We start from the raw sequence: 288,358 nt of genomic DNA, 5'->3' as shown, positions 1-288,358 counted from the left end.
ATTTGTTATTTGAAAACTCAAAAGACTTTAAGCATAATAAAAAGCTTTCCTGCCATAAATTAGAGCACTTTTTAGAAATACTTCATAAAAGTATTGCATATTACTTCTGGTGTATTGTCATAATAAGCGTTGTAACCTTGGCAGTAAGCTTAAATGTCCTCTACGGGCTATAGACGGAGCATTTAGATGCAGTCAGCATCTTCATTACTATTGCTTTTCTCCAATGCAAAGAGCTGTGAAAGCCGTTTTCTGCTTTGTGGAGAAAACTATTCAAATATTGCTGAAAGGCATTCAGGTATTGCTGACACAAGTTACATTCATTTTCACTGGGTGGCAGCCTGATTGACAGATGGGAAATGTTTCAGATTTGAGACAAACCCAATCAAAGCTAAACATGAATGCACGTGAACGTTAATGGACTCTGTCAATAGCATAAGCATGGCTATTTATAGTTGTTTAATAGTCTTTCAAACAGATTATTATCCTTTACGGCCTCCCTTGATGTATGTCCTACAAACAACCTTATCACACAAATTTTGAATAATAAATGGGTTTTAACTGCATATGTTGTATTTTATGTAGCCACATGTTTAACTTAAAATATATATTTTACTAGAATAGCGCTTATTATTTTGGCATTTAGTAAATAAAGATTTTAATCCTAAATGACCTTTAATCAGAAAGACCTGGTCTGATTCATGTCAGACAGGGAGAATAAAAGGCTATGTGTCTTTTCTATACCTTGTGTGTAAATGTAAAGCTCCCCCTGTATGTAAAATTGTAGAACAAACTACACTAGTAGGTTAACTGTGAGCATTTCTGTCCCTTTAAGCTGCTCTCATCATCAAGCACATCCGAGGCTAACTTTGAGACCTCCTTATGGGAACCCAGTTTAATCTTTGAGGTTGAAGTAATTAATTTTTCTCTGCTTTTCCTTCAGGAACTGCATCGCCTCCAGGGACCCGTACTGTGGCTGGACCAGAGGAAGCACCTGCTCCTTCCTCAGACCTGGAACCAGGTGGGACACTTTTCCATTGTAGCCACACAACCACCGCGCTTCCATTTCCAGTCTGCTCTGTGATACTTTTTCTTTATCTCCTCTTGAGGTTTTACGTGTTTTATTACCACTGTTCCTTATTCTTTCTCTTGGATCCTAAGGATTTGTTTAGCGCTGATTTAATTCTTCATTAGTCACTTTGTGGGGATTTTATTGCCTCTTGGAAGCAGAACTGGCACCTTCAGAGATGTCTGATGCATTGTTTATCCAGTTTGGTTCTAGCCTTTAGTTGGACTTTGTGCCCCTATGTCTAGTCTGCCAAGGTCTGATCTTTGTGTACTTGTAGATTGTGAATGGCTGATTCTAGACACGGTGTAGATGTGGAAAGTGTCGCCTTTGTGTGAGAGCCGTCTCTGTTCCTGCTGCAGTTGTCCTGTCTTTGCTGCTCACCTCCAGTCTCGAACGCTTTCCTCCACTGAAATCAAATTTCACATAAGTCAAGCCGCTTATTGAATTAGGCTTTGCAACGCAAGTGTAGTTGCAGCTGAAAAGACAGCACGGGCCTTAAAGACCACCTCGGGCAGGCTGCTTATGCTATTAAAGACGTCTGTGTTTGGCTTCATAAGATTTACCAAGGGCGGTCAACTCGGCAATCGATTGCGCATTGAGTTTCTGAGGATTTCCTCTTTGTGGAGTGATGCAACCTTTCTCAGGTAGCCATCGCCAGAGGAGAGAGTCATATGTCGTATAATTATTATAATGTGGACGGCCGCTAAGAGAGACAGCCTTTGTGTTTTTAATAGTAATGCTGGGTAAAATTAGATTCACCGTTTCACTGCTATGCTTGTTGTTGTGCTTTCCTGATTTTAGTATAAAATCAAAGAAAATAAGTAGGTGATACCAAACACAGGTTCTTTCAGAAGTTATTACTTAGTACTCATTGTCAGCATTAATGTCATATTACCTATTAACTAATAATTTATTTGAACTGTCTGTCAGAAAGGTCCTGGAATAATTCTGGTGTGATAATTGAACACTCTTCTTGTCACAGTTCATATAGATATATCAAATTGGTTAGTTTTCTAGCCCTGACCCAGCCTTTAAGCAGAAGCCATTTCATTATGTATGTAAAATACTGTATGAATAAGATACAACTATAACTGCAAATCTGTTGGACTCTAATCCTGTTTTTTTTATAAAGTTGTATGAATGAAATTGAGCTTTTTAACTATATTGATTGGGGATAAAAATAGTTGTGGTGCACAGCATAACAGGAGTAAACGGCGTTTACCAAGGCTGTGACCCACTCAGGTGTTTGCTTCTCTACTTTCCCGCATGTCTTCCCCTCTTCTCTCTCGTTCTGATTGCTGTGATTGTTGGCTACTAATGTCACAAAATCTTTTTGGGAAAAAAAGAGCAAAAATAAAAAGACATTTATGTTTACTGCATGTAAACGTCTGACTAGAACCGTAATTTGCATCTTATTTGCTCTTTCAAGTTTGGATCTGTGCCGCTTTAGTAACAGAAGGTGATCCGGTCATGAATTTCAGGATTCATTTCAGGATTCGGTTCAACATCTCTGTTCTCTTGCCAGCAGTTCATACTTTAAAAAAACTGGTCCAAAGTAAAAGTATACATATGTTTTGTCCGGAAATGATGGTAATTACTTGAGCTCCTATTTGTCTTTTGTAGGAATGCAACAAAGATTCTCAGGACCTCAGTTTGAGGCTCCATGTTGCACCACCATCAGACATCATCTGGATTATATCACATGCTGTTTTCAAGCCTTTGAATAATGAGCCAGTGTACCTGAACGAATGTGCAAGATGTAGAAAAAAAAAACAACAACAACATTGTCAGCCTAAACGTAGACAGCTGATCACAAGACATTATTCTTTATTATGGTGACATCTGCCACCCGTTCACTGTTTATTTAAAGTCATTCATCAAAGTGTTTTTCAGACATCAAAAGGCCAAATGGTTATTGTGCAGCATTGTTTTCTCATTGCACAACACAAACTTCCAAAGACAATTTAGCATCCCTGTACAGTCTGTTCTCCTCTTGTGCTTTAGATGTTGTATGTGGGCCAGAAAGTTATTTTCTAGTGCAAACTAAAAAAAAAACAACAACCTGACATATTTAAAGAAATTGTACATCATTATCTGCATTGCACAAAAAAGTACAACATAACTCTGGCTTGTGTCTCACTGTGCTCATAAAGCTTTTTATTTATTTTTTATTTCACCAAGAACGTATTGAGGCCAAAAGAAATTCTGAGATAAGGCAAGATTTTCAAGACATATGTTTAAGATTTGCGTTCAGTTTTTCTCCCGCTGTGAGTTTCATCAACTGTTGCCAAGACATTATTGCTGCCTCCAGACTCTGCGTTGAGCCTCAGAAAAGGCTGTGGCCAGTGTCGGGTCCACTGTTCCTTCCTGTTTCAAGTCTTTATGTAAAGCTAACTTGATGGTCTGCTGCCTTGGGGTTCAGATTAAATGCAGTTACAGAACTTTATCGACTAACCCCATCTACCAATAAGGAAGAATCTGAACATACCAACCTACTTCCTTCGATCGTGCTTTAATATGTAATCATTACTCTGCAGACAAATCAGATTATGATTTGATTATGAGAGCAGACATTTTGTAATGTTGTTTACAAGAGACCATATTATTTCATTTGGGACACTATGTTGATGTTTTTCCTTTCACCTTTACCTAACATATTTAGCCATTTTCCCACAGATTGTTCTCCATCTCCTCCCGAGCTTAAATTCCACGCAGCACTTCTGTCGCTCTCTGTTTGTAAATGTCACCGCGCGTTGCAGTGCGCATCACACTTTTTTTTTTTTTTTTTGGGGGGGGGGAACTGTAGCGTAAGAACCGAGACTTATCTGTGGTAAACTAATCAGAATGGCATTTCAAACTAAATTCAAAGGTTATTATAATCGTACCCATCTAACTGGTTCCTTTTAAGAGTAAAAACTAAAAAGAAAAAGTCAAATCTGTTTAGAAAACCATTTGCAATGAGTTTTTTTCCCCAGTGGTATTTATGCGTGATAGCCATGATACTGCTTCTCTATGGTTTGTGATGTTGGAATAGAAAGCCTGCCTGTTTGTATGTTACAGTATAAGAATAACATATAATGCAATAGTTGCTGTAGATTATCTACTGGCTATTTAATCCCCCTCTAGTACAGCGCCTTGCAAAAGCAATTATACACATCAACAAATTAATGATACAGAATCAAAATTAGTGTATTCTATTAATTTTGTGTACTATACCAACACAAAAAAGCCCATCGCTATGAAGTGGAAGGAAAAGAGTTTTCAGACAGAAATCAGAAAATTGTGACATGCATATAATTTAGCCCCTTTCAGTTTGATAACCCCACATAAAATCCAGCTCAACCAATCATCTTTAGAGGTCAGTGACTGTAGAGATGCTTAAAGCAGGGTGAGGTTACGAAGCAATATTACAAGCTTTACACAAATACAAACCTGCCAAGACACAGCTGACGGGCCAGCCAGGAGAGCAGTGTTTAGAGAAGTGGGCCGAAGGCTCATGGTAACTCTAGAGGAGCTGCAGAGAGCCACAGCTCAAGTGGGAAATTATTCTGACAGTACAACTCTGTTAACTTTGTTAAACACTCCGCAAAGCTGGTCTTTATGTAAGAGTTGTAAAGGGAAGGCATTGTTGGTTGAAAGCCAAGAGAAATTGGGTTTAATATTTGCGGCAAGTCATGCGCCGGACACCGCAAACATGTGGAACAAGGTGACCTGGTCAGATGAGACACAAACTGTGCAATGCTGCGTGTGTCAGGAAGCTAACACGTCACGTCATCCTGAGCCTGCCGTTCCCACATGGCGGTGGCGGCGTCATGCTCTGGGGATGCGTTTCTTCACGAAGAACAGGCCAGCTGGGCAGGGATGAGTGGAACACGGGCCGAGAAAAAAGCAAGACAATCCTCGAAGAAAATCTGTTAGTGGCAGTAGAAGAACAAATTTCAAAACTGTGCCTGTTGTCCTTCCAGCAACACAACGGCCCGAAACATACGGCCAGAGAAACGCTGGAGTGGCGTAGATCAGAGCATGGCCCCTAAAAGTGTGGTTGGACTTGAAAATGTACTTTATGTCCATTCAGTCTGACTGAACTTTAACTTTCTTTGTAAAGTGAGTAGAAACACACCCAAAGATTTGCAGCTGTAATTGCAGCTGCAAAGTATTGGCTCAGGGGGGCCTGACTGGGAATAATTTTAGATTTTGACAAGTAAAAAAATGGAGGAAAACCATGTATCGTTTTTCTTCCAGTTATGCACTACTTTGCATTGGGCTGTCACATAAAATCCCAGTAAAATGCACTGAAGGTAGTGGCTGTAACTTGACAAAATTAGGCTCGGTGAGTGTATATAGTTTTGCAAGACATCATGTTTTGTTTTTGCTATTGATAAAAGGCCAAATAAACAGTTTGGCATATGTTTCCCGTAAATCACTAAGCAATAAGTTCTCCTTTGCACGTGAATTTCATTAAATGAGCTCTGCATTAAATGAAGCCTGCAGGCAAGTACATTGTTGAGCTCAGACTAAACTACACTCTCTTTTTCTGCCCGTTGCAACCTCGCGTAGCTCCCCCGACACGAGCCCTAACCAAAAGCAGTTGTGTTTTTCTTTGAGAGCACCTGGCCTGTGCCGAGCTGCTCTCATTTCCTCTGGACTTCCTCGCTTCATCATACCTTATATTGTGTTCAGTTTTTCTGTACTCCCCTGCTGCCCAAATAGGAAATTAGTTGCAGAAATGCAATTAGTTATGATTTTTTGTGGGTTTATTGGAATTCTGAACTGAGGGTTAAAGTTTTACCAGTTTAACATATGATTACTTAGACCATATTGTTTTGAAATTTTGATCTCCTCCTCACAAAGAAATTAACAGCTATGGTACATTACCTTCAGTGAGGAGAGATATGATATAAACCTAATTATAATTGTAAAAATCCATGATATAAGTGTTAAAAATGATTTGCATGTCATTGAGATAGAGGAGTAGTTGCCGACTCCTTTAGATTGGTTCGATCAGGCAATTAAAGACACTCGTGACTTCAACTGGTTTCGTGCAACTGTCCACAAAGTCATGAGTTTCCTCACAGTCCAACCTCTTCTCAACAATTAGCAATAACACAGATCTTTCAAAGAGATTGAAGAGGAAATCTGAGGAGGCTGCAATATTTTCTAGGACCGTCAGCAAGAAGCTGTCGGGCAGGGCGACAGCTGTTGGTGCATTCATTGAGTGACAGCGGAAATATTAAATGACCACCAGTCACCCCCCCCCCGCCTGTAGCTCCTTGCAAGATCTTGGTTCACGCGATAAGGATGATCATGAGAAAGTTGAGGAATCGTCCCACAGTTAAACAGGAGGCACTGGTGTGATAAATCTGAAGGTAGCTTGGACCCCAATCACCAAGAACACGATTGAACAAGCCTGACCCGGGTTTGCTGGAGATGATTCAGAGAGGAGGATTGTGACAGAAATCAAACTCTTTGGCCATAACCAAATTCTTCAAGGATGAATGAAGAAGAATGCTAAGTGTGACCTGAAGAACATAGACCCCACAGGCATAAACAGAGGTGGAAACGTTACACTTTTTCTGAACAGCGTACTATATTCATATTTTTATTTTGACCTGTTTAAGGCCATTTAAAATAGTTTTTTTTCTACAACTCTCCTTGTGTCTAAGCCTGTCCAATAATGGCTGATCAGATTCACATGTTTTGCAACCTTCTTGGTTACTAGACTGTCACATGTTATTTAAAATACACTGCTTTGTTGTTCTGATAAAGAGTCAAATGTTTGAAACTTCAGCTGCATTGAGGCTGCATTGTGTTCCAAGTAACAGAGTCCTTAAGTGTCCGAGTCGTCTTTTCATATCGTCACTGAGAAACATCCATTCACCAGTTTGCAGCTGTATGTGTTTTTTCTCATAATTCTTGTATTTGGAGAATCAAAAATGCTGAATATGACCCTACAATCTTCCCTACAGTCAGCATGGAGTTGGAAACATCGTGCTTTGGAGTAGTTTCTGCTAAGGATATAGAATAACTTCAACCACATTAAAGGGCCATATACAGTAAAGTCTTGGACAACAACCTTCCTCAGAGTCAGAATAATGAAGATTGGCTTTAGTGTGGTTCTGCAACATGACATTGACCCAAAGAATCCACCAAAGGCAGCAAAGAAATGGTTTGAAAAGAGTCACATAAAAGTCGTGAAGTTGCCAAGAAACCTGAGGTATTTAGAAACTTTTCTGCCAGGAGAAGCGGGCCAAGAAACCTCCTGAGAAGTGTTTAAACATGGCCAACAAATGGAAACACCTTAATACTGCGTTGGCAAGAAAGCTTTCCCTCGTCCTCACGGCGATCAGATTAGGTGCATATGCAAAAGCATTTTGCTGTTTAGGCGTTTTTGGGCGACAGCAGACGATCATTTTTTAGACCGGGTCCCAGAGCGGATAGATTTCAAAACGGCGGTTTAATTTTTCCATGCGTGTTTCTTTTGTGCCATCAATGGGCCCAGCCTGCCTACTACAGCCTTTTCAATTGGGCTGCATCCTCTCATGTGGACGCACATTTCTTCTTAATCGTTTAGGAAGATTTACCATGTTTGTTTCCGCGTAGACAAGGCGTCAGACTAAGGTCATGTTTAGCTGGGAATGAAATACTTTTTACTTAATGAAATGCAGATAATTTTTTTTTTTAAAGGATTTCTTGTTGACGTTTCTGTCTCTCCTAAAATATGAAACAACAGAAAAAGCACAAACTATTTACTTCTTTGTGATCAAATGCTTGTTGCCACTGCTGTATGTGATCGGACAGTGAGTCAGTGTGCCTGGACAAAAGTACAAGAAGTAAGGACGCAACATTATCCGCCTACATGTAGTAGCAGCGAGGCAGGAACCCGAACACTTAGACGCTATTCTTTTTTTATGATGACATAGTCCAACGTGGGTTTCATGTTTCTAAAAACCCGTGTTAGCGCATTTAAAGTAAATTGATTTTTGGAAGCTGCACAAACTCCTTAATCCTTGAAGACGTGGAGTTTATATTCACAGCCAAGATACTTAGCGAGAAGGCTCATGTGCTGACCTAGAAATATTTGTCATCCAGCTTTTAAATAAGCTTAATTATGGACACAGCTGCAGGGGTGAATGGTTATCTTTAAATTAGAATGGTAATGATTATGGAACATTAGGTACCTCAAGGGCCTCGTTTTTATGACTTAATGAAATTTTCATCCACTTTCTCAGCATAAAAACAAACATTTCTTGAGTCTGACGAATGAGGAAGGACCCGGTGAAGATTCACGCTGCTCTTTACCTGTAACCCTGAGATAGTCTAGCCCTATCAGAGTGGATCTGCACTGTGTTTCAGTGGCTGGCTCGCTGTGCTTGTGTGCCCTCTGATTAATGAGTGTGCCTTTTATCCTCCACAGACTGCCATTCGAGCAAGATGTTGAACACGGCAACGTGGCCCACTTGGGTGACTGCGACGGTAAGAGGGTTGATTCTTTGTCGATTTACTGATACATGTGAAAGTAAATGGCATTTCTTGTATTTGCCTAGATCTTTACATGAGTTTTTTGTTGTTGTTGTTGTTCTCAGTGCAAACAATAGGACAGCAGAAGGGAAAATAAGCTCTGTTGTTTCGTTTGTACAGAAATGCAAAAAAAAAAATACCTCAAAGACATGTTCCAGTTCTCTTCAGTGCCCTGTTGTGTCTCATTTCTCTGCAGAGTAAACATCAAAACCTAACATGACACCCTGCTGGTTCCGTTTTGTCCTATGTTACCATAAAAAGAATTGTTTTATTTAGCTTTCTGGTTGTCTGCTAGGCTCTACTTCATCTACAAGTGACTAATTATATACAACTCCAGCCTTTTTCCTTCTTTCTATGTATCATTATGAAAATAGCAGCTGATTAAAAGCAAAGCATAATCTCTGCTGTAGATGCACAGAGGTTTTTTTTTACGAGACTCCCCTGACATCTTCTCGCTTTGATCTTGGTGCTAATTCCAAAGCGTGCAAATTAATCCTTCACTTGTGAAAGTTTCCTGAGTTCATGTGCCGTGCTCCTGGAGAAAAGGGAGATAAATATTGCAGAGAGGGAGCTCGTGTACAAGTCTAATCCTGTTTTAGATGGGTGCCCCGTTTGATGCTGCGCTCTCACTTCAGAGCCGCTGACCAATGAACCACGGGGGGGGGAACCCTGTAATCGAGGGCCGACGCTCAGTCGCGGCATGTGGCGAAGTTCGCCTGGTAATTTATCTTCACTAAGCTCATGTGTGTCCATTTTATGGAGCGAGCGAGGGACCTTAATAAAAATGTTGGCCCTCGTTCTAAAGAGCTGCCAGATAATTCTCAACGTGGATCTAACACAGGCACAGCTGTGAAAGGTTCCTCTTTTTTTCTTTCAACAATACATTTAATCCTAATCACACATGCGATAACAGTGTTTCCCTTTTTAATTTCTACAAGCATCAACTTTCAGCTAAGAAAAATATTTACAGAACACCTGTACCGCACATAAACTATTAAGATTTATGGTAATCCATCCACTCCAGCCATGATTGGGAGATGAGTGGATTATTTATTGTCTTTTTGTAGTCCTCTACAAACTCAGGCCTGGAATTACATTTTTTTTATAGTCTCATACAATGTTTGTTTATGCGACAAAGTGTAATAATTATCCTGGAAAGAGAGTCCCTGTGCCTTTAACATGGTGACACTTCAAGTCGTCATTTCCTTTCAGTGTCATGAAAAATGTTTGGATATAAACTCGTAAATTAATCTCTGCTTCTCATCTTGTAGTTTTGGATTATGGGTTGGATCAGTCAATTCCTCACTCAAATAATCCAGTGCACTACGGTAAACATACATTGTGCTGATTTAAATTACTGCCCAAACATGAAGCTTTTCCTTGAGATGAAGACATATAGAAAATGTTTATGTACCGTTTACGTTCAAAGAATTGAAACGGATATTTTAATTAAAGACGAGGCGTCCACAGAACGGCCAACATTTGAAACCAGTTCCCATAGTGAGAAAGTTTGAAGCCATCCCCCCATGGCAGCTTTGTCTGGACACCCCAGTCCACATAACTCTCTACAAGCTGCAGTGTTTGTGTATGTGAGCCAACGTAGACCTCGCCTTAACACTCATGCGCTAACACAGACAACAGCAGTGGTGAACTTCAGAATTGCACGGTCTCAATTTAGTGTGGATTTTACACTTGCACATTTTTCCACTCTAGACCTATACCTCTTTTTTCTCTCCTGCCTTCATTGTTTTCTCCCTCCTTCTTCTTTCTATACTGCTCTGACAGTGTTACTGCTCCACTCACTGGTGTGGCATAGGTATTACAACGCCTTCTACGGCTCCTCCGGCTTTGTGTGCGGATACAGTATTCTGCTCCGTGTGGACGTAGCTTTAAGTGTATCAGCCTCACTGAGAGGACGCGCACACAGCAGACCACCAGATTCATCCTTTGTGTTTCGCTTATAGCAGCTGTTCACTCCTAAATTAATCTCACCGGGTTACAATCAGCCCCTTCAGCTTTACATTTTGAACAACACAGACCATATTACCACTCAAGAACAAGCCGTTTTGAATTTGCGTACAGAAACAGTCTAGCAGTGAAGGCTGATAAAAGCTGAAGAAGACTATTTGTTTAGTGATCATCTTCATGTTAAAGTCTGACACATTTTTTTCCCCAAAAACAGCTACCTTTAATCAATATTTTTATATTAATTAAGCTTTTATAAGGCGGACTGTCAGTAATGCTTACTAAGAAAACCATTAACATCTTTATGCACCTCTACAGCTCAGTGCTTGTGCCTAAATGTTTTGCTAGATCTACTTGTCCCAGGTGTGCACAACACCAGTTTTATCTCTTTGACTTGATGGTGCTTGGATAGTAATACTATTTGTTTATCACTTTATCAAAAAAGCTAAATGTATACTCATACAATTCTAAAACATGCTATTTTACACATCAAATACCATTTGATCTACTAAAATAGGATCATATAGCTAAGCCTAAAATGAATCATATATATATCATTTATATGCTATAAAATGATGTCGTTGTTGTTTTTTTCCAATCAGGAAAGATGTTGAAAAAAAGTGAAAGGTCACTTTGCACCTTAATCTGCCAGGAGTCTGAATGATTTTAGATTTAACTGTAGATGATGCATTTATGGATGTTGCGGATGGTTGTTGCAAATGAAAGGACTTTGCCCTGTGTTATACTTAATAATGCAACATGAGTTTTAATGTTAACCGAAGGAGTCTGATTGGAGCAGGGAAACCACGTGTGAAACAGAAAACTGACGGCTGCTATTCCTCACGGGTCCGGCTTGTTTCGTGTTGCTACGACACAAACCATAAAGGCACCCAAGTTAAAATGCTTTAAATAATTTAAGTTGTTTTCTTGGGCTCCCATTTAAGTAAATGTTTGTTGGCTCTATTTGAAAAACTCTTGAGCTTTACGTGATATAAAGATTTTGTTGTGTTTCTATAGGTTATGGTAGAAAATGATAAATGAAAAATTGGGAATACTGTAGAGACAACTGTCATCCCCGGCTACTGTCAGCCACCATTATAAGCAATTATCAGTTCTGAAAAGAGACGATGAGTTTACATTAACAAATGGGTCCCGTCATCCTTACCCATGCAGTATTTTAGATGTGTTGTAAAAATTCCAGCTGCAGGTTCCTGGCCTTAGATTTCTGTCGGTTAATTAAATGTAATGGCTCCCTGAGCTTTGATCTGGTATTCCAAATACGTTAAATTAAAAGCAGAAAACATTCCTTCACACGCACCCTGCTCTCACTGCTGCTGTTAGTCCACTGCACTGTGACGCCTGACATTAAAATTGCACTTTCTGTCAGCGGTAAAAAAAGGCGCTTTGGATCGAATGAGAGGAAGCTTCCAAATAAACTCCACTAATTAATTTTCTGCACGTAGTTTTGTCCCAAGAATTATGTCCTGTGAAGGCAAAGCGTCCATAAATACATATGCTAAAAAGAACCTTTGTGCAGACATTTTCATATAGCCCTCAAGGAAGAACGTCTACAGTGGATCAGCAGGTGAGACAATGTGCAAATGATGTAATTTTCCGGATCATTGACTCCGAGCGAGCAAGTGGGCATGCTGCTAAGAACTGGCACTCATATCTTTCTCTGTTTAGTTTCAGATTTAAGCACATAAACTCTTCATGACGCCCATGAGCAAGGGAAGAGTGCAGCTCTCTGCTGGTCTTGTTCTGCTCCCTGGACCTGCTTTTCAGGAATATTTGAGCTCATTTTGCAGCCAATGAATATGCCTGAGCTAAACATTGTTTACAGCTGTGCGCCCAGTTGTGGGATATTATAATAAACCTAATCTCATGAGTTATGACCCATTTTCTCATCAAATATCTTTTTGTTTTTAATTTGACAGCTTTCCTTGTCTTGGATGCTCACGTTGTCCTTGTTAACGCTTTCCGCCGGGCTGAGATCTTTACAGCCGTCTGCACGCACAATCTTCAGTCAGAGAAAGATGGAGAAGCGCAGCTTCTTGGAGCTTGTTTTGACAAACTGTCAGTGACACCACCAACACTTTGAAGATTGTCTGTTCCCTCTCACTGGGTCTGCCTCTGTGCTTCTCCTTATTATGGGCCTTGTTGTTCATGTATTCAGGACACACGCACTCTTCATCTTTGTACCTATAAACATGTTCACACAGGATTTGTGCACATTAACACAAACTCAAAATATTTCCTGCTGAATATTTCATGTCTCCTGTATTGGGCTCATTTCACCTGTTTGTATCTTGACCCGCCAGATGAAAGCAGAGTCGTGGTCTGGCTGCTTTATCTCTGTTCGGTAAACTTATTTTCCCTCTGCCTTTGGTTGATTGTTACCCCCCCCATAAGTAACTCTTTGTAGCTGCATGTCGAACTAAATTTCATTTCTGGCCTTCCGTCAAAGTTCAAAAGCTCACTATCTTAAAAACAAACTTTAAAAGCAATCATCAAAAATGATCATAATCAGAACTGTACACAAGCATAAGTCCACCAAATTAATCACTCTTTAAATTAACTAACTAAAAATCAAAAGCTATGAAAACATTTTTTTCTGTTTCCAAATTGCAGGTACACTGCAAAAATAGACCTAAAAATAAGATTTTTTTTCTTGAAATTAAAGTATTTTTCCTTGATTTGAGCAGGTAAATAGGACTATTTGCCAATGGAATAAGATTTTTGCACTTAAAATAGGAACAATTCATCTCCATCACCTTATTTCAAGTGCAGGATTTCTAATTATCTTATTTTAACGGTACAAATACTCATTCCATTGGCAAATAATCATATTTACCTGCTCAAATCAAGGGCAAATACATTCATTTCAAGAAAAATTTACATATTTTTAGTTCTCTTTTTGCAGTGCATGAAGAAATTTCTTTTAAAAGCCTTTTTAACTTGGTGACTCTGTAGGTAGTTCATTGTTGAATCTGACTATTGTTACATTTCTATTTTAGCTATTCTTCCTTTAGCCTCACGGTTAAATTTCATGCTGCGTTTTTTGACCACCAGCTAAACATTAGTATCTTTCAGGATGTCGGCAAGGTTTTAAACAAAACTTTCAAACAAAACCAAAACTACTGGGAATCGTCAACATTAGAGCAGTTCTTTAGTCAATGAACTGATGTTTTTCTTACTCAAGCCCTTCAGGTTAGGCTGGTTATATTTAAAGTTTGGAACTCACGCTTTCATTTTTATTGCAAGTCTATTACTGCACAGTATAGTTTGGGCTCGTTTGCTTTCACTGTGCCTCTCCTTTTTACTCATTTCTCTGCTGTCTCAGTCGGCTCTGCACTGATTTGAGAGCAGCCTTGTCGTCAGACCACAAAGGGAGATGGATGGACGGCCTTACTTAGAGCCCAGCTAACTGCCTCCCCTCTCCCTTTAGCCAGGGAGAAGAAGTTGCTGGAAGGAGAATCGATTTTCATCTCCTTTCTGGCTGATGGCAGGCGAATAGATATCAAGGGTGATGCTGCAAGGGGAAAGGAATGGGGCTGAGAGGAGCAAGAAGGGAGAGGGGAGGATGGGTAAATCAAATCGAGGAGTAAAGGGCAGAGCAGAAAAGGAATGACGGGGAGATTGAGAGATCATAGGACGAAGGAAAACTTTGAGGTTGGATAGGGCGAAGTGGTTCGGGGAATAAAAAGTATGCATATTGGAAAGAAGTGGCAAGAGGGCAGAGAGTGTGAAGTTACAGAAAACTGTAACCTATAGGCAAAAGTGTAATAAGGAAGGCAAGGGGTAGTTGAAAGATCAATTATCACTTATATTTGTGTGTGTGTAGGTTTTTGGTACCTTTATTATGTATGCATAGTTTACGTACAGCCCCATGAAAAAAGCATTGACCTGCTTGAATATTTCTTAACTCACTGAAGTCGGACACAAAAATAGAGAGAATTAATACAAATAGCATATTTCAAATAATAGTCTTCATTAAGGGCGAACAAAACTATCCAAATTATCCTCAAGTTAGGATCTCAAAAAGCGACACACCAAGCCCTGATCTGAATAAATTGCAGATTAAATGAGAAACAAAATTCACTGATATCTATCAGACTAAAAGGGATTACAAATCTATCTATACGGCTTGTAGGTTTCAGCAAACCACAGTGAGAGTCATTGTCCACAAATTAATGAAACATGAAACTGTGGTGAAACTTCTCAAGAATGGCTGGTCCACAAAGATTACTCCAAAAGCCCACTGACGATTCATCATGGTGCTCACCTAGGAGCAGAGAACAACATCTAAAGCTCTGCAAGTCTCACTTGTCTCAGTTAAGGTCGGTGCTCATGAGTCACAAGTAAAGAAGAAACTAGGTCAAGTTGGTATCTATGAGTTTTAAAATGAAACCACTGGTGACTAAAGAAAAGAAAAAAGCTTAAACCAAGCTATCAGTTAATTAAAAAAAAAACCCTGTACAGATGTGGTGGCAGCGTAATGGTTTGTTGCTTCAGGATCTGGATGGCTTGCTATACTTAAAAGAAACAGGAATTTTGCTGTCTACCAGAAGAATGAATGTTTGTTTTTGTTTTTTTTTTGAAAGGCAAAATGCGGGATTAGAAGGGGGCAAGTCAAAAGTTCAGACTAAGATCTAATCGAAATCCAGCTGGACCCCTTAAACAGATCATTCATAGATAAAAATCCTCTAATGTGGCTTCTAAAAAGACGAGTGAAGCAAAATTCCTCCACAATAATATAAAGCACTCATTGCCAGATGCAAATCTTTGATGTCAATTGTAGCCACAAAGGAGACACAACCAGTTAAAAGGCTGGGTCATTTAGTTTTTCACACAAAGCACTGTTGGTTCGGACAGCTCCATGGGTGACTTTTTCATATCGCTGAAATTAGTTGGATGCCGCTCTCTTCCTGGCGTCTTGGTCAGGTCTCCATCGAAAAGAGATTTTATCTCAAATGACTTCCTAGTCAAATAAAGGTTAAACAAAAAAAATCCTTGGCATGCCGCTGCCTGTTTTGCTAGACAGATTTTTTGTACCCTTGGGTCAGCTCAGAAGCACTCTCTGTTTGCTTTTGGAACCTGCCTCCTGACGTCTTGGAGCAAGGAAAGCTGCGGGGAGGCAGGAGCAGCATCTGTTTTCAGACTGTTCGGTCAGGCCACAATGACAAATGGGCTACGATTGCCACTGCCATCTCCCGTGTCACAACACTGCCAGTGGCCTCCTCAGCTGTGGCCCGGCTGCAACTCTGTCAAGTCGGTGTAAGCCACCTGCTTCAGCTCCCTCTTAATCTCTTCTTTTCATTACCCCACCTCTCTGTGCCCCTCAGCTCGTGACGTTTGCATCATTCGGTTTTGTCTCTTATCTGTCATAAAAGAATCGATAACATGAGAATGATGTTCTTGACTTGCATCACTGAGGGAATGTCTTGCTGCTGCATCAGAGAACCACAGAGAAGGATCAGTTTCATAATGGGAAACTGAGGGAGCTGAGTATCGACTTGTGGTTACAAGCGACGGTAATGCGTTTATTGGACGCCAAAGCAGCTTCCAACGCGGCCAGATATTAGGATGTAGAAAAGACGTGCCCTTCCTTTAAACCTGATCTGATCAAAGCATACTTTGGAAGCATAAAATCCAGCTGAGACAAAGTGTTGTGGGAGGTACGCTCCTGATGAAAGAGAGGAGGTCGGTGCAATGTCTGGATTCAATTATGCATGTGTGTGTGTGCGTAATGTGTTGTAAATCTATTAGTCTCTGGGTTTTACCTCCTTTAAACCACTGAGATTGTTTTTGATCGGCATTCGCGTGGTCCAAACCAACATGCTAGCGCTCTGATAAATTAGGTTATTCCAATTAGGTTTGGAATATTAAAATTGACAAGCATTTTTTTAGAGGGAAAGACATCAATATAGCATAGGTTGCCATTATTGAGAGTTATTGATAGTTTTAAAACTGAAAGCTTACAGCTGCAAATGGACCTGCAGATAGGCAGCTCCCTCCATCTCTCCTATTAAAGTAAAACCGTTTTTAAACTTCTTCTTTTGACTTTTACCTCTCAGGGGTTGCCACAAGGAATCATTTGTCTCCATCTAAACATATATTCTGTGTCTTCTTCTCTCATACCAACTACCTTCATGTACTCTTTAACTTCATCAATAAATCTCCTTTTTAGTCTTCCTCTAAGCCTCCAGCCTGGCAGGTCCAGTCTCAGCGTCCTCCTACCAATTATGCTCACTATCTCTCCTCTGTACATGTACCATCTAAGTCTGGCCTCTATGGATTTATCTCCAATACATTCAACATAAGCAGTCCCGCGGATGTTCTCATTCCTGATCCTGTCCATCCTTGTCCCTCCCAAAGAGACCCTCAAGCATCTCTGCTACCTCCAGCTCTGCCTCCTGTCTCTTCCTCAGTGCCACTGTCTTTAAACCTTACAGCATCACTGGTCTCCCCACAGTTTTTTTACAACTTTTCTTTTGTTTTTGCTGATACAGATGTTTTGTTTTTAATAACACAACACACCTGGCGCTTTTCTCCACACGTTCCAAACTGTGGGCACGTTTCTTCACCTCTTTTTCACACTTTTTCACACTTCCTCTTGACCAGGGATGTCAAACTCATTTCTATATGGGGCCACTTTGGCGTCATGAAGTCATCAAAAGGGCCGGTTGCACGTGCATAGACGATACTTTTCATTTCATAATTTCATTCCAGTGTACATAGAAGTATAAAAAATACACAGTAATATAAAAGTAGCACCGTTAGGCCCAGTTTATACAGTTTATTTGCAAAAGAAAGGTGACACTGGGGTGAGTTACACTTTAAGGTCATCATTCTGCATCACTTTTTCTCCTTCTAGACATTTCTGGGTTGTTTTAATGTGTTGTGGGAAAACTGACATCTAGTGGCAGGATGCTCTTACTACACAGTAAAAAAAACAGTTTTAGCCACTTTATACACTTTAAAAGGATGTATGCCTCTACTTTATGACACAATATGCCTTTTTTTGGCTCTTGAAGGCCGGATAATTTACCTCGACGGGCCGGTTTCGGCCCGCGGGCCTTGAGTTTGAAACCTGTGCTCTAGACTGTTGACCCTAAGTATCTAAAATCCTCCACCTTCATTATGTCTTCTCCTTGTAAGCTCACTGCTCCTCTTGGGTCCTGCTGCGGCTAACTTTCCTTCCTCTCCTTTCCAGGGAAAACCTCTGTCTCTCTAGATTTTCCTCCACCTCTTTCCATCTCTCACTACAGATCACAATGTCATCTGCAAACATCATAGCCCTTAGGTTAGATTCCTGTCTAACCTCACCTGTCAACCTGTCCATCACCACAGTAAGCTAGGCGGGGTTCAGAAATGATCTTTGATGCAGTCCCACTTCCACCTTTAACTCCTCCGTCACACCTACAGCACACCTCGCCACTGTCTTACAGCTCTCATACATGTGCTGCACCCCTCTAACATACTTCTCTGCTACTCCAGACTTCTTCATGCAACACCACCGCTCCTCTCTTGGCACCTGGTCATATTCTTCTTCTAGCTTTACAAAAACACAATGCAGCTCCCTCTGACCCTCTTTGTGCTTCTCCATCAACATCCTCAAAGCAAATACTGCATCTGCAGCACTTTTTCTTGGCATGAATCCATACTGCTGCTCACAGATGATCACTTCTGACCTCAGTTGAGCTTCCACTACTCTTTCCCATAACTTTATTGTATGATTTGTTAACTTTAGTCCTCAGTAGCTACCACAACTCTGCACATCTTCCTTGTTCTTGAAAATTGGTACCAGCACACTTCTAAATTCCTCTGGCATCTTCTAGTTCTCTAAGATCTCATTGAACAGCCTAGTCAAAAACTCTACAGTTGTCTCACCTGGACAAGTCCATACCTCCACATGTATATCATCAGGACCAACAGCCTTTCCAGTCTTCAACCTTTTCTAAGTCTTCCTAACTTCATCTTTAGTAATCTTTGCAGCTACATGAACGTCACTGCTAATCAACCAATGATGTAGTCACTTCTGGTACAACACCATAGATATAAAGGAGCAAACACATATTTGTCTTCAAATCAAAAAAACACAGCAGCAAAAAGCACATTTGCATCAGAATGTCTGTAAAAGACAAAGGAACATGTTCATCCAAAATCTTAAAAAAGTCTCATGAGTAGCTTCAGAAACAAACTGAATTACGACAATCACAAACTTTGTAGAAAAAAAAACAGAATCTTCATTTTGTCCACAAAGTAATACCGTATGTCACATATTAAACATGTTCTCATAGAATCCTGTATGATTGAGCCTGAGATCATCTGTTATCATCTTGTGTTACATATTTGTCTTACAGAAGAAAAAAACATAACAAATGTCTTAAAACCTAAAAGGGGGGATACTGCCACAATCTATGTAGGTTTTCTTTTTCCACATTGGGCTTCTTTTTTTTTTTTTTTTTACACACAGAAGGAAAGATCTTCACTGATTCAAGTTGCCTGTGACTCCTGCTTATGTTGTTTTTCTAGTAATATGTTAATCTATTAATCCCTGTTTGCTATCCAGTCTGTGCTCTGCATTGACTATGTATGTGTTGAACACTTTATGTATTGCACAAATTACTTGGTCAACTTGTTTGGGTTAGACATCTATTTCATCATCTTTGGACCCAGAAATCCTGTTAATATTGTCAGTGCTAACCGAAATAAATCACAAACGGCATTTCTGCTGCATTTAATGGCAGAAAATTAATTTTAAATTAATCTTTTCCTACACAATGAGAGCCTTTGAAGGGAATCCTTTATAAAACAAAATGTGCGCCACCATAAATAGTTGTGTGTAGAAAAGTAGAGCACCATCGTCTATTGATGTACATAATTATAACAAAAATAGGCTTGTTTTCTCAAACACGAATATCCGGAAAACCCACAAGCAAAAGTTATGTCGGAGATGTGGAAGTGGTAAAAATGCTACCAATGTCTGACAATTTGACTGTGCTCACAATCCTAAGCAACCAGCCTGCTTCTCTGCAATAAACACCAGAGGTTTATCCTAACAATGTATCTGTGCAGCAACTAATTACTGTTTAAAAATGGCATTTATTGTGAGCATTTTTGCATTACTCAGAGTAATTAAAAATAAAAAGTTTTTTATACTCCTAGTTCATGTAAATATTATCTCATCTCATAAATGTGTTGAAGCACTTTTGATCAGCTCTGCCAATGTCAAATGTTGAAATGAGTAAATCCATTAATCAGTCTTAATTTATAGAGCCATTTTAATAAACGGGGGAAAAGAAATGATTTCACTCAAAATAAAAACAAAAGACAATAATTCAAAAACAGCTGAGGAAAAAATAATCAAAATGTCCCTGATATAATTAAGATAAAAGAGAATAAATTGTACTGTTCCTACAATGGAGAAATACGCTTGTGAAAGCAGCTCATTAAAAAAAGCACTAACAAATAATATATAAAAAAAACTGTAAAACACAGCGTTGAAGTAAAAATGTAAATACAAAAATACATACTATGTAACATTACACTACATGCTTTAAACTACATAGTGGATTATGTCCCTTCCTCCTTAAAGTAAGAAGACAGACTAACTAACCTGGTGAGTTGAACAATCATATTATAAATAAAAAATCTGTTCTAGTGATCTTTTGTACACTAAGGATGTATCAAATAATTGACAAAGAAAATTACACTATAATTAAAAACACTCAAAGATAATAATTTTGGGTCAATATTTTCTGCTGGATTTTGGTCCTCCCCCTCCTTCCATCAGCTTCATGGCTTCCACCTTGTCCGTGCAGCAGAGCCTTTGATTCTTATTGGTTGGGCCACAGTCCTTTAAGTCTCTAAGCTAATGGATTTTCAGCCTTTCAGACAACATTAGTCACGTTTTCCTCTTCCTAACGTGAGCTCAAATCTGGGCTGTAAACTCTGCTATGGGTGCTTCCTTTGGCAATGATTGTAACGCCGCATAGAGTATGACGTTCTAAACTTGACCTCATCACCTTTCTGCACCTTGGTTGCCCTATGTTTGTCTTTTTGGATGCTTTTTGTCATAATTCTCGACTTCAGAAAGAGAACTCACAAGGCTTGACACAACAGAAAATGTGTTAATATCCTGAAAATTGCCATTTCCGTACCGCATGCCAAAAAAGAAAAACACGCCTTGGTGGCGCCAGCATCCACTATTTCAGCAGCGTCTGTACTTTGCAAAAAGAAACCTCCAAGCTGTGTTTGTGTTTGTGTGCACACCAGCGATGAGCAGGTGTGAACATGCGTGTGGCAGGTGGTGTAAACTGTTTACATCGTAACGAGTTAGGTTTGGTTCAACCATCAACAGACCATATAGGATGTCAGATCCACTTGCTGCACATTATCGCGACATGCCGATTGGCTGCCTTCAGCTTTTGCATGTCGTGACCTTTGCTGACAGGCCAATCAGTTACAGCCTAAACATGGACTGAATCTGCTGCCATACTGCCAGGTTCGCTCTTTTAATTTGTTCTGAGGTGACAATAATTATAAAGGATAGATTCATGCATGTAAATCTTTTATTGGGATCCTGCAACACTACATTAGCAAAGAGCTCCATGCTAATTTTTTGTAATATAGTTTTTTTTTTCCCCAGTGCCATTAAAAAGTATTTGCTCCCTCAGAGAATTTCTCAGTTTTAATTTTTTATTTTTTTGGCACCCTTAACTTTTTAACATTTTTGAACAATTTTTAATACCAGACAAAGATAACCAGAGTAAATGAGAAAAAAAAAAACTATCAAAATCCACCGGGTCCTACGTGAAAAAGTGTTCCCTAAAGCTAATAAATGTATTTGCAGTAACTGGCTATAGGTCATTTACATCGATGTGGGGAAATTGTAATCCACACATTCTTGCAGGATTGTTTGAATTCAGCCACATTGGAGGGCTTTTGAGCATGAATGGCCTTTTTAAGGTCATGCTGCAGTATATTAATTGGATTCAAGTGGCGACTTTGACGAGGCCACTCCAAAAAGGGATTTTTTTTTTTTTTTTTTGTTATCCAGAGGTAGACTTGCTTGTGTACTTTGGATCATGGTCCTGCTGCATAACCCAAGTGCACTTGAGCTTAATGTCACAAATTAATGAATTAGTGGCATTCATTTGTGACATTAAGTTCAAGGGCACTTGGGTTATGCAGCAGGACAATGATCCAAAGTCAAATTGAAATTACATATTTTTTCTAAAATTTGTTGGTTATTGGCTTTCTCTGTTTTTCACTTGATTCACAACTCCTTAAATAGGGCTTTGTAACCATTACTGAGTCACGGATGTCACTGACCTTGTTTCATTGTCTGTTCTTAAATTCTTTTAGCCCTTTTGGCCTGCTTCATCTTTACAGGTTCTGTTTGAGTTTGAAATTGAACTCAGCAATCTAAAATATTTGGTTATCCACAGCTATTAAATGATTTACAAAGGCGAACAGTTATTTAATCACAGAGAGCCAGGTTGCTTTGGATAAGTTCTGTCCCCCTAATAAATAAAATCTCTATTAGAAAACAAGTTTTTTATTTTTATTCAGTTAATTTTTTCTGATATGATAATCTGAAACCTTTCAGGGAGACCAAAAAAAAAAACCCAAATAAACCAATGAAATCTGGAGGGAGGGGAAATACTTTTTCATGGCTCTGTAATCTGCTAATTCAGACGCGTTAAATCAGGTTTCAATTAGTAGTGAGAGCGGATGTATGTTGAGGAAGTGTGTCACTGTAGCTGCAGGAGCGTCGCAACACTTTTCGTCAAGTCTTTGTTTTCCTCTCTGCTAATAAAAACAGAATATAGCTCCCAATCTAGGCTGGCGCAGAAACCTCTCAGTCACACTCGCACGCTTGCCACCCGTTTTGGTTTGAACTCGCCGGGCTGTAATGATACAGCCAGTGTTGCTGCAGTGTAGCTACAGATGGGAGCAATTATGGTGCTGTGAAAATATTTCTCGAAGAAAGGCAGTGTTTTGACTGGCTGAACAGCGGGTACGCAGCTACTCAGTAAATGAGGTCCACTGAAACATCAATGAGGTGTGAGCAGACTGGAGATTCCTCGTGGCGTCACGTCAGGGCGGGTGACGATCACCGCAGAGCCGGGTCACGCTGCAGCTTTCTGCCTGGTGGCTTTAATGTTGTGGGAGGCTTCCTATAGGAAAGAAAATTAGTTGGCAAATTTACTACAGCGGGCTCGTCTAACGCCTCTCTAATTGCTGCGGTCTGGAGAGAGAAGGAGAGGCTTGGAGCTGAGGTTTAGGAGAGGGAACCGAGGAAACCTACATGGTTCTTTGGGTTTACACGACAGCTAGTTAAAACACTGAGTTTTAGCTCAGTCCACTGGTGATAAATGTGTTGTCCTTTAACCCAAAGCCCAACAGAGGGAGGATAAGAAAAAGAACGGGGTATTTCAGGAGTCGTCCTTACAAAGGCCGTTTCTCAATTCATAAGGACTCGCGTTCTTCTCGTCAAGTCCGTTCTTGGCCAAGTACGCACTAGAGGAGAACAGGAGCACGCAGAACGTATATCTGTGTATTAGAACCGAAACGTACTCATGTACTCGTGACATCAACACACGCACAGCTCGTCTGGACCTGCACTTCACCTCTTCTTATTAATAGTCTTTAGATGATAATAAATTATTACTTGGATTGATCATACAATTAAATAATTGTATGAATAATGTATTCATTGTTGAATGTGAGAGGTAATATTTTGTGTAAGATAAATTATAATTTAAGTTCTTTAGCCTTTTTTTTAACATACAAAACTATTTATACGCTACACCATATTTTATTCAAAACAATAGTATTTTTAATATCTAAAAAAGCCTAAAAAAATATCTAAAAGATTACAGAATTGTGGCTATAAAATCAGAAACAAGCTGCGGCCGCGGTGCATTCTGGGAAAGCGGTCAGTCTGAAGAGCACACAAGTCTGCTCCATATAGAGGGCGGGGCGGCTTACACCTTTTAAAAGCCTAACCAGGGACGAAGGCTGCAAATTAGCCCATGGCTACAAGCCTTATGTACTTGGACATCAGCCACCTGTTTGGTTGCAATGTTTAATGGCGTACCGCGCACGTGACGTCACCGTCTCAAGAGCAACGCCCCTTTTGCCGCTTAGGTAGGGCATACAGGAGAGAACGCACGGAGTACCCAGCTATTACACCAACAGCAAGCCAATCATATGAGGGAACTTGGTCCGTTCTCGTTCGGGTGTTCTTCGTTATTGGAACAGTGCTGAGGCTTATGGCGTGTCACGAGAACACGAGAACGCTCAAGTACGCATATTGAGTAACGGCCAAAGTCTCTTCCTTTACGCACATGCACTTCAGATTTTTCTTTTTTATTTCTTTTATTTAAATCATTTTTTTTCCTCATTTTGCAACCATGTCTTACTTGTTGTTGCTCTTCCACATGAAATATCCACAACATACAGTGAAGCGTGTGGTTGTAACGTCACAACATGTGAACAAGTCGAAGGGCTTTGAAAGCAGGAGCCGGGCCCTGTAGACGTCGCTGCCATCCCAGTGAGTTTCAGAGAGGCTTATGAAACAAAGCTGATCCCTTCGCTCAAATCCAAAGACATCATGGCAGTCAGCATAATTTTGTGCTTTGCTATCTCATAAGGCCTCGTGGTGTGTGCAGTTTATGGCACGGAGACTTCTTTTAACGAATCTCTAAAAGAAGAGCAGGAGCTTGAGCTCTTGGAACGCTTGGCGAGGCGCAAGAACTCCTGAAGACTTCGATCCTTTCATCTGATCTCTTCTTCTGAATCCTTCCTCAGCTCCTCACATCCTCCCCTGCACAGTGTGTGCCTCAGATAGGATAGCGAGAGCCCTGAAAAACACGAGAGGGGGGGGCTGGCTTACCCTTCGGCAAGCGGCGGGTCCTCGCTGATAGATGGCCGTGTTCAAGGACTTGTTGAAAGGAGTTTGTGTGTTTTGGGCTCCGCACAAAATGGGCTACAGTTACAGCTCATGACCCTTAACTAGGGTATGTAAATCCTAAATGTCATTTGTGACGCCGAAATAAATCTGGAAATTATTGCAACGTCCCTGCAGTCCTTTTTAACGTTTTAGAAAAAAAAAGTCTAAATCATATCGCATTACTTCCATAATATCGCAGTTGTAAAAACAACCGGCGAATGCCTTAAAGAGCACCTTAAGGACACTTCTCAAAAAAAGAAAAGCATTTTCTCTGATTCCTGTGCGCTAAGTGAACCGCTTTTTAAATCTGAGCTGAAAACAGAGTAATTATGTTTCCGACTTGAACTGAATTAAATTATTCTTTCCTAATTCCCTTGGGGAATATTTGATTGTTGGTGTACACATAATTAGCAGAAAGTAGAACTTTCATTTAAACAAAATAAGCTAATACTGTGAAGAATTTTTCAAAAGTCATAAGGGCCACAGCTGTGTGGGCAGCAATCACCAGCCGAGCTGGGATTTTCTTCCTCTTTCTTTTCGTGGTCGAGCTAGACAGATCAGCAGCTGAAGAAAATTTCCAGATTTTTGCCATCATGTTGTGTGGAGTGTGTGGAGTGTTTTCCATTATGCCCGGCAACTCCGCATTCTGCTTTGAGTGAGCTCAAGGGTCTCTGTGCAGCCGTCCACACAACAGATCCAGCCTCGTTTACCTTCCTGGAGTTCGAGTCATTTGCTCCGATGTGGCTCAGCTAACAGATTGTGACAAGACAAAAGCACTCAAGACAAGTTGAATATATTCAACGTCTTGCAGAAAACTGATTTGCGTATTAGCTTTCTGCATAGTCTGTCTCTACTCGTAGCAGCGTTGTGTTGTTGTTTATGGCCTTCTCTATATGACCGCATACTCAATCTAATGCAAAATCACCAATCCAATGAGAGTTATATAGAAATACAGAAATAAATCCACAAGGAAACAATGCCAGCCCAGGAGATGAACAATCTGAGCATGGCTTGATATCAGTGGCGAACTCCTGCCTCTCTTCCCGGCTGATACCCAAAACCCAATAACAACCCGACACAGCAACACACAACAGGCTGTGGTGGAAACTGCTGACTTTTTAAGGATCTAACTAAAGCAAAAGTCTTAACTTCACTGCATTAACAGGTTGGTTCCCATCTCCAGTTCATCACAGGGCAACCTAGAGACACACAGGACAAACAACCATACACACACAAACTCACAGCAGAGGGCAGTTTAGTGAGACCAATTAACCTAACCGTCGTGTTTCTTATTGTGTGAACCTATCTGTGATCATGACGGCTCCTGTGTGACAGATGTTGCACAGTTAGTAGAGGGCAGGTCTTGATGGCACTGGCTAATAGTTTAAGGGAGTCCTTTAGTGTGATATGCAAGTAGGGCTGCTGTTCAGCCCTACCACTGGCTGAGTGTTGTTCTGTCTGTCACTAAAGCAAAAAAAAAAAAAATCCCCCAGATGAGTTTGAATAACTCTGCATTAAGTAACCCTCCCCTCTTTTCTGCAGCATATCAGCAACACCGCTCTCCTTCCTTCACACTTCCATCACTCTCTTTCCTCCACTGTCTCATTTGCTTTCCCCTATGTGCACGCGTCTTCTCTCCGCGACACATCCTCGGCGCTCCATCTCTGTCACTTCTGCCAACGTCGTTCTCCTCTGTTCGTCTTTCCGTCGGCGCTGTTCCCCGTCACCTTAAAACCCCAGAGTATACCGCAGTACCTCGGTATCGATCGGCTCAAACTCTCCGTAGTCCGAGGGCCAGACAGGCGCAGTGATCCCCGAGTGATTATTCAGCTCGAGTCGCACACCCTGATGGCAAGTCCAGTCGAAGGTGTTTTGGCCCCGTGTCACTGAGGACGCATCTCATTAGGAGTGATTTGTGAATTACCACAGGCGACGGAGGGAATGAGGTGAGGGCAGTTCAGTCGGCCCACCCAGATGTTGTGCCGCCCAGCCGTGAGGCACAAGCGTTCAATCGTTCTGTTAAGCCTTCAGAAATGTTCCACGAAATGAGTCCGGTGTTTCATCTCTCGGGGTGTGAACATAACAAATTGACGTGTTTTGTTTATTGTTGGTGGACATATAGTATTCTAAAGTAAATCACTGATTCGATGTCTGCTTGCAGTAGGTGAGAGAGATCAGGAGAAACGGCTTGATTCATAAATTGGGAATGAGACTTTATGGGAGGATTGTTGGACTAATTCTATGCAGACCTCTATTTTAAATCTTTCCCCACAGCATATTGTGAAATGTTTATTCTTGCTCGCCACGGCATGCATTTAGGTTTGCACAGCCAACATCGTAACCCGTACGTCATTTCATATACAATGGCTCTCAAAAGCGTTTCAGCCCCGGTGAAAATTCCAGCTTTTTGGGATGTAGAAGAACAGGACCCTGATGAAATCCTTCAGGCCTTTTTTCACAAATAAAGTTACAGCAAACATGTCTAACTCAATGGAAAAATAAACATATTTGTTAGAGATCAAAACATTAAAAAGCTGCGATGACCTGGTTACATAAGATCACACACCCTTAAATTAATATTTTATCAAGGCACCTCTTTATGCACTCTTCTTTGGTAAATAAAAGCATCATTTAGACAGGAAAATGTTTGCCTGAACAGCTTTTCAACCTTTCTCCAAATTTACCAGAATGTGAGGACACCTCTTTGACAGATTTACTGTCAAATCTTAGGCCCCTGTATGCATGGAGACAAGATCAGGTTTATCCACAAAGGTATTTAGTTGTTTCGTCTGTGAGTCCACGCTGATCTGCCATTTTGGGGGAACGTAAACGGTCATTTTTGAAACATATCCCACAGTGGAAACATTTTAAAATGCTGGTTTTGTGCGTACATGAAAGCCCCGTCTTTTCTTAAACGATGACTTTGTGGTTTCACCTCTCTCCATAACCCACACTCTCTCTCACTTAGTAGCAACAAAGATGGTGGCTGTTAGTAGCGTCCTTGGACTCTTCCTTTCTAACGAGCCTGCTCTACACAAAGTGTTCGCTGCACACCCACATAAAGATCACGTTGAACACGTGTAAATGTTTGTGTCTGCTGTGTTTACTTCACATGAGTTTTCTGCTCATGCTCTTCGTTTCTATGCATGTTTCTATGGCAGTGTTACAGCACCACCTACTACAGCGTCTTAAGTGGTGCTACGTGTGGACGCACATTTTTTCTTCATCATTTATGAACATTTCCCGTGCTCATTTTTGTGTTGACAGGGCCTTAGTTCTGGGCACACACAATGTCTTTTAACAAATGTCAGTTTTCCTCTGCGTTCAGATGTATGCTTGGACTCTAATTCTGATTATTAAACTTTTATCTCAATCTTCAGTTCTACAGTAAGAGGTTTTGTCTAAAAACCAATTGGCCTTCAAAGCAGTTTCCATCCAGTTTTACATATATATATATATATATATTAAAAAAAACAGTTACATCAGAAGCAAACAAACACCAGATCGTGCTTCCGTCATGTTTCACTGTGGCCGTTGGTTACTTTTTGGTTATGATTACCACTGGGTTTTGTTTTTCAAAGTTCCCTGTTAAAGCTGTGGCCCAAAGTTCAACTTTGCTTTCATCAGACCAAAACACATTCTTCCACAACTTTTTAGAGGCCTAAGCGCTTTAATACAAGGCAGTTCTGTTGTTTTTTTGAAGACGTTTTACCTCTTTACCTCTAGCTTAAGACTTAAGAATTGCAGTCACAACACTGCTAATGAGACGGTGAGGTTAGATAATTGGGCGGTTGAGGTCATAAATCAACGGGCCCTAAATGCATGCGTCGCTGTCACTTGACAGTCTAAACATATTAACTAATGATGCCCATGGGCACATTAGTGCTCAAAGCAACGGACATTAAAAGTTTCATAGCTTTCATAGGCGGAGGCCACCTTTCACCATTTGGCCATCATGTTAACCACTTTATTTTCCAAATATTCTGTACCTTTTACAACTGTACATTTCACTGCACCTTTGCTGACCCCCCTCCACACATTGCTCTGGAGAAATCTCTCTTATTGTGCCCACTTCATCCCAAAAATGAAATGAAATTTCCACCCTTGGCTGTTCTGACTTCAATTTATAAGCCTGAATCTTCGCACCCATCTTCATAACTGAGGAACAACTTCAAGAAACAGGAGAGCTAAAGTCCAGTGGCCTTCTACATGGCACTTAGGATTGTCATGTTCTGGATGACAGAACCTTGTTCCCTTCACCTGACCAACGTAAGGTATTAGAAGATTTTAGCCAGGTCTGGATGTTTTCTTTGGAAGAAAAGGTTACCTTTTTACAGTTTTATTCCTGACACACAGAGAAATTAAAGATTTTCTCATGTAGAACAGAACCAGTAATTGGCAGAAATTCTTGTCGCTCCTTTGCTATCACTACATGTCTCTTGACCTCGTCTCTAACAAGTTTCCTTTCATCCATTTTGGAGAAATGTCCAGTTTTCCAAATGTCACCCAGTATTTTCAATTGTTTTATTTTGAAGACAGTCTTCACCGTCCCTTGGGATACGCTGTGAAGCTTTTTGAGCCCTTCACCAGACCGGCACCTTGGTGCACTGAGGTCCCGTGGAGATCTTGCTACCTCTCTTCAAATTATGGCTTTAGCTAAAGAATGCTAATTGGCATGTTTCATGAAGATTCAAATCTCTGTATAATCCGATTCACTATAACTCATGTTGGCGCTGTACCCAATAAGATTGGATTGAAAATTAATGAAATTAAATCAGTAGGTGGTTCAGCAAAGTTTAGGTCACAAGTTCTGCACATGTTTGCAACTAGGTTATTACATATTTATTAAACAGATTTTAAATGTGTTTGCTTTTCATTTGAATTTCTATAGGATACAAGGTAGAAAAAGGGCTGGCATTATTTATAACCGTCTCCTTGCTTTCCATTACCAAATTTGCCTGAAGTGCTAGAAGGAGTTTGTACAGTTTTGAGAGCCACTGTCGAAAGGAAAAAAGAGTCACCGCCTCCCACTGACCAACCCAATCAGGGTTTTTGCAAATATGCACATAAAATGATTTCTTTCACCACAGAGCCCGGCAGAACCCGGTGGCTGTGCTTGAATTGGATTTAGCAGAAACTACTTGTTAAGCCGCACTTTAAAAAGATTGACCAGATTTGGGTAAACAAACTAAAAAGTGTGCTGATATAATTGAACCCGCATAGTCGTGATTGGCGGCCAGGCATTGAAAAGCCTTCAGGAGGTAAAAAAATAAAGCCTGTGCCTTTTGATTACATGGCTACCTCCCCAACCCCCTCGATAATTTTATCACATAGCCTACCCTGCAAATATAGAGCTCCCACACTTACCCCTCACAGAAAACCGTCTACTCTCTAAGAACGAAAAAAAGAAAGCTAAATGAAGCTGAATTAAAAATGAAGCTCTTCCAGGTAGTGGTAGGAAGCCAGAGATGCCAAAGAGGAACGTGAAGGCAGCAGGAGAGTCGTGCAGGTATGTGATTATGCAGTCATCATAGCAAACCTTGATTCTCAGCCTGATCCACTCCTGCTAATAAACCCAGAAGAAGACCTGAATCTATTAGGAGTGAGTTTTTCGGTGCAGATTTTATATGGAATTTTAATTACAAACTGATGGAGGGCCGGTGTGCATAAATGTTTTAACATATTGATCAGCCGAGGCACGTCTGACAGGCCCCCAGGATACAAGGCTGAATGATTTTTTTTCTTTTTTTTTCTTAGCCTTATTTTTTTTCTAAACAGGCTGGTACAGAACTCTCCAGCAACCTTCCAAAGCCCAGCTCTGAAAACACTGTCAGAGAATGGCCATAAAATGTTTTACAGTCATCCAGAGAGTAAACGCGGTTTATGTGCAACCAGGGATTAGTCCAAGTACGGAACCCGAGCTATTTTATTTGAACAAGAAGAAGAAGCAGCTTTATTTTTTTTTATTGGTTTGTTTCTGTGCTTAAATAACACACATCAGCGTTAGACAGCTAAAACGAGAGATACGGTATGGTGCAGTAGATGTAAATATATCTATAAGAAATGTTGAGAGCAAGAGAGCTGCAGGGACAAAAAGCCAGCCTTTAAACAAAGCATAAGGAGAGGAGAATAATGAGCAAAGTCGCTCAGCCATGGATTCAAGCAGTGTGAGCCTTTACTTATTAACACACTTATATTCCTGCATCAATGCAAACATATTCACAGTGGATTGCGCCCCTCTTCCACTTTGTACGTAAACACATTAGCATTATGCATAGAAATGGTAGATTGTGGAGATGAAAGCCCTTCAGATCCACGGCTGCTCCATGACACAGCCGGTAACCTATCAAGCTTAGAAGTGTGGGCTCATGCCATCGACGGGTCCGCTGGGATGCGATGAAGTCTCTTTGTTCGGGCTTGATGTGCCCTGTTTGTAATACATGTATTCTATTCTGTGAACGAGAATAAAAGTTCCCAGGTCCGGCTTTTGATTAAGAAACCTACCGAACCATGGGCAGCTTCACGATAGCTCTGAAATTAATTAGCCACCTACCCTCCCACCCCCACCTCCGAGTGGCAGAGCAGGTGTCTCACATGATTATGGCCTTTTGGACCGTCTCTTTGCAAAGATTATTTGGACTCTCTTATATTCCAGGAAAGTTCAGCTCACTCTGAATCCCCTGTGGATATATATATATATATATATATATATATATATATATATATATATATATATATATATATATATATATATATATATATGACACACACCTTCAAAGCGACAACTTCTGATTGTAATCTATGTAAACTGTTTAAGAAATTAACAAGAGGTGAAAGAGGTGTTACAAGGAAAGGAAGGATTTTCATGTAAACTGATCTATAGCTCATGAACCAGCTATTTTCTAGTTTTGCATGTGTTTTACCTTTTGCATTTTAATTACAGATGCACCAATGAGTTGTTTGTGACTGATTAGCAATCTTCAAGCCAGTATGATATAAAAAAGGAGATCAGCACCACACATGTGCAACAGCTGTCGCTGCAGAAAATTTATCTGAGGTCTGTTTTAAAGGGTTTTTAGCAACTAGCATGGCTAGGATTGGGGGGAAAAAAGAGCAGACGATGCATATTTCCTAGAGAATGTGGGTCCTTGCCTAACTGTGACATTTCCAAAGCCATAATTTTTACCTAACAGACACGGGATGAAAGCTCGAAATGATAAAACATTGAAACTTTGCTGTGCAGCTTTCATTCTTCCTATTATCTGCTGTAAGCGTTGCTCTCTCTTTGTCTTTCGGAGGCTATCTGTACTGCGTTCATTTGGATTGGCACGTCTTAAAAAACACAGTCTCCTTTTAATTAGCGTCTAACACCTCTGTGCTTCCTTCGTTCGACACCTTCCCAACCCTATAAAGAGCAAGCTTTGAGTTTTCTCACGCAGTAACAGCATTCACACCAAAGGATGCTGTTGTCAGTATGGCATGATCGCACTTAGTAATGGTGCATCTACAGACTGGAACAAGATCTAATATTCTGAGTTTTGAAATGAATTTCCTTTTGATCATCAGCAGATTTCTCACACCTTTTTTTTGTTTTAGTTTAAGTTTGGAAAACCAGTGGGATTTGCTCATTGCTGTGAGGCTGACTCCTAGTCGGAAATTAAATAATTTAAATTAAAGAAGTTATAGTTATAGTTTATAACCAGGTACTACTCTACATTTTATGCATTGAAATACAAAAGCAGTATCTTCACAAATAGAGCTTTTACAGATGTGAGTCTGGCTTAATGAGATAAAAACAAAGGGGGAAAAAAAACAAAGGGCTATTATTTTTTTTTATTTTTTTATTTTTTGCAACTTTTAGTTGATTTATGTGCCTGGCAGCCATGTTGGATATTGCACTAAGGGCTGCTAAGAAATCTTTGACATTCTTATAAGAAATGCAACTTCTGAGTATAAATAGGCTGCAGCAAAAGCTTTTCATCTACATCCCCAGCTGACAGGTAAGCAGATGACACATTTAAACTGGATGAAAATGGGCATGAAAGATGTATTAGTTTGTATGTTATAATCCTGAAGCTACAGTTTTCTGTGTGTTACACAATAAAACCAGCCAGCGGTTTCACAATCTATCAAATCAAACACTAAATCAGGTTTGTGGTGCATCTTTATGTTTTGAGGTGTGCAATAAAAAGGCCTATAAGACATATACAGAAGTGCTTTTTCTGTTTCATTTTACCTTTTATGTGTACAAATACTTTTGTCCAACTGCCGAAGAAATATTACTTGTAAGTTTCCAGTGAATAATTGGATATCTGGTGCTTTTGTGAGAGAAAATCAAATGTGTGTCAAATTTAAAATTCATCTTTTTTTTTTTAAACACGCTGAAATCTGGCAAACGTGTAAATCGGAACAGGTCTAAAAGAAAATGCAGTGATTTGATTTCTGATAACGGCGCCTTCTTTCACTCATTAGTTGCTCAGTTGTCTACACATCTTGCATCACATTATAAAACACTGAACACTATTTTGCATCATTTCTGAAATGACCTTCGTGGAAGTGTATACTTTGGGCAAGACCATAATCTAAAAGTCAAAGGCAATCCTAAAGGAACCGCACAGCAAATAAACCCCAACCACTGATTATGTGTTCACATGAAGGCTTTGACTCCATTTAATCAAATCATGATACTAACGAAAGATGATCTCAGAAGCTTTTTGACAAAAATCATAGTATATGATGCACAAGTTGTGATGTTGTTAATGTTGTGAACAATGAGAACTTTTCTTTCATTGAGCATTGCTTGTATCAAAACTGAAATCGTCCCTTTATTGGTCTTTAAATGCATCAAGGGGCGGCATTATCAGCAATATATTTTGTTTCAGCTAAAGCCTGATAAAGATTATAGGGAGATGTGCAATATCACATTGTTTGTCATCATGAATAATAATGATGAATCATAACTGGTTCTGTTTTTTATGTTTTTTAAGGCAACTTTTGAAGTTTGGCCTACATTTCTACCATTAGCTGAATGACAACATCAGTAAATAATGTGTTTCTGTTTCAAAATGTGATTGAATGGTTATTCTGTAGAGTTTAGATGCATAGGGCCACAGCTCAGTATGCCTGCTGTAACAAATCAGCATAATTTCAGCATGGCTAACGTTCATGATTATCACGAAACATACAACAAATTATCTGAATTTTAAGAATTCTAAGACCTTAAAATTTTATGACCTTAGAATTTTAAGACCTTAAAAACCTGTCGCTATCAGGGACATATGCTTTAAGGCACCGGTGGGAATAATCTTGTGATTTCCTAATTCCTGAAAATAAAAACTGGAGGATGATTTTGGCCAGTACAGACTGATCAATGCGTCTCTATACTTTCTTTAAGGTTTTTAGCAGCATTTGAAAGGAAAAGTGTCCTTTTGTTTTCCAACTGATGGCCATAGTAGAGAGATTACACAATTTTTAGCATAACTGAGGCAACCTTAAATAGATAAGTGTGTTAAAAAAATGTCAGTGCCCTGGTTATGTAGTGTTAGTGAACAGCTTTTTCCAAATTCCAATGACACAATTACCTATGTAAGATATGATTTATGTAATAAATAATTACATAGATCCATTTTCCCAAACCTACAGCCAGGATAATGGCAATACAGCCTAGATTGTTATATATCGTCACCTTCCTAAAATAGAGGCCTAAATATTTTTTTTAGGTTTTTCCAGACAGCCCACAAAATAATATGGCAATGAGTTAAATTGATTTAGGCTAAAAGATCATTTTTGGCAAAAACATTACATAGGTCATCACTTTAGGAAGGTGACGATATTGAAATTGTTTCATTCAAATACGTACACAAGTGCAAATTGCAGCTAAACTCTGAAAATGTTGTGATTATATCAGAGCTCAAAGGTCAGAAATTAAAAAAAACTATTCTAACAACGTCTTAATGGCCACATAAGCGGAGCTGTGTAAGAGTGTCTTCTCGTACTGCTGTTCGGGTTTGGATTGAGATTGTACTTGGAAGGGAAAACTGAGAAACGGGGATAAGTAAAATGTATACAAAGAAAAAGGCCATTCAGCCAGCGCAGAACCAGCACTGACTGATCTGTGCAGATGTTTCCACCATCTCTATGGAGTTTTGAATTATCTCCATTGTGCCAACATTTTTAGTATCAAAGGGACAGGTGGTTACAAGAGAGATATCAGGAAAGGATTAAAAGTTAATAGGGAGACCTGGGAAGGAAGGATGGTACAACATGTGTAGAGAAAAGTTCATCAAAAAAAGGAAAAACAAAAGTAGGGATTAAGCTGCCTTTGTGCTTTAAGCGTTAACTGGTGTAAAACTATAGTAACACAAATACACTTTAGGTGTTGTTTGTAGCAACAGAGCTGCTCCAGCTCCAGTGCTTTTGGTCCTTTTCGCTCCTCTAATGCCTTTTTCTCTCTCTGTTTGGGGCTTTAATCATCTCCTATCTGCTCTTTTTTTTTTTTTTGCCCAAGCTGTTTTCTCTGGCTGAATCCTCCTCTTGTACTTTCAACTCTTTTGTGTCATCTCTTTTGTCTCATTTTGTCACTTGTCCTCCCAGTTCCTTTCAGCGCACATACTGTAAAAAATCTCTCTCCTCTCCTTGGCTTGCCTCCCCGTTCCTCTCCTCGTTTGCTGTAATTGGAGCTGGAAACCTCGAGACAAACAGCTCAGTGTTCGTCGGGCTGACAGGCAGCCTGTTGGCTTCCATTAAGCTTTAACAAGTGATCGGGATTGGGGAAGAACTTGTGGAAAGACAGAGTGCCCAGCCAGCTGTTTTTATTGTCACCCCTGGTAGCATGCAAGGGAATGTCACAACAACCCACACATACACATACTCACACAGATGCTGGCAAATATCTGTGTATCCAGAACAGAACTTTTGACCACTGGCTAAAAATATTTGTTTAGCTGTAGTGCAGCCAAGAAAAAAAGAAAAAAAACAACACATGTTTGGGATAATGGTGTGTCCATGTGCAGAAGAAGAAGCTGAACCAGTCTGTCTCCATTGTGTCAGGACCATTCCCTCTGTGTGGATGTGACAGCGCTGTTATTGCAGTATGCAGAGCTTAATCAGAAGTGTCACACAGCAACCCTGAACTACGGTGGAGATAAATGTCAGGGAGCCATCAACAACCGCTGCAGAACATTTCCAGATGTAGCGCGCGCGTAAAAGACCGCAGATTTGAGGTTATTAATTTATTTATTTTTTTGCATTGAATTGGTTTGTGCTTTTAGGCTTTTCATTTTGGTTTAGAAGGTCATCAAGGATGCGGTCGACCATTTAAACCTGACCCTGTTGACCTCGTTTCATTCGTGTCTGATATAACCTGCAGAAAGATTATTTTGTCTGAGGAGAGGAATTTTACCTTCACTGAAAAATGCTATCTTTCCAGCTACGCTTGTAGGTTTCAAAATTGAACGTTAGCTGTTGAACACTTACTGAAAAAAGGGGCTACTGAGGTGATTAGGTTCATTAAACAAGAGCTGGCTTTCTGACCACATAAAAAGTAAAAAAAAAATTAGGGAAATATTGGGAAACCATGAGATTTTCTAAAGGATTGTGCAAAGATTAACTTTTTCACAATTTTCTCCATTGCAACAACAAACTTTGACATATTGTACAAGGACTTATTGTGGCCAATAAACAAATAGCCGTGCATAACTGTGGGGAAGGACATTGATTACACAATACACGGTTTCTTAATTTTCCAAATAAAAATCTGAAAAGTCTGGCATACACTTGGGATCAGACACTTTTTCTGTGCTATACCTCTAAATAAAATCCCACACAACTAACAGTCTAAAGAGGTCACCTATAAAGAAACTAAAATCCAGCCGTGTGTAATCAAACATCAGCATCAATGCGGCTGTTCAGGAGGTTTGCCAGAGAAAATTAGTGAGCATCATGAAGACCAAAGAACACAGCAGACTAGTCAGTGAGAAAGTTAATGAAGAAGATTGGATTAGCTTTTAACACAATATCCCAAACTTTGAACACAGAGTGCTGGTAAATCTATCGTCATGTATGATTGCTGGGGTTTTGGTTTTCATTTGCGTTTGTCTTTTGATCACTTCTGAGTTTTTTATTAATGTTTAAAATTTCTTACCATAATGTGTTTATTTCTCTGTTTTCACTATAGCTAGAACAGGGTTACCATATTAGTTTAATCCTTTGTGTTCAGTTTCTTAGTTTTTTCTTTTGTTCTGTTGTTTGCACATTTGAATTTACTCACCATAGATCAGTGTTAGTCTTGGTTTGTACTGTCTTTGTGTTTAGTTCAACTTTATGTGAATTATTTACCTTCCCTCTGTTTGCTGTCTTCTAGAGTTATTCCAAATTCCCTAAATAACTCACCCGCATTCAATGCCATTCCCCACTCTTCCCTCAGTATATAATGTCCCTGGTTTTCATTGTTCTTAGTTGGTTCCTCTTATCACTCTCCATGTTCGCCTTGTTTCAAGATCTGTATGTTTTATTAAATCTCCACCATGCTCACCCTAAGTGCCTGTCTCTGAACGTGACACAGCCAAAAAGAAAGGCTATAGCAAAACCGCACACCTACTAAGACATGGTCGTCCACCTAAACTGTGAGGTCATCACACAGTGAAGCATCCAAGAGCTGCAACAAAAAACCCTGGAGATCCACGGTTTGGGTAGCAGACTCTTTCTTGGCCTTTCTTGGGAAGTGAACAAAAGAAAGCCATCCCTAAAAGAAAAGAGAGAAAAGTCATCTTTGCAGTTTTTGCAAACAGGACTTGTAATTGCACAAGCTGTGTAGAGGGCCTGCCAGATAAGTGGATTGAGGTGGTCCTGTCAGATTTGAAATTAAACCTCTGTGTTTGGTTTGTCAGAAATGAAACTCTGCACTTCACCCTAATCAAACCACTCCCATTGTGGACCACACTGGGGCCAGCATCATGCTGTGGGGATGCTAATCGTCAGCAGGGACACAGAAGCCAGTCAGAGTTATGACCTGTGATGATGTGTAAAGATGAACACAGGGCAGCTAGAGAAACCTTGCTAGAGGGTTACTTTTGCAAGGCCGTTCACAGCAAGAATGTGGTCTTTGTTCATGCCAAGATCCTGATGACATTTTCAAGAAGAAATTTTTTACAATCAATGTCTGAAGGTTAAATTTAAATATATGTATCAGTTTGCTTAAAACTATTAATGGGAAAACAGTAATGGATTATAAAAAAAAAAAAAATAGGAGGCTTTAAATTAGAAATTGCCATAGTTTTGAGTTATTGTGAATCATTCAGTTCAGGAAAGCAAACCCCCTAGAGAAACCTTTAATAAATACCTTAAAACACATTGCTAAATCTATTATATTAGCCTGGACCTACTTCAGGAGGAGTTCATTTTTTTCCTAAACAATTAAAATTCAGAAGTGGTGCTGAAATAATGGAGAGCTGATGTGAAGAAAATTAGGGAAGAGAGGGTCATGGCATCATACAGAAGAGTGAATTAAAAGCAAATTTTGCATAAATTCACCTCAATACCCTGATAAAATATGATGGGAAATGTAGTGGAGGATTTCTCTGTTGATGAGAAGACCTGAAATGCTCCTGTCACATCATTAACAAGCAATAACTACAACCTGCTTCAATGCGGATCTCCCAGCTTATCAGGCTTGTAATAAAGGACTAATTAATGCTGGAAGGATATTGATTCACCAACAAGGCCTGTTGATTTACAGCAGGTCTAGATCAATGAGAAAGGCAAACTTGTTGAGGACACTGATTTGCATTGACAGCACTGAGGATCCTTTGTCTGAGCTCTGAGGTGCAATCATTGATGACAGAATGGATAAATGGCTTAATAAATGTCTTTGTCATTGTTAGCTTGGCTTGTAGGGGGGCAGTAATGCCAAACGGTTGTAAAAGAAAAGCTCAACAGTGAAACTTTTTACTAAAAGAAGGGGAAAAAACAGACATTGTTATTCCATTTAAATATCTTTGACAACACTTTTAATGTTGACTTTTTTTTTTATTAAATACTTGTCAGCAAGCGAATCAACTTGGTGTCATTAAATTTGATGTTTCCATGCCCTCTTGAGATGGTCGCTAATAACAGTCCAGACCTGTTTTAATCCAGCACCAAAATGTGTCCAATGTTTGAGGACTAGAGACTAAGATGTATTTAATAACAGCATCTCCCTAAAGTGTTCATCTTTTACTTTGATTACCAGTTAGCAAAAGCAATCATGCTGACAGGCTGAAAGCTGTTTCTACCATAAAAGCTCCACGCATTTTGTAGCTGTACTAAAAGTAATAAACAGCATTGAGAGGGTTTTTTTCATTCTTTTCCATTTATTTTCCATCAGAAATGAGAAATGTAAGATTGCCTAGGCCACTAGGTTTTAGCTGCTCCCTACACAGTCTTAACGTCTATTAGCGTTGTCCAATTGTGGTTGAGTATGGAATGGAAAATAAGAATATGAAACAAATGTGTTTTAAGAGTCTTCTCACATTTTTTTTAAGTTAATTGTTCAAAAATAGCAACGTTTTATATTTTCAGGCGGAAGCTTACATACATTCATCATTGGTATGAATGCCTCAATAATTTATAACTTAGTGATGTATTAAAACCGACTGATAGCAGAGCATACAACATTTCTTGTTAACAAAAATGAGGCACACAGTGGTAAATTTATTCTGGATTTCTCTATTGATCACATGATGAGAATGATCCATGCGGGCTAAATGTATCCAAACCAGGTTACAGAGAAGCAGCATGCTTAAATTCATGAACAAGTTTCTGCCAGTCCTCTTATATGAATAGGTAGAGTTATTTAGTCAGTCATGGCGAGGCTTTTAAATCTAAGAGAGCGAAGTCCGGCAGGGTGGTTGAAAGAACATATTAAGGAGCCAATTCTTTTCTTATCATTAAGGATATATATTGTATTTTTCCATCCTTGAAGACTAGCTATTCAAATACACAATCATAATATGGTATTCATGCCCACAGCCAGAGAGATATTGACCAGAAATGTATTTTATGTTGAATTTGAACAACAAATCAGGTCCTCATTAGGGGTTTGCAATTGTGTCAAAAACAGCTTTGATGATCAACTGAGATCATTAAAGCCCAGTTGATAATTATTGATAATTATTGATAACTGATAATTAACTGATCAACTGAGCCTGATCATTTAATAAATGGATCAAGTTTCTTATCAGTTATAAGCTCTGCAACTTCACATTTGATGTTTTAGTATACTCTGCATGACCTTTTCCTGTTTGATGCCTGCACATTACGCAAGACGCCTGAGACGCTATATTAACTATTTAGCGCCATGTTTTTAGCTCAGAAAGTCTAGAATCGCACTGTAGTGTCGGCGGGCATAAACAATGATCCAGAATCTCTATTTTCTCACCACCATAACTGCTCAGCTTCATTTTCTTGTTTTAAGCAAACATATGTCTTACTTTTCCCAATGACTTGTGTGGTATTAGATTTGGATCCCTGTCAGGTTTATTTTTTTTATATATCAGTTTCTTTTCCAATTTAAACAGTCTTTTTATTTGGGTGTTGTTATCATCAGAAATGTTCAAGACTCTCCCAGGCCACAGGGTGCAGCTGTGCTTTGAATCCTAAACAGGGTTACTGTCTATCTTTGTGCTGCGATGGTAATTACATAAAATTATTTTGGGGGTGGGGGCATTTACATTTCTTCTGGCATCCTTCTTTCACCCTGTTGTTATACCTGCTGTGTGTGTTTTCCCATTACAGTCGTTGTTCCTTATACGCTCTCAAGTCTGGGCCTAAAACAAAAACAAAAAAATAAAGAGCATCAGCATTAAATCGTACTTTCCCTTTTGTGCATATTAACAGTTTAAAATGTACAACATCATCCCTGGTGCGGCGCAGCGGTTTAAAGGTTTTTCACAGGGTTTAATCTACCATTCCTCAGCTTAATGGCGATGTGTCTAGAGTAACACTTTACATTACAAAACCACAGGCCACATTAATTACCCACCAGGCCGACTCTCACTGCGGGATCTCCCACACAAACAACTCCCTGTGTCCCCATTAAAATATAATTCATCAAATAATAATAAAAAAAACTTAAAAGTTTGTTTATTCAAAAAAAAAAAAGTAGAACTGCTTTCTTGAATATTTCTATTCCTTTACATATTCCCTGCCCTTGCCTTTTCTGAATAGTGTGTAAGTGAGTAAGTGCTTTCCAATCCCTATTAATGACATCCATTAATTTTCTGTGGAAAAGGATTTATTTTCCTGTCCTTGTGGAGACACTTTGCCTCTGCCGCTATAGCTGCTGTAATTTAACAACTATTACTACTGTTTGTCCAAGGCCCCAAATGCTCACGCTTGCTTTAGGCAACCCTCTGTCTTTCTCTCTCCCTCTTTATCTCTCTTTCTCTCTTTGTAACTCACTCCTCTTTTTCCATATCTGCTTTTCTCCAATCTGCTTCCCTTGGCACAATTTCATTGTGTTTGCCGCTGTTGGTCCCAGGAGCTCGGGGAGCCAAAAAAACAACTTTTCTTCTGGCATTTTTCTAATTGATCCATGGCAGCCTGTCCTGTGGTCTCGCTGTAGTCATGTCTTCAATAATTCATAAGCGTTTTCACGGAGAGGGAGTTCATTAAATGCACTTATCTAAAGATGATAAAGAATAGTTTAATTTGCAGATGTGGTGTTCTTTATCTATAAACCCACCCATTTATGCTCCGGCTCACAAAAACGCTACTTTTTACTATATTGTGCCAGTGCGACTATTTAAAAAAACAGTCTACATATTTTCTTTAGCTGAAAGAAAGGCTCAAGATAAAAAAAATTTTTTTTACAGATGTCACATTAGACAGAATAGTTCCAACATCTGTGACTATATAATAAATGTTCTACAGTAAACTGTTGCATGTTTTTCAGATGTTGCTTGTACATGTCAGCTAATTCAAACTCTCAGCTCACAGTAATTGCTGTACTTGTAAAAAAGGTGCAACAGGAACCCTGTAATCAAATGTCTGCTGTTTCGATATCACTTATGTATATTGTGAGAGAATCAGTTTTCCTCAGCATGGTGAATGCCGTCAATCTTGTCAGGGAACTCTGTGGGATATCAATGAGGGATTGTTTTTGCGATCTACAAAGGTTTTATATTTGTATTTTTACTAAATAAAATCAAACTTGTGCTATCTTAGAATGTCATATTTTTGCAATGTCATTTGCACGGCCTGACCTGACAATATGTGTTTTTCTAACTATTCTTCTTACTCTAACGCTATCCCAGCTGTGTGCTTTACCGCTGGGACTATGAATTCATTGCCATAGGTTTTGGCCCGGATCTCTCCCGTTAAACGGCTTATTTCTTAATGCTTAATATTTCTTTTAATTCACATGTCATTTTCCAAGAAACTCCAATTTTGCAATACCCTTTGCAATGACAAACCTTACGTTATAAATGCTGTGAACTCTGAAAAACATGATTCATTTTCTTGTGCTGCGATTGTGGTGCCATCCCCTCAGCTGCTGTAATTAGTGGTGCTGTAGAGTATTTTGCACCTCCTGATTTCAACTCTAGCTGTTTCTAAAGGCATGATTAGGAGGCAGATAGCAGATGTAGTCAATTGGTTCAAATTTTTACACAGCTTTGCATTTCACAGGCCACTTTCCATCAAGGTTTGCTCAAGTAGTTCACTTTTAACATAAATATGTAAAAGCAGTAATTCTGACTTGTAAGATCCAATAGGTTTATATTTACTGTTGCTCCAGTGATTTCCCCCGCCCCACCCCCCAATTATTTTATTGTGTATGAAAGCAATTAGTAATTTTTTTCAATTTGGATGTAATGCAATTATAGAGCGACGATGCAGTTTTGCATAACTGAATTTTTGTTGATGAAGTTGCACACGGTTGCCCTCACCTCTGCTGTATACTGTAAACAGGGCCGACTTTATGGAATGAAAACATTTGATTATTACTCACCGTCACTGCCAGACTTGGCTTCTCTCCCTGTAAAGCTAATGTTGCAAAACATGTTACGGTTGAGAGCCATTCTCAATCAGGAAGACAGTTATTATTGCCATTAAAATCACTATCCACTTTATGTAATGAAGGCAATTAACCAGAGCTACCTTGGCTGGAAAACATATGCTCATTCCCACCCACAGAAGGAAAGGGGGGGGGAATAAGTTGTTTTATTTGGCTGTTCATTAACTCCCTCAAGTTTAATGCAGGAAATACTTACGCCATTAAGATGGCTCCGTTTGACTGACGACCCCTCTTGTCTGTGATCGTATCTTCTCTGCAGGAATGCTGTTTCAGGAGAGTTTCATCGATGAGCCCGACGGCCTGGTGTCGGTCAACCTGCTGGTGGTGTCCGCCGTTTCGGCCTTCTCCACTGGAGCCATCCTCTCTGGTCTCACCGTCTGCTGGATCATGAGCCACCGCCACAGGAGCTCCCGCGGCTCCGGGGCCAATGGCGCCCGACGCAAAAATGACAAAGAGCAGAGCATGCTGGGTCAGGGTCGCAGCGGGTCGGTGATGAGCGTCACCAGAACCAGCGGAGGCGAGCGACGGCGCTCGCAGCCGGACGGCCTGTTCGTGATGCCCAACGGTTGGCCCAAAGGGGAGATGGATCCGGGTTTGCTGCCAACCCCCGAGCAGACCCCGCTGCAGCAGAAACGAGTCATGCGTCTCCCAGACTCCGACTGGGACCAGAGCCAGACCTTCCTTACCTCCGTGGGGAACCCCTGTCCCAACAACGCCGTCATCTACCTGAGCTCCAAGTTTCTGCATGGAGGCGGCGGAGGAGGGGGTTTGGTGCGGATAGAGGATCCCGGCGAGGTGGTGCTGCCCCCACACTCGGACCGCCAGCGTTACCTCATCCTCGCTACGCAAAGAGGGGAGTACGGAGACGGCCGTCCCACCGGCAGCCTGAGGAACTCAGCAGGGGAGTACATCTACCCTGCCACGCCACAAGAGTCTCCCGATCGCCGTAGGGTGGTCTCCGCTCCCACCCCACACGCGGACTACGGAGAGCCTCGCTGGAGTCACGAGGCGCTCAACTACAACAGCAACAATGGCATGCCCTATTACGCTCAGCGCCAGGGTCTTATCAGGCCAGACATGAATGGCCCTCGAGGTCTGGGAGACCTGGCTGAATTCAGCCACCTTCTGGGGAAGAACATGGGAGAGCACGCCCCCAGTGGCCAATGAGTTTGTTGCCGGGTTAGCGTCGGTGCTGAGCCCTCTAAAAAAAAAAAAAAAAACATTCCTGCCAAAAGAAAACTGGAAAACATCAACCCTTCAGACTCACTGTCCTGATCCGACCTTATCCTTTCTGTCCTCTCATGTAATGTTCTGACGTCTTTCGGCAAACTGTAGAGAGAGACGGAGAGAAAAGAGTAGAGAGATGAGAAAATTCTCAAACCACTGAGGGTTTCTCTGTTCATAACCTGTGGTGTGCCACCCACAGTTCATCGCTCTGGCGCAACGAGTCTAAGAGGAAGGTAAAAGAGAGGGGCCAAGAAGAAAGAGGAACCTTCTTAAAAGGACGAGTGAAGGTTTTATTCCTAATAAAAGACAATATTCCTTGCAGTGGCAAGTGTGAAAGGCCCCCTTTGACCATTTTGTTCATGGCTAAATCGCCACCGGATCTTCTTTTGGTGGAATTTCTTTCTCTTGTTTGTTTTCTTGTGCCAGTGGCATCCAGCAGACGACAATGTGCTTTACTTAGGGTTTGAGATGAGACTAAACTGTTGTAGCTCTGCCAGAGGGCGTCGACTTTGGAAAAAAAAAAAAAAAAAGACAGACATCATGCATCATGTATGGGTGTGTGTTTGGCCCCAACATGCCCAACCAGCGTCCTGTCTTAACTGTGAAGTATGGCTATATAATGAATTTGGTGATAACATTGCTTATACAGAAATGATTTTATTGTGTGTAATTTAAATGTGTTTACCAATCAGTAGTTTGAGTGGCTGCTCAGAGGCTGGTTAGGGCAGTGCAGAGCCATGATGGAGTAAGAGAAAGCAATAATTAGCTATATGAATGGCAATTACGAGAAAAAAAAGACCATTTAATTTAAGTATTTTTGTAAAAAAAAAAAAAAAAAAAAAAAAATCGTCTTTACAGTGAAGACAAAGACAGTTTCTGCCGCTCCACATGCCCCCGGGTCGGCCTGACCCGACCTGAAACGAGGCCCTCCCTGGGCTCCGTTGTGCATTCGAAAGAAGGGGAATGTGAGCTCCGGCTGTCTGGCGATCTGACCGAGAGCAGAGAGGCTCGGCCGCTTGGGAGCTCCATTCAGTCTCCTCTGCCCGACACTGAGCCTCTTTGTGCCCCAGGCGCAGGAAGAAACTCCAGCCACAAATAACAATTAAGAGTCAGGGATCTGACTTGCCACAGCATAGCAGAATAGCAATGAGGAGGGCTTCGGCTTCATCCAGTCGGGTTTGAGCATCTCCGGCGGACTGCCAGTCGTGGTGAATCGCTCGTTGGGCAGTGCCGGGAGGAGTCGGGGCCTGAAGCTGCGACACGGGTCAGTGTCAGGACACGGCTAACCATCACAATGGTCAGCCCTGGAGGCTTCGTCCCTTTTTTTTTTTTTCCCTCTCAGTGTGTCTCCAAACAAAAGCTGGATAAAGAAAACGGATGGTCATGCATACACTTGGGTGTGGAGTTTCTCTTTCACTCCGTTGTCTGATCTTTTCATGTTTTATGTTTTTTTTTTGTCCACTTTCATCCGTTCCTGATTCAAATGTAGATACGCAAAGCTTTAATCCATCTGGGTCAGGGTTCAGTAAAAGGTTGTATTTAGCTCTGTTTGTGTGTGTGTGCGTGTGTGTCAGTTGGTGTGTGGTGGAGTCTCTTAGGGCTTGTTTATATCACTGTGTTGCTCATATTGAGTGCAAGAAACGGCTTTGATCAGTTTCGCTCTCACCCCGCCCTTCTTTATTTTAAGCCCGGTCCGCCTCACATTTACAAATAGCTTCTAGTGTCAGGGCTTTGTGTGGGAACAGTGTGTGCTGCTTTAACATATAGGTGAAAAGCGTGAGATTAAACCAAAAATCTCACTGAAATGGAAAAAAAATATATATTTTTCTTTACATGATGGATGTGGTTAATATACAAATTCAGACATGTTTTATGATTTAGACCTCCGTTTAAAAGGTTCTGGCAAAGTTATTGAGATTTTGTTCTCCAAGAAAACTCAATAATGCACAATGTGTTGCAAAAGTGTTCATGCCCCCACCAAGCTTTTCCACATCATGTTACATTGTTATAACGGTATTCAATGTACTTATCTGGGATTTTATTTCATAGACCAATAAACTGAACGACTGAAGTGGAAGAAGATTGATGCACGGGTTTTAAAATGTTTTGCAAACACAGATCTAAAAAGCAGGAAAAAAGACTAGAATTAGAAGCACATTGTGCTGCAGTCAGCTGCAGTGCCAGCTTCGCACGGGACATTTTGTGCCAGTTCTTCTTTACAAATAAGATCAAACTCCATCAGATTGAGTGGAGAGAAAATGTGAACATCCCTCTTTAGGTCTCGCTACAGAAACTTGTTTAGTTTTAAGGTCTGGACATTCTAACCCATACATGTTTTTTTTTTTTATCTCTAAACCATTCCATAGTAGCTCTAGCTGCATGTTTATGGTTTCTGTCCTGCTGGCAGGTGAACCTCTGTCCCGGTATTATCTACCCCAGCCAGCATTCCTGTCCCTGTTGAAGAAAAACATTCCCACAGCATAATGCTGCCACCACCACGTTTCACTGTGGAGAAGTCATAGCAGGTGGATGTTCAGTATTAGTTTTCCACCAAGCGTAGCATGCTCGCTGTGTCCCCTTATTTGACTTGTGGCAAACTAAAGGTGGATATTAAATTACACACAGGTGGACTCCTGTTTCTCAATTGTTTGCACTAGATTTTATTTTGGGGTATCAGAATGGAGGGTGGTGAAGACAAATACATTTGCTATAAACATGTTACATCCATATATCCCCTTTCCTTCCACTCCACGAACTGCTTTACAGTCTAGACAGTTTGTCTATCACATAAAACTCAAAAGAAATACACAAAAAGTTGCCTTAATAACAGGACGGGATTTCAAAAGCTATGAAAACTTTCTTGAAGCACAGTAAAGGACTAGTTGCCCTTCTAATATGCCACACATCTGAACCAAATTAAGATACTCCACAATAAATTGGGAAACTTAGTGTTTCCAGTAACTGCTGTTTGGCAATAAGATGGATTGTTGAACTGAGCATGTGAACGCCAGACCCCAAGGCCGAGTTAGAGAATGTTGAAAAATAACTGCATGACGTAACTTGTGAAGTCAGGGTGAAACCTTAATCCAAAAATTTTCTTAATGCTATGAAGGGAAGCCAGGGGACAGACGGCCATGTGCCAGTTTGCCTCTTTGTCTTTTAGACCCATGTGTCTGAATTTTGTCCCAACCTCTTATTTAACTCGTGTAAGCAAAACATTTTTCTACCCATGTAATCACTATTTGCCATTATAATACCGGTCCAGGCCGGTCGACTCTTATGAATTATGAGAGATTTTGACCTCTGTTCAAAGTAAAATAATTATAAGCAGAATTGTGCTGGTAGATATTATTCACTGTAGCTGCATAACCCATTTCTAATATCACGACTTGTCAAAACGGGTATGAAACATCCCGTGGCTGACAAATTATTGTATTGTACCTTAAAAAGATTACCAATCAGTTGACCAATAGTGCAAAATTAAAATTAAAAGTAATTAACTTCCAGCGTGTTATCTGATACATACATAAAATAATATTTCCACTAAACACACATCTATTGATCTGCCGGAATATTCTCAGTTGGAGGTTAATAACATGTCTAAAATGTTTTTAATTATACGCTTTGCATGCTAATCTTTATTTTTGCACAAAAAGTACTGGATTAACCTGTGGAACACAAATCATTTATAATTTCAAATATACTAAAAGTATAGAGTACTTTCCTCCAGAAAGTACTCTATTCTGGAGGATGTTGATAAAGCAATTTCTTCCCTTTAGAGACCGTACCAAAAACACCTGGCAGGCAGGGCAGCAGCACCTGCCACGTCTCTTGACGCCCAGGTTGTTCAAAGCCTTTGTTTAGTCTCTGTAGAAACCGTCTGCTGCACTGGCCAACAGGTGGTGGCTCCCTCCACTACTTCTATTACACCTTTCAGATTTCAACTCAGATGCAAACCATAGCATCAGGATAACGGCTGTGGAGACAATCAAAAACAAAAACATGGCGGCCTCTTTCTCGCTGATTTACATCTTGCCTGTATACTTGCGGTTCAAAGCAGACCTGCAGTTGTTTCCTGCAGGTCTGCTCTAAGCAATTCTCCGTGCATCTTCCCCCATCTATTATTCTAAATACATGGAGGTTTATCCTTATCTGTGTCAGAAAAGCTCTGCATCATCGAAAAATAAAGCACATATTTCATAGTGCAAGAGGGGCCTATTTGAAAATGTGCACAGCCATTCCCGAAACCCGCTGAGCATGTGACAAATCACATGACGAATATGCATGTGACAGCTCCTCATATAAAAAAAAAAAAACAGCTCTCTAAAACAGTTTCACTGACACTCTGATGGTGCCTTATGTTAGCCGATCTGCTTATCCATTACATTTACCAGCTTAACGTGCAGAAACTCGTGATCAGGGCAAACATATCATAGGTAAAAGGCAGGAATAATGTTACTATTTTCAAACTCCACCAACAAAACTCTCCAGGCAAGAAATTTGCACTCTTAAAAATGTCAAACTGCAAAGTAAGTTGTGCGGCATAGGGTAGGCTTACCTGCTTCTTGCAGTGAGAGGTTTGAAAAATGTACCAAAAAAAAATATGTTTGCTGCAGGTTTGGACCTGGAATCTTCTAGTTTTTCTGAGGTAATTCTAACATTCATTTCACTACAGTGAAGCCTACTGATTGGAAATATCCATCCGTCGTCTTTAACCACTTGTCCACGCAGGGTCACGGGGCAGACTTGGGGCCTATCTCCAGCGGCCATTGGGCGAGAGGCGGTGTACACCCTGGACGTGTCGCCAGTCCACTAAAAGGCAACACGGACCGCACAGCACAAGCGACCACGCACGCACACACACATAAGGGCAATTTAGAGCGACCAATTAACATAACAGTCCTGTTTTTGAACTGTGGGAGGATACCAGAGAGAACCCACGCATGCACAGGGAGAACATGCAAACTTCCTGCAAATTTGGAATTTGAACCCAGGACCTTCTTGCTGCAAGGCAACAGTACAGCTAGTGCAAAACGTGCTTTACCATAAAGGATGCTGAATGAATTATCACCTCCACGTCTACAGGACAGCAACAAGAGTCTGCTGGGGGAGAAGTCCAATTTTTACTTTAGGTGAAGCGTGAAGTGTGGTTCTTCCACCTGTCCTAACGCAAACCTCAAAATGTACACTGGCATGACTGGGTCGAAACATTTTTTTCTTAGCCACACCATCGAATCTGTCAAGAATCTACAATTTCTTTTGAGAAATTTAGACCAAAGGAGAGTGAATTAAATGACGCAAACGAATTTCTGCTTTAGTTTAAAACATAGCCTCGATAAAGCCACAGCAAGCACCAGTGGTCATATATTAGGCAATGCAGTTAAAGAGATCCATAAAGGAGAGAGCAAGAGCAGGAGGTCAGACAGCCCGATGTGATGTTAATACATTACTCCCTCGCCACATTAGCACAGTGTATTCTTTACACATTCGACCCTGAAACGGGTCATTAGTGTCGAGGGCCGCTCCACTCCGAGAGCCCAGCCTCTCATCCTGATCCCGTGTCCCCATTTCCGGCTCTTTACACGCGCGTGTTTGTAAATGCGGCCGCTTTATCTGGGCCCCGGCGTGCCCACCCAGCCGTGTCCTCGCTCCGCGTCTCTCCTGGTGTTTCGCTAAACATGCTTGATTAGGCTAAGTCCACGCCCGGCCTCTCTAATGGCCTGACGTTCCCCCCTGAGAGGATTGCTGCAGACGCGTCGTCCCTGAGAGGGATTCACTCGTTCAGCCGGGCGCTTCCTGACCCTTTTACGGACCACCAGCCATACACACATGCACACGAGTACCCCGTTTGACAAATTGGGGGGGGTGTAATTGAATTACATCGGAAATGGGGCCGGAGCCTGACAGAGGCCGGTTCAGATAAAGGTAGGAGTACGTTGTGATGTTATCTTACCGACTGCACAATTTGATTACTTTAGGTCAGCATTACAAGGCAGCTAAAGAATTCAGGTATAACCTCACAGAGTTAAGTCTGTTTATTAAAGCCCTCATCCTCCCTCATCTCTCCATACTTCACATCCTTCCTCTTCCAACAGCTGCTCTCTTTTTTTAAAAAAAAACCCTTTGGCTGGAAATACAGTTGTAATATATCCTCTTTGTAAAAGCCAGGATTTTCATTGTGTTCTTCACTCTTAAAGGTCTGTAGGTTAACGAGTCGGAAACAGAAATCAGAGATACCCCCCACCACCACCACAGACACACACTAATTCATGTCAAAATTTTAAAGACAAACACTCTCATGTGGGAAATTACCTTTCTTTGATGTCACTGATTTAGTTTGGATTATTAATGTTTTTCTTTTTTGAAAAACACACAGTATTCTGCGTAAGTATTCGTGCCCTTTGGACATTTTGCCATGTTCTACATCACAAAGTAGTGCATAATTACAAATGGATTGTTAAGGATATGTCATTTTTTTAAAAAACACTTAGAAACAAATGTCTGGAAAGTAAAGTGTGGATTTGCATTCTTTCCCCTTCAGTCAGTACTTTGTAGGATCCCCTCTTGAATAGCATTCCTGCCAGGTCTATGAATCTAGAAAAAGTTATTTTCTGCCCATTATTTGTGGCAAATTAGCTTAAAAACGGTGAGATTGGTTGGAGAGCAGCTGTTCTCCAAGTCTTGACACAGATTCGCTGTTAGATTTAAGCCTGGACTTTGAGTGGGTCGTTCTAGCACATGGATATGCTTAGATCATATTCCACTTCAAGTTTTTCTGCGTGTTGTGGGTTGATCTAATACTGAAAGGTGAACTTCAACCACAAGTTCCTGCCTTTTTAATCCTCTTGAAAATGTTCACTGCATTCAGCTCCGCTTGAACTTTTTCTCCCATCAGAGTGGCTTGAATGTGGGCTAAAACTTTAAATTTTGGACTTATTTGCCCAGAGCATCTGTGCCCCCTGCAAGACTTTCTCGTGGCTTAGTTTCAACAATGGCTTTTGTGCCGGATTTGGTTGAGATCATACTGTTTGTTCCCTATTTTCAACATTTTCAACCAATTCTCTGAGGCGTTCACAGCACAGATGCATCTTTCACTGAGATTAAATAACCCTATTTACTAGATTGTGACTTCTGAAGACTACTGAAATTCATTTAGGGGTATTAGAGTGAAGGGGACAGGGGGACTGATTGCAAATGGACGCCACTCCTTTCAGACGTTTTCTTTAAATGAGCTTGTATCATGTCCCTTCCACTTCACCGTTATGCACCATTGTGTTTTTCCTATCACATAAAACTCCAGGTTTGTGGTTAAAAATGTGGGAAATTGTGGAAATAAAACATCCCAATGAATGTGAATACTTTTGCAAATCACAACAAAGGCGTCTTTGTTTTACTCCTGCACAAAGCCCCCATCTACTCTCTGTGTTTGTGTTCAACATCTCGTGTCTTTGCTCTTGTCGAACACACCACGCCTCAGTGTGGGTTGGGGTTGGTGTTTTTATTCAGCGCGTGGCCCTGCGGCGTGGGCCCCCAGCCGACAACGGCCGTCTTGCCCCCTCTGCGTGTTTTCGCGATGCTCTTAAAAGAGTTCAGAGACGGGGACCGAAGGGAAGAGAGACGTGCCATCAAGCTGCTCCCATCCAAGCCAATGTGTGAGAGGAACGAGCACAAAAGCAAGATTCCAGTCGACGTTTGGATTTTTGTAAACTTGTAGATGTATTTAGTCGGCACTGATCATTCGTTTGCTTTCCTTTTTTTTTTTACTCTGGTTTGTTTCTGTGGTAGATATTTGGTTTAAAACTTATATGGGATGTTAATGTATATGATTTCAGTTTCAATTCGTTGGTGTGCCGAATTTTTTTCAATGATGACAATGAAGCTGACCCTGATGACTATCATTATTATTGTTATTATTATTATTATTATTATTATTATTATTATTATTATTATTCTAATGAAGCAGTACTGTGAGCACCGAAGTGTTGTGTCCTGTTTGAAAGCTGAATTACAAGAACAAAGCAAGTAAAATAACTTTCAAAGACTAATGAGGAGTCTCCTGCTACTGTGAAGGATCCCTGTCATCCTGTAGCCCCCACCAGGGGCTAAGCCCCCCCTCCCAGTCAGCCAACAGAAGTGTGGGGGGGGGGGGGGGGGGGGCTCGAGGCCAGTGGGGGGGCTTGGGTATGGCTGTCATCAGATGGCAACACATGTCCCTGCTATGTGTACATAACCTAAATGCTTACATGTAATTTCAGTGCAGTAGCTGCATGACAACACAGCCTCCGTGTGTGCGTGTACTGAAGTAGCGATGTGTGAATTTGTACCGTACATGCGGCTGTGTGCGCTTGTGTCCGCAAACGAAATGTGTCTCCTGTCACACCAAACAACCACACCAACACATGCATGCACCCTCCGACAGCTGCACAGCACACACGCAGACACACGCAGACTGGTCCAACTCCCGCGGTTGTCCACCATCCTCCACAATGTCCCGAGCTCGGCCTGTCCCTCCGCATGGAGACTTTGCTCTATGTTATTTTTCGTATTCTAATAAACCACTCAGACGTTCTTGTCTGAGCTGTGATCATCGCCTGCAGTGTCTCGGACTTCTTATTTAACTACTTTATTTAGCTGACGCAAAATTTCTAAACAGAAAACCAAGTTCTTCTACGGCGGTGTGCCTTTTTTACAGTTTGCTATAAGTAAAGATTATGGCAGACAAGTGACTTTAGCAGATTTAAATGAGGATTCAGAACCAATTAAAATGGAAAAAGTACTAGATTATACATTTTAGTCATGAAACCAGAACCTGTTTATCCCCGATCTATCCTGGAAATGGTAATATTACCATATTTACCCATCTAATGTTGCCACATGCTTTATTCTGCAGACATCTAAAACACAGGATCTAATGAGGAGTTTGATTAAAAATGTTAAAGAGACAAAAGCAAGAAAAAAACTAATAAATGTACCAAACTCTAGTCTATTAATTTGTGCTGTAGAGGCATGAGTGTTTTTTTGGATGCCAGATTCTATCCCTGTCCTGATTAAATTATGATTGACAGCTATTTCTTTTTAAGACTTAAAACTCATTTTCATTTTTTTTTTCTCTGAGCAAAAACCACTTTGTGAACACTTCGATGTAATATTGGGTCATGTTTTACACGTGTTTAGCAAAGTCAGCAACCTTGCGCAATGATACCTTTTAAAACAAGCTACCATTACCTTCTTAAAGCAACAGCATAATAAACAGTAGCAATTAGAACATTACAAACTCTGTCACCACTACTCAAATCTTTGTCAAACATTGATTGGAGAGAATTTATACAATAGGGAAGCTAATCTGAAATTGTATGAAATTAATAACATTTATGTCTGGTTGCGTAATGGAAATAATTGCACAGCAGCTTTGTCAGAATTTCAGACATTAATGCGGTGTACTGGAGCAGAGCAAATTGCCTGAAATGTTGTTCCTACACTGCCCACTCCATACACAAAAGTGCAACTATCTACAATACCGTCCATAACTGATCCATTAAAACACATTTTCAAAATTGGTATCATGTGTTCAGCTCTTCTAAAGTTTATTAACCACTTAACAGGAGCCATTTAGTAGACAAAGCTTGTTTACAGAGTAAAAACAAGCCCAAGCATTGAGCTGAAGGGACCATGTGTCTCTGATTTATATTTTCATTTACCAAATATCTTCATTCTACCATAATAACTTGACAGTAACATAAGGCAACAAACAGAGTACTGACTTTTTACTTCAACTGAACCATCCTAAGAATTTATCAGGGAGGCTTATAGTAAGTTATAGCACTTTTTAAAAACATTACAGCATAACAGTCTCATTACAAAAGTAAAATCATGGCATGTCAGAATCAGAATAAGAATTTGTTTGCCGAGTTTGTGGATGCAAACAAGCAATTTGACTTCAGATTTCCAATGCTCGCATCGTATAAAACACAGGCAGGCAAGTAAGAACAGCAAAGTGCAGTTTCTAACACAAAATACATTATTCTGGGGGAAAAGGTCAGGGGTGGTATGTACAGGAGGGTTTTTTTTCTCCACAGCAGAATAGCTGACTACCTTGACTGTAAAGTGTGCATCAGAGACACAGAAAGGCTTTGTGTCGACTTATTGCAGCCATCAGCCCACTACAGCGCCGACCTGGTGGTGAGAGTCTGAACAGGCTGTGACCAGGATGAGTTGGGTTGAGGGCTATTTTAGCTGCCCTTTCACTGGCACTGGACCTCTAGGGGTGATGGATGGATGAAAGGTCAGTTCTGATGATCCACTCTGCAGCTCTGTTTGCTGCAGCGTGGACCTGTCAAGTTCTGTGGATGAGCTGATCCACACAGAGCGAGCGGGATGAGCACAAGACCAACTGAATGATGGCAGTCTTCCAGCTCCTGAGGGAGGTTGTACTTCTTAAGCTGCTGCAGGAATCACAGTCTCTGTCGGGCCTTCTTACAAGGCAAAGCAAATTTATTGGTACAGCACACCTCATGAGCAAGACAATTCAAAGGGCTGTAAATGAAGAGAACATGAGAAAAGAAAACACACAGAGGAAAGTACACCGAAGTGGAATAGTAGCTGCGGGTCAAGATATAAGATACGTTGAACTAAAAACTGCGACATTAACGTTCAAGGGCAACTTTAAACCAATAGATTTTTGACCTTGATTTAAAGCAACTCGTGGTTTCAGCACTTAGACAGTCTTCTGGGAGTTTGTTCTAGATAAGTGGAGCATAGGAGGTGAATGGTGCTTCTCTGGTGATGTCTGGTTCTGGGGATGCTGAGTAGATTTGAGCCGGAAGACCTGAAGTCCACCGTCAGCTCCACAGTCTTTAGCGGGTGTAGCTCCAGGTGGTTTTGCCGCACCAGCAGACCTCTAGTCTGTATGCAGACTCATCACCATCCTGGATCAGCCCGACGACGACAGTGGCGTCTTCTGCAAACTTCAGGAGTTTCACAGATGGGTCCGCAGATGTGCTGACATTATTCTACAAAGAGGGGAGAGTACTCACCTCTGGGGGGTGCTGGCGTTGATTGTAGTAGCCAAAATAAGCTAAGGGTGAAAATGCAAAGTTTTCATTGCTCCTCTGAGGATCACTTCATCATACGTGTAAGTAGAATTCACGTGAAGGACAAGAATAATGTTTGTCATACTTGAATAGTTTTATATGGTCTTAAATATTTATCTTGTAGTGATTTAATTTACTAAAAAGAAAACAAGGCAATGTTCATGTCTTATATCTTCAACTAATCTATTATTTTTAAAACAATTTTTCAAAACTTTTTTCAACATCTTTTCATCATCATCCTTATTAACTAGTTGTAACATTGTTAAAACTATGAGAATCACAGTCATCAACTACTTACTCTTCCTTGTGTGGTTGAAACTGTAGGTGTTGTTTTATCTCGCTTCTTCTCTCCGTGCCTCGGAACATCAGCGCTGTTAAGACTTTGGAAAAGCAAGTATTTGACTAATCTTTTTTATAATCTATAAGTACAAATACTAATTTTAAAAAAACATTCAAAATGTGGATTTGTGAATGTATAAGTATCTAAATAATACAGTCATTTGTACCTTCAAGATCCACTTTTGTATAGAAGACTTTACAATTTTATGAGTATGTTACATATTATGCATGGTATAACTGAACAGAGATTGTCTCTATAATATTCTGTTTTTTTGCAAATTAAGCTCTGTAATGTGAAAAAAAAGTGTCTGGGGAAATTAAGATTTATTTAACTGTCAAAATTAAATGTTTCATGTCATTGCCAACATGAGATGCAGTTTTCAAATGGTGATTACATCTATTAAGGGGGAAAAAAAGCTGTTGAATACATCAACAGCTGCCATTAGGTATCTACAGTATCTGGCAATGAGTTTTTGATGTCATTGCGGAGGGATTTTGACCCGCTCATCTCTGCAGAGTTGTTTTCAATCAGCAACACAGGAGGGTTTTCATCCACAGACGGCCTAAGTGAGGTCACGCTACATCCTCTTAATCATATTTAAGTCCAGACTTCGATTCTGCTGCATAACTAAAGTGTGACTGAACTTAAGGTAATGAACTCACGGTCTTACATTGTTTTGCATGGTTGCGTCAATTACAGCAAGCCGTTCAGAACAGCAAAGCCACCGCTGACCATTACATGAATGCCACCATATTTTACTGTAAGTGTGATGTTCTTTTTCTTACATGGTGTAAGGAGTTTTCGGCCTAATGTAACAGGACACACGTCATCGAAAAAGGTCCTCCTTTGCCGCGTCAATCCACAGGATATTTTAGCGAAAGTCTTTCTGTTCTTTTCGGTGAACAGTGATTATAGCCGTGCACGTGCCTGTAAAGCTTATTTGTGATGTGTGACTTCTTTTTCACTTAGATCCAGGCTGGTTTGGATAGCTTTTTCCTCTTAACAAATGGCATCAGTATTTGAAAGCTCTTTGATGATCAGAATCATTTAATTGTGACAAAAAAAATAGGAAATCTATTAGAGACCAAATACTTTCACAGAACGTACCATGTGACATTAACATATATAAAATAGGTAAAAGCTACTTATGTAAGGTCAGCCTTTCAGCCTTGCAAAAGGTGCTTAGAATGAATTTCTCTCACTTCCACTGTAGGAAAACACATCGGTGTTTTCAGTGTCCCGCACGTCTCCATAGGGGGTCGAGCTGGAGGGTGAGAGGTTCCCAGCATCCTGATTTTTTGGCCTGCTACTCTTAACGTCTGAGCCACAGCGGCCTTCAGTGTTGCATTATTTATTGTAATATAATCAGCGTTGACCTTTTGCGGGTATTCACCTTTCCAAGCTGGTTTTCAGGTGTGCTTTTGTTACGTTTCACTGTGAATTAAAAATATAGAACATGAAAAAAACAAGTATACTTTCATACTAACATACAGCTTAGACATAAAGACAGAAGAAAATCTAAACCACAGCTACTTGCACATTAAAGATTACATTTGGCGCTTTGGAAATGAAGTGGGAACTGATGAAATATTCAGCACCAAGATTCCTTAACTGGAACAGTTTTATAACTCCTTCACTAAAATTCATACTATCTGCTTTAATGAGCAAGCAATCATGACGGAGCCACATGGGACATTTATTCATGAGGGAACAAATGGCTCAGTAATTTTATCCAGCCCCTAATCAGCAACCTAATACCATCAGCTGAAATCTTACTAAGGCTGTTGGGGTTAAAAACTAACTTCTCGGCACAGATTTATTCTTATTTCACTATAATATATTCCAGGTTGTTAAAACTGACATGAACTGAAAAGGTAGAAATAAGGTCATTTGTTATTATATAGAGCCCATCAAGGCTAATAAATGTAAGTTTTATGCAGCAACGACAGAGCCCTTGACACACACACACACACACACATCTATCTATCTATCTATATATATATCTATATATATATCTATCTATCTATATATATATATATATATATATATATATATATATATATATTAAGATGGGGCCTTGGTGGTCAGCACACTCCGAAGGGGGAAATACCATCAGGCCATGGAGCTGTCCTGGTCCTCTGATGGTGAAAGAGCATATTAACCACTGAGCTATATAATACACTGGAGTGCTGATTTTTCCGAAAAACTGAAGTCACTGGCCGCCATCTTGCTACTCCCTACTCTTACAGAATCCCATAGGATTTGGTTGCATACATATATATATATACATATATGTAAATATATGTTTTTGTATATTGTTATTTATATATTTATAAATGTTATATATATATATATTTAAATGAATAAAATGCTAAATATTTTAGCACATGACTTTCTCAGTACTTGATAGTTTTGGAACTTAACATAAAAGTATATGGCATTTGACATTTTGAAAGTTTTAAGCCCCCCCTGAAGATGAGAAAATCCTCGTTATTCAATGCTGTAGCGCACATATTCCCTATTTTACTGGAGGAAAATAGGGAGTACCAATATGGCGGCTGGTGGCTTCAAAGCGACTCGTTCTAACAGCGGGCTATTAGCACTCCAGTGTATAATATAGCTCAGTGATATTAACATCTTTAATGCTGGCAGGGGGTCAGAGGGGAGACGGGAGGAGTTTGTATAAGTATTGACTGAGAGGGCCAGTAGTCCTTTAGTGTGGAAGTGGGCTGTAGGTGATTTTCAAACCTGCGGAAGAAGATGTTGAGGTCTGCAGGTCGGTGTTTAATCACAACATGGGGGGGGGGGGTTCCTGTAGTTGAGGAAAAACACAAAGTAAAAGTGGCACCATCCTCTTCAGATCCTAAGAAGGAGAATTCTGTTGATCAAAAACCACTAAGCATTATTGTGTCACTTAATGCCCAAGCTGAAACAAGCCTTTGGCACTTGTATTAAATTTGTCAGCATTTAAAAAGTGAAATTAAATAAGAGACGTCATTGCTTGATGTCCCTTTCAGCTCATGTTGCCCAGCGAAGTCTGCTTCTTGACCTCTTTTTCTCTCCTCTACTTTCCCCAATCCAGCAGATCATCTCTCAAGGGAGCCTATCAGCCCATTTCACATCTGTTGAGCGGTGCAGGGCTGAGAGGATTTGTCAGAGCTTCTCATTCGCTTGTGTTTTATGGGCGCGAATGCCCTCCAGTGCTGCAGCGTTCGAATGACAGGATTGAAGGGACTGACTGCATGTGCCACCTCTGGGATAATTTACAGCTTGTTTACACCCAGTTCATGCCAGAATAATAATGATGAAAAAAAAAAAATGCCCAAGTCTGTCTATCCCAAAGATACAGGTTCTGTCTTCCTGCCCGTCAGTCCATCCCAACATCCAAACATCCTCTTTTGTCTCCCTGTCCCGCAGCTACACACTCATTATGATGAATCTGATTAATGAAAAAGGCTGAAACAGTGCCAGTGGGTACTCTCTTTGATTTGACTCCATCTCCACAGTTCAGCTGAGAACAAGGCCATCCCTCTATTTCTCCATCTCAGCATTTGGACATCTTTTCACCCTGAAAAGGGTGAAAGGAGAAAGGAAGCAGCGAAAATGTGACTCGGCAGGAGATTGTAAAAACACAAACCAAAAGTTTGCTCGCAAAAGTTTACATACCCCTCGACCTTATTCGCATTTTGCAAAGTTGCCCCTCCGAACTACACGGTTAAAATCTGATTTATTTTTGCCAGACCGGCGACGTCAAGCTCAAGGCCCACAGGCCCCATGGGACCAGCGATACCAATATATTCAGTCCGCGAGATAATTTCGCATAGGCTATTTGTGATTAATGGCTCACCAGCGTAGCGCTCGCACCAATCACAGCGCATATCCCACAATGCACTGCAACCGCTGCATGAGGCTCAAGGCAGGGATTGCACAAGCTGTGCTTTTTGGGAGCGTGAGATGAACCAGGGAAGCTTTCCACGCTGCAAAGCAATCACAAATCAAGTCAGCCCTCATGTGTTGCAAAGCGCACATTTTCTGCTATGCACTCCACTGAAGCTCTGCGTTTAGCTTCGTCGTCCTTAAAGGTGAATCTCTAGCCCAGGTTCAAGTGTTTTCTAGTCTCTAACGGCTTTCCATCCAAGATCCTGTTTAGCTCCATCCATCTTTAATCTGCTCCCTCACAGCATGATACTGCCTCCCACCCCCTCCCATGTTTCACCAAGGGGGCGGCGTCTTCTGGGTGTTGTGCAAAATTCGTTTTTCCACCACACAGCATTTAGCATGTCTATCCAAAAAGTAAGATTTGTGTCAGAAACGATCAGATGAGCTTGTTCCGCGCTAAATGTTTTGTTGCGAACTGCAAAAAAAAGGCAATCATTCTTCTTCCTAGGTGCCACTAGTCCATAGAGGTCAAACTTTATGTGCAGGGAGTGACTGCGACAGATTTCCTGCAAGTAGCAGGTGAGACAAACTAGGGTCTCCTGTTTACTCCGACCTGGCGCTATACTGATAAATGAAGCAACAGTTCGAACACACACACCAAAACATGCAACACTGATAAAGCCCTGGGAGCAGCAATCAGCGCATCACAACAGCTCCGCTTTCACGTGTTTGCTTTGGGGTAACTACAGCGTCGTTCCTGACACCACGCAGAGACTTCACGACACTAATGAGTTGACATCTGCTACATATGTAGAGCACAGAGACGTAGCTGGCACGCCCTGAGCACTGCCACATTTTCAAAACACAATAAAAGTAAGTGATCGAGGTATCAGTATTGACTATTAAACATCAGAACATGCAGTTGAAGAGGTTTACCATGCATCATTTAACTCCCCCTACGTTTCATAACCGGCTGAACGTACATTACTTTTTGTAGTCTGTTCTGAAGGTTTTTTTTTTAAATAGACTCTTTTTGTTGTCTTATATGTAATTAACTACAGGTTATGGGTTTTATCAAGAAGAGGAACTTCATGAGATAAAAGAGAGATAATTAAATTGTAACCAAGAGAACTGAAATGTGCAACAAGATACAGGAAGGGAGCCTGCAGTGGAGAGCGAGGAGCTGGGAGGCAGGTGCAATTCGTTTAGTTTAAGTGGAAGACGGGCGCCCCCAGGTGGACACATAGGGAACAGCACAAACTGAAAATGGAGTTGAGAAAATTCAATTTCCATGTTGGCTCAGTGACTGGCGGAAATGTTTTTGCTTTGATGATAAGACGAAGAAACTTTCATTTAGGGGATGAATTTCCCTATATTACCACCATGCTATCTGTAGTTTATAAGGATTATTTAAGTCCCGGCGTACACAGAACCGCTTCAGAAGCAAAGCGTAGCTGATGCAGAGCTAAGTGTTTATGAAATTTTACTTCTTTGACTGAGTCAGTCACACAGTCAGCAGAAGGCTGTCAGAAGATAGAGAAGTGTTTTCTGTGCTGCCCTTTAAAAAAAAAAAAAAAAAAAGTAATGTAATTAAGAAATTACATCTGACATCAGCAGCGGCGCTTAGGCTACGATCTTAAAAGGGAAGAAATTATTTACAGGAAACTGCCAGTGCCTGGACACAGATGCATGGTCTAGTAAAAAAACATATGTTTGGGTTAAAAAGACATTTATGTGATGGATTAATTATTATAATTCTCAATCTAAAAAAAAAAAAAATTCTGCTTTCAAAATTTTCAAAACATCCTAAAAAGCTGAAGATTAGAAGGCTGCCTTTATACAACGTAGAAGGCACAACTGTCCATAATTTGACATATGGATGTTAAACATCCATTTTGACAATACTGAGAAAATTAAGTAATATAACGATACTACAAAGTGAATAAAATACATGTGAAAACCTTTAAGATGTAATATGTCTCACATAAAATGGCTAAAATCACACGCAGACCTATAATGTCACACACTTGAGAAGAACGTTATTTTCATCATCCTGAAAGAGGTTTGCTCTGTTTGAACCTGAGGCATAGGCTTGCTGAGGTTCTGAGCGTTGAGATGAGAGTAAATACCATACTGAGATCCAGAGAGCGGTCTGAGGGTCGCTGAAAGATTGTAACAGCTTATGAGCTTTTAAAGATGCCACAACATTATTTGAAATAAGCCACTCCACTACACAGGAAATAGTTGTCGAGTGGATTCAACTTCCAACACGCCATCGAAGAAAATTCACCCTGACAGAAAAGTTCAAGATGCTTAAGACGTTTTTAAAACCGTGATTTGTCATTGTGGGTTCTATGGCAGGCTCTTGCTACAGCTGACATAAAAGTGCACATCTCAAAGGTGTGCAAGGAGAAACCCTCTGTTCTTTAAGAAAATCATCAAGGCCAGACTGAAGTTTCCAGAGGGAATCAAAGACAAAAAAAAACGATCCTTATAGAAAAGTGTTCCTTAGACAGTTGTCTCTAAAGTTGAATTGTTCAAACACTAGAACAGAAGACATGACTTGTACAATCCAAATACACCTTTCCAGGAAAATAACCTCATACCAGTAGTGAGGCACATAGGTGGAAGTGTCCTGGATTGGAGATTCTGTACTCCAGCAGGACTTGGACTGAGTGTCAGAGGGTGACTGAGGAAAACATGAAGCCAATCCAATCTGTACCCTGCAAGATGGTTTTGAACCAAAACACATCAGTAAATCCGTCGAGAACTGTCCGAGAATAAAGAAATGGAAAATTTCCAAAGGGAACAGATAGCTTTTTTTGCACTGGACGCACTGTCGTTGCGTCCAGTGCGAACTACCTGATCGGTCTGCGCGTCTCAGAACGTCGGTGTTGTGTCGGGAGCCGACGTCCTTTTCCACCCGTTTCGGGCATCAAGCATTCCAACGCAATGCATCTGTAGAACAGTATTAATATTTCTAATTTTAACATTATAGGCACTGTTAAACATCATAGAAAGGCGAAGGGTTGCAGCTTTTGTGAGGCTGAAGGGTAGATGGAGGTGTCTCCTAAAGAGAAATGACTGCAGCTCGGACCTTACAAAGAAGAAGATGGTTATGACAATATGTGTAGAAACAGTTACTATGCTTTATCAATAAATAGTATTTAAACTAATGTCATTCCATACTATTTGACCAGGGACTGGGAGACATTTCAGGAGAGTGTTCGAGTTAAAAGGATAGTATTTTAATATATATATATAGCCTGTTTTCCTGTTGTTTTTATACATCAATTTCTAAGTTTGTTTTACCAGCTCAAGAACGTTACAAATAAGTTGAGTAATTCACTAACTGTGTTTGGCACTTTGCCTGTGTTGTTTTTTTTTATACTGTGTTTGTGTTCTGACGTCGCGGTTCCACAGAAGAACCAGATGTTCTGCTGTGCCCGAGCTGAACCATGTTTCACGCAGTTTTTTCAGGGGAAACACACGACTGTGATTCAGAAACAACTGCGGGAATCTGAGTGGACTCCGGCCACGTTGGTGGAAAAGGCCTGAGAGCTCTCCCAATTTCCCCAGTTGGAAAACATCTTTGTGTTGAAGTTATTTTTTTGAAGGTATCCAAACTAAATGAGATAAAGACTAGACATCAATGTGTGAACATTTGTTGACAAAGAACTAAATGTTTAACGGGCCCTGGGGCAGATTACCCAAATGTCCAGGGTATCTCATCCAATGAGCGCACTCTACAAGGATAAGCTGTTTAATTGGATGTTGTATATTTTTATATGACTGTAGCTCTCCTGAGCACAATTTAAAATGGAGTACAAAGAAAACCACTAAATGTCCAAGCATAAGACTTTCATCATAAGCCCCACTATCTCTCAAAGGACATTCATTTATTTTACCTCACATGATTTCTACCTTTGAATTTGACTCATTTGAAAGTGGAGTCAGTCAGCTGTGCATTGCCAGCATAAACCTGTGCAGATGCATTTCATGTGTACATCTGTGAGTCTCAAAGGGTGTGGAGGCCTAATTACAGTCACCCGTGCATCACCGTGTAGGTGTAATTGAAAAATGATCAGGGTAAGTGACTAAGTATGTAAGACTAATTGGCAAGTGAGCAAGGTCTGCAGCTGTGCCCCCAGCAAACAGTGTAGGTGGGGAAATACACATCAACAAAACAAAATGCATGGATACCTTGTTGTTTGGTGGTTAACGGTTTCAGCAGCTTCCACTAGGAAACCAGTTGGGATTAGAATAAGTAAGGTCACAGCAATTGGTCCAAGGTTAATATTCCGAGGCTATATGAAGCGATATGAAGGTGAAGGTGAATGAAGAAAGCATGTGGAATCAAAGTATATTTAAAAATAGAAGAATCCAATCTTTTAACATAAGCAAATGTATTGAGTGGGGAAGAGAAGTTTTATTCAGCTCAGACCTCAGGTTCTCTATACAGTTTACATACATCAGTGGACTTGCATGGTTGTCAAGAAACCTTGATTTTGTATCTGAGGAACCATTTGTTTGTTGATGTTGCTATAAGTTTTGGACCATTATTCTGGTGAAAGATCAGCAAAAAAAAAAATAAAAAAATAAAAAAATCCCGAACAGTTCCTAGTTATTTAAAAGAGTTCATGATGCCATGCACAATACCAGGCTCTCTGGGGACTTTGAGGGAGAATAATAATCATCTTTATTGTCATTGCAACATACATTCCATTCCAATCCTTTGTTTTATTCCAGACCCACCTGGGGTGTTTGTTCTGTTTAATCACATCTGATCAAAGCCCACAGATCAGGCTAAAGTCCAAGCAGAAGTTTAGCAAACTTCACATATTTATGTGTGAAGGTTGGACAGAACATTTTTCTCCCACACAACTAGTTGGCTTTTAATTAGTTTAATTGTTTGTGGAGACTTGGTGACCCAAAGATGTCACAATTTGCTGCAGTTCTAGAAATTAATAGAAACTTTAATCAATATACAAAGTAAAGTATAAAGAAAAAAAAATTCAGTCACATTCACAATGAATGGATTAGAGGCATACCAATAACTGTGGCAAATATAATCAAGTAAAAGCTAAATCTTTTAAAGTTTTTAAGTATGAGATTGTGTTACCGCAATATAAGATGAACTAATTTTAAGTCTTTTTTATTTTATGTAAAAACACTCAGCAAAGCCCCTGAGGTCAGAAATAAAATTGCAGATGGGTATATCAAGAACTAACATCCTCTGTATTTGGACTCTAGCTCTACATCATCCCATTTTAAGTTTCATATTTTTAACAATTCATGCCAACAAATTATCTGTGGTTATGTCAAAACATGTAATTTAACCTTCAATATATAACATGACAAATAAGCATTATTGGGATAAATCCTAATTTACAGCTGGTGCTAAATTAAAGTTAGCCATCTAAAATGGATCCGGTTGTCATTGCAGGATGCTCAGTGTTGTTTTCAGACCAGCTCCACTTTATATATTTTTGACAAATCCTGCTGACTATTCCTTCTGGCAGAACAGCTCCAGTTTCTTCAGGCTGGGTGATTTCAATCATCCTTTAACATGGACCACTGATTTTCTGACAGGCTCATCCCTGGACGTTGACAAGAACAGTGTCAGGAATTCTAATGTTTTATTTAACCCATCCAAGTATTGTTCAATGGACTGTCGTCAAGGGTACATCTTCCTCTAGCTGAGTTTTTGGTGGAAAACAGAGATCAGGTTTATTCCAGAATGTAGTTAAGAAACTTCCCAGCCCCAGCGGATGAATCACTTGACAAACTTGGCTAAAAAAATTATTCTATGATCACCATCCTTCTCTACAGGAATGCTGTTTTTAGTGGTGCTTCTAATGGTGCCCAACTCTAACTATCTCTCTGAAGCCCCAACCAAATATGCAGTCAGTTCCCCAAAAAGCAACTGCACAAAAAAAGCTGTTTACTTTTTAACATCTTAGAACAATAAAGCAGGTCCAATAAAGGTACTGATCCTACATTAAGTAGTTTAGACAGGCTGCCAGATTTCACACTTGTCTCACTCTTATCTGGCACAATGTCAAGAAAGCACGAACACTGCTCTTTTGAGGGTTGTAAATGAATATTTTTAAAAAAATATCAGTGTTGAAATAATCCAGTTAATTAAAACAAACATGGATTACACAAGATTTGGAACTAAATATGGGTAAATGCAGAGTGGACATCTTAAAAATACAGAAATTGGCCTTTAATTTTGCACTGATTCAATCCATCAATAGCCTGCCCTATACCCTATATAGGCCTCCACTGGTCCCACAGGACAGACAACCATGAACACACACATCTGTGTTTTACATACTTACTGAGGACCTTGCATTGACTTACATTAATTTTCAATCCTGTGACATAATCCTGACCCTTACCCTAAACCTAAACATTACCACTACATACCTAACCCCAACCCTAACCTAAACCTAATTCACACCTTAGTCCTACACCTTACCCCTTCGCCCCACCAAAAAAGTGAGGGCCAAGAAAATTGAGTAATTTAGAGAGGCACTTTTACTCTAAGAGTCATGATTTTGGACTGAGGGAGGAAGAGAACCTATCTTTTACGGGCACCTGTAGCTTCCCGTAGAGAACAAGAAGACTCCCTGCAGAAAGAACAAAAGTTGGTTCACAGCCTCGCACCAACTCAATAGCTATAAACACTAATGACACTTTTCAGTGTCATTAGACATACACAGCATACAGAAGTATTTTTTGCAGAGCTAGACACATATTCACACTGACAGTACAGGTGGTAGTAGAGTAATTAAGATGACTTAATGTTGCTATTATTTCAAAATGTTATCCCCCAACCTCTCACTCCCCCTCATGGGTCGCCCCCTAAACTGTATATACATTGGGTTAATTAGATATATTGAGAGCTGTTAGATCTGCAGCTTTTTTTTGTTTATTTATAGTGACAAAAAATAAACTGTCTGATCTGGCCAAACTTCCTGTTTTTGTCTTCTGACAAACTCCAGTCGTGTTTTTTTTTTTTTTTTTTTCATTTTAACTGAACAACTTTCTAGAATTGACAGCTTTAGGGCTTCAAGGAAAATGTATTTCTCCTGTAGAGTGGTTGCAGCTCCTCCAGGATCAACTTCAACTTCTTTTTCAGCCCTCTTATTGTCCTTTCGGAAAGTGCTTTGCCTTTTCTTGAGTTTGCTGCTGTGCCACACTCTTTCTTAAATTTGGATCAAATGGTAACAACCAAAAATCTGTGCTTTTTCAAAACGTTGTCTATGGGATATATATATTTTAAGTTTCTTAGGCTTTAGTAGGCTGTTTTGTTGGTGGTCCTACTTGTACAAATCTGAATAAATGGTGACAATTGCAAGCATGAGGATGGATCAAACCAAATATATACAGAAACTGGATTAATAAACAAAACCATTTTTTTTCACTGTAGATGTTAAATTTGACCAAACTGTTTGAGGTCATTTAGATATAAAGAGCAATAATGTCATTTTTTTCTACATCTAAAAAGATTTTTTGTAAAAGTACAATAAATGCAATAAAATCTGAATGTCTTTGAACAATTAAGAAAAGTCCAAGGGATGCTCTCATGACCATCTAAGTTTTTGATAGATTATTTCAAAACATTTGAATTAAACAGACGTGTGGTAATGGATGTATTTTGAGGCAACGCCTCAAACCCTCAGCTTCCCTGCATGACATCAGGGGAGAATCCGAAGAAATCAGAATTTACAGATGAGAATTGTGGACCTCCACAGGTCTGATTTCATCCTTTGGTACAATTTCCAGATGCCTAGAGATACTGTGATCATTCAGTTATATGCAAGTATAAACACCATTTGAATGTTCAGCTATCATACTGTTCAGGAAAGAGACTCTGCGTCCTAGAGATGAACATGCGTTGGTGCAAAATGTATGATTCACAAACACAAAACAACAGACCTTGAGAAGGACGTCGGCTCATGCTGGTAAGAGAATGTCATTATTTGCTGTACAGACGGTCTTGCACCAAAATGGGCTGAAAGGCAACCCTTTGATGAAAAAGCCCTAACTCTGAAATCAACTTTAAAAGCCAGATTAGATTTTGGAAATGAACTCAGGGACAAAGACTGTACTTTTTGGAGACATGTCCTGTTGTCTGGTTAAAATAAAATTGATGTTTGCCGACTGAGTCGCAGCAAGTTATGGACCAAAATTACAGCTAACTACTGTGGAAGATACCTAAAATAATTAACTCAGGTAGTACAGATTAAAACGGCAATTTGATTAAATAACAAGGAAAAATGAATGTAAACTTTGGAATTTGAAGGCAGTATACTGCAAAAAGAGAACTAAAAATAAGTAAAATTTTCTCGAAATGAATGTATTTGTCCTTGAATTGAGCAGGTAAATAAGATTATTTGCCAATGGAATTAGTATTTTTACCCCTAAATTAAGATAATTAGATATACTTCACTTGAAATAAGATGATGCAGATGAATTGTGCCTATTTTAAGTGCAAAAATCTTATTCCATTGGCAAATAATCTTATTTACTTGCACAAATCAAGGAAAAAATATCTAATTTCAAGAAATAATTTCTTATTTTGAGTTCTATTTTTGCAGTGTAAATGAAAACAAAAGTAAAAAGTAATCACTCATTATTTAAAAATAATTTTAGTAAATCTAACGGACTTAAACAGGAAATGTTTAGTCCGATTCGTTGTTCGACAGTTAGAAGTAAAAGGTTATGTGTCTTTCTACACCGAACATGTAAATATTTGCTTTCAACTGCGTGTTATTTTATAGTTTGATTTACAGAGGCTGTTGACAATTGTCTGGTTTTTATTTCATTTATTATTGTGTGATACATTTAGCAGCAAACTGACCCTCTTCCACAAACTGATCAGCGGAAACAAACTTTAGCAGCTTCTGCCATAAAAAAAGACGTTATACTGTCCGATAGTTACTCCAATTGGATGCTAATAAGATTGTGCACCATTTTAACAGTTTCCTGCAATTTTACCTTGATATTGTTTTATTAGTACAGAAGTTCATGTGTCAGCAGAAACAAAACGGACAAAACAATTCAATGAATAATGAACAATATAATGGTCTTAGGGTGGTTTCCATGGTGAATAAACTGTATTTGATCAAAACATTGTATAAAATTGGCTTCTGAATACTTTTGTGGTTGCTAGCGGCTAAAATGAAAAATGACAGCAATCACAACTTTTGTTACACCAACAGTAGTTTGATGAAACATCCATTAGTTTGTGTAATCTGTGAATTCATTGTCTGCTTTCGCCACACAGTGGATGTAGGGCAGCATATGTAACATTAAATAACAGTATTTTTTCTTTGTTATATGGCAAAGAACTGCCAGCGTGACACGGCTAAGGAAAAATTGGCAAATTTGTGGGTCTGGGGCTTATTGGAACAAAAGGGCAAAATGCTGTTCTCTTTGTGATGACCGTGTTTTCGCTACTTTTGTGTCTTCTTGAATGAAACTTCAATCATCGCCCATTTTCAAGCCAGCTCTGCCTGTTATTTGTTCACTCCCAAACAAAAAGGTGTTTACGGGCTTTGTGAGCGAGTCGGAGAGGTGACCAGTGTCCCTCTGGAAAGCAGGTTCAGAGATCAGTACAATGCAGGTGGGCTTTGGGCCAGATGTTCAGACTGTGATTAGACTGAATAAATCCAGTCTGTCTGTGTGTTGTTGTTCCCACATAGAGTTGAAAATTATGTATTTATTTGTGTCATGCTGGTCAAGCAGGTTCCCAAAAAAAAAAAAAAAAAAAAGAACTGCTTTTCTTGAGAAAACTTAAATAGAGTCAAAAATCACTTGTAAATTTTACTTTTGTTTTAACATTACCATACCATACCATCTTTATTTATAAAGTGCTTAAAAACAGCCAACAGCTGAAACAAAGTGCTGTACATCACTACAAGCTAAAACACATCCATTAAAAGAACTAAGATTAAAAAGCAAACGCATAAACAAACTTAAAAGAAACAATAAAACCGATTTAAAATGAAAACTAAGTCTCGCTAGTGGTAAAAGAGATGCAGTTCAGCTGACCTGAGGGTCAGAGAGGGCGAGTAGGGATGAAGATGCTCAAAGAGGTACGGCAGGGCAAGGTCATTGAAACACTTAAAAACCAAAATAAGAATTTTAAAATTAACTCTGAGATGTACTGGGAGCCAATGGAGGGAGGGCAGAATAGGGGTAATATACTCTGTTTTTACCACAAAAGTCCAGCTATTAAAGTAACCCAATTGGTAAAGTCCTCATCCATGTAACTCAGTCCCATTGTGAAGCTGCAGAGAAGGATCAGGATTTCAAACGTTATCTCGAGCCTTGAATATGTCACAGACCACTGTTGAGGCCATAGTAAAAAATCTAAAGAGCACGGCACAAGACCATGGTTGCCAACGTGACAAGCCAGGTATTGATCGGAGAAGCAGCAGAGAGGCCCGTGGTAACTCTGCAGGAGCTGCAGATCCCCCCTGCTCAGGTGGGAGAATCTGTGGACTTGATTACTACTAGTCAGGGTATTCCACCAATCTTACCTGTATGGCAGAAAAAAAAGCCATTCTAAAAAAAAAAAAAAAGATAAATGTAATTTAAAGTTTGCCATAAACCAAGTGGAACACAGCAAACTTGTAAAAAAAAAAAAAAAAAAAAAAAAAAAAAAAAAGGTGCTCTGGTTAGATGACAAACCAAACTGTTTGGCCTACATTTCAAATACTATATATATTGCACAGAATCTAACACTCCACATTACAATGAATACACCCTGAGGTGGCAGTATAATGTCAAATGGATGCTTTTCCCTTGGGAGGTATACTGAAGTTCGGCTTCCAACATGCTATTCAGAGGCTCCCAAACTGATCTTGAATGACCGCCTGGTAGAGATGTAAGACATGCAGCTGTTATTACAGCTAAAGGTGGTTCTACAAAACATTTTTCAGACTTTTATTTGTAAAAAAAAATCTTGAAAGCCATTCCTCACTCTTTGACATCACATGTATACACTGATTTGTGTTGGTCATTGACACAAGATTCCAGTGAAATACATTAAGGTTTGTAGTTGCAACGTGGTCTGAAACCTGAGCTTGATGATAGTCTTATCTTGTGCCTCGTCTTGTAACTCCAGCGACTAGAACAGACAAGAGACCATCAGTGCTGCTACAGAGCAGAGCCTCTGATATGATCGCCGTTTGCTCAGCGGCAGATCTGATCCTACTCAATGTCAGCCCTTCAGTTAGTTTTTAACCATACTGAGGGAAAAACTACTACAATAGATGGAAGATTGAGTGGCACATTTAGTTTTACCACTTAGCTTGTAAGTACAAAATGCAGTCAAACAGAAGCTGGTGTGTTACCATCTTTTATTGCAGAAGCATGTGCTCACACTGAAAGAAATTTGAAAAATGCAACCTTTAAGTTCAGTACATTTGACCAAATGTTAAGAAATAAATAGTTTGTACATAAAATTAGTAGCTCGTTGCACCCTTATGCCATAGAAGCTGAATTTGGTTACATTTCTTTTTACCTATATCTACATATGGGTGTAACCAATTCAATAAATCGAAATATTATTGAAAAGTTCACTTATATTAGTAACTCAGTTGAATAAATAAACCACATGACACAAACTATATTACAAGCAAGTGTTTTAAACCCTTTATTTCAGTCAATTATAATAATCTTCCACTTGCAGCTCATAAATTCTTGACATTTAGGATTAGAATATTACATGAGACCAAAAAAAAAAACACATTTTCAACACAGAAATTTGAGTTTAATGAAAAGTATGTTTAACACCTGCCTAAAGGTTATTTCAGAAAGGTACTTTTTATCTGATAGACGTGTCTCATCAGAGAAGAGCGTGTTCTAATTCATAGATATATGGTTGTATTTGAAAAAGAGATTTTAACATCTAGTAGTATACAACCTGTTACATTTGAGTATGGCTCTTTTTGGTTTTAGTTTTAAACCAAGAATGCAGACAAGGCGACATTTAGAGCATCATGCAAGCGAAAAGTTTAGATAACCGTTTTATATCATTGTATTGATTCTCTGTCTGCAAATGTAAGAATGAAAACAAGAATGAAACCAGAACCAAGCTCATAAAGTGAGAACCTGACGCTTTTCACAGGGACAAATGCAAGATACTTCGGACAGAAGCGAACAAAGCCTGGGGTTCAGGAAAATGGATCGGGAGATAAAACACAATAAAACATGTCATAATGGGACGGTTCAAATTAAAAGGCAGGTAAGCGTGTGTGTGTGTAGGGAATCATTTTAGGATAAACAGGCTGTTAAGCCTTCTTTAGAAAGTAACAGCGGACAAACAGGAAAAACCTCCCGGGGGGGACAGCCAGGTGACCAGCCGACAGGTGAGGACGCCATGGATAACAATCAGGGGTTTACAGGTCGGGCTTGACAGGCTTAGCTGAAGCTCTTCCTGGTGGCACTTGGCAACAGAAACCATCTGGATGACAGGCAGGAAAAGTTAGGAAATGTCAGGAGGTTCTGGGCTGGCAGACACTAGATGGAAAGTGGACCTGTGCAGCTTTTGGATTAAGTATGGGTGGAAACTCTGTGAAACTTGGGTTTAGTTCTACCAGAAGGGGAGCTGGACATCAACCATGGAGACGGAGCAACTCCCTGTCTGCTCATGGCCATTGCTTTGCTGGAAACCGGATGACCGTCCACACTGACAACAACGCGATTAACAAATGAAAAGCGTCAGGAAACACCAGCTTCAGACAGAACACAATGAAGTCAATTATTGACTTTGGTTTCCATTTACATCTTATCGTCAGACAATTACTCACATGCACGTTTGCAACAACATCTGCTGTTGGCTGATTTGCTCTTTACAGCAATAACTAGCAAAACAACAACACCTCTTTGCGGATCCAATTTAAAAGAAAATATCACCCTCGTGAACGAATCTTAAGACAAAAGTCTTGAGAACCTTTTCTAGGTAAAAAATGCATCTAAACATTAGTAAAATGAAACATATTAAAGTTCAGGTGCTCATGCAATTTAGAGCGGTAAAATAGCTTTAAGACAACCGCTGTGCAGTTCAAGCACATCCTTCTTACTACGCCTCTCTTTCTCTGTGTTCCTGCATATCCATTTACATTAACACGGCACTTCTTTTTTTAAAACTTCCTTTCCAACACGCCAGAAAGAGAGATTTTTACCCTTGAACTTGACCCACACCAAGGCTCGTGTGAAGAAAAGGTTTCCATGTCAACGTACGAGCAGCAGGGGGGTTGTGAGTAGTTGTGTTTCTGTTCCTTGCACTTGGCATTCAGTGTTATTTGAGTCTATTCGTTGTTAGAAATCACTGTAAAACAGAGCCTTTTATTATCACTTTCAACAGTGGCATTGATGAGGGGATGAACTGAGGGTTTTCTAGCACGTCTATAAGACTTAGACGGGGGCATAAACAAAACATGCTGCCAATTAGAATTTCCATGTTAAACATCAACAACCCCTCTGCGTCAGTGACATAGAAAAAAATAATGAACACAAAAAATGATCTAAAAGATGAATCTGTAAAGTTTATGCCCAGGAAATAAAAGACTGAGCTCCAGAGTGAACGTAGTTAAACAGAGTTGCAACTACAACCCCGGTTTTACGCAATAGAGTAGACCAACTAAAAGCAGCACATATTTACAATTTATCAATTGAAATCTGAGAATTGCATTTTTTCTGTCAGCCCTACCTAATCCGTTTTTTACAATCACAGCTGCAAGTCTTTTGGGGGGGTATGTCTCCGTCGGCTTTATAGCTCTAGAGACTGAATTTTTGTTCCATTTTTCTTTGCGAAATTGCTCAGGTTCTGGCTAAGTGCCCGGAGAGTGTCTGAGGAAAAAAAAAACAACAACTCCTGTGCAATAACCCAGTAATTCTGTTTCATTTCAACCACCTGTTACTGGCTGCCGTTCACCAGTTATTTATCCATTATTCTCTATTTCTGTGCTGTTCATGTTGTATATACTGTATACCAAATCCACCTGCCTCGCATGTATTACACCACGTGTAATACTAATTTATTCAAGCATTCTCATTCTCTGCACTAATCACTCTGTGGACACGTATGCTTGTATGCAAAATTGCATCTGTACATCGCTCCCACCTCTGACATCTACATAATAATAACTATGAAAGTAAGATTCATCCCTGCTCCTTTGCTCGTTGCACCATTGTCTCAATCACTGTCTCAATCTGTCCGCTTCGTTTGTAGTGTGTCAACATGTGTTTTCTACACTGCAGACTGTTTGATTTTATTACTGCTTTACTGTGTTATTGTATTATTGTGTAAGTAAGCACAATCCAGAGCCAAACTCCTCGCATGTGAACACATACCTGGCAAATAAAGCTGATTCTGATTCTGACTTTCAAATGGATTTAGGTCTAGATTTTGAGAGAGTCGGAATCAGCTTTAATTAAAAGGTATGCACACACAAACAAAGGAATCAGACTTTGGTTCCACTTTGCTCTCAGTAAAGATGTTCTTAGTACAAATATACAGAAAATGAAAATAGAAGAAAAATATGTAAATATGCATCTTTACAGTACATGATTCTATTGGTGCAGAAACAGCCTGGGGGAAGAACCTGTCCCTGTGGCGACTGGTTTTGGTAAATAGTGCTCTGTGGTGCCGACATGAAGGTTAAAGTCTAAACAGTTTATGTGCAGGATGTATGGGGTCTGCAGAGTGTTTAGAAGCCTTTTTCCTGACCTTAGACCTGGGGGGGGGGGGGGGGGGGGGGTCAGCGCCGATGATCCTCTCTGCAAACCAGGTTGTTCATTGCAGTTATGTCCTCTCCTGTTTTTTTTTTTTTTTGGATAAGCCAGAGCACACAGTGATGGACGTGGAAGGGACAGACTGAATGGTGGCAGTAAAGCCGCTCCAGTCGAAGTCTGTATTTGTTGGGTTGCTACAGGAAGTACAGTCGCTGCAAGGCCTTCCTCTGAACAGTGAGTGTCATCTCAAGGAACCGCAATGGACCCACAGTAGATGGGTTGTTGAGGATGGTGAGAGAGGATGCAATGTTGGGGTGATCTTACCATTGTGGTCACTCATATTTCAACAGAACACCAAATTAAAGGTCTGAGGCTTAAACTGGGAACACGCTGCTGTTAAATGAATGCAACAAAAAATTATATTTACACTGGCACGAACGCATCCGAGTGTATTTCCATTTTTCTCTCTCTCTCACCAACTATAGTCCATTCCTGGCTTTCATCTACAACTTGTGCAACTGATCACAAGTTGCAATCACAAGACGCGGACCAAACGCGGAGACTGTCAAACGGCGCTGCAAACAAACCGTGGCTTTGTTTTCTGTGTGCGTCTTCATTTCTGAGGCCAGCCTGTTTTGCCACATTTTTACAAATGTAATTTCCTTTCCTCCCAACTTTGAGTAAACGTCACAAGTTTTTCCAGGCTCCTCTCTTCTTGTCTTTGGCATGTGCACTGCAGAAGAAAAAAAAATTGGTTAAAAAGTTGAAGCAATTACAATCAAACAAGGGAAAATCCTGATGTGGTTCAGAGATGGTGTCCAATCTATTATTAACAACCTCTGGCATGGTCTGCATCAGGTCACACTAATTGGGGCTTGTTTACTGATACTTTATGTAATGAGGAATGCTACACACCAAGTAAGAAGGCCAGCTAATAACGATTGCTACAATTAACAATCTAATTCAAGCTGTGCTCCTCAGACCGTATGCCGTTTAATAATAACAGACACACTTAAACCGATCGAGACACTCATGTACGCCAGAGTGCAGCTCTCTAAGCCTACAGCATCCTTCAAATTAACACTTTACTACATATTTATTTGCAAATAAAGAAGCCGTCAATTGTTTTCTCATTTAAAAAAGCAGATTTCCAAACATGTGTTTTTAAAAACAGACTTTTTTTTATTACTAGTTGTTCATTTTATGTCTCGTTATCCATTCCACAAAATAAATCATCCCGTGTGGATGCTTTGGAGGATAATTAAGCCATTATTTGGCAGGGAAAAAGTAAAGACAACAGTCTATGCTGCTGACGACATAGCTCATTCAATAAGCAGTAGATGAATATGTGTTTTTTTCTCCCCCTCCAACTTCAAGGATGTGGAGAAGAGTGTTTTCATAAAGAAGGAAGTCTGCCATTATTTATTAAGCAGGACAAGAAAAGGATCGGTTGCATGGCAACAAACACTAAACTTTTTGAGTCCTCCCTGTAATCATATCAATCGGGAAGTGCTCTCTCTTATTTAAAACAACGTTTGAAAAAATGCGCAACATGCTTTGCATAAGATGCTCTGGATACATTGTGCACATTTAAAACATTATTGTTCGTGTTGTAGCCGTAAGAATGATTGTGAATTCAAATGCTTTAGTGAAGAGAAATGTGTCTTTGTATGTGTAGCTTTTCTCACCATCTCTACTTTTCATCCTTTATTTACTTCTTTTCCTCCTATGTTGATGCTGACCTGAGTAATATGTGTGTGTGTGGATTGGAATTATAATATTATATTTAGAGGCAAAACAAATGTAATTTCAGGAGCTAAAGACAACTTGTTACTGGGATCAAATGTTGTTTTCTTTATTACCCCCTTCTGTTCACATATTTTTACTTCAGTTGTTTTTCATCATCTTAAGTCTTTTGTTTTTGGCTTATGTGTATGAAACAAATAAATAAATATAAAACATTCATGAAAAAAAAATCAAAATTCATTCAAAAATTAACATTTACTGTAGATAAATCTCTTTCCTCTTGGACTTAAAGGGAGGCAATCTGCAATCCTTCAGAAAAAGGCAAGATACTTTCTCAAGGTTTTACTGGGTTTCACAAGAACTCATACAGTTATTGTCCAGTAGCACTAATTTACAATTGTTACTTTTTTTATATATATACTCTGGATCACCTGTAACAAAATTTCAGCTTTGACTTGACCCAACTTGAAATAAATACCCTGTCTTTCACACACAATAGCTTTTAGCTTATGCTGAAGCTAATGGGGGGTCCAAATAAAACAAACAAACAAACACTGGTTCATCAATAAGCTGTAGATAATTTAGTTAATAATATATTTATTGTCATTGTAACATACATTCCAATAAAATTTGTCCTCAGCATTTAACCCATGCGGTAGGGAGCAGCGGGCGCCCATTGTGCCATGGCCGGGGGAGCATTCTCGGGTAAAGGGTCTTGCTCAGGGACCCAGTAGCAGTCTGTGGGAGTTGAACCAGGAACCTTAGAGCTTCTCCAGGACACATGTGACTTGCTCTCTAAGCACTAGGCCACAACTCTCTCTAGTTTTGCAAATAAATGCATCCACATGTTGTATGTCTTCTTTTTTTCAATATAATGATAAAACTGACCAGTTCAGATGTTTTGAAGGGAGGCTGTCTGAAGTCATAATTGGTAATGATCGGAAAATGACACCAAGGCTTCGGACCTTGTGTCCTCCAGAAGAGGCGTGATCTAAAACGCTCGTCGGAGCTTCAGTGAGAACACTGCTGTCACATGATCAATGATGTTTGAAGCTTCATGTGTTATCAGTTGCCTCTGCCTGGTCCTTTGATGGTCGCATTTCATCATCTTAATCTGGAATTAAGTGCTATTGTCATGGTGCAGCTTTGTCTGCTGCACCATGTACATATTCAGGGCACTTTTCACCCTCCATACACCCCAGTCTCCTCTCCACCTCAGCAATCATCTACACCTGCCAGCCACTAATCAAGCCAGGACTCAGTCCACCTGTCAGCTTCACTATTTAAACCTCCCTCAGTTTGCCATTCCCTGTCGGCTCGTCTGTTACCTATGCTCTTGACTGCTCACCTTACCTTTTCATTACCAGCCCGGGTTCCCTTCATCTCCGTCCGTCCGCCTGCTGTGGTTCTGGTTCTGCTTCTACTCCGGTCCAGCAAGTATTCATTCAGTCATGCTGCTTAATTCTGCTGGTCTAGTTCTGGTTCCAAGTCTCTACTCTGCCGTGCTGCTGTCAAGTTCTAGTTCCAAGTCTCCACTCTGCTGTGTTGCTGCTCCTGCTGCCTCCATGCTCCGTCTCCATCCAGCTTGCCAGCCTCAGCCACTAACAGCCTCCTGCTTCCATCTGATCTGAACTCTGGTCTTCATCTTCAATAAAACTCACAAAACAGAACTCTGTGTGTGGTTGTGTTCGGGTTCCTCACAAAAAACATGACAGCTATAGTTTTAACACGTCTTATTTATCTGAGAACGTAATAGTGCTTCTTCTGGTGCGGGATCTAACTGTTTTCTATCAAATGCATAAATATGTTTGATATCAAATGATGCACTCATGCATTAATATAAATAAAAAACACAGACCGGAGCAACCACTTGAGTCTTTTCTGAACATTGCTTCGGTGATACCTTTAAAATGGTGCTGTGGCCTTACTTGGCCACCAGGTGTCACTGTTCTTAATTAGACTGAAACCCATGATTTATTCTCAGCATTTATCTGCCTTACATCAGAGCAGGTTTGGAGCTGTGTAAGGTTAACAGCTGGTCATACCCTGTTTTAGCTGATTTTTTAGCTATTTAAAATAATTCAATTTGAAAATGCTCAAAGCTGCTGAGCATAATTCTAGGTTTGAAGATATTATTCATCTACACTTTACAGTACATCAAGTTTGTGAATTAACATTTGACAAAGCTGCCAGCTTTAGCAACTGGCCTGATGAGCTACCACTGAACAGTCTGCTGATTGTGGACCGAGCTTCTTTTTCTTTGTAGCAGGGTGACATTTGATCTATGGCACTGAAGATTGTACGTTTGTCTCATTTTTTTTTCCAGGCCTTGTAGTTGCTTGGAAATTATCTCAGTGGACACAAGATCAGCCAGTTTGATTGGATCAGCTGTTCCAGGCCGAGTAGTTTGATAATTTCTCCCATCTGACCGGTGAACCTTTCTCCTATATGTTTGCCGGTTCCGTTAAAGAGCTTGTGGGGAACTTTTAAAAGGATGCCGTTTTTATTTTTTAAAATGGCTTTGTTCTAGCATGCTGATATTTAATCTCTTTTTATCTGGGAAAGAAACTGATTAAAATACTGGTAAACAGTAGAAATTAAGCTTGTTTTGCAAATTAAACCTAAACACAAATAGCTTCTCTATCTGAGGAAGGAGATAGGAAATCTTAGCCCTTCTGGTTAAAGCAACTTTGGTAAGACACTTCTTAGCCATCTAGCAGTCTCTGACATCAATCTGAGGAAAGAATACCCCACTCCTCACTTTCACCTATGTTAGAGGGGACTCCTGCATGTACTGCCCGTTTCAATTCACTCCACAGCACCTCAATGTTTCCATTTCTTGATTTATCTCATTTATTTTGAAAGGCCAGAAAATAAGATGGACGCCCAAAGATGACAGAAGGCTAAACCACCGATTTTAGCAGGATTGCACAGAAATTTCTCCGAGAGTGAAGTTGCATAACAATGATCGAGTGACCGTGATTGTGAATTACACTGTTTAATCTGGATCACCGACCACATTAATGCTTGGGTTCACACACACCCATGAGTTGAATAACAACACTTTCATTCTAATCACTGAGCTCCATGGGCTTCCATTTACATCAGAGGCAGAGAGCAGCTGTGCAGAACATGGCTTCTTTGTTGAGCAATTACGCTCTACTTCATCTCACCACCAGGGGTCATTGTTTCGTTGAAATGGGTTATTGTTGCAATACCCGGTTGATACAGCAACAACAACAACAACAACAACAAAACACTAACAAAAAAAAAAAAAAAAACGAATAAGCAGTGCATACACAAGGAGACTTCTTTCCAGTCTTCCAAAGAAGGAAAGCTTAAAATGTTTCATTTAAGAGTAAAAGAATTTGAACATTCAATGTACTTTTTTTACAGGACCATATTAGTTCCTCCAAAGAGGATTAAAACAGGACGCAGGTTATGCAAAAGTATTTTAGTAGTTGTTTTAGTGCTTTTTTTTTTTTTTTTTTTTTTTTTGTAATTTGCAGATTTTGTGATAACCAAACACAAGCAAGATCATTGTTGGAAAGTGGATAAAAAGATAAAAGATTTTCAACATTGTTGAGGAAGTGGAAAAGTGAGACGTGCATTTTTTTGGCCAGCTCCATTACTTGATACACGGAAGCACAATTCTGTGCAACCACTTTGCTTGAGAAATTGGCAGGTAAAGTAAACAGACTCCTCTTCTGTGCAACTTGATCCCATTATTAAGGAAATGCAGCTGTTCTGTGAAGGCCTAATAGGTTTATTAGTGAACAAAACAAACAAACAGCATAATGAAGGAACACAACAGACAGGTTGTGGGGAAGTTTAAAGCAGGGTTCAGATTTTCTAAGAAAATCTCATACTTTAAATATCTGAACAACTACAGTTCTCTTTTTTAACATTTTCCTGTCTGGCAATAAGAGTTGTTGTCTTAATGCCAAAAAGAGCCCAACAGATTTTATTTTCTCAAGGGAAGCAGTCAGCTTTCGCCATAATGCTCCGCTTGATTTATGCACATAAATAGTTTTATTATAATTCATGCAGGGAGTATTTCAAATTATATGGACACTGCAATGAGAAAGTAGAAGAGGAAAGGAAAAACAAAAAAAGGAGAAAAGGTGAAAGAAATAGGAGATAAAAGGGAGAGAATGATAAAACGTCTTCAGTCTGCTTCATCACCTGCAAACAGAGATGTAAAAAGAACAGTAGAACCAACAGATATAGTATAACAGATACAATTAAGTAACACCTTGATACCATCGCTGAAGTACATGTAATATTATTTAATCTGACAAGTATAATGTGGTAGCTAAAGATAAAAATATGGGCTTTCTGTATGGAAGAGAATCTCTGAGTACCTGGAACCAAGCACCTGTAGTTGTTTGTGAGAGTGCACTTGAAGTTTAACCAAAAGAAAAATGCACAATAGTGATTGTGAAGAACCAAAGACCCCCCCCCCAGAGCACCGAGGCGGGCGCCGGGGGACCCAAACCCCCAGATGCCCAAAGGGACCCCCAAAGTAAAGGCCGCCCAAGAGGGGCCAACACAGAAAGTCTGCCCCCCCCCCCCCCCCCCCCCCCCCCCCACCACCACCACAGGAGAGACGGCCCCGAGGAAATCCCCCAGCCACCACAATGCGGAAGCCCCCAGGTGCCGCGGGGATGAGGAACATGTCATGCGCCCCAGGGACCCAGGGGAGCCCCGCTTTTGGGAAGCTGTATAAAATTTTTAACCAATTTATAAAAACAATTGCCAAAACCAAATTTATGTAGAGTAGCGAATAAAAATTTCCAATTTACTCAATCAAATGCTTTTTCTGCATCTAAAGACAATATATTGGATTTAATATTTTTACTGTAGGAATAATCTATTAAATTAAGTAATCTGCATGTGTTTGTGGATGACTGCCTTCCTCTAATGAAACCAGCTTGATCAGGGTGGCGTGTTCATCCTGAACACACCACCTCCAAAGCGAAGATAGATATACTGCACTTGAAATAAGATGATAGAGATGAATTTTTCCTATTTTACATGCAAAAATCTTATTCCATTGGCAACTAATCTAATTTACCTGCTCAAATCAAGGGCAAATACACTCATTTCAAGAAAATTTTACTTATTTTTAGTTCTATTTTTGCAGTGAAGATGTTAAAAATACATATCTCATTTTACTTTCATTTCCCAGTCATGCCCCACATTTTGTTTGTTTATCATCTAAATCCAAATCAAAGACATAATGTATGATTGTATTATGATTGTGACAAAAGGTTCTAAGAGTTAGGATATTCCTCCAAGGCAACGTAACTAGATAAGTGCAGCTGACTCAGGACCTCCATGTACCTAAAGGACTATACAAATAAAAAGAGGAAAAGCCTGACTTCTCTAGTCAGCATTGGTGTGAAGATATAGCTGTAGAAATTACCTTTTAATTTACATTTGTGATTATTGTACTGTTTTATTCAGGCTCTTACACAAATAATCTACAATTTTTGTTCATTTTTACACTTTTTGTTATTGGGAGATGAAGACAAAATACAAAGACAGAAAGACAAAGACAAAGCCCACATGTCCCAACACCATGGGACGTGACTGAGCTCCTGTCTGGTTTCTCCTTTTGCTCAGCTTGCACATGAAGCTCTTCATTGTCAGTCCGTGTACCTGCACAGGTCATGCTTTGGTAAGTAGGTTGGAAAATACACCGCATATCATGCTGATTCATCAGGGATAAGAAAATCCTCAGCAGCATGGTGGCCTGTGCAGGACCCATCATCTTAATTCACCTTGTCAGGATGGAGAGTGCTGGAAATGTAGGACACAGAGACACAAGTTTTGGCCTCAAAACAAGATTCAAGCCCAGGTAGTTAAACATTTCTTCATCACTTTCGTTGTAATGGCTTCTTTTTAAACATCAATGTATTTGATGCATTTCGTAACAGCAGCCCTTCTGCTGTTATTCAAAACCTGTTATAAAACCCTCCAAGAGTTGTGTCTGCTTTAAGGTAATAAAAAAAAAGAAAAGAGAGAGATTCTAAATATATTTCCAAAAGTAGCCTCTTTGCCTTGATTGGACTTTTGAATGATTAAAATGAATAGTTTTAATCAGCTTGACAGTGGGGGGGTTATTTTGTGTTTTAGCTAATTTGTTTCATATTTTATGCATTTTAGATGACTGGCTGCAGCCAAAAGCTCTTTAACAAAGCTTTTGATATTTTGTGTTACACCTGCAAATAAGTATTGTATGATGAATTCAGATGCAACATAAAGGGGTCTATAGAATCTCAAACCTCAAAGCTGCTGCTACTTTCACCTCAAAATACCCCAAGCCAATTCAAAGTAAGTAATTGAATAAAAAAAAATGTTTTTCAGAGTTTCTTAATTTTATTCTATATCTTGTCTGGGGGATAATGCTAACCCACTACCTTTCTTCAGTCATAGTTTACCTAACTTTAGCAGACGGGTTCTGTTGTCCATATGAGTTGAAGTTGGCATGCAATCAGTAGCTTGAAAGCTGTGAAAGTGTTGTTTAAAGGACTCTGACTATTTAAAGTCAGAAGAAATAAGAAATGTTTTGGTGGTGTTTTCCACCCAAAACAGCTGGGAGCTGAAGTTTCAGATTTAGCAGCTGACCTGAATGGTTATTATGTTGCATTCCATTTGCACTTGGAACTTGGAAATCTCGCCTTACGATGGGGAAAATCAACTGTAACGGCCGCTATAGTCGGACTTTCCCCTGGGAAAGTCGGAGGCTGTCCAGGGTGTACCCAGCCTCTCGCCCGGTGAACGCTGGAGATATGCACCAGCAACCCCCGCAACCCCATGAGGGATTAAGCAGGTCAGAAAATGGATGGATGGATTTTGGTTTAGAGACCTTATTATTATCTTAGTTGATCATTTCTAGTGATGGGTGCTAACATGACTAAGCAGCACAGTTGAGTTTCCCAGAGCAGCAGTGTTATTTACAATATGCTCCTAAACTATGAGGATGTTTCTTATGTGAGGGATGAATGAAGTCCTTGTAAACAAATATACTGGATAACATGTTAGCCAGTCAGTTAAGAGCATGCTGTTTCTTTCCAGCATGGCTCCATTTCAACTTGCCTCTTTGTCCCTTCCTGGTTTAATGTTACTTTGGAGAATAGTGGGGATATTCATTGCTTCCTTATTCCTTAGTTGACAACGACCCAACAGATGACTTACGTCTGCAAGTTTCCCCTCAGCATGTTTGATTGCCTAAAATGGTTTTGTGGCGCATTACTAAGCTAAAACCGAAATCGGCACCTGGCATCCTAGAGGCTAATTGGTTCATGTATATTCACACCAACACTAGTGTTCCTTCTAAACTTGCCAACACAGTGTTTTGACATATTTCCAACAAAATAACGCAAAAAAACTAGAAATAAAGAGCACTTTTCTGTGGACGGCATTAGAGGGGGAAAAATACTTTTTACCTACTTGTCTTTGTCCAAATTCATCAGCATTTTCAACTCTTGTTCATTCTTTTGTTCCTCTTAATTTCTGTGTGTCTCATGGTGAATTAAATAGCTGAGGGAAGTACCTAACTTTCCAGAGGTTCTTATATTTTTTTGGGACACTGCAGCACATTTAATGTCTCAGATTTGGAAGAAACAAAGCTGCCAAGGTGTAAGGTTTGTAACAACACCAACACACTTGCACAACAACTGTAATTTTAGACTTCCTGACATGAATGATCCTGGTGCGTAGGAAGATGCAAGGTGCCTTAAGAATACCGAACCATGCTTTTGAAACAGAAGCAAGTCCTGACATTTTTCAACTGCTGATGGTTTACTTCACAATGCAGCATGAAGATGCACCATGTGGAGAGGCTATAATCCTGAAGGCGGCCATCCTAGGTTCCGTTCTATGGCCAATTTTCTGCATGTCTTTCTCTTCTCTTGCCACCCTCTTTCTTGTCAGAGTACTGTTCAATAAAGGCCAAAAGCAGTGGGAAGTATTTGTACATTGCAAGGTAATGAATCACAATTTATATTGTATGTCTCCGCAACTTGGTGTTTGCATTTTCTCCACTCAAAGCCCTTCAAAGAATGAAAAAGGTCCCAAATTTTCAGAAGAATCACCACCATTAGCCCTGCTGGTTTCATATTTTATCTTGACAAAAAGCCCACATAGGAGGAAAATCATTACTTCACTTTTGAAAATCACAACTTTACTTTTGCCTATAAACTTCATAATTACGTTTTTAAGTAAAATATAATGTTACTGTTGTTGGAATAAAATGAACAGTGACATACACCTTTTAGTAGTTATTTGAGCATGCAATTACACAATTCTGCATCTGGAGAGGCAAAACATGCACTCCAAAAATTACACCTACAGTCTGAAGGTCACAAAACCTGATTGAATTATATTTCTGGCCTATTTAGCTTGATTATAGGTTTCAGGATCCTTTTAATGAACATAATGACTGGTGAGATTTCTTAGCTTATTTGTCTATTTTAAGACCATACTTTGATTATTTCATCTTGTTTATTTGCTTATGTTTTAGACTGCTTTGCTTTATTGTATAACCTTACACAATTAGAGGAAAAGCAAAAACTATCTTCAACCTTTAATCAAATGTTGTAGAGATTATGTAACATTAAACATTTACTGAAATTGCAAGAATAATTATATAAATTATAACCCTAATAATCCCAAGATATCTGAAAGCCAGGAGCATTGGAAATAACAGATCTAATCTGATTTAAGAAATGCTTATTTTGTACTTGCGTAAATCTGCATTTTCAAGGTAGCCTGTGGCCAAAGCTTTAGAGTAATGTGGGCTGAAATATTGAAATTGTTAAGCCTCCCAAGACTAAAAATATTCCGTCTCTCCCTCGGAAAGTGACTTTACTTTAGGATTGGAAACCTAATCGAGGACATGGTTCAAACAGTCTATCTGCCTGGTTTCTCCTTTCCCCGGAGCAGCTGTCCAGAGAAAGGGAATCACATGCAGTGTTCACAGAGACACACATGCATGCTGGTGTGGGATCCAAGGATATAAGATACACACAAAACCTGAGAAGAAACACACAGACCGGACACGTTCGCGCACATCGAGGTGTTGCCATTAGCGGTGTGACTCAAAGCCTGCAATCAGAGTTGGCCATTAATGAGTGCGTTATGTCTCTGATGAGAAAGAATACCCGGTTTTCTTTTCTTTTTTAAAGATTTATTACACATGGGAAAAGAAAAGTCGTTTGTCCTTTTCTCTTGGTTTCCTCGACATCTCGTTGAATCCACATAAACGGGAGTCCTTAGAAAGCCATACGGCACAGTTGCGTCGTGCGTGCGTGCTTTTAATGCCAATAATGGAGGTTTTGTCACTTATACTGTATGTGTGACTCTTTGCATGCATAAACGTGTTGGTGCGAGTGTTACCACACCTCCAGCACAGATGATTCATTACAGACAAGCCAAGCGGGTGGGGGGCCTGAAAGACTGTTGTCATGGAAGTAAGTGGTGGAAATAGCAGATCTCCTTTCAGTATTATCTTCAGATCGCTAGAACATCCACTTGCCTTTCTTCTTCTGTATGTAACAGTTTTGGCTTTCACTCGGTTTCTCTTTAGTGCTGCATGTTCTTTAGTGTTTCTCTTTTGCTCAGGTGAATTACAGTTCTGTTTAAATATTTTTGTTGTTCTCCTGTGTTAAAACGGATTACTATTACATGTGCCGTAATCATGTGAAGCTAAATAAATGCTAAACCATAAACATACACTGGGATTGAATTTTACCTCATGTGGTTAAGTTGTGAAATATGTTTTTAATTTAGTACACAGAAAATCATTTCCTGATGCCTGCACAAATAAAATTAAGCTCTTAAACCCAACTGGCATACCGTGCAGCTCAGACGTTTACACACGCTCTGCTTGGACATGACTTTCGTTTTGGGCTTTCTGTGATTTATAGTTTCCTCTTCCATGGCAGGATGTTCATTAAACATCCATCTGCAATATTTTGTCAAAATAAAGATTGGATACACAAGTTTAAACTTAAAGGCATTAAAGGAAACTTGAATTATACAAAATCACATTTCTGTATATCACTTATATTATGTCACAATCTGCAGCACTGCCACTCACCAGCAACCTAAGCAGTTTTATCACTGTATGTACAGTGGCTTTTCGGAATCAACTTGATTCCGATGATTTGGCACAAGCTAATGCTAACAATAGGCTACTGATAGCCCTGTTTCCATTTAGAAATGTACCATTCAGAAATCACTTCCTGCATCCTTACTGGTTGTGCAGGAACCTCCACTTCTTCTTTTTCTGTGCGTGACTCAGGGTCAGCGATGTACTGTTTGCAGCCATTTTCATGTCTATAAAGTGCTAGTATAAACATTGACTTGGAGGTTGTTGCCAGCCACAGCTTATTTGCAATAATTTGACTGAGCCCGAAAACAGCTCATTCTGAAAGGAGTTCAAAATGGGCAGATCTGAGGATGGGAAATGTCCTTATCTGTGAATGATTTTGTGCTAAAAAATTTAATGAACGTGTTTTGTATAGCCGCCCATAGCTCCTAACTTTTTTTAAAAAAAAATAAGGGTAATACTGTAGGTCCTCTTTAATGTAAATTTTTCTTCACTCCATACAGGGTTAAGATTTAGTATAAAGGCTCAAATATATGGTGACAGACACTTAGACCTTTGAAAAAGGCTTTTTTGAAGGCTCGACAATGTCTTTCAACTAGACATAACCTACCTTACATATTTCTAGTGTGCTGTCATGTTGACTCCAGCAGTAGTTTCCTTTTTCAATGGTAAACTGATTCATTTGACAGCACTCATTAGAGTGGCCAACGCTGAATAATGGGCATGTCCAGTGAAGAATGAAGAATGGCAATAGTGGATTTAAACCAATGAAATATTACCCAGACAATCAGATCAAACAAATTATCACCTCTTTGCCAAGGCCTGAAAGAAGAGCTAAAGTGTTTTGTTTTTTTAGAAAAAAATGAATTGGTTATGATCTTTAGGAGCAACCAATTAATCTCCAAGCCTCCTGATAATAGTATACTAAAAGATACTGGGATAAATAGCCACTTATAATAATCATCTTTATTGTCATTGCAACATACATTCCAATGAAATTTGTTCTCTGCATTTAATCCATCCCCTGGGGAGCAGTGGGCTCCTCCAGGACATAAAAACACAATGCTCTAACACCACTAGGCCACCACTCCCCTAAATCTGGAACATTAGACTAAATATCCTCAATTAATGTAAGATCCTTCACACAGATCTTGTTATCCATCCATCCATCCTGTATTGTCTATACTCATTTCAATCTGGAAAAACTCACACGGAAAGAAAAGACAATTAGAAGAATTTTATTGATACAATATTTTGTATCAATATTGGCGCTCAGACCTCGTCAGGAAACATTAACGCTGAATAATACTTTAATATGCATAAGCAGGTGTATGAGAACAGGGATGTTTCCCCCCAGACCTGAAACTGGTGGTGGAGTGGAAATAGATGAAGTTGGTTCAGTCCATAGACGCTGGTTGGCGAGACGATCAGCTTGAGCTGTATTGGTGAGGTCCAGTAGACTGCATTAGCTAGTACCAGTACTTCACTCAGGAACCCAGAAAGATAGATGTCCAGCTTGGATAAACACAGGTTTGCATGAACCTGTCTATGATGGGCAAGCATGAAGCGACAGTGGAGAGGAAAAACTCCCCTTTGGGAAGAAACCTCTGGCAGAACCAGGCTCAACATGGCGGTCTTCTGCCGGACTGATTGAGATGTGACAAGGAATTCCTTAAGAGTCTGGGGGGAATTACACTCTGATAGGGACAAGGCTGATGGAGCACCATATTAAGCCAGACGGAGCTTGGTACGATGGTGGAGAAGGGGATGGAGGTGGCTTGAATCAGGGTCATCAGAGTCCAAATCAAACATTGCGCAACCACTCCTTGCGCTTCTTTTAAGATGAACTCAGGATGCTGATTGAGCTTCATGGAGGTGCGGTTCAAAGCTGATTGGCTTGCGTCTGCGGTGGATGAGCCTCTGATTGGATGGAGGTAAGTAATTCAGTTTCTTCAACTGAACTTCCGCCTAGGCTTCATTTATCCTTGTAATGTTGTGGGGAGGCTGGTCATTGAGTAAGACCAGTCTCCAACAGACAAACAGGAACAACAACCAAGCACACCCACACACCTGCCCAATTAGAGCAATTCCAAGAAACCGTGAATCTAAGAGTCATGCTTTTCAACTGTGGGAGGAATCCGAAGTATACCCTGTGAGAACCAACACCCAAATTCTGTGTTACGGCGTGGGATTTAGGCATGCATTTCCTCATACGCATTTAGACGTACAGCTATTTAATATAAATTGAACCACATTGAAACAAACATTTACAACCAAAAATATTCATTTTAAATAAGTTTAAAAAGCTTTTCATTTTATTTTAAGTGAATAGGATAAAACATCTTAAATGTGGACATTGATCTGGGGTCAGCTTGGGACTCAGATCAGTGTCCATCCATGTAAGATCTAAAAAAAATAAATAAATAAAAAAAAGTTGATGAGGCTTGGAGGACCTCTTGCTCCCTCCGTGGTGCCTCATCTAAGCATTCAGCTTAGAGTCCTCATGTTCTTCTTTTTCTGGTATGCTGGTATATATATATATATATATATATATATATATATATATATATATATATATATATATATATATATATATATATATATATATAAATGTTCAAACTGTATAAATGTGAAGACGAAGTAGAAGAAGAAGCACTTTCCCACCACTGAAGTGGAAAGTGTGAGAAGAAAAACAGCATAAATGGTACATGTTAAATCGATGATCCATTATCAAGCATGCCGTTTCATTGCGGCTAAAGAATAGTAGGTAATCCTAGAGCTTGTTACTCTTCGAGGTAATAGCACTGTTTATTAATCAGTGTCATACCACAAGCCCTGAATGAGTAATATAATGCAGAAAAGACAGATTTCAGCCTTGCTGGGCTGTAGCGTTTTGTCCTTATCCTCAGTTCATATTCCACCACAATTATTTTTTAGTTTTTTTGTTGCACAGACATAATCTCATCTGGCTCCCAGTATTATCCATTAGTATCTCTGAATAAATGTGCAATCCTCCATTCTTCAATCAAATCCCTGTGGCAAATTGGAAAATACCTGCAGTCTGTCCTTCCTGTCCTGAATGTCAGCTGTATCTGGAGGCGCAGAAATGTCAATGGGCAACAAGTGTGTGCGGAAGGACAGTGGACAGATGCACCATGTTAAATGTCAGCTTTAATTGGATTCCTATTGTTCAAATATTCAATGTCAAGACTGAGCAAACAGCCTGACTCCTGATGACATGAGGTGAAACTAAGGTGCAGCCGATGAAATATCCAACCGTCTCTGATATCAACAGCTGCACAGGAAATAAAAATACTGAGGCAAGATTAAGTTCAAGGGCAGTGTGGTGTGTTTCTTTGTTTAGATCATCCTGCCCATCTAGTTTAACCTGCCACAAATACAACAACGCGCATGCTTGTTGAATGATGAAGGAAAAGAATCATGATTAAAATGCAAAAAAAAGTTGGAAAAATCTAGCCTTTAATATAATTACTCAGCCACGTAATCCACGACACCCTGTCGAGCTGGAGTTTAAAACCACAGAGGTGTGTTTCTCATAGCTGCCAAATGTTAAAACAGGAAGCATATGCTGTGCCCCAACTTAGGGAAAAACACAGAGAATTTAATCAGATCATTGGTATGCTTTTGGTTATTATTCCAGGTATAGTTATTGACGTGGAAAGCCACAGAGGTGTGACAGCTACGTGGATGGCATTTTTTTTTTTTTTATTAGTTTGTTTTTACTAACACATCCCACAATGCAACACACACCTTGCTACAGGAAAGCTTTGGGCTCAAACACGCAACGTAGACCTTGGTTTTGTCGGATTGAGGTCGCATCACGTTCACACCAAAAATGAACTGCTCTACGAAACATCTGTACCGAGATCACCTCCTCTGAAAGGTCTCGGTACGGTTGTTTCATTCCACAACCTAGTTCGATTTCTGTGCACACATTTACACAAATAAATCACATTAAGGGGGGAGACGAACCAGATGTCATTTTAAATGAATGAAACACTTCAGGTGTGGGGGGAAAAAAACCTCGGTCTTAGTAATGAACATCTGTGTTTATTCACACCCTTTGCATCCATACCATGTTACAAGTATCAACATGTTCACAAAGCTTTCTAGGATGGTACATTTTCTTTGTACGCACTCTTCCGATTTCAAACTGAAGTACCACAGGGAGGTTCTCTAAAGTTGAAATTCCGACTAACTTTATTATCCAGTATGGCTGCATCCGACATTTTAAATTTAAAAAGAGCAAAAGCCACTGATTTTCTCACTTGGCTCTGGAAATCACCCAGTTCAGATGTGACATCTTTCCCAGGTCTGATCTCAAATTTCCGAGACAAATCAAGTGCACCAATAAACATAACATACATTTCACATCCTTATTTGGCGATGAGATGTTATGATGTTGGGTAGGCATTGGACTAGTGAACTGGCAAAAAAAAAAAATCCAGTTAAAAATTCTAAACAGACCAGCAGCTGGGATGCAAGAAAATAAATCCAGATTTTAAAAATCCCAGCATCTACGTATCTGTGCTGCACAAAAGTTGAGATACTCCATAAATAAGTAAAAGAGCACGTCTGCTTACTAAAAGCATTATAGCAATATAGGGCGTTGGTGGCGCAGGGGAAGCGTCTGCTGCCGATGTGCAGAGGCCTCAGTCCTCATCACAACCATCCCAGCTTCCAGTCCCAGCCAGTGGACCTCTGCAGGATGTCTTCCCTCTCTCCCAACCCTATTTCCTGTCAGCCTACTGTCAGTTGAAGGCCACCGGTGCCACAAAATTTAAAAAAGATCAAATAATCAAAGAAACGCCTCTTAAGTTCAATTTTGACAAACATGTAATTACAGTCCATCATTTTTTGTCTAACATTGGCGTTTTTTGATCCAATGAAAAAGCAGGACATTTCAATTTATACTAAATCTATAAATGAATGTTAATGCAGTTTATCTGTAAGAAATAAAAAATATTTTATATGATTTTTGGGGGCATGGTTTTGAATTTCTGGTTTAACTGTATTTTCATGTAATTTTCAATATAAAGAAAAAAAGTGCACAAGAATGAAAAAAAAAATTTTGTATTTAGAGTTGCTTGCAGTTGTTTTTATAGTCGTGGTCTTATTAATTCTTAATTTCCTGATATATTTGTGTCTGTGGTACCACGACTTTTGGACTCTTTCCAATTCTTTACTCTCTGTTCCTGCAGGTGATGACAATGTACTGTACTGCCAACGCTCTTTAAAGAGAAACAATTTCAGGAGATTTCTCAGAAGGGATTTGAGATATTTTGCTTTGCCCTTTCAGTCCTTGAGCGATAAATCACTGAAAAGTCAACAACAGCTAATCTCCTACACTTTATCACATCTAAATAAGTGTCTCGTTTGGCTTCTTCTGCTCATGGTCATATTCTTTCACCTCTCAAGTAGATGCTCTATGTGGACTTTTTTTTTTTTGTCATCAAAAAGTCTAAATTACAAACATTTGTGTCCTGAGATACATTGCAGTTGGTCCGAATTGGTATTCAGAATGATTTTGTTCATGCTCTAAGGACCTTATCACCACTGCTGTGCTTCAAGCACCAAAAAAAAAAACCCTTCCTTCACCTTGTTCTGGAGACTTTAAAGATGAGAACCACTTATAATGGGAGGACATCGTGGATGTAGCCTCCAGCCTGGCCCACTGACCCATTGATTCAAACTTCGTTCAGGTAAAAGATGGGTACAACGCCAGATTACAGCCAAACGGAGAGACCAAGCGAGAGAGATTAGAGTGCATTTGAAAGAGGAGAAGGGAGCGGGTTTAGCAGGATGAGGGAGAGGAGAGAAGAGAGGATTACCGAAGCCCGAGCCTGGATCCTAAAATAATCCTCTCAGTGTGCTAGGCTCTATGCTGCGCAGGGAAGGCGCCAGTTTGGGCTACAAACTTCTAATTGCATTCATAGACCAAATTCTGAGAGTACATAAATCACCTCAGAGTGTGAGAAGATCAGGACGTCAAGCCTTTGTTTTAGTAAGGCAGGTGTTTCATTTTCTCTCTGATACCTGTTTTGTCACCTCATAAAACCTCCGTGCACACACACACACACACACACACACACACACACACACAGAAACGCGCGTGCGCACACATGCTCGCACTCACGCACGCGTTCATCTGCCTTAATCTGGAAAGCTGGCTCAGAGTTACGTGCCGCGATGCGAAGCTCTAAGCGGCCCGCTTCTTTCCATGCTCCATGTTCTAATTTGGGTATTGCCATGGTTACATAAGACCGAGGGTCAGGAGGTCAGCGATGTCACAGACAAACACCGGATGGATGTGCGGTCGCTTCGCGGCGACAGCGGGGGAATGCGCGGCAAGGCGTAGCGCGGCCCGAGGGATCCAGCGCAGTGAAAACAGTCGGGAGCATCTACATGCGAGGAAGAGGAAGTGTACATGCGGAGTAATAATAAAGAAAAAGCCTGCAGCAAATTCCTGGGATTGTATACGTGTTATTTCCACAAAAGCAAATACGCTACAGCTAGAGCCTGTTATGTTTGTGTGGTTATGTGTCTTGTTTTGTTCTTTCTACTCTTTTGAGGAGCCGCAAACCTACAGAAAATAACAGACAAAAGATCATGCAAGCGCACCGGTGTTGAAGCACTTCAGAGGAATGTCTGCCAGTTTTAAAACAAGGCACACACGCAGCACGGGCTGAGAGACTGAATTACCTGGTAGGCATGAGGACACAACAGTGTCCACAGTGGAAAAAGACCTGAGGAGAATCACCATACATGCACAGAAAGAAACACAAGAGAGGGAGGGCTGTGAAGCTCTGCGTTGGTCCACTAACCTACTTACCATAATCTCTCTCTTCTCCCCATTTCATAACTGTGCCTAAGTTACATGATACACTTATCATCTTGCCCACGCTTGCGAATCAATTATTTTCATCACGACTCTTATCGATAGGCTTCGCTTTTGAACGGGCGGCTCGGTGCCAGTGGGGTTTTACTGTTCACTTTGAAGCGTGTCAACACGCCCACACATGAAAGTGAAGTGAGCAGCATCGCACCGTCGCCGTTGCGCTTCGCTTGAAGTTGATGGACAGATTAGCTGTGAAAACATGCCATTATGCCGTCTCAATTCTTTTCAAACAGGTTTCATGACGATCCGGAGCAAGAACAAGTACAGTAGCAGTAAAACAGCCCGAGTCCTCTTTTAATTCCTCTGCTAAGATTAGGGTTTGGTAATCCTGTGAAATAATTACAGCGTTCTAAAATCCCGCCACAAGTGAAAGGAACGCTGAGGACGCGGCTCCAGTTCTCACACCCCTTTCAGATTATTTAAGTTACTCATTAACCACGGTAAAATGAGGTTCTGTGATCTTGTGCGTCAAACCTTCAGCTGGTTTAAAAATAGCTGCTGGAGGGTTGTTACAATGAAGGGAGTTTTTCACACCCGCCCATAGTGGTGTGGGATATAATCAAAATAAATATTTGTCCTCAATCTGATGGCTTTCTTTATGTAGGAAACATTAAATCTCTGCAAATGGCTTCTAAAATGACAGTTTTATTAAATCTGACCTTTTGAGTTTATTCGGAGTTTTACTGAATACAATTGTATTGCCTTGAAGTAAAACTGGGTTTAACCAAAAACCGAACTGAACTAAAACATTTATAAATGAACTGTAAATGAATAAATAAATATACTAGATTTAAATTGTTTTTAATTTTTTTCAGGTTGGTTTCACCCTCTCAGTTTACTATTTAGAAATGTCTCTCATTGTTCTACTTTCATACACTGAACTGAACTGAAACTGTGTTGAAATCAATTGTGTTGAATAGAACTGAACTGAATTGAATTGAATCGATCGGGTTTAGTTTAACTGAACTAGATTTTAATGAAATTAACTGACTTTAATTGAATTGGATTAGCTGACGTAAATAAGGAAGGGATGGATGGATGGATGGATGGATGGATGGATGGATGGATGGATGGATGGATGGATGGATGGATGGATGGATGGATGGATGGATGGATGGATGGATGGAATGACAGGCATTGACTCCTGCAAAGGTCTCCAGCCCCCTGATTGAACAGGGTAAAGAGAGTGCCGGATGGAGGAACAAAATTTTATAGATGATCAGGAGACGCTTGAAGCATCATTGACCCCAGCCATAATGCATAATAGTACTATTTTTTGTAGCATATGCGTTAAGTAAAAATTCAAGAATACCTTGTTTGTACTAGATTCATATATAGTTTGTGGTTTTCATTTCACTGTTCTTGACATGTTCCACTTGTCATTATTCCTCCTGTGCATTAAATGAAACTGCAGGGTAACCATATTGTCTCAGAACACACACTGTGTCCATTGAAATAGCTAATAAACGAAATTAAGCCGAATGGCGGAGATTTTGCTTGTTTGTCGGCGTACGAGCCCCGCGTGGAAGTTATCGTGCAGAAGTAATTTTTATTGGGTAGCCGAGTAGCAAACGATGCTTGCTGATTGTGTGCGGCGTGAAAACGACCCACCCGGGGAAACAAGCGCGCGCTTTATTGTTGCCGTTAAATTCCCACGGTGGGTGAATGCCGCTCGGAACTGACACACTGCCACACTTTCCCACGCACGCGAGAGGCTCCTTTCAAGCGCGCAGGGGGGAGGGAGGGAGGGTAGGGGTGGCGCGCGCGTCAACTCACGGGGCACGAGGCGGGCGGACCGCGGGCTGAGGATCATGTGTAGTCCACGCGCTGAAACTGGGTTAGTGCGAGCAGCGGAGCCAGAGAGAGCTGGAGGAAGAAGAAGAGTCGCCGTCGCTCTTTAAACGCATATAGCTCGACCTCAGCTGCAAAGGGAGACTAGTTCAGAACATAGAGACACCATTACGTTTATATAGGGTCAGGGTGTGAGAAGAGAGGGTAGAAAGTCCGTTTGAGGATTTCGTTCCCGTAGCAGTTTTCAGTTTATCCTGCTTGGAGTAATATAAATGCCCGTCGCCCTCTGTGCTTTCTGGCTTCTTTTCCACTTGGAGTTACATGCCCTGCAAAGTTGATTAGACTTCACCGAAGAAATGAGAGGTGAGTGGGCTTGACTTGTGCTGCAGTTTGCTTTATTTTAAAACAGAAAAGCCAGTCGCGCCAGGTTTGTTTACAAAGCAACTTTTCACCTGTGCAGTGAAGGCGCTACACTTTTGAGTCCGAAGTGCGCACATCTGAAGCATGCGCAGAAAGGAATCAGTCTGTCGTAAATGATTACTGTCATCTTTCAGAACTGTCAAAGTTTTTTTTATTATTATTAATCTAAGAGCCCCGATTGTACGTGCCTCATTCGTTAATAGACTATTTTTTTTTATAAATCATAACGGTACCAGACGGGTTTTTACTGTGAGAAATTGCTGTGCCTTCTGCATTTATTCAGTTTGAGCTGCAACAAAAAAAATAATGTTACGATGTTGGTTCTGTTACCATTTTCCACCAGTAAGCCTCCGACTCCGGTTATGTAAGAGCGAGGAAGGGGAGGTGGGTGAGCGGAGTGATTCATGGGCTGTCAAGGCACATTAATATCTACTGGCAGGGCTTGTTAAAGTTAAATAGGCTAAGTGGTCCGTTTCCACAAACCTTTTTTTTCCCCCTCATTCACAGCTATTTAAAGAGTTTAAAAAAGCAGAATTTGCTATTTGTGATTCAGACGCGAGTGTCGCAGTTTGCTTAGCGAGTTTACTTCAGTTTTTTGAATGCATTTTTTTTTTCTTTTATTTGCATATTTAAAGGTCACAGATTCTGGTTTTATTTCTGGGGTTTAACTGAAACAATTTGCCCTTCATTCAGCTGGAGTGTTTTTGCTGTCAGAATCAGCAGTTTCTCTGAAGAGGGAGCGAGGCTGCTCCATTGACCCAGTTCTGTCATTGGAGATTACAGCAATTCTCTTCGTGTGTGTGCGTACGTGGGTGCGTGCGTGCGTGCGTGCGTGTGTGTGTCATCCCTAGCTTTATTAAGTGCAACAAAAGTGTTTAGGAAGCTCTCCTATGTTTCCATCTTATAAACATGCATTGAGGAGCTAATGAGTTGGGGGAAATCTTTTCGAAAAATCACAAAAACTGATTGTCGTTTCTATTCTTATGTGGCCATATTTGTTGCAAATGAGGAAGAAGGTTAATAAAAAAATCTTAACTGCCTTATACTTTGATGCATTAATGACAATAGTCTTGTTATTCCTTCGTGACTTTCAAATAAATAAATAAAAGACACAACCTCTCTCAAGTAACTTGCTTCCCATTCTTTCCTCTTTTTTGGTTTGTTTGTTTTAGTTTTTTTTTTGTTTTTTTTTAGAGGAAAACTGAAAATTGGAAGAAAAGGACAAAAACAAAAATCGGAACTGGCGGATCAGGCCGGTACCACCATGTGCACACGCCTGATCGGTGAATCTCTAGTTGAAAATCTCTTGTCATTTTGTGTCAAATCTACCAGTTAGTTAAGGTTTGCCATGATGTTATGGACCATCATGCACCACTGGGACAAGCAGGATATGGGCACAGCAAGCCCACATATGAAGCACAGCAGGGCTCGGTACAGCTTCCTCTGGCAGCTAAGGTTACAACCATAACACTGCTTCCCGATTGGATTATATAAAAGATATCACATTTCTTTTCAAAGGGGGGAAAAAAAACAACAACGACATCTTAGTGGGTGGTAGTAGTTATCCAAAAATAACTGAAAGGATGCTAGTTTACGAAGGGCTTATTTATGTAAACCACTTCATAAAGAGTTTAGGTAAGTGCGAGCCAGTACAGTCAGATAGACTCGGCCAAAGACGGCATTCTGGAGCTCATCCTTAAAAAGCGTCGTTAGGCCATCCTATGTACGTTTACAGAAGAGAGTTTTCTCTCTGCTCTCCAAGGACGTCGCTGTGCTGAGCTCAGCCTCAAAGGCCGCTATCTGTTGAGGAAGCAGCCTTGGGAAAGATCACAGCAAGTTACAGTGTGTGTCAAGGTGCCCTTTCTATCTGACAGCTGCCTGCTTAGATTCGGCTACCCCCATGTGAAGCTTCACCTCTTCACACGAGTATGCAGGCCTATCTTACGAGTATCCCCGCGCTATCCGTTGTTATTAGTACTGCAGACGGTGATTACCTAACAGATTCTGCCTTTAGCCCTCGCTTAGGCCCTTTCGTGTCCTGCGCGGTGGCCATTTCCGATTGCATGTATCTGTTTTCAGACTTATGCGTGTGGACAGTGATACCCAAACAGACGCGGAGATTTTAAATTCAAGGCGAAAGCGATTGGTTGTATGTTAGCGCAAGGGATTTCCGTGGTTTCATCTGCAGAATGCCACAGTTACATGTCGTGAACTGGATTCCCCGGTCTGGTTTTGTTTTGGTGTTGTCAAGGTTGACTTGTGCTAAACTACGCACAGCATGCTCAAATTAACGTGCTTAATGTCCTGCACACGGTGGTTTTAATATAGGTGTGGTTTGGGTTTGTGGCAGGGAGAGCTATGTCATCCAGCAAGTACATTTTCAAGAAGACAAGAAGTTTTTTTATTTTTGTGTGTGCTTAAATTCATCCTTCCATTTAGTTTTCATTGTGTTTGATACACATAATATGCCAAGCTATTGGTGCTTTCTTTTTTTTTTTTTACTGCAAACACAGTTCCTCTATATTCTGCAAAGTGATGCTCTCCACACAAATATCCAAGCTCGGCGAGATCAAAGAATCGCGCAGGAGCGTACGCCAACACCTCTCGTTCCGCTTCTGCTCTGTCAACCAATGAAACTTGTCCACCTGCTGTACATTTTTAAAGAGCGTGCAATTAGTATCGGGACATATTGTACTACCCGTTCTCTCTGGGCAGGAGAGGGAGAGGGAGAGAGAGAGAGAGAGAGAGAGAAAACTCAATAATTATGTTTCACACTCTGAAATGAACAGAGCGCCGGTCTCAAAGGGGGGCCTGTGCTTGCAGAAAAAAAAACAAGGACATCATGGACATGTGCATGCCTTCGTAACTGTGTTTTAATGAAATCCTGCTGTGCTCACCCTTTCAGGGTTTGGCACGGTATTTGTTATGTTCCTGCCACATAGGCTCCAAAAGTTCTCCCAAACCCTAGGTTCAATACACATTATGTCAGGTAACTGTAAAATGCTAGGTAAATAGGACATTGGACTCGGTTTGATTACCTGGGCTGAGAGGACAAAGTCTCACTGCACAGATGAAGAAAATGCTGACACACAATGACTTACTGGCACAAATATGGCCTCAGTGGTTCCCCTTACTATTCTGTCCTATGTATAATACAGCTATTTGCTTAATCCCTTACAAGCTTTTAACCAAAATGCAATTTATTTTTATTTTTTTTGTATTCACATTTTACCGAGGCCTCGATTCCTTTAACGACCGTAGTTTTGGTTTATTTTTCCAAATCCCTGCTTTATCAGATATTTGTCTTCTAACCGCCGGTGGAAGATCGAAGTCAAAGATGGCCCGTAACTTTTAAGACCCACTGGATGTAGAGGAGATCACAGCGAGTTCGTCTCCTTACATAGTTAAAGGAAATAGAATGTGTATTTAAAACACATATTTGTATTAAAATGAGTCTTTAACTCATCATTCATCAAAAAAATGACTCAAATATTGTTACACTTTAATATACACTGTGGTGTATATCAAAAATGAGTGCAGCAGGAATTGTGATAGATTGATAAGTTGTTGGTTGACTTTTTTATTTTTTTATTTTAGAGATCTTTTGCCATAAGGTTTTAAAACACATAGAATGCAGGGCGTTGCAATGTGTGGTGTATAGCGGGCATCCCCTTCGTTCTCTGCCCTTGTCCTGTCTAATTACAGCCGACAAAAGAAACTAGAACCACAGAATCTGTGAAAATAAACGTAATCCATAGGCCTTCGTTTGGGAAAAAAAACAATAGATATTTTACCTAAAAGACTTAAAGTGTCGATTGTAATACGAAAAGGGAGGAATCCCCCCCCCCCCCCCATGCTTTTGTTTGTTTCATCAAAAGGATCCATTAAGCAGTTCAGCGTTTAAAATTTTCCATTTCCTGTTATTTCTGCGGTCAGATTTCAGAGGGCTAAACAGAAAGAAATGATATTTTACTTGATTTTCCTGGAACTGAAGAATAACAAGGATTTCCCGATAAGCTCTTCCATGGATAAAGGAGCTCTTCTTCAGGCCCGAGCTCAGTTGCAACACCCATATCAAATTTAAATGTCACACACGCCACTGGTTTAGTATCACAGTCCATGTAACGAATGCTCCGCGCACCTAATGTATTTACACCAAACAGCGAGTAATTAAGTGCAGCGCTATTAGCGTGCAACATTTATTATCCAGTGGACCAGAAGCAGCTAAAGAAAATTCTGGCCTCATATTTCAGCGGAGTGGAAATAGATCGACGATGGAGCTCAAACACAGCTGAAATTTCACACAAATACTTGACGGGCTGCAACATGTTGAGCGGCTATGAGCTATATCTGTCCTCCTGTCTGCAGATAACTGTACTAGATGCCCAAGCCACCGGCTCCAGATGTTTCACCTCTTGTAAAAATGTCCTCCTCCTCTTCCTCACACCTGTTGCGTTTTCTTTTTTTTTTTTTTTTTTTAACAAACCTTTCACTGCTCTCTCTGCAAAACCCAATGAAAGCACCAGTTCTCTCCTTGTTTAAAGGCTGAGTCAGATTTGGTTCCACCTTAAAAGCTGCAAGAAGCCAGATTGTGTTTCTTCTCACAAGCCCCCCCCCCCACCCCCCACCCCCCTCCCCCTTCTTCGCTCAATGGAAAGTGTGTCAGTGGAGCAATTCCTGCTCTCTGGTCCTCACGGTGCCACTCAGCTGACAGGCAGGTGAGGCGGCGACTCACAGGGACAAAGCCCTCGCTCGCCAGCCAATTGGAGAGCGGCGAGACGAGGGAGGGTGGTGACACTGTTGCCAGGGCGACCACCTCTGAATGAGTGTGCTCACGGTATGCACCAGATGGGAGTTATATAACAGGCAGGAGAGGGAGGGCGAGGGAGAGACTCCGAGGGGGGAGGGAGGGACAAAAGGGAGCTACGGAGAAACTGGATTTTTTTTTTTTTTCCGTTGGCCTTTATTTATTTATATCCCTCGGCTGCATTTCGTTTGCAAGGCCTTCTAACAGGTGAAGATCCATCAGCGTGCCACCTTCGCTACCAAAGAAATAAAGTAATGTCAGAAACGCAACGTCAACTCGTTTCCTGCCCCCCCCCCGAGTCAGAGTTACAGGACGATGTCAGTCACTGACATCTTCTGCTATCCATCAGTCTGTGACGCACATTTTACCCCCCTCCCGCAGAGTGAGTCATGTGATTGGTTGGTTGGTCGTATTTTATAAAAGGGCCTTCGTGGAAAAAAAAAAAAAAGCAATTTTCCAAAGAGCTGTGAGGACCAGTTAAATCCTATTTTGTGATTTAGCGGGTTACCTAATACACAGGGTGACCCAGCAAAGGGCTTTAGTGTTGGTTCGGCACACCCTGCACTTCTAGATACATGAGATCACGCAAAACATGTTAGCATTCACTTGCACATCAATTATTTATGTGCGTCTGTATACATGTATGTATGTAAATTTAAATAAAAAGAATTTGACAGGAAATTGGGCTCAATGACAAAGTAGATACATTTGTATACAGTTTTGTAAAATACATCTTAACAGCATCTAAAAGGTTCATACATCACAACTACAAAAACTACAACAATAAGAAGTCTGCGTGAGAATTCAGACGGAAAATTGCGATTCCTATTCAACCGTTGGCATCGCGGGTTTCATTTGAGTTGCACTATTTATAGCGTTGTGTCCTAGATGTTCTTAGTTGTTTGTTTGTTTGTTGTATAATGTAGAGTAATAAAGACAAAACTGCTTTGCTGCTTGGGGGCTAGCCTTATAAAATGTTATAGAATGGTCACAGAAAAATAAATAGCAAACAAATATTTTCTAAGGACTCAGCCTTATCATCAGACTAAAACCTAAGAAATGTAATCACAATTTGTTTTGATGTTAGATTATTTTTGTTGCACGAGCATGTCTCCAGAAGGAAGATAACCAGAAGAGCCGAGAAGATAGAAATAGAGACTTAACTAGGTTTATTACAACAAGCAGTTGAAGGCATCATGATCAATATGACGCTTTGGATTTCTCGCACTTTTATTAGATCTTAGATTATACACAATTTACTTAATTTAATGAATTAAGCATAATCCCATGATAAAATGTGTATTTCATCCTTAGACAGCCTATCCTAAAATTGGTGTAATTTTTAGGTTTCCTAAGGTTACAAGATGCTCAGGTTACAGTCGTAAACTCAAAAGGTCTCAACTTAGCCCTACCTCTTTGTTAACCTGCTAACAGTTAGCTTACCCTGAAGGAGGAGCGGACGGCGTGCGAGAGAGGGAGCGCGCACCCTGTGAAATGTTATAACCCCAGGCTTCAGCTAATGCAATTGACCTGCTATTCTGGGGTTGAGGAGGCCCGGCTACTGAGATAAACAACGTAATGAAAAGAACAGGCTGTTCTGGAGTAAGAAGGATCAGACTCCCATAACCAACACAAGATGTAAAATGTAAACAGAGGTTTTTATTTTTTCTTCTTCGTGTGTGTTCATGACACTTCTCTGGTTTCTTTAGAGCACATTGAAGGTTCTGTCTCATTATTGGAGGGTACATTTGAAACACTAACGCAAACAATGAATAACATCTAACAGATCAACGGATGACGCCTTTGTCTCTGGAAAAATTCAAGTTGTTCCAAATCCAGCGAATGCAAGGGGCTGGTGGTATTGTTTTAGTTCATTATCCTGGCTTTCAAAAGCAAATATTGATTTGGTTTGATCGTCCATCTGCATTTGATATGGTTTAATGGGCTTGCTGACAAACGCAGAAGTCAGTGTGGCGGCCCATAAAGGCCCATGTCCTCTAAAACTAACTGTGTCTGCTTATTCAACAACATTTAAAAGAATGCATTAACATTAGGTCTTGATTTTTATTTGTGCCACAACTTTAGATGATATAAAAACTCCCATGCATCAAAACTAAGAAACTAAGATTAGATTTAAGATACTTACCTTTTAATTAAGTAAGGTATTTTTTTTCAGGTTAAAAGTAACGGGGAATACAAAAAGAAGTAGAAAAAAACAAATTTATACAAAGTCCTGTATGTTAATTAATTAAATGTGTGTTTTTCTCCTTCATTGTTTTCAGCTCAAATTGAAGTGATTCCCTGTAAAATCTGTGGGGACAAATCATCAGGCATTCACTATGGTGTCATCACCTGCGAAGGCTGCAAGGTGAGTTTATGAGCCATTTTAGAGGGAATATAGCTGTGCAGGAAAGAACAAAATAACCCCGCAAAACCTGTGCACTAATGGGTGTACTTAGTCACTGCAACAGTCATCGGAGGCCTTATGTTGTTTTTGCCATTGTCATTTTGCAGGGTTTCTTTCGACGCAGCCAACAAAACAACGCTATGTACTCCTGCTCGAGACAAAGGAACTGCCTGATCGATCGGACCAACCGTAACCGGTGTCAGCACTGCCGGCTGCAGAAGTGTCTCGCTCTCGGCATGAGCCGTGATGGTGAGTTCACACACTCCGTTTATATGTAATTAACTCAGAGATTCCACTACCCTCACTTTATTTAGTTTGTTGGTATTATCACAGTGTCCTTTTAAGGGCAGCTCTTTAGAACGGCAGAGTCTAATCGCCACACTTTTCTGCCCCAGCTGTGAAATTTGGTCGCATGTCCAAAAAGCAGCGGGACAGCCTGTACGCAGAGGTCCAGAAACACCAGCAGTCGCAAGAGTGCGCGGGAGTCGGCGCCCGCGAGCAGATTGTAGACCTGGCCGAACATGGCCGCACCTACAGACGGGGCTCCAGCGCCACGCTCAGTGACCTGGATGACATCACAACCCTGCCAGAGGGCCTGCTTTTTGACCTGCCGCTGACCCCGGAGGATGCGGGCGGAGATTACTGCAACCTGGAAATGATGGGCGGAAGCGCGGGGAGCAGCTCGTCTTCTCAGAGCTCCCCAGAGCAGACCAGCTTGGACTTTGTTGACGGCAACCACAGCATCAAACATGAGTACCAGCTGTTGCATGAGTCGGGACTCTTCTCTCATGCCATCCTCAACCCTTTGCCAGAGGGCTGCTCCTTGCTGGAAATAGGTCAGTAGTGGCCCTGTTTGTGCTCGTTAACTGTAGATACGTCCTTAAAAGGAGGGCTGCACAATATCAGAAAATCTTGCAATGGCAATAATTGGGCTAAATATTACGTTAGCATGTCAAATTCAAAGTATATAACACCTTGAAAATGTTAGCAGACAAGTGTTTCCCTCCGAACACTTCCCTGCGACGTTAATACTGCGCTCACTTCCATTGCGATGACGATGTTTTTCGCGCTATATTGTGCAGCCCTACTTACAAAGTTATCACCTTGACAAGGTTTTCACTGAAACCTGAGCAGAGGAATAAATTAATGCTATTTGCCTCCACGCAGAGCGTATAATCCAGAGTGTGGTGAAGTCCCATGTGGAGACAAGCCAGTACAGCACAGAGGAGCTGAAGAGATTAGCGTGGAACATGTATAACCCAGAGGAGACACGCTCATACCAGACCAAGGTGCGTGTGAGACTCACTAGTGTCCATGTAATTAAAGAGTAGAGCTTGGAGAAAACATTGAAATAACAGAAGTCTGTTTTTGAAAAGATGGGATGGTCAGATCCAACTCATGCCTTGTCCGTCAGTCCAACTTAATTTCTTTTGTTCTTAACAATGAGCACAAATCAAAAAGGTTGCCGCTGAGTGCCAATCATATTTAAAGGCATATCATGCTCGTCCAGAAGGCGTTGTGATTTTAAAAGGGAACACCACTTGGTGAAATGCCAAGTTTCATTAGTCATGCTTTTGTCCCCGGTGGTTAATAAGAGATGAGTTAGATGCATAACGAGGTAATGCTATGCAACATGTTTCTCGGGAAGTGGTTTTAAAGACACTCTGTATGCAATTTTTTTTTTCTCTCTCTTTTGCTTTTCCAGTCCGCCGAAGTGATGTGGCAACAGTGCGCGTTTCACATCACCAACGCAATCCAGTACGTGGTGGAGTTTGCCAAGCGCATCTCCGGCTTCATGGACCTCTGTCAGAATGATCAGATCATTCTCCTTAAAGCAGGTCAGTGCATGATGTGGGTTAGCGCTTCTCCAGGCTAAAATCACAGCCTGCGCTTTAGTCGTGACAACAATAGTTGTTGTCGTACTAGTCCATGAGGGGTTGCCCTCCACTCAGCCCTACACGTAAACATGGTGGATGGTCTTTTAATTCTCCGCCGAGATTTGTTTTATTCACAGCTTTGTTAGTGATAAGCCTTCTGTCCATTGCAACTAGACATGGGCAGGGGTGAGATTCCCAGAATTTGATAAACCTGAGTCAAAAATGCCTCGGCATCACACACAATGCTTAAATTTTAACGCGTCAATTTGTAAAAGGGTTCAAACTTCTAGAATAATTAAAGCACATAAAAAGCTGAAAGTAACCAGTTAAGCATTGACCTGCTTGGCTGCTTCCACACATGCCATTCTTAGCTCGCCAATTGCAGTTTTAAATAACACAACCTTTATAAAGGCACGTTTCCCATAGCAACCTCGTCTACTGCATTGAGCAGGAGAGAAACAAACTGGCAGCGTGAAAATTTACCTCGGAAAGAGGCCCTGGAAGGGAGGCAGTACTTTTTCATTTACCTAGACCTATTGGATGGAGTTTTGTGAATTAGCAATTTTATTTATTTTGCAGTTTGGTCAAATCACTTGAAAATGATCTACAACCTTAACTGTAATATAATCTAAATCACTGACGCCTGATTAGAGGTGTCAGCAGTGAAAGAATGGGTAAATCCTTCCTTTTTAGAGGGATATTTCAACCCATTTATGTTTTGAGGCACAAAAAAAAAAAACAACCGCAGCTGCTGTGGATCCTGGACAGATTTGATCTGTAAGCAGCTAGGCGCTGCTGCTGATGTGTGAGTGAGGTATATGTTTCTTTGCGACACATCGCTCAGGCTTTATTTATTCAATACAGGTGAATGTTACAAACTTTCCCCGACTTACCAGTGGTTGCAATTTATCTTAAACATTTTAATTAAACGAAATGGTCTCACAGGTTCAAGGCTAGAAAACCGCTTTTCAATCCCGACCAGAGCTGTCTCCCTTCCCCTGTCCCATAGAACAAGACAGCACAAAACATTTCTTACAATTACAACAATGCGTACAATGTGTACATAATTTATAGTGTGTAGTTGTCATGAGACAGTCATTGGTTACAGTTCTACTGCTGGAAATTGAAACTGCTTTTATTTTTATTGAGCGAGAGCTCGGACAACACTGCGGCCGTAGGAAGCGTTAGACGTTCTGCGCCTTGTCCTGTTTGGCTTCACAGTTGAAACACTCTCTAAAAAAACAGCCAGAGCAAGAAAACGTTTCAGGGTTCGTAGTCGAAACCAAAAGTGATTGATGCCCCTCCTTTAGATTTCACAAGATACTAGCCTCTGTTTGCTTTGACCACAAATTTCCAACAGCTGAATTTGTACAGTAGATGTCTCTCAGCCAGATGACTGTCAGGAAGCAGCAATTCATAGGGAAGGGGCAGCGGTGCATTCCTCAAGGTTCCTTACAGCGGGAGAAAAATGTGGGTCGCTCCGGCCCTTTCGGTAGGTTTTTCGAACAGTGTCGATAACCATCAAAACTGTGCGTGCCAGTTATTCATCTGCTGAGCCTTATTAAGACATGTGGAATGTGGGCTGATGAGTGATATTTTATGATCTGTCATCTGTGGAAGTATTTAGGCAGGCACTCACTTTGAAGCTCAGAGCCAAAAACCATTTGACGTTACAGTTTGCTTAGAAACTATCCACAGCAGTTTGGCTTCATAACTGAAACAAAAGATTAAAGGTGTGACAGAATAAACAAAAGCTTGTGTCGCTTCTACAAAATGCCACTCCCAGACATCATTGAAACCTAACCAGCCGTATCTAAATGTTTAAATATAAACCAAAGTGAAATAGAGAAGAGGAAAGTATCCAGAACGGTAAACCAAAATCCATATTTAAATATTGCACTTGTGGAGCTCTTGATTTGTACATGGAACTCGGATTCCCAAGTCATAAAATCAGAAGTCAGGTTGCTGACTTGTAAAGTCGGAGGAACGGCAGCATCCCAGTTCAATATCCAATACGGCTGCTTTGAGTATAAAATGTCGTCACAGTTGCAGAACTAAACAGCTTATTTACTCTCCTCTTGGTCAAACTTATCTACGTGTACGCTAAATGAAGAAACAAAGAGAAGAAACGTATATCCACTGCAAGTGAGATATTAACTACATATATTCGTTTTACAGAAACACATTTTTAAAATGTTGAACTATCCGTTTAACACAAATATTAAATGATTTAAAAAAGCAATCTTGCTATGCTATGACTAAACTTAGCCCCGTCCAGCTGTACTGTGAAGGCACTATGTTTTGTTGGCCCTAAACAGTCGCACTAAGATAAAAAGTTTTTACATTATCCTCTGTCTTAATATAGTCGCACCAAGATAACCAGTTTTTACATTATCCTCTGTCTTAATATCCTCAGTTATGTAGCAGTTCCTATTTTTCAAATGGCCTTGTTGCTAAAAAAAAAATAAATAAATAAAATAACAGCTTGGTGAGCTTGTGCATGTTTTTGGGGAACAATCTCACGTATAGCCCTTACCCGAAGTGTTGAGGGAACCTATGTTAAGGCCCTGAAAGACACTTGCGCACCCCATTTTTCTGCTAAGTACAGCATCTATTAGACATCAGCACAGTCCTGCTGTACATAATCACCAAGACCTTATTAATAAGATGTATAGTTTACAGTTTTCTACCTTTAGTTGTAGTTACAGTAGAAAACATTAATCAACATTGGGGTTTTTTAAGACAAAATGAGTCTAAAGTTGCTCTGTTTTCTTGGATCTTCTCTCAAATAAATCTTCTTTTTCTTAGCAGTGGATTTTCTGTCTTTGTGTCTACAGGCTGCATGGACGTGCTTCTGATCCGTATGTGCCGAGCCTACAACCCCATCAATAATACACTACTCTTTGATGGAAAGTTTGCGAGTGCTCAGCTTTTTAAAGCTCTCGGTGAGTCAGCGCAGTGCGTTTCATCCTCTTTCCCTGTTTTTCCCTTACATAAACACTGAGAGGACAAGCAGGTGATTTGAGGTCAACATTTCATCTTTTTCCTGTCACAATAACTATACTAAAAGTTTTTTTTGTTTGCTTCGATTTCCCCTTTAGGCTGTGATGACCTCGTGAACGCCGTGTTTGACTTGGCGAAGACTCTGAGTCGTATACAGATGTCAGAGGACGAGATGGCTCTGTTCAGCGCTGCAGTCCTGCTGTCGCCAGGTTAGATTAACATGCCTACATTTACGACCTTCCAGTATATGCTAAACCAGTGTAACTGCTAGTTGATTCATCCAGTTCATAGTTGAGGGGGTGTGGTGCTTTGACATATCACATTGATGTAAGCAGTGGCAGGTGTTTGTCATGCAAGCAGCTACAGAGACACAAGAAATGTATTCAGTGTGTTTATTACACACTCAATAAATACTTGAAAAACAGTCGCCTCTCAACTTTACTCCTGTTTAACCCATGAAGACCTCTATGACCCCTGCCACAGTACTCTCACTGCTGTTGTAAAAATCCCCTGTGACCTCACAGCAGCTGATTCTGGTTTACTTTCTATTCACGTTCTTCTGGACATGAGTGCAGCCTTTAACACAATTTCTCACTCCATCCTTCTCCACATGTTATCTTCAGTTGGTATCAGTGTCATCCTCCTCCCAACTGGTTTCTGTCATGGTTTTTAAGTGTTTGGCCCACATGCAAACACAGACGGAAGCAGGAACAGTTTTAAGATGTTTATTTTTAGGCTCAACAAAGGGAAAGCACACGATGAGTGCAACAAATGAGGTCTGAACGTCAGAATCGGAATGACTTCCGGAAGAAAGAGGATATATTACTGAGGATTGAACCAGGGTGGAATCTTCCAAAAGTTGCGCCGCTTACCGTTTGGACGGGGAGACCTGTCCGGGGGGGATGAGTGAAAAAGGAATTCTGTGATCGTAACTTTCTGATGGGAGGTGGTGGCTGAGTGACAGGAGGGCTGGCAGATGTAATACAGGCAGGGGGCCCAAACAGCACCACTGTGGTGACAGGCAGGAGGAGCAGCTGGAAGAACCGGAGTATGACTGATGAACCAGGTGAATCCAGGAAGGGGGTTTTCACACCCAGCTTGGTACCACCAAGGGGGTATGAGTGGAGATGCCAGAGCAAAATCTGAGCCATGAGGATTCGGATGACTGGTCCTCCGAGCACGAAGCCAACACAGGTGAGTAAATCCAAACAGGACAAACTGGAGAAGACAGGAGACATGATTGGTCCAAAACCAGGGTTTCCAAAAACTCACATGTACGAAGCTCAGGAGACAGATCTGTGGCCTAGGCATACCACGACGGGGTAACACTCTGGCATCTTCCAGCTGTCTGTGCACTCCTTCTAAGCCAGAGACGAGGGTTTCCAAATGAGGTGGGTCATGCCCACCCGTCAGCTGCAGCCACCTGTGAAGCACAGTTAGAGAGTACGGAAAACAGAGTTTGTTGTTGATTCATCCTTTCTGTCTGGCCGTTTGTTTGGGGATGGTAACCGGAAGTGAGGGTGTAATGGGCAGCGAGAGCAGAACAAAAGTACCGCCAAACCTGGGAGATGAACTGGAGGCCCCGGTCAGATAGAATGTCAACTGGCATACCGTGGAGTTTGAATAAGTGCTTGATGAGGAGTTGAGCGGTTTGCAGAGCGTTGGGCAATTTACGGATGGCGATGAGGTGGCAAGATTTTGAGAACTGGTCAACAAAAGTCAGTATTGTGGTCATACCTTGCGAAGATGGGAGTCCTGTGATGAAGTCCAGAGCGATGTGAGACCAGAGGCGTTTTGGAATGGGAAGTGGGTTAAGGAGACCGGAGGGAGGCTGATTGGATGGTTTATTCTGAGCACAAATGGGACAGGCACGAACATCCTTAGTCCAAGATGGCCACCAGAAACGACGGGACACATGGGACTGGGTTCTATATATTCCAGGGTGAGCTGAGAACTTTGAATCATGACACCAATGCAGTACTTCAGGGCGGACAGACTTCGGGACATACATAAGTCCTGCGGGGCCAGTGCCTGGATCTGGATCCAACAACAAAGCTTGGCTGATACGGTCCTCCAGATTCCACCAGAGGGCTCCAAAGGTGCATGTAGGTGGCAGAATGGGTGCTGGTTCTCTCTCATGTTCCTGGGGAGCAAACTGCCTGGAAAGGGCGTCAGGCTTGACATTTCTGGAGCCGGGGCGGTAAGTTATGGAGAGGTTGAATCTTGAGAAGAAGAGAGAGCAGCGGGCTTGTCCGGGGTTCAGTCGGGCAGACCGCAGGTAGGCGAGGTACTTGTGGTCGGTCCAGATACAATGGGCTGCTCTGATCCCTCGAGCCAGTGTCACCACTCCTCTAACGCTAATTTAATAGCCAGTAACTCACAATCTCCCACATCATAGTTTCGTTCGGCTGGAGACAGCCGACGAGAGAAAAAGGCACAAGGATGCAGTTTATGATCTGAGTCAGACTGTTGAGACAACACAGCCCCAACTCCCGTATTGGAGGTGTCAATCTCTAAAGTAAACTTTTTGGCCGGGTCGGGGTGTATTAGAATAGGGGCTTGCGAGAACCTGGTCTTAAGCTCAGAAAATGAGGCTTCAGCCTCTGGGCTCCAAATAAACTGAACTTTAGGAGAGGTCGGGGCATGCAGAGAGGACGCGATCTGACTATAGTTTCATATGAAACGTCTGTAAAAGTTTGCGAATCCCAAGAACCGCTGTAACTGCTTTCTGGAGTCAGGAGTCGGCCACTCCACTATGATTTTGATCTTATCAGGATCTGATCTAACCTGTCCTCGCTCTAAAATTAGACAGAGGAAAGAGACTGAATCCTTGTGGAATTCACACTTTTCAGCCTTGACAAACAGACGGTTTTCAAGCAGGCGTTGGAGGACTAAGCGGACATGTTGGCGATGCTGGACAGGATCACTAGAATAAATCAATATATCATCTAGATAGACAAAAACGTAGACGTTCAAAAAGTCCCGCAGGACATTATTCACTAAAGCCTGAAACACGGACAGGGCGTTACACAGACTAAAAGGCATGACCAGATACTCGAAATGACCAAGTGGAGTCTTGAAAGCCGTCTTCCACTCATCCCCCTGGCGGATTCGGAACAAGTGATAAGCGTTGCGCAGGTCAAGTTTGGTAACTATGACCGCATTCTGGACTGGCTGGAAGACAACGGGGGAAGCAGGTATTTATTTTTAACAGTTATTTGGTTTAGCCCTCGATAGTTGATACACGGGCGGAGGGATCCATCTTTCTTTCCTACGAAGACAAAACCCGCACCCAATGGAGAGGAGGAAGGGCGAATTAACCCTGCCGACAAAGACTCTCCGATGTATCTTTCGAGCGCCTGATGTTCCGACCTAGAAATGTTATAGAGGCAGCTGGTGGGTAAAGGAGCATCCGGTAGCAGGTCAATGGCACAATTGTAAGGGCGATGCGGAGGAAGCGAACAGGCTTTACTTTTACTGAAAACCAAACGCAAATCATGGTAGAGTTCTGGTATTTGGCTGAGATCGATGGAGTTTCAGTCTTACCTTGCTGACCTAACACAGTTCATTCAACTAAAGTCCTTCAGTTCCCATCCATCCCCCGTCACAACTGGCGTGCCCCAAGGCTCTGTCCTGGGACCCCTAATTTTCATTAGTCACCTTCTTTCCCTTGACATTATGCCTACTCGCTACAATTGCCTGTTCTTTAAAACTTTTTAATGTCTGATGTTTTTGTTATGAATTATTATTTATATATTGTTGAAGTTGTGATAAGGTTCTCTGAAAGGTGCTTTGAAATAAAATGTATTATTACTGTTATTGTTACGTTACATTGTGCAGCTATTTAGCTTTGCTTAATAAACTGAGAGAAGGTTTTGGCAGATAAAAATCCTATTTAAACTCAACGTGAGGCAGTAAATGCATTCATGTATCATTTTTGCACAAGAACAATACATGAGCTGTACTCAAAACACTTCACAAAGTGTTCACAAAATGCTACATTAAATAGGGTTGGTGTTTTTTATTTGCATACCAACAGAGTTTTGTCACACCTAATCTTACCAGTTGGGCTAGCTAAGGATCAGTTCAGGTTAGAAATGACACGCATCAGTTATAAGGGCATAACCTACAGTTCCTTACAGTGTTGTGTAAGTTCATACTTAAAAAAAAAACTGTTGTGAATTAGAACTATGAACATGACTCATTGACATAGTTCACCACCTACACACTGAACAACTAAATTCATAGTCCCATCATGAAATGGGTTCTATTACTTCCTTGATTTGTTTATGTGATAAAGTTTTTTAAATGCATAGGTTGCAACGTCATGTTCCAATGAGCATTACATGTCACTGTGTAGCATTTGCAACTTGCTCTTTGCCAGTTGATTTACGTCTGTGTATTTTTTCCCATACGCCGTATTCTAATATGGACACATATCAGCTGACAAAATGATCACTGACATGCTGTGGTCAGAAGGACAATATAGAAATGACTGAATACGTGTAGCTGCAGCTTCATTCCTCTACTTGCTTTCCATTACTCTTTATTTAAATAATTTCCCTCTGGGATTATTAAAGTATTTCTGATTCTGATTTGCCTTTCTTGTAGATGCAAAACGTCTTAATCCCTGCCTGCAGCAGGCTTAGCACAGTGACAACAGAGCCGGGCTGCAGACACAATTCGGACATTCCAATAGATTAAATTTCTAAGTCTTGAGCCTTCTGTTTATATTGTAAAGTTTGAAGTAAAGGGAGAGGAGTAAATGATCAATTTCTCCCCTCCTAGAATGTTAGCCCTATGTGTCCATGCCTCGCTGAACCGTGCGCAGACACACTCAGCAGTCACCGAGCTCTAACCTTTGAGGAAAAACATTGCAACTCTTTCCTGTCCAAAGTAGCTAAATTTTGACCTAAACCTTTTATCAATAAACTACGTTTGTTCACTTCCAACTAATGTTTGTTCAAAGGCGTATTTGGTAGCTGCGTTCAGTTCAGAATCATCATGTAAATAAAACAACATGGTGAAGTTTTTGGTGAAGTTCCCAAAAAGAAAAGTCATTCTTTTTTAAACAGACGGATTTCAACGTCGCTCCTGGATATCAGTGTATATTAGATAAACATATAGCTAGACTGCTTTTGCAAACATGATGATAAGAAAAAAATGTGCCGTCTTCTTCTTCAGACCGACCTTGGCTGACAGATGTCCAGAAGATCCATAAACTGCAGGAAAAGGTTTATGTGGGTCTGCAGCGTTGTCTGCAAAAAGAGGGAGCATCAGAGGAGAAGCTAGCTAAGGTACAGAAACTTCCCGATATGCTGCTCGACATCTTTATGCGTATCTTTTATTGGTATTTCTCATTTAATTTGTCTTCCTTTTTCTGTACTTCCATTCTAGATGGTGTCTAAGCTTCCCATGATGAGGTCCATTTGTAATCTCCACATAGATAAGCTGGAGTTTTTCCGCCTACTTCACCCCGAGACAGCGTATGCTTTCCCTCCTTTGTACAGGGAAGTGTTTGGAAGTGAAATCACCTTCCCGGACTCCACCGAGGGCTAGCCGCGCCACTCAGTTGAATGGCGTCATGAACATAGTGACTCTGATGTGGTTTTAGAGGAGGGTGAAATGAGGTAACCGTCATAAGGCAAAACCAACCAGCCCAGTGACAATCCTGCACGTTACACTTTAGCGAACACTCCTCTCTCTCATCTGAAGTCCAAATCCCATGGATGGTAGCTTTCACTGCTCCGCAGGCTAACCTTTTTAACTAGACACACAACGGGAGCTGCTGGCTGGGTCGTCAGTGCACGTTACCTCCTTTGTAAAGAAGCGAAAAGCATGGAAGAGTAGCCTACATTGTTTTTATTCACAAAAAATATTTTTCTATAACACACCTAAAACTGCTTGTTGAGCTTAATTCCTTTCTGGCATTGATGTTGTTATTTTCACAGCTCCTGTGAACTATTGTTGAATGTACCCCCCTCTTCCTGTAATCATCCATGGTATACGAGAATGTACAAACCTGCAGCAAAGTCCTCACCCGTCATCGGGAGATTTGCAGTAAAGATGCTTGCTTCAGTTTAGTGCGGAAGCGATGGTTGCTCCTTTGCGTATTCTCGGTAGCGCCCACACATTGCTGTTTTTGTAACATGAACAAGCTTAAAGGGACCACGATCAAACTCTGGTGCAGGAAGGCGTTCTTTTCTTTGTCAATCATGTTCAAACCTTCAACCCAGAGCATGAGAGCATAGCACTCATGCAGAAATCTGATTGTTTGCACGAGCAAAACCTTAGATTTGATGTCAGTGAACTGTGAGTTGTTGCTTTTTTATGTAATCGATGACCTCAGTCCAAATCCCTTTTCCCCCCTTTTCCAAATGCCACTTAGAAAGTGAGATCATTAGAGCTATTGTGAAAGTATTTTCAGATGTACTTTTTTATATATATAAAATATATTTATATATAGAAACATCTCAAAAGAGTGTAAAATAAAAGCAGAGTTTATACAATGTAAAGAGATGTCAGCCATGTTGTTTTGTTCTGCTCGTCTTGTCCACGGTTTGAATTTCTAAAATAAGAACAACCGTAGCAGACATTTAAAAAAGAATGTGGTTAATTAGCACTTACAAATCCTTAAAAAAAAAAAAAGCTGGTGTTTGCAGCGCCACTGCCTGCAGTAAAGCCTTTTGTTAAAGCAGACAGAAAGTCTGCAACCGCCCTCTTACTTTGGCAGAGCTGTCTGAGCAGAGCTCTCCGAGGACGATGTCCGTGGAAAGATGTGTGGAAGTGCCACATCTCAGCCGTCTCTTTTTTCTTTTTTTTCTTTTTTTTTTACCCACTATAACCTTCAGCAGAGTCTCAACCAAAATGTTTGAAAACTGTGAATAAATGCGCAAGCTGAAAAGATAAACTACGAATGAAGGAGAAGAGTTTAAGATGGTCAAAAGGATATTGGTGTTGTTTAAGCTCCCTATTGCCTCTTTGCTTTAGGGTCGGTCCAATTAAATGTGTTGATCAGAGCTAGATAACTTGTATTCCTTACTCCCAGCTCCCTTACTACCTCACCTTCTCCAAACACTAGATGGCAAAGCACAGGGTTGACAGAGCCGTCAGCTACCCCCCTGAGTTAATACCTATTTATACACAGAGAGCCTAAAAAATAGTTAAATAATGCTGGTAAAACTGGAAAGAAACTAAATAAGGCGCTTTATCTTTGGGTGGTAAAGACGTCTCTCTGACTGCTGTTCTGTTTATTGCAGAGCATTGTATGCCTTTAGTTCCGGGAAGCCTGGGACATACGCAGATCTATCTCGAGCTAGATCTCTGGGGATGCCTGGAGGCATCGTGAAAACTTTTCATTTTAGAAGTAGGCGGCTGTATTAGATTTCTGCAACACAATAAATCTTGTTGTACCAGCAGCCCAAAGAGGCCATGAGAAATGAAATTAAATCTCTATGTTTGGAGTCCTGAGACAATCACATGACCGATGTTGGGGGTTGTCTATCTCAGAGTAATCTTTAAGCCACGTTGGCTTAGCACTGCTGGGACAGTGCTGTTCACTGTTAGTTATTTCATGCAGCACGGAGAAAGGGGCGGGCGGGGGGTGTATCTCCCTTTTTTCTGTACTTACGATTGTGGCATTGTGGGATTGTGCAATAATGTCCTTCCCATTGTTCTGAATATGTCAGGCCTTTACCGGCCGTAATGTTTTCTCTACCACTCCAGCATAATAACCTCACGGCACCGCGAATAAATTTTGCTAATAGCACAATGTACCAAATACGTAACTGACGTCTTTTACGGAACCGGCCGCATGACATTTGCAGATTGTAACAAAGTACGACGCTTTGTGTTTGAGGCCTGAGAATGTCAAAAGGTGTTATAAAGAACTATACATGTATATATACATTTATGCGGGATTAAAATTAGTCCAGAGGGCGGGGGACCTATGATCTGCACTTTCATGTCCCTTTAGACTCACTCAGGGTGATAGCTGGGCTCTCTGTCCTACGGCGTCTGCAGTTAGTCGGGCTAGCAGGGCACCTTGCACCAACATAAAAGACCTTTAAACCTTTATCACTGTGTACAGTACATGTTCTTGTGAATGTTTGATTACAGAAGCATCAAAGACTTTACCCCTCTCGTCTGATATCATTAATGCAAGACTTTTTTGTTGTTGTTGAAAACATAGATTAAATAGGAGATGAAACAAAACAACAGATTAATTGTAATCTCTGAATTCTATGTCGGTTTTGTTGTGATCTTTTTTTTTTTTTTTCTTGATTTTTATCCTGAATTGTTATACTGTTATTATTATTACTATTATTGTTTCTTTTGCAGCAGTTAGGGTCCTTTTTTTTCTCTCAGAGAGATGTGATTCTATTTTTTTTAAAGAGTTTTTAAAAATGTCTCTCTAAAGGTTTCTCTTTCGTCATGATCCTCCTGTTTCTAATCTTTTCACTTTATTTTAAGATTACTATTGTTATTAAATCAAGATAGAGTTGAATATGTAATTATTTATGTCAAGGTTGTGAAGCCTAAGAGGTTTTAACACAGTGAAGTGTTGTTGCACAATGGTGATACTGTGTGTGGATTTAAGAATGTAATAAAAGTCTTTTTACAAGTGAAATTAAGCATGGCTCTGGCTTCAACATTTCTTCTTACTTCTCTCGTTGTGACTACATCCTGTGCTAAAGAAAATGTATGATTATTATGGTCTTACCTTTGGTTTTGCTAGTGGCATTACAGATTTCTTGAGAGCATATTTTGATTTTATTCACATTGACAACACGACAGGACAGATGATACAGGGCACGGATGAAACTATCGCAGAGTGCTTCACAGTATAGCATACAATACACAAAGTAGAAGTGGACATAAAATGTTAAACACATGAAAAAATTATGATAAACTTCAAAGTAAAAAAGAAGTCTTTGAACAGTAAGATATGTATAGTACGTTGCAAAAGTATTCAACCCCCTTGGCATTTTTCATGCATTGTTTCCAAGCATTCTGGAATAGAAAATTCACCATTGCACCATTTTTTCCACAGAACATGCCTACAGCTTTGAAGACTTTTTATTGTAAAGCAAACTGCAAATAGGACAAAAGAGAAAACCTCAGCGTCAATAACTGATCATCCCAGTCACTACTTTGCAGAGCCACCTTTTGCAGCAATTCCCGCTGCAAGTATCTTTTGTTCAGGCCTTAAATGAGTTCAACACATCTTGCCTCTGGGATTTTTACCCATTTCTCAAGACAAAACTGCTCCATATCTTTCATCTTGGATAGTTTTCTCTTGTGAACAGCGAACTAAAAGTCTAAACACAGATTCTAAATTGGTTTGAAGTCTGTGTTTTAACTAGGCCATTCCAACACATCTAAGTGTTTCCCCTTAAACCACTGAAATGTTTCTTTAGCAGTATGCTTCGGGTTATTGTCTTGCTGGAAGGCGAACCTCCGTCCCAGTCTCCAGTTACAGGCAGACTGACAGGTTTTGCTAATATGACTGTATTTGGCAACATCCATCTTTCCTTGAACTCAGACCAGTTCCCCAGTAAAAATAAAAATAAAACTTTGAAATTGAAGGTTGGAATGTAACTAAATAAGTAAAAGCCAAGCTGCAGTGAATACTGTAAATAAAAGAAACTCCAGAATGACACAAGAGCTTTATGTTTTAAGATCTAAGCCAGTTTTAAGATAGGTCTCTGTCTCCTTGTCTTTAGCCTGGTGTAACCAGTAGGTTTTGTTCAATGGACCTCAAGGACCTGCTGGGACTATAAGGATTTCAAAGATCTTTGACATGTGTTACACTCAAAATGATGATCACAGTTTATTTTCCTCTGTAACACAACTTTAGATGAGCAGTGGTACAACACATCACAGTGTTGACAGAGCTTCTCGCCACTTAACTTGCTGTATCGGCTGTAAAATGCCTAGGAGCAGCTGTCACTCACTCTCACAGCTAAACTGTTACTGCCATCTATTTGTGGGAATAGATGTTGGCTGATCTTTGTGTCTAAAGATGAGATTTGCAAAATCCCATGCAGAATAAAACAAACTGGGATGTATTTATTGCACAGCAAAAGTATGTACTGAATAAACTATATAAAGTCAAGAGTGCCACACATATGATTTCGCTGGCTTGTCCATGTAAACACCTGAAAATCAAAACCAAAATCCTGAGTTCAACTCTGGAATTGACAGGCAGCTGGTGAAGCTGGAAAAGTAGCCGGGTGACCCGTATGACGTTTGTTTAGAAAACGTAATCATAACCCTAAACCAAGCATTTTGAAGTACTCGTATTTGTAGCCGATCCAAGGAGGTTTTGTTAGGACACGTGAGAAGCAGATTGCAGTCGTCCAGACGTGATGAAATTAGTTTCAAGTTCATCACGTCTCGATTAGCAATATTCCTAAGATGATAAAAGCAAGACTGAACAAGAGACCCAACATGAAATTCAAGAGTAATAGCCGGATCACAAAATACACCAGGATCCCCAGTAGAGGGTTTAGTATACAATGAAAGATGGCCATGAGAATTCAGAGCACAGGTGATGTTTTCAGGGTTCTTTTCATTTTATTGTAGAACATTTCCAGACATCCAGTTTTTAATACAATCCCAAACACATACGCAACTGTGGCTTAAACATCCCTTGGGCTAGTCCAAAATTTCTTTAAAGGAACTCAGAATGCACTGAAGAGGGAGAAGTTAAAGCAGAAACAGTTGAGGTCCCAACACAGAACCCTGTGACATGCAATAGATGAGAGAGGTGGTAGGTGATCTATGCTTTCAAGCAGCCACGGAAAACAAACGTTCAGAGATGTGAGGACCAGCGCGGATCCTGATACCTACCCAGTAGGCCTGTCAAGCTAACTTCAATGGTCAATGCTTTCATGAGCTACAGTCAGATCCAGCTTAACTAGAACAGAACATTCTCCTGAATCACTAGTCAGAATGTCACTGAAGAGTCTAAAACGTGTTCAAACAATGCAGCATAATAATAATAATAATAATAATAATAATAATAATAATAATAATAGTTTACTATTATTGTTGTTGTTGCTGTTGTTATATACAAAATCTATTCCTAGGTTGAGAACAACAAATATTTTTAAAACAACATTTACATTTAAAATAATTTTTATACACAACTCTTATACTATAGTATGAATAGATTATAGTACAATTATTGTAATTTTTTCTGTTTAAAAATATTAAATTTTAACAAATAAATAAAATTAAATAAATAATAAATAAATAAATTAAACTTACACCACTGCTACAATTTCAAACACAAACAATATATTATTATTATTGTTATTATTAGTAGTAGTAGTAGTAGTAGTTAGTGGTAGTGATAGTTGTGGTAGGTATTAATTAATTTAAAGTTTTTCAATTTAAAGCGCTTTTTTCTGCAGCTACAGTTGAGATGATAGCTTGTTCTACCCAGCAGGGGGCAGTGTGGTTTAATTTACCAAAAAATTGCGTCACCGCCGTTTGCTCGGTTAAATAAGCATTTTCAGTGTTTCACAGAGATTTGGAGGATAACTAAAAGTAGACTGTGAGTTCAGAGCAGGCTATCGGGTTACTTTGCATTTTCATCATTTTTTGCTCCGCTATCTGTGACACTGGGAGGACTCGCTCTGTCGCTGTGGACGTGGTCAGTCGGCGTGTCCCGACTTGGAGTGACGGCTGAGCAGACCTATGATCCCCCCCCCCTCCTCGAATCTTTGGCTTTTTTTTTTTTTTTTTTACGCTGGCCCGTTTTCTGCCAAACTGTAACGTTAACTTTTTTTTTTCCCTACACCGTGACCTGTTTTACACGTCCGACAGCACACGAGCAGAGGACAGTCGGGTTCCAACATGTCTGTGGCGGGTTTGAAGAAGCAGTTTTATAAAGCCAGTCAGGTTTGCAAAACTTTTTTTTTTTCTTTTCTCCCCCTCACGGTAACCGTTAGCAGCTAGCTAGCTGCGTGTAGCACCCTGAGCTAACGCGCAGAGTCAAGCTAACTAACGCCGCTTCGTTTGCATAACGTCAGCTGTTTTTTTTTTTTTTTGACAACATGTCAGTGTGTGTGAAAGGTTGACATTGCTTTTAGTTTGCTCTCCGTATGTTTTAATTAATTAATTAAATTTTTTTTATCAGTGGCTGTAAAACTGACAGCGGTCCCTCATGCTTCCCTTGGACGTAACTAACTGGGTAATAACGCGTTAACCGCGGCGCCCGTCCTGTAAACTGATTTGAAGAAAATGCAACAAATCAGTTTAGATTATGTAGATGAACGAAGAGCCGTGTAGTTTTTTTTAGTACAGAAAAGAAAACAACACGGCGAGGAAGAAAAAAAAAAGAGGAGTGCAACTGGCCGGGTGGATTCGTGGAAGTGTTTTTTTTTATGACTGCTTTGTAGGGAGCAAAACATTCTCACAGAATTATGAAAATCAAATAGGCATTTTTCAGCTGGCTTTTTTTTTTTATCATGTTTACCACATCTGATGGGGGGAAAAACCCTTTCATACCTCTGCCCTATGTATGAAAATCTACCGCTTGTCTCAGCTTTAGTGTGAATGTTTTTAATTCGGGGGCATCTCTTCCAGTCATGGGAGGAGACTGTTTAAAAAGATTTACTGTTTTTTTCTTCTTCTTCTTCTTCTCTTCCTACCCCTGCTGATCTAAGCAGGAAAAACATTTGGTTTCTCTCCCAGCTTCCTGTCAGGAACAAACCCAGATTCCTGTAGTAAATGGAAAAAAAAAAAAAAAAAAACTAGCCTGATTTACAATGCATGCGGCTGTGGGGTGAAACATTATCAGCAGTAAAATAAAGAAAAGAGAGAGAAAGTAGATCAACCGCTGGAGGGTTGACCCAAGGGGATGGATGCAGGGAGAGGAGGCTGCACAGAGTGTGCTTCCCCACTTTTCTTTCGCTGCATTGCAGCGGCTTTTCTTGCCAAAAACTCCACTCGGGGCAACAGGACTCCACATAGCTGGGATTTTATTCACGGGAGGAATGCAGGAAGTTGGCTGGAAATCTAACTTTGCTCACATGTTGTTGTTTTTGTTTTCTGTCCCTCTTTCTGTTGCTGTTTCAGCGGTGCTTTTTAAAAAAAAAAAAATGCCAAACCTGAAATGCTTCTGTGAATTTATTTCTGGTTGTAAGTTCTAAGAAAGAAAGACAGGGAAATGGGCAACAAGGTTATCTGTGATGTGAAATCGTAGCTATACATTAAAGCAGCGGTGTCCTGCTTTAACACACCTGACTCACTGCATGCCGGTGAGGTAGTTTAGCCATTTGATTCAGGTCTGGGCAGGGGACACGTCTACAAGTTGCAGGACACCGACCCTCGAGGATGTGAGTTTGACACCCCTGCATTAAAGCGTGCTGGAGGGTACATTATTGAAGACAGGCTTTGTGTTATTGTTTTGTTCTGCGTTTTAATACTTGAAAGAGAATCACCTTCGTCACAAAAGTCTTGTCGTACGGTTATGGGCGAGCAGATGTTAGGAGTTGTGAAAGGTGCTCCACGTTATGACATTTCAGGTTTGATGGTTCTGCCGTCGACTGGAATGAAGATGTTACTGATGCCTCGTTTCCGTGAATTATCTCCAACCAGTTCTCGGGTTTAAGATGCGACAAAAAGCACAAGTGCTGTATTTATTCTTTCTGTTGTCATGTGGAGTTCATACCGAGAGCTAAAACACGGTTCAATCTCAGAGGATCTGTCTAGATTAAAGGTCGGATTTGGGATTTGGTTGGCAGGACTTCTCATCGCCCTTACAGGTGCAGGTTGTAGGGTGAGGGCATGGTGCCAATGCCGGGGCGCGGTGATGAGGTTTGTTCGTTACGGAACAACAGCCCCCGTCCATGGTCCCGGTCCCGGCTGAAAGCGGAGGCCTCGCTGAGGGCGACCTGGTTCCACAGCGGGCGATAAACGCCGCGACGACAACGAGTGGAAAGTGCTGCTGGGTGTCTGGCCCTTTCAACACGCGCTCGCCTCGTCATTTCCTCCTGACCTCCCGTTTTCTCCGGTGCTGCATTCGCCAGAGCTCGTCTCTGTTTCACGCCCATTACTGAGCGCCTGCTGCTAGTTTCTGCAGATTTAACATGGTTAGCAAGAGTGCGCCCCGCAGTTATTTCAGACGTTTGCCGTTCCTGAGCTTTAAACCACTGAAAGTGTTTTTTTGGGTTTCCTCCCTGATCTCTTGAGCTGGCGCTCCATTGTAAATGAGCTTCTGCAGTCTTTGTCAGCGGAAGAAGCAAGAGCCCCGATCAAAGCTTGGAGATAGCGGAGAAGTGTTTAGGTGCTACGCAGATGCGCAGATGAAAAGGATTCCTGTGTCTATCTTATCTGGTTTTGTAGCTTTTGGATTTGTTCACACCAAAACAGAGAGACAGGGGTTGGCGGACGCTCTTGAGCTGCAACGCATGACTTCTGCGTGCGTGGAAGTAATCATTTCACAGACTTTCCCCTGCAGCTTCGCTCCTGGCCGCCGTCCCTCCACGGCCTCCTGGCCCCAGCTGCCTGTGGACTGAAGAAATCAAAATAAAGCACTCCTGTTACAGGAAAAATCTTTACAATATCTAAATGCAAGGTCAAAGGTGTTTAAAACGACAATCTCAAACGGAGGCCGCCCACTGTAGGCCCTGAAGGACACGACCAAACCTGCCTGCTGCTTCCCTCTCTTTAAAAGATAAATAAAAAAAAATAATTAAGCGGAACATGAGCTCTAGCTACCATCAGGAAATATTGCATTTCACATCTTAATGAAAACATGTTCTTCACGAAAGAAGCTTTGGTTGTGCGGTGCGTTTTGGAAGCTGTATTGCCAGCATGGGCGTGTGTTTTTGTTTTGTTTTATTTTACCTTTTACTCTAGCGTTATAGAAAGCACAAACCACACTGTGCCGAGTACAGGTGTTGTTCAGGGTCGCGGTTCCTGTTCCCAGCCTCAGCTTGGCTTTAGTATTTGAACAGCTTGAATTGTTTCCTGCCGGAGAGGAAATTTGGATGTTAACTCTGGCGTTGTCAAAGGCACGGCGCTTTTTGTGTTGTTTCGCGCCGCTTTAAAGCGTGTTGTGACGTAGCTTTACAGCAGAAGGCGAAGCAAAACACAAGCTGGGTTTTGGCTGGACCAGGTTTGAAGTTTACTGAAACAAAAGACCCCGAAACGTCGGCGGAAATTCAAGACACAGAGTCCTCTTTAGCCGAGGCTTTAATCTGGATAACTATAACGAGTTATGAAAGTTTTCTTTTAATGCAAAAAATTAGAATCTATGGATGTTTTATAGCGTTTTAACTGGAGAGAGGTGTGCGAGTTTTTTTTCCCTCCTGTCTGCTTTCAAAGATAACCTGTTTGAGATTAAAGTACCAAAGTCAACTGGTCAGAGATCTTTTCCTTCTTTCTTTTTCATGAGGCATCTTGTCAGTTTCATGAGGTTTGATCCGCTGATCAAAGATAGCGCGCACGTGAAGCTGTGTTTCACGGATGCAAATACCGCTAGGCCGACATTTGCATATTCGTAATGCACTTCCGTTTTTGTCTCGTTTATTTTCTGTCAGATCAAAGCCACAGGAGAAGTATTACTCAACCTGCACTCTGTTTTGTGCCTTCTCATCCCTTCTGTCCTGTCGCTCTTCCTTTCTGTCCTTCTGTGTCTCCCCCTCTAGATGGTTAGTGAGAAAGTTGGCGGAGCAGAAGGAACCAAACTGGATGATGACTTCAGAGACCTGGAACGGGTACGACGCGCAACAGAGCCCGAGCTGCAGTTCACAAGCACACGTTTTCTTTCAATTAGGCCTGGGAAATATATCCAGATTTATAATAAAAGTGCTATATCGTTTATATTGAGACGGTCTATGTGGAAATTATACTTTTAGTTTTTCCAGAAGGTTATTTTTCTTTCCTTCTTTCATATTTATCTCTAGCTGTTGGTTAAAAAAAATTACCAGTGAGACATTTGGGATAAAGCTTAGATTCAGAGATGCCTTTTTATAATTACCTTATGAAAAGAAAAAAACATATCAAGATAAATATCTGGATTCAGCCTAAAAATATTGAGATATTATTTTGGGTCCATATTGAACAGCTCTACTTTGAATTGACTGATTATGTTTTTTTTATGAGAAAAACTCTTTGCAAATGTTTTCACAAAATGATTGTCAAAGACTGTTTGGCTTTAGAGGCAGTAGGAAATTCTTTAAGCACAACTGGACTGAAACCTTAGCGTTTCAAATGTTCAATTAAAAATAAAGTTGAGCCAGAACCTGTCTGCGTTTTCTGCTTCGCTCGTGGAGACGCGGCTCCTCTGCCGGTAACCTCTGGCTCTTAAATGTTTGGCCAGACGCAACAAGCGCGTTAGAGACATAATAATGGGGAAACGGGCGGAAACTTTTGGTGATCTTTTTTCCTGGTGAGCTATGCTCTAAAAAAGAAAAAAAAAGCAGCTGCTTAGAAAGAGAACAACTTTTGGGGGTCGTGTATCGCTGCAAAATTTACAGAAGTATTACTAGCATTTAAATATATAAAAGTAAAGCTGCTCGATTTGTTTCCTTGTTTTATTGCATTTGATAAGTAACGGAGGCGAACTCTTACCTGCTGTGCTCTGCAGAAAGTGGACGTGACCAGCAAGGCGGTCGCGGAGGTGATCTCCAAAACATCGGAGTACCTTCAGCCCAACCCAGGTGAGAGAAGCAGACCGCCGGCGTTAGTGCATCGTCTACGTGTTTGTGACGCTCCTGACGGTCGTTTTCCTTCCTCACCTTGCCTTTACAGCATCGCGGGCCAAGCTGTCCATGTTGAACACCATGTCCAAGATCCGCGGTCAGGTGAAGAACCCGGGCTACCCTCAGGCCGAGGGGCTGCTCGGAGAGTGTATGGCCAAGTACGGACGGGATCTGGGAGAGGACACTAACTTTGGTGAGCTAGATGGATGTTTGTGTCTTCTGTTGCGAACGCCGGTGTTTTCAATTAGAACTTCCTCGCTGTGCCAAGTACAAGTGCTTGTGTGCATGTGTCCGGTTCATTAAATGCTCGTTTATGGGTTGCAGCCCAAAATACTCATGCAGTCCCTATGAGGTTCTCTTTGTCTGTTCTAGCTATTTCATTACTATTTTATTACATTTGTGCACATTAAAGCGCGACCTGAGAGCGACGGGCTTCCTGTTTTGTCGTATAACGGTGCAGATTGTGACTGAATGTCAAACGTCCGTGTGATCCAGGCGCTGCTCTGGTAGACGTAGGAGAAGCCATGAGGCGGTTAGCAGAAGTGAAAGACTCTCTAGACATCGATGTGAAACAGAACTTTATTGACCCGTTACAAAGCCTGTGTGACAAGGACCTTCGAGAGATCCAGGTATGTGCATGCTCCTTAAAATGCTGTTTTGAAAAAGCCTCTTCAGAGAGTCACACACGGGTAACTAAGCTGTAACTACAATCCCCCCCCCCCCATCTTCAGCACCATCTGAAGAAGCTGGAAGGCCGTCGGCTGGATTACGACTACAAGAAGAAGCGCCAGGGCAAGATCCCAGATGAGGAAGTCCGGCAGGCCCTGGAGAAGTTTCATGAGTCAAAGGAAGTGGCTGAGACCAGCATGTACAACCTGCTGGAGACTGACGTAAGCTCTAACCTTTCTGTGTTGCGTTCAAACATCCGCGTCACACTGACGTAGTTATTGACGCGTTATCCTGCTGTTGAAGCTCCAAACCTTACTGTTATTAAATCATTCGCTACTCTGGAAGGTTGGATTTCTCTCTCCCCTGTTCTGCTTTATGTGGCTTTGCAAAACACATTCACACCCACAGGGCAAACAAAACGTCTGTTAATTATATCTATAAAAGTCAATTACACACAGCCGTCCAGCTCTTGGAGGCACTGGTACTGGAGAGAAGCAGCATTTAGTACTTAATTTGTGATCTTGTTTGTTCCTGTCATGCAATGCCACGACAATGGCAAGGGTTCGTTTTCAAAGTAAAGGCTGGTGGCATGCTGTATTTAAAGCATTTTTTTTTTTTTGGTTTCAAGTGTCCCAATCATTGTGCTTTAAGACTGGACTTTTGTCGAGACTTAATCTGATACAACGTTAAAAATCACAAAGTCAGTGCGATCTCTATGCTTCACAACTCAGCAGCTTTAAAGTGCAGTGAAATATGCCACTACATCTAACCTCTACTTTAGTATTCTGATACTGACTTGGGGCAGATCCATCCTTTATCATCATTAATACAAAATACAGAGGTATACGGTATTTTGTTGTATAAACATCCTCGCTTGTAGTTTAGGTTATTTTGAGACTTTCTATGAGTTTTTTAATGTCACTTTCACAGTTTAAAATACAGAACAAGCAACTGTGTTTTGTTTTTTTTCAATGCAATGAAAGAAATCTAAGCAATAAATAAACAAATTTAAATATATTGTTAACCCAAAATAAAGATCAAGCATCCAAACAAAACCTTGTGTCATTAGAGAACCAATATCTCACCTCTAGAGGTTTCTTTGGTTAGATGTCAGCCATGCACATATTTTTGCCTTTTCGGTCCTGAGCAGAACATCCTGCAGGCTGCAGACTTTCCATTTAAAGATCCGGTCCAAATGGAGCTGTGGGAAGGTTTAGTTATATTTCTGTAACTAGAGTCTCCATAGGGCGCTATCTGCGCTGCTTTTTCCTCCACCGTTTTACTCGCCACGGCTGCTCCTGTTTTTTTTTCCTGTTGTAGAAATCTGACCTGCTCAAACGTTATTCCTGCCACTATGGCTGTGTTTCACGTAAAATCATAAACAAAACGCACCAATAACAGGAATTGAGAGTCAAATTTAGTGCGAGACTCTTATTTCCACTTGATTTCAGCCGGGCAGAGGGAATGTCTTACAATGTATTAACGTTCTTGTTTGTTTAAAAATGATGCTGGTCTGTAGTTCTTCAAAACTGAGACACATTTTTCCTACAGCTAATAACTAAACAGTTTGCATTAAATGGAAGAAAGAAAAAAAAAACATTACTGACAGCCTTAACATTAGCTGAATGTTGCTCTCCAGGCCCAGAGCTCCTCCTATGAATGGAAATAATCCTGAGACCGCCGTTTCAACTTGGCTTTGACTCTAAATATGCTGGTTTAAAGCAATTCTTACACAAACACTTCTTTTTATGCAAAGAAAAAAAAAATACCACAATAAAAAAAATAGCTTTGCAAGATAATCTCAGCTTTCCATTTGCCTGTGTCTTCTGACTAAGTTAGTACACCATGTGGGAAGAAAGTGTTTTCTAAGGCTTATCGGTACGTGTTGCATGCATGTTTGGTCCATTGATTCCTGAAGCAGAAACGTGAGCACGGCAACAGGAATCTACATGTTGTATGGCGTGTGTGTGTGTTTGTGCAGATCGAGCAGGTGAGCCAGCTTTCGTCTCTCGTCGAGTCGCAGCTGCAGTACCACAAACAGGCCGTGCAGGTGCTGGAGGAGCTTTCTGACAAACTACGCGACAGGTCGGTGCAGAAATCAAATCTACACATACGCAAACACAGAACTGCTCTTTTTTTTCTTCATGTGACTGTGAAGCGGTCCCTGCTCTGAACTGCTCCAATTCTGCAAATGAGTCAGCTTAAGTTCATTTGTTTGCAAGGCTGTTTTTTTTTCTAATGTCTTTTTTTTTTTTTTTTAAACAGGATGACAGAAGCTCAGTCGCGACCAAGACGAGAGTACACACCTAAACCCAAACCCATTTTTGACTTTGGAGACAACAACCACTCCAACGGGGGTTACTCAACCTCAATGGCGCCGCCTCCTTCACGCAACTCGGGTAAGACGCAGATAAAAAAAAATCTGTTTCAAACTATTTGACACAAAGAAAGAAAGAAAAGGCTTATTGATCCCCTCGACTGCTTCACGTTTCAAAACCTCAGTGAAACGCGAGCAGTTAGATCCTTTAGATCTGCCTTACCAGAGTCCCTCCAATAAGGAGGCATGCAGCTTTTACCATGATCTAAAAAAAAGATGAGCTGAGCCAGAGCGATGTGCCTGTAAGAAACTCCTCTGAAATCTTGCAAAAACACCCGGTACGTTGCCAGCATGATTGCTCAACAACTGCAGCTAATAAGCGCCATGAAGTCGAAAGACAATGGAGAAATTCCTCCAGCACTTTTTCCCCCTGTAGCCCGACGGAGGCTTTTATGAATGTTTGACTTTTTAGATGTTGAAATGACATCACTTAGCTGTCGGTCTATGTCACTGTGAGAGGCTGGTGCGTGCGCGTCCCGCCCTGCTATCTGGCTGGCCTTTCGCCCACTGACCTTGTACCTCTTTCCTATGACTTCAGCACAGCCGTCCTTTCTCTTTGCAACATTGTCCTTTCGGAAACCAGGATTGTGTGAGTCACCAGCTTTGTCCAAGTTGTGGCCTTGGAATGATCCCCTGCTTGTGTGTGTACGTGTGTGTGTGTGTGTGCAAACGAACAACACTCTGATAAGGTTTTCAGGAAGTAGATGCTTCTCATCAGTGCTGTGTGTGTTCTGCATCTTGTCTAACAAGTGTGCGGTTTTGCTTTCACCCCACATCCTGTCCTTTGAACAACAAACTAGAGTCCCACAAACTATGATTTTTTTTTTTAAATTGCCGCTTTATAAACCTAGTTGTCTGCACTTATTGTTCTTTCAATTTTAAATCTGGATTTTCAACATATGTCTCTGTATGATTTTAGGGTTTTTCAGGAAAAAAAACAACTGTTAAAATCTACCAGATATATCTTCTAAATGTTCTGCTGCTGTTTAGTTTTGTATCTAAAGTATAGGTTCTGGGTTTCTAATCCAGTCCTAGCATCTGAATATTTGCCGGAGCTGATACCCTTATTATTATTTATATTTATTTATTTTTACCACCTGACATAAGTGCTTTGCTATGAAAGTTATTACTGCGTTAAATGCCTATTTTCAGTATCAGCGAGTTGTTTAAAAATGAAGTTGGGAAGCACAAAATAAACAGTTTCCTATCTGTGGAGTGTTGATGGCTGCTCCTTCAGGCTCCTACTTTTAAATGAGGGCAGGCTTCAGTTCATTGTTTACAACAAAGTTGCTCTGTTTTGTCTTTTTGACAAGTCTAAATATGTCCCGCAACAAGCTGGATTAGGAACTGTTAGTATTCTGAAATGACACCCTGACTGATGTTTACAGTTACTAGTGCCTCATTGTGCCAAATGTAACACAAGACTCTAAAGATATTTGAAATTGTCAACCCTGTAATTATGTCTGTGTTCTGAAATATGGTGACGTCCTGTTTAACTACATAGCTGCGCAACACACACACACGCCCACACACACACACACAGTGTGAAACCGCCTCTGGTGCTAATATACATGTTGATCATTTACGATGCAACGGCTGCTCTACAGCTACAGCTAATGGTTGAAAGGTTTAACAATCCAACTCCTAACTCTTTCCCCAAAAGTTGGATGCAGCTGTTAGTTTAAATGGAGCCCGTTGAAGTGGATGTTTTTAAAAATGCAAAACTTGTGTCCAAAGAACAGAAAACTGATTGAAAACTCAGCTTTCTGTCTCCTGTAATTTTTAGAGTTGGGTTTATTTGTTGCACGGAAAGTTTTGGCAGCACATAGAGCGATTATATTTGTAACTTTGGGCTGTTTCTGAGAAAAATCATTGTTTTGTTTTACTATTCTTGCAGAATATAGAAGGTTAATTGTATTTTTTAAGGAAAATTTGGACGCGGCTAAAATAGGCAGCTCTGGGCTTTACAAAACTGGTGATAGGAGTCCAGTCAACTCTTGGAGCTTTAGCATCTTGGTCACCAAGCTCTAGATCAGGTGAGGATAGTGAAAGTCTGCAAAAAAATGACATTATTAGTAAGCAGAGTGTGATTGCATGGTGCCTGAAATGTTATCACTCAAATGCATCCAGCAGTGTTTGAGATTGTAATATCGCACACCCTGAAATGCCGATAATAAATAATAATAAAGATAAAGAAACATTGCAGTGATGCAAATATAGTTTCACTTCCCTGTTTTCTGGGAGCAGTTTTTTAGCTCTGTTGTGTTTTATAACATACTGCTGAGAACAGTGGGGTTTCAAAAAGCTAAGATAAGCTATCTCACCCTTTAACCCTAACTCTTGCTGTTTTAGCTCCTTGTCTCCTTGATGTAGGGCAAAGAACGTATGACTTCTCGCCTTAATTATTATTACTTTAAGAATCAGACTCAAGTTTTACCACCGAAAAGTCTGGTAGGACCAAATTGCTGATTTTCTGCTGGTGCAGTTTGCTTTCACACTGCACTTTGCCAAACGAACCAAACCTTATGACCAACCTGTTCAACCCCTCGCCTGTGGTGGCGCTGTGGCCATATGAGAAGGAGTAAATACTATTGTATTTACCCAGATTGCCCTGCGCTGTAGTCCGCTTCCTGCTTTTGGAGTTCAACCGAGCCGAGACCTAAGTTTTGAGACGGAGCCGAGTTCACTTTTTTTGGTCCGATTGTGCATTCACACCTCCCCAAACGAACCGAACTTTCTGAGCAGACGAACCAAAGCGGACTAAACAGGGCTGGTGTGAATGCACCCATGTTTGCAAGAAGCACATGACGCGTAGCTTTCTTGTTTCTTCTACGTCAACACAACAAAGAAGGCAAAGTTGAGCAATCAGACCACTCACTCTGCTGTACGCATGCTGTCCATTGACGGGGAAACTTTAAGCAATTTTGCAAATATCTACATTTACTTCTGGGGATATTTTAGAAACAGCAGCAACACAGGACCTTGGATTTTAAAACGCTGGTCTTAGCCTGGCATTTTGTCCATTAGAGCAGCACAATGTCTCATAGACTGGCAGCTGTCATATTCTATTCAATAAAATTTTATTTATATAGCGCCAATTCATGAAACATGTCATCTGGTGGTACTTTCCAAAATCAGATTAAATCAGATTATACAGGTTGGGCCAGATTATACAGATTGGTCTAAACATTTCCTATCTAAGGGAACCAGTTGATTTCATCAAAGTCTTGACAAGCAGCATTCACTCCTGGAGAACTGTAGAGCTACAGAGAGAGTCGTCTGCATTATCCATGGCTTTGCAGCGATCCCTCATGCTGAGCAAGCATGAAGCGACAGTTTAAACATCAGAGTGGGCGATATCACAATCACAAGGCAATACATGGTAGCATGTTATGTTTTAAGAGCGAGGCTCTCAGACTCATGCTGGAAATACATCTGACCAGTGGGAGGGACACCTCCCTCCATGCTGTACCTGCTGTCCGCCTTCATTAGCTGAGATGTTGACGCTCACAGAGTGAGGTGGGGATATTGTGTAATTGTAAAGATAAAAAGATTGTAAAGCTAATCTTTTCCTTCCAATTTCCAGCAACAGTATTACAGTTGAATCACTTCCTGATGTAGTGAACTCCCACTAGCCAAGAAGGATGCCAGTAATGTCAGATGATAATTGATTTTGGATCTGATGGGTGATTCAGAAGTGCATGTTTTAATCGTGTTACAGGTTAGACGTATTTGCAAGATTACACCTTTAGTTTTTCCGTTTTATACAAAGCAAAGGCTGACTTGGCGGGATTGCTATGTAGTGACTTGCATGCAGCCAGATTATTGGTCACGTCTTAGTGTGAATGAACCGTCTCTCTTTTAGGGTCATTACTCAGATTTCTAAGAATTGATGAATTTCTTCCAAGTTGATCCCACTAACTGTGTTGCTCACCTCACATTAAATAAGTTTTTGTTTTAAAGCTATTAGCCGAGCCGCCTCTTACACTGGCGGGGGAGCCGCTGCATTCCCTTGTATCGAGTGTTATTTTTCCGCCCCGGCGAACTGATACTGTATTGAGTAAATAAGAATGAGTGAGCAGAGCTCTGCCCGTCTCTAGCCTGCCCGGCAGTGTGTTGCGTGAACTTGATACAATGAGAAATTGTTTGGCTGCAGAAAAAAGCCTAGTTTGTCTGTGTGTAAATCACTGCTGAGCGGCGTGAGGTCACAGAGGCAGAGAGAGAAGGGGAAGAACGGGGCCAGGACGGCGGTTCTACATCAATCTGGTTTTCAGGAATGTTTATGGTCCGGGAGTCTTCCTGCCAGATCTCCGTAACGTGTTTGAAAGCTGGGAAGATGTTGCACTAACATCAAAGATGTAAACGTCATGCTGAGGATGTGCCGTGTGACTTGAGTCACATCTAACTGGAACTCTGTCAGCTTTTTCCTCTGTTGTTCTCACTCTTCCTTTTTTTTTTCCCCCCCCCTTGATCTCATCAGCCCCAGAGCAGCCGAGCTGTAAGGCCCTGTACGACTTTGAGCCGGAGAACGAGGGGGAGCTGGGCTTCCACGAAGGCGACATCATCATCCTGACCAACCAAATCGACGAAAACTGGTACGAGGGCATGCTGAACGGCCAGTCGGGATTCTTCCCCCTCAACTACGTGGAGGTCCTCGTCCCGCTGCCACACTAAAACAAAAGCTCTGCGGTGGAGCCGAGAGGCGTAAACATTGGTGGGGAGACGAGAAGTGAAGATACGAGACACTCTACAAAGGTTTCATTTTCACAGTGAGCCTCGTCGTCAACCACCAGGAGCGGGCACTTTTTTTTTTGTAAACACAAGATCTGGATGTGATATCAAAGCGTATACGAAGCTTTTCCTCAGAAATATCAAAACCATCCAGACTAGGACTGAGACAAAGCATTTTTATCTTTCACCTGACAGTAAAACACATTTCCTTGGGAGCTAACTGTTGACAGATAAGTGAGCAACGCCGTTTTTCATCACAAACTGATGAGAGAAAATAGATTTTCAGTCCCCTTCGTTGCCATAAGTGGGTTGCCAGATCCTCGCCGGCCTTTTGTGTAAACTGCAGTCTGAATGGCTCAGGACGGCGATCCACCTAGCGTTAAATAGAGTAGCTCTGTTCTGCATTAAAGACGCCACCTCAGACCTCACAGCCAATCCGTGTGAACCTGGGTAGTATCAGTTCAAAACAAAATAGTTCCCTCAGAGTGCTGCAGCGCTAACCGCGATGCCACCTTCTGGCAAGACCCAGAATTACTTTCATCTCCACTAAATTGAAATTACATGTGAATAAATAGTTGTAATACCTGTATTACAATATATATATATATATATATATATATATATATATATATATATATATATATATATATATATATATATATATATATATATATATATATATATAATATGCATGCAAAAACAATCTGATTTGGACTGTTTTGAAGTTTTGCCTTTACTTTTTTGTTCCACGGTGGCTTCAGCAGCCAACGGGTCTGACGGTAGCTACCTTCACTTTCAGTGTTTCCGCTCCCATACCTTCACAGTTTTCAGGAGTCCGACTGCTTACGTCCCATGCGAGGCAATGTAACGGCACCTTGCTCTTCAGCTGAGATTAAAACATGTCACCGACGTCGTCTGCCATTACACACAGTGACCCAAAGGTAAAAGCTGACGTTGCACCTTTTTGTCAGTCCGTTTAACCGAGGAGGCAGAGCCAAAAAAAAGAGTAAAATGCAATAGAAACATATTACCTGAGTGTAGACCTTTTGTTCCGCTAATGGTCCTATAACACAGCCATAAGTTCCTGTAGTTTGTTACCTTTTTATTGTAGCATGTTCAGCTTGTCTTTTTTTTTTTTTAAATAGCCTTTTGGAGCCCTGCACCAGTAACTCCATGCAGTGCCTGAACAGACGTCGCTGCTGGCAGCGAGCCGGTCTTTCACACATTCACCACTAACTGTCCCGCTCTCGCCGCCGGGGCCTCGTGTCTCAGAGAATGTGAATCTGCTTACAGTCTGAACCTGTAATTTCTGCACGTTCACCATGAATTGGACTTGAAGGATTTGTGTTGTTGTCTCGGGGCGGGACTGTTCAGACAGGGCTGGCTTCCGGTTCTGAACCGTCCAAATATCCACAGGTGGAGTCTGAGCCCTACAGGCGCAGCTCAGTGTGAGAGACGGAGGAAAGTTTAAAAGGGAAAACATCGAGGGAAGCGTGATATATATTATTTTTTCTTCTTCTAAACTGTTGTCCATCTGGATGAATATGGATCGTAATTGTTACCAAACAATTTTACCTTTAAATTGTCATGGTTGTCTGTGGTGTTATAACTATGAATGTCAGTTCTGTGCTTTTTTTAAAATCATGTAGTGTTTTATTTTCCTCCCTTTCATTCGCTCTGACTCTTCCATCTCTGTGCGTGTGGTCCTCATCCGATACGTTTACACCTCTGACCGCGCCGCGTCTCAAAGTGCAGTTCAAGGCTAACGGGCATGAAAGGTGCTGTGGTTATTAGCCGGGAGTCCAACATGCATGTTTTAGTGCCTATGGAAAACAAAAGAGGGACTGAGAGCAACCAAATCTAACCCGTTTACTGAAAAATTTGTAAAGAATTGTATTGTTTTTATTTCTATCCATCGGCACTTTTCTGTGTTATTACACCCGTGTGTGTGTGTTCTACACACTGATGACACTACAGGCAGTTTCCTGCACATGTTCAGAGTGATCAAAGATTTCATGAAACGATCCATGAAAACTGTTTTCCTTCTTCTTTTTTTATAATTAGATTCAAATCTTTATTTTATTCACACTTCCTTCTTTTCTTAAAGGGCTACATATCTGTTTAACTAGTCTTACGTTCTCCTTAAAACTGCAATAAATTGCTATGAATTTCTAGTTATTTTTATATAAGACCTTAAAACATTTCAAATAATCTTTGCATGTAGACCTATATTACACCTTGTATGTATGTACGTTAGACTTAATTTACTTTTTTTTTTTTTTTTGGTATGCGTACAGAATTTAACTGCAATATTTTGTTTGTTTTTTATCACCACAATATTTGTATGTGCTTCCTGCTTATGTCCTGTTTACCAACTTCTTACAGAAAATAAAAGAGAAAAAACGGAAATGTGTTTTAAATGTTTCAATCAAGTCTAGAGCACAAAAAAACAGGAAGATATCAAATTATTTCAGTTCACATACCTTAAACAGTATTGTCTTGCTGTGCTACAAACCTTAGCTCAATGTTTCCAGAGTTGCTTTTACTGATCAACAAAACGCTGTTGGGAGCTGGAAAATGACTGTAAGGAGGTTTTACTGAATAAAAAGCTAAAAAGTACAACCTGTCCTGGTATTCTACCCTGACTCAATACTTAGTCCAGCCATCTTTTGCAACTAGAGCTGCGGTTTTGTTGGGGTCTGTCTGCCAGGTTTGCACATCTAGAGGCGGACATTTTTACCTGATCTGTGCAAAATAGCCCAAGCTACGTCAAAAAGGACGGATCATTTTGACACCGGAGTATAATCTAAACCAATCTATTGTAGCTCTGACTGTATTCCTCTTCCCATCAACTCTTTCCCCACTTCTGATGTTTTTCATGGCTGTGCATCCCCACAGCATGACGCTGACACCATGTTTCAGAAAAGAACGCCTTCTTGCACGTTTGCGGTGTCCCTTAATCCCCTTCCTGGCTTGTGGTAAACTGCTCGTGGGAATTTTACTACAACTTTCTTCTCGCTGCTCTCCCATAGATCCCAGACTAACGGTTCTCCTATCAACAGATTCCAGATCACTACAACCCCTCCACAGCCTCAGGGCGGTTTCTCTGAATAATGCTCTTCCTGCCAGGCCTGTGAGTTTAGAAGATGGGCGGCCATGCCTTGGTAGGCTTACAGTTGTTCTATACTCTCCATTTTCTCTGAACCGCAGTACAGGTCCCTCCCTGACCCGTCTGCTGTGCTCCTTGCTCTTTATAATGCCGACCGATGTTCTCTAGGAAACCTCCGAGACCTCCACAGATAACGTGGATTTATACTGACAATAAATTGCACACAGTTAGACTCTGTTCAGTAATTGTGGGAGCTATAAAGCCAGTTGGTTGCACTGGGTTTTAAGTGGCATCAGGCGGCTGAATGTAAATACAAGCCAAAGTTTTAGACTTTTAGCTGAAAAAAAAAACAACTATGAAATCTAGGTTTACTTTTCCCTCTACTTCTTAATTATGCAGTGCTTTATGTTGGCCAAGCCAATAGAAACCCAATGAAATGCAGAGTTTTTCAGTAGCACTGTGACAAGGCATGAGAAGGTGAACGAGAATGCCCTCTCTCTCTCTCTCTCAGGGGGCCAATAACCATATTTATATACAAAGTGAACAAACAGTAAGTCATGTTTAAATGGTTCCAGTGTGTACATTTTAATACTTAGTGGGTCACCAATCAGCAGTCTTAAGGCATAGCTCTGTCCGCTCACATGTAAACCACACAGTCCACAGTTAGTAATAAATACAGTACAGTTCAAGGGGAAGCGAATATCTGTCCTAACAAAGACGGCTTATGTTCCACACAACCTGACAGCAGATGGGCACGTTCACGACACGACACAGCGCGGTCAACACACACACACACACACACGCACACACGCACATCTGTTTCACTGAACTAGTGGGTGCACTCGCACCACAAGCCATAAATGGGACTTTAGGAGGACAAACGGATCTACTGCAGGGTACTGCAGACACCAGTGCTTAGGCCCATGGTGTATGTTTTAGACTAATGTTCGCTGCTTACCCGCAACTACTATCCGCATAGATTGAGTGTATAAAGGCAAAACAAGACATTTAACAGTGTTAGTCATCCGTGTGTGTCGATATCTGAGCAGGCGTTCAGATAAAGTCCCAGACGGGTACAGAGGTCCGTGTTTGAAAAGCTGCAGGTCTTCCACCGCCCACGTAGCGTCCAGTTAAACACTAGGATCTTTTTTTTTTTATTTTTTTTTTTAAATGGGACTGTGTTTGCTTAGATTTGTGTTTCTCTCCTCGTAAAATACAGTACAAGCACAAGGAGCAGCTAGTTGCACGTATCTAGCACCCCGCCCAGTACCGGAAGTGTGTTTAATGCTATATATGAAAACCGGCACTCGAGCGCGACATCATTCAAGGGGCACTTCAGCTGCGTCGGTCGGTCAAGGTGTTTGAAACGGCAGAGCCGATATCAGTGCGTGTTGCCCAGCTGGCTGTAGACGTGCTCCAAGATCTGTGAGTAGGCCTGGTCTTTGGGGGCGTGGCAACTCAGAGAGCCCTGCGGGGACAGGCGTGTTACTGCAGCAGCGAGCGCGTACGTGGATACATGAACGAGCGGCAGACACGTGACCCTACCTTTATCTTGTCCAGCATGGTCGTGTCAGGACACCAGTACTGGTTAAACTGGACCAGATCAGGCGCCGTCCTGTAGTAATCGACCAGAAGCATCTGTGGAAGAAGAACGAATCGTCTTTAACCCTGACTACCTAAAGATTGATCATACTGCGGTCAAATCTGATTCCATAGGTCTGCGCCATCAGTACCATCTCATTGAGAACGTCGCTGGTGAGAAAGTTGTCCTGCACATAAGTGACTTCCACAGCCACAGGGATGCCGTAGTCATTAGGCCGTTGCTACAAACAGGAGGGAAATCCACGTTGAGAAACATGAGCGTTGCCTGAATGAACACAGCTAGACTCACAGGGCAAACCACAAAACAAGAAGGTGAGAAGTGAAAAGTTAGTTTCTGACCTCAGGTGGCGGGACGACCCAGAACGGCGTTATCGTGGATGCCACGCCTTGGTTTCCGTGGTAATATGGACCTGGAAAAAAAAGGCAAAACCCAAAAAAAAGCAACGATGTCACTGAAACTACCTGTTGTTACTGATTTGAAAACTAGATGTCCCGTTAAGACACAACTTTCTAATTTAGCTGGAATACAGAGAGTTTTTTTGATGTTTAAATGAGAATGAACAAACTTTCAATCCTTGCTTTGCTGCTAAATTAATCACCGGCCTTTACTGGAAACCTTTCTACCAGCAGTTGGAGTCGAAACCCGATGTTTCCATACACTGTATAAAAAGAAACCTCTACTTTCACTCACTCAGACTCAATATTTCCAGCTTTAGGTCAGCAAATGTCACTCAAACTATTTATTTATATTACTAAATCCCACAATAATGATTTTTTTTTCTTTCAAATTACTTTGTTCAAATTCAAACGTTTACATCCATTTCTTTAATATTTGGTAAAATTAAAGCATATGCGCATATGCTTCAGACTGCTGAACTGCTGAAGCCACAAAATGGACTCTGCACCACAGTCGCATATTGCACGGTTTTAAATAATACTCTCCTGGACACCGGGAATCGCACACTGTCTATTTCCCATGCATTGTTTACATTGTTTTACATTGTTTACATTTCAATTGTTTTCATAAATTGCTGCTGCATCATTATCCTGAAATTTAGTGCAATTTACTGTGATTTTTTAAGCAGTATGCAAACGAAATTTCGTTCTGTACGCACTTTGTGCATACAAAATGACAAATAAAGTTGTCTAAGTCTAAACACTTTTTAGCTCTTCCCACAGCTCTTTGTGACAGGACCGCCAAAAACATTGACCTTTGACCTCAAACCACTCTGTAGCTAATTCAGAGGTTTTAACTTTGGGGCGGCTGTCCTGAGTTGCGGCCATAATAACGTTCTTTCCTCATCGTGTCATCTATTTTATGAAGTTCATCAACCCCTGAAAATGAAAAAAAAAACGGCCCACGAGGCGACCACCCCTGTGCTTCAGTCAGGATGGTGTTCTCCGACTCTGAAAGCTCCACTCTTCCTCTCTAAACGCGACATAGCTCATTTTTGGCCAACCACTTCAACTTTAGTTTCATCCGTCCACAGAACATCTCAGATAATAAAATATATCTGCAAACTGTACTCTGTAGTTTTTCTGTTGCTTTTGGAGTAATCGCCTCCTCTCTGGGTGGACCATGAGCCCAGGTCGGTGCAGGACTCGTTTCGCTGTGGACGGCCCTCACCTTCACAAAGTCTTTTGCTCTTGTTCTGGTGTCGGTTTGCCGATGTCACAACATGGTCATCTCTGGAATAAAATTTTCCCTCGCATTATTCTGGCATTTAAAAAAATAAAATAATTTTGGTAATTTTAGCCAACCTCAACCAGGAAAGATAGCCTTTTTATTTCCAGTCAATGACACAAAAATGTTTTGGGTTTTTTTGTTTAATTTTTTTGTTATATGATGTCTGTGAATATCTGGTCTCAAATGTGGAAAACGTAACTGAAATTTGTAGAATAATAGTATTTCCTGCTATTATTTACGACAAAAAAAAGTTGACACAGCTGGTAAAGTCGATTAAAGGCTTTAACATTAAAGTAGCTTACAGTGCAGAAGTAAAGTCTCACACTGAAGTAAAACAAAAATCTAACTTCTAATTTGAGTACATATATTGATGTCCATGAGGGAACCCCGGACATCCTTTTACCCGGCAACATCCTCCAGCTCATTCTGGGGGATCCTAAGGTTTTTCCAGGTCGGAGGGGATATAAAGTCCCTCCAGTGGGTTCTGTTCTGGGTCTGCCCCGGGGTCTCCTGTCAGTGGGAGGCGCTGAGGAAAACCTCAGAAGGGAAGTGTCCAGGAGGCATCCGGATCAAAAGCCCAAACCACCTCTGCTCATTCTTTTCGATGTGGAGAAGCAGTGGCCCTATTTGCAGCTCCCTGCGGATGATGGAGCGCCCGACCCCAGGAAGGAGGAAGCTCATTTTGCTCGCTTTTATTCAGGATCTCGTTTTTTTCTGCCATAATAATAAACTGCCCACTATGCACACGGTTTATCCGCCACTTGTTCAGTCATTTCTTCCTTGTTTCTGCGCTTTATATTCAGTGGATTCGTTTTTTTCCCCCATTCAACTGTCAGATTAGGGAACACACTCAGCAAGCACTGCAGCGTACCTACTGTTAAATCAGACCAACGAGCCGTCATGCCAGCATTGACCTACGCCGTTTCTAAAAGCGTTCCTTACCACAGATGACGCCCAGACAGGGCTGGAAGCCGTTGTTGGAGCCCTGCAGCCTCAGCTGGTGATCCATCTGGGAGTCGATGTCCTGCAGCGACGGCAGGGCCGGACCCCGCGGGTGACTGTGGTACCAGCCCACCAACGACAACCCGCGCATGAACAGGTTCTGACAGATCTGAAGGCAAAAGCGGACATCTTACTTATGAACATGACGACACCCGGTAAGCCTGCAGACTCTAAACTGACTTTCAACTCTGTAAACTTACAAAAATGTGCAAAACTGCAAACATTTATTTTCTCTTTCTGGGAATTCTAACAATTTCTACAGGCTCCAACCAGGACAGGGCTATATGGCTTAAAAATAAAAGATTTTACTATACCAAATCCGATTAATCGATTTGTTTTTTATTGTTCCTTATCATTTCACAACAAGAAATTAAAGAAATTATGTTTGAAAATGTGCTTTTATGTCAAGCATTTCATCTGTAAGCAATGAAAATATAACTAAATGTTTGCTGCTAGTGATATTACACAATGAGCGAAGAACAGGCTTCACTTCCCCTGTGTAACTTCAAACTAACATGTATTAAATTTACCATAATTAACTTAAAAGTGCTGCACACTACTGTAAAAAAGAAAAGTTTCCTATTTTACAAAATTTTGACAACATATTTTCCTAAACATATATTCAGCATTGCTGTCTATTGTCTTAATGGAAGCCCAATGAGTGTATTGGGAAAATAAAATCCAGATTTTCCAAAAATTTAAACTTAAAAAATTGTAAATTCGAATTAATCGATTAAACCGAACTAAATTGATTTATCAACCAACTCTAGCTCAAACATTTTTATTTTTATTTTAACTTTTTGGCATTTTTCTGTTCTGCGAATTAACAAAACGCTGCATTAACAGCTGAGCTGCACATTGATGCCCCACCTCCTCTTCAACGGCGGAGGCGGTATCTCTGTCTGCCAGCCTGGTCCGACAGGGGAAAGCCCTCAGCACCGTCAGCACTAAAAAACACAGAGACGCCGTTTATGCAGATGACGGCAAAGTGTTGTTATTTATTCCCGTGTTAATGTGGCACTTACGCTGCGTGTTCGTGTCCCATCGCCCTCCGAGGTACCCCACCACCTCGCTGGTGGTCAGGTGACAGTGGAAATCCTTGAGAAATGCAAACAAACATCTTTGTTTGCTCCTTTAAAGTTCCACCGATATGCAAATGCGCAGCTACACGAGGCTCTGAATGCTCACCATTAGCAGCAGGACGTTACTGGAGACGGCCACGTTGAACGGCTGGAACCTGTTGATGGCTGAGAACGCAGACAGCTCCACCAGCGTGTGGGGATCTCTGAGGATGTCGCAAAGTGCGCGTCACATTGTGATCCAACGCGAGAGCAAGAAAAATTAATTAAATAGATGGGTGAAAATACCACAGTAGGGCAGGGCAGTACCTGGCTGCATCCCTGGTGCCTAAGGTGCAATACCTGACGGGGATCCTCTCTCTGTCAGCTCGACGGGAAACCATTACGTCTGTAAGACAGCGGAGGAGGGAGCGTTAACAGCGATTAATGCGTTCAGATGAGACGGGAGAAGAGAGGAGAGGGCAAGAGACCGTGTAAGCCGGGTTTGTTGTTCTTGTTCTTCTCGTCCGCCTGCACCGCCGCCTTCCCTTCCTCCTCGTCCTCGTCGTCGTCTTCTTCACTCACCATGCTCTGCCGGCGTCAGAAATACACCGCAAAACGGGTGAGTGGACCCGTCACAAAATGTCTCGTTTGTGCTCGCTGACAATGTGCCGTTCCCTGCACTGCTTCTTTACCCCCCCCCGTCTCCTAAAACTTGAGTTTTCCGTCTAAAAGCAAAAAGCAAAAACGCGTAAAAAGCCTTAAATAGATGAACCTGGTAGGCAGGTGGCACGATGTTGCTGGAAGAAAACTGCCACCATTACTTTTGGTGCCTTGATTTAGTGGCAGGAAAATACAAAACATGTTAAGGAAATATAGTTTTTAACAATATCACCTGTTGGTGCTTCCAACAATCCCTTTAGATTCATATTAACCAAGGTATTTTTCACTTATACTTTACTTTTTTAAGGGTGGTCATAATTTCTAGGAACTTCTATTCAGTAACCCGTGACTGTTTTGCTGGTGATTTACACACGAGATGCTAAAGATGGACAGATATCCATTAGTTTGAGCTCCTAGATTTATATGGACAGGTGGTATCTACATAGTAAATAGTTGCTAGGGATTGAGGCCAGGAAAAAAGTTTTTTTTTCTTTTTTTGTCCTACCATCACAAAAGTTAAGCATGTGGAGATTGCTAAACTCTACAGGGACTTTCACCGGAGACGTGTGCTTTAAGTATAATGGAGGATCTGTCCTGTCGCTACAGATGTGTCCGCATCCGTAGCGAGATTTGCTTCTATCGCATATTTCCTGGACTCTACCCTTAAAAAGCTTTTAAAAACGGCATACGCTTTAATTCTCTGTGTAAACCTGTTTAGAAAACACTTAAACCCAAATGTGGATTGTGACATTTGCTTCATATGTTAACTTTAACGTCTGGGGGGACCGCGGGCCTCTCCTCACCAGGTCTGCGCTGGGTTGGTACTTGTGCAGCCAGGTGGTCTTGTACTGGGCCAGCTTCTGCCCCCGGTAGCGCACGGACGCCCAGCCGCAGCCGGACTTCTTGGCCGGGTTCACCAGACGCTTGCAGTGAGTGGCCCAGGCGCTGGGCGAGTTGAAGATCTGACCCGTCTCCACCCATCGGATCTTCCCGTCGTTCAGCAGGTCCCCGACGAAGTTCTTACCCTGCGGAGGAGGCAGAGGGTCTTATCGCACCCCCAGGCGGTGTTCCCCAACCCCGAAGCCGTGCCGCGTGTTATTACCAGGTAGTGGATGGCCAGCACGCCGTCCCCGGGCTCCACCAGCCCGTCCTTCAGCAGCACTCTCAGGGTGATGCCCCTGCGGGTCAGCAGGGAGCCCCTGCCCGAGCTGGAGCGAAACTCGGCCTCCTCGCCTCCACTCAGCTCCTCCTCATCCTCCTCGCCTCCGTCCTCCACCACCTGCGGGGAACCGGGTGGCTCAGATCCTGAGGACAGACACAGAAAGCAGTTACAATGTGAAAACACAAACAAGCATCATCACTTGTAAAGCAAGAATACTTTTATTTATTTATTCATTTAACAGCTCCTATGGTAGACCCTACCACCTCAAAGTTAGACCATGAGGACTGATCCATTGTTGTAATGAGCATGACCTCAGTAATGGCAGCCTGCATCACTGCTGGCTGCAGCCTCCAGCCCAGCTAAAGCGTCGCTGTTTATCGGAATAGGATCTAAATTGGCCTTTTTATTATTATTATTATTAATTGCAGCTAATCTGTGCTGGCTTTTATCCTCCCCACCTCCCATTACAGGACACGGCTGTGTCCACAGGAAAAGAGGCCTGCACGTACGCACGCAGCCGCCGCCGCCGCTCCGATCATTTCCACCCAGAATCACAATTAAAAAGCTCTTCTTTCATTCTTCTCACCCATGTCTGCGAGAGCGTCTATAAATCCAGCTCCGTGCCCCCCTAAAGGCGCAAATATAAAAAAGCCGCTTTCTCCCCCGGACAGCAGACGGCTGGAGCTCGCCGGGGGCTCAGACACCTCGCCGCACTACTAGCTCCGGCTATTATTCAAAAAACATAAAATGAAGGCGTCTGGCTCGGCGGCGTAGTTTCCTTGTTGTGCTGCTTTAATGTCAGCTCCCCTCCCCTTTCTTTCTCCCTCTCTCCCCGTCCTTGTCACTCTCCCCTGGTTCCGCCGGGCCGCCGTGACGCGCAGCGCAGCCATTGTTTACCTCTCTGTGTTCACATTGCTGAGAGCGGAGCTGAATGAGTGAGAGAAAAGTGCGCAAAGAGGGAGAGATTTAGCGGTAGATCTGGGTTTCCTGTGGAGGGGAGAAAGAAAGAAAGAAAAACCCCAAAGTGTCGCCAGGCGCATGTGAAGCGGCCGCTGTTTTCTCTTTTTCTCTCTCCCCCCCAGCAGATTCAAAAAGTGCGTCCTGGTCCGCTCTCTCTACCAACATATAAGTTACTGTAGCGCTACGTAATTGTTTTTGTGGGGGTAAATTATGAACTCGACTCGTGTTTTTCGCCCTCAAGTTCAACAGTGAGATGTAGCTTCTTTATTTCCGAAAAAGAAGCAGGATTAACGGGAAGCGGCCAGCGGGGGGCAGCAAACCTCCAGCGGCGGGTCCTCCCCATCCGGGGGGTCCGCTTCACATTTTAGCCCCACCTGCTGGTCACAGCGGTCTTCATTTCCCCCCCTTCAACTTTTTCACGTTTTGCTATATTATCGTCACAAACGTTAAGCCACGGCATTATTAAATTCCAAAGTTAAGGAAGGATACATATGATGTATTTTTTTTCCTGCAAACAAATATCTGTAAGGTGTGGCCTACATATGCATTCAGCCATCTTGAATCATGAAGAACCATCATTTGCAGCAATAGGAGGTAGTGGGTGGTCAGAAACTGGACTCAGGTAGACGTCAGCTCAAACTAATACTCCAGTACATGCAAAGTCGTTCAAAATGTATTTAGGAAGCAATTTTCATCAGGTGTGACATACAGTGCATATCTATATCTATCTATATATATATATATATATATATATATATATATATATATATATATATATAGAGAGAGAGAGAGAGAGAGAGAGAGAGAGAGATAGATAGATAGATAGATAGATAGATAGATAGATAGATAGATATAAATATACATTATTGCTATAAAATTAAAATAATATCCAGTAGTAGTTCAAAAACTTTTTTGGTGAAAAACTACTCAAGTATGCAAGTAACTGATCATAACGTCTGTTTTACTGATTTACTTTTTGAGGAATTATGTAATCAGGCAAATAAAACTATAAAACTCTGTTATCGTTGAATAATAAAATAAAAATAAATGTCTACCAGCACAAAATTGTTTTTTTTTTTTAATGACAAAGCATTTGTAATCAATACCCAGAGTAAGTAATATACGCATGTTTGAACAGTCCCAGCTACTTCCAGTCTCAAGATATATAAAGAAGTCTTTATTTGCCCTCTAAATGGCGCTGCAGGTTCAGCAGATACAAAACATCTCAACAAGCTTATGTAAGAAACCTCACTTTACTATAAACTGTGTGGGTGTGGTCCATACTTACTTAAAATATACCTGCCTTTCATTCAATGAAGTCACTAGAGGTGGGTAGAGTAGCCACAAATTGCGCTGAAGGTAGTAGTGCCTTCAATTCATAAATGTTGTTAGGCAACTAGGGTTTTGGTTCCCATGGCGTTTGCTTCAGTGCTCTGAGGGGCGGGTCTTTGGCTCCTCACAACCACTATTGAGCATTTTTCTTATGGATAAACCTTTCATACACAAGCGCACTCTCACAAAACACAAAACACCTACAGGTGCTTGGATCCAGGTACTTACAGATTCACTTCTATGCAGAAAACCCCTATTATTATCTCCAGCTGTCACTTTATAAATTTCATATTAAATCATACTGTATATTCTTCAGTGATGGTTCCAACCGATAAAGTATTACAAATACAAACAACCAACGCCTTGGTTGTTTGTATCTGTAATACTTTATTGGTTGGTTTTGCTGTTCTTTTTATCTCTCTTTGCAGGTGTAGAAGCAGACTCAGAGGATGTTATATCACTCTCTCCTTTTCCTCTCCTCTTTCTCTTTCACCTTTTCTCCCTTTTGGCATTTTGTCTAATATGTTTCTCTCCTTTCTGTTTCAGTTTCCATTTAACATGAAATAGTCCCAGAATAAATTCTAATAAAGCTTGCATATATAAATCAAGCGGAGCACCATGGCAGAAGTGGTAAGCCTCCACTTGTGAGAATAAAACCTGTTAGGCTCTTTTAGGCATTAAGACAACATTTCTTATTGCCAGACAGGACAAAAAAAAGTTTTGTGAACATTATTCTTTTAAGTCCTGCTACAGAGTATCAATTAAATTTAGCTTTGAACTTTAATTGGACCATTCTAACACATGAATAGGCTTTGACCTAGACAAGCTCCAACTTGCCCCTTCACTCTACACACAAACAACAAAGACCATTCAACAAAAAAACACAAACTTTTAATGTAACTTGATGAAACAAAGACAAAAATAAAAATCTTGACCTATTCAATGTTGCGTCCTGTGCTTTATAGAAATAGATATATAGACAGACAGACTAGATGTGCAGCTATTACAGTGTGCCCAACACAAGGGGTTGACATTTACTGAAAATGCACACGGGGGATAGAAAACATGTTTAACTCTGACCTTCTTTTGGCAAAGTGCTTGTGGTTTAGCCTCGTGAGACCATCCTGATCTCGTGAGCTTTCAAGGTTTCACTCGCAGATCAGTCTGGCTACTTTCCGTTAAAGAAAATTTGGAGCACTTCACCAAACGAACGTCCAATCAGCGTTGGCTTTGAGGCGGGTTGAGGTGTGACGCAACGAGAAGCGCGACAGTTCAGTCTAAAGAACATGGCGGCTTCAGTCGATGAAACTAGCGTTAGCGTGGCTATCAAGGAAGTTTTATCGGAATTACAGAGTATTTCTTCACTGAAAGAAGAGCAAAACTCTGCTCTGGAGGCTTTTCTCAGAGGAAAAGATGTTTTTGCTCTTCTCCCGACTGGTTTCGGCAAGAGCTTGTGGTTGTGTTTTCGTCGTCGCTGTTAGTACGTCATATGCTTAGTTGATCTGATTGGTTTATTTGGCCCGTCTATCACCAACATAGGCCAATCAGCTAACCAGTGTTTTCGCCCCTTTCCAAAATTACTTCAACGGAAGGTTTCCAGATAGATATGCGGAGCAAATCCATCTAGCGGAGTCAGGTTACTTGTGGTTCCCCCAACACCAAGCTGCCCTCCATGCAACACCAACACCAGCTCTGGCTGTGTGTTTAGGGTTGTGGTCCTGCTGGAGAGAGAAATTCCCCAACAGGTTTTCTTCAAGGATTGCCCTCCGTCTTCCCACTTACTCCCACCAGCTTTCCTGACCCTTCTGAAGACAAGCATACCCACAGCATGATGCCGCCAACACCACGTTCCACTGTGGGGATGAGTGTTCAGGGTGGCGTGCAAGAACATGTGGTGTTTTCTAATAAAGAGCACTGCAGGATCCAACTATTACTGGGCCTGTTGGGGCAAAACAATAAACGAGACAGGGGATACCTGTTTGGCTGATTTTTGAGCTAATACCTGACTGATAGTATTGTTACTTGCATGTGTATGTCTGTTAGAAGATTTACCAAAGAGTATCTGAAGATGGAGTTATAAACTTCTTAGCGAGGTGCTAAATCACTGCTTTGGATTTGATCTATTTTGAGGTATTCCTGCTCCAGTCATAAAAAAGTTGTTTGTGGCATTGAAGATGACTAAATCCATAAATGATCATGTTGAAAAAAATTGTTTGATGCAACAGTTTTCATGCACTGTTTTTTATTATTTTTTTATTAAAAGAGTCATTGATAAGAATAGACAGTAAACCAAGGTGTGTAATGAAAGGAACTGACCAGGTGGACTCAGTATTCAGGCCAACAAGCAGAATGTATGTTTTAAAGACGTTTTATTGCTCTCAGACTGGCAAGACAGGGACAGGCAGGCTCAATGGTCAGTATGGCAGTCCAAAACCGAGTAAAACTAATTAATCAGAACAGGTGGAAGTGATCAAGGAGTGGGAAGTGACTGAGGGAGCTGCCAGGACCAGTGGAAGGGAACAGAAGCTAAACTAGGTAAATACAAAACCCAAATAACATAAGGACCAAACCTAAGAAAGAAAATAAAGCAGAAACTAACAGAGCACATGATGAAAACCAGAACTAATACAGGGACAGGAAAACAATACAAACTAATCTAAGACAGGAAAACTAACTTAACCAAAATAATAACATATACCAGAACCGAATCGTCACAAGGTGGCCAAATATCTAATCATCTAATGGTCTTAAAATCCATATTAGACAAGTTTGGTAGGCAGTTCTTTGATGTAATGCCGTGTGTAAATACTAAAGAGGCTTGTGGAAGTCATACAGAACAATTTGCTGCCCCATATTTGCTTGGTTACCATGAGAATACCAAACCTAGTCTGTCAGGTAGTAAGGAAGCACCACCACCTGGTAAGAGAACACTGAGTGGCAAGGGAAAGTCTGATCTGCAAGGCTGGGAATAAATATGGGGTTGTCGCTGTCAACAGAATTAAATTCGTCAACGTGAAAAACATACCTCCCTTGACACCTTGCTACAATCTTATTTCTGTAACCAATACGGTCAACCATCTCACGGGGTAAGTTACTCTGCCTTTCTTGAATCTTTAGGCTTACTGCTGGCAGAGAGGAGCAGCTCACACTTTCTCTCGTACAGTCGTTCTCACTGACATATACCGTCACTCTCCAGAGTATGCTTTGAAACGCAAAGTAAGAACTGCGGTGAACGGCTGTTTGGAAGTCCGATGTGAGGCTACTGGTCCGCTGGCCCTTAAAAACGTGGAAGCCAGAATTCGTGTAGGCTCTGATCTCCTGAACGCTGAACGTGAAGCTCCATGTCTCTCCGGTGTAAATCCTGGGCGTATAGATGTCTCCTTTCTCCGTCAGGTCTCTGAGCAGCAAGGTGACGGGCAGAGCATTAAACTCAAAGCCCTGCAGCTTGCTGACACGATACTGCGAACCGTCCAGTCTGTGTAGGTCCTTGGCTGGTATCATCGGGAAGCGGATACGCTTCAAAAGGGTCTTAGGAATGGTGGTGTTTTCCTGCGCTGCCGCCCATTTCTCCAGCCCGTGCAAGAGCACGGTTTCATTATGAGCCAAAATGTCTGAGCGTGAAAGAAGGGCTTCGACTAGGGAGAGAGGAAGTTTGGTCCAGGCTGGAGAATGGATCAAGGCCTCACAGTTCCACGCCAGGTAACGGAGACAGACATCTTTTAGAGTCTCGTCACTGATGACCTCTGCGTACTGCCAGACAGAGATCTGGCTCTGGAAAGTGGAGTCTTCAGGTAGAAACTCCCTGAAAATCGTTGCCGCCTCATCCTGGAGTTCTCCCAGGCCCCAGTCATGAGCCATCTTGATTATGCAGTAGGAGGAGTTTAATGTGAATTTAATTTCTCTTGTGTAGAAGTACCTGAAACATAACGTACTGATTAGTTGTCTGTAACAGATGCGTTTTTACAGAACTTTAAAAAAAGCTTCTAGCTGTCACCTTACAAGCAAAAATGCATGTCTTTTATTAGTGTTTTTAAATAACAGATTAACATATATACATACAAAATATGTATATTTTATATGTATATATGTATATATAATAATATAATATAAAATCTTAAAATATTAAGTAGTGCAAATATATATATATATATATCCATCCATCCATCCATTTTCTAAACCGCTTTATCCCTCATGGGGTCGCGGGGGGTGCTGGTGCCTATCTCCAACGTTCACTGGGCGAGAGGCAGGGTAGACCCTGGACAGGTCGCCAGTCTGTCGCAGGGCAACACAGAGAGACAAACAGGACAAACAACCATTCACACACACACACTCACACCTAAGGACAATTTGGAGAAGCCAATTAACCTAACAGTCATGTTTTTGGACTGTGGGAGGAAGCCGGAGTACCCGGAGAGAACCCACGCATGCACAGGGAGAACATGCAAACTCCATGCAGAAAGACCCAGGGGTGTACTCAAACCCAGGACCTTCTTGCTGCAAGGCAACAGCGCTACCCACTGCGCCACTGTGCAGCCCTATATATATATATATAGGGCTATATATATATATATATATATATTATACATATATATACATATATAGATACATATATACATATATATACATATATATATATATATATATATATATATATATATATATATATATATATATATATATATATATATATGCACTAGTTAATATTTTAAGAGGCTAGCTAATATGGAAAAACTAATCTTTGAGAGCAAGGGCATACAATCAGAAGTAGTTTTACCTGAGAAACGTCCTGGCATATTGACTACAGTCAGAAGCAACGCTAATGCTGAGTCTGCGGAAGTCCGGCTGTGAAGCTTTGAGGTCTGGATTCAAGGAGAGTATGACCCTGTGTACGCAGACTGACTCCACAGTATCGTTGTCCACCATCACCGGTATGTTCAAGTCACAGTCTTCTGCACTGTCGAACAGGTCCCCCAGCTGCCCAGGGAGGGTTGCATTGTGGTCCAAAGTGTACCCAAGGTCCGTCTTGTTAAACCCAGGTCCTGCCGGACACCAACATGCACACATCAGTAAGGTGGTGTCAGGGTTTCTCTGTCTGTTTCTCAGAGGAAGATGGGTTGATATATCCTAGTGCTGGTAGTCTTACCAATTTCACACCTCACTCCTGCATCCTCAGAATGGCCACGGTTGTTGACTCCCCATCCAGAAAAGTTGCACTGATGCAGGCTTATCTCATTTCCAGTGCAGGCCAAGTCATCCATCCAGATTTGTCCACTTCCTAACAAAAAAATATTAACAAATTTTTGTCAGCAAATGACAAAATCCAAGATTATTTTTGAAAACATACTGTTCATCCCAGTCAAATGCACAAATTGTATTAGTCAGAGTCGGATGTGTTACCTTCGCCAAATGTTGATCCCAGAGCTTCTTTTGCACCAGGATAAAAAAGCTGCTCACACACAACTTTTGCATCATTAATGTCCCAGTTGTCATCGCACACTGTTCCCCACGCTCCATCATGGAAGATCTCAACACGGCCCTCAAATTCATCTTGACCTCCTACCAGTCTGATGAAACCTTCCTCAAAACCTTTAGAAAAATGTCACAACTGTTCAGTCAACAATAGTGAGGTGCATGTACAGCAAAAAATATATATACATATATCAGTGGGTTTAAAAATTAATAATGGTATAGTTTAGGGAAAGAATAAAACTATTTGAATTACAAAAAGTAAATTTTGGATATTTTTTGAAGACCTTTGTTACTCAAATGGGGTGTAATACGACGAAAAAAGTTAATTGCACAATATGTCATGTGTGATATTAGACAATGGAAAGAAGTGGAGCATTGCTGCTTACTGCGAAATGAATATAGTGTTTACTCACCATCAGCACAATTGATCATCAGCAGAAGGCCACAGAGAAATAAAATATTTCCTTTCATTTTACTGGTAATATTCTGGGGAAAAAAGAGGAAAGTCTAAGTATTTACATACAGCATTTTTACAGCTAAAAAGGGCATTTTTATTTATACAAATATTCCAGTCTTATGCGAGATATTTAAATACTGTCGTTATAGGGGAAACAGTTCTCAAATGTTTTTTATCCTTTTTTCCAAAGCTGTTTTTTTTTTTTTTTTTGTTATATGAGTCCTCTGCAGAGCAACAGTAAATTGCTGTTCGGATAAGATAGAAGATGAGATCACACAGTAGTTCCCATAAGATGGACATGAACTTACCTGAGCTCAGAATGGTTGCTGTACCTTCCAGAAGTGAACGAAAGAAGTCACCTGAGAAAAACGAAATGAAAGAAAGTTGGACAGTGATTTTTCCCAGCAATTACCACACCCAGTAAAGGTGTGTTCAACCCCCATGAGAAAAGAAAGAAAAGTTGGGCTGATGCCACGATGTTAAACAGGACGTTTGTTTTATTTTGTAATTATGAATAATGATGTGACACACAACGCAACAGTAAAATGAATATGTTTATTAATGTAAACATATATAACAAACAGAAAAGCTGCAGCAGGGCAGTTTCATAAGCGTGCACATCCAAAAAATGTGTTGAAGCACGTTTTGATTAAAACACAGCCTGGTCTATGTGGTAGAAAACTAACACTGCACATCACACTGAACATGCTATGACCATGCTAAAACATGGCGGCAGCATCATGCTGTGGGGATGGGTTTTCCACAGCAGGTACAGGAAAGGCTGGCCTTCATGGGAAAATACATGAAGTTAAACCCATTCTAATTAAGGAGGTAAACCTTTTAGAGGTTGCAAATGACTTGAGGTGGAGGGGGTTCTATTTCCAGCAATAAATCAAACCTAAACACAAACCCAGAACTATATTAGAATGGTTTAGATCAAACCATAATCGGCTATTTGAATGGCCTAGTCAAAGTCCAGCCCTAAACTGAATTAAGAATCTATGGCAAGTGATCTTGATTGACGCTCTCCATCTAATTTAATTATTTTTGTGTTATTTTGTGAGAAAGAATGACCAAAAATGTCAATCTCTATGCACATCTATATTACCTTTACTCGTGTAGAGATGTGTAAAGACAGTGGAGACATCACTGAAAAGTCCTGTAGCTATAACTGCAGTGATAGGCTTTTCTACAAAGTATATGTGGGCGACCGAATATAAAGGCATGCTATACTTTTCAGATGTTTACTTGTAAAACAAATAAATACAAAATACTACTACTACTACTACTACTACTAATAATAATAATAATAATAATAATAATAATGAAATATCATTTTCAAACTTTCATATTGACATGTCACATAAGTCTAAGTAATATACACTGAAGTTTGTCACTGCAAAGTAAAAAAAAACTATGAAAAGGTTCAAGGGGTAAAATACTCATAGCTCCTATACTAATCACATATTGTATTCTGAACTGAATGTCTTTTTTTTGTTCAAACAATACATACAAATATTTGTGCTGTGTAATGCATTAAAGGTTGCTGGCTGAGGAAGACGAACACCGTTCTGAAGAGCGTCTCCATCTTGGAGTGATCCAACAACTTCTGCATGCGATGGGCAGCAGAGAGCAGGCTGACTCTCAAATATAAGCCAGCTTTGCCTTGAAGGTAGGCCTACTTTGCTTCAAAACACAGCCCCCCGTGGTTTGGAAACATTTCAACAAGTCTTTTGCTTTGGCTGCTTTGCTTCACATGAAAAGCCACTTCTTACAAAAGATGCAGCAATGATTTATAATAAAATATTGTAAAAACCGGATGGTACAAACAAAGGCTTCCTTATGTTTTACAGTAATTCATGTTCCAGTAAGAACCATTGTTTGTCTGTTGTGTGAAAATTGATACAAAGAATAAAACCACATAATAGCCCATAAACACAAACTAGAGTTTTTAAAGATGGATTAACATACTTTGTCCAGTTTCTGATGTATTTCTGGCATAACCAAAACTAAATGCACGTTCACCTTTAAACAAATTTTAAAAGGAACCTTTCCTGTCTGTCTAGCACTGTCCATTTTATTCCCAGAACTTGTTGAGGGAGCCATGAGCAGCATCCTCTTTGCAGCTTCGATTGATCACCCGCTACTACCATCAAATGTAGAACAGATTCCTGGATCAATGTGTGCTTCTGTGCTTTTTTGTCTGTCTTGTTGTGTCTCTGCTCTGTCTTCTCTAAACCCCAGTCAGTCGAGGCAGATGACCGTTCATACTGAGCCTGGTTCTGCTGGAGGTTTTTCCTTCCCGTTAATGGGGAGTTTTTCTTTCCACTGTCGCTTTATGCTTGCTCAGTATGAGGGATTGCTGCAAAGCCATGGACAATGCAGACGACTTTCCCTGTAGCTCTACGCTTCTCCAGGAGTGAATGCTGCTTGTCAAAACTTGATGCAATCAAATGGTTCCCTTATATAGGATTTTTTTTTTTTTTTTTACCAGTTTGTATAATCTGATTGAATTTTACTTTGGAAAGTGCCTTGAGATGACATGTTTCATGAATTGGCGCTACATAAATAAATTGAATTGAAATGGAATAATCACTACAAAACAAAATTGAATACACATCAGTGTGGTAGCAAAGGGCAAAATAAAATTTATAAAAGTACAGTTTTACTGATAAAAACAGAACTTTACTGAGCAGGAAAAAAACACAAATAGCAACATCAACAAAAAACAAAAACATGACAATCGTTTTGGATTAAAAAAAAAAAACATAAAAGCTTTGTAAATATTCATAAATGCGGTGCTTTTCTCATCATCCAGCACTGAAAGACATTTTTAAGTTTTATTGAGTGTAGAAGGAGTGAAAACCGAGGGAGGTTAGCTAAAATCAATAAATAAATAAATAAATAAATTCTGCTTGTGAATTTAGAATTAATGTAATAATATATGAAAAATGTTTGAAATCAACATTTTGTGAGCGTTCAAAGAAGAAAAACCTTTTTTATATACTTAGACCCGCCCATCGGATGTGACGTTGGTCATTCGTGTATCGTCTCCTTCCATCTGATTGGACAAGCAGTAGGTATATACAGATGCATCAAAGATGGTAAATGATAGAGTAGGGATAGCATTTATAATTCCAGATTTAAACATTATGGAAAATAAAAGATTAATGGATAGTTTGAATGTATACACAGGAGAGTTACTGGCTATTTCAATGGCGTTAAAATGGAGTGAAGAATTAAGCGAAAAGAAAGTGTTAATTTGTTCTGATTCAAGTAGTGCATTAATAAGTATTATGGAACAAGAGTCGGAAGCAAGACAAGACATTCTGATAGATATAAATAAATCAATACGTAAAATGGGAAAAAATGGATCTACTGTTAAATTTATTTGGATTCCGGCTCATACCGGAATAGTTGGAAATGAATTAGCAGATACATTTGCAAAGAGTGCGAGTAAGAGAAATGAAGTCGAACTGGAAGGTAAATATAGTAAAAATGAGATAAGGAGTATAAGTAAAATATATTACAAAAAGAAGTGGCAGGAAAAATGGGAGGGTGAAAAGAAGGCAAGGTTTTATTATAATATTCAAAAAAAAGTGGGGGAGTGTAGAAAAGAAAATAGGAATAAACAAGAGGAAGATATTATATCTAGATTAAGATTTGGACATGTAGGGTTAAATAGTACTTTGAAAATAATAAATAAACATAGTACGGGGTTATGTAATTTTTGTGGAAAGTTGGAAACAGTTATACATATTTTTATGGAATGTAATAAATATAATCTAGAAAGAGAGGAATTAGTAGAAGAGTTAAATAGGAATAAAGTTAAATTAAATATTAGAGATCTGCTACAAAAATCTTCTGGAGATGTGGTTTTTAAATCTGTGTTTAGGTTTCTTAGGAAAACAGGTCTAATAGGGAGATTATAGGGATTAGACATCTGGTTCATACTCCAGTCCAGAAGGTGGCGGTAATGCACCTGAAAGTTGTTTGCCAACCGCCATAAAACAAAAAGAAGAAGAAGAAGAAAGAAGACAAGCAGTAGGCGTTCGCTGCAGAGCTGGCGGGAGCTACAAGGCGTTCATGAGGTGCAGACCGTAGTCCTTCCCGCTGGAGATAACTCCTGCAGGCAGGCTGGCGTTTATGATGAGCAGGTTACGTTCAGCTGTAGTTAAAGGCAAGAAAGGCCCAATGGAGACGTTGGGGACAACCATTTCAACCCGGAAGAGGTCCAAAACATCTGTGAAAGCAGGTACCGGTACCATGCTGACTTGATCGCTCTAGTAACAACAGAAACAGTCCTGGTAGCTTTCCAGGCATGGTGGTGTTCTGTAACCTCTTTAAGATTTGCATTGCAGTGTTGGTGTCATCCGTAACACAATGGATCATATATCATGGTAATAATAACAATAATAATAATAATAATAATAATAATAATATCATCAATAATGCAAAGTTAAACAAAACAGTGTGCCAGAATTGTAAATTTTAACTAAGACTGCATCAACTACTGCAAATATCTGGACATATCGGGGACCCTCTGTTATTTATCTTCAAATCAGCCCTTTTGCAAAAACAAAATGTGCTTTACTCTGACCCTCTTCCTTTGATAATCTACAGTATCAAGATTAGAAGTTGCATAATCGTTGTGGCCTAGACCTAAATCTTTCTTGTTGACTTTAATTTTCCAAGCTGAAAGTGAAGATTGCTTCCTATATTCAGCTGCACATCAGCAAGACACGACTGGACAGCCAACCCTGTATCCACAACCAACCTGTGTCATAATTGACATCAAGTACAATTTTAAGCCTAAAAGTGGGAAGGCACTTTCCACTTTGATGCAAAGAGGTATTTGTGGGCGATATGTTTTGTTTGAATATTATTTTTGTCTATTTGTTTTATCCTTCCATCCCACCCAGAACCAACCCCAACTTTGCTCCCATCATCTTCATATCACACGTTCTCCAATCCTGCTGACGTTGTGCGGCTGCGGTCTCAGCTCCTGCGCTGGTATGACAAGGACCAGAGAGAGCTGCCCTGGAGGACTCTGGTAACTCATCCGTATCAGAAAATATTATGTTCTTCTTTAGTTCTAACGCTAAAATAGCTAATTCATTTTGCTTGTTTACGCCATTGTTAGGATCACTTATTTGCAAAAATATCGTTAAATCAAAACTAATACTGAATCAACTAAAGCATCATATATATATATATATATATATATATATATATATATATATATATATATATATATATATATATATATATATATATTGCAATGCTCTTATTCAATCTTTCTTGCTTTCATTAAGTGCAGTCTTTTCACAGAATTGTGCGGTTGAAACAATCACTGCAACCTGCCAAGACATACTTAAGGGTGGAGGGTTTATACAACTATTAGCTTATTTTGATCATACAGATTTTCATCAAGCAATCATAAATAGATATTTGCTCTATTTGTTGCTGTATTTCCAAACAATCACAAAACCAATCAGTTTTAAAGTTATTTGGACAGATGAAGTTTCACATGATCTTGTTTTGCTCTTTTAGGGTGCTGTTTTATAATGCAATGGTTTTCAAGCTCAGTGACTAATTACATTAAATTCCAGGAGTTTCAACCCTGACCAAAGTAATAATAATAACGACTGTTTTCCACAATTAAGCAGCTTCAATTTAAAAATAGTCCTTTCTGACTGCGTGTTTTCTGTAGGCCGTGACAGAATCAGACATCAACATCAGGACGTATGCAGGTAACAAAATGAGCGTTTTTAAAGAGAGAAAAAACAAAATTCAAAACTAATGCACTACACATTTTTTAACAATGGAAAACAGTGAATTGTAAATATTTGTTTGTTCTTTGGGTTTTTTTCAGTGTGGGTTTCAGAAATAATGCTGCAGCAGACCCAAGTTGCCACAGTAAAAGACTACTACAACAGGTGGATGAAGGTGGGTACTTTAAAAGCTGGTTCCTAATCTAACTGGTATACAATACTTTTTGAAGTGCAACATATATGCTGTGTGTCCCACACTCCAGAGGTGGCCCACAGTGCAGGATCTTGCGTCTGCTACAATCGAGGTAATTGTTTAAATTGGTGCATGCAAAGCTAAGGTTTTTTTTCTTTTTCTAGATTTAATGCGTGGTTTTATTGTGGTGTAGGAGGTAAATCAGATGTGGGCGGGCCTCGGCTACTACTCGCGTGGAAGAAGGCTGCATGAAGGAGCGCAGAAGGTGCGTCCATAATCAGATATTTCAATGCTGCTCCAGATAATTTCCCAGTAATACTATATTCAGTAATGTGTTTTAAAGTGATTATTTAGTTTTGTTGGTCGTTTGGCTTCAGGTGGTCTCAGAGCTGAAGGGACAGATGCCTCGGACTGTCGACAACCTGCTCAAACAGTTGCCTGGTGTGGGACGCTACACAGCTGCAGCCATAGGGTCTATTGCTCTGGGGCAGGTTGGTCAGGCCAAGGCAGTAAAAGTTCCTGTGGATCAATGCAAGAAGAAGAAAAAAATAGCTTTACTGACGCATGTTCCTTTATTTTATCTATTTAACACAGAATGTCTCAATTGGGCATCAAATACAGGCCTAAATGCTGTTAATGAGCTTTAATTATCGAGGCCCTTCACTTCTTTTTGTTTTCTTAAAATATGGAAGATGTTTAAAAATACAGCAGTGTTTAAAAAAAAAAGCCACTGAGCATAAAGGGTTTATGATAAAGACCTTAAAAGTAGGTTATTAGTAAAGAGCCAAACGTTTAACTTCATTTACACGTCTTCGTTCTATTTTTAATAAGTTTTAAAAGTGAACTAATATAAAAAAGGATGTATGCTGACTTTAACATACCTTTAATAAAGGTTTATCCGTCACTTTAAAAAAAAGAAGTTTAAATCGATTAAAATTCAGCAGTATTGGTATGACGTAGAAAACTAACACCCCCCTTACCTCTAAGACAGTAAAAGTAAAACACAGAAATATTAATATTAGTCTTGGCCACATTTTGAGTGCCTTACAAAAGCAGAAAATTACAGAAGAGTTTAGTTATTAAGAAATATTCAAAGATTTGAACGTCTCACAAATTAAGTTTGATTAAATTCTGTTTTAATGATATAGCGCCATTTCACAACACGTCATCTCAAGGCACTTTACAAACTCAAATTAAATCAAATCATACAGACAGATTGGTCAATAAGTTTCCTACCTAAGGAAACCCAGCAGAATGCATTGAGTCCTGATAAGCAGCATTCACTCCTGCTGAAAGAGCGTAGAGCCACAGGGAGAGTCGTCTGCATTGCTGATGGCTTTGCAGCAATCCCTCATAGTAAGCAAGCATGAAGCGACAGTGGAGAGGAAAACTCCCCTTTAACAGGAAGGAAAACCTCCAGCAGAACCAGGCTTAGTATGAACGGTCATCTGCCTCGACCGACTGGGGGTTACAGAAGACAGAGCAGAGACACAGAAAGCACACATTGATCCAGGAATCCTTTCTATGTTAGAGAAAGTAATGGCAGATGATCTGCTCTCAAGGATGGGGTCATAGCTGAGCTATGAGGAGAAAAAAAAAGACAAAACATAAAGTTAAAAATTGTAATACAACAAATAATGCGAAATTGGAGAACAGTAGGAGAACTCAGCAGTGTGAGAGGAATAGGTTTAACAAAGCACTAGCTTCTTCTGCAGGGTGACAGAGCACTCCCTTAGAGATGGAGGGGGGGAGGCTCGGCCATCCGGGAGGAGCTCGGAGTAGAGCCACTGCTCCTCCACATTGAGAGGAGTCGGCTGAGGTGGCTCAGGCCTTTGTTTTGAATGGCCCCGGGACGCCTCCCTCAGGAGGTGCTCCAGGCGTGTCCCACCAGGAGGAGTCCCGGGACACACTGGAGTGGCTATGTCTCTCGGCTGAGATTTGGTACAAATAACTAAACGTTTACTAAAGTAAAGAGCTGTCTTCTGTAAAACATCCTGTCTCTTAGGTGTTGGAAAACCTTCAAGTGTAAACCGGACCACCACTGTAATTATAAAACTGTCGCCAGGATAGGTGTGGTTTAAAAGTAGCATTGTTGTTTACCTCCATTCCCTGGCACGATGTCTGCTGCTCAGGTGACCGGCGCCGTGGATGGGAACGTGATTCGGGTGCTGTGTCGCCTGAGGGCCATTGGGGCCGACAGCACGAGTCCCGGAGTGACGGAGGCTCTTTGGTGAGATATACGTTCACGGCTGAAATAACCAGACAGTAACTACGGAGTGGTCCCAGTGTTAGCTCTTGATTTCTTCAGGGGTCTCGCCAATTTGCTGGTGGAACCAGAAAGGCCTGGAGACTTCAACCAGGCCATGATGGAGCTGGGAGCCCGAGTCTGCACACCCAAAGGGCCGCTATGCAGCCAGTGTCCCGTCCAGTCTCACTGCCGCTCGTACCACAAGGTCGGCTCGCTGTTGAAGATGGGTCCAGAAAAAGACCCAAACTCTGTAACGTAGTAACCGCTCTTAAATTGTGTGTTGGTGCAGGTTCACGTAAAACAGGAGCAAAATGCTAAGAAGCTGTTAGGAGAGTTGAACATGCCTGATATTGAAGACTGCGGTAAGTCCCCTCCACCGCCCTGCTCGCTTCTGGGACACGTGGTTTTAATCCTCATAACAAACCAAACTTCCCTTTGCTCTCCTCCCTTTTCCACAGTGAACGGCGGCGCCTGTTCCCTGTGTCCCTCGGAGCCGTGGGACGATCGGCTGGGTGTTCAGAACTTCCCCAGAAAGCCGGCCAAGAAAGCTCCCCGGGCGGAGCGGACGCTGACCTGCGTGGTGACCCGGCCAGGAGGAGAAGGCGCTGAGGAGTACCTACTCGTACAGAGACCCCGCAAAGGTCGGTGCCGCTCTGTCTTCTGTTTCATCGTCAAACGAGACTTCATCTCGACAGAGGTTGAAGAATCTTTGAGTCCAGTGAGTGGAGCGTAGATCTGGGGCCCGGCTTTAAGTGCTCCCCCCTGGGTAGACACTCTCCTCACTGTCTCGGCTAGAAGTCCTAGAATGCACCGATGAGTGAACGTACGCCTCCTTGCTTGTCCGTCCGTCCGTCCGTCCGTCCGTCTTCTTCCGCTTATCCGGGGTCGGGTCGCGGGGGTAGCAGCTTCAGTAGGGAGGCCCAGACGTCCCTCTCCCCGGCCACTTGGGCCAGCTCCTCCGGGGTAATCCCAAGGCGTTCCCAGGCCAGCCGGGAGACATAGTCCCTCCAGCGTGTCCTGGGCGTCCTCCCGGTGGGACGTGCCCGGAACACCTCACCAGGGAGGCGTCCAGGAGGCATCCTGACCAGATGCCCGAGCCACCTCAACTGGCTCCTCTGGACGTGGAGGAGCAGCGGCTCTACTCTGAGTCCTCCCCGGATGACTGAGCTCCTCACCCTATCTCTAAGGGAGAGCCCAGACACACTACGGAGAAAACTCATTTCAGCCGCTTGTATCCGGGATCTCGTTCTTTCGGTCACGACCCAAAGCTCGTGACCATAGATGAGGGTAGAAACGTAGATCGACCGGTAAATCAAGAGCTTCGCCTTTTGGCTCAGCTCTCTCTTCACCACAACGGATCGGTAAAGCACCCGCTTCACAGCAGACGCTGCACCAATCCGCCTGTCGATCTCCCGCTCCATCTTCCCCTCATTCATGAACAAGACCCCAAGATACTTCAACTCCTCCACTAGGGGCAGCACATCCTCCCCAACCCGGAGAAGGCACTCTACCCTTTTCCGGTTCAAGACCATGGTCTCGGATTTGGAGGCACTGATTTTCATCCCGGCCGCTTCGCACTCGGCTGCGAACCGCTCCAGTGAGAGCTGTAGATCACGCCCTGATGAAGCCAATAGGACCACGTCATCCGCGAATAGCAGAGACGCAATCCTAAGGCCACCAAAACGGATCCCCTCAACACCTTGGCTGCGCCTACAAATTTTGTCCATAAAAATTATGAACAGAATCGGTGACAAAGGGCAACCTTGGCGGAGTCCAACTCTCACCGGAAACGAGTCCGACTTACTGCCGGCAATGCGGACCAGACTCTGACACCGGTCGTACAGAGACCTGACAGCCCTTATTAAAGGGTCCGGTACTCCATACTCCCGGAGTACCCCCCACAGGATCCCCCGGGGGACACGGTCGAATGCCTTCTCCAGATCCACAAAGCACATGTAGACTGGTTGGGCAAACTCCCATGCCCCCTCAAGAATCCTGCTGAGGGTGTAGAGCTGGTCCAGTGTTCCACGGCCAGGACGAAAACCACACTGCTCTTCCTGAATCCGAGATTCGACTATCCGACGGACCCTCCTTTCCAGAACCCCTGAATAGACCTTACCAGGGAGGCTTAAGAGTGTGATTCCTCTGTAGTTGGAACACACCCTCCGGTCCCCCTTTTTAAATAGGGGGACCACCACCCCAGTCTGCCAATCCAGGGGAACTGCCCCCGATGTCCACGCAATATTGCAGTCACGTTGACCAACACAGCGCCACAACATCCAGAGCCTTAAGGTACTCAGGGCGAATCTCATCCACCCCCGGGGCCTTGCCACCGAGGAGCTTTTTAACAACCTCAGCAACCTCCTCACCAGAGATGGGAGAACCCGACCCAGAGTCCTCAGGCTCTGCTTCCTCAATGGAAGACGTGTTGGTGGGATTAAGGAGGTCTTCGAAGTATTCCGCCCACTGACGCACAACGTCCCGAGTCGAGGTCAGCAGCACACCACCCCCACTGTAAACAGTGTTGGTACTGCACTGCTTCCCCCTCCAGAGACGCCGGATAGTGGACCAGAATCGCTTCGAAGCCGTACGGAAGTCTTTCTCCATGGCCTCTTCGAACTCTTACCATGCCCGAGTTTTTGCCTCGGCGACCAGCCGAGCCGCCTGCCGCTTCGACTGCCGGTACACATCAGCTGCTTCCGGAGTCCCACAGGCCAAAAAAGCCCGATAGGACTCCTTCTTCAGCTTGACGGCTTTCCTCACCGCTGGTGTACACCAGCGGGTTCGAGGGTTGCCGCCGCGACATGCACTGACAACCTTGCGGCCACAGCTCCGACTAGCCGCCTCAACAATAGAGGCGCGGAACATGGTCCATTCAGACTCAATGTCCCCCGCCTCCCTGGGGACGTGTTTAAAGTTCTCCCGGAGGTGGGAGTTAAAGCTCCTTGCTTGATAGAATTCAATATTAAGCAGCGGCGTCTGTATTTGCAGGTCTGCTGGCAGGTTTATGGGAGTTTCCCAGTCTTCTGCTGCAGGAGGACCAGACCGAGGCGAAGCAGAAGAGCGCGCTGTGCGAACAAGTCAGCAGAATACTGAGAAGCACTCTGACTGGGCACCTCCTCCAGTATGTGGGAGAGGTAAGCTCGATCTTCACCACCACATTCCTGTTCAGCGGGAGCTCGCCAGGGGCAGCTGTCTTCTCCTCGCTGTCTGCCTGCAGGTGGTGCACATCTTCTCCCACATCCACCAAACCTACGTGGTCTACAGCCTGTGCTTAAAGGAGAGGGACGTCACACAGGCTGAGCCCGGGAAGGAACGGTGGGTCACCAGGTCTGGCCTACAGGAAGCCGCCGTGTCCACAGGGCTGAAGAAGGTTTGTGCTTTAGACTGAACTCTGCTGTTGATTTCAGTGATTTGCTTTGCTTTCAATTACAACGTTCTGGAACCACAGTCACATATCATCAGTCATTTATGCCCATATAATCCGCTTGACCTTGGCAAACATTATGGTTCAGCGGCTGATTATGTTGTCGGCTAATACAGGAAACCCCAAACAAATAAACTGGAGTTAAAACTGATCTCTTCAGATTTTTTCTTTGGTTAGTATATTAAAAAGTTGGGGTTATTTAGAAGAAAATATGGAACACAGCTTGATGGTTGTGAGTAATCTGTACAAACCATGTGAGAGTGCTAATGTGCTCACTTTTCTGCAGATTGTGAAGCTCTTTGATGCTGTGAACAGCTTAAAGGAAAAAACCTCAAAGGTAAGTTACTCTGATCTAGCTTCATGTTGGCTTCTGCTCAAATCTTTGGCAGTAAAAGGTTTCTCCCAGTATGTTTCATGCAACCCTATTTAGTATTCATCCATCCATCCATCCATCCATCCATCCATTTTCTGTCACGCTTGCCCCTTGTGGGGTCGTGAGCTGTGCTGGTGTCTATCTCCAGCATTGAATAGGTGAGAGGCGGGGTACACCCTGGACAGATCGCCAGTCTGTCTCAGGCCCTATTTAGTATTTGCAACATCACATTGAATAAATCTGTGATCACACAGTAATGCATTCCTCTGAAATACGGTACTATACATTATTCTACTTTTCAGACTTGGTTTAATCTCTCTTTTTCTGGCCTAATTATTCACCACTTGATCTCCCCCATTCCACAAAAACACATCACCTAATAAGATCAAATTAAATAGGTGTAAGTTTTCAAAGCTTAAAATATAGAAAATATGCATTAAAATTATGATATGGTCTAGTAATTGTTATCACCGCACTTACATGGTTGTCTGATACCCAGAAATGAAACTTAATGCAATAAGCCTTCTTGAAAAGTTACCTAATTAGTAAAAATGTGTTCCTGTGTGTTCTTTAAAGAGAGCATGATTAAACAAATGTGTTCACGAAGACTCTGGAAGACAGCAGACATGTTGGGGATAAAGACATTTCTAAACCAGGGTTGGGTCTTTGAACTTTATCCCAAGCTGTAAACTCTGGAACAAATTTTAAATCATAATCTGAAGTTGGAAACAGCCTCAACATGCAGCCGCAGCTCAGCTATAAAGGTTTGAATCTAATTTAAGGGTTTAGAATGGTCCAGTCAAAGTCTAGGCCTTAATCCTGGTTAGGCTGTTAGTTTTTCCACATAAAAACCTTCTCTAATACATTGAGGTTCTGAGCTTTAATGTAACAAATGAAAAGAGTGAATACTTTTGCAAGGCACCCTCAGTGCAATGCATCAAACATGTATGGATTTGCTGAAGCCTAGTTTGGTTGAACTTTTCAGAACATATCTCTGTGTAAGGCACATATTTGATAATCATTATATATATATATATATATATATATATATATATATATATATATATATATATAATATGTGTGTGTGTGTGATGCATCTCTGCTTGTCTCCCTTAGGATGGAAAAAGACGAAAGCCTGAAGGACTAAAAATTGACAAGAGGTCAACAAAAAAGGGTAGAATGACTGGAGCTGACGGTGGAGGCAGACAGCTCTCTCTTAGCTCCTTTTTCAAGACGGTGAAAGAAGAGAGCAGTTAGTCCCTAAAGCTGATTTTAGATGTGCATGTTTCTTTTTCTTTCCTTTGTCTCCCCTATATTAAATCAGAGACCAATGAAAGGTATAGTCAACTGTGCTCAGAGATTTTATTCAACTAGACTTTTATTATATCCTCTGTTAAATATCTATTTTTAAAATACATTGTGTAGATAATTTTATATGTTTGATATACATTTCCAGTCTTTTTCTTTACATTAACACTGGTCATGTTAAGTAATCTTGTCAGTTAACCACACCTACTGTGTAAAAGATAATCTCATCCCTCTAATTATAATAAAACCATTGAACCTCAAACACGTGTGTTTGTCAAACACCAGTTATCCTTTTTATTTCAAACCTTTTACCAAAATTTTATCTCTCCAAAACAATATTTCTGTATTGCTGCCGGTCCCATGATACATACAGGAAATCTAACAAAATAAAAACCAGCGGTTGTCAAACTGTTGATATTCATTATTTTCCAGGTGAAAAACGAACAGATTCAGCCAGAAAACCTCTTAGAGAAGTGAACTACTGGTACAAACTGAGCAAACTTATACTGGGTGACATTCACCTTTGAAGTTGGTAACTGGATCTAAAAACGAAACCAAAAAGCATGTCCCAGATCCAAGTTTGAAAACCAGATGGATTTCTTACTGAGCTCTGTGACCAGTCTCCTGGTGACCAAATGTATATAAGTAAATTACTTAATTGCATCTGTCATTAATTATATGCAAAGATGCCATTTTGCATTTTGATGTCATGGTTTGGGAGAAATCTCAGAATTTCCACATTGGAGTTCTGACCTCCAAGTGACGTTTCGGGTAAATATTCCCATTTCAAAATGTTCAATTTATTGCATTGCACTAGTAAATGGATGTTTTGTTTTTATGACAAAAAAATGGATTCAAAAGGTCAGCGTGCATCGAAATAAATCAGCAAACCATTGAAGTGTTGAAAATTAAATTTGATCCAAAACCCCAGACACAGAGGGACAGAGATAGAAACAAAGCAGCTTGAGGTCCAGGATGAAATTTCCACACCCAACCATGATCTGGGGCGTCATGTCAGCTGGTGTTGGCCTGCTGTGCCATATTAAGTCCAAATTCAGTGCTAGTCCCTGGTTTAAAGCTATTAAGCTACGTAGATGGTTGTGCTTGCGAAGCGGCCTGCCCAAAACTTCATAAAAACAACTACGGAGTAGCCTGTCGTGAAGAAGACGAGTCACGCCAGACCCAGCAGAACTGATCACCTCCATGTCCAGCTGCAATGGCACAAAGAAAGAAAATAAAATCATGCAAAAAGAGCCAACTTTTGAGCGCATTTATAATAGACATACTTTTCAGTAGACCAGCATTTCTGTGTAAAATGTATTCAAATGATTTTAGGTTTCATTAGCTTTAAGTCGCAGTCATCCAAATTAGAATAAATAAACCCGCTGGAAATGCATAATTTTATGTACAATGTATATTTAAACTTAAACATGAGAATAAGTTACTGAACAACTTGACGTTCGTTAGGAGGAAACAGCGCCCCCCAGCGCATAGGACATGTAAATGACTGCTGTGGAAAAAAAAGCGCACAGGAAGTGATGTTGTATTCGATTATTCACTGAAAATTAAAGTGAAAGCTACTGATTTGGAGGACATCTCCAGAGTTTTTGTCTGTTCATGAAAGTATGAAAGAGTGTTTCTGTGGATATTTCCCACGTGGACCTTTGTGCGCCTCCTCCTTTGAACGCGCTACTTCAGCTTAAGGTGAGGTTTACGCGAAAACCAGGCGGGCAACGTCCAAAGGTCCTTATAAGCGTCACCAAGGGTCGATATTTAAACCCGATCTGCAAGGTGAGCACAAAGGATCAGATTATCTTTAAATACCAGACAGGGTGATTCCCACCGTTGTAACCTTTCCCTTTTGGTTTTTAGATGGCTTCTGCATGGCAGAGTTTCCTCTCTGTGCACCAGTGGATAGTGGAGAATGGAGGTAGGAGGACTGATGTCTGTCCAACTTTTCCGTGCGGTTGTTGTTTGTTTTTAGCGTCTGTGGCAGAGAAAACGAGACATAAGGAGAGATCTGAGTGGGCGCTGGGAGCTGCATGTGTTCTCCAGATTGACTTCACAATAATGCTTTGTGTGGCTTGCCACATGATTTGCCTCCATGACACTGATATTATCTTGTTAGTAAGCCCCCCCCCCCCCCTCTCACCCACCCCCACTCCCAATTAGGCCCAGGGTAGTGTGAGAAACAGGCAACTTCTTTTTAATGTACTGAAAACGATCTAGCGTTAGTTAGGAGTACAAAAGTTTACACACCCCTGTTGAAATAGCCGGTTGGTCGTGAAACCATGCTGAAACCTTTTCAAAACATCTGTTGCACATAATGTTACAAATGTTCTATCCAATTCAACTGAAAAGATGCAGGATTTATTTCTTAAGTGGAATAAACACAAATATGCAAAAACCCAATTACTTCAGTGTGCACACCCTTCAATTAATGCTTTCCCGAAGCATCGTCTGATTCAATTTAATCTGTGGCATTCAATACTGTGACTGGCAAATATTTGCCTAATATTTCCATAATTTCATTCTAATTCAGCTCTGGACACAGGTTACATAACGACAAAACTTAAGTCATTCTTCTGTTAACGTAGATGTAACCCCAGAGCATGATTGCCACCACCATGTTGGACTGTGGCCGTGTTCTATCGGTGATATGTGGCATTGTTTTTGCTGATAGAATGTGTTTTAACCGTGGCTCCAATGTTAATTTTTGGTTTCATCTGACCATTATATATTACCCTACAACACATCTGGTAAGTTTTCCTTTTTTTTTTTTTGCAACAATGGAAATTGTTGCTTTTCTGTTTAAAAGTAATGCAGTCCTGCAAAACATTTTTAATATTTTTCCTGTTCTATTCTTAACTGTTTAAAATAAGTGAGCACAACAGAACCGAGGCAAAGCAGAAGACGTAGACAGAAAAAGCTTTCCATCGTAGTTTTAGAGCAAAACAAATTAAAAGGGCTTCCTTTACCCTGTTTAACGCTTGTCGATGCTCTGACACCTGTCTTTATGGTCCTGCAGACAAGAGGACGGACCCCTGGCTGCTGGTGTACTCCCCCGTCCCGGTGTCGCTCATCTTCCTGGGTTACCTCTGTGTGGTCTGGGCCGGTCCTGGACTGATGAAACACCGGCAACCTGTGGATCTCAAAGTGGTTCTCATCGTGTACAACTTTGCCATGGTTGGCCTGTCTGCATACATGTTCCATGAGGTGGGTTTTCATCTGTAGTTTTTTTTTCTGCTGTTAGAGGACAACTCAAATTAGTAAAGAGCAAGGTAGTGATGAAAATCTCACCCAATCAAAAAAAAAAAAAATTTTATCTCAATTCGGCCCACTTAGAATTTCATGTTTTGTATGATTCAGAGAAACGTATCACTGGGAAGGTAGTAAATATTGCCCTGAAACAAATAGCAAATTACGTTTATTAGTCAGTTTTTACTAAGAAACTGTCAAATGTGATATTTGTTTTACATCTGGAGAAGAAAGCACGTTGAGTTATTGTCATGTGGTGGGGTTTATTTCCAATTTAGCTTTAATTTCTCTCACATTTTCCTTCTGATTCAGGGTATAATTGAGGGTTGATTCTAGGATGGTGAGCTGCAGCAAAACATCCCCAACCATGACACTTCCACCTGCATGCTTCGCAGTTGGCATGAGGCTTTACCAGGAATTCTATATTTTGTTGAACCCAACCATGTTTTTGTTTTGTCCAAAAGTTCAACCTTAGATTCATCTGTGGAAAGAAAACCAGGCCCGGTCCTGGTCTATGTTCTCTCTGGCTAACTTCAGTCTGGCCTTCATGTTTTTCTCATAGAACAAAAGCTTGCCATGAAACTTGGACTCTCTCTTTCTGATTCTATATTCCTGCTCTTACATACAAGCAGCAGCCAGAACCTGCTGCAGAACCCAGGAAAAGTCAGTTCCAATCTACTCACAAGTGAATGAATAAACCAAAGAGGATTTGGTATTCTGCTCTTTGGAGCGATGAATCAAAACTGGAATTTTCCGGCCCAGTGGCTCCGTGGTAGGTCTGGGGGAAGATGAATGAACCACGTGCTGAAAGCAAAGCATAGTGTTGGCTTCCTCTGGCACTGGTAACCTGCAGCGTTTGGATGATAAGACAGATTTAATCAAGCACTGGGGAAATTTGGAACAGATTGTCCAAGAAGAAGGAGACACCCTGGCCTCTTTAGACCCCAAGCAAGCCCACTAAGACTTGGGCTCCTTCCAAATACATTTAATTATAGCTCCTACCTCCTGTTCCATGACCTTTCATGGGGTCAACACTAAGAACTATCGTGGGGAGGAGAGGAGTTTGGAACTGCTGTGCCGATTTCAGACAGCCTTTAACTCCAACGTCATCATGCGATAGAAACGCAGATGGATGATGCGAGTCTAATCGGGGCCTACAGCCTTCCAAAAATGAACTACTAAGTGCGTTCTCTCTTCTCTTTGGCCATTTTCATTGGTTTCTGTGAGGTGGGCTGTGCTTATATGTCATGTCACGGAGAGGATTGTGGGATTCCTTATAGCACCTTAGCGCTGGTAAGGTACATTGCCAGGTTCCTAGGCTAAACTAGCTGTGAGAGGAAGCATACAGGCTCCTTTCCTGCCTCCTTCCTTACTGACTGCACTATTCGGACAGCCCTTGTTATGACGACAGCTGACGCACGTTCGCTTTGGTTAAAGAGTCCTTACTTAAGTAGCCTGACTTCAACTCTATTGAACATTTTTGTCAGGATTTGAAAATGAATGTTGCACAAATCCAGGCTTGTTACTGAACTGCATGCTTTTAACCAGGGGCTGAGATTCTTCATCAGAAGCTGGGCTTTGGGCATGAAAACCGCTGAGACTGCAGAAGGCATTAAAAGTGGCATAACGTGTTTACTATGGCGGAAGCACTGGTTATAATAGCTGTGTTGAGCTGTTTCAGTGGTTATTGTTGGACTTTCTCTCATTTTATAATGGCTGCTGGTTTGTTTGTCTTTTGCCAATAAGTCTCAGTTCATCAAGTGAGAGGGTGATGAAAAGGTTTCTTTATAACTATTATGGTATGGGCTTCATGAAAGGATACCGGGCAACTTATTGTAGGGTTTGTGTTAAATAAACAAAGCTTGAGGACAGTGTTTGCAACCATCTAGCATGATGCATCTGAAAGGATTACTTCTAGAAGTCTGTAACGTAAAGCTGGTAAATAATGGTATAAAACCCCAACAATACTTTCACTAATGGAAAAGACTTCAGAGGACAAAAGTCCTGCTTCCGGCAATTAAATGATTTCTTCTTCAGCTACATTGAAATGCTGGCTCTCTCATGACTGCGTCCGTCCTCTCGACTGTTTTCAGTTCCTGGTCGCGTCGTGGCTCTCTCGCTACAGCCTGCTTTGTCAACCTGTGGATTACAGCACCAGTCCACTGGCCATGAGGGTAAGCTTTGACATTCCAGACACTAGTTTGGGCATCGAAATGTAAAACATATATACAGTATATCCATCTGAGGGACTGTTATTGAATGAGTGTCATGTTTCTTTACTGTAGATGGCCAGGGTTTGTTGGTGGTTTTTCTTCTCCAAGGTCATAGAGCTCAGCGACACGGTACACTTACATTTCTTCCCAGTCTTCCGCATGGCGTTTCCTCAATGTGCTTGAATGCAGAGTTGTGACCGGCTAAAACCTCCTGTGCTCCCGTCGAGCAGCTCTTCTTCATCTTGAGGAAGAAGAACAGTCAGCTGACCTTCCTTCATGTGTACCATCACGGCACCATGATCTTCAACTGGTGGGCAGGAGTGAAGTATGTGGCTGGAGGACAGTGTAAGTGAAGTTTGAATTCATCTGGCAAAAAAAATTAAAATAAAATAGGATTCATGTATAGAAAGTCCAAGGTAGCCTCCGTAAAGTGACAGGCTGTGGGGAAATAGGGAATTATTCAGAGAAGAGGCCACATTTAGTCTGGAGGAGCTGTAGAGAGCCACATCTCATGTTGACTATCAGTTGTGCTTTTCAAAAATCTGGCCTGTATAATAGAATGGCAAGAGGAAACTCCCAAGAAGTCTCATTTCTAATTTGCCACAATCGCTGTAGGTGCTCTGGTCCAACGAGACCAAAATTTGACCTTTTTTTGCCTACGTGAAAAACGCAATACTCCTCAAGCTCCATAAAGCATTTTAGCTTTTGATGCTGTCTGCGGCTGCAGAAGACTCGAGACGTTCGCAGAGGTTCATCTTCCAGCAGGACAATGACCGTAAACACAAAGCCAGAGCTTCATTTGAGATCAAAGCATAGTCATGTGTGTTACACTGTCACCGTCAAAGTCCAGGTCCAAATCAGGTAGCAAAACCGTGGAAGGACTTGAAGATGAATGGTCACAGATACTCTGCATTTAATTTGACTGGGCTTAAACTATGGGCAGAGGAGGATGGGCAAGGATTCAAGTCACTAGATGTGCACAACCGATAGAAACCCAACAAAAGGTGGTTCTACAAAGTTTTAAGACTTAATTCAGGAGTGCTGAACACAAATACGCGCCGCATTTTGAGATTTCTTTACTTTCTACAACTGAAAACAAACATTCATAATTGTCCACCGCTTTATGCATGCGGTCAAAAGACACAAATATGTCTGCAAAGGACTGAATGTTGCATGGTTATTTGTGTTAAATTTCACGTCATTATGTCACTCTATTTTGGGGTTTTCCAATCTCAGAGACACATCTGCTTCTTTTCTTTTCCTGCCCCACACTCCACAGCTTTCTTCATCGGCCTCGTAAACACCTTCGTCCACATCATCATGTACTCCTACTACGGCCTGGCTGCAATCGGCCCTCATATGCAGAAGTACCTTTGGTGGAAGCGGTACCTCACCTCTCTGCAGCTGGTTGGTGGCTCCAGAACCTTTTTTTTTTTTTCCTGACTGCTGCTGTTGTTGGATGGACAGCCACAAAATGTTCAATTGAACCTGACCGGAATCTCCCCTTGCCTCTCCAGGTGCAGTTCCTGCTCTTCCTCCTTCACACCGGCTACAATCTGTTCACCGAGTGCGACTTCCCAGACTCCATGAACGTAGTGGTGTTTGGTTACTGCGTCACCCTCATCATCCTCTTCAGTAACTTCTACTATCAGAGCTACCTTCACAAGAAGAAGCAGAAATAAGGCAATGACAAACTTTCAGGCTTTTTTTTTTTACCAGGGAGTGCAGACGCGACAGGGTAAACAAGCGTCCCCAGGAGAGAGCTGCAGTATTTTTCTGACCACTAGAGGGCGCAACCTACCCACAAGTCTGAAGTCAATCAGACTCACAAACGATGTGAACAGTTTGAATCCTCACTGTGAGATTTTTTATTTTCTTAAATGACACTCAAATGACTGTTGTAAACAAACTGTACATTTTATACACATAATAATATTAATATTAATAATAATAATAATAGGAGGCTGGTTGTCGCTGCAGTATTACAGGACTAATGAGCCAGAAACCTCCATCAGAGATAAATTCAAAGGCAGAAAGAAACCACTTAACACTTACAGAATTGCAACTTCTTTTTTTCCCACTGATAAATCAATCACAGCAAAATTATATATTTTACACTTCAGTCCACAAAAAAAAAAAAAAAAAATGGAGGATGCAAATTAGAGAGCAGGAAAAGCTGTTGGGATGGCGTATACATCTTGGTGGTTGCGTTGTGTGAAATTCATCCATTAAAACTGCGAATGGAGTCTGATTCTGCTGTAATTAGCACCAGCATCAAATTCTGTAAAGGATGAGAACAGATTTCCAGAACATTTAACATGAAATATTATTGTTCGCTATGTGAAACGTTCAAGTTTAAAATCATTAAAAAAGTACCCCCCCCCCCCCTCGTGTTCTGAAATCTCTGCGTGCCGTGTGGTTTCACATGGCTTTCGCTGATGCAGCTGCTTCTCAGATGGGGGGAGAAGATAAAAAGAACCAAGACATATGTACATTTTTGTTTTGCTAGACATTGTCATGTTTTTTTTGCGCGATAATATTAAATTGGCTGAGCTACCCTTTAAACAAGTTTTCCAACAAGGTAAATTATTTTAATTAACTACTGTATGGCTTTGCTTTAATCATTTGTGGCGATGAATCACAGAGTACCGAGCAAAAGCATCGATACCCGGTGAACTTTTACAAAGAAAAGCCTCCTTTTGGGTGACTGACCAACAAAAAATAGTGCAAAATGTGAAGTGGAAGAAAAACGACACATGGTTTTGGGCATTTTTTTTTTTTTACAAATAAAATCATAAAGGTGTGGCATGCCTACCTGAATCAGTAATTTATAGAAAGGACATTTTGCTCCAATAACAGCTGCAGACACAGCATTTCACATCTCGATATGGAAACATTTGCCCTCTGTTCCCTGCACACTTGCTCAATCAGATTCAAGGGAGAGTGTCTGTAAACCAGCATATATTAAGACTTTGATTGGACCGTTCTAAGACATGACTATGCTTTGATCTAAACCAATGTTTTGTAGCTCTGGCTGTAAGTTTAGGGTCATCGCCTCCTTGATGGTGAAGCTCTGCTCCAGTTTTAGGTCTTACGCAGCCTCCGACAGGCTTTCTTCCAGGATTGTCCTGTATTAAGGTCCTTCCATCTTCCCATCCACTCTGAACCATGATAAAAATGCATCTGCACACCATGATGCTGCCACTACCATGTTCCATGGTGAGGACGATCATAAGCCTGAATATTGTTTGCCAAATTTGAGATTCAACACTTAATGTTTGACTGTCGTGACCCTCCAACAGACTGCTGCAGAAAAGGTGCACTGTATTGAAGACCTGGTGCACATGGTTAGACCTGGACTTTCTGGTATGTGGCAGAAAGATGCTTTATTCAGGTGTGTCAGGAAATAGGGGACTAAAGACAAACGCACAAATGACTCTTCAGAATCGTATTTGTAAAATCTGGTTTAAACCTGCATCCTTTTCATCACACTTCACAGGTATGCACTGCGATAGGTCAGTTTTTGACATAAAATTCAAATGAAATACTGCTTGATGTTGTAATGTGACAACATGGTAAAACGTTTAAGGGGTATTTTTTTTTAATCAACTATAGCTCTAAAGAGGCCAGAAGGCGCCTGGTTGCAAGCTTTGCTTTGTTTACAATCCGTTACAATAAGGTGGTGCATCAGTTTTAATTTTGATGGGCTGCAGGCGTACATTGAGTTCAGCTGGTTAATGTCTGCTGCGTGATTCAGAACGACCCAAGTAGAGGTTTTAATGAAGCAAAACAAGGGTTTGAAGAGAAGGCGAGGATGCGTGCGGTGGGAGTTTGTGAGGAAGCGTTCCCTGCTCCGGGCTCGGCTCTTATGTTTCCGTGTAGACCGACGGCATGTGGCTCAAGCTGCGGTCGAAGCTGCCCTGCTGGAAGAAGATGCTGTCGTCGGGGCTGGAGGAATACTGGCACCCCGGGCCCCCCTGCAGCTCCTGGGTCACGCCGAAGCCTGGTGCAGACGTTGGCTCGTGTTAGAATATTTAAAGATCACATTATCACGTCCGGTGTGGAGATCAGAAGCAGAAAAAGAAATTATTATCTTTACCTCCAGTGTTGCTGGCCGACATGTGGAAGCCGTTGTGCTGCTGGGACGAATAGGCGTGAGCGTCTCCTGGGACCTGGACCCCGCTGACCGCCTGCTCCATCCGATAGGAGTCCCCAAAATGGAAGCAGCTCTGAAAGCTGGCTTGGTATTCTGGGACGTGAAGTTGGGATGTAGAGGAGAGGGGGAGAAAGTTACAGAAGCCAGACTTGATCAGCTGCCACCGGCATCCACTCTGGTACGGCTGATTGTTTCTAATGTCAGCACCGTCCGGCTCAAACCTAATGTGGATCTGACGTTGTGACAATGCTATATTTGTGCCCGGGCCGACTCTGCCAGCCTCAAACTGTGCTGCATTTGTCCCCGTAGCCTCAGCCCGTACTCAGAATCCACCACAGGAGTCTTGATAATGGGAAAGAAGCCTTTCCTCGGGCACTTTTACGCAACTCCCCGACCACAACGCGGTTACAGAGGCGGCCGTGTGTGGATCTTTACAGGGAAAACAGTGTTTAGGACATTTGGGGGGAAAAGCTCCGCTGTGACAGCTGAGACGGCTGTGTTCAGACGCAGAGAGACAGCCGAATGCATGAGCCAGCATTTTGTTGGCCAATCCAGCGATGGTAATGGGCTTCCGGCATGTGGTTCTTCCAGCTAATCTTTTTTTTTCTTTTTAACCCTAAGAGTACTCCGACAGAGCGGCGGGGCAAGCACAAGCACTCTAGGAGACAACTTCCTCTCACTGAGGGCCTTTAATGGGGATCTGCTGCTGTGATTTGCATTGTAAGACACAATAATGTGTTCAAAATAGTTTAATATCCTGCCAACCATAACACTGTAACGCAGGTAGCATTATAGGAAATTAGAATTTCTGTAACAAGCTCTTAATCTTTTGCATAGGTTTACCGTCAGGTCCAGACTGGTGGTGGTAATGAGGGTAGGGCTTGTGGTGGTGATGGTGACCTTGTTGTTTCTCCTGTGAAAGAGGAGGAGTCCCTGTTGCCTTCATGCCAGGAGACAGGAGGGGGCCCGATACCCTGCTGGAAAAAAAAAAAAAAAAAAAAAAAAAAAAGAAGCAGAGGACGGATCAAATCAAAGCTCTTGATCTGCAATGGCGTCATTCCTGCAGGTCTCAGAAATCTCCCGATAAAAAGCTTCGTGGCTTTATGACATCTCGGCCAAAGCGGGACAAATATGTTGGGCTGAGAGAGGCGCACGATTGGACAAACCCGGCAGAATAGTTTCTGACCCAAACACGCGCACAAGGAAACGGTCCAGGCGTGTGGAAATTTAGGCTCCCCGCACATAATCCGTCTCCCTAGGACATATTATTCTTGTAGGTCCACAAACATCATTAAAATGAACGCACACACTGAACATGACTGCAGGGTTTGCAGTCTGGGTTTGTGGCTCAACGAACAAAACTAACCATAACAACAATGTTTACACAACAACTTTTCTATGGTGGAACTTAAAGACACCTTTATGGTAAACCTTAATGATATATTATAACTTCATAACATAGTGTGAAAGGAATTCCTTCTTATCTTACATTATTAAGTATATATTCCTTGTCAGGAAGGGGTTTGGAAATTAAAGACAACTGTCACAATTACAAGTATGTCTCCATACATTTGAAAATTAATTAAACGTTATTTATTTCAATAATTCAGTAAAAAAATAAAAAAAATAAAACTAAGATTATGGGTCATAGGTAAATGAAAACCTGAAATTTGGTTTCTCAGAAAATTTTACTATTAAATAAGACTAGAAAAATATTTTTATTACATAAATGTGATCCTACTTGAAGAGCAGTCCATGTGCTGAACAGTATATGCACTCAATAGTTGTTTGCATTTCTTGTATCCATTACTGCATCAATGCAGCGCTGCATGGAGGCCTGTGGTTCCTCTGAGGGGTAATGGCCTTCAGGTCACCTGCTTGGTTGGGTCTGGTGTCTCTCTTTCTCCTAACAATACGCCGTAGCTTCTCTATGGGAATCACGTCAGACCTGTCTGTGTGCCAATCAAGCTCAGTAGCACCATAGTCATGGAACCAGCTATGGTGGTGTTGGCGGTGTGCGCAGGTGCCAAGTCCTGCTGGAAAATGAAATCAGCATTTCCGTACAGCTTCTCAACAGAAGAAAGCATGAATTGCACAAGAATGTCCCGGTAGAAGCCTGCACTGACCGTGGATTTGTTAAAACACAGCGGAGCGACATCGGGACATGGCTCTAAAGCTTCTGGCATCATTTGTGGTTCAGTAGCAGCTTAAGTGGCATGAGAAGGATGACAGTCGTAGCCCACGTCCTGAATACGTCTGCGTGTGGCTTCTCTTAAAGCATCGAATCCAGCTGCAGTCAATGCCTTGGGAATATTTCCCATATGCTTGACTGTACTTTGCTTTACAGTCCACTTAAAGCTGTGGTTATCGCTGTTGTCTGTCAACCTTTTTCCTATCACTCTTTTCTTTTTCTTCCACAGAACTTTCCATTTACATGCAGGGATACAGCACTATGTGACAGCCTCTCTATCAGTTTTGTCAAGCGAGCAGTTTTACCTAAGATTGTACAGGCCATACTTTATATATATATATATATATATATATATATATATATATATATATATATATATATATATATAATTTTATAAATATATTATTTAATATATTTATATTTTATAAATATATGATAAAATATATTATGTATATATATATATATATATATATATCTATATCTATATCTATATATATCTATATATCTATCTAATCTATTTTATATCTATATATATATATAAAATATATTTTATAATATATTTATAAAATATTAATATATTAAATAATATATTTATAAAATATTAATATATTATTAAAAAGAAAAAAAATATATACATATATATATATATAGTAAAAAAAAATAAAAAAAATAAATAAGAACAGAAAGTTTCAAGTTTTGCTATCTTCCAAATTTCTGGGAAACTAAAGTTCAGGCTTCCATTATCTGTAAGCCATAACCATCGAAATTGATAGAACTAAAGACAACAAAAGTATCTGTGTAATGAATCTATACAATATGAGTTTCACTCTTTAAATTGAATAATTTACATAACGTTTCCATGTTATTCTATTTTTAACTTATTTAAACTACACCAAGCTCTGCATAAATTAGAAGAGAACCTTTTAAGCATCTATGCTGCATATTTACATTCAACCCTAAAATTTTATTTCATGAAATCAATGCAGGCATAACTAAAAAAAAAACAATTCCAAAAAATTAACTGTACCATTAATGGACTGATGTTCAGAGGTACCAATTTGTGTCTGCAGACCTTGCAAAGAACTTGCTTCCCAGTTTCAGTGCTGCAGCAAGGTTTAATGAAGGGGGGGGGAGTGTATGGCTACGGTGATTAAATAACACTGTTAAAAAGTTAACATTCGACTAATGAAACAAGCTCAAATCCGAACTCAAGCAGACGTGCCTTAAAAATGAGAAATTCAGCAGCCACTTCCGACTGCGTATCAGGAATGCCAACACATAAACTGCTGCTGTTACTACGTGCCGCAGCGCTGCAGAGGCATATGGTTTACAGTAAGCTCCGCAGGAACGTGATGACAGAGCGTTGCTCGAGGCGGCTGAGCCCTGAGATGACTGCTCGTTGCTGGCCTGGCAGGAGCCGACTGCATGACCCACTGCTCTGTGCATGAAGGCCGTCCCACCCTGCACTCAAGTGCTGGCAGGGGTTTGAGCTGAGGACGCTTGGCCGGTAAAGGGAGAAGGTCGTCTAAAGCAATCTTGCTGCCAATACTGAATTTATTTTTATCAGCTGGAAAATTTAGCTTGAGGCTCACCATAGTTTAACCTCTACCAATAGAGATTATTATAAAGCTGTAAAAAAAAATGTTGGGGGTGTAAAGGCCATATTTTTTCTCCATTGTATTTTTAGTTTCTTTATCTTAGATTTTGATGAATGGTTTCATGAAAGGAAGAGATCAATCAGGTTTCCAAACAAATAAAAACAAGTTTCCTTTCACGTGAAGATTTTACTCAACATAAGAAAATTATTGTATGAATAAATTATATAAATTTGATTTGTAGAAACTGTCTAGTTTACGCCATTACATCGCTCATATCAAATAATGACGACATCATTTTAATACTTAAACTTAATTTGGTTCACAGTTGTGGTTGCAAGGCCATGAGTTAAGATAATTGCTTATTTATGAGTTTAATTAATTGTTCTCTGTTTGAATCCAGCGTTCCTAAAGATGCAGCCTGAAGATGGTAAAATGTTGTCATTGCGCCCAGTGAAACGAGTTCTTCATCGACACAGGCTGAAAGCACGCTCAGCGAGACGAAAGCCAGAAGCAACATGAAAAGCAGGGTTACAGTTCTACAAATGCACACAGGATGAATTTCTACATGTCTTGTAGTCTGATTAAATGAAAATGTTGCTGTTTGGCCCTAATAGCATTTGTTATATATGGAGAAAAAAAGGGGCAAAGCTTGTGAGCCTGAGAAAACCATCCCCACTGTGAAGTATGGTAGTGGCGGCATCATGTTGTGTGGGTGTTCCGCTGCAAGAAGGACTTCTGCACTTGATAAAATTATTATCATTATGAAGAAAAAAACATTCACAGTTCTGTCTGAAGGAATGGGCCAAATCTCAGGTGAACTATTGTAAGAAGCTTATGGAAGGGTACCAGAATATTTAGCCAAAGCCTTGCAGTTCAAAAGGCAAGTCTACTAATAAAAAAGGCATGAAAACTAACCCTTTAAAACAATTCTAATGAAAATAGTTGTCTCATTAATGTCAACAAGTTACAGGAAATGACGGGAGGAGTAGATTTAGTTTTAAAGTCATTTTATGTAATGTTTGTATGGTTTCAACTAGATGTACATTTTGATTCTTTGCTTATACTTTTTCTTGTAAAGATTCAAGAAAATCCTCCACAATCTACACATCCTGTGATTTTGCACAATTATTTGGAGAATTTAGACAAACTGAACGTGGTTGCAGCATTGGCAACGCACTAAATGTTTACATAATATAATTTTAAAAAAAGCATAGTTTATTTTAATGTAGAAAACCTGAACCGTTCCTTTCTTCACAAACCCTCCAAGTTAAAGTGCAACATGTAAATAAAATGACCACATTTGACTTCACGTATGCTAAAAAAACCGAAGACGCTTATGTGGCACCTTGTGCGTCCGCGGCCCAGAAGAAGCTAGCTGTTAGCAATCTTCACTAATTCGTGTGCTGGCACAGGCCCAGAGCACAGCCATGTGTTCCTGCAGAGAGCAACGTTCCCCCGGGAGCTGCTGTCAGCGCAAACTCAGGAAACAGTTATGCTGTTCATATTTTTACAAGCTGCCTCTATGTGGAGCTAAAGTGAATCATAAGCTAATCACTGCCAGCTGCTCTGTGCCCTGAACTTGCTTGTTTGGCGGGCCTAAACGCGACTCGGGCTCCAGGTAGGAGGAGAGTCTTTCATGTGCCACGTTCATCTATCGCCTGAAATCCATTCTCACTGAACATCCCTTGTATTACTCTTTTTTTTTGTTGTTCTTTTTTTTTACCCCAAGTCTGCCAACCCACTCCAGTTCTCATGGGATGACAAAACATGTAATCTCTGTTCTTATGATTCGTTATAAATTGAGTTGGAGTATTACTTAAATGAACAATATCAGATTCAATTGGCAATATCTCATAAAAGTTGCTCGAGGCTAGAAAAATGCGTAATGCAGGGTTCACATACATTTTCTTAAAGTCAACACGTAATTTTCTAGGCTCAGATTTTCAGACTTCTGACAGCTTCTGAGTCATTGTTCTTGCATATGTACAGTGGTGGTTCTAGACCAAATTTACCAGGGGGGCAAAGGTGGGGCCAGTGTTTTTCTTTCACAGGGGCACATAAAAGAATGAAATCGTAAAACAGGGCAATATTTACTCGCTTAATAATATGAAGTGAGACACTTTTGGCTCTGGTACTGCAGGTTTCAGATCCCTGATCTATCAGATGAAAACTGTGATCCCAGCTCAATACAGCTGAAGCTAAAAGTAAAACACCTTGATTTTTAAACCCTAGTTAGGGTGAAATTGTAAAGGTAAAAAAAAAATAAACATAAAAAATTGGTCAAAGTGACAAATCAGGTGTGGTTTCTTCACTAATGCATATAATCGTAAGAAGTTTATTTAATGTTATGTCTTTAGTACAGGGGCCAGGACCATTTCTACAGGGGCACTGGCCCCTGTGGGCCCCTGTGTAAAGCCACCCCTGCATACGTACAAAATGTTCAAGGCTGTATGGAACCCCTGTCAATGGTCTGTTAAATGTGGACTCAAGAATGTAAATGGAGGGCTTATATTGCAAAAAATAAAATAAAAGTGGCAAAAGACATTGAGAGGTCCGAAAACACCAACTGAACTAAGATGTATATCAATAAAAAAAGAGCAAGAGCTCTTGTATTTGTTTATGCAGGTGCGGGCGTCACCCAAACTGCTGTCCATAAACGTCACCAAAGGTCTCATTAAAAAGAACTTACCCTTTACATGGACGGATAAACGAGAACGAGGAAGGCCTGAAGATTCATGAACCCTGCTGCTCTGCTCCTCATTCATCTTCGTTCACCTGCAGCTAGCTGTCCCACTTGGGAATCGGGATCAGACTCCACAATCCCCCACAAAAAAAGCCCCAACTTGGTTCTCCCTTCTCATCTGCCCCTTTGTAGCCAATCTTTAAGCCCCCCTGATGGATGAGAGAGGCTTCTTTGGCGCAGATTGGTGGGAAGACTTCTGTTTCTGGTTAGGGAATTAAGACGCTGCTTTGGAGCAAGACAATGGGATTCTGCCTGAACCTGAGCTAAAGCTAAGCCAGCACTGCAGGCCACTATGTGAAGAATAAAGGAATATCCTGACCTCTAATAGGATTCTGGATATTGATAGAGAGACATGGAAAAGTGCCAAAGAACCCATCTTTAACCACTGTCCTCTATTTAGAAATGCTCTCATGTTATTACAATATTACAGTGGTTGCAGTTTCTGTTTCACAAACATGCAAAACAGAACCCAAAAGCAACAGATATCCACAAAAATGGTTGAATATTACATTTACACTACTATTATCTATGACCTTTATTATTTGGATTTATATACATCGAATTAAAAAGGAAATACCATAAAAAATAAGTTTTTAGCCCTTAAATATGTCTTGTTGTCTACTTTGAATCTCTATGAGTGCAGAAAAGTTGAATGCAGTCTCTCCAGCTGCTGCGTAGATGTCTTTGTATTCTGTTTGGGTCATATTTTTTCAATCCGTTCAGTTTTCTGTATTCTCTATTACATTTTTTTTTTAACAACAATGTCACAGTATTTGCTGCAGTGCTGCTAAACAAGGTCATGGACTTCTGGCTTACCAATTTGGCAAATCCATAATTTTTTTTTTTCTCTGAGCGATTTTGGAGTCCAAGCTGAAGGATGCCGGAGCTACAAGTGAAAAAGTTAAAATGTTCAGCTGTTGGGTGTATCAAACTATGCCATTCATTACATCATCCCCCAGCATAATACAAAGATGGCTGAATGGGGTGGAGCATAATAGTCTGTGACATGGGGGGTGAAGTGCCTCCTATGGATATAAAGAGACAGCACCAAAATAAGCTGCTTTCAGACGAACCTCAGAACAGGGGCAAAAGAGGCTGTGGGGCAACAATAATGGGGAATTCAGGCCAAAGTGTTGCAGTTCCACTTTATATAGACCACAACTGAATGATTTAAATGGGAAAAGGAAATGTTTCCTTTAGGCAAAAACCTATCATAATTTAGTACTCTTTATACAGTAACATTACTAATAGCTACTCAAAGCCAGTTGACATTCAGTGATCTATCTTTAGATCCTTTTAATTAAAGGTAAAAAGTCCAAATGACATTTTAGGCTATACGTTCACACTGCAGGCCTTGATGCTCAATTCCGATTTTTTTGTGAAATCAGATTTTTTTTGCGTGTCCATTCACATTTCCAGATATATGCGACTTGTGTGTGATCTCCTGTGTGAACTGCATTCATGTGTCCTAAGTGTCCTGCATGTGCAGTAGAGGACGCAATGACGTCATACGTAGCAAGCGTGCTCATTGTTTGCGGAAGTAAACATGGATCGTAATGCTGCAGCGTATCTCACGTTCTTTACGTTATTCTCCAACCGGAGCCAGCACATTACCGACGCAATCTTTTTAAGAAGAACGAAAAGGAAGAGAGCCAAATTTTAGCGATGTCAGCGGCATTACTGATACGGACTTCATTCATAATTTTCGAATGACAAAGGAAACCTTTATGTGCGTCTGAATGGATCTCTTTAGCGCTCTCACGTAAAAACACATCTTCAGCGGCCATAGCAGCGAGTAAACGCGTTGTCGTGGGGCTGTATGGACTGGCAACAGGTGTTTGTTACCGCACAATAGCCAAACTCTTTTTTTTTTTTTAAGCCAACCTCTTTAGCATAGCCAGGTCCACCTTTAGTGACGTTTGTCAAGTATCAATGACGTGTAGGTCGGATGAATGCGACCTGGCTGTACAGACACAGGTCGCATTTGAAAAGATCAGATACGTATCGGATTCAGACTGTCATGAAAAGATCAGATCCAGGTCGCATATGGGCAAAAAAATCGGAATTGGGTCACTTCAGGCTGCAGTGTGAACGTAGCCATAGAGTAATAACGCTTCCCATCCTCCACCTGTCGCTGTGCACTGCAGGTCAGCTGGCTGAAGAAAGTCTGTTACAATTACCTTACCTACAAAAAGGCAGATTTGGCTGTTTGGAAATATTTCTGGTCGCAAAAAAAATAAAATAAACAACAACAACAGAATAACGGTGTGGGGACTAAATGTACAATATTCTGCAAAGAAGCACGTTTAGTTGGAAACTGCTACAAACATTTTTGCTTAAGCCTTATATAACATTTTAGCAGCTGTGTAGCTATTTTTAATCTTTTCTCTTTTAAACAATTTGTATTATTCCATGTCATACAGTTCTGTTTTCAATTTGCACCCTGATACTGTGGTACTTTACTGCTACTACTTTGAAACCATAACTTTTAAAGTCCTTGGAATACCAGCGACCGGCCTAGCATTAACTCAGGACCACAAGTCGCCATGAGAAACCCCCAAAAACAATTTTAAGTTTGGTTTGTGATGCCGAATCTCAGGATCTTTGTAAAGATAAAGGCTGGAAAACAGACAGTGCCGACTTATAAAGGACTCCCTTCAGAACAGGAACTTAATGTAGCTCTATGCCGCCACTTTAATTCAATTAGCCCGTGTCAATCACAGCCAAGGTATCAAACCGCCTCAGACTAATATTTACAGAGGGGCTCTAATATCAATACCCAGGTGAAAGTAGTACCCCCCTGCAATTATATAACCACACATGGCTGCAGCAGTGAATGACAACATTTACCACCCATCCCTCAAACAGCCAGCCCAATGACTGGGCCACGGCGACTGCCAAATCCATTCTGACTGGCATAATCTTAATATTAGCCTTAGAAAAATGACTCTTGTATTCACAGAGTAAAAAGCGTCTAAATGGGCCATTTGAGCCAGAGTAAGCACATTTAACCAGCAGGTCAGAGGCTGCCACACAAGAGGCAGGTTAAGTTTGATAATTTTCTCAAAATGTTTAATGTCCTGCAAAATCTTTTGGGAAAAACAAACGTGAGGGCGGATATTGACTTTGGCAGTGGGCCGAGCACCCGAGGCTTTAAAACATGTAAATCAAACGCTCCATCTTCGGGCAAATTCAAGGAGACGTTTTACGCAGGGGACTCGCTTTCTGACTCCCCCGACCCGCCCACCGTCCATGCTGTGCGATGATGAGATAAGAACAGTGTAACGTGTGTGTGTGTGTGTGTGGGTGTGTGTTCTGGGTCAAATATCTTGATTTCACTGAATCTGTGAATGTGCAAATTGCTGCCTCGATTCGGCACATTTGAAATATGTGCAAGATGAAAAAGAGGCTCAAAGGTTCCTTTGCAGACACGTTAGATCACCTAGTTGGGAACTTAGGTTAAACATATGTAAGGATAAAGGGGGACAAACATGACCGTGATCACATGTTCCTCATCAAGAACCCCAAAGCAACAGGACCCATGTCTTAAACCCAATATGTCACCCCTCCCGTGTAACTCGGTATCCACTTACTCAGGTCCTTTTCACTGTCCTTGCGCTGGTAATTGTGCACGCCGTTGAGAAAAGGCTGCGGAAACCGCAAGGCAATTCTGACAACGTTCCACTCTCGCTCTTAAGGCTTTAAAACAACACACCACCTTCCAGATGCTTCCAAGCTGTCCCGACTTTTACGCCGCCGTGCCGTGATGTTTGCGCTGGGCGTTACACGGTCCGCTGGAACTCGCGATTGCAAGCGGACGCGCGTGTTTCCCGGACCACTGCATGGAAACGCGCTTCCCACGTGCAACTAAACACACTTCAGTGGAAAGGTGAGCAAAAGCTCCCAAAGCAGGCGGAACATCAAACCTGAGACACTTCAGGTGCGGACCAATTGAGAAACGACGATTATGTCAAACTTTTGCAACACGTTTTATGACTTTATCCAAATATTTCCCAATATCTCTGGTCTTGAGCTCCTATCTGCGTGCAGTTCCCGCTCAGCCTTCTGACGACAACACCCGGAGTCCATTACTGTGCTGTGCCGGCTCTCCGGGGTAATCATTTTGCTCTAATAGGAAACATGCTGAGCCAAGCAGGTACACGAGAAGGGAGGGTGGAGCATCCTTTTGCATCATAGTTGGACCTCTGCAGGTTTTTTGTATTATCCGTGTAATGTCAAGCATGACAAATGAGCTGGATAAAAAAGTTGGAATAACAATGTCACACTTTTACTTATTGTTCACTTTACTAGTTACACCTTTCTACTACTGGACTTCCTTTTCTCTTTAGAACCGTCTAAATTCTTTATTGGAAAAACTTCAACAAGGCGTTGGAGGCGTCCCTCCAATGTTTTGGTCCACATTTACTTGTTAGCATCACCCAGTTGGTGCAGAGATATCAGCTGCACATCTATGATGTTAATCTCCTCTTCCTCCACATCCCAAAGGGGCTCTGTTAGACTGAGATCTGATGACTGTGGAGGCCAATAAACTGCAGCTTGAGATGATCTGACAACGCTCTGTACACCACAGAGGGGGTTTTGTGAGAAAAGCCCGGTAACGTCAGTCGTTTCTAAAAGACCCAAACAACCATGCAACATTTAAAGTCAATTAAATCTATATTATGTGTCATTTGAATGCTTAGTTTGAACTTCTGCAAGTCATCTTCACCTAGTCCTCTAGACGCCTAAATACACTCCCATGTGATTTGTTATTTGGGCTAATAAGCAATTGGACTGGTGTGCCTAATAAAGTGACCTGTTAGTGTAAAAGAATGTTTATTGGCCTCAAGAACTACCCTCATATGCTTCTATGTTAAGTTATGACAAAGACCCATCGTCTTTTATGATACTATAATAAAGTGCACTAATATTGAATAATTGCAGCATTACGGCTAAGTAAACATGAATATCTGCGTGAAATCAGAACACTATGCACTCTGTGGCAGGACTTTTTAATTTAAGAGGGAACCTGCTGAGGAGAAAACTGATGATACCGCCGCAATGCTTGACAGTTTATTCTCCCGCAAGCGTGAATCGGGGTCCGCCCCAAAACAGAGCCGGTCATGCATCAGGGCTGACCGTGTGGTGACCAGAGCAACCCCTCTTCCCACGAGGGGCGTTCTTGGAGGTTATGATTTTGTTTCCAGAAAGACGGCCAAACGGTTGACGTGATTCAAGCGGGTTAGGCCTGGATTCAGAATGATGAATTTGTGAAAACACAAAAGGAGACAGAGGGGGAAAATTATGCTGATGGAGGGAATTTATAAAATGTTGCTGATCCTACACATTTGTGAAGCTATTTGTAGACGGCAACTTACATGTGATGCAAGACAATCATGCAATAGACTATTTTGGACACAAAGTCCCCGTCAAAAATATGAGGACTTGAATACACACTGTGGACAACATCCATCCATCCATCCATCCATCCATCCATCCATCCATCCATCCATCCATCCATCCATCCATCCATCCATCCATCCATCCATCCATCCATCCATCCATCCATCCATCCATCCATCCATCCAATTAAGCTATTGTCTTTAAAGATGTACCAATAGGAATTTTGTGACTAAAATACAGCCTCCCATCTTTGTTAACCTGCTCATATTGATCTTATTTGATTCTGATTTCCTTTTAAGAACTGTTTTATGAGAAGTTATAAGAACAGCAATATAAAAAGTCAGCTTTTCTGCTGTGAGCAATCATTTATTATTTATATTAAGACCAGAGGTGACGTCACACTGTGTGAGGAAACAGTGTTTTACTAATTTAAATAAAAGGATAAAAAGATTCCAGAGTTTACATTTCAAATTGGGCGTTATCATCTCATATTAGTAATCAGCTCAGTTATCTGGGCTTGTATTACAGAATGTTCTACAAATTGTCGACCCTTACCTAAATTCTGGGATTTCCAAAAGGTTTGACTACATTTGCATGTCCCAAAATAAAGGGTAAAAGCTCAAAAAGATGCAACTTTGCTGTTCTAATTTCCACCTTTCTGTTACCTGCTGAAGGTCTTGCTCTCTCTCGCAGCCTAAATGAACCGCAGCGTCTTACATCTCCGGGCTTCCTCTGACTTCACTGATACTGAAACTAGGGTGTTGTTGGAACAAGTGTTGCCGTGTTATGTTGTGTTTGCCGTGCCTAGACCCGGTCAGAGAAATAAGATTTTTTTTTTTTAGTTTCTGAGCGATCAGAGAGAAGCAAGTCTGAAGTCTGCCTCCTTCTTGGTGCTTCTCTGTGTTTCTTTTGTTTAGCACTGTTGCTTTGTTCCTCTTGGAAAACTTTATGCTTACGTTATCTGCTGGGCTCAAGAAAGCTTTGATAAATTACTGCGACAACTTAGTTATGTAAAAAAGGGAAATCTTACTTTTTAAAATTAGCACTTTATCCACTGTGGTCATAAGAACAAATTGTGTACAGTCAACCTATTGGTTGTTGCTTACTGAACTGTACCTCATGTTCTGTGTAATGCAGCATGCTGAACTGGAAGTGGATCCCTACATGAAATTATACCTTGGACTTCATATAGTCTTGAACAGCCTCTGCAAAAGTAGATCTCTTGTAGGATGAACTTTTGCTTCAAAGGTTTAACTTGATTTGACATTTTTGCAGCACGACTTGTTTTAGGACACGGAAAGTGAGTCAAGTTTTGGTCATGTAGCAGGACGATGACGATGACGTGTTTTTTTTGCTCTTTTCTTTTTTGTATGTTTTTCCCCCTCATTATTCAGGACAAGCTTGTTTTTTTTTTTTAACAAATTAATGTTTGCACTTCCCGCCCTGATGACACATTTATAATTCTCCAACCCCTCACAGCGACCCACATTGAGCGAGCGTGACGCATCTCTCCAGCAACAAGCTGTTTGTTTCACGTCCACCGGGAGAGGGATGGGAGAGAGGACTCACCCGTCCCTTGCGCCGTCCATGGATGCCAGAGGGGACAGGTGATGAGGGCTGCCGAGGTCCCGATCCAGCCGGTGCTGTCGGGAGGGCAGGTCGGTGACGGAGGCGGGGTTGGGGGTATGGGAGAGGAGCTCCATGGAGGCGCTCTGATGGGGGTTGCTGGAGCCAGCGTACAGGCCTGAAAGACAAACAAAACTAATTCAGTAAACGTGCCAAATAAACTCAAGGGCTCTGCGCTAACTCTTTTCCTTTGAGCAGATTAAAAGCCATTTCATGGTAACGGGATTTTGTTTTGACAACCTTCATCCAATCACTGAGCTTTGTAGGAGAAAAATGTTCTTTGTTTGTCCTGTTTGTAATTTAAGGTACATTGTTTGTGCTGCCGCGGGGACTTGGCCTGGTTCCGCCTCTTCTTATTATCCAATAATCAGCTAAATTAGAACATATGTATGAACACGGAGCATGAAAAAGAAGAACTTTTGAAATGTTTCAAAGATCCCGTATGACACAAAGAATCTGTCAAAATGTTTTCTTTAGAAATGCGCTCTTTTAAGATCGTTTAATTTATAGTTTTTGGCACAGTGAGGTTTGGGGGAACCATTATTTTATGCTTAAGCTGCGTGGTGCCAGCTTTTCTTCTATTTCAAGAGGAAAAGTGCTGTTAAGTGCAAATCATTTTGCGAGCTTTCAGCTGTCAATATAACCGTTCTCTTGATATTTTTTCTCGCGTAAACGACTCGTGCCCAGTTTCAAAATCCCAAGGTGACACCTTGAAATCTTCTTGTTTGCTCTGGCTGGGACTTTTAAGCCCAAAGATGTTAATTTTAAGGGACAAAACAGAGAAGTTGGAACCATCAGAAGTTGGCCGTTTGTGCCTGAGCATATTTTCTTCAAAACTGCTTTTCACTTCTCACCGCTTTGTGCATACTTCTAAGATTTACTCAGACATTTCTTCTTACAAATCTTCTCCGCTCCTTCTAAGCTTTCAAAGACAATAATTTTCCTGCAGTTGAATTTCATCAACCCTATAGGAAATGTTCCTCCAGAGACCCGTTCAGCCAAGAACTTCCCATTGCCGACACCAAATCTTGTTAGCATTGAATCAACTTGATCAACTCTTTCTCTCCTTGCGAGATCACTGGCTGTCAACGGTTAAACTGCAACAAAAAAAGGAGCAGGAGACGGAGGGAGAAAAATAGCACTCCTGGTTTTGCAGTTTTCGGGCCCAGCTGTTCTGAAGTCACTCGCATGCTGCAGCCAATCTGACAGCATCCGAGCTTGATTGATTACCCCTCAAGTCATCGATCAATCAGAGACCTTAAATGTTTTCCCCTTTAGATCCAGAAACCTGCTGTCATACAGTCAAAAGATTTGACGAATAATATCTCTGACTGCCAAGGTTTTTGTTCACTTTATGCTTTTTAGTTCAGAAGACGACCCTGTACAGTACAAGCTACTGTAAGGATTGTGGATCTTCACCGAAAAGACAACACTGTGTGAGATAAAGACTTAATCTGCCATGTCTTTTTGATAATTTTATGCAATGAACCCACATAAAGTAGTGCATAATTGTGTATGAAAATGCTTGATGGTTTCAACAAATCTTGTGGGCATAATATTCAATTAGACTTTGTAGAATCACCTTTTGCTGCAATTACAGAGGCAAGTCCTTTGGGGTTTATCTTTAGCAGCTTTGCACATCTAGGAGCTGACTGTTTCTCTGTTAAAAACAGGCCAAACTCAATCGGATTAAATGGAGAGCGTTTTTGAAGTTATTTAAGTCTTGCCACAGATTCTCAGTTGGAAGAAGGTCTGGACTTTGATTGGGCCATCCGATCTCACAAATACACTTTGATTTAAACCATTCAGTTGTAGCTCTGGTTGCATGTTATTGTCTTCCTGGAAGGTGAACCTTCATAGAAGTCAAATTTTCTTTCTTCCAGGAATGTCTTGGATCTATCTCTATTTATCTTCCAATCAGCTGATCGACTAGTTTTGCTTGTTTGCACTTTGCCAACAATGGTGGACTTAGGAGTTGCAGCTGTGTTTCAGACAAGATTCAATTTATTGTAGATATTACACAAACACATTTTGCTCCTCTACTTGTTTGTTGTTTTGTCTGCGCTCTTCCTCCTTTTTCTTCCTTCTTTACTTCCACTGTGCCACTCTATGGCATGACATTGGTATTAGAACGGCTGCTACTGCACCGGGGTGCTGGCAGGAATTTTAGACAAGAAAATTCAAAATCCTCCCAAAATCTCATATATATATGAAACTTCCTCTTTATGCTGAGATTTTTTGATACAGTATTCGGCTCCATGTGGACGTAGCCTTCATATCTCTGACCAGTTGTTGAATAATGCTCCCTATCCAACCTTTGAGAGCTTTCACAAAACTGTTGTGTTTATTGTGAAATCATACAAAAAAAAAATTACAGTAGAAAACTGGACACTATTTACTAATGAGATTAGTTTTGCAATACAATGTGGAATCTTTTTGGTGGGGTATCAGAGTAAAGGGGCCTTAATAAACATGAATGCCACACTTTTCAGATTTTTATTAGTTCAAAAATCAACCATGTATACTTATTATTTGACTTTTATTTATATTTCACAATTATGACTCCTAATGTGGATCCGTCATGTAAAGCTGCAGTAAAACACATTGAAGCTGCAAGGCACTGCAGCCACACATCACTTGAAGTGTGTACACCTCTGTTCTCAGCTCTGATGAGTCCACACAGGTATATCAGGGAACACCATAATCACCCTCTATAAAGCACAGAGGGGTTTCTCGTAAGCCTCGCTGCAGACATGTAAATAGGTGCAGATTTATAATCAGTTAACAGGAAAACACGTTTAACTCTTACTGGAACCGTGACTCACTTTCTGCTCTCCAAATGTTAATGACTGGATACATGCCAGCTCTGCCCCATGGCTTTCATGCTTCCTATTAGCCCTCGAACAAAGTGAGACTCGTGTAAATTGGAATCCTGAATCCAAACCACAAGGCTGCAACATCTTTGCTGGCACTAAGTAGCGCTTAATATGGTGCTTGCTTACGAGGAAGCCCCTAGGAGGCTTTTAAAGCATGAGAACAAGGAGCGTCGACTTAAAGACGAGGGAAAGCAGCAGTGTAAAAGCCAGGGTTCTGAGGTTCATTTGACAATCCGGGAGAAGTTGAGCGTTCACTGATGTCAGCGCAGATCTAGAAACAATAACCGAGACAACGGGGAGCCTGGACAAGCTACAAGCAGAAAACAGGGACAGATGTGTCCATAAGCGGGAGCAGCGGGGCATCTCTCCCTCTTGTCTCTTAGATTGCTGTAATCCATTTATTTGCCTTGCTCACTCAGTCTACTCTGCTCTCTGCTTTTAAAGGGAGCCAAATCCATCATGCAGCAAAATGGACGTTTAAAGACCTCGCATGTCTAAATAACCGTCCTGGTTGTAGTCTTTCGCACGTCATGACGAGCAGCAAAGTTAACATGACTGGAATGAAACGCAAATCAAGCTAAACTGTGAGGTTGCGACACTTTCTTTTTAAGATTTCAACATGGTGTAAATGCTCAACGGTTGATAAGAAATACGTATAAACAGTTAAAGTTAGGCTACACTTTGAATGTGGTTCATGTTTAATCATAATCACTGTGGTTGCCTTATGGTACATTGGCGGCAATGTTGACATGGCCGTTGATTAGCTTCAGTCACTGATTATTATTTTGCAGAGAGAGCTGGGAATTCTGGAGGTCTGAAAATACCAGCTGTTCAGCTCCCTTTACTCCGATACCTCCAAATAAAATCCAGCTCGATAATTGCCTTCAGAAGTAACCTAAGACGTAAATAATATAAGATAGGACTTTATTTATCACACAATGGAGATATTCATCCATTACATTAGTTCTAGTAATATAGTTAAGAAATATAGAATGAAGAAAGGCAGAGATATGTAGATAAGATAAAACAAATCAGCAGACAAATGGAGTCTGTTGTGTGTTATTCAGTGTCGTAACAAATCCTTCTTTTCTCTAAAGTCCTCAGAGGTTTTTTAGAGAACATTAAAGCACAAAATAGCATCATTAAGACCAAGGAACACAGTTGACAGGTCAGGTATAATCACCTAAAATGATCGGTTAATGAAAGCATTACTCAGAAAAGCGGTCAATACTCTCATGGTAACTCTGGGGGAGCTGTAGAGATCCACAACTCAGGTGGGAGAATATGTGGACAGGACAATAGTTTGTCCTGCATTTGACCAATCTGGCTTTCATTGAAGACTGGCAAGGTGGCACAAGTAATGAGAGACAAGGCTAACATGTGGAAGAAGCTGCTTTGATCGGATGAGACCAAAATGAAACTTTACAGGCACGTACCTCAGGAGGCTGAATATAAATGCATTACAAACTCTTCATACTTTAATTTATGAAAAACACAAATACTAAAGGATATATTTTCTTTTCCTTTTACTTTACAACTTTACAGGGATTAATGATGTTCTATAAAACACGTTAAGAAAGCACTCACTATTGGTCCTTATAAGCCTCAGTATCACTCTGCAGGTCAGTGGGCCACAAATACAAAATTTGCTTGGGAAAAATGAAAACAATGTTTTCATTCATGGCTTAAAGATCACAAGAATGGAAGAGAGGCAGTTGGGGGGATCAAGTTTTACACTTTGACAGGGACAGCACATTAGTTTTAGTCCCCTTTTGTCCCTCATCTCACAAACTGACATGTTGTCCCGCATTTTGAATGGCTTTTTCCCCCCAAAGGATTCAAACATTGCAACAGGCCCAACTCTAGTGGCTGTGAAGAAAGTGAAGATGATCGCTATCATAGAAGCTGTATTTAATGTCAGTCAAACTATGGACATGCGGGAGGAGAACAGGATAGCATGTTCGTGTTTTTGCTGCCCAGTTTTTGTTCCGGTCAAAATTTGTAGGGCTTTTAAAAAATCTGTTTAAACTATGCAGATTTCAGTCAAACATCATGTAAACTATCAGAAGGAAGAAAGATGGAATTCAGATTCAACCAAAAACAGAGACGGAGCACACAGTGGTACAAACAAAGTGCAACAAATTTTTTCCCATCTCAGAGTTTGATTTTTGTACTACTACTTGATGGGAAACAAGCTAAAGTAGTGAGACAGGGAGATGACAGCAGCTCCAGAAGCCTCAGTGGAGACTTTCTATACTGATCTGTTGTCTGTTCCTGTCGGCCTCCATGAGAGGCTTTACTAAATACAGCTTTTTTTACTCAGTTCTGACAACTTTTTTTTCAAACTGCTCTTATGTCGATATGCATTATCTTCTAATTGGGACAAGACAATATAAGGTTTGTTAAAATTGTGTTGAATTAATCATTTATCCTAGTGCTTTATATTAAACGTCAACAAATAATCAGGGATTTGTTTCCTTTGGCATGAGTTAATGGCTTCACAGGGAAGGTGTTACGCTGGGTGTTGGATGCCTTGTGCGCACCTGTGAAGATGTCTGGACACAGAGCGGGAGAACGAGCATCTTTGCCGTTGTAGAGGTGATGCGAGGAAGTGGAGCTCTGGAGCTGCTGCATGGAGAGACAGTCACTCAGGACATCCTGGTCCAGGTGTGGGCAGGGCCGCAGCTGGGAAATACAACAATGAAGGTTAAAAAAAAAAGGCACGTTTTCAATAAAATTTCAAAATATATCTGTTTGGGTAAGTTTACACATTTCTTTCAGTTTTTTTTTCTTTCCAAAATCAGATTATGATGTTAATATCAATACATGGTTGAGAAAAGAAATGCGTGTTGTCCCTTAAAGCAGAGCTAAATGACTGTTTCCTTGATATCTTTGGCTATTAAGGTTCACTGATCACTGCTTCAATCCCAGATTGCTTTTGTTTCTTTCACCACCAACATTGACTGTGGCAACTGAAATCACATCACAGCAGGAAATTTTATTACACTACACTACACAAAAACAAAACCTTAGCTGCGTCAGTACCTCTTTTTTTCTTGTCTTGCCAACATTTTTTGATGTATTTAAAAAAAAGATTTTTCATAGTTCTGAACCTGAAGAATTCAAGATAAGCTCATGAAACATATCACACTGTTCTGTATAAAATGTTATGATGTTTATGACGCAACCACACTCTGTATAGTGTGTGCATATAGCGATGAAGGGTGTAAAATATGACGCTACATTTGTGATAAATGCCCGGCTTTTTTTGTTTCCTACCTAAAAATCCCCTGATGAAAGTCTATCAGTTCTAAATGGACAAACAATTGTTTACTGTACGAATCAGAAAGTAGGTCAAGCTGCAGTTAGTATGCTGAGATAATTAAATCTTCATCACTGCAAACAGAACATCTGCATAGCGTAACATGAGATTAGGTAACTTTAATATCCCTTTTTCCTGTGATCCCCGAGCAGCAATAAGTTCTGTAGAAGTGAAAGATTTATGGCATCTGAATGCAAAGCTCATGATGCAGAATTTTTCAACGTGTCCCAAAAATCTGTCATAGTTGTTTTAGCTGGTGATAAACTTACATTAGCCACAGTATAAGTTGTGTAGAAAGGCAATCCTGGAGTGTTTTTTACTTGTAGCCTTAAGTGATCTTGAGGATCTTGAAGTGATTTACTGTGTTAGGTTAACTACTACAAGTAGTTCACTTGATGAAATTTAATGTTTGTTACTGGTCACATAACTGGTGACCGTTTCGATGTGTTTATGATGTTTTTATGTTTTCATTGTGTAAAGCACTTTGAACCGCCTTTTGGTTGAAATATGCTATCCAAATAAACTTGACTTAACTTGATTTGACTAGCCATGCATGTTTCCACAGCATTGTAACGCAAAACAGATACACAACATTATCATCAGAGTATGCAGCTGTCAGGAAACTTTGGGATCTTTGCATCAGCTGACTTGTATTACCTGTATTTTCTTAACAGTTTTCAATTCATCTGCAATAAAACTTTACTGTATCTTTACTTTGTCCTCTGTCTAGAAAAGTCTACATGAACAACACTAAAAACTGAGGAGAGACAATGATAGTTCTCTTGCTGATTATATGTGCCTAGAAGAAGAAATGTTATGTTAAAACCAAAAGTGTAATGCAATAAAGTATAAATTAAAACTTGAAGCAAAGAGAACTTTATTAAAGCTTCTAGCAGTGCATACATTAGTCAAAAAAATGTATTTTGTGCTGGAGCATATAAGATTATCCGTATTCATATTTGAATTTAAGTCGATTTATCACTGTCGACAAATCATATAAACTTAAATTAAAGCCAACGGTGACATAATACTTTTAACTTGTGGTTCGGCCAAAAAAACAAAAACAAAAAAACTGTGCGAGTGAAAAATGTGTGATAACTTCACACCGACCAGTATTGTTTTATTAGGAGGATCTTATGATGTAAATAGTTTGTAATTTCACATATCTTGGTGTAAAAAAGTCTCAAAATAGAAATGCCTGATGGAAACAGCTACAATAAATCTAAAATCTCTTTTTTTGTGAGAAATGACAGGAATGATTAATCCATCAAGCCTCATCCTTGTCAGTCCGCCAATTTGTCCAATCAGTCCTCAAATTCAGTCTCTACGCTACAAAAATCAGTTCCACATTTTGATTTTGTGGTTGGAAACATCCTTTATCTGCATGATTAAGACATCCACTCTAAACGTTTTGTTTATCCGACACAAAATCATCGACGAGGAGCCAAGTGGGCAATCATTTTATCCCTGCTTTATGTTAGATTTCTGCTGTTCCCACAGGAGATTTCATAACGTTTTAAATGTGGTTTATCTTAACAGTTTTACAGCTGGCATCCTCCATGTTTGGTTTCATTCTCTGTGTCGGTAAATGTGTACACACGAGTCCTCCTGAGGATTATTATGAGCGTCCTGCAAAGCATTCATCACGCGTAATTGAAGGCTCTGTTTTCTCCACAGCGACACTCTTAACAGTTTGCTTTCCTGGGCCGACTCCAACAGTGGAGGGAGAGCGTTTGTTTGACATTTGTCCATAACATCTGGGCCGCCGGGGCATTCTGCACTACAGCTTATTAACAACGCTACAAGCACACATGTGTTTCCTCTTTTGCGACACAAAGCAGAGGAACACATCATCTAGCCTGCCACTATCCAACCAGTTCCACAACAATGAGCTCTTTCTCTCTGTTATTTAGCCACTTCCAGGCAGGAAGAGAACGGGCTTTCTGAACATAGGCGTGATGAAATGTGGTCAACCTGATCTATTGCGAGGGGAGGTTATTGTCAAAGACTCCTCTTCTCCTTAAATCAACCTTTAGATAAAGCTCATCGAAACAGGGCCGGGTGTTTGAAGTGGTCTTTTTTTCCTCGTCACCTCTAACACGTCATCAGAATTTAAATGCATTTAAATAGTTTGGTCTCCTGGTATGAACAGGGCTTTTAAGCATAATCAATGCATTTTCAATTGGCCAGGGCACTGGGGAGCCTTCACAGACTGGTTTAAATGTCTGTTTGTGATCATTGTATAATTTTTTTTTTTGGAATATTCAACTCTGTCCAAATTTCAAGTGTTTAGACAAACTCTGAGCCGCAGATGACAGGGCACTGGTTGTAATGTTCAACAACAACCCAGAAATAACCAAGGCTCACGGCTGTCATGAACTGGAAGATGTTGGGACCCCCCCGCCATTTTAGACCGGACAAACTGAGAGCAGGGCGACCAAGAAATAAGCTCCTATCCCAAAATCTAAACGCACAAGCTTGACTATAAATAAACAATTTTAATATGCTTTTTATACCCTTCTTATTCACTCATGATTGTTCCATGGTGCTTTTCCTCCACCCCGTTGGGCATTCTAAAATGTTTTTACTATTTTCTTTAAAGAATTTCTTTGTTTAACTGTGAATTGTTAAATGTAACCAACTTTCTGTGTTTTCATGGTCTTTCTGTGAAGGGTGTGACGTCCAACTGGAACCTATACTATCTACGAAAAGAGATAACGTATAGAACTGCTGCGAAAAAAAATGAATATTTAACAGTGCCCCAAAACAAAAGCTGCATCAAACTTACTACCATGAAAATCAATACAGGACAAAATAAAAAAATGAAAAAATAAAACATAACGTATAATTGTCACTTGAACTTGAAACATTACTATAGGGTCGTTACGTTAGCAGCCACCGGGCTTTAGCTCCACCCTCTGCAGCAGTGTCAACTGAGGTCTTCTTAGGTGAATAAGTTTGGATTGTTAAATTAAAAGAGGTAATTTTCAGCTCTAAATCTATGATCGATGATTCTGGTACAGTCCAGCGGGTTGCAACCATAACACCTTTCAAGAAGATTTCAACACAGACTTTCATTTATTTTCGCTTGAAGCGAAGAGACCGCTGGGATCAAGTTAACAACCCAGTGGATTTACACGTCAGCTTGTGAGGATTTCACAGGTTCTGCATTGCAAAACTGAATCATAACTACTTCTAATTAAAAAAATGTTTGTAATGCAGCCTCACAGGGAGAACAGTGCCCTGCCTCCTATTTGTGCCGGCCCTGAGTCTGGGTGAATGCAGAGAGTTGCGTCAGGAAAGCCATCCAGCCTAAAACTCTCCCCACGTCTACCAATGTGAGACAAGAACACAAAATCCATGCTGGATCGGTCGAAGCCCGGGTTAACAACGACCGCCAATTACAAAAAAAAAGGTTTTATTGCAATAATGTCGAAAAGAATTTCAGTGATGATAGAGAAAGGTATTAATGATTTTTGACACAACGGCTGAATAAAGTGCAAAAAATACAAACAACAAAATAAATCCCTTTTACAAAATGTATACTTCTTTTACATTATTAAATTGTCTTTTTAAAGATGCTTGTTTCACATTCTATCAGAATAAAACTTATTGGTTAAATAATATTAAATAATAATAATAAATTTAGATCTAAATCTGCCAGGGGTATGATTAAGTTTGGGCTGAGTTTGAACTTATTCCCTTACACTACTGGGCTATGCATATTTTCCCCCATTTACCCACCATGGTAATGTCTCTTACCTTCTTATGCACCTGTTGCTCTTTGGCTGAGTGGATTTTGACATGTTTGCGTAGAGAACTGGGATCCGTGTAGCGCTTGGTGCAGCCAGATATCTGGCACGCATATGGTTTCTGCGACAACAGAGAAAATATTTCACATCACCATCTTTTCCAAGTTGAATGTATTTAAATGTGTCGCATTTCAAATCCAAATATAAAGGCTAAAAGGGAATATACAGAAAATCTAGAGATATGTTAATACAGTAAATATGAAAATTGTTAGAGAAAAGGCAGAGTCCTACCTTTCAGCTGAGACAGACACATAATTTGAAGAAAGAAGAAGGTGAAAAAACAGAGTGAAAAGAAAAGAGCATCAGTTGAGGGGAATTTAACACAATAAAATCCTCTTTAAAATGTCAAAGCTGATCGGACTATGTTCAGTTTCAATTGCAGTCCCATGTATGCACATTTTCCCCATTTCTTTCTCTGCTCACGCTGTCGTCACAAATCCACACGGTCCTAGTGCACACAACACCGATATGGCATCATAAATAATGTACAAAGACTCAAAGAAGTAAAAGCTCCACTGGGTAATAGAAATACATTAGAACAGTCTGGGGGGAAATTAACAAAATGAAAAAGATCTGGAAATGTTTCCTCATGTGATTTAGTCGATGAATGGAGCGTTTTATCAGGTTGACGATATTACTTTTTAGTTTATTCCCTAAGTGTGCATGTCAGCTTTTTTTGTAGGGTACAGGCAGCCTTTAAGGACAAAAGTCCCACTGAATTTATCCTCTCACCTTCATCCTGTCACCTTAAAGCACAGTTTGCATTAAAGTGCAAAAGGAGTACCCCTGTAATTAGCTCGGCCTCTAACACAGCCCCACCTTCACTTTAATGTTCGCTAAGCCAAGCTACACTACATTTATAGAGAGGAAACTTGAGCAGAGTAAATAACCCTGTACAACTTCTGAATAAGGTAAGAGTCACTAAAGCGTAAAAACAAAGTGTTTCTGGCCGCACCGATGGCTGCAGCATGCTCAGGGATGGCTGTGAGCTAGCGTGAAGTCATCAACCTCTGGGTCCCTGTTAGGTGTATCATTTGGCCTTGTGGGAAAATGTGGGTGGTGGAAGAAAAGCTACAACTAATAAAAAAAAGAAAATCCCACACGTCAGCATTCATTTTTCTCTTTCTATGTAAGTTCAGAATGATTTCATAGGAAAGAAGTGGGAGCGAGTAAAAAAAACCTTCAGTATAAACATGCACGTCTGGCTAATTAAAGTCTTTCCTGCTTTCGCTTGAACACTGAAATGCTAATGGAAACACCTTAAGTGATGTTTTACTTGCTTCTAAGCTTTTTTGAATCTTTACTTGACCACTAAGCTTTGGTCAACGCTTCTGATCTGAGTGCAAAGAAGCCAGGGATTTCCCCCATAACGATAAATTGGGTGACTCCCTGCACAACAAACAGACTGTTTCTGTAGAAATGCAACAGCATTTAGTTTGAACAGCTGATATTAGTATCTGTTTTATTTTTACACCACGTCACGTTATTTCTCAACAACCTTGCATTTCATTAGCATAGAAATGTATATAGTCATGAGTAAATAATTTCCTCTATTCTGTGCATTTGAAGCTGTAGCATATTTAAACTGATGTCCTGCTAAATACATATTTTTTTGGACATTTTGAAATATTCTGTGGTATGGAAATTAATTTAAATGCTATCCAAATGTCGTAGCAATGTCCCGGTAATAACATAATGTCATTCTGAGTTATGCAGAAGCTCTGTCTGCGCTGAAGAGTTGCCCACCTCAACACATTAAATGCCTTTAGTGGCTTATTTGACAGCGAAGCTTGACCTGTTAGCCGATTAATTAAACGTATACATATTTTATTTTCTGGGGGAATTCATGGACTGTGTCTAGAACATTAGGCTTTCAGCCCAAGGTGGTCAGGCAACAATGAACGATGAAAAGAGAGAAAAGAAAAAGTTACATGCGCCTCCCTTAAAGATAGCACCCAGTAAATTTTACACCCTTCATCCTTATGCATAGCAATAATACAAAACAGCGACAAATATGTGGTTAGTAAACATTTCCAAATGCAGCAAACAAGAAGTTTTTCTTTATCTTATTTCGAAAAGCCTAAATTGTCTTTGTAATGATGCAGAATTGTCAGAAAAATGTCAGTGTAATTTTTCCTGGAACAACCATAGAGTATTTGGTTGGAGAGACAGCCAAGTGGTGAATTTTATAAAACTACAGCTAACTGGATCAGGTTGTTATAAAACATCAATAACACATGGTCTGCAAACTGTCTTTTACATACTGTGTAGCTCTTCCTCCTGTTTAATGACACAAAGCTTGCACGCATGTAAAACGCAAGACTAGGTTGAGCCTCAAGTTGTCGTTTTGCTACTTCTGTGTCTTATTTTGAAACTTAAGCCTATATCAGTGGACGAGTGCGCACTTTACAATGCTTAGAAGGATTGTTTTGATTAAGATGAGACTATTGTTTTTGCAAAAGTGCGATAACTTGGAATTTCCTAAAAAAAAAAATTGAGAAAACTAGTGACACGTTTATATTATAGGGAGGGAAAAACAAACATCACAAAAACACAGTGAGAGCAAAACAAGTCATTTACTCCATGGCTATGCTGGCATGGGAATGGCGGTCAAGTGGGCGCTAAGTTGGTGGCGGTACGGCCACCTAACGGGTGGCAGATGACTCAACCGTTCCTCTGCCATACTGTAGGGGCTAAAGAAACAGGCGGGCCTCTGTTTCAGCCTGCATCCTGAATCCAAGTCCTCTTCGGCGGGAGCCACAAGCTAATGGTGCTGATCATTAAATGATCTGCAGCATGTCACTGCTGAGCAGGGGAGTGAAAATGGTTTCGCTGATTTATGAGAAATGAAACTCTGTCAAAATGAGGAAATAGGCTGAAGCTTGGCAGTGGAATTAGAATGCAGTAAAAGAAAATGAGGAAAGTTTAATCATACAGCAAACAAGCACGCTCACATATACTGAGGGAGTATTTATTTCCTAGTTACACCACAATTAACTTTTGACTTTTTAATACGACCTAATTTCAACTTGGGTTTCACAGACAGACAAAAGGAGCCCTTTGTCTGGGGGGGGGGACTGCACACGATTTATTCAGTTTATGTCAGCAAACCGACCACCCAGGCGATTTTCAGCAGGTCAAACATGAATCTGAGAACAGAGACTTTGTTTTCTGACCGTGTCCAGGTGAGTGCGTTGGTGCTTGGCTCGGTCGCTGGAGTTGCTGAAAGCTTTCTGGCAGCCCGGGTGCTGGCAGAGGTACGGCTTCTCGCCCGTGTGGCTCCTCAGGTGGATCTTCAGGTTCTCCAGACGGGAGAACGCTTTGTTGCAGCCCTCGAACTGTGGGAGGAGGAAAAACTGCTTACAAAGAGAAAACAGGGACAGCAAACGGAAGTATGTTTGTCTGAGTGACACCGGAACAAGATATTGCTGCCTTTTCTTAACCTCATGGTTGATCAAATGGATAGGGTTCATTCCACAAAACATACAGACTGAAAAAAATTATATGTATAAGGGAACCGAAGGTGTAACAGTGAGCACTTCTTTCCACAGCTCTTGAATGAAGCTGCCAATCCAAGATTCTTTGTGAAAACCGCTGTGCACCTGTGCTCTCGGCCCGTCCTGTTAATTGCAGGGGAAACTGGAGCACGCCATACAGCACGGTGCGGTTTATTTCGCCGTAATGCCTAGCGGGAGATAAGGGTTCTGCATTGTATAGCCCATTAGACTGACAAGTGACAGCGACTGTAAACAAGCTTATATCTGACCTAGCTCGGCTCATTCGATCCTAAGCACTCACCCAATGAGCGCCACAGATTTGTTAACAGGTGAATCTTTCATGAGGCTTCTCGCGTATCCACTTCTGCTCTTGGAAAGAAAATGGAAAATGAAACAAACAAAATCGAAACCGTGTTGGGTGAAAGTAGCGTTCACTGTCAAGATCCTCCACAGGGATTTTACATGTCACTAGTGACAAAAGGTTTTATCGAGGAAGACTGAGGGAAGTTTTTAACTTAAGTATATGTTTAATAACAACCAGACGGTGCTTATGAAATTGAAAGGCGATCAAAAAGTTGACTTATTTGAGCAATACATTTAAAAGATGAAAGCCATATTTTGTGTATAGATTCATTCCATACAAGGTGCTATTGTTCAATATTTTACAGCTGTTGATATTTAAGATTAATGAAAACCAAAAATTCAGTTTCTCAGAAGCTTATAATACTACATAAGACCATAAAAAAAAAGGGGGGGGGGTGGAAAAAGATGGAAATCATGGCTTTATACTGGTGTCTTGGTGTCTCTGATCTCGACAGTACTCCAAAGACTCTCCATGGGGTTCAGGTCAGTTGTCTTTGCTGTCTACTTAAGCACAGTAATACCATGGTCATGAAAGCAGGGATTGGTATGTTTGGTAGTGTGAGCAGGTGTCAATACCTCCTGGTAAAAGAAGCCAGCATCCCTATAAGGCTGTCTACCGGGACATTTCTGTGTCTGTCACCTGAATGAAGCAGCTGACATTCACAGCCGTTCCCTGGTGGACAGCTACTCTGACATAGACCAGATCAAACTACTTAAATAGATCAACACCAGCACAGGACATGGACCCCATATCATTACCAATTGTAGAAACTTCACACTGGATCTGAAGTAACTTGGATTCTGATCTACTCTTCCTCCAGACCTCCATCACTAGATACAGTACAAAATGTACTTTGCTTTTACAGGACAATGTTGGACCCCTGAGCAACAGCCCAATCCTTCTTCTCTGGGTAAAACTCTTCTGACATGGACCCCGGTTCAGCAGCAGCAAAACACAACAAATGTAACATTTATTACCAACGTCCTGGACACATCTGTCTATAATTGCTCCGTTAGCATTGACTCCAACAGCAGTTCACACCATTTCCAAACTCTTGAAAGTGCTTTGCGTCATGATCCTCTCAAATCTGTGATAATCCCGTAGGAGTCGCTTCTTGCTACCACAGGTTTTCTTTCCTCTCTACGTTGCATTAATATGCTTGGATGCAGAACTCTATGAAAATCTAGCTTCTCTAGCAATGACTTTATTGGCTTACCCAGCATGTGAAGGGCATCAGTGACTGTCTGCTGTAAATGTCAGCAGTCTTCTCTGATTCTGCAGGCAATAATATAAGATTTCTGCCTTCAAAGCATGTACCGTTTGATCCAATGGGAAAATTCAACTGCAATAGTCATTCCTAAGAGGGCAGCACTCAGATGGTTTTAAGACAAATACTGCAAAGCTAAAGAAGCTCACATGAAAATGTAAAAACCTGCAAAGAGACATTAAAGTAGCACCCTTAGACCCAGTTTACTGGCAAAAAAAAGTTGATTCAGGGGTGAGATAAACTTTAAAGTAAATAATCTACTGTATTGACCACCCAAGCAGATAGCTTGGCTAATTAACCAGTTGATATAAGCTTATGCCATATACAGAAAAGAGTTATAAAGAGGTTTAATAGTCTTTACAGCATATAGATAGCATATTGGTATAGATGATATTAGTGTAACTGTAATATCAATATGTTTTATCTTTATATGTCAAAAGATAAAACACAAAGAAAAGCATTCCATCCGGCCAACAATAAGCCTTTATCGGCTCTCAGTAAATGTAAAGCTTGGTTTGTATCTTAGTGCTGAAGCTCAAGTCTATTGTGTCCATGTTCGCCTGACCTCTAGTTAGGCCGGCTGACAACTGGTCAGGTTACAACTAAGGAAAGAGAAGCAGCATTCTTCTAATGGGCCTTCAAATCTCTTAGCTCAACACTCATCCCCGGCCTCCTTCATTCACTCAGGCAGCGCAGGCAGGGCCTTCTATTCACAGAGGCTCCATGTAAGAAAGCCGAAACCTAAGCCTGTCATGGTAGAGCCGTTTTAGGTGACAATGCTCATCTGTGGGTTTGTGAATGTGACGCTGCGGCTCAGTAAGAGAGTCTTAATCCGCCCGAGCCAAGCAGTGTGTCACACGGCCCCGCAAAAAAGTTTACAAAGAGTTACAAGTTTAATGAGTTTGGAAACAACTCTTTCGTTCAAGGCGACCAGGATGCTTTTTTTTTTTTTTTTTAAAGGTGCATGTAAGAAACTAAGCTTTTTAAGGGTAATTCTACTCAAACAAACATTAATGTGCCCAAACACAGTACAGTATGAGGGCTTGTTAGTGCTTCCAAACAGTAATAAGCCTGACATTTTTCATATCCTGTCCAAGTCCTGTTAGATTTTGATGCTGCAGGGTCCTGACACTTTGCTGCAAAAGCACAGAAGTCCACAGAGAGCAACTCACATCTGCAATAAGTCTTTATTCCAAAGTCCTGCATTATTTGAGTGCATATTAATGAGTTTGGGCTTTAAAAAGCCAAAAGATGGAGTATAAGATACAAGTCTAAACTATAAAGAAATATATTTAGAAGTATAAAAGCATTTTTTTAAATAATATATTTAATATATACTGTATCTGTTTTATATGGGATGTGGACACAAATTGTGAAGAGGTTTAAAAATCTGAATCAGTTTAAGACGGCACTATACATAACATAAATTGCAAGCAATTTGACAAATAAAAGTGCAGAAATTATTGTTACATTACCAATTTGAAATAAAAAAGACGGTAACAGTTGTGTGTACTACTTGTGTTTCTCTGTGGTAAAAAGAAAAATCAACACAAATAAAATATAATAAAGTTTTTTTAGTTATAATGTGACCAAATGTAATAAAGGTTCAGGGGATATAACTACTATGATGCTGAGAATTAAATTTTGGATAACAATCAAAAGCTCTTACTTAAGAACCAAAATTGCGTATTTATGTACAAAAAGGAAAAAATTGCTCTTTCACTGAAACAAATCTGAGGATATATTAGTTAGAGGCCCGTGGAGGAAAACCGTGTAACTCATGCAGAGCGTATTATTGATCTGAGGACATAATTTGTGGGGAGGCAATCTGAGCATGAAGTTTTCCTGGCGGGTGAAACAAAAAAAAAAAAAAAAAAAGTCCATAAGGCACCAACATCTTAAGGAATGGACGTTACCCAGAAGCCCTGCAGAAAAATAAATCTATGCTAAAGTAAACCATTTTAATGCAGCCAATCTGCTGGTTTAAATTACTTCTTTCAGAAAGTGTGCTGACTGTCAACTTCATTTTGGTGATCTGCTGTATTACAGTGCTGGTAAAATGAAATATGCCACTCTTGGTGGTACAAGAGGCAAGAGGGAGTGTGTAATAAGAGTCTCCATCAGGCCGTACCGTATGTGGTCCCATTTTGTCAGCCAAGACAGTTATGTGTTTTTTTCTTTTTTTTTTTTTTTTACTCGACTACACTAATCAAAGTTACAGCCGTAATGATGAGAAAAGCCTCTTAAAACAACATGTGTACGTTAAGAAGCATAAACCGTGTGTCAGTAAGGTGGTACACCATTCACGAAGGAGCTGACTCAAATTGTGCAGAAAGCACCACATAGTTTAAAGTGGTATAAACAGAGAGTCGGTGGCTGACAGAGGTCTGGTTTTACCTTTGATATTACCTATAAAAACAGTTTAAACTGCGCTAATCACATTAATTACTTTAAACATGTTTAGTTTTCCTCTCTGAAAACCCTCCGTCGCTGGTAAACCGGAGGGCTGCCACACGAAGGGAGTTGCGGCCGGCCGCTCTGGAGGCCTTTCGGCCCCATTTGACACCGCTCTCAGTCGTGAGTGGGTCGCTCACCGGCTCGGTAAACATTGGGGATGACAGTGGGGTCCTGGCACGGCTGAAGGGAGCGAGAGCGAGGGCTAAAAAAGCCGGGACAGGCGGCTGATCACAACAGACAGATTATGGACCCGGCGTTCAGAGAGCGGCGGTGCGTCACGCCTCGGGCCTTCATGGGAAATTACTCCTGACTGGCAGGGAAAAGACCAAACAGTGTCAGGAGTAAAAGGCAGCAGTGTAGGGCTCCGCTCACAGGCAGCGGCTCATTAGCAAGCCGCCGGAGCTGCGGGTGACGGGAACAAGCCGGCCGTTATGGACGGCTGCTGGGAGGAATACAGCTGCTGACACGTCTCACAGAAATCTGATTTAAAGTCGAAATGAATGACGCAAGAAGACACACAGTGTGTACACGAAGGGCATCAGAAGATATAAAGACACTCAGCTATCAAAAATTTACTACCTGTGCAATGTCGATGTTGCAGCTTAAGTCATTGAATAAAGATTTTTTTTAATTTAATTTAATTCAGGTTTTATGATAATCTTTTGTTCGCATTTACTTGGGGGTTGCAACAGGTTTTAAGCATTCATTTGGCATCCCCTTTAACTTGATTATATTTCCTCTTGAATTTTGGAAGACTGAACCTCGATTTTGGAAAGAATGCACAACCAACTTTGTAGCGATTTGTTCATTGGTGTGCTCAGTAACAAGTCTGATGACAACTAGATAGTAAAACATTTCCAAACATTTAACAACGTCAAACTCTGCAACAACACCAACAATCATCAGTGTAGGTTGTACAGCTATGCGTGTGCGACTAATCTGGTAAACTCCAACTGTTCAGAGGCTATATTGGATTTTAATATCAAGTTTGTGACAAATGTATATTTATGGGGTAAGAAATGTCTGACCTTCCAGCCTTGTATTCAAACTTCTGAGGCCTTTTACAATGATTTTTTTTCTTGATTATCAGAATTTCCGACTTTTAGAATGAAAGAAATTAATAAATGTAGCAACCATGACCTAGAAATCCAGTATGACATCTGGCTGCGTAACACTTGGCGATGGCTGCGATGCACAACTGTTAATTTACTATTCTGATACTGTTCATCTTAAAGGGATAATGTGTAACTAATTTGGCTTTTTATTAGTGAAAACCATTGCTTTCATAAACACATATTCTGCCAAAGTCTGATAACAATTGCATCAGAAAGGAAAGTGTTTTTGGTGGAGGAGGAGTATAAAACAAGCAAAGATGACTGTAGATCGTTCTATTTGCCGTTTTCTGTTGAAATGGAGGACCACCCATACTCTTTGCCCAGCGAGAGAGGGAAGAGAAAGTAACCAAGAAAAGAAAAAGAAATAATAACCGGGGGGAAAACCAGCGTCTACGTCAGCGCGGCTCTTATTACCAGGTGGAGTGAATATAATTCATGCGGGAGTGGGAGTTTAAAACAAATGCGGAGGTTACAGGCTTTCTGCTGGACAGGTAAGTTAATTCAATATGACAGTGAAGTTTATTCTGGAGTTATGTTAGAAACAGGGCAGTGTGGTCCAGCACACGGATACACGGAGGACATACTTGTTGATATTATGTTAGAAACAGGGCAGTGTGGTCCAGCAACCACTCTGTCCTCCTGGCAGAGACGGCTAGTTTGTTCGTCTTCGTCTCCCTCTTCCTCTAACTTCATCAGAGGATCTCTGAGTCTGCAGGTCACCAAAAACCATTTCTCACGATGACCGTAGCTATTAGCGGTAGCTTGGTACCAGATACATGGAGGACATACTCGTTGATATTGTCACATTTATAACACTGTGTGGGTTCTGTAGTAATTATTACTCACTTTTGGGGCGAGGTTGTTTGTAATTCATTCAACGCACCACTAGATGGACGTAAATCTTACACACTGGGGCTTTAATAAACCAGTGACAACCTCTGTTACTGAACATCTTGCCACAGCACTTTAATTAATAAAATCTCTTTCTGCAGCCAATCACCACTGGGCCGATCAATTAGCAAAATAATAAAGATAAAAGAGTCAAAGACTGCCGTGAAGATATCATTAATTTAGGTTCTTCAATATTCTGTATGCATGGTTTAATGAGATAAAAACAAAATACTGTTAATTGCTGGAGACATTACAGAGTTTTTGACAGTTATAGTGATTATTAAAAGATATGAAAGTGATTGGAAAAACTAAATTCAATGATCTGAAGGGGTATCACAATACCTTTAGCAATATAGTGTAGCTTGCATCATACATAATTAAAATAATGTAATTTTGGTGTGTGGGGTGTGAAACATGTAGTGCTGTGCAACCTCAGGTATAGGGCTGGAAAACATAAAATGGTGAGAAATACATATTTTTACAGTTTGCTTTGCAGCTAATTGTGGTTAGATCGGGCAAAGCATCAAAATAGCAAATACAACTGATTTTCTGACTTGCATCTGAACTGGATTTTTGGAACAAATGAAATGCAGTGGTTCTCCTCCAATTTGAGAGCTAGTCTTGGATCAAATGTTTGCCTGCCAACCGGCATAAAATGATCAAATGCACAATTACTAAGGTTCTAAGGGTTTCACAGGGTAACCCTTTAGCCCTGCATGCATCCAGGGTTCTTTAACGGGAAAGCATGACAGAAATAAGAAAGGATTTAATCAGCTTAGAAGATAATAATTGCCATTGCTCAGATTAGCTTGTATAACACTATAAAAACAAAGATTTAGAGGAAAGAGTTGATTTACCAAGAAGAAAACCACCAACACTTTAGGATCTTTACAGAGGAGTGGAGCCCCAGCAGATGAGAGGAACATATGCGTTTAATCTTCCTGCTTCCAAATGCCCTGTGGCAACCACAGCAAAGTGCAGAAAAACGTAAATGGATGAAACTATATCCATATGATCCAACAAGAAAACCTAAGGAGAGGCAGGTTTCTCATGCACTTTGTTAGGGTGTAATATTAAAGGCAGCTTAGGTAAAACATTCACATTACACAGTTTACATATGTTTCATTTCCACAGCATATCAGGACCTTTTTGGCAGCCAGCCTTATCTGCTGTGGTATGCTTTTAATTAGAAAAAAAAGAGATAGTGGTGGGCATTGTTTTGATACTTCATGAAGGGAGAAATTGCCTTATACACACTCGGTTTTTTTTATGGAGCTCATTTTCTCCTGTTGTCTATTTTTGTTATTTTACAGTGAATAAAAATTATCCCAATTCCCCACACTGGTGGATAAAAAAAAAAAAAAACACAGTAAATGAGTGTTGTCCAGATGCACACAGTGCAAGAAGTCGACCAATAAATTGGTTGGAGGAAGTAGTCATTTAAATGACCAAAGAAATTGCTCCTAACAGCCTTTGTGCACCCATGCCTAAACAGTTTTTGGGCCAGATTAAAAACTACAAAACAGGAAGGGCTCCTATGATGACTAAATGGGGTTGCTCACTTAATGAGCCAGCTGACCTCTTTTATTCCTCCCAGAGACTGCTTACACATGATTGAGGAGGAAGTGCCGTGATGGATCCTAACCCGGAGTTTCTGCAACAAAGACGTGGTAAAGTGGTACCATGGATGCACAGCAACATGCTGAGGGTTTATGAAAGCACTTCACCTTGTATTAGTCAGACTGCCAAGCGCCCCATCCAAAATGGTGTAAACCCTCTGCAGTCCTGCACCAGATTAGAGAGCTAAAATGTAATTTCCTTTCAAATGGGCTACCTGGGGTTTACAGGTTCTCCAGGTTATGGGAAAAAAGGAACCCAGAGTTACATCCCCAAATAAAAAAAAAGGCCGTTGCTCTGTTGACTATTTTGCAGCTTTAGGAGAAATCCAAGCCAGTTTCATTTCAGTTTTATTTTCAGACAACAGCTCTTGTTTTTGAGAAAGTAGGCATATTGTGAAGTTAGCTAAACAAACATGGACTAAAAGCGGAGCTTATGTTTAAAACTACTGAGTTTCTGTAACAAATGCATTTAATGATAAGAATAATAAATGGTGTTGTCAATTTTTCTCTCTTTGATTTAATTAAATATTTATTTATATATATTTAGTTTTTGTGTCTGCAGTGGCCTTTATTCAAAAGGGAACTAACAGGATGTAGGGTTGAGAGAGAAGGGGGGAAAGACATGCAGCAAAGTCTCGCTGAGGCCTCCGTGGCACACCACTGCACCCATTTTTTGCTTCTTTTTGAAAAAGATCCACTGGACATCGCTTATTAGTGATGTGCACACATGCTGTTCTAATGCAGAATGAGCGCACACCTGTCAAAAATCGCTCTTAATTATTACCCGATTTTCATAAAATATGCCTCTAATTAATACTGAGATAATTGCAGACGTTATGAGAGATATAAATATGTACTTTCCCAAAAAGATAAATCCACAACCAATGCAGGTATACCTACTGTGCAATAAAGATCGCCATGCTGTCACTTTTGGATTTTTAACAGCTCAAGCTGCATTGTTGCATCCCTGTTTGTTGTTTTTATCTTTTATCCTCTCCCTCTGCCTCTCCTTTTCCCCTCGGCTGGCCCTCTGTGCGTGTCTCTGCACTGCTGTGACAGTCTGGGGTCAACCCGACCCAGCTGAGCTGCACAGACTGTGTGGATTGTTCAGTTTTAAAAAATATGAAGTGGGACCCAAACCTAGCCTTTGGTTTTGCCCCTTAGACATAGCTTAGCCAGGCAGGTCATCAGGAGTGAGAGACAAGCCGACACATTGGGTAATGTCCTGATGTCCAGTCCGTCCTTGAAACCATCTTTTGTTAGCCCATATCAGCTAAGTCAAAGCACTATAGCTATCTTAAAACACATTTGTTTAATGCTAAAATGTCCAGAAATTCAGATTCTGTGTACTCTCCATAAACTCCATTAATACATTACTATAAATTAATAATATTGTAGTACTATATTATTTTATTTAACCTTTTTTTAACCAGGATTAAATGTTTCATTTTAGTATTTCAAACACTGTACTATTTTTCATGGCATACCTCTACACATCGCTTATTATTTCTAGGATTTCTTGCAAATTACATTTCATGTCAATAAGACTTCAATTACATGCAAGTCAAACTGTCAAAGCAACATGTCACTCTACTTATAAAAGTTTATTTAAAAAAAAAACAACAGTTCTGTGCACTTTTGGAGCTGCAGCCGCCCCAACTCAATGCATAACAATGGCCCATGTGTGTTATGCCGTAGTACCGTCATATCTAGTACTATATATCAATACTCAACAGGAATGAGGGCGTTCTCGAGTGTCTATCTGGGAACCCATCATTGATATTGTTAAACTCTGATTTTAAACTTAACATAATTGCCAATTTTCATACCCTAACGATCAAAATTAATAGTTTATAGTTAGTTCTTTTCTACAAATGTTGGTCTTGCTACTGCGCAAAGCCTGCTGCAGGTAGGGAGGGAGTCCAGCTGTGGGTTTTGTAGGCAGAGGTAGAGGTATATTCAGGATAGTAGAGAATGTTTAAAGTTTGAATAAAATGTATTTATATCAAGCTTGTAGCAAACTGACGGGGGCCATAATCCATAACTCTGTATCGATGAGCAAATTTTCACAATTTCAGACTCATTTTGATCACCAAAATTTAAAGCAGACAAATCCAGAATGAAATCAACTTCATTTGAATTTTGGCCAAAATAAAATATGGCTGACATTGCCGAAGACAACAGGAGGGAATTAGGAAGGTAAAAAATAACCCGTTCTCTGCTAGAATCAGGATCCACATGACATCACGAGCGCTACATTTTGAAAGTAGTTTCTCCAAAAAGAAAATGACACATGAACTTGAACTGATTCATGCCAGGAGTTCAGTCAAATGCAGTTCAGAATGTGAACATGAATGAATTCAACCTGGAAGTAGTTCTTCTAATGGTGAACTTGCCTCATGCTGGTTCTAAGTATTGCCAGAGAATGATGATCACTAAACCACAGCAACCTTGTTGTTTACTGGGACATTAACTGTTTCCTCCCACGTTATATTGACCTGCAAAATCTTTCCAGTTGTAAAATAAAAAATAAAAATAAAAATACAGTATAAATGGTTTTACTGATCTAAATTTTCAGTGGACAAAATAAAAGAGCATGCTGGTATGTCATTGCTTCTTCATACATTCATTCTTATGCAAAACTGGCTTTCTGCTGGAAATTTTTTATCCAACTTTAAAAAGCTCAGTTTTAAATGTTAATTTCCACAACTGTGATGGACTGGCAAACTGTCCATGGTGTAGGCACCAGCCCCCCTGCCATTACTGCTGACATTACCACCACCTAATGCTGCAGCATAGTTACACCAGACTTTTTCTGCTATTTGTCTGGTTTACAATTTAAAAAAACCAAAACATTTTGGAATAATATCAAAAAACGAATTACGCATGGACCACTGTCCAGGCCTGTGTGTTTTAACACCAAAACAAAGTTTGCATTTGGACGTGAGGTGTAAACGCAGCAGAGACGGTAAAGGTGGAGAAAGTCTAAGTCGCTGCCCTCCACTGAGGGTGGAAAGTATTTGTGTGAACCAAACCCATAAATTAAACTTTTAGCACAATACATCTTCTTGAACCTCGTTTATACATGGAATATGTCACTCCTAAGGCCTTAATTGACTGCTACAGTAACTGCAATTTGCCATTCAAAAATGGCCCGATCTTATTTCAGCCGTCCTCTATAATAATATAATGACGATTCAGTTGTGGGGTGCACTTTTCACTTCTTCTGTGATCTTTCCTACCATGGAAAACGTCAAAAAACAGCCATCCTACTTTTCCTCTGCACTACATGCATATGTTCACAGCTATTCTAACCATTCATAATAACTGAATAAAGTGCAACACAAAAGGATCCAAGGCCACAGCCATTAGTAGCCATCAAGGCATTAATTATAAACCCGTTCAAGAAATCCAAACCCGCCTCGCAAAAAGAAACACCAGCGCTTACGCAATGAAAATCCTAAACATGATCTGCGTTCCGAGCCGGCGCCTGGACTGGTGTTACTGGCAGTCAATGCAGGATCCCGCAGCGTTCTCTGACACCAGCGCTCACTTCCATTCAGCGCCTTTCACTCACACCTGCCGCCATTCTCGCTGCTGCTTTCTCCGGCCGTCTCTCTTTCACCCCCTTCATCCTATAAGCTCCCCTTGTTGTGCTGCGACAATGTGCTTGCATGTCTCCATTTCATTTTAGGCCCATTGTTGGGATGACGGACGCTAATTCACATGCAGCCAGCAAAGACAATAATAATACACTTAATTGATCCACTTTATCTTCTACTAAACCGCTTTACCAAAGAATGCATAATCACATTTGCCTGATTAGCTCGCGGTTTGAACTGATTTATTGTTGGACCGGCACCAGCTTCTTTCCTTAAAGAGTGCATTTGTTTTTTTGGCCAACGAAGGGGAAACTGGCATTGCTGCAAGTCTGGAAATATTCCTTTGCTGCTGACTTAAACTATTCCTGCTCTTACATTAAGCCACGGCATCTGCTCGGACAACCAGTAGCTATTTTCTAACCGTATGAAAGTGTTTATAGTTTCTGTAGTTAGAATATGAATTCTTCCAGTGGTCAGAGAGCTGCTGCTGCACATAATCACATTTTAGTTCCATTTATATTCTTACCTGCAGTCTCCTTGTGTTATTTCAGCTGATAAAATGGATGTAATTTTTTTTTTTTTTTTTTTTTTTTTTTGCAAAGGTTGCCTACTGTCTGAACGTTTTTGCAACAGACCCAAAGTGATCCCATATCAACCAGATCTGTTAGGTAAGGAAATAAAACTATTCGCTCTCTAAACAGCGTCGGAGTTGACACAGCTGTTTAGGTTTAATGCCGCCTGCAGCAACTCTATAACTCTGACGTGACAACAAATAAACACTGCAGAAGCCCAGCGAGCTGCCAAGCCAAATACCTTGATGCCAACGGGACTGACATTTAGACGGAAAACATGCCTGCAAAATTAAACAATAGGTCAACACGGCGTTATGATCAACACCAGCTCGGGAACTCAAGGAGAGTGGAGGAGAAGAAAGTGCATTTGTGCAACCACTCTGGACCGGGACCAGACCACAAGGCCTTCTGCCGAAGAAATGTGGTGCAACTGCGATGCCACGGTGCCCCCTTGATTTGTTCAGTCCTAAGTGTGCCAAAGTTGTGTTCTTTTCTGCTCTCTGCGGGTTTCAGGGTCCAGTTTCCAGTTATGTGGATATGGCTAGTTGAAATATATCAGACTGCGCTCAGCGTTTACTGTGTCGAGTTGAATCACGGCTCAGGCGTTCTCAACAGGCCCATCGCCATCCATTTATATTTCAATAAATCAGATTACCACATATCGTTATATAGTTCTCTGTTCTTATTTAATAATGGAGTCTCCATTTACAAGTCAGTGTCTTCTGACCTACAGGAAAACTAATATATTTGGTATTGTAGAAAAGTTTAAACCACATCTAAGTCGTTCGGACTTTGTTTCAAGGGGGTGTCCGATTCCTTTGTAGTCTTTTAAAGTGGTCTCGCTTGCAGAAGAATTTTTTTTTTCTTTGGCTTTTGGCTTTCTTTTTTACTGATTCTCTGTCAACTTGAACCTGAAAACCTAAATATCCATGTTGTGCTGTACTGTACTAAAAAGCATTAGGAAACTCAACGAGTGGGGGAACAAAGAAGAGGCATTAGGCCTGAAAAGCAATCTACAGAAGTTAAACATCTTTATGAAACAGGAAAAAAATAATCCAGCAAAGGTGAGACCAAAGGCCAGAGAGCATTCAGTTGAGTTGAAAAAAGTTGTACCCATTTTTTTTTTACCTCTTGATGGATGGCCGTGTTCGCTCTAAAATGCTTTTTATAGATTCTGCTGAAGAAATTGGGAAAAAAAATGTGTCATTGTTGCAAACTGTTTATAACATTCCCTCAAGAAAAAAATTACAAAAATGACTAGGAAAAGTTTCTGAATACAAGATATTGGCTGGTGCAGATTTTAACCTTGAGTGGGCCTGAGCATTAACTGGAAATAAAGAAATCCAATAATTTTCCAATTAGCGAACACACCATAAATAAGCCATATTAGATCACTTAACCCCAACACTCTTCAGTATGGAAGTTATTATGGTGAGAAAAGACTCAATGCTCTGTTTGTCTCTGATTAGTGAGGTTTTTGAGGATGCAGAGGTGACCTAATTAACTGTGTTTTCTAGCGACGCAGTTTGCTAATAGAGAGCTAGACGTTGGCGGATGCTTGTCATTTTGCCTCTCTGTCATTGCGTACTTTTGCCTATGACCCTAAAGCGTTTTACACTGTAGTCAATCATTCATTCACACCCTGACGGTGGTGAGCTATGTTAGTAACCACAGCTGCCCTGGGGCAGACTGACAGAGGTGAGGCTGCCATTCATCAGCGCCACTGGACCCTCTGACCACCACCAGCAGTCAATTCGGGTGAAATGTATTGCCCAAGGAGACTATGACTGAGACAGTCAAAGCGGTGGATCGAACCGGCAACTTGCCAGTTGCAGGACAAACTCCTTAACTCCTGTGCCACTGAAGTAAGAAGCCTAAACAAAAACTTGCATTACTAAGGAACTGGACAAACACAAGAAAAAGGGGTAAATGGTCTGGATTTAGACTCAGGACCTTAAAGGGTGCTAGTCCTTTATTTTGGCCATAAAAAGAAAACACAAAAAAAAACATATAGTCATCTTCAAATAAAACAATATACGGCAAGTGTTCGTCCTGATAGTGTTTCCTTGGACCTCCTGGAGTCTGAAAAGAACTTTGCACCGGGAGTGATCAGCAGACATAAACATTGTTGTGCCATCGGCTGGCAGTGCTGCAGAGCTATCAGAAAGCAAGATGGCGACAATTGACGCAGCTACTGTGAGAGCCAGTAGACCATCCTGCAATGCCTCGCAGTAAAGTGACAGCTCAGCGTGGTCGAAGACTACAGGGTTAGGGTTACTTAACGCCTTTCTTTTCACGCCTCCGCTGGCCATTGCTGACTTGCTCAGCTCCATTGCCTCTCCTTGTTTACTCATTGCACGCATGCACAATATCGTACTTCTGGTCACCTGGTCTTGCTATGGTAAATATATGCAAAAGTGCTTCATTTACTAACAAGTAGCGCTAAAACAATGAGTAAAACACCAAAATAAACTATAATAACCCAACAGGGTGCAGCAATTTAATCGGAAAACCTTTGTTTGCCACCCGAGAGAGCTACTTGTAGTCATCGTACGTGACTAGGCCCCTTTAACACAGCGCCACAAACTCACTACTATCTTGCTTCACAAATAATAAACAAGTCTCGGTCTCTTATGTGTACCAGCTTTGGTGTCATACTAACTGCAGAAATAATGACTTTGTTTTTACAAATATAAACTTAACTCTGTTTGTTATCTGCCTCAGAGATATTGCGTCAGCATTGCATCATCTCAACAACTCGGTGACAGACGAGCTGTCGCTGTATGACAGAATCATGACAAATTACAAATCATGATAAACAATGAACATTTTCCTGGATTGAAAACAAGCTGAACGTTGTCTCTGGTAACACAGAGAAAGTGCCACATTTTCAGTGAACAGTTGATACCACTCAAAACAGCACACATTTTAATCTAAAGTGTTGAACATCTGTCTGTAGCAGTACACTACAAATATGTAAATATATGTTGTCGTACTTAAAAGTCTTATTGGCTTTCAAAATAAACAAAAATACATTGATATGATTACTGCAACAATGCAACAAAAAAATATAGCATTTATTCAAATGAGAAGTCTTTTTCTGGCCTGTACAATTTTTTAAATTTATTTTTAGTGCACTTTCAGATAAGGCAGCTAAGTTTGGATTAAACGTCGGCAGAATATAGAGATCTAAATCACAGCTACATTTAGACTCAGCTTTGACCCCTATGTGTGATGTCAATGTTTAAATCAGATCTGTTTCTCAGCAGAATGTGACTGACCAACAACAATAATTATTGTTCCTGAATAAAAATGAAGTCAGCAATCTGTCACAAAATGCTGATCGATGCGAAAGTGAGAGATGACCCAAGATGCTTGGGAGGAAAACCAGTTTCATTCGGCCCAGTTGTGATTCCCTCGTATGACCTGCAAATAACACAAACCCTCAGATTTTACTGTCAGCTTGTATTCTTTGACGTGTATTATACATAATGTTCCTTTCACGATATATGACAATATAGCAAATATGTGACATTTGTTTACATTACCTGTAATATGAGTCCAAGCCTTGCACAGCCTGACCTTACACAATTTGTCAGCTACAGAGCATAAATAAAAGATCTTTTTCCCCTCAATATTTACTATTCATTTTCTAATAGTGCTGTACTTTAAATCATGTATGACTTCCATAGAGTTTGTTGGCTTCATCGCTGGAAAAATGACACAAGTAATACAGATGTTTTCCTGGTTTTGTTTCTTACACAACTGCCACATGACAGAGGGAGAGACTGCTGCTGTGGGAAGCTGGTAGAGCTTTGGAAAAACAAGAGGATACGCTTGGACTTACAAGTCTTTTGCTTTTTACTGCAATCCTGCCCGGATAACAAAGCCAATCTGGTACTAAACACTGCATAAACTCTCTCACATCGATGTAAAACGGATTCCAAAGCTGAACAGATTGAACGTGAAACAGATGTGTCTGAAAGAGAATAGAAAGCAGGGGAACGGAGACGGAAAACATTGGGATGTTAAATCTCCATGGGGGCGGCGGTAAAGCCCATCTTAAATGTCTCCGTGGTGCCAGTTCTGCTGGGGTCACACCATCATGAAGCAAGGTATTAAGAAACTGGATCATTTTGTGTGTTGCGTCCTTGTGTGCCCCGCTTCGACGTTTTTTTTTGTTGTATTTCTTTCCCAAAATTCGCAAAAGCTCCCGTTCATCATCAATCAGCACATTAAATATGATTTTAGTATGATCTCAGCGCTTTAATAAACACTATGTGCTATTTAACACCGCAACGCATGTAATTCATCCTTGATCCTTCCATTCGCATCTATCTTTAGTCTCACTCTGTCAAGGAGCAGCGCACTAGAGTGCAAACACACAAATCTCAGTCTCACCTTATGGAAAGCTTGATTCAAGCTCTGAATTCATAACGCTCTGAAAATGCATCATGGTGCTCAATCAGTGCATACCAACTCAGTCATCATGCGTAATGCCTTGCGATGAATCCCGGGCAGAAAAAAAAAAAAAAAGTAATTTCTGCGATGACATCAGAGGAGCCGGATCGGCGGTCTGGCTCCTCTTCTCTCAGCCTTCTCACAAACATTCGAATTAAAGCTGGCACTCCGGCTGCAAAAACACAGCAGCACATAATTCAAACCCGACACCCTAAACCTAAACATGTCTTTCGCTACGCAATTTACCTATGCTTCCCTCTGCGTTTATTCTGTACGGTAGCAGCTCTGTTCTCACGTGCTTTAGGCTCGGTTCGGCGTTCGCCTGCTGTGGCAGGGTGCTGTGTGCTGTACAGCTGGTCTGGGTGTACAGTGACCCAGATAATAACGATGTCCCACTTGGGAATCAGTGTTCTTCGTATTTTCTGGTTCGGTTTGGAGATGTGGTTCACTTGGCTCTGGATTCAGATGTCTGCAACAACCTCTGCAACCCTAACATCTTTGGAGGCACTGTGGTCTTCTGCAGATAAATCTCACACTTGCACACAACCAACTAACTGCAGGTAAACTTTCAAGCTGTTTGCAAAGAAAAACGGATTGCAGCACAAGCAGCATGTGTGTTGTAGTTAGTAGCATCCTCATAGGAAAGAAATAATGTGAGTGGTATTGGGCTACTAAAAATCCTACAGAGTAAGGCTATAATTTTGAGTTGGTCACAAAACTGCTCCCCCTCCCCCCTCTCTCTCTCTCTCTCGCCCGTAGCTAACAAATACGATCTATGACAGAAAGCATTGAATCTGAGACCCAACAAACCGCTTTTCCTAGAAAAGAAATGACAACGGAATAATGCAAGTGTTGGCTCAGCGTTTACATTTCTCCATTTTCTTTTATTCTGTCCACCAGTGACTCCTAATTTTTTCCAGACCCCCAAAATAACATTAGAGGAGACCTTCGACCCTGACTGTCAGTTGAGTTTCCTAAATATTCTTAGCAGGCCAATCAAATAGGGGTGTGATGAAAACAAGAACAGCTTCAACTAAAAACACGTCTTTATACACTTGTGAGCACTTTTTTAAGGTTCATAGCTCAAATATTTTGATTTCTGAAGACGTTGCTGAATACCTCATACCCGTTCATTTAGGACCTCCAGTGGGATCTTCAGACCCCCACTTTAGGTACAATTTGTCTGCAGAAAATGTTGGAACATCTGTGACATGCAAGCAGGTGGCAACAGTCACATTAATGGCATGAACAACATAAAAAAACTCCTAATAATGACTCCAAGGCCTTCTGGCAGAGAAGGCAATAGTAGGCATGTCAGAAGTCAGCTTCTACATTATCGTTTCTACTAACTAGATGCTGCAAAAAAAACTAGTTCGGTGCCTTGGTGCTAAATACTGTATTTCCCCATTGATGATACCGTGAAACCTCTGGAAACGAACAGATCAGAGTAAAAATTTGTTCCAAATGTTAACTGTGATCAATTGTCCTCCAAATATGAATGTCTCGGACCTTGTTAGCAAGTGTGTGATACAGAGCCTGCACCAGTCCGCTGCTCGCTTCTCGTAACTATGGCTGCTTCTACATGTGCGCGTTTCTGCGTTGTTTTCCCTGCTTTCCCGGTGTGCAGCATGCACAGGATGTAAGCTGTGCTCACTTCCAGAGTCATCAGAGAGGTGTGTGCAAAATTTGAGAAAGTACAAAGCTTCTCTGTGCAGCATCCCCCTTAAAAATCAGTTTAATGCTGCACAACTCTAAAAAACAAAAACAAAAAAAAACAAAACAAAAAAACAATGTTATGGGACTTTTCATGACATTTTCAGACACAGTCAGAAGCTATGAACTGGTTTATATTTAAACTGCACCTTTCTGCCAGCACTTTTAGTGTGTTAGTGTGGAGCCAGTGCTGAAATCAGTGGTGGCTGTGTGTTGATTTGGGCCCAGTGTAGAAAACACCACAATTTCTTAATTGTCCTTAAGTTGTAATTCAAGTTACTTGTGCTTCTAACAAAAGGGAAAATATTTCAAAAAGATTATAAATAACTCACAGCCAACTTAATCGTGCCAAACAACTTGGTGTCCCAGATAAACTACTTGATTACTTTAGTTACTTAAGCTCATGTAAAAGTAATGATAAATGATTGGATTTTATCCTAATTATTTATTGATTCAATATTATTTCAATATAATGTGCTTCTAGCAATGTTATAATACAGGATTAACCATTATAATATGGTGAAGTTGAGTCAAATTTTGAGTGCAGTGCATTTACGTGAAGGTGTTTTGGATTTCTATTTTATATAATTTCCATTATTTTCAATGGGAAAAGTGTTTACATTTAGAAATATTTAAAGTTGGAACAAATTACATTTGTAGTCAGATGCTCCACTGTATTTGAATACAAATGATTGATTTACACATTTCCTCACTGGTATGAGCTGTGTTAACCTGATCTCTTAAAAACTAATACCTAAATGTTAACTTTAAGAGAAATTATTCTGTATATTTGTTTAGTTATGTCTATGAGCTGTGTGTTGTTTTTAACTGACATAATTTATGGTGCTGAGGGCAGATTGCTTTGGTCATGCTTAATAAAAGCTGTATGTGGCTGTTTGTCTGGATCAGCATTTTTTTTTTAGCAACTCACCTGGAGGACCGGGGGACTCCTCAAAGCTTTATATTTGAGTTGTAAACACACATTATTCATCTCATTTCCTGTATTTAACCAGAATAAACCCCCATTGAGATCTGGATCTCATTTGCAAGAGGGACCTGGGCAGAAAGTCTGCAGCATTTATTGACATAAATCGACTTTTAGGATTTTTAAAAAGCCTGGTAAAATATATATTTCAGCATACTTTGCCATTCAGATTTCGTTTCTGTTGGAGGAACTACGTTTTCCAACACTGCCCAGCCCCCTGAACATGTGGGGGAACCCACACAGCCACCCTATGGGTTCATATCTCTTATGTTTTCGTAAACTGATCTGGCTCAGCAGCAAGGTTAAAACTGATTAAGGTTTTTGAGGGGACACAAAAATGACACAACCGCTCTGTAATGCATGTCCAGCCACTGCTCTGGGTCTTCAGGTTTCCGATACCAGGGCGCGATTAAATGCTGAGGAAATGGGCAAACTCAAAATACTGCATTCCAGACAAATGCAATTAAAGTGTATCGCATGTAGCAAATCCTGAATGCTTTGATACTTGGTTATGTGGTTAAAAGCAAGGTAGCTGCAAATCGACATCTGCAGCTTTAGTTCACCAGGGCTTTAACTAAATATTTAAAGAAAGGCTCCATCTCTCTCGTCTTGCACAAATAGTAGCTTAAGTGGGTAAGTTTAATGGAAAAAAGCATTAAACTACAACAATAACTGCATGGAGATTATCTGAGTTGAAGCCTAAACATCAAACATTAACAATTTCTATAAAACTGGTTCACATTTCATAATAATGAGTGGAATTGTTGTTAGTAAATACTACTGTTTAAAACAAGTAGAGGAAATGAAATATATCTACAAATTAAACTAATTTGAGGTCTAAGGTAAGAGCTTTTTTCTCCCTTTATATAAAAATTATCTTAAATTACCTTAAAGGGGGCATTTCATACTTTTAAATGACTTCCTTTTCCCATTTTAATCATCCAGTTGTGGTCTATATAAAGTGGAACTGAGGTGCATCTGAGAGCAACTCATTTTGGTGCTGTCTCTTTAAATCTAAAGGAGGCTCTTTACACCACACCCCCCTCCAGGTTGCAGAGGATCCACTCCACCCTGTTCGGCCATCTTTGTAGTATGCTGAGGGCAGAGTAATGCACAACCGATGACTCTTCCACTTGTAGCTTCAGCATCCTTCAGCTTGGACAACAAAACCACTCAGACAGGTCAAAAGGGCGGATTCCCAAGACTGGTAAGCTGGAAGTCCATGACATTGTTTAGCAGCTCTGCCGCAAATACTATGACGTCATTTGTTGAAAAACCGTAATAGACTATAGAAATAGCGGAAAGGCTTGAAAAATATGACCCAAACAGAACATGAAAATATTTACGCAGCACCTGGACAAACAACATTGATTTTTTTTAGATTCCTAGAGATTCCAAGTACACAACACCATTTATTTAAGGGCTAAAATAAAAAAAAAGCTGGATTTTGCATGATATGTTCCCTTTAATACAGTGAAGATACTGGTGCCATATTTTATCTCGGTCAAAACACTGCTCCAAAATATCTAAAGGACCTTTAATGTAATGAAAGACTGGCTTACTTAATTTGCGTACAGTATATAGAAAACACTGACATAACTATTAGGATGATGGGATTATCTGAAACTGGATGTGTGAGGAACTTCGGTCTGACCAAGCAGGGCTGTCTTTCACTGATCTTCGGATACTAAGACAAAATAAATGTTCGCACTAAACCAGGGATGTTCGCATTAAAAGGGATAAGTTAGTTAAAGCTACAACTTAAAACTCAAAAAACAAACCAGAACCATCTCACGTTGAGCTCCACATGAAAGCTGTTCTCAGGGCTGGATTTAGAGACATGCTCATGCTGCTGCCTAAAATATTAAAGAACAAATAGGTCTGCTGACAATTTTTACAATATAATATAGAAGATCAGATAAAGACGCTACCTAATAAATGAACAAAAACATTTAAGTCCACAGGGACTCTTTTCATAACGCAAGCTCTGCTGCACACAAAATCCAGTCAAAACTCCTTCATCCCCCTGGTAATACTTGTTCCAACTTTCCACAAAGCAATAGAGTATATTCAAATTAAAAAAATCCAATTAGATTTTTCTTAAGATGACATATATACACAATTAAGCAAAAAAAACAACAACAACATATGATGTAATATTATATCTATGATTAAAGATGAAAGCCCTTGCTCAGAGATTTTCTGGAGATGGTTCCAAACTCTTTAAAATTCTGTGTCAACAGAAAGCTATTTGGAAAAGAAATCCCTTCTGTATTTGAACACGTTTTTAATTATAAACATAACACTAGCAACGAGGAGGTGAGGGATCAAGGAGTCAGGGCTCTAATACTTGATTACGTTTCTGCGAGAGACTGACTGGAAAACTCTCCGGACCTGACAGGATGTTGGCCCGGCCTGCTCAGCTGAAAATAAGCAACGTTCATTAATTCAGGGATTTCATGACAGAGCTACTCCACCGGCGGTTTCATCACGTGAACTGCAACATATGGACAGTTTTGAGTTACTAATAGCATGATGAATGGACAGCAGATCTGTCATGAAGACAGAGGACAGCTACAGAATGGGATTATAGGTTAGAAAGGAAGAAAAAAAAAAACGAGGTCGTGTACCAACTTGACGAATTAATTTGCCCAGTGGGAAATGACTGACAAAGCTTATGTTGAAATTTATTTAACTAGGAGCAGAAGGCCTTAAGTGCTAAAAGTTGATACCTGCCAGGTTCTTATTTGGTCCTGATTAGCTCTTTGCATCTGAGCCAAAACAGCAAATTTAACAGACAACTTCATTTTTTTTTCTTTTACCTCTGAAATGCTGAATCAATGCCTTTCCGAGTATTGTCCCTGATTAATGCAAATGAACCATAAACTGACCTCCTTATTCCCACAACGCTGACCCACGATGTGCAGAAACCAGAGCAGGCCCTTCAAATACACAATATTTTGTATTTGGTTTTCATCAGTGCCATAGAGCATTGTACAATCTGCATAATATTAGAAAAAAAAATACATTACCCTAGCCCCCTGCAGGATGATTAAATCACTACAGGCAGCTTTGTGCAACAACGGTTCAGACGGACGAACCAGAGAGTCAAACCTGTTAATATCAGCTTTACTCTGAACCCACACCCAGCGCCCGGCTCCGGTTTCAAGCCAGCGTCCAGAGGAAAAGTTTGCACATGTTCTGAACCACACTTTTAATTAGCTAATGGAACTCCCTGTTTTATCTCCTGCACCTGAGCTGATTGCTCACAAAAGAGTCCATTTACCCCTGAAAACACACACACACACACACACACACACACACACACACACACACACACACACACACACACACACACACACACACACACACGCTGTGTCCTGGCAGCGGCCCGGTTCCTACGCCTCGGCAACTGCCATCAAAGAAAAATGTGCCACTCTCTTCCAGAAATCAGTCCAGTAAATCTAAATATATATGTTAGCAGCTTTTACATCACTAGAAAAAAAAAAAAAACTCACAGAAATTATGTGATTTATGCCCTTTTCTCCACGAGAGCTGGACATCCAACTTTCCCTCAACAAGTGGCTTTGGATGTGTGTTTGTGTATCAGTGAGCATGTGTTTTGGTGCTTGTCTGCAGACACACACACACACAGACACACACACACACACACACACACACACAGACACACACACACACACACACACACACACACACACACACACACAGTTTCATTAAGCTACAAGTCATGGCAAAGTCTCATATGTGTGATATAAACTCATGGCGACCTCCAATTTTTAACCCTGGTAAGATGCATAAAAAGGAATCAAAGGATAGTTTCATATAAAAATTTAAACTATTTGGGAAATTCTAACCTGGGTACACTTATTCAGAGGACAAAATACCCCGTAATAACTGGTAGCCCTAAATATCTCTTTAAAGTATATGTAGCTGAAGAATGTTTTATAGAATGTATACTTCATATTCTTATACGTATCCAAATGTCTAGGAAGTTTAAAGTTTAAGTAATCTATAATTTCCTGTTTCCCTTGGGCTATAGATAAATAACAACACCCATTTCTCTCGGTTATTCGAAAGACAGAGAACATGTCACTCAAGTAAGGCAGATGTGTGTTTTTATCTTTGCAAGTCAGGAAATAGTGACCATAAAATAAGCTACTTGCCAAGCCCTGCCCTTATCTACGGTCAGTAGTGCTTTCTGATCGGGGCGATATGGCTCTCCATGCAGAGCGGCATTCTGTCAGAGAGCAACATGAACACTGGGAAAAAAATGCTATGTGTCAGTTGTTACTGCATATCGCCATGTACATTTAAGACGTAGCAGGAACGCCATCATGCTGTGCATGGCACAGAAACGGTAAGAATATAGTTATGGTAGACAAATAATTGGTAAAGATCATGAAGCTGGATTGTGAATTTTCTATTTGGTGCTAAATGAAAATACATAATTTTTTAAGAATCTGGTCTTCATTTAATGATCTCTACTTCAAAATCTAAACTACTTAGGTCAACCCTGAACTAGATTATTTCACACTAATCGGAGACGCTTTAGCACACGATTTATGATTACTGAAGCTTTAAACTCTGAAACACAAAAAAGATCACGATCTGTGATTTATTTATTTTTTTGGCATTAGGATTGTGTTAATCTTTAAAAGGCGTTAACAACTTCAAAATAGTGCAAAAGGACGGCCTAGTCAGAAATCATTTAAAACAGCTGGAATTGTGACAAATGACTGGATGAGGATACAGTTTTATCTTCACAGCTCTCACAGTGGGGAAAATGTTAAAAAAGATAAAACCCTCACTGTTAGAGACTGCAGCAGACGTACACTGAGGAGCATCTATGATGCAAAGGGCCTGTTTGTCTGGTTCCTGGGAACCTTATAGAGTGCTTGGCATGTTTTATATATATATATATATATATATATATATATATATATATATATATATATATATATATATATATATATATATATATATATATATATGATGAACTGGAGAGATGGGAGGATGAGAGAGGACCCAGGAAGGTAGACGATACACAGAGATAGTATTCTGCTGGCATCTCTCTGGCAAAAACAATGTTGGTTTTAGTGTTAAAGCTGCTCTTTCTTTGTAAAATAAAGCCTAATAATATCCTTTGACTTTACATAGAGAACATTAAGCATATTTTTATACTACCCTTGAGAGAAAAAATAAAAAACAACTGTGTTTTCTTACAGTGTTACAAGCTGATTTGAACAGAAGAGGACTGCAAGAGAAACCAAATAAAGAGCACAGTGCTGCATTTTTGCCTTAAGTCATGTTCCCATGTAAGTACTCGCGCAGCCCCTCATCCTCTGTGCTTTAGGAAGATATTTTCCAAACTCCACCGCTCATGGTCACAGCCTTCAGACGCTACAAATCCTCCAGGCTGGCCTCTGACAAAGCAGAGCAATATGAAAGTCTGCGACCATGACAGGGTTGCTCCTCCTGGATATATTTTTAATATTCATGCAGACGCATAAAAAAAAAATGTAATAAACTAAAACAACAAGTGAATTAGGTACGGAACACAACAGGATATTGCGGGGAGATTATGTTGTTTCCTTTTCGGCCACATGTCCCTCAGTGCTGGCCTCTGCACAACAACCCAGGACCGGCTTTAATTGGTGGGGGCAGTGGGAACCAAACTATCTGTCATACGAGTTGGCAGAGGTTTTTGTGACCCTCAAATTTGAGCATCTACATATGGAAGGACCTGATTATTTTTTTTATTTTTTATTTTTTTTTATGTTTGAATGGGTAAGTCCTTAAAATACTATCCAGGTACGGAGTGTGACAGGCTCAGTCGGGGTTCAAAGCACGGCTCGAATGTTGTGATAATGACTTTTTCTTGCCAAGACACAGCGGGAAGCAAATGCCGTCCAGCTGGATGAAGAAAAGGGAGATAGAGTCTATACTGTTTGCAGCGAGGCCGAGAGGAGAGCGAGATGTGTTATGTTTGGATGTCAGCAGAGTCCTGCTTCATGAGCGCCTGCTGGAAGCTGCCGCTGGAAAGATAATAAAAGGATTAGAGCTGGTTTTTTTCTACAGCGCTGGGTCCTAAAACAGAATGTCTCAACGGTTTCCTCTACGTGAATAGCTCAACTACTTGAATGCCTTTGTCTATTGCATGAGCACAACAAAAACAAGAGGCATCGGGGCTGGTGGCAAAAGGTCCCCCAAACTCAGACGAAAATAAAGAGACTTTGGAGCATTTGAGCTAAAACACACACAGACATTTGGTTTAATATGTCCTGAGTATTTGCTTAAAGCAGTAGTCTGGAATTTATGAAGGGAGGTTATTTTAAAAAAAAATATGAGTAGTTGATATGTTATTCTCACAGTGTAAGAATACAGATCAGTTTGTCTGGGTGCCTGACGGCTGGTCTGAGAAGGGCCAAAACTCAAAGTGGACTTCTAACATTTTAAACCAACTACGGTCTAAGAAGCGTTAGGAGAGTTAAACTATTGTATGAACCTGTGGTCCACAGTTTAGGCATTTAATCAGAAGGGTTTCGTGTGGTCCGCAATTCAATAATGGTGCACACCAAGCCCACCAGCAGATGCTGATTGGCACATTTTAAGGCGATACCATTCAAGCAAGTTGCAGACAAATAAACACTTTTTTTAAATGGAAAATGTCAGGTTGTACACGAGTATTCCCGTTTTATTAACCATCATTTTTTTATTCCCTAGTGAATAAGACCGCAAACATCCAACGTCTTTTACGCTGAAACCGACTTGGATTGAACCCAATTATTAAACCTCACTTAATACACCAAGAGCTTTCAAAGAAACAGTGAGGCATAGCTTATTGTTGCTGATGTTAAACAAAAATGCCTTTCTAAATCAAGAAACAGAAAATAATTGAAACGATTTGGTCAGACTTTCTTATTTCACGGCAACCAAGCAAGACCCTTTTCTTTTCTTGTTTTGGATTGACAATCATTTAAAGATCTCTGTTCTGCTGCTAAACACATTTCATTTTGAATATTTGATTTTTACTTAACTATTTTTGCATTATAACTTTAAAAAATATTATGGGGGCCTGTAAGTACTTTCAACTTGCTAATTATGAATAACAACCACTGCTTTAAACCATCTTTACCTTTGGTTCGGTCAGACACACTGGTAGGAGGTGGTGTGCCACCTTTTGTAATGCATCTGCCCTGTTTTCCCGACGATTTTCACCCTGCCTGTGAGCCAGCTCTGTTCCTGGCTTCACTGCTCCCCTCAATGTCGAGCAGCAACACCTGCTGCTGATAATTATAGGAAGTTGGTTGCACCTGTAATCCTCCCAATATATTTTTGACTCTACCTTGGTGTTGCTGCCAGATCCTTGAAAGCCGTTGATGTGAGTCGACCATCCAGCGTCTCTTGTGCCAAACCCATTTTGTTCTGTGGGTTTCTGCCTGTTTGCGTTGCCCCTGTCGGACCCTCCAGTTGGCCTCTGATTCTGGACGCCGGACCTCTGCATGTCTAGCGCTGTGGTTCTTTTGCCTTCTTCTGACCTATTGTGTATGACCCAGGACTGTTTCACGGATTACCCTTCTGCTTCAGCCCTGGTTACGAGCTGCTTAGAGCAGAGCCCTCTGGCAGTGCTTGCCTACAGAAGCCCTCAAACCCCTGGATCAGATCCAGATCAACCTCCTGGCTTCTGGGAAGGTTAGACGCTTTTTTTCAGCGTTCACCACCTTCCACTGAAGTTCAATACATGACTCCCTCTTTTACAGAGGTTCCTGAATGTGCTCCATCCTGTTTCCTGTCGTTCAACACCTTTTTACATCAATAAAACCTTTTAAACCTACTCCTGTGTCCTGGCTCAGTTATCAGGTCCAATACTTTAGGGTCACCATGCAAAGCATTTTCGAGTTATACAGAGTTACACTAACCGGACATCCTAGTAAATAAAAAGTTAGGCAGACCTATAAAACACAGTTTGCTTAAACCAATGTTTTATTCTTAAAACACTGTACTTCTATTCCTAAAATACAACAGTTTCAACACTAAACATGCAACCACAATGATGTTTATAGGAGAATAGTAGTGTTTCATACAGGAAGGTCGGTGGCCCACCACTTGCTACCTCCATTATACTCCATTACGCATATAATTGTTGCATTCTGTGAATAACTACTCAAAGCAAACATGACGGCAGTTTGAATGTCTATAACATATACTGTTCGCACGATTAGTTTGATACTGGAGTTATTCTGAGATGGTAGAGGTCTACCTTGCTCCCGGTCTCTCTTGGACAACCTGTTAGTACGTGTAACTGGGATCAAACAATCTTGACTTTTACCAAATAAAGAAACTAAGAGTCATATAATCTCTCCAGAGAACTCTACTTTAAATATTCTGGTTGGTTTCCCAACCAACGCAGTTACAAATGCGCACAGTGTGTTTATTTTGAGCTCGGCCTCTAAGTTTATCCTCAGAAGTTTTCTATCGACACACAGGAACTCCCTGTGGATTTGATGTGTTACAATCCAACGTAGTGTACCGGCATCAATCCTTCGGACTGTGAGACTCAAAGCCCACAATGGGCCCATTTAAACTTTCTGTGTTTGTGCATTGATGTGCTTGGAATAAGGGTGATCAGGAGGTTAAGGTGTGCTGTGGAGTTTTCACTGTGTCTCATGTCTCAGACAGAGTCCAGAGGTTTGTCCACAATGAGCCAAATTGTTCTGCCGTTCGCATATGGTAAACATCCCCATACACAGTGTCACACTCTCTGAGAGTGTATACAGTATAAACAAACATTCACACAGTGCATGTTTGCAATTTGACAGCACTTGTGGAAAAGACACATCTGCAACAATAATAGGCCAAAAAAATAAAACAAACAAAACATGAAATGTTAGTTAGTTGTACAGCTGAGCAACCAAAGAGGGCATGTAGGGAAAATAGTAATGGTCCAAAGATTAAAATCAGACATGTTTTTCTTGAGCGGTGATTAGCAGGTCAAACACGGAAAAATCCGATTGGTTTCCATTTGATGAAATGTATGAAAACTAAACAGATCCCATAATTTTTGATGAATAAATGCATAAAAAATGTACAGCGTATATACCCGCATATCCTAATAGGGTCTCTGGGGGCAACGCAGTAGTTGAGAATTTTGAGACTGCTACCTTCCAGCAGCTTCCTGTTCTTTGCCATCTCCTCTCCGGTGATTTGACCAAATATTAGTGTAAAGTAGCACAATAGTGGTTAGTAGAGAGCACATGTTATTTTTTTATTTGTATAGTCTGGGCACAAAGGCACAGTCCATATTAAAATGTTTAACTTTTAATTCTGGTCAAATTAACTGTCTGCTTTCAATGTCTTTGACCCAATAAAGTACAGAGACATATTTTAATTCACTGATGCCTAATTGAATGGCAGGCAGCATCGAGGACACAAGCGTGCAAACCAATGTACGTAATTTAGTAATAGGAACCATATAGTAATGGTACAAAGAACGTATACGCTTTTTTCAATAGTTTTACATACCAAGAAATAACAATATTCACTTTTCTTAAATGTAAAAGAAACAACACCTGATTCCACACAAGTATTTATAACTCAAAACATAAAGCTGGTATGGAAACGCTTCAAGTGGAAAACTAAGTCCAACCCCTGATCCAGCATCTTGCAGAAACTGCTTTAGCAGCAAACTCTGAGCAGTAATTTTCTGTATGAATTTATCGGCCTCTCTTATTCTTTCAGATGGATTATACCATCATTCTCTCGCCAATGTTTTTTCAGTTCCTTGAGGTTTGGCCACAGTAATCTTCATAATTTGTTGAGGTCCCACTTCAGATTCTCAGTCAGGCTGAGGGGGTCATTGGGGTCTGGACTTTGACTGGGCCATTGCAACATTGTGCAGGATTTGCAAACCTCCAGCACCAGTGAGCTGCAGAAACTGTTGCTTCGACAGAGGTGTTCATGCATTAAAATGTTGTTGTCATGCATCTGATTAGCATCGTATGGCTGCTTCTTTGCATCCTGAAATCTAAGAAAATAGTGCTGAATAAATAATATTTTTATTTACAGTAACTCATAGATTTAAATCTTTTTTAGAACATGCTAACAACACATTTTATTTTGTTACTGATGCTTTACTGTTCAGTCTGTATTAGCTCATGTCTGTTTTCCCTAACACAGCCTAACTTGGTTTTATATAAAAATGTAAACAAACTCAGGACGTTGTTTGACTGCATGCATCTTGAAAGTCTAGGACAGCAAAGAGAGCGGGTCCTCCAGAGAAAACAGTGGGAAAGAAAACTGGACCAGGATCTTATAAATGCTCTATAACTAATGCTGAATAAATGAATCATTAGCTGTAGCATTAGCCTGAAAATGTTCTGACATGCACTGGGGATGTCAATCCTTCAGTCCCTGTTGAAAGCTTGGCAAATAGGGAAACTTAATAGGTTTCTCTATTTGTGTATTGATGCATAAATGGGAAAATTGGGATAGTCCTTCTTTTTCTGCTGAATTCAGAACTAATAACTCTATTAAAAAACTTTAACATAAAAATGGAATTAGTCAGAACCGGGTATCGAGCAGGAAAAGCCTCCTCTGTGCATTTTGAACACATCTGCAGTCCCAAATGTTAGAAATGGTCAAAATCAGGAAAACAATTTAATAAAATATAATTGAAACTCTGTACTAGAAGATAAACAATAATTTAATAAATATGCAAGAATTGTCCCCATATTTCCAGCTCATTAGGTTTAGGAGTTTTTTACCTTAACTTGAGAGGAACTGTCTCTGATGACGGTTCTAAGGGGAAACTATGATATTGAGCAAGACGTGCATATATTGCAGACCATCCCTCCGTGGCTCCCTTTAACCAGACTACTGCGTTTCGCCTCATGTTTGGTTTGGATTTGAAGCCAATACACTTAATACTTGTGGGACGGCTAAACATTTAAAGCTCCCATTTAAAAGGATCAAGTATAGGCATTGTTTGGTTATGCTCCCCATATGTGTTGGCTTTTCACCATTTGAATCCATTCTAAAAAGAAAAATAGCAAAACCAGCAGAGCACTTGTGAAAATAAACATGACTTCACCCCTACACAAGCTGTGGACTAATAGTGTGTTTGGATAAAATCAGTCCTATTGAGGGGATTTTTCCATTTGTGAACTGACATTGGGGGAGTGACAGCTTGATGTTGATCTCTAAGAGCACTCGTGAAACTGGAGCTCTACCTGTAAAAAATAAACCTACAAATCTATTTATTCTGACGAGGTGCTACTTGGGCAGCAGCCGATGTAAAAGAGCAACTTTTCCTCTTTTTTTTTTTTGTTGTTGGAAAGAAAACATGTTTCACTAAAGAGTTCTTAAAACATAGTAAAAATCCAGACACCATACTACTGAAATGAACAAATGCATTACCTTAAAAAAAGACTGCAGTGACTTAATTGTCTATTTCTCTAAGGATAAAACTATTTGTGTTAATCAGCTCGATTTAAAATGGTTCTGCTAATGTCATCCTATAACTGCGAGGGGCACTTTCTGATTTTAGTCACATTTGTTGCAATCTGATCACCATTCCTTCAAAATGGTAACTTACTGTTTTATTTTTTGTTTTTTTTGGAGACTCACCATGCACTTGTTGGGTTTCTCTCCAGAGTGAACCCTCATGTGAATCAGCAGCTTGTAGCGGGCGTTGAAGGGCTTGTAGCGACGGATGCAGCCGGCCCAGAAACAGGTAAAGTCCTCTCCTTTGCGCTGGTCGATGTGGACTTTCTCAATGTGCCTAACGAGCTCCTCCTGCTGCTCGTACGCGGCGCTGCAGTCGATCCAGCGACACACCTGCTTGTCCGTCTGCGCTCCTCCTCTCACTTCTTCCCGCTCCGAGGCTGTGTGCGGTGCAGGGGGGCCTCCGGAGGTCTGTTTTAGTCCCAGAGGTGAGGCCTGTGCTGTCTGCGGGCTCAGCTGCTGCAGCGGCCCCCCATGACTGGGGCCCGGGTATTGGTGCAGGTGGTAGGGAGGAGGCATGGCAGATCGAGATGGCTGGGGAGTGTGGTGGTGGTGCCCATTGCGGCCACTTAGGTGATGGTGGTGGTGATAGTGGTGCTGAAGGAGTTCATCTTGACTTGGGGAGAAATCGTCAAGAGGTTCCTGCTTGAGAGCTGCCCCACATCTTTGACCTCCATCCAGCATGCAGCCGACTTCAGAAGCGGAGTTCAATGTCCCGGACATAAGGGTCCCACTCATCAGTAGACCCAACCCATCCAAGCCTCTTTCTTCACCTTCCTCGGCGGTTCCTCCGACCCCGAGCCCCCGCAGCATGGAGACCTGCTCCTCGCAAAGCCCCAGGCTCTGCCCCAGGCCTGTCTCCGGCTCCACTAATGATGCTGAAGAAGAGGACGAGGAGGAGGAGGAGGAGGAGGAGGAGGCGGACAGGGACAGGAGGCAGGCGGCAGGTGAGGACAGCTGACAGCTCTCCTGTAGCGTCGCTTGCTGGGGGCTGCCGTGACGTGGGGGCCTCCGAGGGGCTTCCCGCTGGCAGCAGATCGAGGGCGGAGACGTAGAAGAAGAGGTGGAGGACGACGACGAGGAGAAGCCGGCGCTACTAGCGTTGCTGGGTGAGAGGGCGGCGCGGAACCCGTTGACGCAGGCCGCCGTCGACATCTGGGTGGAGGAGCAGACGGCCGTGGTGATATGGATCTCTGTGGAGGTGGTACCGGTGTCTGACGGGGAACTCGTTGGGGTGACGCTGCTGGCGCCGGCAGCGGCAGCGGACTGCGAGGCCAGGGAAAGGCAGCGTCTCTTCACGCTGCTAGCACCGAGCAGCCGCGCTGAATGATGGGAGCCAGTTGGGGACAAAGCCAGCGGGGAGGAGCCATCTCCATTATTAAACGGTTGCAGTGCGTCCCCCGACACGGCACTAACCGCACAGCTCACGGCGCACACGCCATTACCATTGCTGCTAGCATGCAGGGCTGTAGCCATGTCGTCTCGCGATGCCTCCAAAGCTTGACCTGCCCTACAGACGTGAAACGCAGCCTGACACGGGCCTTGGATGCTGGAGGTTTTCTGTCCAATTGAGTTCTCTTGTTTAATCGGGTAAGGGGCAGAGGAGCGAGCCATGTTGGCGCTGCAGCCAAGGCTGGGTGAGGCCCCAGGCGGGGCCCTATGGAAGGTAGAGGTGCTTCTGGAAGAGAGAGAGAGAACATGAGCTATATTTGCTCCGTTTCTGTTGAGAGACACAAACCAGTTCATCCTTGCCAGAAGCGAAAATGTTTCAATTAAACCTTAGACTCATCATGGTGGCATCACGAATGAAGAAATGCTGCAATGTTATGTTATGAGTGGAAACCTGCCTATGATCCAGAGATTTTTTATGAATAAATGAAACAGGATCTTCTTGTAGTGAGAGGATATGAATGAGCATTTAAAACTAAGAAAAGCGAGACGGGGGGAGGGTAGGGTGGCTTCTGAGACCGAGAGGCCACTGGCTACTGTGTCCGTCTGACAGGCTTTGATGACACAAAGGGGTTAAACCCAACCCAGCATTGGGGATAAATAAGGAGTCACCTGTTTTGGTGGCATAATTGCGGCCTATGAAGGGTCGCCGTTTACAATACTGTGTATTATGGTGGGAATCTTTGCTCTCCTGAATGGGGAACCCGGGTCGTGTTTCCCCATGCGTTGCTGTGATCTCCGACATAATCATTCCTGTCAGCTGGCTCATTATGGATTTTGTCCAAAGCCCCTGAGTGATGTGAGAAGAGCTCGCTTTTCTCCTGTCTGTCTCATGTAGCTATAGTCTTTGTCCGTTCCCCTGAGTTTCTGCGTTTACCAGGGAAGGAAAGAAAAATGGGCAAATAGCAGCCAGAACTGGGGGAAACCACTTGCAGACTATGTCATCGTTGTCGCTAATAAAGTTTTTTATCTCCCTCTCTTTATATTCGAAAGCACCGTTTCCTGTTTGGCTGTATGGACAATATCGAAAGATAATATGACAAATAAATTAAAGTGGGTGTGGAGGCATTCCCGGTCAGCTGACTGAGGTACAACATCAAGAAATCTTCTACGAAGTCGTCTTAAATCTACAGTAGTTAAAGATTCGCATCACAATAAATTGCATTTGTGTAGATTATGTATTTTAGATCACATTTGTTGTGCTGTGTACCTGCATTTTATCAGTAATACCGCTACAAAAAGAAGATATAATCACAACCGTGACTGAAAGAAATAAGCAGCGTTGACAGCTTTACCTGGTTTCATGGTGTGGGCCATCCTGCAGAAGGAGGTCAGGTGCTGGTCTGGTGCGGTGAAGGCTCAGGGGGTAGAGCCCTTCTGAATGGCCCCCCGCTGGTAGCAGCAAGCTCTGCCCACATCGCATTAAGGTGCCCTCGGCATCGCCCAGCTTAGAGCTCACGTCCTCCTCTGAGCAGTAGGCTCCATTAACTAGAAAACGAAGAAGAGCGATCATCACTAAAGGAGCTGTTCCAGATGTGATCAGAGCGAATGATCACCGTTCATCGCTGAAATGTGCCTGACGTCACAGTGTTGTTTCAGCGAAGCAAAACAGTGATCACTGTCGTTGTAAAATGAAAAGAGAAAAAAAAAAACAGGCTAAGTAGGTTTCCTCTTTTCCTCTGCTGGCTTTCCTAGAAGAACAATGAATTTGAACTTGGAGTTGTGCCTTCGGTGACGTGTTGAAATCGTGTTGCATCGTGAAGGATCTCTTGAGGAACACTTGTTGGCCGTCCCGTGTGTAACCCTGAGTGACATATGGAGAGCTGTCTGGCAAAGTGCTGCTGGTAGTAGCAAGAACCGTGCCAGGTAGATTCATCACTGCCGTCACGGCTGTAATTTAGGGATTTTTGTTCCAAATGGCAACACTTTGGCTTTGGAAAAATACCTTTCGTTTGTACAAATTGTCCCACCAGAAAACGCGAAACAGTTGCACAAGTTGCAAATGTTAATTTATTCGCATACGCCGTGTTGCAGAATTTTTCGTACCACAAGAAGTTTTTCATACTTTGTGGTGTTACAACCTCAAACTTCAGTGTAGGTTAACAAGACTTTATGTGACAGAGCAAGGCAGAGTAAAGCACAATCATAAGGTAGAAACAAATGTTACATTTATGAAAAAGGATAGCAACCTTTTACTACAATGGCAAGTAAAAGTCTTCCGTGGTGTGTTTGGAGATGTGTTGCAGATCGAGAAAACAAACTTTCTGCAGACTGTTCCTTGCAGTTTAGCTCGGGCTCATTGAAGAGCCTCTGTGAACGTAATTTTTTAACGCTTGCCAGTAATTGTTTTTTGGATTGAGGTTTGGACTTTGACTGGGCCATGCTAGCACATATTTATGCCTCTACTTAAACCGTTCCATCGTAGCTCTGAGTGCATGTTTAGAGTCATTGTCCTGATGAAAGGTAAACCTCCGCTCCAGTGTCAAGTCTTGTGCCGCCTCTGATAGCTCGTCTTCAAGGACTGTCCTGCGTTAAGCTCTGTCCAACTTCTAATCAGCTCTAAACTGCTGAACCGTAGAGAAGACAAGCGCGCCTGCAGCCCAATGCTGCCACCAAAATGTTTCGCTGTGAGGATGATGTGTTCAGGCTGATGTGCATCGTTAGATTTCTGCCAAACACTGAGTTTTGCATAGAGGCCAAATAGAACGGTTTTGTTTTCACCTGACTAGAGCACTTTCTTCGATGCTTGCTATGTAAACTTATTATAGCTTTCCTGTCAACAGATTCTCCCACCTGAGCTGTGAAGCCGCTAGAGTTACCACGGGCCTCTCGGCTGCGTCTCTCATTAATGCTCTCCTTGCCTGCTCTGTCTGTGTAGACAGACGACCGCGAGGTGGTCGGTGTTTTATCCCCTCCGTTTGTTCAGCTGATAGACCGAAGAGCACACGATGAGATCTTGAAGCCTCAGGATGCAACTTCCCCACAACTCTCTCCTTGACCTGCCTGCTGTATTACTTGGCCCTTTATATATATATATATATATATATATATATATATATATATATATATATATATATATATATATATGTATATAACAGCTGATGTTTTATATATATAACAGCTGATGTTTTAAAACAAGCCCCTACAAAATCCTGATGAAATACATTAGGTTTGTGACTGTAACATGCCAAAGTATAAAAAACAACTCCCTTTGTGCAAATAAGGATCTCATTCATTAGTGATGATCATCTTATTTTCACAATATAGAACCATTGGCTTTGAAAAAAAATACATGCAAGACCTGTCAGGAGTAAGAACCAAAGCAATTAAAGTGGTGCGTAACTCAAAAAATTTTAAAAAGGTTGACTTTGAGAAGAATTTCATGACATTTTTTATTTGTCTAAAAGGAAGATTTGGTGAAAGAATGATTATTGGAGCCCAAAAAAGTAAAAAGAGGAAAGTGTGAGGATGAAAAGGCCCCGTGTGTGTGTGTGTGTGTGTGTGGTGTGTGTGTGTGTGCGTGCGTGTGTGTGTGTGTGTGTGTGTGTGTGTGTGTGTGTGTGTGTGTGTGTCTAAATGCTTGTGACCTGTAAGTCGATATCTCCACACACTCATGCAGACACAGGCCACACGTTCCTCGCTTCACTTCTTAACTCAATTTCACAAATTTAATTTTCTCTTAACAGTATTATTCACAATGTTATCACACAGCATGAGCTTATGTTGATAAAGTAACCCAAACACTGTGTAGGTGGAAAAAAAAAAAAGAAACATTAAGAAAAAAAAACTGCTGGAGAGTCATTTAAAGAGAGGGTTTAGGAACAAAGATGTGCACATATGTAAATATGTGGACTATTTTAGCAAAGAGCAAACATACGAACAAGAAAAAGAATCCTTTGCTGGAAATGTAGATATTGCAACACAAGAAGATAATGAAAAAAAGAGGCAGAGGGAATGTTTTTGAATTTAGGAAAAAGGTTAGAAAAATTAACAAAAGAGGAGAAAACAAAGACGTCCGATGTTCCGCGTTGGCCAGAATTTAACAAACATCTTCTCACTTTCTTGTCCACATTGTCCTTGGCATTTATCTTGTCACGGTTCAAAGCAGGAACACAAAGCAGCAGAGAGGAGGCACGAGCTACGCAAACAGTCCTCCATCGCCTGGGGACTGCAGCAACACCGCTGGTTTCGCTCAGAGCTGTTAACTGAGGGCTTTCAGCCCTCGTCTGTTTTTGAGCAATAAAAATTGTTCTGCTTGGCAATTTCTCTGTGTTCCCTTTTTTTTCTCCCCCCTTCCTTTTCTCATTCTCCTTTTGGCTCGATATTTGCCATTTATGTACAAATTTATTTCTGTATAAAGGTTTCAAGACGTGCTCATGTGAAGCCAAGTTTTTCTTCCTTCCCTAATACTGAGGAATAATCAATAAATCAGAGCAAAGGGGACACAAATTAGGTTGAAGATCACTGACATTAACAGCTGTGTCTCTTAATTATGCATTTACAACTTGTGTTTAATTTAAATGCAAAAAGGTAACCCAAAAGAAATGCTGACAGGACAAGAGATTTATCCGACAGTCTGGGGGTCACTGAGGCATAAACTGAAATACAAATACAAACGAACTTTAGTTGCCTCACTTAAAGCCCAGATCGGACCACTTGCTCAGGGACCCATGGTGGCAGTATGCAGGGTTGAAACCTGGTACTTGCAGCCTTCTCAGAACGCAAGTGCACTGCTCTAACCACCACTTCCCCTAAAAGCCAGGAGCCGAACTTCTGATCAGTAGTCAGACTAGTTCTCCATCGCACCACTGGCTCAGTAGACAGTATATAAGGCAAGGCAAGGCAAATTTATTTATATAGCACAATTCAGTACAAAGACAATGCAAAGTGCTTTATATGATTAAAATATAGCAAAATAAAAGCAAGTAGGAATAAAATGTAGATAGAAAATAGAATAAAAGCAAGTAGGGATGGAATGTAGAAACATAGAAGAACATTAAAAGCAGTAGAACAGTTTAACTAGAACAGTCAAAGGCAATTTTAAACAAATGTGTTTTTAATCTTGATTTAAAAGAACTCAGGCTTTCAGCACTTTTATAGTTTTCTGTAAGGCATCTCTGGCTGTCGGACCTGACTCTGAAACCTTGTTCAGGGTGAATGCCATTTTTCTTTCAAGAGATAGAAATGTAAATAAGCCCAAATATACAAACAAACAATGACTAAATGTTGATGGCATGAAAATGGCCCAGGGGCCAAAATATCAAACTGCCTGACTTTCACACCAACAGGACAAGGAGTTATGTTGGCAGTTGTTTAAAATATAAATGTAAGCAGGGAGGTGACAGGTAATGATGAAGAAGACATTAATAAAGTTAGGGTGGAGAAACCATTCATTCATGAGCCACAGATACAGACAGGCAACCCACCGACTGAGCTTCTGAGCGATGCAATGGGGTGACCAGCACTGGTATGATCCTTTTTTTTCCCCCAGCTTATTTTTAGTCAAGAAATAATTGAAATAGGATTTTTAGGGTTAAGGGAGATAAAAGTTTGCAATAGCTTGTGTTGCTTCTGGTAAAGTTTCCACACAACGTGTTTTTATTAGATGCAGAAATAAAACCTATTGATGTCTTGCTATAGAGAAGAGCAACCTGGTCAACTTCTCCTACAGCTGACTTGGTGAGGATGCACACCACACTATGTTCATCCTTAAATACACCACTGCTGCCTTTTCCTCCCTATGTTTGCAGCTTGGACCAATGTTGCTCAATCTTGGTCCGGGCGTTTACCTTCTGCCACAAACCTGACTTACATTTCTAGGTGATAAACAGGGTTTTCAAGAAATGCCCAGCGTCTCCAACAGCAGACTGACCCAACCCACCCAGTGAAATTTAAACAGTTGTAGACTCATTTTAGGTTTTTATTTATCTATTTGTTATTACTACATAGAAAAGCAAGGAAAAAACCATTTCAGGATTCATTCAGCATTTACGGTTTTGTATAACAACGTGTCAGCTGCTCTGGAAAGACCATCGCTTAAGAGGTAAAACCATTTTTGCATCCGTTAATATGATGGTGTCTATTGCAGGTTCCAACATTATTTTTAATGTCAAAACCAAATGTACTCAGATGATCCATCATCGGGACACTTTTCTGAGTGTTTAGGGCTTTAAAGTCAGAGTGTTAAATGAGTGTTAAAGGTCTCGATTCCTCCCTCTTTGGTGGGGAAAGTCTGCGCTCCAGTGATTTAGGGCTTTGCTACATTAACAAAATCAGTAACGCTCTGACGGAGGAAGACGGCAGGCTTCTCCACATATGGTGGCTTGGATGGGACCCAGAAAGTAAATTCGGTTTATATTGAAGGTGCCATGGTAATTCAGCGCTGAACAGTTCACTGTGTGTGTCAGGGCTTGGTTTGATCAGGAGCTTGACGGAGCGTCAGAAGCAGAGGTGAAATGTGAGACGGGCAGCAAGAGTGACAGGTGAAGGGTGTTCAACCAGATGAAAGACGGAGCGAGTTTTTTTTCTTCAGATCAAAAGATTGTTTTCTTTATTTTTTTTTACGTTATGGGTGGGCTGACGGTACGGAGGACTGACTCTGACATATTCAAAGGTAAATGTAGAAATACAGAAATAAATACGCGTTCACTGAACATGCAAGCATAAAGTAAATACACAAAGATACAGCGAATAAATAAATGCAAACGACAGTTAAATCATACAATGAGACATAAATGTAAATATCTTTTTTAATTAGCTTATTTTTTTGGAAACAAGATGGAGCCGACTGGATCTGCTGCTCCTCCCCAAAGGGAGCTCCCAGCATGGGCCGCAGTGTCTGACGGGTGAACTGGTTGGCACGACACCTGCCGACATCTGGGTCCATTTGAGCCGCTGACTGAAACATTCATTCAGTCAGAGCGTCCACATGACAGATGATAAAGTCTGGAATTACAGCGATGTTTTCAAGTCAAGTCACTAAATGCCTCAGCTCACTGGTAACCTGGTAGCCACTGTGACAGCGGCCGGTAGCGGCAGCCATTGCTACTAGCAGCAGAAGATCCCAGCTACAGAAGGCTGACGCTGACCAACCAATAGGGAACAGTTTTCCCCTTAGGACCGCCCCCTCCTCATTTGCATAATACAGAAATGGATAAAGGAAAGGCATAAATAAATAGGATGGAAGAAATAAATGGGGTAAAATTATTGAAAGGAAAAATAAAACAGACAAAAATATTAAAACATAGAAAGAAATGTATTTAAAAACTAAGTAATTAATACATAAAGTTGAAAGTTATAATGAAAAATAAATAAATGATGTGATTATCAACAAGAGGAGTAAATAAATAAGCCAATTAAAGGAGATATTTATGTCTCATTGTATAGTTTAATTGCTGTTTGCATTTATTTATTTTCTGCATTTTTTGTATATATTTTATGCTTATATATTTATTGAGCATGTATTTATTTCTGTATATATTTCTATATTTATTTTTTAATATGTCAGTGTCAGTTCTCCATAGATGAGTGTGACGGCATTGAATAAATCACACTACAGATTCCTTGTTGGCTGTTGATGGGAATCTTTTTCACATTATGTTATGAAAAAATCTAAAAAATGTAAAATATTTCCCAATAATCCACTCTTATAATTAGCTACAGTGGGCTTTTGAGTTCTACAATGTTCATTCACACTTTTTTTAACAGATGTTTTATAAAGTAAACAGAAAATCTGCCAGTAACTAGAATCTGTTGGGTTTAAATTTGACCAGGTTGATTGCCAGAGAATGAATGAATGAATGAATGAATCTATCTATCTATCTATCTATCTATCTATCTATCTATCTATCTATCTATCTATCTATCTATCTATCTATCTATCTATATATATATATATATATATATATATATATATATATATATATATATATATATATATATATATATATATAAGCTGCTAATTTGCACTGATTCCAACACTCTTTGGTGTGAAGCTGTTACTTAAGGAAGATGAATCAGAAAGCTAAATGGTAAATGGACCAAACTTATAAAGTGCAATTCTAAGTTTTGAGACCACTCTAAGTACTTCACATCCGAGCTGCACTCACAAACACATACAAATTCATACACTGATGGGCAGATTGAGGTTAAGTGACTTGCCCTGGGGTAAATCAACATCTGGAATGAGGAAGCTGGACTCAAGCCTAAAACTTAATGACTACAAGACAACTGCTCCTCCCATCAAGCCATAGTCGCTATTCTTAGTCTGAGTGAAGTATCTGAATATAAAGTCAGAGCAGACACAGAACATAGAACAACCCACTATAAAAGGAAACTGTATGTTTGCTGCAGCAAAAGGCAGAACTTTATGAGAGGTCAGCCAGAAAGTTAATCAATGAGAAATTGAAATTGGTTAATATCAACAGCTCAGGGGTCTCATTTATAAAGCTTGTATATGCACAAAATGGGGCCTGAAACTTGCATACGTCATTTTCCACGCAAAAGTTGGGATAGATAAAAGAAAACAAAAAAAAAAACTTGCAGTCCTCAAGGTAACTCTTACCGAGGCGTACACTCATTTTGGAGATGGGGAAATTGGCCATGCAGATAATAAAGTGGTGAATTGCAGCCAGGCTGCATGATAATTCCTGTCAGACATTCAATTTCCCTCCTTATCAGACTTGAATCATAGATCATCTTGATCATAAGCATTCAAAACCCCTCTGTCATTCATGCTGCTAGAGATACTAGAGACAAACTTGCAATATGTGCAGTCCTAATACAAACTGTGCCAAAGACTTTTTCCTGTCACAAAAAAACATGTAAACCCATCACTTTCACTAAGGTAGCAGTGTTTTAACGCTACAGTTTCAAACTACAAGCATTTATTTTAATTAAAGGCCATACGACAATGCTGTTTGTATATTTTTTTTAATCTTTATGTTAAAACTGTACCCCCCACCCCCCAAAAAAAATAAAAACAAGAAAATCACCAATATCGAGCCATGCACCAAAACTTCTTAGTAACAACCCAGCTAGAAAAAAACATCTTTGAAATGGTTTCAATTCTTCTGATGGAAACTGAGTTTGTCACAGCATCCAAAACTGCTTAGCACATCAGAACAAGCAGGGTGGGATGGCACTACAGCATACCCATTTGCAAGCGTTCAGGCTTGATTAGGGAAAAGTATTTAAGGGCGTGAAGAAAAAAAAAGAGATGTAGGGGCAGAAAGAAGGATGGTTAAAGGAAGATGCAGAACAGTGCCAGGAACACCGGGGGCAAGCGTTTCTTTCAGCAAAGGGGAGACTGTATACAGATGTGCTGGCTCATCCTCACAGAGAGCCACTGATGTCAGCACTGCCGGCTAAAGACGCACGCTCAAATAATTATCGGCCTCCTGAGAAAACCACCCCTGAAAAGCAACTATACTCTGTTTTAGAGCAGGCAAGACCCAGACAGTGTTCCTAACATGATAGCTAATAACACCCTGTTGGTTCTAAAGTGGTATCTTCCGCTCCATAAATGTCATCACATGGTATCAATTGCTCACTCTGCCTCCTCTCTTGTATAATTAAAGCGCCGCGTTCTCTTCTGCGAGCATCAGCGCAGGCTGACAGACAGTAAACCGAGGAGGTCAGGAAGGAGACCTGAGATAAAACAGCTATGTTTCTACATATAGCTCGAACCAGAAATTTAGATACGTTGTTTAAAAAGACGCCTAGTGTTTTTTTTATGGTCTGACAGTAAATCTGAATTGTTTATGTATTGAGCTAGTTAGTGTTAGCAAACTTATTTTTGTTTGCTAAATGGCAGAATAATGAGCCAGAGACTTTCCCCTATTACATAAGTCTAAATACATCTAAGAATATTTCATATGATTGCTTTGTAACAATATAACATGGAACAAATGTTTTGGGTATCTTTCCATAGACGTCTCTCAACAGTTTGGAAGAATTTTTGCCCGTTTCCTCTGCCAGAGCTGCTGAAACTTGGCCAGGTATGTATGTTGCTTACAGACATTTTATTCTGCTCTGCTTAAAGAATTTCTGTTGGACACAGACATATCCTGGATTTGCGATGGCCACCAGAAAAGATTGACGTTGTTGTCCTTAAACCACTTTGCAACAAATCCGGTGGTATAGTCAGGGTCCTGATTGATTTGGAAGACCAATTTTTGGTCTTATGTCTTAAAATGTGACTTCAACGTTTCCACATCGTCTTCTTTCCTCGTGATATCTCATGTTTTGTGAAGTGCACCGGTCCCTCCTGCAGCCAAACATCCCCTGCAACATGATGCTGCCCCCCCTACAGATGTCGTTCTCAGGCTTCAGTTTTAGTTTCATCAGGCCTGTCTCAACAAAATGTAGGTGTTTGTCGCTGGATTTTGACGTGACTAATGGAGTAATGTCTTCTTCTTCTCCAAACTTTCAGTCCGTGCCACTGGAAGACATCTTTACCTGTGAATAATGACACTCTCATACCAGCTGTAGCAGCATCTTGACAATGTCTTTTGCTTTTCTGGGATTGCTAATCATATTTAACACCAGAACATTTTCATCTCTGGGACACAGAGAAGTAACCATCTATGTCTGAGTATATAATGGTCGGACGCTCCATTGGTGTGTACACTTGTGCAAAATTGAGATTAACTAAGTACCCCCAGAAAACACACATTTTGTCACAGAAGGAATCGCTTTGTTTGAAGTCTCAAAATACATCCACAGGTGTGCCTCCATCTAACTCAGATTCTGCGTATTAGGACGGTCACCAAGCCGTGACATTATGACTAAATTGTTTAAAGGTATGATAGTCTGCTTAGGCTAGAGTTAAAAAAAATACAATGTTGTATAAGAGAAAATATTTCTATAATATTCCTACCATTTCACAAGTAGAAATAAGATGGGTAATCATACCTGATCCAAAAACAGGAAAAGTCTAGTCTGATTTAATGTCACAAAATGAGGGAGAAAAATGTATTTGGCCTTTTCTACAGCACATGTAAATATCTGGTTCAGCTGCATGCTGCACTGGGAAAAGAAAAATCAAACCAACACATTCAAATGAATAAAGTAATGTATCAGTTTATGTATGTCATTGGATAAACACGGTTATTTGAGAATTTGTTTTTGGACATGTTTGATTATTTCTCTGGCTGAGGCTGTGTTGCAGTCAACCTCTGACATGCCTGATCTGATGCTATCCATTCATCACGCTTCCATATTTTTGTTGAAAAAAAAAAAAGAAGAAGGAAAACATCCAGTTGGAGCACAGCTCACAACGTCATGAAACTCAATCCATCAGGGCAGCGAGTGGAAAAGTCCTACTAATCCTTGTCCTGCTGGTTAATGCAGCCACTGCGACCGTAGAAAGCTGAAAAGGAAGACAAAACGCAGAAACAATGAATGAATGCGGACTTGATAATTCCGATAATTGGAGCACGGCTCGGGTCCTTGGAGGAGAGTTTGTGGTCGCTGTGACTGCGATTACATAGATTGCGAAGGGCACTTGCATAACTGCATGAATTTCCCGTCGGAGATGGCTGCCAGGGACGTTGAGCTGTAATCGTACACCTATTCCCGCTGCCTCGGGGGCTGATGATCAGAATCCAGCGTGAGTTCAGCTGTGTTGTGCCTTGGCTAAAAAGTCTCCCTGACCTCAGTGACTAATAAATGACTAATAAAGCAGAGCAGACATGTGTCTCCAATCTAGGAGAACTAAACCCCTCTGAAACAACATGGCTATTATCCCAAGATATTTAGTTATGACTGCATTACCATTCAAAGCATTCCAACCCATACAGTACCGAAGAGCTCCAACCGCATCGCCCTATTGTTATATGCCGCTGTCTCCCTCAATGAGGCTTTCCGATTCTCACTCTCCTTCTGCCGTAATTATTTCCCCACAGACGGAGCGGCCCGCCATCTGATCAACAGATGCTCCGGACAGCATTATTAAGTGTAATTGGTGGTAATCTGGGGCGATTTTTTATTTTGGTGACACATCATTTTCTATAATTCGCGCCTCTCCCTTTTAAGTCACCTAAGCGTTGTGTTAAGTGCCAGAGTGAGACCGCACTTGTGCCAGTGCTTAATGTGTTCAAGTCGTCGGAGACATGCAGGCCCCAATGAAAAGCAGATGTGCGGATGGATGGATGGTTTAAGGAGAGGAAAGGGGAGCAATCAGAGGTGTGTAGTACTGTACTGGGGGGTGGGGTAGGGTGTTAGACAGGGTAACAGTATGTCTGGAGAGTGATGCATACATCTGAACTGGAGGTACAACGAGCTGCCAGGACCGCAAGACGGATGCCTCTGGAAATCCTGGGTGACACTTCAAATGGCTCCACTTTGGCTCCATAAATCAAAACATTCAGCACTTTAAAAAAAAAAAAAAAACCTGATAATAAAGATCATTTCATTCCCGTCTGCCCCCAACACCGGCATCTGCCACGGTTCTTCCCCGCCGCCGTGAGACAGATCGACGCACAATGCGAGAGCGGCTGCGGGACTTTGTCATGGGATGATCTGGTTTGTTCGTCTTGTCCAGTGCAGATGTTGTGCATTAGGTCCCAAAGCCTTCCCCGGCTTCTCTGAGTCTCATAACTCATGTCTATATTTGTGTCTGCGGCAAACGCCCGGAACTTATTTGTTTACTTAGTGATGGATGTATGATTAAAACCCGAGGGCACAAGTAAATGAAAAATAACAACGTCTAGGGAGAGAGCGCCTCTTAAAGCAGGTGCAAGGACCAAGAAGGGGGGGGGGGGGGGATACAATATTGCTGCTAGAGCACAAAGATATGAGCGTTTTAAAGCAGGGTTGTGTGCCTGAGAACACAAGGGAATTTTTATAAGGATTAAATTAATTTGTTGTGGTTGAGTTTAGCTGCATGTCGATTCCTCCTTGTTTTCTCATGGTCTGCCAGGCCACATGTTACAGAGACCTAAAAAAACTATTTATACCGTTTGTTTGTTTTTTAACAATTTGTGACGTTACAACCTTAAGCATCTGTGTATTTTAATAGTAGTGCATTATTGTTTTCAAAATTATCAACAAAGACCTAAAAGTGTGCCGTGCATTTGTCTTCAGCCTCTTTTACTCTGCTGCTCCTAAATAAAACCAACCAACCGCCTCTAGAACAGCTTCAGAAGAAAAAAAAAAACAGCTCACAGTCGTCCGCCTCAACAGAGAGGCTGGGCAAGGTGAGCGCTAATCAGAGAAGCTGTGGAGAGGCCCATGGAAGAGCTGCTGAGATCCACATCTCCAGTTTTTGGAGTCACAGACTCCAAAAACACGCCGTTTATGGAGGTGTGGCAAGAAGAAAGCCGCTGTTGAAAGATAACTGTAATTATTCTCACTTGCAGTTTTCCACAAACCATTTCTACAACACAGTAAACATGTGGCAGAAGGTGTGCTGGTCATGTGAAATAATGATAGTGATACATTTTATGACCTAGATGCAAACTCCTTTGTTTAAAAGAACAACAACAACAACAACACTAAACATCGTCCTAAACACCCCATTCCTTATGATTAAACATGGCGGTGCCAGTATTTTGCTGTGGGGATGCTTATTTTCAGTTGGCATGTAAAAACAGGTAAGAGTTAATTGGAAGATAGACGGCGCTAAATGCAGGGTAATCCTGGAAGAAAGCCTGTGAGAAGCTGGAACCTGAGAGCTTCCAGCACTACAACGACCCTAAGATACAACTAGAGCTGCATTAGAAAGGTTCACAGTTCAGTTTGCTTTTGTTAGAACGTCCCGGTCAAAGTCAATGCAAAGTCCAGACCAAATACAGGTAAAAACTTGTGCTAAGACTTTAAAATGGCTGCTCCCAGACGCTCTTCGTCCACTTTGAGCAAGACCATTCTACTTTCCAAAGAGGAATGGGCAGAAATGTCCATTTCTAGACGTGCAAAGCTGCTAGCAGCACACTCCTGAAGACTTTCATCTGTAACTGCACGAAAACATATAGTGTTGAAAAAAAAACCAAGCATTAAAATAGGGGCATGTCATGTGGTGTGAGGTTTTAGCCGGACCAGTGTGTTAACCAGAGCCCGGAGACGGCATAGCGGTAACCGGATTTATGAAGAAACAAATGAACTTACAGTGAGCAAGGAACTGAAGACCGTAGTGAGGGGTGAATGACGGAGAAACCAGCAAATGAAAGGGGAAATGCAGACGGCTTGAATACGGGGAGGGGAGAAAGCAGGTGGCAGTAATCAGGCGATTACGGGTGACAGCGAGAGCAATGAAGGTAGAGAGCTGAGGGAGAGAAATATACAGAGCAGAAATGCAGAAATATAACAGAAAACAATGCAGAGATGATACAGAACGAACCATCATGATCCACTAACAAAACCCACGAGGTTCTAATAAATAAACACTAAAGGATAATAAACTAAAAAGACACAATCCAGGAATTTAAAGAAGTAGGCCAAAACAAACTCCTGCAGATCGGGACAGATTTGCTGAATACAAATGCACACCACACTTTTCAGATTGTAATTTGCAACAAAGAAACTTTACTGCTATGCGTCATTGGTGTTGGTCTCTCTCACGAAATCCGAGGAGATTAAAGTTGTTGTAGTTGTAATGTGAGAAAATGCAATGTGACAGCCACATATCTGTTGCCAAATATACAGAATCAAGCTCTACATGCAGAATTATCACCAAAAATTATCTCTGAGAGCAGCAAAAATAAATAGATAAGGCTCGTTAACAAACATAATGGGTTTGTAGGAAGTAACCACAGTCACACAAACAGTCTTCTTGGTGGACACAACTGGTTCACACCGAACAGCCCCACAGTAAATCATCCTCTCTCCTGTCTTTTACCAAGGAAAGCAGGGGTCCAACACTAAACCAGGCTCTCCAGATGGAGACGTGCAAACCACAGTCATGAACGCAAACAAATAATTGGCAATAATGAACCATTCCACCACCGACCCCACAGATCTACCTGCTCCAGTGCCAGATTCTCAGCCTACCTACACATTATTGCAGGCACCTATAACACAGCTAACAAGGGAGGGGAGGGGGGGCGGCCAGTCATGACCCCGACACAGGAGAGAAAGTGTCAGAGGATGGATGCAGAGATGTTTCTCTCCTCTAAAAGCCTAAACATGAAATGCTACAAAAAGCAGCTTCAGGTACACACCAGCCCACCAATCATCTTCCTGATTAACATAATTAAAACGTTACACTAGTGCTTGTCACCATCTGGTGGCTGCACACTGACAGTGGTCCTGCTTTACAGGCCAATGATACTGAAGGTAGAGTTCAGGTAATTTGTAATAAAGATTTTAAACAGCAAATTTGTCTAAGTAAGATTTACTCAAATTGAAGAAAATTCTTTTGAGAGGGACCAAATGTTGACCGTTTCTGAGTAAATTTTCTTCAATTTGAGTAAATCTTACCCTGACAAATATACTGTGCATCTTGAATCATTACAGTGACTGCAGACACTTGAACAAAGCTTTAAATAACATCAAATAACATAATATCTCATATTGTAAATGTGTTAATTGGTTCGAAAAACAATAAAATTGGTATTTAAGATACTGTGTAAACAGTGGCTCTCAAATTAATAAACTGCCCTTGTAATGTAAAAAAACTGAGGCCATGACAAATAACTTCAAAGATTGCATTAGTTTGCACATTGTTAAGCTAATACTTTGCTGAGGCATCTTCTGATTCATTTTCTGAATTCAGTCCTGTTCACAACTACCACTACACATGTTGAATCTGATTAATCTAAAATAAAGTTGTTCCCTCCTATTTTTTCTGAATTAATTGATTTAATTGAATTGAATGAAGTAAATATGAGACATGAGCAGTGATAGTACAAGAACCAGACATTCGTCCATCTTTTAGTCCAAAGGCAACACAGAAACGGGTCCAGACAGCCGAAGCGGCAGGAAACTCCGACGAGGACTATTTGTGTTTCATGTTTTGCATGGAGCAATAGCGTCTTGTACTCTCAACATGTCTAAACTAAGAAGCAGCTTGGTGAGACAGGAGCCTGGTCCTGGGTAAAATCTCCTAAAACATGTGAAAGAATAGGTTATGGGCTATTTTAGTGTGATGAAACAAACTTAGTAGTAGTGGTAGTTCTTGTGCAATCGCTTTGGAAATGATACTTGGCACATTAAAACAAAAACAAAAAAAATATCACTGAACATCACAGAGAGAATTAAACATATGCACATATTTGGACATGTGGCTGGCAGCATCATGCTATGGGGTTATTTTCATCCAGATGAGACTTAGGTTCTTATCAAGGCAGTGAAACAACAAACAGTTTCAACTACTGGTCAGTTTAACCCTTTAAGTGTCTGCCAAAAAAGCTGAAGCTGACAATGAGTTTTATGTTTTGTACAAGCATACGTGAAAATGTTATATTCTGACACGCTCCCACCAAACAAGACTGAATGCTGAATCCAACCTTGTTTCAACAACGTACTGGTTTAAGGGTGGGGAGACGTATACCAACAGCTTTTTGTACTGATTTATTGATTTGTTAAATTGAACAGGACAAACATCACGATATATAAGAAAAAGAGTTTTGAAATTATTCATCATGATGTTATATTTTTTTAAAAGGTCTTTTTATGGCTCTACAGGCCTTTATTTATTAAATAATTGTTTAGAAGACAGGAAAGGTGTAATTTTGTATGACATTTTTATACATGTGTTCTCATTGAGATCTAAGATCTGATTTTCAAAAGAAGACAGGGGTTTCAACACTTTTAGGAACCTCAGCATGTTAATCTTGGTATTTTTCTCGTGTAATTTTCCTAAAGCTTAAGCTGTGAGAAACAGAAAAACAAAAAAACTCCTACAGGCCTAAAATGAAAGATAAACTTATCGTGGCGATAAGCTCGGAAAGGAGGTACCAAAGTAAAATGAAATGAGATTTTTCTGGGAAAAGGAATCATTGCATTTGTTTACAAGTCAAACGCCTTCAGAACATTTGCTAGGGAAGCAAAAGAGTTCCACTATCAACAAAACTGCTTTAAACCCACAAGCTGAAACAACTCTGCGCTGAGAATCCCTGCGATAACAACGCTGCGCCCGCAAATTTGTACACGGCCAGGATTTATCGCAGACAATCAAAGTTTTACAAGCGGCCAACTCAGCCAAACCACATCCTCTAATTTAACAGAGAAGCCACATGACTGCAACGGCCGAGCTCTGCAGAAGCACGGGTTGGGAGCACGGCTGGACTCGGTGGACCTCACGGACCCTCGGACTGAAACAACAGGGAGAACGCAGCGCAAAGCAGGAGTGACAGAAACGTCTGGTGAAGGGACAGGAATGTTCACAGAGCTGAAACCTGGGCCAGGTTAGGAGGGTTGAGGCCACGATGTGGCATCAGGAGACACACAAAGTCACGCAAGAGATGCTTCTGCTGGGGGGTGGAAATAGCCAGTCTGGAAATTCAAGACAGAATTTGTTTCAATAGAAATTTTTTCTAAATACAGCTAATTAAAAGCTCCAAATTACAGTAAAAATAAACTGATTTTAACAATGAAAAGATACTAAAGCCAGAGGTTGTGTGTGTGTAAGCATCACTTTGGGACAGTGTGTGTGTGTGTGTGTGTCTGCTTAGTTTGTTTGACTTGTCTCAGAAGAATAACCACACAAATACATTTACTGTGAAAATAAACACATGGCTTTTTTCCTCAAAAGGTTTGTATTCACATCCCAACAGAGGCAAGATCCCTCTGAAATAATAATGTTCAAGATTTTTCAGGGTTGTCCAAGACAAAAAGGAGACGTTTGTAGGTCAGCGTTTTTATCAGTCTGTTTACGTTCAGAACTGATTGGACAACAAGTTATATTTTGGTCAAGTTCATACTTTCATTTTTGACTGAGGCCAAGATAACATCAGTTAATCTTATTTTTCCTCCCCCAAAAGTTCGAAGCCAATATGCAAAATGAGTCGTCATTATTTAATTTAAACAAAGAAATACAAACACATAAGTGCAGAGATACAATCAATTAACCAGTTATGGTGAACATCTTGTTTGTATAGTCATCAGTGCAGCTCACCATCAGTCATAGTGGAGTTTGCTTCACAGAATATAATTAAAACTGAGACAGAATTATCTAGAATAAAAACAGAGAGTTAGCAAAGGAAGCAAGGAGCTGATGACCTCTTCTGTGTCCCACGGTCAAACAAGGGGGATGGCTGCAGGACACGCTGCAGTGTCACGAATCTACGAGACCCGCTGGCATCGAAACCAGACCGATGGTGAAAAATGTGGAGCGGTTCGTAGCTTAAACCGCTGCCAGAGTGCTCTGGATCGCAACTGGGAACAAGGAATACATCACAGCAGGATAATTACTCAAAGCACAGGCCATAACAAAGATGGCTCCAGGAAAACTGCAGGAGGGACCCAGTCAGACTCTGAATATGAACATCGTAAAGCATCTCTAAAGAGGCCAGAATATTGCTGTGAAAATACAATCTGCATCCAACAAGAAGAAGAACAGAATGTTTCAGTAAAAAAAACTTATCCTAAACCTCATGAAGTATTTATAAAGAAAAACTAGGTGTTTATGGGTCCCCATTGTCCTACAGTATTATATTTTCTAGAAATGCATGAAAAGCAATTTAACAATCTGTTATTGCTTTGTCATTGTGAAGGAGTAATTTTGGAAATAAAAATGTATTTTGGCATCTTCGTGAAATGTCCTATGGACTGAACTTATCAGCACTCTTCTAGTCATGGACCACTTCAAAGCGAATGTGGTTTTAAGAAAAGAATGTAAGAATTTTAATTTGTTTAAAAAATGTGTTTGTTTGCTTGCTTGTTTCAACTTAATTAGTTTTTCTCAAGGTCTTTGTCTATGTATTGTAGTTTCCGTTCAAGTCCTTTATTTTTTGTGAAATAAAACAATGTCCAACACTTTTTTGGATGCACCACAGGTTAATTCATTGACTGCAACTTCAGCAAACTAGAGCAAATTCATTGTCATCACAATACCATGGATTTCTTTACACATATCAGAAAGAATCACCTGGCGTGTAATAAGTGTTTGCTCATTATTTAAGGATCCTGCATTCATGCTCTCAGTGCCCCTAATTTGTTTTGTGACATTTGTTGTTCAGTGCAACACAAAAAGTTTGAGAAGGTAAAGCTGATAAGAAACCACAGCTGAGTTGTTTAATAGCGAAATCATCACAAGTCGGACAGAGGCAAGCTTTTCATCAAAGCTTTGCATTTGAGATGGAAATGATGAATGTTTTTGTTTGCTAGTAACTGTATATACTACTCATCATTTATTTATGTAAGCAGTTTGTTTCCTATATGAAAAAAAAAGCTAAGAAAAAAGTGGATTTTGCTTGATACATCCATCAGTTTTTGGGTGTATTGACCCACACAATTCTTTACACCGTCCCCCAGCGTACAACCACAATGGCCTCCTTTAGATTTAAAGAGACAGCACCAAAACGAGTTGCTGTCAGATACACCTCAGAACAGGAGTAAAAAAAGGGAATGTGGGGATAAATTAACAAGGAATTCAGACGTAAGCACTGATTGCAGTTCCACTTCACATAAACCACAACTGAATGGTTTAAAGATGAAAAGGAAGACTTGAAATCATGTTATGTCCCCTTTAAATTCATATTCACTGACAATATTATGCATAAAGGACATAAAGTTCATTATTGCCCATGGTGGTCCCTCCTTGATGGCACCACTGACCCCAGTGTAACGTACTCATTTATTATTAAAGTAGGACCTGGAGTGCTCTGCACAGTTAAGCCTTCAACAACCGATTTACTGATCAAACTGTTTTCTTTTTTTTTTCAAGCTTCTAAAGCAATATCGCCTATTGAGGCCATATTAAGTTTACCCATCTTCTGTCAGCGTCTTCTCATTGTGGTCCAGAGGGCTGGTGGTGCAAAAACTTACAGATCTCTTCAGCCAGAAACCAATATTTACAATCAGGCCCAGATCTGTAAGGGAATTCGACTGAACACAGATGGCAGGAAATTCCTCGGAAATGACACTGGCCAAATGCAACCACACAACATAAGAGTATCTCCACGGAGCAGACACATCAAGGCCTATCTGACAGACACTCTCTCTTCCTCTCGCCCAGCACCACCTACTACCATCGAGTACAGCTTGACAAGAGGGGAGATTTATGCAACTTCTGTAAAACAAGAGATCACTTTACAGCAATTACTGTATGTCTTTTAATGGTTTAGAGGCTGCAGCGGGGGATAATCAAATGAGTAGTTAGAAAAACGTCTGGAGTACAACTCCCTTGAAGGTCGGTGGTCCGACTGAGAGGCTGAATTTAAGTGTTTGTAATTAAATCACATTTGGATGGGGGAAACATTTGAAAATGATTATTCTGTTACCTACACACACAGTAAGCATATCCTCCTGTTACACTCGGAGGGGATGCTCGTTGTTCAAAACGAGGGCCAAACCAGATGTTTGGAGAGCCAGATGGAGACTCCAATTTCACTTCCTACTTCTTTCAAACTTGTTGTTCTAGAGCGGGAAGAATAATGGAATAGGGCTTTGTGAAAAGGATATGTTCGGAGTATGCATAGTAATTGCTTTGCCTTTTGAAGTTCCTGTTTGAAGCTGGGGTCAGCGCCTCTCCGCAGTATGAATATCAGTTAGGATGACTGGGGTTTAAATTTAGACTGAAAACCCAGCACTGTGGGGAAAACATAGCCTTTAAACACTTAAATGTTGCCAATGTTGGCTATAGATGCACAACGTTGTTTTGGGGATTTAATTAAGGTAGTGTCTGTCACCAGTTTCTAAATTTGTCATTTCTGACACAAACCTTAATGTTTTCGTCTGTCTCTCACCCATACCTCATTCAAATGGAAGAATCCAGGTTTGTTTTTAAAGATTGATCATAACTAACAGATCTTCACTCAAAGTTTAGAATAAACTAAACTAAGTTTATTTGAATAAAATCAACTCACCTTATCCTCATGGTTTCCCCAAAGAGATTTTTAGGCAAATGTCCAGAGGTGTATTTTTTTCCTTTATAAAAAATAAAAAAGGAATTTGCAGAACAGGATTTTAACCGAATTACAATTTGTTTGCGTCGGTGTTCATAAAAAATAAATTATCCAGGATTAACAAAATTCTACTTGAGCTAACTGTAAAATGGCCGGCAAACCACGGGACCGAAATCAAATTTCAAGTGATGTGCACTCGCCTATTTTAAAATGCATTAATGTTACGTCCAATGGGGTATATGTACAGCAAAATAAAAAAAAAAGAAACAGAGGGCCCTAAACAGAACCCTGAAGTACTCCAGAGATTATATCAGTAGAATTGGTGGAATATTATGGGGGCTGCAAGGTGGTAACGTTTGCAGCACTGAAGCCGTGCAGCAAGAAGGTCCTGGATACAAATACCGGCCTGGGGTCTTCCTGCATAGAGTTTGCATGTTCTCCCTGTGCATGCGTGGGTTTTCTACTCCAGCTTTCTCCACTAGCCCAAAAACAAGACCGTTTGGTTGATTGGTCTCTCCACATTGACCTTAAGTATGAGTTTGCATGGCTGTCCTGCAGGGCGTTCCCCGCCTATTGCCCTATGACTCCTTAAGATGGGCACCACCCTGCAAGAATAAGCGGGTGTAGATGATGGATGGATGGATGGGCAGTGGGATTGTTTGCTGTAAATTTTATTTTTTTATCCAGCTAAGTAACAATTCACAACAAAATAGCAAAACCAATTTAAATAACTTGCTATGAAATTTTATTTAATAGAGAGAAAACTATGTTTAATGTGAATTTGACTGATTTTAAAAGCAAAGCCAGTTAAAAAGTTATAGATCATTGTACATCAGGGCGAAAAAAAATATTTACATTACAAATACTCTTTTGATTACGTTGTATTTTTTGCTATGGATATGATAACAAATACGTTCAAATCCAATCATAAAATGTGCAATTACACAGCTCTTTGCCATAAAAGGAAAACAGTGCATTTTTTATGACAATACTTTGTCTTTTCTTGCCTCAAAGGCCAACCAAAAAAAAAAAAAAAAAAAAAAATGGGATTTTCATGAATATACAAAACAAATAGGAAAGGACCCCCAGGTTTTCCACTGGGCAAACCTGTGTTGAGTTTCAAACCACACATACCAAAGGAAGTCAGCAATACCATTCTTTTATAGTGTGGGGAGTCCTCATTCACCAATGGCTTGGGTACTGAGGACCACCCCCCCTCTCCATCCTCAACCACACAAACACACACAAGCCTGAGAACACACAGAAACACAAGCGTGCCCTCGGGGTAACTCGAGATGGACAGTCCACCAGAAATTACATGAGACCAAACACATCAAACGGAGATCCATAATGCTGCTGTGAGCAGAGTGACAGGGCTGCAGCTCACTTCATGGTAAATCCACAACCTCAGGAAGAGCTCTCTGTTGGTCACCGCTTAAGAAGTGATGGCCAGACAACTGAGCCTTCGCAGTTGCAGGGACGGAGGCACAGCAGGGCCCATAAAAAACCCAAACCGGTACCAAATGACACCTATGGAAACACATTAAATCACGTGTGGTGGGAGGTCAATAGACAGCTATTTACACAGACAGGAGCCCTGTGTGTTTGAACGGACAGGGCCACCATCAAAGAGTTTATGAGCAAATATATTCTGAGAGCGTAAGCATTTTAGATGCCCAGGCACTCAAACCCTCAACTGTTTTCTCTTCTCCTGTTTAACGGCTGTAATAAGAGTCCTTTTGTTGGGATTTCTGCTCCGAGCGCGAGTCTCTGCCTTGAAACAGCCACAACTAGACATCCTCTGTGTCATAAATATACTTCTCTTTTATGTCTTATCCAGTCAATCAACATCGCTACAATCTTTGCTTATAAATCATATCGACACGTTTTTTTTTTTATTGTTGTTTTTTTTGCATAGAATAGAAGTCAAACTTTAATGGAAGAACGGTAAGTACAAGACTTTACACCGAACGGTTTCATCTGGAGCAAGTTTATATTAAGATTTGGTCCACGCGATTCCTAAATGTAACCTTCTGACAAATAAAACTGAACACAGCAAAAGTTGTTAGTTCCTTTTTGTAGTTCTTGTCCAACTTTTGTCATCACCGGGGAGACATTTGATTGTTCCTGAATTCACAGAAAAATATTGAACTTAAAAGTACAGCCAAAGTCATAAAGGCCAACAACAAAGAAAAAAAAGAACAGTGAGTCCCGCGTTGGGTCATGTGGCATGCACAGATTGCTGATCTTACACTCGCTGACCAAATCTGGATATATTCGGAGACTTGAACTTAGATCATCATTCCCGTAGAGTTAGGCTGGTTTTCTGACCAAAATAAACTAAATCTAGCTGTGCAGAACATTCTTTGAGGATATTTGTAGCCGTACTCTGCATATATGCTACCTAAGAATCATAAACTTATCAAAAATCTTTTTGATACTTGACAAAAAGTAATACACTGCTGAAGGCCCTAAAACGTTTTCAACGTTCTGGGAAGTTTTACAGTTTTTTAACTTTACAGCACAATCCTCAATGTATTATATTAAGCACTGACATTATATTTTTTACAACAAAATTATTTCAAAGTGTGTGGTGTATTATATTTAGTTCATTTTACTCTTATAGCCATAAAAAAAATCCAACTAGCTTCAGACATCAGCGTCTACCTGTTTGCAATTTAACCTTAAAATTAATCCAGATGTACTATGAAGGCCTCAAAGGTTTGTTAGAGAACATTTGTGAAGAAACAGCATCATAAAGACCCAGAAACACAGAAGATGGGTCAGGGAGACGGTTGTGGAGAAGTTTAAAGCAGGGCTGAGTTAGAAAACAATATCCTAAGCCCTGAACATCTCCAAGGGCTGTTCAATCATCTGAAGAGAAACAAATTCAAAGGTGTGACACCACTTCAAACCTTCCAGACATGGCCGTCCACCTAAAGTGAGGCTGATGACGGAGAGTTAATCAGAAAACCAGCCAAGACATGATAAATATTAGTATACTTGAGAGAGACATGAAGAGCAGAAAGAAGAAAGTCACTGTTAAAAAAAAAAACTATCAAAATATTTGCCTTCACTGTATATCCACCTTTGCACATCAACCTTGAACACACCATTCCCTGTGAAACATGGAGGTGGCCGCATCATTTGGTGAAGAAAGCAGGAACAGGGAAGCTGGTCAGAGCTAAATGGTCAGAGGTAGATGGAGCTAAATGGCAGTGACATTACATTTGGTCATTTATACTTTACCGGAGTAGTTATTTCTTTTGCATGCTTTTTACTTCTACTTATTACAATTTCATGCAATTATCTGTACTTTCTACTCCTCACCTTTTGATAATAGTCACATTAGTTCTATTTTATTTCAGCTTGTTTTCCTTCTGGCTTATAAAAAAAAAAAAACAATTAATATCCCCACCTGGACAGAGAGAATTTGACTGTGGTTGGAGGTCGCACTGCACCAAGTACTAAGGCCAAAAAAATAAAACTTAAGAAGAAAACGTAGAAGAACATTGCATTCTTGGGATTGGTAATTATTGTTTCTTTTTTTTTTTTTTTTGATTAACCCCTTGGATTAATCAAAAAAAATTACCACACGATGTACTCCAAGGCAAGGCAAGTTTATTTATAAAGCACGTTTCAGTAACAATATATTTCAAAGTCTCGTACATGATTAAAATAAAACAAAAAAACTGAGAAAAGAAAAACATTACAGAGACAGAGGGAAAATATTACAGAGGCAAGCACATTGCATTGGAATAGTAACAGCAGGTCGGATACAGTATAAGTCTCCTTGGACTACAAACATTAACATTTAATGGCGATTCTAAACAAATGTGTTTTAAACCTTGATTTAAAGGAACTCAGGGTTTCAGCACTTTTACTGTCTTCTGGGAGTTTGTTCCAGATAAGTGGAGCATTGTTGATACACTGATAACAAGTCTGTGGTGTATTTTGGTGCAAAGCCATTCAGGGATTTATAGACTAACAGATGTATTTTAACTGTATATAGACCATTTAAGGGTTATTGTAATACGAGGGTAGAAGGGTAATGCACTCATTTCCTTGTCCAGTTTTGTTATCTGACATCTGTGGCCTTTATCAATTCCTGCAGCTAAGCTTGGATGTCCATTCCAACAATAACAAATAAGAGGGTATTGATAATATGTCTCTGAAGTTTGACTTTTTGCACCAGTACTTATTGGCAACCAGTCATCAGATCTTCTGCTCCATGAAACCCATATGTTGATGCTCAGTATTGCACCTATATGGACATTTAATATATTTGCATTGTCCTAAATGATTCATTTTCAAAGGACATATATGTGTGTGAAACAGCCTATTTCAATGTATTTCAACAGAACATCATAATATACTATTATTGATAAATGCCTTCAGTAAGATGTTTGTTTGTTTTTTTTGGGGGGGGGGGGGTAGTGCATTATATGCTCCTGTGATTTGGGAGGTCTAAGCTTTTGTTCTTAAAGCATTTTTGTTTTTGCTTAAATTACTTTTACTTTTACACTTTAGGTAGTTTTGAAACCAGTACTTTTATACTTTTACTTGAGTAAAAAGTTTGAGTTGATACTTCTACAGAAGTATTTTTAAACCCTAGCATCTATACTTCTACTTGAGTAATACATGTGAATACTTTTGACAGCTCTGCTAAATGCAGGCAATCCTGAAAGAAAACTTTGTAGGAGTGTTAGTGTTGTGGTTCAACTTCCACAACACTAACAAGAAAAAAAGAAAGAAAAAAAAACCTGAACATAATGGTCAGGGCTGTGTTTGAATGGTTTGGACCAAAGCATATTTGTGTTACCTAATGCTTCAAAATCTCAATTAAATACATTAAAGTTTTCAGTTTTAATGTGAAAAAGTTCAATGGCATGAATCGTTTTGTAAGACACCATAAATGCTTGTTTGTTACTGTTTGCTGTTGTCAAAACCCATAGGGAGTTATGCTATTCACAAAAAAAAGAAAAAACCTAGCTATATCAGCTTGAGTGATGAATCTGAATGGAAAAGTAAAGCGTTTTGGTTTATTATTCTTTGGATTTGGTCTGTGGCGAGTAAGTGGATTTAAAGGAATCCTTCTTTCGTTTGGATCCTGGCCTGTATCGCGTGTGTTGTTTGGTTGCTTTCGGTCAGAAACCTGAATATCGAGGAAATCTCGAAGGGCTCTGGCCTGCACCACGTGTCAGGCCTTTCACATAAGCTGGCACTCATTGTGAAGCTCTTTTATGAACCGTAAAAGTCTTCATTTTGACCCTGACCTATTTTCCAGTAGTGTCTCCAAACCCAGAGGAGTTTGCTTTTCATTTATTTTTATTTGCATAACTTTGAAATGCAAATGTTTGTTTCCCTGCTTGTAAAAATTGAGAGAAGCCATCTTGAAAGAAAAAAAAAAGATGTGAAGCTATGAATTCTAGCCATTTTACATCATCCCTAACATAAACATGTGGGCTCTCTGTGCAGGTCTTTTTGTGCTGTTAAATGAGTGTATTTTGGCACGCCGCAGTGTACATATATTGAAGCTTTGCCTCTCTCGCTGGACTCCTTCACGGCTCAGAGCACTTGAGGCTTGTAGAAGACTGGCATCTTTACAGCTGCCTCGATTGGCCATAATTTTGTTTCAAATGACAGGACTGGGGCTGTAAAAGTGGACGCTGTGGTAATCTGTGCAATTACATTTATTGCTAAAGTTATCAAGGCTACGGCTAACAAGGCCTGTTGACGGCTGTTAAAGTGTGGATTTTGGGGCTGCATACTAAACTGCCTTCGAATTGAAAGGAACGGGGGGGGGGGGGGTTTGTTAAAAGGGTGACAGTTACTGTTCAACCTCATTTCTTCATTTTTGGAATAAATTACGATTTTGGCCCATTTATGATTGTTATGATTAGGAAAAGTCCAATCCCATCAAAGGTTTTGTTCATCTAACAGCCTGTATTTTCACAAACAGTCTGCTGTTTTTCAGCCTTTACAACTATGTTTTACAGTCAAAGAGAAACTGTAATGAATGCTGCGGCTCCCTCCCTGTTCCCTGAATACCTGCTCTGCACCCTGCTCCCCAGACTGATGTCCACGAGAGAGAACTCTAGTTATTTATTGTGATGCTCAAAGGCGAAGTTTATCAAGCTAGAGAACAAGTTGTTGTATTTATATGATTGATTTATATGATTGACTGGAACTGCACTGAAATATATTAGAAGGCAAGTTATCAACAAGTGATATCAAAACAGAGTAAAAACGTACAATATTGCTGATGCGTGCAGGGAGTAAATAAGGAGAAGCAATGCAGCCGTGTGAGTCAGCAACATCCAACAGAGTTGCGAAAAGAAAGGAAAAGTAATCCTAACCCTGCAGATTGGGCTGGTCTTCGACCATGCCGAGATGTCACTTTACTGCAAGGCATTACAGGACAGTCTGCTATCTTGCTTTCTTAAAGCTCTGCTGCACTGCTGGTAGATGACAACAATGTTTATGTCTGCTGATGGCGCACGGTGCAATGTTCTTTTCAGGCTCACAAAGGACTAAGTAAACACTATCAGGATGAACGGCTGCCATATATTGTTTTATTGAAGATGAATATATGTTTTTTTGTGTGTGTTTTCCTTTTATGGTCAAAATACGTGACTAGATCTCTTTAAATTATATAAGTTATTTAGTCATATAATAAGAAATAGTGGCAATTTATAATGCATGGCAAAACCAAAATTTCATAGCAATCTAAATAATTGTAACTTGCAAGTAGTGGTCACCGATGCATCTGCAGGCCATCATAAATGCTAATATTTGCTTTTTTGAAGTTAACCCCTCAACTGCCGCCCCCAAAATTGCAAAAACGGCTGAAAAAATACACTCAAATTAAATTAGATGCTGCTCTTGAACCCTTTGGAGTAGAGGCAAAAGCTCGGTGTCTCTGTAAAGGTAACACTATCAATTTTTAAACTAAGAAGTCCATTATGGTATTCAGGTTACCGGTTTTTAGTTATTGAAGTTGGAACACACACAAACTGTCCATTTTTTTGCTTTTGTGTTCTTGTTTCTTTCTTCGACATGCAGCTGCAGGCTGTATGTCTAACACCAAAAGCTGACTTTTACGCACAAGGATGCACAGAGAGCGACAGCTCCAGATCAGCCTCCCTGTATCAGCAGGAGCCACGAAGCGCAAATGTTCACTATCCAACCTAAAACTGGCTTCACCACTTTTGCTGTGAACTTCCCTCTCTGCCTTCCCCCACAGGCAGAGAGCTCCAGCCTCCTAATTGTCTGGGAGCGGGAATTTGCTTTTACATGTGGGTGAGTTACACTTTAAATTCTAGTCTGTAGTTTCCCATTTTTAACCAGGCAAGCCAGATTAATAATGTGTAGCACTCTCTGTACTGCACATCATCAATCTAGAGCTGCTCCCATTGAATCTGTTCGGGAAAAGGAGGGACATGCAGCAGAAGTCTCCGAGCTGATTGGGCAAAACGACACCTAGTGGTCGACTACCAAAGGTTGGTTTTAGCCAATCACGGTGTCAAATATAAATGTAAGCAGCAGGCGCCATGAGAAACTATAACAACATATGCTGGTCAAGGCACTTCTTGCTGTTCTTCTCTCAAAGAGGAAATTGTGGATTCTGCAAAAACAGATGTGATGGCACCAGCTATGTGTGCGTCCTCCTTCGCTGCCATGTTTATTTTGGTTCGGTTGTGGGCTCAGCAGCTCTTACTTTTGTCACAGCTGGTATGTCCCGCCTTAAACCATAATACTGCAACGTGATTGGCCCGAACCAAAAACGGTTCGCTCAAGATGGGAACTGAAAAAGATGGATTCTCGTGTGTTTGTAAATACACAAATACCGCGAGAATTCAACTTACAGGCAAGGTTAGCGAATTTTGTAGTGTCGCAATTGTTTTCTGTTTATTCCAAGTATTAGAACAAATATGATCTAAAAAAAAGGAATTACAAAAGTTAACCATGTTTATACTTTAAGCATATACAGAACCGTTATCTGATAATTCAAATTACATTCAGTTTCAACATATGCTGTTGTTTAATGCCCTAAAGGCAAAAAATGACAGTTCTTGGTTTGAATGTTTTTAATAAATATCAATAAACAGAACTGAACAAGAGAAAATTGTCTATTTGATTCTTGCATCACTAAATATGGATCTTAGTAGCATTTTTTTTTTTGTGTGTTGATGTTGAATGTTATCTGTGCTCCTTTGAGTTTCATAACCATCCCGTGGCAAGTTTGAGACCCAAACTCTGGTAAACATTTTAGGGAAACATTTTGTCTTTGTAACATTCCTATTAATTTAGTATGTAAAAATAACTCCCAAATAAGAGAATCGTTTCTCAAATTTGGTAAGCTCAGGCACATGTGGTGATGCTTAGTTCGACGGTAAAAGCGCATAACAGTGAAACATTCAGAAATATGGGCAGTGTGAGTTCTGGTGGGATTTCTGAATGGGTTGCATTGAAAAATCCCGGGGGAGAAACCCCATCATTCATCATTCGTACCTTTAACAACTGGTAGAAAAACTTGGTGCGCTTTCATCTCTTACTTGGCAGGAGACACAGAGATGATGCAACCTCCTATCATCTTATTCACAATTCAAGCCAGACGGTAACAAACCCTACCTCTTTGGTTTATGGTTGTCAGAGTGAATTGTTATTTGATGATATGTGGGATTTATTTTCACAGCGTAAATCACACTTTGACTGAAAGGAATGCTTTGAGGAGAAAACAAACTATGATACACTTGATGACTTTTTTTTTTTTTTACTATTTTCTTAATGCCCAGTTTAGTGTTTCTGTGTTCATTGTTGCTCACCTAACAGATCCTGCATCATTTTACCAACCAATCCTGAAAAGCTTGTAAAGCGGCGACTCTGAGCACTCCCCCCCCCCCCCCCCCCCCCCCACAGAATGAAAAGCGCTGTCAAACTCCATGTAGCGCAGCAGAGCACAGCGGGCTGTGTAATGCCATCGAACAAGCAGCAGGTATTTGTTAGTTAATCAGACGTCTGAATTAGGCCAGAGGCTGAGGCTGCGTTCAGGAGCAGCAGAGCTGTTTTGACTAAATCTGTCTCAGCAAGAGCCCCGTCACGGAGACTCCCAGCATTTGTAAAAGATTAGCGGCCCAGTACTGATGTAGAGCGCTCGGGTCAGCTAGAGTGCAGCGCTCGGACGCAGTTCGGGCTTTGGGCCTTCCTCTTCCATCTGCAGCTCTGAAGCGGCACTTTTACTTGTCCCTGTGCATGACGGACGCAGCCAGGAACGTGATTCCAGCTTTCAGGAGTGGGGTTTGGGGTTCAATCGGGGGAGAATTTACAGAAGCCTTTAAACACATTCAGATCATGCCACTGTGGCACATATAAAGCAGCTTGAATGTTGTATTTTTGCTGACTTCTATTGAATGACAGCGTGCTATCACGTGTGAACACTTCCAGTCTGGCTGTGTTTAATAGGGGAGCAACAACAGAACACATGCTCTCAGCCTATCATTAGCCAAAGAGTAAATCAAAACCAACTGTGTAGGAACAATAAAATAATTTGTCAAGGGAAAAGGATACAGATAAATCCTGCTGAGCCTTTTCCAACTGGCTGAGGCTCTAACGCACTGGGGCCAAGTGTTCAGCACCTGGCTGTCACTGCTCTGACGCCCCCTAATTCATTTCAACTTTCAGATTCATATTAGATCACCATCACTGCAAGGTAAAAGAGCTCTGATTAGTCTTTGTTATTGGAATTAGTCAACTTGTGCTGCAAGGAGACTTTTTAAGGGCAAAAGTTGGATCAACACAACAGACCGAAGACGGCACACTTTCGCTCTCTCTGTCCACACTCTGTAAATCTGAGCCTGAGCTTTGGTGAGGACACTTTGGGAAAAAAGCCAGGGAACTCCTATTTAAAAAAAAGACTAAAAACTCCTATTGATATATAAGCTATGAAAGAGGATATCCTAGGGGGAATTGAAACTGTGAGCTGAATCCAGGAAATCTAAGCATATCAGTTTCAAGGTGGATGAAGCGCTTCTTGATGGGTTATCATTTCCACATAAATGTTTAGCTTCATGTTAAAAGGTATAAAGCAGCTAGGACAGAAATGAGCTGACGCTCATTAAAGGGGACATACCATGCTTTTAAGTTCTTATTTTTCACATTAAAGTCATATAGTTGTTGCCTATGTAGAGGGGAACTTCAGTGTTTTGGTTTGAATTCCTCATCAGCCCCTGTTCTGAGGAGCATGTGAGACCAACTTGTTATGGCGCCGTCTCTTTAAATCTAAATGAGGCACTTCACACCCAGCCCTCATCCAGGTCATCCATCACCTCACTCCGATCAACAATTTTTGTAGTATGCTTAATACATACTAATACACCCAACAATATTGTGACGTTATCGGTCAAAAAACAGAATCAACAAAAGACAGAACAGAATGGCCTAAAATATGACCCAAACAGAATAAACACACACACACATACATACATACATACATACATACATACATACATACATATATATATATACATATATATATATATATATATATATATAGGTATATATATGTATTATATATAATTTTATATATATATATATATATATATATATATATACTATATATATATATATATATATATATATATATATATGCATATATATGTATATATATATAATTTTATATATATATATATATATATATCTATATATATATATATATATATATATATATATATATATATATATATATATATATGCAGCCTATAAATATGTCATATTTGTGTTTTTTCTTGTAAAGCAAGAAGCAAGTGGCCAGCTGGAGTTGCAACAGACCTGACTTGAACAACCTCCTCTACTAAAAGAAAGCATGAAAAACACGAAATATTTACTTTGCATCTACACTGTAATCAGCCCGTGACAAAGTAGCTTTATTAATTTTCATATTCGGAGTTCTTAGTGTCCATGTTGGCCTCCACCCTGTCAAAAACAGCAGTGCAGGAAAAGGCACGCTAATCAGCTCCCTTTCCAAACAGCCCACAACGAGCCGGGTAAGTGTAGTAAGTGCGCAACATGATGTTTGTGTTAAGTGGTGTATTATAGAAGCTGACTTCTGGGTCTTTAGGGGAATGTTAAGCATGTTAATAAAGAGCACATAGTGAGGCCATTACTCAGTGCAACGTGGACCCTTTTAATACACTTTCTGAGCAACGGAGGAAAGGAGTCAGTGATTAGAGATGAGAGAGCAAACCAAACTTTAATGATTTTTAAGAGTGACTTTTGCAAGAAAACAATGCAAACTAGATAAAAAACACACTATTTATTCAAAAAACAACACTAGAGATATAGATAATGTTTCTTGCTGCTGTTCTTTTTAGATCTGGATTGTAAATGTTGCTGCAAACTTAAATAGGTATAGTTCCTTTAATTCGTTTTTTTTTTAGTAACTGGTCTTATAAAATGCAGAATTTCATAAAAGGTAGAAAGTAAATAGATGCTGTTTTCGCAAATAAAGGTAATAAAGATAATATAAATTTAATGATAACATCAGTAGCTCTGAATACTTCAGTCATCGTTTCATTGGATACAGAAGTGGCACCACTGGTAAATATATGTAAAACGCCCTAATATACAGCCGAGAATTCAACGAAATAGAGCGTTTAATTTGAGTACATTTATACACAATGAGACACATAGTAAATAATTGTTTTTAACTAAATCAGTGAGGTCACAGTTCTAGGTCAACCTTGCCTGAATGATGAATTCCTGCAGTATTTGTGCATTCACAAAGACTCAAGAATCCATCTTGTAATCGGTTCGAGCCAATCACTTTGCCGTATTGAGGTTTAAGTCTGTCTTCAGCTCACTACGTAGGTTTCCAGTAAAATTTGTTCTGAGACAGCCTAGGCAGAAGGCTGATTTTTGTTGGTCTGGTAAACAATTTCTGTTTTGGCTTGGCCGAATGTTTAGGAATAATTTTTTCATGTCCAATGTCCTATTTGCTGGCAAAGCCCACCACATATTCTCTTAAATCTGATTCTTCAAAGGGTTCATGATGCCATAACGCCATCATGGTGCTTTTGGCAGACAAACAGGCCCACAGCGTCACAGATCACACACATTCATCCTTTGTTTCACATAAGACCCACCTCGAGTTTTTGTTGATCAATCTTAATCTCATCAGAGCAAAGCCCATGATTCCAGGTAATGTAGAGTTTTAGCAAGTTCGGCAATCTTTAATTTTGTAATAGTATGAATTTTGCCTCCCGCTTTCTTTGCGTGGTGGCAAGATAAAACGTTTCTGTGTTGAGGATGATGCCTCTGAGTTATGTCTTATTTTTACCCCTTTAAAAAGCAAATCATCAATAAAACAAATTAAAAAATGAATCGCTAAGATTACCAATAATTGTGCCGCTTGTGATTTTGTAAAAGAAAAAGTTAAAGAAACATTTAATTTGGGATACTTTTCCCCAAAAAGTAAATAAAAGTAGATGTTGGCTTTTCTAAAGAATACAAATTTTCAGTGAGAGATTATGCTACTGCAATAAAATATTTACTTATATAAAGCTTTTTAGACATCTTTTAATGTTTGCAAAATGCATGTGGACAGCTGTGTGAGACGGCTTGGCTGAGTATAGAACCAGGAAAAGCTTTTAACACATTTCATCTAAATCAATGTAAAAAAAAAAAAGTGTATTCTCTTGCAAGCAGACTATATTCCCACACATATATTCAAGAAGAACTCCCAGGCCCTCAGCAATGCCAGAGAAAAGGAAAGAAGATTTTCACGTCCACCACACGATCATCTTGCTGTAATATAATTATTAATTAAGAAAATTATAGTAATAATATTTACCCTCTAACATAAAAAGTAACCCGGATCAGTGCTTCTGTGCCATTTTGTGTCTCTGCTCTGTCTTCTCTAACCCCCAGTCAGTTGTGGCAAATGGCCTCTAACTCTGAGCCTGGTTCTGTTGGAGCTTTCTTCTTGTTAAAGGGGAGTTTTCCTCTCCACTGTCGCTTCATGCATGCCCAGTATGAGGAAAGCCAACAACAATGCAGACGATTGGCCACTGAGGCTCTGCGCTCATCCAGGAGAAGTGAATGTTGCTTGTCAATGACTCGATGCAGTCTGCTGGTTTCCTTAGATATAAAACATTTTAAACCAATCTCGCCGGATGATTTAATTGAACTGACTTTCAGATGACGTGTTGTGACTTGGCACTACATAAATAATAATAATAATAATAATAATAATAATAATAATAATAATAATAATAATAATAATAATAATAATAATAATAATAAATGTGATCTCAATGCACTTTTCATGCCACTCAAGGTTGCTTAACAAGATATTATCTTACTGACAGACATTACTTTAAATATTCTGTGATCTGTAAGCAAAGCAGATGACAAATCTGCTGCTGAGCCTCTACGCTGCTATAAAGGTGACAGTTGGCCTGTAGATCCCGATCACCTCTATGCAAAATGTTTTCATTTTGCAAAACCTTTGCTCTCCAGGTTTAGAAATACTTCACCCAAAAGGCCCATCCCCCTGAGCAACATCACGCAGTTTGGACAAGCAGCCGCTCGACAAACTTCAAAAGTCTGAACTTTAAGCACGACCTAACAAGTAATGAGTTCTGACACGGAGGGTTGCTCTAACGATCTCTTCTTAACGGAGGGATTCAACAAATATAGACCGTGATGAAACTTGGCTCTCTGCTTAGGACAGTAATCAGCATAAATGTATCTCTGCCAAGACCTAAAGCACGCGTGATTATTGGAGTCCAACTCAACTGAGTAAAGAAGCGTAAGATGCCAAACAGCAGATTTTTGATTCACAGGTAAATTGAGAGTAAAGAGTGTTTTTCAATCGTAGGAAGGAAATCACAACAGGGCATGTGACTGCAAATGAACTCGTTCTACCAGAACTCTGTGGTAATGAGCTCTAATAAAGTATATAAACTGCACTGTTAGACTTTATAATGTCTTTCATAGTCCTCCGGGGCGGCCCCAGCCAATGGAACAGTGAGCTGGCTGGGCACTGCCCCGTGGCAGCTTCCTGGCACAGACGGAGAGAGAGTAAGAAAGGATAAAACTCCAGCTTTTCTGGCTGCTCTCGCTGCTGCGCTAATGAAGGCATTAAAAGAGCCTCAGCTTCATCATGTTTGCCTGTTTGTTTTTGGCCACTCAGTTGAAGCCAATGTTTGATTGGCTGGCTGATTGCTTTCCAACATGACTGGCCTCGTAAAGAAAAAGAGGAATTTAAACAAGTCCAGCCTCAGCGTTTGGACGTTTTAAAAATGAAACAGACTTGAATGATGGTGTGTTTACGGCGTTTTTATGTGTTGTGATTTTTAGTCATATCAAGCTCATGAATAAGATGCTGAGCATAGAGTAGGAGTCGCTCAGATTTTGGGCTCAAATAATAATAATGTGTATTTTATCCTGTTTTAAGATAAGATAAGATATACTTTACTGATCTAACAGTGGAGAAATTCACGTGTAACATCGGTTCAATAATCAAAAGATGCCAAAAAGGAGGAAAAAAGGTGGATGAGGTATATACAGTGCATCCACATATATACTGTGGATTGAGAGAAAAAGAAAGAAATAAAGCAGAGATTTAAGAGGAGTAAAGCCTTGCACCTCATTTCTAAATCTTCAACTCAACAGTCTCACTTTCCATATTGTCTTTGCAAATCTGTTCAAACATCTTCAACCTTTTCACATTTCTCACACAACAACCGCATACTTTAAAGCAACTTGCTGGGATTGGACGTAACAGACCAAAACAAAGTAGTCCATGTTATGAAGTTGGGGGAAATTTTTTATTTTTTTAAATGTTTAACAAATGCAAAAAAATAATAATTATAATTGTGACGTAAATTTGTGTTTACCCTCATTTACTCTGATGCACTGAAATAAAGAGGAAAATCCAACCAATCGCCATCAGAAGCCATCTTATAAGTAAACAGAGTGAGCCTGGGTGTGATTTAGTCTACAGCTGCTCTGTGAATGTAGCAGAAGTTTTCTAGAGGACATTATTGAACAAGAAGCCTCGTGAAGACCAGGGAACACTGCAGACAGGTCAGGGATGAAGTTGTAGAGAAGTTTAAAGCAGAGTTAGGTTATAAAACAATACCGTACACTCTGATGAGTCCATCATCAGAAAATGGAAGAAGTACAGCACAGCAGCCAAACCTACAAAGACCTGGCCCTTTAAACTGCCCGGCCAGTAAGGGGAGCAGGAATTAGGAAAGCAGCCATGATAACTTTGGAGGAGTTTCTAAGATCCACAGCTCAGGTGGGAGAATCTGCCGACAGGAAAGCTATTAGTTGTGTTCTCCAACTCTGGCCTCTGTGGAAAGTGGCAAGAAGAAAGTTAAGGAAGGAATGAAAAGTCTCTCACATTGCACATCACCTGGAACCCACCGTATCCACTGGGATCCGCGGTGGCGGCAGGATTATAAAGTTAGGATGGGGCTGCAGAGCTGTGAGAGCTGACGCAAACATAAATGGAGGTAAATACAGATCAATCCTGAAAGAAAACATGTTAGAGGCTACGCAAGACTTTAGACTAGGCGAGATGTTCACCTAAAAGCGGGACGACAGCGCTCAACAAACAGCCAAAGCTGTACTGTTGTGGTTCAGATCAAAGCACGTCTGCGTGTTAGAATGGCCCAGTCAAAGTCTGGACCTCAGTCCAACCGAGAATCAGCGGCAGGACTTGAAAACTGATGTTCCCAGGAGCTCTGCCATGAGCTCGAGCTAAACCGCATGGAAGAATGTGCAAAAAGTTCAGTCTCTCAGTCTGCAAAGCGGGCACAACGCACCGCAAAAGACTTTTATACTCGCAATTTGCAGCAAAAGGTCATGACACACAGGGGGATTGCCTGCCACACTTTCCAGATTTTTATTCCTATAAATGTTTCGAAAACAATGACATTCTAACTCCTACATCTTCTGTCACATAATATCCCACGTATAAATGCACTGAATGTGATCAAATAAGAAAAAGCTCTTTGGAGAGGGCCTCCAATAAGCTTTCAGCCCCCCACCACCCCCCACCAACACCTCCTCTGGCAGAGTCAGGATCTCGACGGACGGCCGTCCTAACTGCAGCAGTCAGAGCGGAGCGGATTTTCCTTTGATGAAACGAAGCAGCGTCAGGCCAAGAACAGCAAGTGGCACCGCCGAGATGTAAATCAAAAACCCACCCATGTGCTAAGTCACACAGAGAGGTCTGCGAGAGCAGTCGCTGCCGTCTGAAAAATGCATGAGTAACGCCGTCTATAGACGTGTGTTCAGCTTCGGGGCATGTTTGTCAGAATCAGAGAAGTCTCTCTGCTTTTCTGAACAAAGAGTTAACATTCCCGTGATTAACGGCGGGTGATTCAGAAGACTTGGCAGCCTGTTGTTCTTTTCAGCAAAAAGTTTGTGAAACTTCTGCGAGTGCTTCTGAAGGCGAGCTAAAAATACTTTTTTTTTATAAAAGACAAGTCTGAGCCAACTCTGCAGTTTCTTTTTTTTTCTTTTTTTTTTTTTTTTTTTAAGATCAAGCTGAGGCCCAGAGCACATTTCTGCTGGTATTCCAGAGGTATTTCGACACTGACTCAAACTAAATCATATTTCTGCTGTGTGACCATTTGAATTTATTGGCAGACTCGGAGCCAGAATGCCTTTGGTTAGCGTAAGCTGCCATACTCATACCGCGCCGGTCGCATAAGAATGGCGAGAGCTGACCTTACTGAAACCGACAATGGAGACAGAAAAAGGCCTAAAAAGCTAAAAATGGAAGATTTGAATCTATTACTGGAAATTTACAAGCAAACAAACGGCTATAACAGTAAATCTCTCTTTGTTTGTCTAAATCCAACTACTGAGAGTGGAGGCCACGCTCTTCCCCATCCGTATCCCATGTTTCCATTTGCATCACTTCCATCTCCAGCCGAGTCTGATTGAGATGATTCGGCCTAAACAGACGCCAGACCGTCAGCGTTCTCCATCCGTCCCTCTTTGCTGAGTTGTGACTCAGGAATCCCTTCGATTCCATTACCAAGCATTCCCCCCGCGTACTAACTCAAGCAGACGGGAGTTTACAGGAATACCGCTGCAGAATCATCACCAGGCCCCGGTGCTTTGTGAATCACTGGAACATGCTGCAAAAATTACACCCTGCAAACAGCCCTTCCCAGGCAGCGGGACTCACATTTGCCCATAATTCACCGGTGAGCTCATGCGGCACGTAAAGCCGTGGGCCGAGGTTCTTTTCAGCTCTCGGGAATGCGGTGACGGCTGAGAAAGCTCAGTGAAAGAATGCGACGATCCTGGTTCTAATTTGAGAAAGGCGGACAGGTCCGTGTTTATGTTTTCACATAACTTTGGAGCATAAAACAAGAATGAACGGATTTGTAGCTGCCAGTTTTGGTTTCAACACTATCTTTAATGTAAGTGCTAAAGCTCTTTTAAAATAATACCTTGTTCTATTTTAAAAATAAGTTTAAAGCATCTGAGTAGAAGTGTTTATTCTTTGGGAATTTTTTTTCCCCCTTTTTTGTTGCAGGAACCAGAGCGACTTCCTCCACTGCATCCACCAAGAACAGATTACCAAGTAAGGTGTCAGAGTGCTGGACTGACTGGGGCGGGGGGTCATTAACCTTTTTGAAACTCAAACTCATTGAAACCCATTGGTACTGTTTCATAGGAAGGACTTCCAGTACTGACCTTTGGACCAGAAGAGCCGGAGCTTTTCTTTTTAGATATTGTCCTTTTTAAATCTACATAAATGCAAGCGTGATTTCAAAGGAAGAGCAACTGAATAAAATAACGTTTTGGATTCAGCTCACTGAAGGGTTGTGGTATGTTTAGAACAAGCTTCAGGGCACGACATGATGTCCTTTGGGGGCTACGTGATGCCAGCGGGCACCCTGCTGGTGACTGTATGAAACATAGTTGTAATACCTTGCTCCTGTGCACTGCCAGTCAGCTGCCTGATAAAAAGCTCCCTACATTTTTCTCTCGCTCACAGGAAAGACAAATAAAGGCATTTGGATGTATTTTCTGTTCATTTTAAACGCTGACAGTGACATTGTGGAAACAAAAGGAGCACCATTCATCAATCTTATTAAGGTAGGGCTATTTTAAAACTACCGTTGGCAAGCTTTGGGTGCCACATCATATTGTAACATGAACAAACTCAGTTCAGTTCTAAAATACATTATTATTATTATTATTATTAGCTGGTTAAACTTCTGTTTAAGAACAGAATGGCAAAAAGGTATAATATGGTGCATAACAGGAAGCTGAAAACCAACACTGAATTTAACGGAAGTAAAAAAAAATCAAAGATATCATTGAATCAATGTTAGATAACAATAATCAAAATGTATATTAATTTAGTAGCAGGGGTTATATCTTTAATCAGAATCAGAATCAAGTTGAATCACCAAGTAGGTTTGCATTTACAAGGAATTTGACTTGGTGTTGATGGTGCAGACAAAAAATAAGAATACAGTAAAATAAGAAGTAAAAAGGATATATACACGGAAGCTGTATACACTCAGCAGACTGTGTGTCAGTGTAACGCAGAATAAAACCAATTACATTCTAAGTATAATTTTTCTTTCAATCTTTGTGTGATTATCTTGATACAGAGATACGTAGTTTTGATAGCCCTACGTGAGAATCTCATACCGGCTTTGCCTAGTCTGCCATTTTACTCAACTTACAGGACATAAGCGGCACCTGCAGTTGAAACGGACTCAAAAAAAACAAAGACAAGCCAAGGACAGCTTGATGGTTCAGAGGGTCAGGGTTCAGGATAACACACCAGAGACGTGCCTAAAGTGACCTAGATTACGATTAAAGAGCAAAGAGCACGGCCTCTATGATGTATTGTTTGGCACAAAATGACCAGCTGCAATTATTGAGACATTTAATTTGTCAACCATATGGGGCATTTATGCTCAACCTAACATGATGTTGTTGTCTAACATGTACTCAGCAATGCTCTTAACCCCATAACTCCAAATGTATCATTTTTGATACAACTACTTCTTAGATCCCTACCTCTTCATAAAAGTCAGTATTTTTCAGAACGTACAACTTACAACATACAAATGAAAATATTTTTACACAACCTATAAAAAAAATGCAGACAAAATAAGAAAGATTTTTTTTTTGGGTCTGGTGTATCAATTACGCTACAAAGAAAAATTTGAAAGTCTGACGTTTTATTTTCATTATTTTAAATAAACCAAAAAAGATTTTCTTTCTTTAAAATGTAGAGTTTCATCACAATCCCCTGTATCAGGCTTTAAATGGTTAAATTGCAACCTGCAAATTTAGAAAAGAAAAAAGTTCCATACCGAGTTGCACATAAACACGGTGCATGTTGAATACGGCACAAATTACATAAAAATAACTTAACCATGAGCTTCCTTAGAGTAGCAAACATAAGTCATTTCCCTGGATATTATTTCATGCTTTAGCTGCTCCACTATTTACAGGAAGCACCTGATGGTTTATTTTGGCACAGTTAACTTTCTTTACTGCCTCTTCTTCCAATAATCTACGAGACCTGCACGTTTCCGAGAAAGCCTTTACTCCAGGTTTGGGTGCCACTGTTAAATTGCCGAGCCGACATATCAGAATTAGTAGTCAGCCTGTTGGCCATCATGCTGACATTTTCACTCCACAGAAGCTTGCGCTCAAACAAAAGCTGCAGAGAAATACAATGACCAAGCCACCAATTTCCGATGTAACAGCTCTTTGTCCTGCAACCTGAACCATTCTTGCTACACTAAAGCGTACATACTTTCTATTTCCTCAACATGTATGCATTCATCAGAAATCTGACATAGCTAAATCTTTTTCTGGGAATAACTGGCAGCAACTTTGAGCCTTAAATCCAATCCAGTTTACGCAAAATCAAACCCAACAAACCAAGGTGAAATAATTACAGGTGCATATACCTTTTTAATACGCTTCAAAACTAAATATCTACACAGGTTAAGGTCTTAAAGCAGAAGAAGGCATTCAAATACATTTTCATTCAGACTGCAATGTTACATCTTGCTGATTTTGTTTGTTAGTTTTAATTGTCATTAAGACTGAATTCTAGTGAAAATGCAACAAGACCAATAATGCAGTGATTTTTTTTTTCTGTTCACCACACAAAGAAAAGATTTTTTTGTTTTGTTTTGTTTTTTGGCCAAGAAAAATAGAGAAACCACATGGTTTAATTAGAATAGCTGACACAACCAAAGGCGTTTAATGCCATTCTGCTTTCCAAACCGTTACACACTCGCGGCCAAAAGCCATTCACAAGCTACTGGAAAGCTGTCATTAGGAGCTTGACAGTGCAAAGGCTCAAAGCGGAGCGGCAATGGTCGGTTGTTTCTCATAACAGTCAGATTATCGCCCCGCAGGCTGACATCCACACATCCTGCTGGAAACTATGTCAGTATGGAGGAATTTATACATTTTTTTTTTTTTTTGCCAATGCAACTTCACCACAATAGCATGTGCATGTGTAGTATGAAGGTATTTGTGTTGAGTTGGCACAAGTCGGATTCGAAGTTAGACGGACGCATGCGGCATATTTGAAGATTGCAGCCATATGTTACATGCTGATGCACATGTTGAATACAGAGGATTGAACAATAAAAAGGCCAATAATGGTCAGCTATATTACTCAATTAACGAGAAGGAAGGAGTGTGGGACTCCAGCATGCCCCGTGCTCTGTTTTCCTCAAAAACTCTCCAGAACTGTGCAGCATAGCTCGGGTCAGGAGAAACTTCATAAAGCTGCCAAATGATGCTGGAGTAGATGCTTCATTCATCTATAATTGAAAAGTTTAGCCATGTTGGGGGGTGTTGGGCTGATAAGCCATGTTTTTATACATGTTCAATAACATATTCAGGCGCTACATCCCTCGCTCATTCACTTAGTCCAAAGTTTGGTTGCAGTCACAGTCAAAGCCCACGAGAAACACCCAGAACTATTTTTTCTGTCACTGTCTGACACGTTTCCTGTTTCAGATCACTCAGGGCCACCCGAATGACTTTTTATTTGTGAATTGCCAGAAAAACAATAAAGCTTTTTTTTTTTTTACTTTCGTCAACATTCAGAAGTTTCAATACATTTCCTAAAATTGTGGCTCAACCTATCAGAAGCTTAAAAAGACATGAAATCATCATCATCATCATTTGGGTTTTTCCAAATTGTTTGACTAAAAAGCAATTTAAATGTAGCCTATGTAAACTTCTGACCAAAGTGGCAAAAAGTTCATCGCCTTTGTTCTGGCATTTCAGACAATATAACACAAAGTATTTGGCTTGTTTTATACAGTGTATTGAAACATGCCTTTAACACTGTTTGCACTCATTTACACTCTGCCGTGAATGTGCAAATAAAACGTCTTGGATCATTTAAGAAGAATGTGTGTAAACTTCTGACCTTAGTGCAACGTTTATTTCTGAGGCTTACGTGGAACATTGTCGGCGACATCTTAATCACTTTTATCACCCAGTTACAGTTTTCACAATCACAGGACGCATCTCAAGAGGTCAGAAATGACCAGTCTGAGGCACGTTCCTCCTCCACGGTCTTATCGCCGTCAGGGTAAACACTATTCGGTCTGGATTCCTTTGCTTTTCCCCAAATAAATCTAAAAGTTACGACGGAGAATGATGCTTCAAATCTGTGCAGTCCCCAAATGGGAGTGTGTAATACGATCAGTATGAAATGGGGCGTGATACAAAAGACTGATGAGTACTGAGACCGTTTTCATACTGCGTGCTCACCAAAAGAAACCATAAGATCAGACAAAAAAAATAAAATGCTTGACACTAGAGAGAGCAAGTTTAGAAGGGTCACGTCTAAATTTATATCACTGAACAAAACAATGAGAGAATTTATGAATCTCTACAGTAAAAGGAAAAAAAAGGTGTGGGTCCATATTCTTTTTTTAGATATCACACAAAAAAAACTTCCCACACTCAGCACAAACCTCCTCATCTGCTTCGGTTTGAATCAGCACACCATCATCCATAAACGCATCCCCGCAATTTACGGGAAAGCCAGTTCAAAGGCCTTTTGGAGAAGACAATGAGGCGATTCATTTCGCTTTTTTGGGATGCTGAGGGCACAACTGCGCTTCGAGAGCGCCCATAAATGCTGAGGCGCATTCAGCAGACATATGGTTTGTGTTTGGAGGAGAACAAACAATAATCAAATCTGTTGATCCTGTTCTTGCTGAAAAGAGGGGGGTTGCTAATATAAAACTCTGTTGAGGCTGATCATAATTTAGGGGCTGTAATTACCACAACCCCACAATCCCCTCTCAACAACCCCCCTTTTGTCAGGACGCATTGGAAAAGGCTTCCAAGGAGATTTAAAGTTTACAGACAGGTTAATTTTATCTGTGTAATTGTTGCTTAAAGGATTCTGATCTCGCTCTTGCGAGCATTCTCAACTATTTTCACGAGACACAGACACCAGGAGTTTATTTTAGGAGTAATAGCAAAGCTCCACGATTCAAAGCTTTGTATATTGACGAAGTAAAATCCCCTCTAATTGTGAGAATGCGTTTCATGCCTTGTTAACACACTCAAGGAGCTCCCGCCACATGGCTTTAGATGTGACAAGACGGATACTTTGATTCTGGAGATATTTACGCACGGGCAAATGAATTCCAGGGAGCTCTGTGTTTAATTATCAGGCCTAATCTAAAACTGCAAAAAAACACATCTGCATCACAAAGATGCCTCGTGAGGCAATTTATCCGCCATAATAATTATGATAACTTTCCATTAGGTCCACATTAGATAATTGCCTTTGGTTAATGTGAAATCATGAAACTGCAACATAAATGTGTCAGAATTTGTTCCAGTCGCCCTCGCCAGAAATAATTTCCGCAGCATCCACTTTGACATTTGCTCGCACTGAGCCTACCTTGGAGCGGCGGCAGCGAGAGGCACAGGCGCGCACTTTTGGCCGACAGCAGCGCTCTTTCCTCGGAGTGAGCGACGAGGCGCTTCGGGCTGGCGCAGCTCATGTTCTGGGAGTCACCGGGGTTCCGGCACATCTGGGATCCGAAGCCTTTCCGTGCGCACATTTCCTCCGGCTTGGCGCCGAACACGGAGAGAGTCAAGCCGGTGATGTCCGGGAAGGTTTGGGTCTGACAGCGGCTCACCATCCCGACCTGCGCTGCGAAGCTGTGCATGGATCGGTCGGCTTTTTCCCCCTGCAGCGCTCGGCCGCTTCTTCACGTTCCCTACAGACGCGACAATAAATCACATCACTGAAAACATTTGAAAAACCCCAAGACAATCGGTTCAAATCGTACAAATGAGTGGGATCCTTCAATAAAAAGACAACGGGACAATATACCTTATCCAACCTGTTAATGTGGCTCGGGGTGTGTTTAAATATCATGTTAAACTAAATAGAAGCGCGTCCGAATGAGTGATCGGTAGCATCGTCTTCAGTCACTCAGCATCCCATTCTGCCCCTCTCCTTCTGTGAGATTGACACATCGCTGCGCTGCTCTGCGGGATTCAGGAGCGCCAATGAGGACTGGGTGCGCGTTTCTGTGGGAGGATAAGATCTGGATCAGGAAGCTGTAGTAGCTGCACTGGTTATGATAAGATGCCTATCACAGCTTCATGCTACATCTCTGCTGGGCAGTCAAAACTCTTGATATTGTGGGTTTTTTTCTCCCCTGGTTCATGATGCACATTTATTTTATTTTTATTTTTTTAAAAAACTGTATTTTCAATTATGTTTTAATACCCAACCCCCCTGTTTTGGAGACTAAAGAGCGTGATTGCTCCAGGTTTTCTTAGAATACTCAAGCTGTCTTTTCGTTCATTATTCTGAATTATCTAAAATGTAGTAGGATCAGTTCAACTCCTTAAAGCAGGTCCACAAGGGGAAAGGTTGTGATCAAATATAAGAACTATTTTATTTATTTGCCTGAGATTTTTTTTTACGCACCTAGTACAGAAAACAACTATTTAAATAATTTTTATTGCGTCTGCTCTCGCGATAGATGCATTTCTTGACCCAGTTATCAACGATAACTGTGTTTTCCAACAAGATGATACGGTTCTCCATCGCCACCTGGTGGCTAGTACATGGAAGTGTAAACGCCAAAAGCTAACAAATCAACACGTTTCAGTTTATTATAGATACATCGTATAAAACGACAGTTTAATGTTGTATTCTGTATTGTAAGATTCGAATTACTATTATTACCTGGTTCATAAAACATTTTTCTCTGCATTAAGAAGTCTGACAGAGCTTTTAAAAGAAAATGTATATTTAGTGACGGGGCGGTAAACGTTAAGCCCTCTTAAGTAACTCATCTATCAAAAAGAAGCACTTCTGGGCCTGAACATTTCTGATTATTTTGGTCATGTATAGATCTGATTGCACATAACTAAAAATCAGACACACTTGTGACTATGGCCTTCAAACCTCCTCAGTGCAGCCTCCATGTTGCACTATACTTTTCTTTTTGCTGTTGTTTTTAATTGTTGTTTGTTACTGTCATTAATGTAGCATACATTATTTTCAAATACTTCAAGTTCAGTTTAGTTTATTTGAAACAAGTCTGGTAGAATCACAACACAAATGTGTGTTCAGTCAAGTAATACAAAGGAAAAACACATTAAATGACAACATTCAGACGAACAGATTTAATTCTTTTACGGGCAATGGAGATTTCATTGACCAAGTGAGAGAGTGTAAAAAAGTAACAGCGTATCCAATCATGACTGGCAATAAAAAAAAGTCTAAAGCAGTACAATAGGCCTACATCTTGTCAGCAAAGCCATCTCGTTTTAATCTATTCTGTCTATTGGATGGAGGTTTATTTTTGTTCAATTGGTACTGACATATGTCAGAATGTCTACATTCAAAGTCATGAAACCAAATTGGAACCTCTTAAGGTCCAACTTGGTAAGTTAAATGTTTCCGAGCAACCACAAGCTCAAAATGTTATATCGCTCCCTCGTGACTGAAACAAAAAGGTGGCTACAGATATGCAATTTTATTGGTTTGTATCTGATTAGTTCTGTCGCACACTGGACAACATCTATATGCAAATGACCTCCTTTATAGTTGGAATGAGTGAAAAGTCCCGTAATGCACCGTCACTAACGCTTGAATTGTAAAGGTTAGCATGATCAATTAGCAATACAACGAAAAACACCAGAACGTAGACAGACAAGTTGCACTTGCCAGATCCAGGCTCTTGATTCATTAAGGACAGAAAATTCCCCATCCAAAAAAGTGTCACAAAATATATATATTCTTTTCTGTTTGTTCTGCATAACAGCTTCTGCTCTTCACAAGATGATCAAATGTTCAAATGCCAGTTTGATTATTTCTTGTCATTGCTGTAATTAAATTAAGCACACACATACAAGCTAAATGAGTAATCTCTGGCCTAAGTCATTGTGGTCAAATAATCACTGCTACTAGACAAAATTCGTCTAGAGCGCTAAAAAGATGGATTTTATCAATATTTACTAAATTAAATGTTTTATTTTGAAAGCAAAGGAAATGAAACTAAAATCTATTTCTATTTTCAGATTTTAGAACAAACTGGTTTGTCTAACTTTTACAATGGGGGAAAAAAATATTTATTTTGTGGAAAGAGCCCAACTGAATGAGACCTCATATGGAAAATGAAGAAAGACAGGTAGCCCTCTTGGAAACACTCACATACATCTAAGCAAAAACATTTTTTTAAATAAATAAAAAATAATAAAAAATATTAAAAATTAGGACTTTTGAAAGCCTTGCACCATTTGGTGCCCTTCTAAATACGTTCAGTGCATATACTGCATAAAAATGGTAAATGGCTTGTACTTGCATGGCGCTTTAACTAGTCCGACGACCCCAAATTGCACAAAAAATGCACAAAACACTGTTAAAACCACCCTTTGTTATAGTCTTAATAATTATTATAACTTCAATTCTGGAACTTTGAAAGGTTGCCCAAAATGTGGGTTTTGTCCCTATCGTAGTTTTTTGCAGCGGTTGTTCTAAAACTACACAATAAAAGACTATCAGGATTTGAACCTGCTAGTTTGGTTGCCTGATTTACCAAAAAACACATTATGTAATCACTTCTAATAGGTTTTGGAGTGAATTTAAAGAAGCTTCATTATTAAATGATGCATTATTTACCAGAATATGGCTCCAGTTTAAAGTTTTGGGTTTGTTTCTGCAGACTTCTAAAGGTTTTTACAGCATTATTTGGTTTAAAGATGCATTGCACAAGTTTAAAGGTTACATTTTTATACCTTAGAATTATTATTACCTGCAAGTTTTCAAAGTTATGAGGACTTTCAAGAACCATGACGATAATTACTGTGTAATTTATCCAAATATAACGTTGACAGAATTCACATAGATAAAAAAACATCAACAAAACCAAAAACCTTTTTTTTTTTACTGTTGTTTCAAAGATTTGGGTTTTGGAAGGGTTATGTGGGCCATTGCTCATATTTTAATATTGTGGTCCAAAGGAGCAAAAATTAAGAATCATGAAGCTTTATTGTCATTAGTGTTGCCATAATGGCATTTTAATGAGGCAGACACCAGCTCTGAATGCACATTAATGCATAGGCATCAATTTTTCCATTTATTTTATTTTATTTATTTATTTTATCAACCTGTTGATTGAAAAAAAAGGTGAAAACTCCATGCTATGTGGAGCTCTTTGAATGTTTTTTCTTTGTTCACTTATTGCTTTTTATATTTCCATCTGAGCCTATTTGGTGTGCAGTGTTTAGAGAATGCCAGCGCCTCTTTCAGTTTCGCTCAATGTGTAATGTGTATATTATTTCAAGGGGGAAAAGCAGCATGGCTTTCACAGCAGCACATAGAGCGAAAGTGCTATCTGACATGTCACTTTTCAACCACTTTTGACTTTCGCTGTCACTCCTGTTTTTCTGGCTGCCAGAAGCTGATAACAGTCTTCCTGACGCCTTCCTTGCAGGCTTGTTGGCAAAACGAGTTGTCCCTAAATCCACCTTTACGCTATTTCAAACCCTGAAAAATCATAATTTAAACAAGCTATATAAGTTTTATTAAGTTGAAAAAATCGACATCTGCGCTTTGTGGGTTTACTTTGGCGCAACAGTTCAGTGTTTCCCCCGTGGTCTTAGAAATTACGAGCATCCGTGAAGGCATCAGTTATGCAAGCGCGAGATATCTGGCAGCTGGGAAGTTATTGTTGTAACAGCGCAGCTGGTTGCAGCGGTGAGGAGGACGGGTTGTAGCGATGTTTCTGCAGAAGTTGTTAGTTTATCTGACGGCAGCATGTATGTTCTGCTACATTCTGGTTCTGAGCGCCACGCTGAATGTTTTAAAAGTCCTCTCGCCAAACCTCGCCAGGAAGCTGATCCTGAAAATGGGAGAAAAAGTCACCATGACCCAGAATCCCAAGTTCAGCTACGAGGACTGGGGCCTGACGTATGGATCCCTTGCATTTATTAAAGTTGCCTCCCAGACTATGTGGCTGTCATTGGGACAAGAGGCGTTTGTTGGAGAAGACGCCCCAGACTCACCTGTGGTCACCGTGGATGGAGAGAGAACCAGCATCTGCAACTACCTGAAAGGTGCGTTTGTGTGTGTCAAGATTTCCACGCGTCCGTGTCTGGTTCCCCCCTCCAGCCGTGTCAGTGTCAGTGTTGTCTTGTCTGCAGGCAGCAGACCGCTGGTTCTGAGTTTTGGAAGCTGCACCTGACCCCCGTTCATGTTCAAGCTCGGCGAGTTCAAGCAGCTCGTCCGAGACTTCGTGGACGTGGCGGACTTCCTGGTGGTCTACGTCGCCGAGGCCCATTCCACAGGTGGGTCAAGTCAAGGAAGCGGGGACTCTGGTGGACGACATCCACCGGGAAATCTGTGATGGGGCTTCAGAGATGAATTAGCTTTACCTTCAGTGCACAGCAGCATTAAACAGCCGCACAATTCAAGGTGTTTTTATGTGTTTTGTATATGTTTTTATTAACCGAGCCGTCTCAGAAGTACCAGCAGGACTCTGGATCTCCTTTTTAAAATCAAGGACCATGAAGGCAACTAAAGCCTGTCTTCATAAAACAGCATTTGTACGGAACAGGCACTCCACAAATCTGGCCTTTATGGAACAGCGACTAAAAGTAATTCGTTGTTGAAAGAAATCCCATTTGCATTTCACCCCAAGTCCTGCAGGGGACACAGGATGTGGAAGAAGAAGAAGAACCCTAAACACGTATCCAGTTAAAATCCACAGACTAGATCAAAGCTCTGGCCTAGTCAAAGTCCAGACCTAAATCTAATTGAAAACAAGTGGAAATACTCCCTCCAATCTGATTTTAAATAAAGCTATTTTGTTAGCAGTAATGGACAAACAGTTCAGATTATATGTGTGCAAAGATAGAGGCATACTTCACAAGACTTGCAGCTTTAATGACAGCGAAAGATTGTTCCTCAAAATTTAGCCTCAGGAGGTATGAATGCAAGGGTGCCCTGGGATTTTATGATTTTTAATTTGTAGGGGGAAAAATTCATCATTTACCTCCCAGTTCATGTTTATATACTTCTTTGCATTTTCTAATGTTAAATACCAATAACATGCTGGAGTATTTGTTTACAGTGAAAAGTGAAAAAGGTTGGATGTGAATGCTTTTATTATTTTTTCACCGCTCCAGTTGCCATCAATTTACATTTTTGATCAAAAGATGCCCGCTTGTTTTTTTTGATGGCTTCTGCCATCGTATATCTGAATTTGCAGAGCGAACAAGAGCTACGTTAAAGTCCTGCGAAGAGGTCGTAACTCCTGAAACTGATTCAGTAACGGTTTACTCTCTGGCCTTTTACCTGCGGGGCTCTGCAGCCTGTTTCCATGATGTTAATGAAATCCCCTGTGTGTCTCAGACGGCTGGTCCTTTGGCAACAACTTTGACATCCGTCAGCACCGGAGCCTGGAGGACAGGCTGTCTGCAGCGCGGATCCTGGTTCAGAATGATCCCCTGTGTCCTGTGGTGGTGGATGAGATGAGTAATGTCTCAGCCATCAAGTATGCTGCTCAGCCTGAGAGGCTGTACGTGCTGCAGGCTGGAAAGGTCCTTTATAAGGTGGGAGCTCCGCCACTCCTGCACCGGTAATGGGCAACGTTCACAGCGCCAGATGGAACTAAAACTGAAATGATCTGCAAACCTTTAAAGCACAATGTATGCATGAAAGTGCATGGTTTTATTATGCAGAATTATTATTATTGACACCAAAAAACAAAGTAAAGGGTCTGGGGTTCACTAATGGCAAAGAGAGACAAGCAAATAGTTTAAAAGTGTAATTCATAGCGGTGTTAAACATGTTTGTTGTTGCAGAAGTCAGGAGCTAGAGTTTTCCAGGAATCTAAAACTAAATATCAACGTGTTTGAAAAGTGACAGAGACAGAAATTTAGACTTTGGTCAAAATGTCCTGAAAGACGGAGAAGATTCTGTGCTGCTCGTGTCGCGGCACGTTAACCGAGGGTTTGGATCTTCCTGCCCCAGATCACGCGGCATTGCGTGACGAAGGAGCAGCGAAAAAAAGGCTGAATTCTTGGCATGCAGTCATTTTGCTGATGACACTGAAACGTAAAGCTGGCTTTGCCAAAGGCACGTTTCTGGGGAGTTGCGTTGATCTGCTTCGGTCTGCAGCCGTAACGCAGTCTCTCTTTTCTTGCAGGGGGCGATGGGCCCTTGGGGCTACAATCCACAAGAGGTGCGTTCGGTCCTGCAGAAGATGAGATAAGTTGAAGCGGGTCACGCCACCAAAGTGCTTTGTCTGTGACGGTAGCCGGTTGGAAGCCCTTGTTTTTACTTCTTTACTTTACTGGACCTGACTGCTATCTCTACATGTGGTTGTACCACTTTGGTATTCTCTGAATCACAACAGCTGTTGTAGTTCCTCGAACTACGGTGCGCTGTCGCCCTCAGGCTGCCCTGCTGCTTCCAGATAAACGAGGTCTGCGCTGGAACCCAGCTCTGCGTTTCTTAGTGACGGCTGCAGATGAAACCGCGAGGATCTGTGGCCAGATAAGGCGAAACACAGGAACTGACAGCCCAGAGTTTGTTTATGAAGTTGTTGGGTTTATTTTTTTTTACTGATCATCACCAGAATTGGTGATTTTCATTGGTCCATTTATTCTGTATTCAGTCAGTATCAATATACCAGCATGTTCTGTAAAAAAAAAAAAACAAGGATTTAAATAAAGTTGTGTCCATCCATCCATCATTGTCTTCTGTTTATCTGTAATCAGGTCTCACAGCTCCATGAGGAAAGCTCAAACATCTCTCTAGTGACGCTGAGGGAATCATCCACAAACCTGAAGGGATTTCTGAAGGGGGGGTTGTCATGCGATAAACCAACACAAAGTAGTGCATAAGTGTGACATGAAAGGAAAGTGATGCATTGTCATTAAACCTTTCACAAAAAAGAAAACTTAAGTGTACTGTGCTTTAGTTTGACCTGCTTCTGTTTCTGCTGAAGAGAGCAGCTGCACAACATAATACGCCCACCGCCATGTTCCAGCATGGGTTTGGTGTCTGCAGCTTCATTTTATGCTACAAATACTGTCTTGCATGTCAGCCAGGGTCCAACTATAGCTTTCCTCCTCACACAAAGGACAGTTTTATTATATTTATACTAACTGCTGTTCTGTCGACAGATTCTGCCACCTGATCTGTGATTCTCTGCAGCTCCTCCAGAGTGACCCTGGGCCTCTTGTCTGATCTAAGCCCACCCTCCCCCCCCCCGGCCAGATCGGTCAGTTTAGATGGAGGGCGAGGTCTTGGTAGATTTGTTTTTTTTGGCGTACTGTTTCCCATGATAGATTAAACAACATTATGTGAGACGTTCAGAGGTTGAGATGTTGTTTTATAACCCAGCCCTGCTTTAGACATCTCCACCACTTCATCCCTGACATGCATGCTGTGTTCCTCATGCTTCACGCTGTTTGTTTACTAATGATACAATAGCATAGATTGCCATTAAATAAATGGTTGTAATATGACTAAATAAGGAAAAGTTCAGTGACTGTGACTCCTTTTGCAGGGGACTGTACATCAACTGGCAAGCAAATGAGCCTTGACAGAAAGTAATTAAAAATACATATTTGTCTCGATTATTGTACTGCTGTCCTTCCATATTGCCCTTTAAAGGAAACTAGCTGTATGGTCCTTGTCTGAGTCACTGTGAGTCATTAGATTTCTCAATCCTACTGGAACAGATGGCTGCAAAATCACCGAGGTCTTTATTATTATTATTATTATTACTGCTGTACAGCAGGGCTCTCCGGGCGCTGGCTGATGTTGACGCATTGCTTGCGGCGAGATGAGAATCCGGCTGTTTGTTGTCCTGTCTGGAGGCAATAAAAATGCAGCCGAGTGTTCGCTATAAACAATCTGGTTCTCTGCAGATGCGCAGGTTTGAGTCAGGAAGCTTCACATGCAGATTGTGATGCTGGTTAATGCTTAACAGCCTTAACCTCAGCTGATTCCTGCATAAAGTGCGCTTGATGTTGCGCAACAAGTGTGCTTATCAAAGTGCGTGAATCTGTTTTTGAAATGAACTGGAGAATAAGCCCCTGTAGTGTGGAAAATGATCTAATCACACTCAATATTTCCAGCTTCATGTCCTCACAGTTCTGACGACATAAACCGTGTAGCTCTAAGTTTGGCCTGTGTGCGTTTGGCTCCGGCCCAGCCAGGCCACATCCTGTGCAGGCAGGCCCACAGCAGCTCAGCCGGCCTTCCTTTTGTCGGGACAGGATCCAGAATGTCGTCAGAACCTCCCAACCGTTGTCCTGTTTGGATACAAATCGGAAACCTCAAAATGCAAAGACAACTGGTAAAGTAAAACAGCCTCTTTTCCTGCTCACATTCCCTTCAAAACCTGTAAGTTGGGCCTTAGTCCACCAGAGGGCAGTTCAACATACATGTAAACAACGCATAAAATGTGTATCTGTTTTTAGACTGAAAAACCAAGAGAAATCTACTTCCTCTATAGCTATCAATTTACAAAAGCAGCTTAAAAAAGCTTGCTTTTTTGTTCTGTAGTTTTACATGTCCACCATAACCTCTTAAACCCGAGGGTCTATTTTCCAAAAAATGCATATTCATACCTTATAAGACATTTCTCAAATTGTACAATGCCTAAACTGCTAGTCTTCTCATCAACCAACACAGAGGTCCAGGAGGATGATCTGGGTGTGAGAATTTGAGAGAAAAATATTCTGGGCCTGAGTTAATGAGATTTAAAGCCCCAACAAATAGATTTAGCCTAAAAAAACAAAACAACAGATGTTTACATACAAAACTTCTTAATTTTGTAGTAAAGACAAAAATAAACACAATAAATTGTGACTACAACATCTTGGTTACATATCTAGTAAGGTTGGTGTCCCCACAGCACGCTATTGAGAAGGTAAACATGTTTAGATTGAAACATGTACACCTATACCCTATTGTTTTTGTGCCATTTCGGCACAGTTTGGGCACAATTTTAGAAATTTTTAATTTTTGAACTTGAAAATGTGGGATTCTGTTATATATTTGGTAGATACTTGTGTAGAGGAGTCTCAGATGAATATCTGGACATACAGTGTAATAAGTGTGTGTCGGTCTCAGTCAGCTACATTCATTGTGAGAAAAAATTAACTTATTCCTGACATTTTAGCACCACCTCTCCCTCCTGGTCTTGACTCTCCAGACCCTGCTGATTGCCCCTAGTTAAGCCCTATGAACATTTCTACCAAAACAACAAAAAAATATTCCTCCATAGCACTACAAACAAACAAAACAAGACAATGAAATTAGTGTATACAAACAAGGGACACAGAACCAAGTTATCTATAGAAATTTTACTTTCTTTTGGCCTCGCTCTCCGTCAGTGGCAACCCCTCCAGCACGTGTAGCTCCTTCAGCATCCATAGCTGTCACTACATGTAGTAAAAGCCTTTCAGGGTGCTGGAGTTAGTAACATCCCTAATTGACTCACTACCCTGCTTTGTCATGCACTACACTCCTATAATAAAAAAGATACTGTGCACGACTCATATTACTCAACTAATCCGCAATGTTTTAATTACAAAAAGCTGTTATAGTGGAGTTTATTCCCGTCTAGGTATTTTCCAGAGCAGTTTAGTGTCAGTAGAAAACAGAGCCAATGATGCTTGATGTCCACTTTATTGGACAGCTGATTCGCTGCGGTTTCCTCCGTTACTAATTTTATTTGTAAGGCGCTGTACAGGACTGGCAAAACATTGCTCGGCTATTCTGGGAGGCTGTCAGCCATCCTGGTTGGAGGGAATGTCTGATTTTTACATCAGCTGACCAGAAGGTGGCAGTGTAGGGGCTGACGCGTCAACACCCAGACACAAGAAAGTAGCTTTTCTGAGTAGCTGTCTACAGTTGAGACTACTAAAATGGTTAAAAGGTGGGAAGTGATGCTGGAAAGACCATTTAAGAGACTGATATAGATTCTAAACCTCAACCTGAGAAAACCAAAAGCTTTTTAGACAATGCTTTACAACTGCTTTAACTTTAAAACTTCAAATTGCTCAATGGAGCAACTCAACTCATAGGTGACTGAAATGGACGTTGTTTCCATCTGTGGTAATACATCCTAATGTACGCCTAAGTATTTAATCCCATAAACGTAGAGAAAAGCACAACAACATTTGTTCTGATCAATTTGTAGGACCCTCCCTGTGGTCCATTTTACAGATTAAACCCATCTGTCAGCCTTTCTCACACCAAAGCCTGATGAGCCCAGACCTGTGGAGCGTTTCTTTTGTCACAAAGGCCTCCATGTGGTCCGGGTTTCCTCAGGTTGATGGGGCGAGTTTGCCTCCACCAGCGCAACAGGGTCCAAAGCTGAGGGAATTCAATAAAGGTTCAGAGAAGTCTGTGAACGCTGCGTGGAAATTGGCTCAGTAGTTTATATCTATAGTTACGGTCGTCGTCAGTACATAAGCGCAGATGCAGCTCAAATTAGTAGTTACTAATGTTGTTATAGCATCCATCCATTCGAGTAAATCAAAGAGAAACTCAAAGATAACCTTATAAATCCAAATGTATCATATTTGATGCAAATGAGACCTCTACTTCAACAAAGTCAGTATTTTTCTGAACATACAGTTTACAACTTGTAAAATTAACATAGTTTACATGCCCTATATAAAAAGGCAGAAAACATGAAGAAACTTTATTTTTTGGTGTAACGTATCAATTACGATACAAAGAAAATTTGAATGCGTAACATTTTTTTTATTTTATAAAGCAACCAAAACGATTTTTTTTTCTTTTATGTCAAGTTTCCTCACAATTACCTGTATCAGGCTTTGACTGATATATTTCCGATTTATTTCAGTTCGTTTTTAAACTTAAGACCTACTGCTAATAAGAGACTCCAATAGTTTGTCAACAAAACACCAACACAAAAAATGTGGGACTACTGGAAAGCATGTCTATGTGCAGCACAGTAGCTGCACTCTGCATTTGGTTGTGATTTCTTTCTTCATCAATGCAGCGTCTCATGGAGATGAGCCTCAGGCTCTCCTCAGATGTACAGGGAGCCCAGGTTGGTTAAATATTAGCCTTCAGCTCCTCTGCTTTGCTGGTTCTGGCCACTAACGGCTCCCTCTTGACAATACTCCAGAGATTCTTGGTGGGGTTCAGGTCAGGGCGACCGGCTGGCCAGTAAAGCAAAGTCATGCCATGGTCTTTAAAACATGTATCGATACTATTTGCATTGTGTGCAAGAAAATTAAAATCACCATAAAGTTTGAGAGCGGAAGGAAACGTGAAGCGCTTTAATATAGCCAGGAAGATGTCTACGATGGCTTTAAACTAAAAACTTAAATACATAAATAAATCACAGTGGACTGACACCGGAGAAGAACACTGCTCTATAAAAATAACTAAAAATCACTGGAAACCTGACCTCAAGCTGCTCTACCTTGATTTTTCGAATTAAATGCTAAATTGACTCTCATCTAAAAAGAGTGCAGTCTTTTTTTTCCTCCTTAGCTCAGGTACGATGCTTCTGAGGCCACCCCGGGTTAATGAGCAGCGTAACACGAGGAATCTGATTTATAACCCTGTCTGTGTGTGGTGGCTCTTCAGACCATGACTCCAGCTGAAGTCCTCATATCCTCCTTCACTCAACGTGTCACTAAATATATTCAATTGATATCGCAATCGCAAAGGTTCAATCTTTGGTAGAGTTAGGGCTGGACGATATACAAAAAAAGCATATTGATAAATTAGAAATCATTTTGATCGATATCGATAATTATCTAAGAAATTAAATATATG

The 288,358-nt window shown here is 40.8% G+C and overlaps 9 protein-coding genes across 13 annotated transcripts in view; 6 read left to right on the top strand and 3 right to left on the bottom strand.

The window, feature by feature from the left end:
* The window catches only part of sema6bb (sema domain, transmembrane domain (TM), and cytoplasmic domain, (semaphorin) 6Bb), a 242,666-nt gene extending 190,283 nt beyond the window's left edge, over positions 1-52,383 (top strand). The window contains 3 exon segments of the mRNA XM_036141318.1: positions 941-1,018; positions 8,481-8,539; positions 42,827-52,383. Coding sequence (XP_035997211.1) covers positions 941-1,018; positions 8,481-8,539; positions 42,827-43,734 — 1,045 coding nt within the window. The 3' untranslated portion in view covers positions 43,735-52,383.
* Positions 52,384-94,426: 42,043 nt separating this feature from the next.
* On the top strand, positions 94,427-115,583 carry rorca (RAR-related orphan receptor C a). Its single transcript, XM_012864827.3, has 10 exons — positions 94,427-94,799; positions 101,946-102,031; positions 102,178-102,319; positions 102,466-102,906; positions 103,238-103,359; positions 103,776-103,908; positions 106,785-106,892; positions 107,049-107,159; positions 112,135-112,247; positions 112,348-115,583. Exons 1-10 carry the CDS (start codon positions 94,793-94,795, stop codon positions 112,507-112,509), a joined length of 1,425 nt encoding a protein of 474 aa, XP_012720281.2. The 5' UTR covers positions 94,427-94,792; the 3' UTR covers positions 112,510-115,583.
* A 2,871-nt stretch (positions 115,584-118,454) lies between these two features.
* sh3gl1b (SH3-domain GRB2-like 1b) lies at positions 118,455-133,857 on the top strand. Of its 2 annotated transcripts, XM_036141316.1 has the most exons (10): positions 118,455-118,860; positions 122,616-122,684; positions 123,557-123,629; positions 123,721-123,864; positions 124,167-124,300; positions 124,403-124,561; positions 126,322-126,425; positions 126,606-126,739; positions 127,256-127,306; positions 131,198-133,857. In XM_036141316.1, the coding sequence occupies exons 1-10, from the start codon at positions 118,816-118,818 to the stop codon at positions 131,389-131,391; spliced, it is 1,107 nt and encodes a 368-aa protein (XP_035997209.1). In that variant the 5' UTR covers positions 118,455-118,815; the 3' UTR covers positions 131,392-133,857. The 2 variants fall into 2 exon arrangements, with proteins under 2 accessions (XP_035997209.1, XP_035997210.1); XM_036141317.1 differs by lacking the exon at positions 127,256-127,306 and having other exon boundaries at positions 118,459-118,860.
* A 1,255-nt stretch (positions 133,858-135,112) lies between these two features.
* mpnd (MPN domain containing) lies at positions 135,113-142,609 on the bottom strand. Of its 2 annotated transcripts, none has more exons than XM_021317603.2 (13): positions 142,318-142,609; positions 141,672-141,874; positions 141,373-141,594; positions 140,398-140,497; positions 140,270-140,315; positions 140,037-140,133; positions 139,874-139,946; positions 139,719-139,795; positions 138,789-138,957; positions 136,499-136,569; positions 136,291-136,380; positions 136,103-136,195; positions 135,113-136,025 (listed from the first exon to the last, which is right to left on the bottom strand). In XM_021317603.2, exons 1-13 carry the CDS (start codon positions 142,319-142,321, stop codon positions 135,939-135,941), a joined length of 1,332 nt encoding a protein of 443 aa, XP_021173278.2. In that variant the 5' UTR covers positions 142,322-142,609; the 3' UTR covers positions 135,113-135,938. The 2 variants fall into 2 exon arrangements, with proteins under 2 accessions (XP_021173278.2, XP_012720269.2); XM_012864815.3 differs by having other exon boundaries at positions 140,237-140,315; positions 142,318-142,607.
* Positions 142,610-146,375: 3,766 nt separating this feature from the next.
* LOC105927831 (galectin-3-binding protein A) lies at positions 146,376-153,004 on the bottom strand. 2 transcript variants are annotated; one of them, XM_036141315.1, is made up of 7 exons: positions 152,957-153,004; positions 150,258-150,308; positions 149,906-149,978; positions 149,421-149,609; positions 149,167-149,298; positions 148,798-149,062; positions 146,376-147,939 (listed from the first exon to the last, which is right to left on the bottom strand). In XM_036141315.1, exons 3-7 carry the CDS (start codon positions 149,961-149,963, stop codon positions 146,907-146,909), a joined length of 1,677 nt encoding a protein of 558 aa, XP_035997208.1. In that variant the 5' UTR covers positions 149,964-149,978; positions 150,258-150,308; positions 152,957-153,004; the 3' UTR covers positions 146,376-146,906. The 2 variants fall into 2 exon arrangements, with proteins under 2 accessions (XP_035997208.1, XP_012720233.2); XM_012864779.3 differs by lacking the exon at positions 152,957-153,004 and having other exon boundaries at positions 150,258-150,367.
* A 990-nt stretch (positions 153,005-153,994) lies between these two features.
* Positions 153,995-163,530, top strand: mutyh (mutY DNA glycosylase). Its single transcript, XM_012864831.3, has 15 exons — positions 153,995-154,204; positions 154,872-155,002; positions 155,663-155,702; positions 155,825-155,898; positions 155,987-156,028; positions 156,110-156,181; positions 156,294-156,407; positions 158,049-158,146; positions 158,225-158,369; positions 158,454-158,526; positions 158,623-158,805; positions 161,156-161,301; positions 161,385-161,537; positions 161,878-161,928; positions 163,081-163,530. Exons 1-15 carry the CDS (start codon positions 154,096-154,098, stop codon positions 163,219-163,221), a joined length of 1,572 nt encoding a protein of 523 aa, XP_012720285.2. The 5' UTR covers positions 153,995-154,095; the 3' UTR covers positions 163,222-163,530.
* Positions 163,531-164,797: 1,267 nt separating this feature from the next.
* On the top strand, positions 164,798-171,126 carry elovl8b (ELOVL fatty acid elongase 8b). The gene is made up of 8 exons (XM_012864832.3): positions 164,798-165,063; positions 165,145-165,202; positions 166,301-166,488; positions 168,624-168,704; positions 168,816-168,872; positions 168,974-169,088; positions 170,023-170,150; positions 170,261-171,126. The coding sequence occupies exons 2-8, from the start codon at positions 165,145-165,147 to the stop codon at positions 170,423-170,425; spliced, it is 792 nt and encodes a 263-aa protein (XP_012720286.2). The 5' UTR covers positions 164,798-165,063; the 3' UTR covers positions 170,426-171,126.
* A 1,202-nt stretch (positions 171,127-172,328) lies between these two features.
* On the bottom strand, positions 172,329-276,608 carry LOC105927818 (zinc finger protein GLIS1). 2 transcript variants are annotated; one of them, XM_021317647.2, is made up of 11 exons: positions 276,389-276,608; positions 275,951-276,272; positions 233,281-233,473; positions 230,660-232,214; positions 199,647-199,808; positions 196,421-196,531; positions 191,880-192,021; positions 186,404-186,578; positions 173,743-173,876; positions 172,843-172,992; positions 172,329-172,746 (listed from the first exon to the last, which is right to left on the bottom strand). In XM_021317647.2, exons 2-11 carry the CDS (start codon positions 276,219-276,221, stop codon positions 172,610-172,612), a joined length of 3,030 nt encoding a protein of 1,009 aa, XP_021173322.2. In that variant the 5' UTR covers positions 276,222-276,272; positions 276,389-276,608; the 3' UTR covers positions 172,329-172,609. The 2 variants fall into 2 exon arrangements, with proteins under 2 accessions (XP_021173322.2, XP_035997207.1); XM_036141314.1 differs by having other exon boundaries at positions 173,743-173,873.
* A 3,664-nt stretch (positions 276,609-280,272) lies between these two features.
* dio1 (iodothyronine deiodinase 1) lies at positions 280,273-283,269 on the top strand (the record flags this gene model as incomplete). The annotated part of the gene is given in 4 exon segments (NM_001309995.1): positions 280,273-280,632; positions 280,720-280,863; positions 281,930-282,129; positions 282,726-283,269. Coding segments are annotated over 4 exon segments (747 nt in total). The 3' UTR covers positions 282,792-283,269.
* Between the last annotated feature and the right edge of the window lie 5,089 nt (positions 283,270-288,358).

The sequence above is a fragment of the Fundulus heteroclitus genome, chromosome 9 (genome assembly GCF_011125445.2).
Source record: "Fundulus heteroclitus isolate FHET01 chromosome 9, MU-UCD_Fhet_4.1, whole genome shotgun sequence".
In the NCBI taxonomy this organism is placed as follows: Eukaryota; Metazoa; Chordata; class Actinopteri; order Cyprinodontiformes; family Fundulidae; genus Fundulus; species Fundulus heteroclitus.
Note: the sequence above shows the minus strand (reverse complement) of the source record. Positions and strands in the feature narration are given on the sequence as shown.

Excerpts from the sequence above, each read along its gene's own strand:
- mpnd (XM_012864815.3), bottom strand. Across the intron at positions 140,134-140,236 it reads GGCACCAGGGATGCAGCCAG|AGATCCCCACACGCTGGTGG; the intron begins GTACTGCCCTGC and ends CGACATCCTCAG. Across the intron at positions 139,947-140,036 it reads GTAACGTCCTGCTGCTAATG|GATTTCCACTGTCACCTGAC; the intron begins GTGAGCATTCAG and ends GCATTTCTCAAG.
- LOC105927831 (XM_036141315.1), bottom strand. The coding sequence starts at position 149,963 with ATGAAAGGAAATATTTTATTTCTCTGTGGCCTTCTGCTGATGATCAAT. Across the intron at positions 149,610-149,905 it reads GATGATCAATTGTGCTGATG|GTTTTGAGGAAGGTTTCATC; the intron begins GTGAGTAAACAC and ends ATTTTTCTAAAG. Across the intron at positions 149,063-149,166 it reads AGGAGTGAGGTGTGAAATTG|GACCTGGGTTTAACAAGACG; the intron begins GTAAGACTACCA and ends GGTGTCCGGCAG.
- sh3gl1b (XM_036141316.1), top strand. The coding sequence starts at position 118,816 with ATGTCTGTGGCGGGTTTGAAGAAGCAGTTTTATAAAGCCAGTCAG. Across the intron at positions 118,861-122,615 it reads AGTTTTATAAAGCCAGTCAG|ATGGTTAGTGAGAAAGTTGG; the intron begins GTTTGCAAAACT and ends CTCCCCCTCTAG. Across the intron at positions 126,426-126,605 it reads TCTGACAAACTACGCGACAG|GATGACAGAAGCTCAGTCGC; the intron begins GTCGGTGCAGAA and ends TTTTTTAAACAG.
- rorca (XM_012864827.3), top strand. Across the intron at positions 106,893-107,048 it reads TCAGCTTTTTAAAGCTCTCG|GCTGTGATGACCTCGTGAAC; the intron begins GTGAGTCAGCGC and ends TTTCCCCTTTAG. Across the intron at positions 112,248-112,347 it reads CAGAGGAGAAGCTAGCTAAG|ATGGTGTCTAAGCTTCCCAT; the intron begins GTACAGAAACTT and ends CTTCCATTCTAG.
- LOC105927818 (XM_021317647.2), bottom strand. The coding sequence starts at position 276,221 with ATGCACAGCTTCGCAGCGCAGGTCGGGATGGTGAGCCGCTGTCAGACC. Across the intron at positions 233,474-275,950 it reads CTCGCTGCCGCCGCTCCAAG|TTAATGGAGCCTACTGCTCA; the intron begins GTAGGCTCAGTG and ends TTCGTTTTCTAG. Across the intron at positions 172,747-172,842 it reads GTCGGCCAGCAACACTGGAG|GCTTCGGCGTGACCCAGGAG; the intron begins GTAAAGATAATA and ends CGTCTGCACCAG.
- elovl8b (XM_012864832.3), top strand. The coding sequence starts at position 165,145 with ATGGCTTCTGCATGGCAGAGTTTCCTCTCTGTGCACCAGTGGATAGTG. Across the intron at positions 168,873-168,973 it reads TCATAGAGCTCAGCGACACG|CTCTTCTTCATCTTGAGGAA; the intron begins GTACACTTACAT and ends CCCGTCGAGCAG. Across the intron at positions 170,151-170,260 it reads ACCTCACCTCTCTGCAGCTG|GTGCAGTTCCTGCTCTTCCT; the intron begins GTTGGTGGCTCC and ends TTGCCTCTCCAG.
- mutyh (XM_012864831.3), top strand. The coding sequence starts at position 154,096 with ATGATGAGCAGGTTACGTTCAGCTGTAGTTAAAGGCAAGAAAGGCCCA. Across the intron at positions 155,003-155,662 it reads AGCTGCCCTGGAGGACTCTG|GCCGTGACAGAATCAGACAT; the intron begins GTAACTCATCCG and ends TGTTTTCTGTAG. Across the intron at positions 156,182-156,293 it reads TGCATGAAGGAGCGCAGAAG|GTGGTCTCAGAGCTGAAGGG; the intron begins GTGCGTCCATAA and ends GTTTGGCTTCAG.